General features: G+C 43.9%; 3 protein-coding genes and 1 long non-coding RNA gene across 6 annotated transcripts in view; 2 read left to right on the top strand and 2 right to left on the bottom strand.

The window, feature by feature from the left end:
- Positions 1-53,478: 53,478 nt before the first annotated feature.
- On the bottom strand, positions 53,479-193,997 carry nr6a1a (nuclear receptor subfamily 6, group A, member 1a). Of its 3 annotated transcripts, XM_014171647.3 has the most exons (11): positions 193,769-193,997; positions 170,248-170,295; positions 113,822-113,845; positions 65,709-65,939; positions 65,226-65,281; positions 62,686-62,855; positions 61,981-62,214; positions 61,469-61,723; positions 59,988-60,109; positions 59,676-59,828; positions 53,479-59,542 (listed from the first exon to the last, which is right to left on the bottom strand). In XM_014171647.3, exons 1-11 carry the CDS (start codon positions 193,833-193,835, stop codon positions 59,403-59,405), a joined length of 1,500 nt encoding a protein of 499 aa, XP_014027122.1. In that variant the 5' UTR covers positions 193,836-193,997; the 3' UTR covers positions 53,479-59,402. The 3 variants fall into 3 exon arrangements, with proteins under 3 accessions (XP_014027122.1, XP_014027124.1, XP_014027123.1); XM_014171649.3 differs by lacking the exons at positions 113,822-113,845; positions 170,248-170,295; positions 193,769-193,997 and adding an exon at positions 100,670-101,043; XM_014171648.3 differs by lacking the exons at positions 113,822-113,845; positions 170,248-170,295; positions 193,769-193,997 and adding an exon at positions 87,314-87,497.
- On the top strand, positions 130,277-142,601 carry LOC123730376 (uncharacterized). Its single transcript, XR_006761743.2, has 2 exons — positions 130,277-131,173; positions 140,819-142,601. It is a non-coding gene; the product is annotated as an uncharacterized LOC123730376 (long non-coding RNA).
- Positions 193,998-195,580: 1,583 nt separating the features above from the next.
- olm2a (Olfactomedin-like protein 2A) lies at positions 195,581-210,496 on the top strand. The gene is given in 8 exon segments (NM_001173617.1): positions 195,581-195,801; positions 202,705-202,968; positions 203,718-203,825; positions 204,269-204,445; positions 204,587-204,842; positions 206,640-206,960; positions 207,215-207,400; positions 209,010-210,496. Coding segments are annotated over 3 exon segments (915 nt in total). The 5' UTR covers positions 195,581-195,801; positions 202,705-202,968; positions 203,718-203,825; positions 204,269-204,445; positions 204,587-204,842; positions 206,640-206,836; the 3' UTR covers positions 209,615-210,496.
- A 60,752-nt stretch (positions 210,497-271,248) lies between these two features.
- The window catches only part of LOC100194561 (ribosomal protein L35), a 2,133-nt gene continuing 1,341 nt past the window's right edge, over positions 271,249-272,040 (bottom strand). Inside the window, exons 3-4 of the mRNA NM_001139647.1 lie at positions 271,888-271,969; positions 271,249-271,433 (exon numbers count right to left, since the gene is read on the bottom strand). Of these exons, the coding sequence (NP_001133119.1) occupies positions 271,284-271,433; positions 271,888-271,969 (232 nt within the window). The 3' untranslated portion in view covers positions 271,249-271,283. The remainder of the gene's footprint in view (positions 271,434-271,887; positions 271,970-272,040) is intronic.

Here is a 272,040-nt window from a genome sequence, read left to right as displayed (position 1 = left end):
CACTAGATGCTGTTCTTCTACTAATCTCACTGCAACTCCCCTCCAAGTCTCCGATCACTACCTTGTATCCTTTTCCCTCTCGCTCTCCTCCAACACTACTCACTCTGCCCCTACTCAGATGGTATTGCGCCGTCGCAACCTTCGCTCTCTCTCTCCTGCTACTCTCTCCTCTTCCATCCTATCATCTCTTCCCTCTGCTCAATCCTTCTCCAACCAATCTCCTGATTCTTCCTCCTCAACCCTCCTGTCCTCCCTTTCTGCATCCTTTGACTCTCTATATCCCCTATCCTCCCGACCGGCTTGGTCCTCCCCTCCTGCTCCATGGCTTGACGACTCATTGCGAGCTCACAGAACAGGGCTCCGGGCAGCTGAGCGGAAATGGAGGAAAACTAGCCTCCCTGCGGACCTGGCATCTTTTCACTCCCTCCTCTCTACATTTTCCTCCTCTGTTTCTGCTGCTAAAGCCACTTTCTACCACTCTAACTTCCAAGCATCTGCCTCTAACCCTATGAAGCTTTTTGCCACCTTCTCCTCTCTCCTGAATCCTCCTCCCCCTCCCACCCCCTCCTCCCTCTCTGCGTATGACTTCGTCAACCATTTTGAAAAGAAGATCGACGACATCCGATCCTCGTTTGTTAAGTCAAACGACACCGCTGGTCCTGCTCACATTGCCCTACCCTATGCTTTGACCTCTTTCTCCCCTCTCTCTCCAGATGAAATCTTGCGTCTTGTGACGGCCGGCCGCCCAACAACCTGCCCGCTTGACCCTATCCCCTCCTCTCTTCTCCAGACCATTTCCGGAGACCTTCTCCCTTACCTCACCTCGCTCATCAACTCATCCTTGACCGCTGGCTACGTCCCTTCCGTCTTCAAGAGAGCGAGAGTTGCACCCCTTCTCAAAAAACCTACACTCAATCCCTCCGATGTCAACAACTACAGACCAGTATCCCTTCTTTCTTTTCTCTCCAAAACTCTTGAACGTGCCGTCCTTGGCCAGCTCTCCTGCTATCTCTCTCAGAATGACCTTCTCGATCCAAATCAGTCAGGTTTCAAGGCTGGTCATTCAACTGAGACTGCTCTTCTCTGTGTCACGGAGGCTCTCCGCACTGCTAAAGCTAACTCTCTCTCCTCTGCTCTCATCCTTCTAGACCTATCTGCTGCCTTTGATACTGTGAACCATCAGATCCTCCTCTCCACCCTGTCCGAGTTGGGTATCTCCGGCGCAGCTCACTCTTGGATTGCGTCTTACCTGACAGGTCGCTCCTACCTGACAGGTCGCTCCTACCAGGTGGCGTGGCGAGAATCCGTCTCCGCACCACGTGCTCTCACCACTAGTGTCCCCCAGGGCTCAGTTCTAGGCCCTCTCCTATTCTCGCTATACACCAAGTCACTTGGCTCTGTCATATCCTCACATGGTCTCTCCTATCATTGCTACGCAGACGACACACAATTAATCTTCTCCTTTCCCCCTTCTGATAACCAGGTGGCGAATCGCATCTCTGCATGTCTGGCAGACATATCAGTGTGGATGACGGATCACCACCTCAAGCTGAACCTCGGCAAGACGGAGCTGCTCTTCCTCCCGGGGAAGGACTGCCCTTTCCATGATCTCGCCATCACGGTGGACAACTCCATTGTGTCCTTCTCCCAGAGTGCTAAGAGCCTCGGCGTGACCCTGGACAACACCCTGTCGTTCTCCGCTAACATCAAGGCGGTGACCCGATCCTGTAGGTTCATGCTATACAACATTCGCAGAGTACGACCCTGCCTTACACAGGAAGCAGCGCAGGTCCTAATCCAGGCACTTGTCATCTCCCGTCTGGATTACTGCAACTCCCTGTTGGCGGGGCTCCCTGCCTGTGCCATTAAACCTCTACAACTCATCCAGAACGCCGCAGCCCGTCTGGTGTTCAACCTTCCCAAGTTCTCTCACGTCACCCCGCTCCTCCGCACACTCCACTGGCTTCCAGTTGAAGCTCGCATCTGCTACAAGACCATGGTGCTTGCCTACGGAGCTGTGAGGGGAACTGCACCTCCGTACCTTCAGGCTCTGATCAGGCCCTACACCCAAACAAGGGCACTGCGTTCATCCACTTCTGGCCTGCTGGCCCCCCTACCTCTGCAGAAGCACAGTTCCCGCTCAGCCCAGTCAAAACTGTTCGCTGCTCTGGCACCCCAATGGTGGAACAAGCTCCCTCACGACGCCAGGACAGCGGAGTCAATCACCACCTTCCGTAGACACCTGAAACCCCACCTTTTTAAGGAATACCTGGGATAGGATATAGTAATCCTTCTAACCCCCCCCCCCCCAAAAAAAAAAAAACGATATAGATGTACTATTGTAAAGTGATTGTTCCACTGGATATCATAAGGTGAATGCACCAATTTGTAAGTCGCTCTGGATAAGAGCGTCTGCTAAATGACGTAAATGTAAATGTTACTCTTGTTAAAAATATGAAATGGTATTACATTTGGTGAAGAGCACATTATAACTTCTTTAGGACTTGAAACTCAAAGTTGAGGACTTGAGACTTGAGACTTGTTGGTCTTGACTTGAGACTTGACTCGGACTTGCCTGTCTTGATTTGGGACTTGACTTGGGACTTAAGTGCTAAGACTTGAGACTTACTTGTGACTTGTAAAACAATGACTTGGTCCCACCTCTGATGTGCAATGCAAGCCCCTCAGTGACCAAAGAAGCACACAGAATCATATGAACCACCAGCATCTATCTAGAATTCCCAAAGATAAACTCCACAGGAGAACTTGAACTTAGTGGTTAAACACAACATTGTCAATTTACAAAATCCGGAAGGATAGTTACCTGAGTCCATAATTCAACGCAATTGTTGCTACCAGCGCAGCCTTGTCAAATTAATAAAACTCAAACATTTTCTTAGAATCTACATTCCGAGATGCTCCTGAATTCTAATATATCTGTTGTTGTATCAGATACGAAATGTCCACTTTTGTATCATTTCTGTGTTAATGAGACTGGTGTAAAATGTGGATTGAGAACATAGATTCAGTGAGTAGAGATATTGTGGAGAGATGCTATATTCCAAAGATATTGGTCTTAAGTGCTTGACTATTTGAATGACACGAAGGTCAATGTCAATTCAATTTTGAATGTGTAAAGCGTGTGTGGCAAAACATTGCAAGTTACGCCAGGGCATTTGGTTATGTAGTAATTCTAGTTCTATCAATTTGCATGCATAGTTGGAGCAATACAAAACCCACAAGGTATTTCTTTTGGAATTCTGGTTCATGATAAATATTTGCTTCATTCTGGATTCTACCCATCAGGGGCAGATTGGCCATCTGGCAATTCTGGCAAATGCCAGATTGGCTGGACCATTTTTTAGTTGGATATGTCACCTCACTCAAAACATGCATTTTTTGGGCAGCTAAAACCATGATTTGGTCAAACATTAAAGTGCATTATCCTCATGATTACTGTAAGGAAAGTGTGTGCCCTGCCTCTGTGCCTGTTGCACTGGGGCATGCTGCAGTGCTTAATGTGTAATTTCATGCAGTTATACATAATTTTACATGACTGGAGACTTTTGCAAAATATTTTTTAAATACAGCACAAATTATCGAAATGGCAGGTTCCTTTGACACGGACAAACTGAGAATCTGAGATCAATAAAAACGTCCTTGTCTTGAATCCATCAATAGCCTAGGTGTCAAGACTCAGGAGAAGGCCCAGATGGAGACAGTTTCAAACTAACAAAAGTTTATTACAAAAACAAGGGGGGCAGGCAAATGACAGGTCAAGGGCAGGCAGAGGTCAGTAATCCAGAGCAGAGTCCGAAAGGTACAGAGCGGCAGGTAGGCTCAGGGTCTTGGCAGGCAGAGGTCAGTAATCCAGGGTGGAGTGACTAGGTACAGAACGGCAGGCAGGCTCAGGGTCATTGCAGGCAGCAGAATTATCAAAACCAGGAAAACTAGAAAACAGGAACTAGAGAAAGACAGGTGCACGGGAAAACCGCTGGTAGGCATGACGAAACAAAGCAACCTGGCAACAGACAAACAGAGAGCACAGGTATTAATACACTGGGGATAATGGGGAAGATGGGCGACACCTGGAGTGGGGTGGAGACAAGCACAAAGACAGGTGAAACAGATTAGGGTGTGACACTAGGCCTAGGTGTGTGGAGACATTGTAGGCTATAATATGAGGAGGAAATTATTGACTTAAAAATGCTTTCCAGTTTCATTGACTCACCCATTGACATGCAGCTTACTCGCTGGTGATGGCCAATGCGCTCGTGCCAATCTCTCGTTTTACTTTGTAAAGCAATATTTGGAAGTTGATCAAATATGTTGGTAACCTACAGCATAGAGTCTTTTCTTTTCAGGAGGAGCCATTTTCTTTCCAACCTGTGTTTTCCCTCGGTTGTACTTGAAATGTTGCAAAAGGCCTGTTTTGTCTGCATGCTGTTTGATCACTGACAGATTTGCCACACGTTCCCGACTGGAGGCTATTCCTTGTTATTGGGCTACACTCCAGAATAACCTAAATTATTTGTCTTCTCATGGTGTAGTAGACTATTTTGAATTATTTAATTTCTTTCTAAACAGACAGCAGTAGTTTTATAACTTTGGAAAATCAATTTCAATTCATCAGGGGTGCTGGAGTTCCTTCAGAACCCTTCGCACGGCAACTATTCTACAAGAAAATAAATGATGAAGTACAATACTGGAGAGATGAGGCTCATGTCTATCAGAGCAGAGAGGAAGAGAGATCATAGAAAGTAAATCTCATTCCTGTTAAGTCAGAGATATAAGCACGCTTCTCACATAGCCACGGCCACACATACAGTAGGTTACCATATTGCGCAAACCATAAACCCGGGCCGGACCAACCCCAATCAACTCTTAGAAAATAGGCCCGGACTGAAAATCTACTTTTTAACATTAGGTTTTTTTGTGTGGGCAGGAGAATTAATGAAGAGCCAACTCGAATGAACTTTGATCGCTTTTATTCAAATTTTTACATTGCAAATTTTTTTTATAATTTTTCAGGCCATGAGAGTTGTATTAAAAGTAAAAGACAGAAATACCTTATTTACGTAACAATTCAGACCCTTTGCTATGAGAATCGAAATTGAGCTCAGATGCATACTGTTTCCATTGATCATCCTTGAGATGTTTCTACAACTTGATTGGAGTCCACCTGTAGTAAATTCAATTGATTGGACATGATTTGGAAAGGCACACACCTGTCTATATAAGGTCCCACAGTTGACAGTGCATATCAGAGTAAAAACCAAGTCATGAGGTCAAAGGAATTGTCTGTAGAGCTCCGAGACAGGATTGTGTCGAGGCACAGATCTGGGTAAGGATACCAAAACATTTCTGCAGCATTGAAGGTCCCCAAGAACACTGTGGTCTCCATTATTCTTAAATAGAAGAAGTTTGGAACCACCAAGACTCTTCCTAGAGCTGTTTGCCCGGCCAAACTGAGCAATCGGGGGAGAAGGGCCTTGGTTAGGGAGGTGACCAAGAACCCGATGGTCACTCTGACAGAGCTCTAGAATTATTCTGTGGAGATGAGAGAACCTTCCAGAAAGACATCCATCTCTGCAGCACTCCACCAATAAGGCCTTTATTGTGGAGTGGCCAGACGGAAGCCACTCTTCAGTAAAAGGCACATGACAGCCCGCTTGGAGTTTGCCAAAAGCCACCCAAAGAATATCAGACCATGAGAAACAAGATTTTCTGGTCTGATGAAACCAAGATTGAACTCTTTGGCCTGAATGCCAAGTATCACGTCTGGAGGTAACCTGGCACCATCCCTACGGTGAAGCATGGTGGTGGCAGCATCATGCTGTGGGGATGTTTTTCAGTGGCAGGGACTGGGAGACTAGGTAGGATCGAAGCAAAGATAAACGGAGTAAAGTACATTGAGATCCTTGATAAAAACCTGCTCTAGAGCACTCAGGACCTCAGACTGTGGAAAAAGTTCACCTTCCAACAGGACAATGACCCTAAGCACACAGCCAAGACAACGCAGGAGTGGCTTCGGGACAAGGCTCTGAATGTCCTTGAGTGGCCCAGCCAGAGCCCGGACTTGAACCCGATCGAACATCTTTGGAGAGACCTAAAAATAGCTGTGCAGCAACGCTCCATATCCAAACTGACAAGCTTGAGAGGATCTACAGAGAAGAATGGGAGAAACTTCCCAAATATAGATGTGCCAGGCTTGTAGCATCATACACAAGAAGACTCGATGCTGTAATCGCTGCCAAAGGTGCTTCAGCAAAGTACTGAGTTAAATGGTCTGAATACTTATGTAAATGTGTATTTTACGTTTATTTTTTTTAAATTGCAACAATTTTTGAAACCTGTTTTTGCTTTGTCATTGTGCGGTATTGTGTGTAGATTGATGAGTGAAAAAAACTACGTAATCAATTTTAGAATAAGGCTGTAACGTAACAAAATGTCAAGGTGTCTGAATACTTTCCAAAGGCACTATAGGCCTAATAGGTCTACTTGGGTGGTACCCTACAACTGCAAAGTTTTTTTTAGGACATTACATACTGTCACATCCTGACCAGTATAAGGGGTTATTTGTCATTGTAGTTTGGTCAGGGCGTGGCAGGGGTGTGTTTGTTTTGTGTTGTCGGGGTTTTGGGGTTTTGTTCTATGTTTTGTATTTCTATGGTTTTTCTATGTTGTATATTTCTTTGTGTTGGCCTGGTATGGCTCTCAATCAGGAACAGATGTACATCGTTGTTTCTGATTGGGAGTCATACTTAGGTAGCCCTTTTTCACCTGTCGTTTGTGGGAAGTTGTTTTTGCATTGCTGTGTGTAGCCTACAAGACTGTTTGTCGTTCGTTCGTTTTCTTGTTTTGTTACGTGTCTCAAATAAAAGTTAAATATGAGCACTCATCCCGCTGCGCCTTGGTCTACTCCGTACGACACCCGTCACACATACATTTACTGTTGGATGAATATATAGCTACTACCAGCAGTAGGGCCGGGACAATACCAGTATTGCAATATTTATTCAATTTCAAAAATGAATACCCAAAGCATATTAAACTTTTTGGTCCTTTAAAAGCCTGCTGTATGTAAAATAGTGTGCTATACCTTTGGAAATAAATACATGTGATTGTGGATGACAACATGACTTGTTTCCAACATTAGGGCTGTTTTTCTAATTCTCAATTCTCTTTGTGTTTTGTTTCCTTGCCATGATACTAACGAATATCACGAGACCTGTATCGTAACGGCCCTAACCAGCAGTGGGTATTATTTAGAGTTAGCGATCAAGTTAATGTGTTTTGAGTTTCCACTTTGAACTCCAATTAGCCGATGATATTAGTGAGTGGACATAAAGATGTAAATGCTATGTGTCAGCACTGTTGCATGTGTCTAAGTAGGTTGTGTAGTGTCAGGGTGTATGTGTGAGGATGGGGTGTGTGGGGGGTGAGTTGGCGGCGCGCGCAGTGATGTGGGCTGGTGTGGATGAAATGCCAGGGCCAAATTCTTGTCCCAGTCCGTCCCTGCCACCCATTGTTTATGGTCATACAGTTCGAGGACAGGATCAATGCAGGAGTTGCCACTATTACATTTCTGTTACATTATTCACATACGGTTCAAGGTTGCAAAGACGTAATGAAAATAACTCAAATTGGTCATTATTATATCAGCAGCATTTTAACAGTAACTCAGTAACTATAATAGGGAAATGAGCTCTTTGGGACTAAGGCTAAGGAGACATCTATCCATCACTCTATGTTGTATGTATCCTAAAGTGCACTGTCCCCACTGCAGTGAAGGATCTTAGTATCGAACAGTGACCCTTCAAGGTCTCTGATTAGGCACAAAAAGGTCCTTGAATAGGCTCTCTACACATCCATTTATTATATCCAAGAGGCAGAAAACAAACATTGTCACTGTCAGGATGGGGTGATGAGGAGGAGGAGGGCCCGCAGTTGCAGACACCAGGCCAGGCCTCTTGTCAATGAATCACAGAAATATGGCCTATCTAATGTTTTTCTCCAGCACTCTTTTGTTTTGCAAGTGTGCTGTGGCTACAGGTCAATGGTGCCCCAGCATCAGACGTCCTCTCTCTCTGTCTCAGAGATATATTAGTGTAATAAGTAAAGAGCAGGACTGGGATATTGTTTTGACTTCATCGTTTATATTTTGCTCATTGTGCCCTCTGCAGCTATTTTCTGCCAAAACAGCAGAATCTCTGCAATTAAAAATGATAGGAAAACAGTTGCTTTATAGGTGAAAGTGCATTCATGTTAATCTGTTTTACATGTAATACATTTTAAAGAGTGAAGAGTAAATATGTCACAAAAAAGTTTAAGTATTATATTTTTAGAACATTTAATTGAAAATATTTTTGATATTATTATGCTACAGGAAATATGTGTTGTCTGATGGTTCAGACATGGATAGAATTACAATAGGACAGACTGACTGGATGTATAGTGCCTTCAGAAACGATTCACAACCTTTTTCCACATTTTGTTGTGTTACAGCCTGAATTTAAAATTGATTAGATTTAGATTGCTTTTGTTACTGGACTACACACAATGCCCGATAATATCAAAGTAGAATTATGTTTTCCTAAATGTTTACAAATTAATAAAAAATTCAAAGATGAAATGTCTTGAGTCAATAAGTATTCAACCCCTTTTTTATGGCAAGCCTAAATAAGTTCTGGAGTAAAAATGTGCTTAACAAGTCACATAATAAGTTGCATGGACTGCACACTCTGTGTGCAATAGTAGTGTTTAACATGATTTTTTGAATGACTACCTCATCTCTGTACCCCACACATACAATTATCTGTAAAGTACCTCAGTCAAGCAGTGAATTTCAAACACAGATTCAACCACAAAGACCAAGGAGGTTTTCTAATGCCTCGTAAAGAAGTTGGTGGATAGGTAAAAATGTAAAAAGCAGACATTACATATCCCTTTGAGCATGGTGAAGTTATTAATTACACTTTGGATGGTGTATCAATACACCCAGTCACTACAAAGATACAGGGGTCCTTACTTACTCAGTTGCTGGAGAGGAAGGTAAACGCTCAGGGATTTCACCATGAGGCCAATGGTGACTTTAAACAGTTACAGTGTGCAATGGCTGTGATTGGAGAAAACTGAGGATGAGTCAACAACATTGTAGTTACTTCACAATACTAAGCTAATTGACAGAGTGAAAAGAAGGAAGCTTGTACAGAATAAAACTATTTTAAAACTTGCATCCTGTTTGCAACAAGGCACTAAAGTATTACTGCAAAAAAATGTGGCAAAGCAATACACTTTTTGTCCTTAACTTCATCGGGGTGGGGGGCAGTATTTTCATGTCTGGATGAAAAGCGTGCCCAGAGTAAACTGCCTGCTACTCGGGCCCAAAAGCTAGAATATGCATATAATTAGTAGATTTGGATAGAAAACACTCTGAAGTTTCTATAACTGTTTGAATGATGCCTGTGAGTATAACAGAACTCATATTGCAGGCAATAACCTGAGAAAAAAATCCAACCAGGAAGTATGGAAATCTGAGGTTTGTAGTTTTTCAAGTGATTGTCTATACAATATACAGTGTCTATGGGGTCATATTGCCCTTCCTAAGGCTTCCACTAGATGTCAACAGTCTTTAGAACGTTGTTTCAGGCTTCTACTGTGAATGGGGAGCGAATAAGAGCTGTTTGAGTCAGGTGTCTGGCAGTCGGACATTATTTTAGTTACGCGCACGGCCATGAGCACAAGCTCAGTTCTCTTTCCTTTATGAAGACAAAGGAATTGTCCGGTTGGAGTATTTTTTAAGATTTATGATAAAAACATCCTAAAGATTGATTCTACACATCGTTTGACATGTTTCTACAAACTGTAATAGAACTTTTTTGACTTTTCGTCTGGACTTTAGTGCGCGCGCCTTCTGCATTTGGAATAGTGAACCTAACGCGCGAACAAAATGGAGGTATTTGGACATAAAGATTAACTTTATCGAACAAAACAAACATTTATTGTGGAACTGGGATTCCTGGGAGTGCATTCCGATGAAGATCATCAAAGGTAAGTGAATATTTATAATGCTATTTCTGACTTTTGTTGACTCCACATCTGTATGGCTTGTTTTGGTGACTGAGCGCTGTACTCAGATTATTGCAAAGTGTGCTTTCGCCGTAAAGCTTTTTTGAAATCTGACACAGCGGTTGCATTAAGGAGAAGTGTATCTTTAATTCTATGCATAACAGTTGTATATTTTATCAACGTTTATGATGAGTATTTCTGTAAATTGATGTGCTCATTCACCGAAAGTTTTGGAGGCAAAACATTTCTGAACATTACACGCCAATGTAAAATGAGTTTTTTAGATATAAATATGAACTTTATCGAGCAAAACATACATGTATTGTGTAATATGAAGTCCTATGAGTGCCATCTGATGAAGATCATCAAAGGTTAGTGATTAATTTTAGCTGTATTTCTGGTTTTTGTGACACCTCTCCTTGCTTGGAAAATGGCTGTGTGGTTTTTCTTGTCTCGGTGCTGTCCTAACATAATCTAATGCTATGCTTTCGCCGTGAAGCCTTTTTGAAATCGGACACTGTGGTTGGATTAACGAGAAGTTTATCTTTAAAATGGTGTATAATACTTGTATGTGTGAGAAATTTGAATTATGAGATTTTTGTTGTTTTGAATTTGGCGCTCTGCTATTTCACTGGCTGTTGGCGAGTGGGACGCTACCGTCCCACGTACCCCAGAGAGGTTTTAATACAATGTGTTATGTTTTGGGCAAACACAATACAACACATCATTGAGTACCACTCTGCATATTTTCAAGCATAGTGGTGGCTGCATCATATGCGTATGCTTGTAATCATTAAGGACTGGGGAGTTTTTCAGATAAAAAATAAACGGAATGGAACTAAGCACAGGCAAAATCCTAGAGGAAAACCTGGTTCAGTCGGCTAACCACCAGACACTGGGAGATTAATTCACCTTTCAGCAGGACAATAACCTAAAACACAAGGCCAAATCTACACTGGAGCTGCTTACCAATAAGACAGTGAATGTTCCTGAGTGGCCGAGTTACAGTTTTTACTTAAATCTACTTGAAAATCTATGGCCAGACTTGAAAATGGTTGTCTAGAAATGATCAACAACCAATTTGAGAGAGCTTGAAGATGTTTTTAAAGAAAAATTGGCAAATGCTGCACAATCCAGGTGTGGAAAGCTCTTAGAGACTTAACCAGAAAGACTCACAGCTGCAATCACTGCCAAAGGTGTTTCTACAAAGTATTGGCTCAGGCATGTAAATACTCATGTAAATAAGATATATGTAAATAAGATCTTTTCACTTTGTCATTATGGGGTATTGTGTGTAGATGGGTGAAGAAGAAAAAATATTTAATCAATTTTGAATTCAGCTTGTAACACAACAAAATGTGGAATAAGTCAATGGGTATGACTACTTTCTGGAGGCACTGTAACATGTAGAACATCAGTATAACCATCTCAACCCATGGTGTAGCAACCTTTACAAGTTATTGATGGATCAATTTTGCCTCAATGAGGAACTATTGGAACATTACAGAAGAAAGTGTAAGGAGGCTACTTTCTCAGAAGAAAGTAGAGACCGCATTCGAAGAAGAACATATATGGAGCGACTGCATTTTGTACTTGACTAAAACAAATTACAAAGCAAGCTTTAACAGTATAGGAGAACCTCAGGCTTAATACATATGTCAGTGTATTCCATCTGTCCTTGGGTTAAGGGTACTGCACAAACTTAACAAAACACTTAGAGAACGAAAATAGATGGTTTAACTACAATAGCATCTTAAGAAAGCAAGTGTGCAAGGGGTTTTCCCAAGGCCTAAGGTGAGCATACGGGATTGTATTGGTTACTTATTATTATAATAAGGTAGTAAGTAAGTAGTAATAATAAGGTACGAGAAGGTAGTAGAAATAGGCTAATTGTGAGAAACCAATAAAACAATGCAGCGCTTTCAGTATTTATAAAATGCTTAGCCTCATTTATACTCAAAGCTGTGAGATGTAGGCCTACAGCATAGATGGAGGAGCACCACGATGCATTACCACCATTCCTTGTTCTTGACTTATTTCTGAAATTTAACAGCTGTTTTCCCGTTAGTGCGCCTTTGAGAAGTCAGCTTTGTGTTCAACAACAATAAAAAAATGTTGTTAGACTCTCACAAGGTTATCTTCAATTGCAACCTTGCACACAATTAAATATAGCCCAATTTTTCATTGCTGTATGATAATCCATTATAGCAGTCAGAGTAATTTCACGCAGTAGAAACTTGGTATGCATCAATAGGGCCTGTATATATAGTACATTGTTACATCTCTATTCAAAATGTTATTCTTCTGTCACTTCAGTGCATAAATTCTTGGTCCTTCACATTTGAACATGCCGCAAATCTTTTGATGTTTAAAATAACAGTTGTTTGGCAAACCCTTCAGGATTAGAGAGACAGGACCTACTCAGTTGCCCAGAACAGTGTATGGAGGTCTGTGGTGGGCCTGTCAATATGGACTCCACTCTCTGGACAGTACAGCCACTTTAGGGCGGCAGGTAGCCGAGTGGTTAAAGCGTTGGTCAGTAACCAAAACGTTGCTACTTCGAATCCCTGAGCCGACAAGGGGAAAAATCTGCCCATGTGCTCTTGAGCAAAACACTTAACCCTACATTTTCCAGTGTCGCCGTTGATAATGGTAGACCCTGGCCGTGACAAATCACCTTGCATCATTAATAACTACTCATTCCAAGGGTGTCTCAGGGAGAGTGGGATATGCAAAACATTTATTTCCAATTAATGCAGTTGTATTAGGACAAGCATAAGCGCCCACCTAAATATTATTTTATTATAATATGTACAGTAAAAATATTACTGTTACTTCCTGACAAACCTCCTGGAGCTGTCCTTGACCAAATCTCTCCTCTTATAATTTGGAGACCGATCTAAAAATCCTCATTCTCTTTTGCCTCCAAAGTATTATAGACACAACTTTAAAGAAATTCTAATTTGTTTTCCCTCAATTTCATTTCCTGGCCCTGAGATGTCCAAAAATATGACCAAAAAACTGAAAACTTGAGCTTGCATAACTAATCACCTCCCAAAGTCAATACTTTTTAGCGACAACTTTTGCAGCAATTACAGCTGCAAGTCTCTTGGATTATGTCTCTATAAGCTTGGCACATCTAGCCACTGGGATTTTTGCCCATTCTTCAAGGCAAAACTGCTCCAGCTCCTTAAAGTTGGATGGGTTCCGCTGGTGTACAGCAATCTTTAAGTCATACCACAGATTCTCAACTGGATTGAGGTCTGGGCTTTGACTAGGCCATTCCAAGATATTTCAATGTTTCCCCTTAAACCACTCAAGTGTTGCTTTAGCAGTATGCTTAGGGTCATTGTCCTGCTGGTAGGTGAACCTCTGCCCTAGTCTCAAATCTCTGGAAGACTGAAACAGGTTTCTCTCAAGGACTTCTCTGTTTTTAGAACCATCCATCATTCCTTCAATTCTGACCAGTTTCCCAGTCCCTGCCGATGAAAAACCCTACAGCAAGATGCTGCCACCACCATACTTCACTGTGGGGATGGTGTTCTCGGGGTGATGGGAGGTGTTGGTTTGTGCCAGACATAGCGTTTTCCTTGATGACCAAAAAGCTAAATTTCAGTCTCATCTGACCAGAGTACCTTATTCCATATGTTTGGGGAGTCTCCCACATGCCTTTTTGTGAACACCAAATGTGTTTGCTTATTTTTTTCCTTTAAGCCATGGCTTTTTTCTGGCCACTCTTCCGTAAAGCTCCGCTCTGTGGACTGTAAGGCTTAAAGTGGTCCTATGGACAGATACTCCAATCTCCACTGTGGAGCTTTGCAGCTCGTTCAGGGTTATCTTTGGTCTCTTTGTTGCCTCTCTGATTAATGCCCTCTTTGCCTGGTCTGTGAGTGTTGGTGGGCGGCCCTCTCTTTGTTGTGGTGCCATATTCTTTCAATTTTTTTGTATTTGGGATTTAATGGTGCTCCTTGGGATGTTCATAGTTTCGGATATTTTTTTATAACCCAACCCTGATCTGTACTTCTCCACAACTTTGTCCATGACCTGTTTGAAGAGTTCCTTGTCCTTCATGGTGCCGCTTGCTTGGTGGTGCCCCTTGCTTAGTGGTGTTGCAGACTCTGGGGCCTTTCAGAACAGCTGTATATATACTGAGATGATGTGACAGATCATGTGACACTTAGATTGCACACAGGTGGACTTTATTTAACTAATTATGTGACTTCTGAAGGTAATTGCTTGCACCAGATCTTATTTAGGGACTTCATTTTTTTAATTTCACCTCACCAATTTGGACTATTTTGTGTATGTCCATTACATGAAATCCAAATAAAAATCTATTTCAATTACAGGTTGTAATGCAACAAAATAGGAAAAACCCCAAAGGGGATGACTACTTTTGCAAGGGACTGTATATCTCTCTGTGTTTGATATGAGAATTTATTAAAATGCTGTTGCCATTTATCAGCATGCTCTTGTGAAGGGGATCAGGTTGAAGTGAATGGCCATGTTTGAGAGCAAAAAAAACGTTATATATCATGGGTAAATTATGACTGACTGACCTACAAATATGAATAAGTAGTTCTTTATGATACAAGGTGATTTGTAGATCAGTCAGTTGGCAGCCGCCTGCACTATCAACTGTAATTTTGAAAAAGTCCATTAACTGGACAAGCAGATATTAAAATGTTGGCATCTGCCAGAAACACATTCACATTCAAGGTTACAACAGCCTGGTAGGTAGCCTATTCATTAGGGGGCTGATTCAGACTTAGGAAACGTGTGCTTTTCTTACTCCTTTTGATTTAACCTGTTAGGGCTAGGGGGCAGTATTGACACGGCTGGATAAAAAACATACCCGATTTAATCTGGTTACCACTCCTACCCAGTAACTAGAATATGCATATACTTATTACATATGGATAGAAAACACCCTAAAGTTTCTAAAACTGTTTGAATGGTGTCTGTGAGTATAACAGAACTCAAATGGCAGGTCAAAACCTGAGAGATTCCTTTACAGGAAGTGGCCTGTCTGACCATTTCTTGAACTTCTTTTCCATCTCTATCTTTTACTAAGGATCTCTGCTCTAACGTGACACTTCCCACGTCTTCCATAGGCTCTCAGAGCCCGGGAAAAAACAGAATGTCGTCATTCCAGCCCCAGGCTGAAACACATTATCGCCTTTCTCAAGTGGCCGATCAAGGGACTCTGGGCTTATGCGCATGACCCGACCGCCCCCGCCTTTGTGATTTTTTCCTCTGTTTGCCGAAAAGGAGATTCCCTGTCGGAATATTATCGCTTTTCTACGAGAAAAATGGCGTAAAAATTGATTTTAAACAGCGGTTGACATGCTTCGAAGTACGGTAATGGAATATTTAGAATTTTATTGTCACGAATTGCGCCATGCGCACGACACTTCTTTACCATTTCGGATAGTGTCTGGAACGCACGAACAAAACGCCGCTATTCGGATATAACAATGGATTATTTTGGACCAAACCAACATTTGTTATTGAAGTAGCAGTCCTGGGTGTGCATTCTGACGAAGACAACAAAAGGTAATCAAACTTTTATAATAGTAAATATGATTATGGTGAGTGCTAAACTTGCCGGGTGTCTAAATAGCGAGCCCGTGATGCCTGGGCTATGTACTTAGAATATTGCAAAATGTGCTTTCACCAAAAAGCTATTTTAAAATCGGACATATCGAGTGCATAGAGGAGGTCTGTATCTATAATTCTTAAAATAATTGTTATGCTTTTTGTGAACGTTTATCGTGAGTAATTTAGTAAAATGTTAGCGAATTCCCCGGAAGTTTGCGGGGGGTATGCTAGTTCTGAACGTCACATGCTAATGTAAAAAGCTGTTTTTTGATATAAATATGAACTTGATTGAACAAAACATGCATGTATTGTATAACATAATGTCCTAGGGTTGTCATCTGATGAAGATCATCAAAGGTGAGTGCTGCATTTAGCTGTCTTCTGGGTTTTGGTGACATTATATGCTGGCTTGAAAAATGGGTGTCTGATTATTTCTGGCTTGGTACTCTGCTGACATAATCTAATGTTTTGCTTTCGTTGTAAAGCCTTTTTGAAATCGGACAGTGTGGTTAGATTAACGAGAGTCTTGTCTTTAATAAATAGCTGTAAAATAGTCATATGTTTGAGAAATTGAAGTAATAGGATTTTTAAGGTTTTGAAAATCGCGCCACAGGCTGCAAGTGGCTGTTACGTAGGTGGGACGAATTCGTCCCGCCTAGCCCAGAGAGGTTTAAGCACTTCTCAGTATTTGTTATTCAGACACCCTATGCATGTGCTTAATGAGGTTTGTGGTGTGGCTCCCTCAGCAACAACCACACAAACATGACAGTGTTTACAGAGGAAGCAAATTGAGGTAAACAAAACAATGTAAAGAAATGGAATGATATGAACTGTAGGTTATACTGAAGGGAACTAACAATAAATTGGCAGTAAAATATGTGTTACTAATATTTAACATATAATATCTAACACACACATACACCAACTGACACTCAGTGCCTGATTGACTGACTCTATTAACCAAACAAGGTTTTATGTCTATCTCCGATAAGCTACTCAGGAAAGTGATAAGAATACCCAGTATTATGATATTGTATGTAGCCTTAGAAATAAGGTTTATGAAATCAGTAACTTGCTAACATCGGATAACATTCAAATACTGGCCATCTCTGAAACACCCTTCGATAATTCCTTAGATCAGCTATTCCCAAACTGGTGTACACGTACCCTCAGGGGACCGAGCAATGATGTCGGAGGTATGCCAAGTAAAATGTGATTCACATTTAAACAATTTTGGAGAACATTTTTTTTACACATTTTCAAACAGTCCATTTATATTTCCCAACGGGGCTATACATTTCGGTGAGGTTTTTTTCTCGCCTGAGTAGCCTCGTTTTACTGCCAAAAATAAAATTAAACAATCGAGTGTTCAGCGAAATAACAACACAATGTGAAATTCAGGTAGCCTGCATTTTGTACTTGACTAAAACAAATTACAAAGCAAGCTTTAACAGTATAGGAGAACCTCAGGCTTAATACATATGTCAATATATTCCATCTGTCCTTGGGGTAAGGGTACTGCACAAACCTAACAAAACACATAAAGAAGGAAAATAGATGGTTTAACTACAATAGCATCTTAAGAAAGCAAGCGTGCAAGGGGTTTCCCCAAGTGTCTTGTCACAAGGTCAAACCATACACACTTTTCTAAGAGCTATAATTACTTTGGAAGTAAAATAATTATATATCAGTATGAATTCCATTTAGAATAGACCATGGGGTTTGTTGAAATGTGATGGATTAGATGAATATGTATTTCTGAATTATGCCCTCTGCTGGTTTACTCTATACTTTGTATTTTGATGCATAAAGACAACCAAGGACTACAAAACTATACAATCTTTCAGTAGTGGTTGAAGCACGTACAGCAGGCCTAAGGTGAGCATACGGGATTGTATTGGTTACTTATTATTATAATAAGGTAGTAAGTAAGTAGTAATAATAAGGTACGAGAAGGTAGTAGAAATAGGCTAATTGTGAGAAACCAATAAAACAATGCAGCGCTTTCAGTATTTGTAAAATGCTTAGCCTCATTTATACTCAAAGCTTGGAGATGTAGGCCTACAGCATAAATGGAGGAGCACCATGATGCATTACCACCATTCCTTGTTCTTGACTTATTTCTGAAATTTAACAGCTGTTTTCCCGTTAGTGCGCCTTTGAGAAGTCAGCTTTGTGTTCAACAACAATAGAAAAATGTTGTTAGACTCTCACAAGGTTATCTTCAATTGCAACCTTGCACACAATTAAATATAGCCCAATTTTTCGTTGCTGTATGATAATCCATTATAGCAGTCAGAGTAATTTCACGCAGTAGAAACTTGGTCTGCATCAATAGGGCCTGTATATATAGTACATTGTTATATCTCTATTCAAAATGTTATTCTTCTGTCACTTCAGTCCAGAAATTCTTGGTCCTTCACATTTGAACATGCCGCAAATCTTTTGATATTTAAAATAACAGTTGTTTGGCAAACCATTCAGGATTAGAGAGACAGGACCTACTCAGTTGCCCAGAACAGTGTATGGAGGTCTGTGGTGGGCCTGTCAATATGGACTCCACTCTCTGGACAGTACAGCCACTTTAGGGCGGCAGGTAGCCGAGTGGTTAAAGCGTTGGTCAGTAACCAAAACGTTGCTACTTCGAATCCCTGAGCCGACAAGGGGAAAAATCTGCCCATGTGCTCTTGAGCAAAACACTTAACCCTACATTTTCCAGTGTCGCCGTTGATAATGGTAGACCCTGCCTGTGACAAATCACCTTGCATCATTAATAACTACTCATTCCAAGGGTGTCTCAGGGAGAGTGGGATATGCAAAACATTTATTTCCAATTAATGCAGTTGTATTAGGACAAGCATAAGCGCCCACCTAAATATTATTTTATTATAATATGTACAGTAAAAATATTACTGTTACTTCCTGACAAACCTCCTGGAGCTGTCCTTGACCAAATCTCTCCTCTTATAATTTGGAGACCGATCTAAAAATCCTCATTCTCTTTTGCCTCCAAAGTATTATAGACACAACTTTAAAGAAATTCTCATTTGTTTTCCCTCAATTTCATTTCCTGGCCCTGAGAATCATGGTTACAGTGCCTTGTGAAAGTGTTCACCCCCTTGGCATTTTTCCTATTTTGTTGCCTTACAACCTGGAATTAAAATATATTTTGGGGAGGGGGGGTTGTATCATTTGATTTACTCAACATCCCTACCACTTTGAAGATGTGAAATATGTTTTATTGTGAAACAAACAAGAAATATGACCAAAAAACTGAAAACTTGAGCGTGCATAACTAATCACCTCCCAAAGTCAATACTTTTTAGCGACAACTTTTGCAGCAATTACAGCTGCAAGTCTCTTGGAGTATGTCTCTATAAGCTTGGCACATCTAGCCACTGGGATTTTTGCCCATTCTTCAAGGCAAAACTGCTCCAGCTCCTTAAAGTTGGATGGGTTCCGCTGGTGTACAGCAATCTTTAAGTCATACCACAGATTCTCAACTGGATTGAGGTCTGGGCTTTGACTAGGCCATTCCAAGATATTTCAATGTTTCCCCTTAAACCACTCGAGTGTTGCTTTAGCAGTATGCTTAGGGTCATTGTCCTGCTGGTAGGTGAACCTCTGCCCAAGTCTCAAATCTCTGGAAGACTGAAACAGGTTTCTCTCAAGGACTTCTCTGTTTTTAGCACCATCCATCATTCCTTCAATTCTGACCAGTTTCCCAGTCCCTGCCGATGAAAAACCCTACAGCAAGATGCTGCCACCACCATACTTCACTGTGGGGATGGTGTTCTCGGGGTGATGGGAGGTGTTGGGTTTGTGCCAGACATAGCGTTTTCCTTGATGGCCAAAAAGCTCAATTTCAGTCTCATCTGACCAGAGTACCTTATTCCATATGTTTGGGGAGTCTCCCACATGCCTTTTTGTGAACACCAAATGTGTTTGCTTATTTTTTTCCTTTAAGCCATAGCTTTTTTCTGGCCACTCTTCCGTAAAGCTCCGCTCTGTGGACTGTAAGGCTTAAAGTGGTCCTATGGACAGATACTCCAATCTCCACTGTGGAGCTTTGCAGCTCGTTCAAGGTTATCTTTGGTCTCTTTGTTGCCTCTCTGATTAATGCCCTCTTTACCTGGTCTGTGAGTGTTGGTGGGCGGCCCTCTCTTTGTGGTGGTGCCATATTCTTTAAAAAAAGAATATTTGGGATTTATTGGTGCTCCGTGGGATGTTCAAAGTTTCGGATATTTTTTTATAACCCAACCCTGATCTGTACTTCTCCACAACTTTGTCCATGACCTGTTTGGAGAGTTCCTTGTTCTTCATGGTGCCGCTTGCTTGGTGGTGCCCCTTGCTTAGTGGTGTTGCAGACTCTGGGGCCTTCCAGAACAGGTGTATATATACTGAGATGATGTGACAGATCATGTGACACTTAGATTGCACACAGGTGGACTTTATTTAACTAATTATGAGGCTTCTGAAGGTAATTGCTTGCACCAGATCTTATTTAGGGGCCTCATAGTAAAGGGGGTGACTACATATCCACGCATCACTTTTCCGTTTACATTTTTTTGTTTAACTAATTCAACAAGTTATTTTTTTCATTTCACTTCACCAATTTGGACTATTTTGTGTATGTCAATTACATGAAATCCAAATAAAAATAGATTTAAATTACAGGTTGTAATGCAACAAAATAGGAAATACCCCAAGGGGGATGACTACTTTTGCAAGGGACTGTATATCGCTGTGTTTGATATGAGAATTTATTAAAATGCTGTTGCCATTTATCAGCATGCTCTAGTGAAGGGGATCAGGTTGAAGTGAATGGCCATGTTTGAGAGCAAAAAAAACGTTATATATCATGGGTAAATTATGACTGACTGACCTACAAATATGAATAAGTAGTTCTTTATGATGCAAGGTGATTTGTAGATCAGTCAGTTGGCAGCCGCCTGCACTATCAACTGTAATGTTGAAAAAGTCTATTAACTGGACAAGCAGATATTAAAATGTTGGCATCTGCCAGAAACACATTCACATTCAAGGTTACAACAGCCTGGTAGGTAGCCTATTCATTAGGGGGCTGATTCAGACTTAGGAAACGTGTGCTTTTCTTACTCCTTTTGATTTAAGCACTTCTCAGTATTTGTTATTCAGACACCCTATGCATGTGCTTAATGAGGTTTGTGGTGTGGCTCCCTCAGCAACAACCACACAAACATGACAGTGTTTACAGAGGAAGCAAATTGAGGTAAACAAAACAATGTAAAGAAATGGAATGATATGAACTGTAGGTTATACTGAAGGGAACTAACAATAAATTGGCAGTAAAATATGTGTTACTAATATTTAACATATAATATCTAACACACGCATACACCAACTGACACTCAGTGCCTGATTGACTGACTCTATTAACCAAACAATGTTTTATGTCTATCTCCGATAAGCTACTCAGGAAAGTGATAAGAATACCCAGTATTATGATATTGTACGTAGCCTTAGAAATAAGGTTTATGAAATCAGTAACTTGCTAACATCGGATAACATTCAAATACTGGCCATCTCTGAAACTCACTTCGATAATTCCTTAGATCAGGTATTCCCAAACTGGGCTACACATACCCGCAGGGGACCGCGCAATGACGTCGGAGGTATGCCAAATAAAATGTGATTCACATTTAAACAATTCTGGGGAAAAAAATGTCTACACATTTTCAAACAGTCTATTTATATTTCCCAACGGGGCTATACATTTGGGTGAGGTTTTTTTCTCGCCTGAGTAGCCTCGTTTTACTGCCAAAAATAAAATTAAGCCATCTAGTGTTCAGCGAAATAACAACACAATGTGAAATACAGGTAGCCTAGGCAAATAATGAACATCCAATCACATTAATCGTTAATCTCTCGCAGGAATTCCACTAACGGTCTGTATGTAGCCAAACGTAGCTGCTGCTCATGTTGGTATCTGTACTGATGGCACAAAAGCCATGACAGGGAGACATAGTGGAGTGGTAATGCGCATGCAAGCAGTTGCTCCTGACGCCATTTGGGTACACTGCAGCATCCACCGAGAGGCTCTTGCTGCCAAGGGAATGACCGAAAGCTTGAAAGATGTTTTGGACACTACAGTGAAAATGGTTAACTTTGTTACAGCAAGGCCCCTGAACTCTTGTGTATTTACTGCACTATGCAATGATATGGGCAGCGACCATGTAACGCTTTTACAACATACATAAGTGCGCTGGTTATCAAGGGGCAAAGTATTGACCATTTTTTTGAATTGAGAGACAAGTTTAAAGTTTTCTTTACTGACCATCATTTTCACTTGTCTGACCGCTTGCATGATGATGAGTTTCTCACACGACTGGCCTATCTTGGTGATGTTTTTCTCGCCTGAATGATCTTAATCTAGAATTACAGGGACTCTCCAACTATATTCAATGTGCGGGACAAAATTGAGGCTATGATTAAGAAGTTGGAGCTCTTTTCTGTCTGCATTAACAAGGACAACAGACAGGTCTTTCCAACATTGTATGATTTTTTTTGTATGAAGCTTATGGACAATGTCAAATGTGATATAGCGAAGCACCTGAGTGAGTTGGATGCACAATTACACAAGTACTTTCCCGAAACTGATGACACAAACAACTGGTTTCATTATCCCTTTGATGCCCTACCTCCAGTCCACTTACCGATATCTGAACAAGAGAGCCTCATCGAAATTGCAACAATCGGTTCTGTGAAAATGTAATTTAATCAGAAGCCACTGCCAGATTTCTGGATTGGGCTGCGCTCAGAGGATCCTGCCTTGGCAAATTGGGCTGTTAAGACACTGATGCCCTTTGCAACCACGTGGATTCTCGGCCCTCACTAGCATGAAAATGAAATACAGGCACAGACTGTGTGTGGAAAATGATTTAAGACTGATACTCTCTCCAATACAACCCAACATTGCAGAGTTATGTGCATCCTTTTAAGCACATCGTTCTCATTAACCTGTGGTGAGTTATTCACAATTTTCGATGAACAAATAAGGTTTTTGAACAATTAAAGATGGTTAAATAAAGAGTAAAATTACTGATTATTATTAAGAGATCACTATTTTGTGGAAGATGTAAAAATGTATGTTTGTATGATGTGTACGGGGAAGTGAATCCAGATGCAGCACTGGAAGCATTTGTAAAATCATTCATGCCAATTGTTGACAAGCATGCACCTGTTAACAAATTAACTGTGAGAACTGTTAGAGTCCTCTGGATTGATGATGAATTGAAAAATTTTACGGTTCAAAGAAAGTCTGCAAAGGAGATAGCAAACAAGTCATGCTGCTCAGTTGATTGGTTGAGATACTATAAATTGAGACATTTGGTGAATAACAAAAAGAAGAAGAAATTGCATTACCAAACCAAGATAAATGACATAAAACACAATGGAAAAATACTTTTTGGAGTTCCTTAAATAATATCATGGTCAGAAAACCCAACTCCTCGTTCATTGAAGTTGATGGGTCATTTAAAACAAAACCTTTCGATATTGCCAATCATTCTCAGTGAAATTAACTTTGAACAGTGAAACATCATATTTTTTCTAAAATATCTAATCATGAAAGAGAAGGATTGCTGTTTTGAATTTGGTCAAGTTAGTGTGGGAGTGGTGGAAAAACTATTGTTATACATTAATAATGATAAGCCACCGGTCGCGGATTCCCCCGGTACTGCTGCTCATTCCGTTCACCAGCTCCGGAGGTCTACGTCACCGGCCTTCTAGACTTCACTGAACTGGATCATTACCACCAACCCCGGATTGTCTTGTCTCATTACACACACCTGGTTCCCATTCCCCCTGATTAGTATGTGTATATATGTGCCCTCTGTTCCCCATTGTCCTTGTTGATTATTGTTCCATGTCTGTTTGTCTTGTGAGTACCTATTCTCTGTTGTATCTGCTTTCGTGTTACTGTGTTAGTGTGCACTTGTTATTACGGGTCTCGTCTTGTGTATTTATTAGAGGTTTACACCTCACTCTTTGTTTGGGTTACAGCCCTGTGTTTTATATATATATATATATATATATATATATATATATACACATGTTTGTTTTGGGCTTTGTCCCCATCATGTTCATGACGTACTCTATTTTGGGTGGAGAAATAAATGTAAAAAAATTGTATTCTGCGCCTGTTTCCTATCATTATACAACGTGACAGAATAATCAACCCATCTAATGGAGACAGCGGGAAAGGCCGTAGAGACAGTGCAGCATCACGAGGACTGTCTCTCCAGACTCGGCAGCGCCATGGACAGCATACTGGCAACCATCCTGTGTTTGGAGGAGAATGTGCAGTCCCTCCAGTATCCAGCACCGGTTCTGGCACCAGCCCCCACACCACCACTACTTGCCTCCATCCCATCTGAGCCAGTCCGTGGAATCCCCTGTCCATCCCGGAGCACTTTGACGCACCAGCGAGATGCAAGGGATTCCTTCTGCAATGCGACCTGTACCTCGCTCACTACGTCGAGGCTGTCTCCGGGAGAGACAGGGTTGCCACCATCATCTCGGCAATGACGTGGACGGGACCTAGACTGGGGTGCAGCGGTCTGGGAAACGGGCAGACCTGAGGTCGAGTCCTACGAGCGCTTCACCGTCCTCTTCCACTTGGTGTTTGATCATCCTGTGGATGGCCGAGAGGGGGATGAGCGCCTACTCTGACTACGCCAGGGATCTCGGACCGTGTGGGAGTTCGCCCTAGAGTTCCGGTCCCAACGAAGCCCTCACAGAAATCCGGAGCCCATGGCTACAACTGCTCCATGGCCAGAGCCGATGGAGGTGGGCTCTGCACGTTTGCCCGAGGCAGCACGTAGGAGAAGGAGGAATCTGGGCCTCTGCTCCACTAATAGGCGAAGAGGTGACAAGCCAGGGAAATCCCATGCTCCAACCTGGGAGGATGCAAGATCTCCTCTCCGTTTCTGTCAACTCAACCAGTGTGTTTCCCCATTAAATTCCCTGAATATCCTAGCCCCTCACTCCCGTTAGCTCAGATTGATTCCGGGGCAGCCGGGAATCTTTTAGATGGTGGATGCCTCCGAAGTAGGAGACGGGGCAGTGCTGTCCCACCAGAAACCCTCCAAAGCTGCAGCCCTGCACCTTCCACTCCAAGCAGCTGAGCCCCACCCAGAGGAACTATGACGTAGGGGACTGGGAACTCTTGGTGGTCAAGAAGGCTCTGAAGGGGTGGAGGCACTGGTTGGAGGGCTCCAAACACCCTTTCCTGGTGTGGACGGACCATCACAACCTGGAGTACATCAGGGCAGCGAAGAGGCTAAACCCGAGACAGGCCAGGGGGGCTCTATTCTTCGGCAGGTTCCAATTCACGCTTTCCTATAGGCCAGGCTCGAAGAACGTGAAGGCGGACGTACTGTCTCACCTCTATGATGCAGAGAAGAGGCAGGGAGAGGAGACTCCCATCATCCCTCTGTTCTGTATCATCACGCCAATGGTGTGGGACGTGGACATACGGCCCTGCGTATGGAACCCGCACCTGCACAGTGCCCGGTGAACCGCACCTACGTGCCCACGGATGTGCGGGACTGCCTCCTTACCTGGGCACACACGGCCTGTGTCAGGTCATCCTGGGATAGGTCGTAACATCGCCTGCCTGACTGAGAAGTACTGGTGGCCCACCTTGGCTAGGAACACCCGGGTTTACGTCTCTTCCTGCTCCATCTGTGCCCAGTCTAAGACACCCAGACACCTCTCTTATGGAAAGCTCCTTCCCCTGCCGGCTCCACAACGACCCTGGTCTCACCTCTTGGTGGACTTTGTCACTGACCTTCTCCCAGGGGAACACCACCGTTCTCGTCATTGTAGACCGGTTTTCCAAAGCCTTTCGCCTCCTTCCTCTGCATGGGCGTCTGTCGGCCATGCAAACCGCAGAGGCTCTTTTTAGACACGGCATCCGGCACTACGTGATCCCAGAGGACATTGTGTCAGACCGTGGCCCTCAGTTCACCTCACGCATATGGAAGGTGTTCATGGAACGCCTGGGTGTCACCTCCGGGTACCGTCCTCAAGCAAATAAGCAGGTGGAGAGGGTCAATCAGGAAGTGGGCTGGTTCCATGACATGTTACTGTCAGGACCGGCCGGGGGAGTGGGTGGTCCTGACAGTAACATGTCAGGAACCTGCCCACTTCTACCTTGGGCTGAGAACACGCAGAATTCCCTTCGCCACTCCTCCACTAACCTCCAGTGCGTGGTGGGGTATCAGCCAGCCCTGGCACCATGTCATCTGATCCAGACCGAGGCTCCTGCGGTGGATGAGTGGTTTCGGCACACTGAGGAGATCTGGAACGCTGCACACACTCGTCTCCAGAGGCCCGTGCGTCAACATACGGATCAGGCCGACCACTGTCCCGCTGCTACTGTGGGGGGGGGCACTGTCACAGATTACGCACACCTGGTTCCCATTCCCCCTGATTAGTATGTGTATATATGTGCGCTCTGTTCCCCATTGTCCTTGATGATTATTGTTCAATGTCATATCGTCTTGTATCGGCTTTCGTATTACTGTGTTAGTGTGCACTTGTAATTATGGGTCTCATCCCGTGTATTGTTATTACGGGTCTCATCCCGTGTATTTATTAGTGGTTTACACCTCGCTCGTTGTTTGGGTTACAGCCCTGTGTAAAATACAGTTGAAGTCAGAAGTTTACATACACCTTAGCCAAATACATTGAAACTCAGTTTTTCACAATTCCTGACATGTAATCCAAATTAAAATTCCCTGTTTTAGGTCAGTTAGGATCACCACTTTATTTTAAGAATGTGAAATGTCAGAATAGTAGAGACGATGATTTATTTCAGCTTTAATTTCTTTCATCACATTCCCAGTGGGTCTGAAGTTTACATACACTCAATTAGTATTTGGTAGCGTTGCCTTTAAATTGTTTAACTTGGGTCAAACATTTCAGGTAGCCTTCCACAAGCTTCCCACAATAAGTTGGGTGAATTCTGGCCCATTCCTCCTCACAGAGCTGGTGTAACTGAGTCAGGTTTGTAGGCCTCCTTGCTCGGACACGCTTTTTCAGTTCTGCCCACAAAATTTCTATAGGATTGAGGTCGGGGCTTTGTGATGGCCACTCCAATACCTTGACTTTGTTGTCCTTAAGCCATTTTACCACAACTTTGAAAGTCGGCTCGGGGTCATTGTCCATTTGGAACAGCCATTTGCGACCAAGCTTTAACTTCCTGACTGATGTCTTGAGATGTTGCTTCAATACAGTGAGGGGAAAAAGTATTTGATCCCCTGCTGATTTTGTACGTTTGCCCACTGACAAAGAAATGATCGGTCTATAATTTTAATGGTAGGTTTATTTGATCAGTGAGAGACAGAATAGCAACAAAAAAATCCAGAAAAACGCATGTCAAAAATGTTACAAATTGATCTGCATTTTAATGAGGGAAATAAATATTTGACCCCTCTGCAAAACATGACTTAGTACTTTGTGGCAAAGCCCTTGTTGGCAATCACAGAGGTCAGACGTTTCTTGTAGTTGGCCACCAGGTTTGCACACATCTCAGGAGGAATTTTGTCCCACTCCTCTTTGCAGATCTTCTCCAAGTCATTAAGGTTTCGAGGCTGACGTTTGGCAACTCGAACCTTCAGCTCCCTCCACAGATTTTCTATGGGATTAAGGTCTGGAGACTGGCTAGGCCACTCCAGGACCTTAATGTGCTTCTTCTTGAGCCACTCCTTTATTGCCTTGGCCGTGTGTTTTCGGTCATTGTCATGCTGGAATTCCCATCCACAACCCATTTAAAATGCCCTGGCTGAGGGAAGGAGGTTCTCACCCAAGATTTGACGCTACATGGCCCTTGACGGTACATGCATCGTCCCTTTGATGCGGTGAAGATGTCCTGTCCCCTTATCAGAAAAACATCCCCAAAGCATAATGTTTCCACCTCCATGTTTGACGGTGGGGATGGTGTTCTTGGGGTCATAGGCAGCATTCCTCCTCCTCCAAACACAGCGAGTTGCCAAAAAGCTCAATTTTGGTCTCATCTGACCACAACACTTTCACCCAGTTGTCCTCTGAATCATTCAGATGTTCATTGGCAAACTTCAGACGGGCATGTATATGTGCTTTCTTGAACAGGGGGACCTTGCGGGCGCTGCAGGATTTCAGTCCTTCACGGCGTAGTGTGTTACCAATTGTTTTCTTGGTGACTATGGTCCCAGCTGCCTTGAGATCATTGACAAGATCCTCCCGTGTAGTTCTGGGCTGATTCCTCACCACTCTCATGATCATTGCAACTCCACAAGGTGAGATCTTGCATGGAGCCCCAGGCCGAGGGAGATTGACAGTTCTCACCAAGCTGCTTGGCGATGGTCTTGTAGCCCATTCCAGCCTTGTGTAGGTCTACAATCTTGTCCCTGACATCCTTGGAGCGCTCTTTGGTCTTGGCCATGGTGGAGAGTTTGGAATCTGATTGATTGCTTCTATGGACAGGTGTCTTTTATTCGGGTAACAATCTGAGATTAGGAGCACTCCCTTTAAGAGTGTGCTCCTAATCTCAGCTCGTTACCTGTATAAAAGACACCTGGGAGCCAGATATCTTTCTGATTGAGAGGGGGTCAAATACTTATTTCCCTCATTAAAATGCAAACCATTTTATAACATTTTTACATGCGTTTTTCTGGATTTTTTTGTTATTCTGTCTTTCTCACTGTTCAAATAAACCTACCATTAAAATTATAGACTGATCATTTCTTTGTCAGTGGGCAAACATACAAAATCAGCAGAGGATCAAATACTTTTTTCCCTCACTGTATATCCCTATAATTTTCCTTTCCTCACGATGCCATCTATTGTGTGAAGTGCACCAGTCTCTCCTGCAGCAAAGCACCCCCACAACATGATGCTGCCACCCCCGTGCTTCATGGTTGAGATGGTGTTCTTCGGCTTGCAAGCCTCCCCCTTTTACCTCCAAACATAACAATGGTCATTATGGCCAAACAGTTCTATTTTTGTTTCATCAGACCAGAGGACATTTCTCCAAAAAGTACGATCTTTGCCCCCATGTGCAGTTGCAAACTGTAGGCTTGCCTTTTTATGGCGGTTATGGAGCAGTGGCATCTTCCTTGCTGAGCGGCCTTTCAGGTTATGTCAATATTGGACTCGTTTTACTGTGGATATAGATACTTTTGTACCTGTTTCCTCCAGCATCTGCACAAGGTCCTTTGCTGTCGTTCTGGGATTGATTTGCACTTTTCGCACCAAAGTACGTTCATCTCTAGGAGACAGAACGCGTCTCCTTCCTGAGCGGTATGAAGGCTGTGTGGTCCCATGGTGTTTATACTTGCGTACTATTGTTTGTACAGATGAATGTGGTACCTTCAGGCATTTGGAAATTGCTCCCAAGGATGAACCAGACTTGTGGAGGTCTACAATTTTTTTTCTGTCAAGTAAAGATGCACTGAGTTTGAAGGTAGGCCTTGAAATACATCCACAGGTAAACCTCCAATTGACTCAAATGATGTCAATTAGCCTATCAGAAGCTTCTATAGCCATGACATCATTTTCTGGAATTCTCCAAGCTGTTTAAAGGCACAGTCAACTTAGTGTATGTCAACTTCTGACCCACTGGAATTGTGATACAGTGAATGATAAGTGAAATAATCTGTCTGTAAACAATTGGAAAAATGACTTGTGTCATACACAAAGTAGATGTCCTAACCGACTTGCCAAAACTATAGTTTGTTAACAAGAAATTTGTGGAGTGGTTGAAAAACGAGTTTTAATGACTCCAACCTAAGTGTTTGTAAACTTCCGACTTCAACTCTATATACGTGTTTGTTTTTGGTTTAGTCCCCGTTATGTTTATGACGTACTCTATTTTGGATAGAGAAATAAAAAAAACTATTTCATATTCATATGGATGTCTTTTTGAAGTGGATGCAAGAAGATTAGCTCAGCAAAAAAGAAACGTCCCTTTTTCAGGACCCTGTCTTTCAAAGATAGTTCATAAAAATCCAAATAACTTCACAGATCTTCATTGTAAATGGTTAAAACTCTGTATCCCATGCTTGTTCAATGAACCATAAACAATTAATGAACATGTACCTGTGGAACGGTCGTTAAGACACTAACAGCTTACAGACAGAAGGCAATTAAGGACACAGTTTTGAAAACTTATGACACTAAAGAGGCCTTTCTACTGACTCTAAAAACAGCAAAAGAAAGATGCCCAGGATCCCTGCACATCTGTGTGAACGTGCCTTAGGCATGCTTCAAGTAGGCATGAGGTCTGCAGATGTGGCCAGGGCAATAAATTGCAATGTCCGTACTGTGAGACGCCTAAGAAGTGTCAGACGTCATTTCTGGTCACAACTAGTAGACTTGTTTACGTGCTGCTGTGCTGTTTGTTGCCAACCTTACTTTGCTACCTGCCAACTTTATGGGTTATACTTTGTAATTTCTGTTTTATATTTTTATTTTCTTCCCTCACTCAACTTTTTTCATTAAACTTTTTCACCCCGGACGCTTTATCTGGACGTGGTTCGTCAGGACCTCCACCAGCCGAAGCTAAGTAGTAACATTATGCCTTCTAATTGCAGTCGCTGTACTCATAATATACAGGATAACGATCACCTTATGGCGAGGATAGCTGTGCTGCAAGCTTTAGACGCAATCGTTAGGCAAGGTTAATTAAGTGTAGGAAAGGATGAAACCGCATCTGTGCCACCAAGAAGTACAGATAGTAGTATAAATCCCCCCGCACAGTCCCTGCAGCAGGACAATTTTCTCATGGCTTCTGGAAGGAAATGCAGTAGGAATGCTCGCTCATTCAGCTGACATAAACTTTCAACTGGTTCTCCCCGTTAAGCATCGGGTCGGAGTCAGAGGCCGAGCCTTCTCTGGTCTTTACTCCTCCCGTTACGGGGTCTGAGACGCCGAAGCCTCCCACCATTAGCTCTGACAAATTGAAAACCCTAGTCATTGGCGACTCCATTACCCGCAGTATTAGACTTACAACGAATCATCCAGCGATCATACACTGTTTACCAGGGGGCAGGGCTACCGACGTTAAGGCTAATCTGAAGATGGTGCTGACTAAGTGTAGAGAGTATAGGGATATTGTTATCCACGTCGGCACCAACGATGTTAGGATGAAACAGTCAGAGGTCACCAAGCGCAACATAGCTTCAGTGTGTAAATCAGCTAGAAAGATGTGTCGGCATCGAGTACTTATCTCTGGCCCCCTCCCAGTTAGGGGGAGTGATGAGCTCTACAGCAGAGTCTCACAACTCAATCGCTAGTTAAAAACTGTTTTCTGTCCCTCCCAAAAGACAGAATTTGTGGGACTCACCCACAAACAGGACCAAGCCTGGCATGCTGAGGAGTGACAGACTCCATCCTAGCTGGAGGGGTGCTCTCATCTTATCTACAAACATAGACAGGGCTCTAACTCCCCTAGCTCCACAATGAGATAGGGTGCAGGCCAGGCAGCAGGCTGTTAGCCAGCCTGCCAGCTTAGTGGAGTCTGCCACTAGCACAGTCAGTGAAGTCAGCTCAGCTATCCCCATTGAGACCGTGTCTGTGCCTCGATCTAGGTTGGGCAAAACTAAACATGGCGGTGTTCGCCTTAGCAATCTCACTGGAATAATTATTGAAAGAGATTGTGATGTCGCACATCTCAAAATAGGGCTACTTAATGTTAGATCCCTCACTTCCAAGGCAGTTATAGTTAATTAACTAATCACTGATCATAATCTTGACGTGATTGGCCTGACTGAAACATGGCTTAAGCCTGATGAATTTACTGTTAAATGAGGCCTCACCTCCTGGTTATACTAGTGACCATATGACCATACTTTCACTGCTATTCGGATGACACAAAGCTGTACATTTCGATGAAACAAAATTGCACTCCCTGGAAGCCTGTGTTTCAGACATAAGAAAGTGATTGGCGGCAAATGTTCTACTTTTAAACTCGGACAAACAGAGATGCTAGTTCTAGGTCCCAAGAAACAAAGAGATCTGTTGAATCTGACAATTAATCTTGATGGTTGTAGAGTCGTCTCAAATAAAACTGTGAAGGACCTCGGCGTTACTCTGGACCCTGATCACTCTTTTGACGAACATATCAAAACTGTTTCAAGGACAGCTTTTTTCCATCCACGTAACATTGCAAAAATCTGAAACTTTCTGTCCATAAATGATGCAGAAAAATGTATACATGCTTTTGTCACTTCTAGGTTAGACTACTGCAATGCTCTACTTTAAAAAGTAGAAAAGTCAATAAAGCACTAAATAAACTTCAGTTAGTGCTAAACACGGCTGCTAGACTCTTGACTAGAGCCAATAAATTTGATCATACTGTCACGCCCTGGCCATAGAGAGGTTTTTGTTCTCTATTTTGGTTTGGCCAGGGAATGACTAGGGTGGGCATTCTATGTTCCGTTTTCTATGTTTTGTGTATTTCTTTGTTTTGGCCCGGTATGGCTCTCAATCAGGGACAGCTGTCTATCGTTGTCTCTGATTGGGAGCCATACTTAGGTAGCCTTTTCCCACAGGGTTTTTGTGGGTAGTTGTTTTCTGTCTTGTGTTTTTCACCTGACAGAGCTGTTGCGCTTTGTTCCACTTTGTTTTTGATTCAGTGTTCAGAACTAATAAACATGATGAACACGTACCACGTTGCACCTTGGTCCTCTCCTTGCAACAGCCGTTACAGAACTACCCACCACAAACGGACCAAGCAGCGTGCCCAGGAGGAGCAAGGATCCTGGGCCAGGGAAAGAAAGGAGTGGAGGACGTCCTGGACATGGGAAGAGGTAATGGCAGGGGACAAGACCCTGCCATGGAAAGAGGTGGAGGGGGCACACAGGTAGTTTGGCTGGGCCAGAGGTGAGCCCTGAGCCAAATCCCCGTGCTTACCGTGGGGAGCGGGTGACGTGGAGAGCACCGTGCTATGCGGAAGTGTGCACGGTGTCGCAAATACGCGCTCATAACCCGGTGCGCAATAGGCCAGCTCCCCGCAAGTGCCATGAGAGAGTGGGCATCGAGCCAGGGCGGATTGTGCCAGCTCAGCGCGTCTGGTCTCCAGTGCGCCGTATCGGCCCAGGGTATCCTGCGCCAGCTATGCATACTGTGTCTCCGGGGCGCTGGGGGGCTCAGTTCGTCCTGTGCCTGCACTTCGCCTGTGCCGGGCTACAGTGACAACTCAGCCAGGAGGGGTTGTGCAGGCCGTGCACTCCAGACCTCCAGTGCGTCTCCAGGACCCGGTCTATCCGGTGCCTGCTCCCAGAGCCAGGCCTCCTGCATGTCTCCCCAGCCTGGTGAGTCCTGTGCCTGCGCCCAGAGCCAGGCCTCCTGCAAGTCTCCCCAGCCTGGTGAGTCCTGTGCCTGTGCCCAGAGCCAGGCCTCCTGCAAGTCTCCCCAGCCTGGTGAGTCCTGTGCCTGCGCCCAGAGCCAGGCCTCTTGCAAGTCTCCTCAGCCTGGTGAGTCCTGTGCCTGCTCCCAGAGCCAGGCCTCCTGCATGTCTCCCCAGCCTGGTGAGTCCTGTGCCAGAGTCGCCCGCCTGTCCGGAGCCGCCAGAGTCACCCGCCTGTCCAGAGCCGCCAGAGTCGCCCGCCTGTCCGGAGCCGCCAGAGTCGCCCGCCTGTCCGGAGCCGCCAGAGTCGCCCGCCAGTCCGGAGCCGCCAGAGTCGCCCGCCAGTCCGGAGCCGCCAGAGTCGCCCGCCTGTCCAGGGCCCACTGCGAGGGTCCCCAGTCCGGGGTCGGCGGCGAGGGTCCCCATTCCAGAGCCGCCGCTGTAAGGAAGGCCCACCCGGACCCTCCCCTTTAGAGTCAGGTTTTGCGGCCGGGGTCCGCACCTTTGGGGGGGGGTACTGTCACGCCCTGACCATAGAGAGGTTTTTGTTCTCTATTTTGGTTTGGCCAGGGAATGACTAGGGTGGGCATTCTATGTTCCGTTTTCTATGTTTTGTGTATTTCTTTGTTTTGGCCGGGTATGGCTCTCAATCAGGGACAGCTGTCTATCGTTGTCTCTGATTGGGAGCCATACTTAGGTAGTCTTTTCCCACAGGGTTTTTGTGGGTAGTTGTTTTCTGTCTTGTGTTTTTCACCTGACAGAGCTGTTGCACCTTGTTCCACTTTGTTTTTGATTCAGTGTTCAGAACTAAGCAACATGATGAACACGTACCACGCTGCACCTTGGTCCTCTCCTTGCAACAACAGTTACACATACTACTCCAGTGCTAGCCTCTCTACACTGGCTTTCTGTTAACGCAAGGGCTGATTTCAAGGTTTTACTGCTAACCTACAAAGCATTACATGGGCTTGCTCCTACCTATCTTTCCAATTTGGTCCTGCCGTACATACCTACACGTACACTACGTCCCTAGAATTTCTAAGCAAACAGCTGGAGGCAGGGCTTTCTCCTTAAGAGCTCAATTTTTATGGAATGGTCTGCCGATCCATGTGAGAGACGCAGACTCGGTCTCGACCTTTAAGTCTTTATTGAAGACTCATCTCTTTAGTAGGTCCTATGATTGAGTGTAGTCTTTCCCAGGAGTGTGAAGGTGAATGGAAAGGCACTGGAAAAAACGAACTGCCCTTGCTGTCTCTGCCTGGCCGGTTCACCTCTCTCCACTGGGATTCTCTGCCTAAAACCCTACTACAGGGGCTGCGTCACTGGTTTACTGGTGCTCTTCCATGCCGTCCCTAGGAGGGGTGAGTCACTTGAGTGGGTTGAGTCACTGACGTGATCTTCCTGTCCGGGTTGGCGCCCCCCTTGGGTTGTGCCGTGGGGGAGATGTTTGATTTTTTTGTTGTTATTCTGTCTCTCGCTGTTCAAATAAACCTACCATTAAAATTATAGACTGATAATTTCCTTGTCAGTGGGCAAACGTACAAAATCAGCAGGGGATCAAATACTTTTTTCCCGAACTGTATACTGTATTCTAGTCAATACCATCCTATTAAACTATTGCTGTACTGTACTGTATATGTACTATTCTATCCTATGTATTCTACAGATATACAAAATACTCTATCCACATATTTTCCAAAATATCTATACATCCAATCACATATATACTGGCCAGCATCCCGGAGTCACCTCTTCACTGTTGATGTTGAGACTGGTGTTTTGCGGGTACTATTTAATGAAGCTGCCAGTTGAGGACTTGTGAGGCGTCTGTTTCTCAAACTAGAGACTCTATGTACTTGTCCTCTTGCTCAGTTGTGCACTGGGGCCTCCCACTCCTCTTTCTATTCTGGTTAGAGACAGTTTGCGCTGTTCTGTGAAGGGAGTAGTACACAGCGTTGTACGAGATCTTCCGTTTCTTGGAAATATCTCACATGGAATAGCCTTCATTTCTCAGAACAAGAAAAGACTGACGAGTTTCAGAAAAAAGTTATTTGTTTCTGGCTATTTTGAGCCTGTAATCAAATCAAATTTCAAATCAAATGTAATTATATAGCCCTTCTTACATCAGCTGATATATCAAAGTGCTGTACAGAAACCCAGCCTAAAACCCCAAACAGCAAGCAATGCAGGTGGAGAACACCCGGTGGCTAGGAAAAACTCCCTAGAAAGGCCAAAACCTAGGAAGAAACCTAGAGAGGAACCAGGCTATGAGGGGTGGCCAGTCCTCTTCTGGCTGTGCCGGGTGGAGATTATAACAGAACATGGCCAAGATGTTCAAATGTTCAGAAATGACCAGCATGCTCAAATAATAGTAATCACAGTGAACAGGTCAGGGTTCCATAGCCGCAGGCAGAACAGTTGAAACTGGAGCAGCAGCATGACCAGGTGGACTGGAGACAACAAGGAGTCATCATGCCAGGTCCTCCGAAAGAGAGAAAGAAAGAGAGAAAGGGAGAATTAGAGAGAGCGTACTTAAATTCACACAGGACACCGGATAAGACAGGAGAAATACTCCTGTGGCCCCATCCAACAATACCCTTGGACAGGGCCAAACAGGCAGGATATATCCCCACCCACTTTGCCTAGCACAGCCCCCACACCACTAGAGGGATAACTTCAACCACCAACTTACCATTCTGAGACAAGGCCGAGTAGCCCACAAAGATCTCCGCCATGGCACAACCCAAGGGGGGCGCCACCCCAGACAGGAAGACCACGTCAGTGACTCAACCCACTCAAGTGATGCACCCCTCCCAGGGACGGCATGTAAGGGAACACCCCCATGAAATGGGCAAAAATGAATGGGAACATATTGGCACCACACGAATCATACACCCTATTGACAATACCACCCAATTTGGTCCACATTCATCCAAATCATATTGCAAATTTTATATGGCAAATGCCAAGTGTAACACCCCAAAAATCCTATAGATGGTGAGCGCGCTCCACCGTGGATTTTCATATTGCAAATGTAACACAAGTCATCACCCAAGAGTCAAATTTAGAAAAAATGAAAAAAAAAATCGAAAACTTATCACCCCCTTAAAAAAGTGCTTTCTGGACCGTTTTTCGAAATTCTTTAATTTTTTTGGTCAATTACACATGTATAAGAACTGTATGAACATACTTTTGACATATTTTATTGACATCATTTTTTGGTATGTTTTTGCTTGTACATAAGGCATATGTTTTGTCCATTTGCAATATGATTTCATAGGAAGTCAAAAGTCGAAGTCAAAAGTGACTTTTTTTCTTTTTTTTGCCTAATGCCATTAGAAATGTCCAAATGAAATGTCCAATAATTTTTTGGTCAATTATACATGTATGAAAGTATTGAATGTGCCAAATCACAGCAAATATCCAATAGATGGTGAGCACGCTCCAACGTCAATTTTCTTATTGCAAGTAAAAACCCACGAGTCAAATTTTGAAAAAATATTTTTTCCCCCGAAAACTTATCACCCCCTTAAAAAAGTGCTTTCTGGACCGTTATTTGAAATTCTTTCGATTTTTTGGTCAATTACACATGTATAAGAACTGTATGAACATACTTTTGACATATTTTATTGACATCATTTTTTTTTGTTGCTTGTACATAAGGCATATGCTTTGTCCATTTGCAATATGATTTCATAGGAAGTCAAAAGTGACATAATTTTTTCTCTTTTTGCTCCAGGAAGCTTAGAATCGACACACGTTGTCAGTGGGGTAGGCTTTCAGAGAATCCTACGTTTTAAGTCTTTATGTTAAGAATTGACTGATTTACTCAGGATTGAATTGAGTGATTTTCACAATCTGCAGGTTGGTTATATCAAAACACCTTTAGGGTGTTTTTAACAACTTCCGGTTGCTCCAGAAAGCTTAGAATCGACACAGGTAGACCTCACAGTAGCCTGATGGATTTTCATCGAAGACTGGTTCATAAGGCATTTAGCATCACGAATTTGACATGCTCAAAAATACTGCAGAAATGCATAATTGACTAGCCCGATGAACTCGGGATGGTCAGGCAGTGACTGTGGTTCCTCTCCATTGCTCGTTGTGTTGATTTCATCATGTCCATTTGGTGATGTTTTTTCAAACTGATACCATCTGACACCAAATACACTTTTTCCAACTCGTTTAGAAGCCAACTATCACATATTTCAGAGCAGGCCCATAATTCACAGCGCCTTCAGTTTAAACCATAAAAAAAAACATAAAACATAGTTACGTTCTAGCTGTGGGTCCAGCTCTGACATTATGTGTTGGCCTATGTGAGGCGACCCCGAATCCCAAGTTTTGGCTCGATAGGTCATTCGGTGCGCGAGCAATGACCTTAATTGGTGCTGAAAATCCACTTTTTCCAGGCGTTGCTACAGGGTCCTTGAATGAGCTATCGGACAGAAACGTTGGGGTCTGTCTCTATGGGCCGAGGCGGTTTCAATGCACCTAGGCTTGCGACTCTGGCACAGGAAGCAATAAGTTAAACCATATCCTGTTAGGGCTAGGGGGCAGTATTGACACGGCTGGATAAAAAACATACCCGATTTAATCTGGTTACCACTCCTACCCAGTAACTAGAATATGCATATACTTATTACATATGGATAGAAAACACCCTAAATTTTCTAAAACTGTTTGAATGGTGTCTGTGAGTATAACAGAACTCAAATGGCAGGTCAAAACCTGAGAGATTCCTTTACAGGAAGTGGCCTGTCTGACCATTTCTTGAACTTCTTTTCCATCTCTATCATTTACTAAGGATCTCTGCTCTAACGTGACACTTCCCACGTCGTCCATAGGCGCTCAGAGCCCGGGAAAAAACAGAATGTCCGTCATTCCAGCCCCAGGCTGAAACACATTATCGCCTTTCTCAAGTGGCCGATCAAGGGACACTGGGCTTATGCGCGTGACCCGACCGCCCCCGCCTTTGGGATTTTTTCCTCTGTTTGCCGAAAAGGAGATTCCCTGTCGGAATATTATCGCTTTTCTATGAGAAAAATGGCGTAAAAATTGATTTTAAACAGCGGTTGACATGCTTCGAAGTACGGTAATGGAATATTTAGAATTTTATTGTCACGAATTGCGCCATGCGCGCGACACTTCTTTACCATTTCGGATAGTGTCTGGAACGCATGAACAAAACGCCGCTATTCGGATATAACGATGGATTTTTTTGGACCAAACCAACATTTGTTATTGAAGTAGCAGTCCTGGGTGTGCATTCTGACGAAGACAACAAAAGGTAATCAAACTTTTATAACAGTAAATATGATTATGGTGAGTGCTAAACTTGCCGGGTGTCTAAATAGCGAGCCCGTGATGCCTGGGCTATGTACTTAGAATATTGCAAAATGTGCTTTCACCAAAAAGCTATTTTAAAATCGGACATATCGAGTGCATAGAGGAGGTCTGTATCTATAATTCTTAAAATAATTGTTATGCCTTTTGTGAACGTTTATCGTGAGTAATTTAGTAAAATGTTAGCGAATTCCCCGGAAGTTTGCGGGGGGTATGCTAGTTCTGAACGTCACATGCTAATGTAAAAAGCTGGTTTTTGATATAAATATGAACTTGATTGAACAAAACATGCATGTATTGTATAACATAATGTCCTAGGGTTGTCATCTGATGAAGATCATCAAAGGTGAGTGCTGCATTTAGCTGTCTTCTGGGTTTTGGTGACATTATATGCTGGCTTGAAAAATGGGTGTCTGATTATTTCTGGCTTGGTACTCTGCTGACATAATCTAATGTTTTGCTTTCGTTGTAAAGCCTTTTTGAAATCGGACAGTGTGGTTAGATTAACGAGAGTCTTGTCTTTAATAAATAGCTGTAAAATAGTCATATGTTTGAGAAATTGAAGTAATAGGATTTTTAAGGTTTTGAAAATCGCGCCACAGGCTGCCAGTGGCCTAGCCCATAGAGGATATCCTGATTGGGGTATGCTCTTACAGAATCCTGAGTTTAAAGTCTTTACGTTAAGAATTGACTGATCTACATAGGGTTGAATGCAGTGATTTTCACAATCTGCAGGCTGGTTATAGAAAAACACGTTTAGGGTGTTTTTAACCACTTCCGGTTGCTCCAGGAAGCTTAGAATCGACACAGGTAGACCTCATAGTGGCCTGATGGTATGTAATCAAAGACAGGTTCATAAGGCATTCATAACCCACATAGGCTTCAGGTTGAATTTAGGGGAATAGGCAATGTATTCCTATGGGGAGAGAAGTCATTGCAAACTTTTTGATGTAAACACCTTCTTTTAACTGTTAAGGGTTAATGCCACATGATCAAGGTTTGCACAGATCGGGAGGACCTCAGCAACACTCCTGAGGTCGAATTGTGCTTCTAACCCTAACGGTTCTCTCGCTGTCACCCAAAAGCACTTGAAATTTAGGGCCAGGCTTCATTTTGGGCCTACTTTGTCTCACGGTCGCTGCGCTTAGACCGAGCTAGCTACGGTCAAGCGGGGCATCTCGTTGAACTCGGCACAGCCTAGAGATAATGGTAATGCCATTGCAGGCTCTGTGTGTCTTTAATAAGCACCGCACTCTGCCACTCCATCCTTGCTGTGTGTGTGTGTGTGTGTGTGTGTGTGTGTGTGTGTGTGTGTGTGTGTGTGTGTGTGTGTGTGTGTGTGTGTGTGTGTGTGTGTGTGTGTGTGTGTGTGTGTGTGTGTGTGTGTGGTGTGAGCTTTTCTTTGACATCTGTTTGGAGAAATGACTGATTTACAGTTCATGAGGGTTGCCTAATCACACATATGAAGTTGTGGAAAGATCTGACCTTTTTAACCCTTCGAAACAGCCCCCATGACACCATTGTAAGGCACTTCTGGTTGACACAGGAAGCTGAAAGTGAACACATATCCTCCTTGGGTTAGGCTCTTATAGAATATAGAGTTTTAAGTCTTTACGTTAAGAACTTACTTATTTACAGAGGGTTGAACGAGTGTGAGTTGTTTCAGAAAATCACAGAAAATCACAGAAATCTCACTGGGTTCCGAAACCCACCTTAACGGATTCATCTGAACACGCTGTAACTGGATCTGTAACTTTTTTGAGAAAAAAGTAATTTCTTTGAATATCACCAATTTGACATTGTACGATTTCTCTTAAATGACGATGGATAAATGTCTGGTTCTTTTTTTCCTGATACCGTAGGCTCATGTACTTTGACGTGAAGTGGTCAAATTAGCACTCTATTTTCATTTTTGACCTTTAATCCCAGAAAAATGGCCTTAACTCAAAAAGCGTTGAGGCCTCGACTCCATCTTGTTCGGGGCCAACTGCCCATTATGCCAAACCAATGCTCACCAAGTTTCGTCTTCGAAGTCTTTTACGTTTAGGAGAAAAGGCCACGTCGTGATTGGTGATGTTTGTTTCATTTGCAATATGATTCCATTCGCCCTCTTGTGGTATAATCCGGGACAGGTGAAAAATGACAAAAATGTGAAAATTGTATAAAACGGAAACCGAATGTCCGAGAGACTCCGTTCGATGACTTCCCGGAAGATCCGGCCCCAGTTCACGGCCCGACGCCGTCCGCCAATTTTACAAACGTTCGCGGACGTCTAGTAAGGGACCGTACATTTGCAATATGGACTTTCTCATCAACCATACAGTAAATGCCAAAATGTTCCCTTCATGTATGGAAGAGCACCAGTAAGCCAGTGACTCGGCCCCTGTAATAGGGTTAGAGGCAGAGAATCCCAGTGAAGAGAGGGGAACCGGCTAGGCAGAGACAGCAAGGGCGGTTCGTTGCTCCAGTGCCTTTCCGTTCACCTTCACACTCCTGGGAAAGACTACACTCAATCATAGGACCTACTGAAGAGATGAGTCTTCAATAAAGACTTAAAGGTTGAGACCGAGTCTGCGTCTCTTACATGGGTAGGCAGACCATTCCATAAAAATTGACCTCTATAGGAGAAAGCCTTGCCTCCAGCTGTTTGCTTAGAAATTCTAGGGACAATTAGGAGGCCTTGGTCTTGTGTCCGTAGCGTACGTGTAGGTATGTACGGCAGGACCAAATCGGAAAGATAGGTAGGAGCAAGCCCATGTAATGCTTTATAGGTTAGCAGTAAAACCTTGAAATCAGTCCTTGCATTAACAGGAAGCCAGTGTAGGGAGGCTAGCACTGGAGTAATATGATCAAATTTGTATGGTTCTAATCAGGATTCTAGCAGTCGTATTTAGCACTAACTGAAGTTTATTTAGTGCTTTATCCGGGTAGCCGGAAAGTAGAGCATTGGAGTAGTCTAACCTAGAAGTGACAAAAACATGGATACATTTTTCTGCATCAATTTTGGAGAGAAAATTTCTGATTTTTGCAATGTTACGCAGATGGAAAAAAGCTGTCCTTGAAACAATCTTGATATGTTCATCAAAAGAGTGATCAGGGTTCAGAGTAACGCCGAGGTCCTTCACAGTTTTATTTGAGACGACTGTACAACCATCAAATTAATTGTCAGATTCAACAGAAGATCTCTTTGTTTCTTGGGACCTAGAACAAGCATCTCTGTTTTGTCTGAGTTTAAAAGTAGAACGTTTTAGCCATCCACTTCCATATGTCTGAAACACAGGCTTCCAGTGAGGGCAATTTTGGGGCTTCAACATGTTTCATTGAAATGTACAGCTGTGTGTCATCCGCATAGCAGTGAAAGTTAACATTATGTTTTCGAATGACATCCCCAAGAGGTAAAATATATAGTGAAAACAATAGTGATCCTAAAACAGAACCTTGAGGAACACCGAAATTTACAGTTGATTTGTCAGAGGACAAACCATTCACAGAGACAAACTGATATCTTTCCGACAGATAAGATCTAAACCAGGCCAGAACTTGTCCATGTAGACCAATTTGGGTTTCCAATCTCTCCAAAAGAATGTCGTGATCGATGGTATCAAAAGCAGCACTAAGGTCTAGGAGCATGAGGACAGATGCAGAGCCTCGGTCTGACGCCATTAAAAGATCATTTACCACCTTCACAAGTGCAGTCTCAGTGTTATGATGGGGTCTAAAACCAGACTGAAGCATTTCGTAAACATTGTTTGTCTTCAGGAAGGCAGTGAGTTGCTGCGCAACAGCTTTTACAAACATTTTTGAGAGGAATGGGTCAAGGTTTGTTTTTTTCAAGAGAGGCTTTATTACTGCCACTTTTAGTGAGTTTGGTACAAATCTGGTGGATAGAGAGCCATTTATTATGTTCAACATAGGAGGGCCAAGCACAGGAAGCAGCTCTTTCAGTAGTTTAGTTGGAATAGGGTCCAGTATGCAGCTTGAGGGTTTAGAGGCCATGATTATTTTCATCATTGTGTCAAGAGATATAGTACTAAAACACTTGAGTGTCTCCCTTGAGCCTAGGTCCTGGCAGAGTTGTGCAGACTCAGGACAACTGACCTTTGGAGGAATACGCAGATTTAAAGAGGAGTCCATAATTTGCTTTCTAATGATCATGATCTTTTCCTCAAAGAAGTTCATGAATTTATTACTGCTGAAGTGAAAGCCATCCTCTCTTGGGGAATGCTGCTTTTTAGTTAGCTTTGCGACAGTATCAAAAATACATTTCGGATTGTTCTTATTTTCCTCAATTAGGTTGGAAAAATAGGATGATCGAGCAGCAGTGAGGGCTCTTCGATACTGCACGGTACTGTCTTTCCAAGCTAGTCGGAAGACTTCCAGCTTGGTGTGGCGCCATCCTAATCGAACCCACAAATGCTGATGCTCCAGATACTCAACTAGTCTTAAGAAGGCCAGTTTTATTGCTTCTTTAATCAGTACAACAGTTTTCAGCTGTGCTAACATAATTGCAAAAGGGTTTTCTATTGATCAATTAGCCTTTTAAAATGATAAACATTAACAATGTCTACACTGTATTTCTGATCAGTTTGATGTGTTTTTTAATGGACAAAAAATGTGTTTTTCTTTCAAAAACAAGGACATTTCTAAGTGACCCCAAACTTTTGAACGGTAGTGTATATATATACTCCGGACTCCAACATTGATTATCCTAATATTTATTTATTAATTCCATTAATTTACTTTTAGATTTGTGTGTTTTGTTGTGAATTGCAGTTGCACTGTTGGATCTAGGAACACAAGCATTTCGCTACACCCGCAATACCATCTGCTAAATATATGTATGTGGCCGATAACATTTGATTTGATTTGATTTAATTTAATTTGCTACTGGTCTTACGTGACGCTAGAATGACTATGTATGCAGATGATTCCACACTTTACATGTCAGCACCCAAAGCCAGTGAGCTTACTGAAATTCTAAATAAGAAGTTACAGTCAGTATCAAAATGGGTGATTAATAATAAACTTGTCACATCTAAAACTAAAAGCATTTTATTTGGCTCAAAACATTCTCTAAGACCTAAACCTCATCTGGAGTTGTGTGACCATTAAGCAAGTTGAATAACATTGAAGGGTTAATTATCATGGTCAAGTCATATTCACAAAATTGTTGTGAAGATGGGGAGGGGTATGTTTGTTAGAGGTGTGAACGTTTTCCTTTCATAAAAATCGAGAGGCTCGAAGCAAAGCAGCAGCTCAAATGTGAGTGATGAGGGGAGCAGGGAGGGGAAGAGCAATAGCAACCAAGTCGACTCATGCTGTTAGACTCGATTATTGCTAGTTATTTATCATCTCATCTCATTACATAGTACCTGTTACCTTTACGCCATCAAACTGAGAGACGCTAGTTGAGGTAGCTAGCTAGCCAGGCTAATTGAGACTTCATAACTTGAACTGTGCGCTTTCTCCCCTTCCGAATACTACAGTAAATAACAACTCCATTCAGATTATTAAGTAACAGCCTACCAGATGGTTTTTGGTGTTGTAGCCTGTCCTTCTCATTTAACCTTTAGTTCTGTGATTTTAATTCCTTCTTCAATAGCATACATATCTCCTAATAACTTGCCACACAGAGACTCTAGCTCTATGACTGTAGTTTAGTGCCGGTTTGATAACTTGGGACTGGAAGACAACAACAACAAGCTACACTCGCCACTCTCGTGAAAAGCAAGAGGGCCACCAACATAAATTACACAATTTTCTCTCTCTAAGGGAAGCGTGATGTAGACCCTCCATCTGCATTGTGAATTCACATGTAATTTTATTAATTTGTGAAATCGTTTTAATGGAAAAAACAATCCAAAGATGTCTGATTAAAGATAAGAAATATTTTCCATTTGTCACATCCCTAATGCCTGTTACAAAAAAAGGCTACATTTTGTGCGACTGTCATTGCGCAATGCTGTGCATCCTCATCACATGCTCCAGGCTGCAGGAGACTACCCATTTGGCTTGCATGTCCAAGTTTCATTACCGCAAGTTAAAAGGCCATACAATTAAAACAATGCGTAAGGTCACCACATTTTATTGGCTTTTACGATGTGGGAAAGGGGCAGAAATACCTGTCATGTTGATATGCTTTTCAGTTTGCTTCCATGACTGGTTTCACTTTCGTCTCCAGGAATCAAAAGGAAAAATTATCTAAAACAATTGCTATTTGTATTTATAATTGCCTTACCCAAACAGATTGCTCATTTACCTAGCTCTTATCACAGAATTGTGTTAATTCTTTCAGGAAAAATTAAGTAGATGTTTTCCCTCTTGAGAGTGACAGGCCAAGCATATCTTTAACAATATATACATATTATTTTAATCCATTTTTTTCCACCATGATCTGACTTCATTTTCAATCATTATTTCCTTATAAACATAGGTACATCTTAAAGGGGAAATCTGGCATTGGTACATCCATTTTTGGGACTTTAAATTAATAACAGTGCCTTCAAAAAAAAAGTAGACATTGAATATCCCTTTGAGCATGGTGAAATTATTAATTACACTTTGGATGGTGTATCAATACACCCAGTCACTACAAAGATACAGGCGTCCTTCCTAACTCAGCTGCCGAAGAGGAAAGAAACCACTCAGGGATTTTAACATGAGGTCAATGGTGACTTTAAACAGTTACAGAGTTTAATGGCTGCGATAGCAGAAAACTGAGGATGGATCAAAAACATTGTGACAAGAATGTGACTAACCTAAATGACGGAGTTGAAAGAAGGAAGTCTGTAAAGAATGTATGTCCTGAATACAAAGCGTTATGTTTGGGGCAAATCCAACACAACACATCACTCGACTACCACTCTTCATATTTTCAAGCATGTTTTTTTAATAAAAAGAAACGGAATGGAGCTAAGCACAGGCAAAAATCTTAGAGGAAAACTTGGTTCAGTCTGCTTACCAACAGACACTGGGAGACAAATTCACCTTTCAGTTGGACAATAACTTAAAACACAAGGCCTAAAATACACTGGAGTTGCTTACCAAGACGACATTGAATGTTCCTGAGTGGCCTAGTCACAGTTTGACTTAAATTGTCTTGAAAATGTATTGACTCAGGGGGGTGAATACTTATGTAATTTGAGATTAGTTCAACTGTCATACCCCATTAGAACCCAAGATATAAGATTGTTTTACTCCATTGTTTGTAAACAATATCATTGTAACCATTCCTCACCCTCCACCAACTGACACACTTCCAGAAAAATGGAACCTTGTTCCCTCACATTTCTCTAATGCCTCTGCCATTTCCTACAGTCCATGCTCCATCGTCCTGAAATTCTCTCTCTCTCTCTCTCTCTCTCTCTCTCTCTCTCTCTCTCTCTCTCTCTCTCTCTCTCTCTCTCATATATATGTCTTTATACACCTAAAAAAAAATCTGCCTCACTTTCTCCACCCACCTCTCCCTCTCTTCACTTGTATCTCTCATGTTTTGGTTGGTGGTCGGCCCCAGCCTTGACATGTCTCCAAGTGTGACGTAAATGAGCCTAACCTAAAGCACAGACAGGTGTGATGGGGTTGATACCATACAATTCCTATTACGGTAAAATAATTCATATTACATCGTCACGGCATTGAGCGAACAAAATTAACAAATGATAATGCAGTTGCAGGAGGAAAATGTGTGTGGCAAAACAAGTAAAGGTGTGTCATTTCCCCCGAGGTTGTCTTTACATCTCAATCAAAGCAGTAGCCCTCCCCCTGAATCTGTGGTACTGTGCTCTTCCATATCAACTCTAACTCTGCGTTTATCAAACCTCTGGGTGTTATCAAAGAGAGAGGATATTGGACTTTTAGTTCTGATAAGAAAACATGGCTCAGAGGGTGGCATTTCTAAAGGGCAGCTTCCGCTACAGCGGGCCAACTAAAACCTAATGCTGCCAGGGCCTGAAATTAACCCCCCACTCTCCAATTAACATATCTCTCCTCTCTACTGAATGTTACTATACTATAACTTGGTTCTGAATATTTAGGTCTTGACAATGTTGATGATTTTGTGGATTTTATAGTGTCATCATAATGCATTGAATTGTGTTTACTGCATTTGTCATGGTATGACCAATTTCTCTATTGTGAGTGGTAGATGCAAATCGAAGTATTGATTAGAGTTGTTATTATGTTAGCTATACACATAATCTCCCCCTCTAAGGTCCTTGTTACACTACAGTACTTACACAACATATACTAGTCTGAGGAAAGATACTTGTGTAGTGTAAAGAGGCAGATCTAGATTCAAATCTCTCTTCGAGAGATGTTTCCAGAAACTACCTCTGGGTTTTTAGGGTGGATTTATATTAGTAAAATATGTGTAGTAAGATCTATATCCCGCTTCAACATCAGATTTGCTACTTTTCTGTTTACACTATCCTTGCTTTAGCCTTGGATGTGGTGTGGCCTTAAGCCACATTCCTGCTTCATGTGTGTGTGCCTATTAGCCTACCGTAAATACCATAGTATATAGACAAACAAAATAAGGATAGCAATTCAAACTATACAAGAGCTTCTCATCTAAAACATATTGCACATGCAACAATTCGCAAAAGTGTAGATATTTTAAAAGCCTTTCATTTTCAATTTGGCTAGCAGAGCAAAAATGTTGTCTATTGGTATTAAGATCATTAAGGTAATTATTGCAGGGACGTGGTGTGGGAGAGCCATTGTCTTTACACTATACCACTAAAACGGGATTATGTAGTGTAGATGTCTCCCACACTACCTCCGGAGGTAGAATCTTGATCCGCCTTTTACATTATAAAAGTATATTTCCTGGGACTCCTATGAGTCGTCAAAGTAGTGTAGCGTAAAGAGGCCCCTAGTGTGGGGGACATTGACACCACAAACCCTCCTCTGAGTGGTATATTGTAAAGACAATAGCTCTCCCACACCACATATCCCTGCAAGAATTACCTTAATACCAGTAGACAGCATTTTTCTCTGTTAGCCAAATTGAAAATGAAAGGGTAGGAAGCATGAGTTTTATTCACCATAGTAACAATACAGTGTGGTCAATGACTTAGTAACTTTGTTGTGGTCATGATCTGATCACCTATAACTACAAACATAGTTATGTTTAGGGGGTTTTACATATTTATTAACTTATTTCCGGATATCTTCTAAACTACCCACAATGCTTTCTTTCTCAAAGTCAATTAGAGAATATACTATGTGTTAACTAGCTCGAGCTGGCTAATGTTAGCCACTAGTCATGTAGACTGAGTGTTGGCAGTGGTGTGCTACAATCCACCAATCATGAGGAGGTGTGTTGTAAACAACCAATCAGATTCTCCACACATCAGGGCTCCATGAATAGGCTTCCAGTGTTTTTCAATCTTGGCTTAGTACTAGCATGCTACAATAGCTGACTGTGCTGTTGTGATCATTTCCATCTGTCTGGAGCTTCCCTCCGAAGCGCCTCTCTCCGTGGCTTTTTTTTGTAGCTAACTCAGCCGTCAATCAGTAAGTCTCCGCTCTCTCTACTTTATATCTGCTGGATTGTTTTGTGATCTGTGGGTTCCTGCCTGTGTTAGACTAGTTGGTGTTGTTCTCTGGCTTACTACTTCGCTATGTTGACCGTGGTAGTTGGCTAGCTAGTCTAGTTAGCTGGCTAGGCTAGCTAGCAGTCTAAAATAGCTAACTTTAGCTGACTGGCTTGCTGGCTAAGATAACTGCATATACCGGTAACATTATTTGATAACTGGTTAATGTAGCTGTAAGTTAGGTGTTGATAGCAACTGGCTGACTCATGCAGTGCTAATGTAACTTAAGCAGGCTGGTGGGGCTAACATTAGCAGGCTAGTTGGCTAGCAAACTTGCGAGATGAATTGTAGCAATAAATTCATAAAGTATTTACTTGTAAGTTGGCTGAAAATGTAATTGAAACAACTAGTCATGAGTGCAAAATTATTTGCTTTAATTTGAAGTTATACATTTGAAGTTATTTATATTGGAGTTTACATTATAGGGAATAGGCAGGCTTGCCGAGTCCTGAATATAACATCACACCCCGCAAAAAAACATCATTCTTGGGAATTCTGATCGGTTTTATGTAATAACTTGAAAATTACAAAAGTAAGGGTGTAACTTTGCATTGGGACTTTTGATATGTATACTATTACAAATCCATATGTTACATGTGGTTATATTTATGCTACCTACCCTTTAAAGGCATTTAAAATATCCACACATTTGTGAATCATTGCATTAATCAAGTGTGCAACATTAAGTGAAATATAGTTTAAATGAGAACCTCCTGTATAGTTTGAATTGCTATCCTTATTTTGTTTGTCTATTTACGTTATGCTAATAGGCACACTCACACATGAAGCAGGAATGTGGCTTTGGCCACACCACATCTGAGGCTAAAGTAAGGATAGTGTAAACTGAAAAGTTGCAAATCTGATATTGAAGAGAGATAGATCTTACTACACATATTTTAACTAATGTAAATGCACCCTTTATCCTTTGTTATCCCTGCATGATACGTCTCCATTGAAAGGGACTTCACACGCTCAGACTTGGGGGGATAACAGACTGACCTCCAGTCTCAGGTCCATTGAAGTCTGAGCGTGTGGAGTCCCTTTCAATGGAGACATATCATGCCCCTCTTCTCTCCCCTAACAGGATTCCTCCAAGCCTCTCCAGTGGAGAGGCTCCGAGTTGGGCATCTCCGGCGCGGCCCATGCTTGGATTGCATCCTACCTGACAGGTCGCTCCTACCAGGTGGCGTGGCGAGAATCTGTCTCCGCACCACGTGCTCTCACCACTGGTATCCCCCAGGGCTCTGTTCTAGGCCCTCTCCTATTCTCGCTATACACCAAGTCACTTGGCTCTGTCATATCCTCACATGGTCTCTCCTACCATTGCTATGCAGACGACACACAATTAATCTTCTCCTTTCCCCCTTCTGATAACCAGGTGGCGAATCGCATCTCTGCATGTCTGGCAGACATATCAGTGTGGATGACGGATCACCACCTCAAGCTGAACCTCAGCAAGACGGAGCTGCTCTTCCTCCCGGGGAAGGACTGCCCATTCCATGATCTCGCCATCACGGTTGACAACTCCATTGTGTCCTCCTCCCAGAGTGCTAAGAACCTTGGAGTGACCCTGGACAACACCCTGTCGTTCTCTACTAACATCAAGGCGGTGACCCGATCCTGTAGGTTCATGCTCTACAACATTCGTAGAGTACGACCCTGCCTCACACAGGAAGGGGCGCAGGTCCTAATCCAGGCACTTGTCATCTCCCGTCTGGATTACTGCAACTCGCTGTTGGCTGGGCTCCCTGCCTGTGCCATTAAACCCCTACAACTCATCCAGAACGCCGCAGCCCATCTGGTGTTCAACCTTCCCATGTTCTCTCACGTCACCCCGCTCCTCTGCTCTCTCCACTGGCTTCCTGTTGAAGCTCGCATCCGCTACAAGACCATGGTGCTTGCCTACGGAGCTGTGAAGGGAACGGCACCTCCGTACCTTCAGGCTCTGATCAGGCCCTACACCCAAACAAGGGCACTGCGTTCATCCACCTCTGGCCTGCTCGCCTCCCTACCTCTGAGGAAGCACAGTTCTCGCTCAGCCCAGTCAAAACTGTTCGCTGCTCTGGCACCCCAATGGTGGAACAAGCTCCCTCACGACGCCAGGACAGCGGAGTCAATCACCACCTTCCAGAGACACCTGAAACCCCACCTCTTTAAGGAATACCTAGGATAGGATAAAGTAATCCTTCTAACCCCCCCCCCCCCCCCCCCCTGCACTATTGTAAGTGGTTGTTCCACTGGATATCATAAGGTGAATCCACCAATTTGTAAGTCGCTCTGGATAAGAGCGTCTGCTAAATGACTTAAATGTAAAATGTAAATGTAAATGAGAGAAGAGTGGCTGCTGTTAGAAAAGCCTGTCAAATGCCCCCTCACCTCACCTCGCCTCACCTCACGCAGCCTTGAGCAGATAAGTGGGTCCTCCCGTATAGCCCACTCCTTGGACAAATTACACACATGATGCAAGCAGCAGGTCCACTGACAATCACACAAATGATGCAAGCAGCAGCTCCACTGACAATCACACAAATGATGCAAGCAGCAGCTCCACTGACAATCACACACATGATGCAAGCAGCAGCTCCACTGACAATCACACAAATGATGCAAGCAGCAGCTCCACTGACAATCACACACATGATGCAAGCAGCAGGTCCACTGACAATCACACACGATGCAAGCAGCAGCTCCACTGGCAAATAAGTCTGGCAGCACAACTGATTGGCAAACGTACTGCAAATTGAGAACTCATGTGGCTAAACGGAATAAAAAGAAGAAGAGGCTATACTATGAAACAAAAGATACATGATAAAAGATTTGGAGCACCTTAAATTAAATTTTGGGCAAAAAGTCAAACTCAGCTCCATTCATTCATTGAATTAGACGGCCCATTCATAACAAAACCCACTGATATTACCAACTACTTTATTGATTTTTTCATTGGCAAGATTAGCAAACTTAGGCATGACATGCCAGCAACAAACGCTGACACTACACATCTAAGTTTAACTGAACAAATATGAAACATATGCATTGTAATTTTTTATTCCGTAAAATGAGTGTGGAAGAGGTGAAATTTTTTGTTGTTGTCTATCAACAATGACAAGGCACCGAGGTCTGACAACTTGGATGGAAAATTACTCATAATAGCGGACAGTTTTTCCACTCCTATTTGCCATATCTTCAATTTAAGCCTACTAGAAAGTGTGTGCCTATTACACTATACATGTCAGCTACTACAGCAACTGAAATGACTGCAACACTTAACAAAGAGCTGCAGTTAGTTTCAGAATGGGTGGCATGAATAAGTTAGTCCTAAATATTTTAAAAACTAAACGCATTGTGTTTGGAACAAATTATTCACTAAACCCTAAACCTCAACTAAATCTTGTAATGAATCATGTGGAAATTGAGCAAGTTGAGGTGACTAAACTGCTTGGGGTAACCCTGGATTGTAAATTGTCATGGTCAAGACATATTGATACAACAGTAGCTAAGATGGGGAGAAGTCTGTCCATAATAAAGCACTGCTCTGCCTTCTTAGAACCTCTTAAGGATCCGCCCCTTTTTTTCAATTTTTGCCTAAAATGACATACCCAAATCTAACTGCCTGTAACTCAAGGCCTGAAGCAAGGATATGCATATTCTTGATACCATTTGAAAGGAAACACTTTGAAGTTTGTGCAAAATTTTTATTAATGTAGGACAATATAACACATTAGATCTGGTAAAAGATAATACAAAGAAAAAACCATGAATTTGTTTGTATGTCTTTTTGTACCGTCATCTTTGAAATGCAAGAGAAAGGCCATAAAGTATTATTCCAGCCCAGGCGCAATTTAGATTTTGGCCACTATATGGCCGCAGTGTATGTGCAAAGTTTTAGACTGATCCGATGAACCATTGCATGTCTGTTCAAAATGTTGTATCAAGACTGCCCAACTGTGTCTAATTGGTTTAGGCTCAGTTGGGCCTAAACCAACTGTCTTCTTTCACTGTAATAGCTACTGTAAATTGGACAGTGCAGTTAGATTATCAATAATTTAAGCTTTCTGCCAATATCAGATATGTCTTTGTCCTGGGAAATGTTCTTGTTACTTACAACCTCATGCTAATCACATTAGCCTACGTTAGCTCAACTGTCCCGTGGGGGATCCACGGATCCTAAAACAGCACTATCAACAAGGCAGGCCCTAGTTTGGTCGGATCTGGACTACTGTTCAGTCGTGTGGTCAGGTGCCACAAAGAGGGACTTAGGAAAATTGCAATTGGTTCAGAACAGGGCAGCACAGCTGGCCTTTGGCTGTAGACAGAGAGCTAACATTAATAATATGCATGTCAATCTCTCCTGGCGCAAAGTGGAGGAGAGATTGACTTCATCACTACTTGTATTTGTGAGAGGTATTGACATGTTGAATCCACCGACCTGTCTGTTTGAATTACTTGCAAACAGCTTGGACATCCATGCATACCCCACAATACATGCCACCAGAGGTCTCTTCACAGTCCCCAAGTTCAGAACAGACTATGGGAGGCGCACAGTACTACATAGAGCCATGACTACATGAAACTCTATTCCACATCAAGTAACTAATGCAAGCAGTAAAATTAGATTTAAAAAACAAATAAAACATAAAAATACACCTTATGGAACAGCAGGGACTGTGAAGAGACACAAACACAGACACATGTATACACACAATAACATACGCACTATACACATGGATGTTGAGTTGTAGATATGTGGTAGTAGAGTAGTGTCCTGAGGGCACACGCTTAATGTGTCGTGAAGTCTATTGTGAATGTATTGTAATGTTTTAAAAATTGTAGAACTGACATAATTTTGCTGGACCCCAGGAAGAGCAGCTGCTGCCAATGGGGATCCATAATTAATACAAATACAAACTATCGATCAACCTCCTAAACAGGACCATGATACTGCCGATCATGTGTTTCTCCTCTCTCCTCTTCTCTGACTATAGTAAGGACAACTTATACCTGTTATAGTAGATATGAATTGCTTAACATTTGAATATGCATTGCATTATTCCCTACAGCTTTAGCATTTAGGTTCTACCAAAGGTACAGTATACTGTGGCCCTGTTCCTGCACTTTAGTTACACCTAAATGTAGATGATAATAATTCATGTTGTCTAGGTACAGATCATTCTCTATCTGATTTGACATGCAGGAACAGTTTGTTTTTGTGTGTGTGAATGATAGTCGCAAAACAAAGTAGACTGGATGTTGGGGGATGGATCAGGGACACACAGATTAGGCCCATCCAAAATCTGCCGACTAGCTTCAATTGCCAGAGAGAATGTGCGTTACAAAAACACTCTTAGAAAAAAGGGTTCCAAAAGGGTTTTTCGGCTGTCACTATAGGAGAACCCTTTTGGTTCCAGGTAGAACTCTTTTGGGTTCCATGATGAACCCTCTGTGTAAAGGGTTCTACATGGCACTCAAATAATGCTTGACAGGACAACACTCTCACAGTTGCATAACGTTCACATTTATTTGGTTTCAAATCCTAACACATTCTAAACATTCATTTAACACGTATGGATCACATTCATCACAGGTAGTAACAAGAGCAGAGGAGAAAGGTTTTAAAAAAAGAACAAAAAAGAAAAACATGGCAGATAAAAATGGCATGTATTTCATCTGCATATCTAGTGGTATCTTCACATTCAATGGAAAAACATTATGATATTGTTCCCAGAGATACATTATGATTTTATCTGCTCTTCTAGTTGCCTTAGACATTCCCCATTGTGGGCTCGCTGATGAGGAGCCTCCGTGAATGAATTGTTATAACACTGAATAAGCTTGTTAAAACACTTTTATAACACAAAACTCATTCACCAGTTATTATTGAGAGGAGTGAGAAAAAGCATGTAAACAACAGCAAATGGCAGTTTGGCCAAAGTTACATTCTAATTGATAATCACTCACAAGCAGCATTATAAATATCAAACATGATACTGATCATTTCACTCTTTACACTTCACAAGTAGATTGTTTGGTACATCAAAACAACTATATCAATATAGTGAAGGAACACAACACATTGATTGGAATACAATACTTATTAATATGACACTACAAAGTAAACTGATTCAAGTTGAGATTCCTGTCGAAATTCTTTGGTATGGTAATCATGACAAGGTGGTAGATAAGATCAGTTTTCATTGATCAGTGAGGTATGATGTTGTTAATTACATAATCAATCATGCTGTTGGAAAATATATGATGATCACAGAAAAAAAGTGGTTAGAGTAAATGTAAAGTGGCAAGGTGGTCAAACTAACTCCCACCCACTAAGGCCTAGGCGACAGTTTGTCCTGAGGTAGCACGGAATAGCATATGAGGCAACATTTACATGTACAATAGGTAACAGTGAGAGGTAACTGGATAAAATAAGAGACACAAAATAACAGAACATTGGTGCAATAACCACATTTCCATTCAAATGTTTTAGGCGAGTAAAGTCATACGGTATAAAAAAAATCCCGACAGCTGTGATGGAAACAGGACATTTCGGTAGTTTTATAAATGCCGACAGATAATTTGTTAGTTCGACATGGTGGGATCTTTTCGTGTCAGTAAAATTCATTATGCAAGAAATGGTGGTGAAACGCATTTATGCACAAATATTGATATAATAACCATCACATCGAAGTAAACTTGGAGTCACACAATGATATGGTGTATGGTCCTCCCGCTACGACTCAGGAAATCATGCAGTTTATTAGGCTACAGATTAAATAATGTATGATGGAATGTTAAAGGTGATGAGCTTTACGCTCCTTTCCAATAAATATTGAGGGGCTGACATGATGATCGATGCTTGACTGAAGTTTGAAAAATAAAAATATTCTCGCTCTTATCCATAATAATCTCATAATACGTACAGCCTACCTGCACTGTATGTGCGAGCTGTTGGCTAGAGCACACGTGCCAACACCAGAATAGTCACATGTGCCATTTAGCGCAACAGTTTTTGTGACAAAACTATCCGTAGAGCTGAAAATGCGATAGAAACACTTTGAAATGTAGATTTCTATTTGGTAAATGAAAATTGAAGCAAAAAAGTACATTTTCTGTGCACTAACGCAAGTCCGTTTGGTGGAAACACCACTGGTGGGAAATGCACATATTTTCTTTATGCGGATTTTAGAATATTTGCAAGAAAATCTGTCACCAATTGGATGGAAACCTAGCTATTGAAACCAATGAATATAATTTTTTTTAAAGCATTACCTGTGTGAAAGTAAGATACGTGATGACACAAAAAAGAGGTAGTTTCAGTATAGAAATTGCAAATGACATATCCATTATCGGTGAAAACACATTCTAGAAAATAATAGAACGCTAATGAGAATGTAATACATGTATTTCAAAACATGAAAGTGGCAAACAGTCGTGGAGGTGGCTGAAAGGTAGGTAGCAATGTGACGTTAGATTTTAAAAGCGACTGCTAGGAATGATCTGCCACTAAGGGTCTCTATATTTACGTATGATGGACATAGTAACAGTGTATGGGGACAGCAGCACTGGGCTAGGGTCTCACACACATGTCCCCTAAGAAGTTCTGATCCCTGAGTTTAGGCATGCCATGTGTACTAAGCCCCCCAGACCAGTGGCTGGCTGCTCCCCACCATGACTGGAACACTTCAATGTTCTCGGGCTTTGTTTACTGATGGTAAACTCAAAGAAAAGTAGGAAGCCACAATGTCTGACTCCCTTCTAATATCTGAGGTGAAACCTTATCACTTCTGTTCCAAAGGATACTGGGGAATACAATAAAGGCTTTGCCTATGGAAAGATCATGCATAAATATCCATATACAGTGCATTCAGAAAGTATTCAGACACCTTGACTATTTTCATAGTCCTTATTCTAAAATGGATTAAATAAAAAAAATCTCATCATTCTACACACAATACCCCATAATGACAAAGCAAAAAACAGAAATACCTTAATTACATAAGAATTCAGACCCTTTGCTATGAGACCTGAAATTGAGCTCAGATGCATCCTGTTTCCATTGATCATCCTTGAGATGTTTCTACAACTTGATTGGTGTCCACCTGTAGTAAATTCAATTGATTTGGAAAGGCACACACCTGCCTATATAAGGTCCCACAGTTGACAGTGCATGTCAGAGCAAAATCCAAACCATGAGGTTGAAGGAATTGTCCGTAGAGCTCCGAGACAGGATTGTGTTGAGGCACAGATCTGGTGAAGGGTACCAAAACATTTCTGCAGCATTGAAGGTCCTCAAGAAAACAGTGGCCTCCATCATTATTAAATGGAACAGAGCTGTCCGCAAACTGAGCAATCGGAGGAGAAAGGTCTTGGTCATGGAGGTGCCCAAGAACCCGATGGTCACTCTGACAGAGCTCCAGAGTTCCTCTATGGAAATGGGAGAAACTTCCAGAAGGACATCCATCTCTGCAGCACTCCACCAATCAGGCCTTTATGGTAGAGTAGCCAGACGGAAGTCACTCCTCAGTAAAAGGCACATGACAGCCCACTTGGAGTTTGCCAAAAGGCACCTAAAGGACTCTAAGAACATTAGAAACAAGATTCTCTGGTCTGATGAAACCTATATTGAACTCTTTGGCCTGAATGCCAAGCCTCACGTCTGGAGAAAACCTGGCACCATCCCTACGGTGAAGCATGGTAGTGGCAGCATCATGCTGTTGGGATGTTTTTCAGCGGCAGAGACTGGGAGATTAGTCAGGATCGAGGGAAAGATGAACGGATCAAAGTACAGAGAGATCCTTGATGAAAACCTGCTAAAGAGCGGTCAGGACCTCAGACTGGGGCGAAGGTTCACCTTCCAACAGGACAACAAACCTAAGGACACAGCCAAGACAACGCAGGAGTGGCTTCAGGACAAGTCTCTGAATGTCCTTGAGTGGCCCAGCCAGAGCCCGGACTTGAACCCGATCTGACATCTCAAATACAGACTCGAGGCTGCAATCACTGCCAAAAGTGCTTCAACAAAGTACTGAGTAAAGGTCTGAGTAAAGGGTCTGAATAATTACTTAAATGTGATATCTGTTTTTTATTTTTATTAAATTTGCTTTGTCATTATGGGGTATTGTTTGTAGATTGATGAGTAAAAAAAAACTATTGAATCCATTTTAGAATAAGGTTGTATAGTAACAACATTTTGAAAAACATTATTTCCTTTGGGACTGTGACATCAAGTTGATAGAATCACATCCAACATCTATCAGAAAGAATTAAAAATAAAAGAAATGATAGGGGTCTTTTTCACTCCAAAAAACTAAATACATGAATTGTATCACAACAAAACATGGAAAGGTGGCTAATTGAAACTACTGAAACAAAGAACACTGCATTGGTGAAAGTATTCAAAGCGTAGTTCAGGACATTAGATGGTACAGTGTAGTACAGTGTTAAGGCTAAGACGATATAGACAGACTTGTTTAGACCCAGTGATGGAGGCAGCAATCGTAAGCCCACCTGTTGATTGAGGTTAGCTTGGTTATGCTCAGAGTGGAAAAGAGACCTCTCTGACCTTACTGATGTTAAGTCCTGTCTCCGACCATCTTCCGACAAATAAGATAAACACTGAACTGGGAGCAACAGTTAAAGTCTTAAAACATGCCCTTAAACAACAGCCACTTTCATAAAACAGAAAAAAACAGAAAAATAAAACACTTTCTAAAAGGACCTACAATGTCCAGAATTCTACAATTAAGAATCCCACAAGTACATCAGCATAGTGATCACTGAGTAACTCATGAATGCAATACATAACACTCACTTTACCCTGTTTAAATACCGGTCCACAAGGACCTGAGAGAGAGGAGAATGCAGGGTGGGCACTTTGCCATGGTAATGGTCAAAGAATGTCTCCTGCCTCACCACAGCATGCATAAAAGAGAGTCATTGCAAGGACTGCATTGCTCCAAAGTTTTAAACAATGGTTGTTATGAAACTGCTAACGGTTGGTTGAAATGATCATCTCGTACTTCAAAAATAAAGAACCTATTTCTTTATATAGCTTTTTTTAAACAATGTGTACAAGCCAGAAGTAACCTCTAGTCTGTCAACCCAGACCAGATTACTAGACAAGCCCCTAATGTCTCCTCCATCTCTCCTCTGTTGCAGCCAAAATAGTCATCTGAGCATTCTAAACCCAACACTGTCTACAAATGTAGTAGAAAAAATGAACAAGCCAGCATTTCCTTGTAGCCTAACTGTGCGGATCGGACCACCAACCCAGTGAGCATGTGCAGAGGCTCAGGTTTGGGCAAGGAAGTACCAGTGGAGGGCTGAGAGCCAAGATGGGTTGTATGTCTGGAGGAATAGATGGGTGCAACAGGGACTAGGAGAGAAGAGAGTGGAGCCCTTGTTTGTGGTGTCTCAGCCTAGGGGTTAGGATAAGAACGAGCTACACTGTCTGTCTGTCCAGCAGAAGGTCTCCCCTCTGGCTCTTACACAGATTGATTCATTTCTTATCCTGGTCCTTCATTGATAAGATATCATTACACTGAGCTATCGACTAATCACCAATCTATGGGTGCTGCTTAAAAAAACTTTGCATATCACTTTGGTCAAAAACAATTCTCATTCAAGCTAATAACAAATTTCCCCTACCCCTGCAACTAAATTTGCTCTGCAGTCTATTATTGTAGAAAATACCCATATGCTTGTTTCTATGAAGATCCCACAATCCCACCCAATTTCACCTCACTGAAAGACAAGGAATGTTACATTGACCAGGCCATCCCTACAGGATGTTTGTTTGTGGATTGTATGAAAGAGTGTACAAAAATACTACAAGAAGTGAGAAAATACACCAGTACTAGTGGGAAATTCAGGACATTCATTTGTTGATTGTGGGGTTGAATGCTTTTCTATCTTTGGTTCAAATGAATATGCAGCAATGCCTTTGGTCAATGTCATGGTAAAGGCCGACTTATCATCTATGATTCAGGAGTTTACAGCATTTACAGGGATTTGATTTAGACTGGGCAACCTCTTAATTTCAAAACAGCGAGAAAAAGGTACCTGAAAATAGCAACATCATCTTCCTGAGGTAGTCTCAAAACACTTGTCATCTCATTTATACCCGTCCCCATTCCGAATAAAATAAATCGTAAAAATCTAGTTCTAACAATGGCAACACCGACACGTTGAGCAATCGGATACATATTTGTAAACTCCAAAGACCAATGCATCTATGTGCATTTAGTTTGAACAGAAGCATGTGCACAGCGTAAATCAGCATACATTCAGCTCTGTCGTGTAATAAATATATAGAGAACAAAAATTGCTTGTCACATTCACAGGAAGGGGGACCAGTCCCTTGCCCCACCCCCCAGGCAAGATCCTTGTCAAGGGGCGGTCCTGGGGCCGGGGTGCGGGGCTCAGTTCCCGGGGGAGGTACCAGTAGTAGTCAGGCAGGGAGAACTTCCTGTCCTGTTGCTGATGAAGCTGGATTTGCAGGAGTGCAAAACTGCTTTAAACAAGAGGGGGAGCTGTTCCAGAGGAACGTTCACCAGTTTCCCTGGAAAAAAACACGTTTTTTACAGGATGTGAGTACAGAACAATTATCCTATCGCCTACCTTGCTGTGGACCTTTATATTAGCATGTCATAAAATACAACGCCCTCCATGCCAATCCCCATGCCCCAACTTACCTGCCATGAAACGGATCTCTGGCAGACACATCATGATCTCAGGGAAGCGTTTGGGCTGTTGAGGGTACTTGTACTCAGTGTAGTCCTGACACACGTACCAGTAGCGCTTGTTCAGTTGCTCCAACTGGGAGACATTAGTCAGACCACGGATATCTGCACAGACAGGAACACATTGAGGACCTTAGCTATATGTACTGTATGTGTGACGTTTTCATCCTTTTTATTTAATAAAGCATTTGAGCAGCAGAGCAGTTTTTGAAATCCTGTTGGAACAGTGCTGTGTCTGGCTGGCTGTGCATGTGTGTGTGTTACCTTGGTTCAAGAAGTTGATGGCTTTCATGCAGGCGTACTCCTCGTTGCTGACCTTCAACTGGTGGAACTTGCGGAACAGATAGATCAGCCTCTCCATCAACTCCATGCTATCCTCACTGAACCTTGGGGGGGACGCATACAAAAACATGGTGAGATTGTGAAATGTGACACACACAAAAACAAAACATACACAAAAAACACAAAATCAACAAGACTTCCAGCTCTCATACACACTCGCACACGCTACAGAAGTGGAAGACTTCAAGGAAGAAAAAGTTAAAATAGAGTAGAATCATGATAATGTGAGAGTTGATTCATAATAAGAAGATGAGGGGAAATTAAAGGGGGAGAAGTGGATTATGTCTGATCCCCTACAAGTGATTAGGGACATTCATCTCACTAACTAAACATTTCCTGTAGCTTTAAGCAGGGGCAAAATTTTGGTTTTAGAAGCGGGTGGGGGGGGGGAAATGTTTTTTTTTTTTTCTCCAGTCAGATAAACACTCCAAACAGTCTACCTGACCACTCAGAGACGTCCGCATGGTCCTAAAGCCAACTGTTGCCTCGTTTTGTATCACATTCCAATGATAAAACAGGGGGGGACAAAAATGCAATTTCAGAATGGGGGGGGGGGGGGGGGGGCATGTCCCCCCATCCTCAGTGAAAAATTGTGGCCCTGGCTTTAAGGAGCAGATACTAAAACATGTCAAACTGAATAACTGATCTCATCGATGTCCATGCCTGTCTCTACACTACAGCTCCCCTTAGATCTGGGTCTCTTTAACTAATATCTTTAGTACATGTGCCTACACAGCGTTTAGCACTTCTATAGTTAGTCAGACACCTTCTCCTTGAATGGGAAAACTGCAGAAAAATGGGCTACTGCAACACAACCCAGCCGTAAATTCAATAGAAAATTAGGAGCAAGTGTGCCATAAGGTCAGATAACTCTGGTCTGATTTACACACAACTAAGCCCCCACAGTATTATGGCCAATCTAATACTGTATTTCATAATGGCCCAGACTGTGCTAGCCACAGTCCTGAGGAGTTGTCTGCTTCACGGGCCAGTTCATTTGGCACACGTCCAATGCCAATATACCCATGTGTAATGGTAGAGACATCATAGCCTTTAAAGATAGTGAACTGACAGTGTGGAATGATGGTCACTATAGGAGGTTGTTGTTGCAGAAGGAAACACAACTCAACTTTTGACATGATCCCCTCTCTTTAGAGCCCTGTTCAACCACCACACCTCCAAAAATACTACAATAACATAAGCCTAAGTGAGCGAACAATATTGCATTGTAACCTCTGATGCATGAACACCAACACCAAATAAGAGTAGGGGCTCTCAGATAAATGGTCTCTTTCCATACATTGATAGCAAAATAAACCTATGAACGCATGGCCGGCGGGTATGGTCACCCCCAGTATCATTGTTTAACACTGACAGTGATCCCACTGCCTGGCAGTACTTGCCCCTGCAGCTCCTCATCAGAGGGAGTGTACTTGGCAGTGACGTCAGCCAGGTCTCCGAAGATCTGTGCACTGTAGATGGTGAGGCAGGACAGCAGGATCAGCTCCTGCCAGGTGGAGCTGAGTAAACAGGTGTAGTCCTCGATAGACAGCTCACAGAAGAACGGCAGCTTCTTGATCCACGAGATCTGACGAAACAGCAGCTCGTCGGCCAGACGACACAGCAGCGCAAACAACTCCACCTGAGTCACCTTGTACCTGACATACATAACAGGGAGACAGAGAGACGCGGATGTGAATATCAACAGGATTCATAACAGCATGCTGTTCATATTATTGTACTGGGCCAGGAGCTTTGGCTGACCTGGTCAAATGGTCAGAAAATTCCTATTGTAAAATGGAACACACATTTCTAAAACACATTTCCGAATAGATGTCTGCTGAAATTGTTATGTGAAATACATGCCACACTTCCATTGCACAGCAGAAATGTCAGGTTAAGCAGGCCTACTCACCCGTCCTCTATCAGCATGGGGGTGGCCAGTGGAGCCAGGTCCTCTGCAGCCACAAGCTGCATCACCAGGGGGTGGGACTGGGGGTAGAGGCTGCGGGGCTGGGGGGCCAGCAGGCCTGACTGGGCAGCGTAGCTAAAGAGGTGAGGTAGCAGCTGGTAGGGGGTGTTCATGGGGGTGTTGATGTACTGGTCCCTGGCAGCAGCCGTGTAGCCACCACCCATCTCTAAAGAACGACTGGACAGAGAAAACACAATGGTCAGATACTCATTCAAATAAATACTGTACTTACACTAAACGCCATCAATTATGTTTTGGTATCTCATAAGTGTGCCTTTGTTGTTGAGATTTTATGAGTAACTGTTTCTATGCACATCTAACATAATCAGAGTACATGGTTGATTTAGATACATTGATGGTTACACAGAGAGATGTAAATACCACTATGTTTGGCCTTGCTGCTTGCAGATAGACACTATGCATGTCTCCAAGAACAGCAGATAATGGGCTGAATTCAATCTACAGATACCGCTGCTAAGTCTCAATAGATTGCATTCAGGCATTCTTTCGGTAGAAAACTTGGCAAAAACTTGTCTAAAACTAGGCAATGAGGTGTTACAATGTCAGGGGCAGTTAATTATCTCATACATGGACTAACTGCTGACAATGTTTACGATGCTCCCTCATGTAGCCGAGTCGCTAACTCACTTGGATGATAGAGTGGAAGCAGGTGATGGCTGGTTGCCCTCGGAGGCGCCGTTGCTAGGAGAACTGTGGTCACTACTGTCACCGTTGTTGCTCCAGGTGTGCTCCGGCAGACTGGCTTCCTCCTTGAACTCCTGTCCCGACATGATCCGCTCAATCTCTTCATCTGTGATCTGAGAGAGAGAGAATGAGAGTGAGAGAGAGCAGAGAGAGAGGGAGAACAGAGATAGAGAGAAGGACAGAAAAAGAACAGAGACAGAAGGTTGGATTGAGAGAGAGTAAGAGGCATCTGAATTGATTAACATAACACTGTTATCCAGGGTATAATTATCCTAGGAAAACTTTTTCCACAGAGGCACAAGGAAACACACACACACACACACACACACACACACACACACACACACACACACACACACACACACACACACACACACACACACACACATGTTTGTTTGTTTGACTATTCTTGTCGGGGCCAAACAATTGATTGATTTGATTCCCATTCAATATCCTATTTTCCCTAACCCCTAACCTAACCCTAACCTTAACCCTAACCCTAACCCCTAAGCCTAAAATAGCATTTTTCCTTGTGGGGAGTGGCAAAATGTCCCCACTTTGAATGTTCCTCCGAATGTTCCTTGAATTACTATCCTTGTGAGCACTTCTCATCCTCACAAGCATAGTAAAACCAAAAACACACACACACACACACACACACACACACACACACACACACACACACACACACACACACACACAGACAGACAGACAGACAGACCATGGCTGTCCTTACCACTTCATAAGCACTATACAGAGAACATAATCTACAAAGCCATTTGCAGAGCATTAGCATATCAAGACTAAGAGCCTCTTCACACTTACTACACATTCTTGAAAAATACCATCGGCTACTCCTATTACTTAAATGTAAACTTGTGTACTTGCTACGTCTCAACCGCTACCTCTGGAGGTAGCTCACAACACTCGCCCAACAGTTGCCCTCCTTAAAGCAGGGCAGTGTAAACAGAATTGTCTCGTTGAGCCAACACTCCTACAGCATAAATGGTAATAGCAGAGCAATGTTTTCGAAACAGCTGAAATGTATAGACATTTTCCTAATGTTTCAGACTTGTTTCATTGAGTTTTTACCTGAAATTGCAGTAACAGCCTGCTACATTCTGAAATTGTCGCAGTAGCTTCCGTCTGCACTGAGCCACATAAAACTATGGAAGCCCATCCCCACCACCAAAAACATGTCAAATGTAGATCATACAAATAGGATCTGTTTTTGTGTTTTTCATTTGTAACGTGTGGTGATTTCAATGGTGGAACCACAGGTCCCAGAGTAGTAGGGGGAACATGTTTTCCTGGGGCCCAGAGTTTTTCCTGATCTGGTAGTAGGCTAACCTAACCAACTCCGGACCCTAGTTGTAGCGTATTAAAAAGATATGTCATCACTATTGTGTGGGTTGATTAATTCCAGTCAATAATTTTGAATTAAAAAGGCCTAAGTAGCCTAGCCACCCGAAGTCTGAAAAGAAACAAATTTGATCACATTCACATTTTCTCAGAACACAAATAAATAGGCTTATTTTAGGCTATAAATACATAGCTTAAGCTGTAAAAACAGGATAAAAATGTAACCTGGTTTGTTGTAATGTTGTAAGGTAGGCCTACTGTACTTTTATACTCGTATGAGAGGGTTAATTGTTCATTTCTGATAGGCTAATGTGACTTGATGAAGACATGATGTTATAGCAACTCTGTGCTTATGTCTTGAAGCTAAAATGTATTGAGTGTAGCCTACCAACGAGAAAATAAACCCTTTAATTGTCTGCACATTGTTGTCTTATTCAAGACTGTAATACGGTTTGGTTGCATTATTCAATAGTGTAACATGTTTAAGAAGAAAACTATATGTCATTGTTGAATAGTTTGTGCTTACTGGATAGTGGCTACTGTGACATTTACGGTGAATTTGAGCTGTGGAACAAGAATTTGCGTTACCAGAAATGTAACGAACTGTAAGGCAAGGGTGAAATGTGAATGGAAAAGTACTATTTTCTTTTAAAACCCCGCTCCTCAGACATTCCTTTATATCTCCTTCAAGACATTTTCCCTGATATGAGATTTGACGATCAATCCACACCAATACGCATTCTTTCACACACTTGCTAATTTACATGCATGCATTTCAAAGCAATATAATTTAGTCTTAAAGGCAATTACTCTATCTATCTTGGCTATGCCTAAATTACTATTGAAAAGCATGGCTAATTCTCCATCTAATATTAATGGCATAGATGGAACATTGTAAATAATGACTGGTGCTGCAAGCAATAAGGGATGCTGATTTGCCCAATTACCTTGTTCAAAGCCAGCTAATGAAATTCTAAGTGAATATGAACATTAAAAAATCACTGTCAACAATGGGTTCTAAGCTAATTCAACTGAAATGGAACGGATTCAAATTCTGAAATATCAAAGGCACTGTTGAAAACTAATAGTTAGCTGTAGTAGAGTGCACAGTGAACATTTACCTGGACAGGCCCAATACTTTTGTTTCTCCCTCCTGGCATCCCATCTTCCCTGATTGCTGGAAAACACAAGGAACAGCCATAAGCACCCCAACAAGATATATGGGGAAGAGGTGCAGGGCATACACAACACAAAGTACAATTAAAATAGTATGTTTGGGTTTCATAACACAAAGTCTAATTCCTAGGGGGTTGTGATGGCAACGTTTGTACTATGGCTCCACCTGGTGGTGGCTGCTATGATTGTGCCGCAGGAGAAAATCAAGAAATAGTACAGTGAAACGAGAACATTCACTTACCCAGTCAATCCAGCAGAGGGCACTAGCTACATAACTACAGAGCTGGGGGGTCTGATTGAGAGCTGAAAGTTCTTGGAGCTATTCTAATTTAATCTGTGGTTCTAGAACAATCTATGGTTCGAGTACAGTAAATTCTAATGTGTGGCTCTCATCTGCTTGTCACTCTGCCTCTTTGGTCTCCCCTTACCTTTGCGGTTCATTCCCATCTGTAGACACTTGAGCAGACGGCAGTATTGGCAGCGGTTGCGTTGCTTGCGCGACATTTCGCAGTTTTTGTCTCGGCTGCATCGGTACACACGCTTGTTGCAGATGCTGCGCTTGAAGAAGCCCTTGCAGCCCTCACAGGAGATGATGCCATAGTGCAGGCCTGTGGCGCGGTCTCCACAGATAAGGCAAACACGTGGGTCAGCTGCATCATCTGACAAAAGAGACAGAATGACTGGTTAGAGCAGAAGACAGAACAGATATCTGACACATACACTACATGACAAAGTATGTGGACACCTGCTCGTCGAACATCTCATTCCAAAATCATGGGCAATAACATGGAGTTGGTCCCCCCTTTGCTGCTATAACAGCCTCCACTCTTCTGGGAAGGCTTTCCACTTGATGTTGGAATATTGCTGCAGGGACTTGCTTCCATTCAGCCACAAGAGCATTAGTGAGGTCGGGCGTCTGCTAAATGACTAAAATGTAAATGTAAAATGTGTAATACAGCTCTAACCATCATACTGTAACTTAGGGTCGCCAACCAGTGTCTAACCAGCTGAATGTGAGGAAGAATGAGCACAGAGAGTGCAGACATCTTATGTTTTATTTAGTATGTCTGAGAAGAGAAAGGACCAGGTTAAAGTAACACTTGCTGGCCTACCTGGTGATTCGTTTACAGGCTCTCCTTTCTCTGACATTGACACAGTGACAGCATCACGTAAACTCTTCAGAGTGTCTATAGTCTAACACCACTCAGTGAAACCTGACTAGATTCATTCCGATTTCAATAAATATAAATGACATTGAAACACAAGCCCACATAAGGTCTACAAATCAGTGAACATGCTGGAATTTGTGAGAATGGAATTTATTTGTGTTTAAATATATCAGACCAACTGTTTATTGATTCTCCAACTGGTAGTTTCATATCACAGCTGTCTTAGAAGACAAACACAGTGCATACCATTAACAGAGCCTTCATATTTCAGCCTTCAACTTGTTTCCTCGAAGGGTACATGGAGCAGCTTGTTTTTGCTGAGCGTTTCAAAATAGGAAATGTTGTATAGACGGCCAAGTGAGGGCAGTAATTTGGAACACATGTTGGGGATATTTGGGGGCTTGGGTAGAGGCTAGAGGGAGGGGCTGCCTTCGAGGAAGTAGTGGAACAGCATGTCCCAAATGAAGCACATTCAAAAATAATAGGTTAAATTACACAGTGTTAGCAACTTAACAACATGTGGTGGCCATGAGATACCCAGATGTGAAAACAGAATAAAGACAATATACCTACACTACGTGACCAAATATACATGGACACTTTCTCGTCAAACATCTCATTCCAAAACCATGGGCACTAATATGGAGTTGGTCCCCCCTTTGCTGATATAAGTCTCCACTCTTCTGGGAAGGCTTTCCACTAGAGGTTGGAACATTGCTGCAGGGACTTGTTTCCATTCAGCCACAAGAGCATTAGTGAGGTCAGGCACTGATGTTGGGAGATTAGGCCTGGCTTGCAGTCGGCGTTCCAATTCATCCCAAAGGTGTTCGATGGGGATGAGGTCAGGGCTCTGTGCTGGCCAACCAAGTTCTTCCACACCGATCTCCAAAAAAACATTTCTGTATGGACCTCACTTTGTGCACGGAGGCGTTGTCATGCTGAAACAAGAAAGGGCCTTCACCAAACTGTTGTCACAAAGTTGGAAGCACAGAATCGTCAGTCAGCAACGGGTGTGGCTGAAATAGCCGAATCCACTCATTTGAACGGGTGTCTACATACTTCTGTATATATAGTGTAGCTTACTACAGTAGCCCTTAGCGCCAAATACCAATACCACTGATGCTAAATAGCTTTAGCTTCACATTCATCTCTATATAGTGACAATAGGTGTGTATGTGCATACATGCATGCATTCTTGCTTGTATGTGTCTGTGTGTGCATATGTTCCAGTGGGTGTGTGTGTTGGAGTTTGGATCATAGAGATATATACTTAAATCTAGAATCCTTAGTTGCTACATCTATTTTTGGACCTATACATTTATGATATATATCAATTGATTCTTGAATAGAATAACTTATAAATGCCTAATGAGCTAAGTTTAACTGCCGTACCCCATCAGAACCCAGAATATTAGCTTGTTTTACTCCAATGTTTGTAAACAATGTAAATGTAAACAAACACGTTATAGGCTCAAATCATGATTAAAACTATAGCTTTGATATCATGTATGGCCAGTCCTTGCATCCATAGCCCTGTCTGTGAATTTGAGTGGTTACATTTCCCCAGGCCCATCCCTCAGCTTTGTATCAAAACAGAGGCATCCCCACTCCTGTTTCACTAAAAAGCTAAGGGATGGTGATGGAGAAATATAACCACTCTCAAATTCATAGACCGAGCTGATGATATCAAAATGATAGTTTTGAGACTATATACAGTGTTTACTTTGTTTACATCTTATATTTTGGGTTCTTATGGGGAACGACAGTTGAACTAAGCTCATGAGGCATTTAGAAGTTATATTCTTCAAGAATCAATGGATACATATTATTAATTTGTGTTACCCTATCCACCAACAGCTGTCCAAAAATGTATGTAACTAAGGATTCTAGCTTGAAATGTATGACTTACAATTCTCTGGGAACTCCTGACATTCTTAGTTACTTTGCTAATCACCATAGAAACTGCACAATCTCCAGACCAGCACACTTCGAGGACACCAAAAAAGATGTTTAAAAATCTTAACTGGAAAAATCCCCATCTACCTCTAGGCTAGATGATAGAACTCACCATGTTGGCAGAGAATAAATGAACCTAAATTCCCTACTCTCTGCTGTCCACAGTGTTAGTGCTACCCTAGCCCAATAACGGACTAAAGGAGCCTAATGTTACTCCGTATAATCCAAGGATCTTACACATTCTGTTTAAAGGCGAATTGGCTCTGGCAGCCAAAACAACAAAATACTCCATCTAAACGTGAATAGATTCTCGGTTGCGGTAAGGTTCTAGCAAAATAAAACCTCTTAACTTTCATATTACATCAAAATAATTTCACAAATGCAAAATATACACTTACTGTACACTGTTTTAACAGTTGCAGTCGACAGTATTTTTCAATGACAACACGTTTGTGGTGTCAGTCTTCCGTTTACAAACATATCTAATAAGCACAGGTAGTTAACTCTGTTTTCCGTAAACAAGCACTGAAACATGGAAATATGGCCGTGTGAGAACCCTAACCCTATAAAGGTGTGTAGTAATTTAACATTTTGTTTTTAGAAAATTATTTGTCACTGATTTGAAAGATATGTTCCTTATGTTTCCAAAAGCGTATCACAAGCGATGCGTGTTAACGTTTAGAGCAAGCATTGGGGCTCTTAACAAAACTCCCCCGGCCAGAAGATACTATCGTCAATAGGCGCTGAAGGTAGCGTCTATGAATGGGCTTGTGCTACCCTATCCACTATCCACCAACACACAACACACCCCTCAACCCCCGCACCATCCCCCCTCATAAAAGCTCTGAACAGATGGGTTGATACCATGGTTACAGTGAATAGCCCAGCGGAGCAAAGGCTGCCTCCAGTTGGAATGTGTCCATGTGCTGATCTGTAGCATGGCTGGCTGAGCTCACAAGATAACACACAACAACTCCACCCTCACTGGCTTAGCTTCCTAACTATGATATCAGTTACCAAGACAGCCCATCCCAATTTCTGTTGGTCAGTTATCAATGACATGGGGGTTTATCGGCAGACTCAACAGCCTTGGTTTCTCAAATGACTGCCTCACCTGGTTCACCAACTACTTCTCAGATAGAGTTAAATGTGTCAAACCTGGCAGTCTCTATGGGGGTGCCACATGGTTCAGTTCCCGGGCTGACTCTTTTCTCTGTATATGTCAATGATGTTGCTCTTGCTGCTGGGAATTCTCTGATCCACCTCTACGCAGACGAAACCATTCTGTATACTTCTGGACCTTCTTTGGACACTGTGTTCACAAACCTCCAGACAAGCTTCAATGCCATACAACACTCCTTCCGTGGCCTCCAACTGCTCTTAAATGCTTGTAAAACTAAATGCATGCTTTTCAATCGATCGCTGCCCGCACCCGCCCACCCGACTAGCATCACTCCTCTGGACGGTTCTGACTTAGAATATGTGGACAACTACAAATACCTAGGTGTCTGGTTAGAATGTAAATTCTCCTTCCAGACTCACATTAAACATCTCCAATCCAAAATTAAATCTAGAATCGGCTTCCTATTTCACAATAAAGCCTCATTCACTCATGCTGCCAAACATACTGTAACGGCTGTCTTCGGGTAGAGAGGACCAAAACGCAGCAGGAATGTGGATGCTCATCTTGAATATTTATTGAATGTAAAGTGAACACCAAAACGAAGAACGACAGACCGACAGTTTAACAGGCTATACACTTAACAGCAGTGCTAAAGACAACTACCCACAAAATACCAAACCAAACACACACCTATATATAGGACTCTCAATCAGAGGCAACTAGAAACACCTGCCTCCAATTGAGAGTCCAACACCCAATCCTAAACATAGAAAAACTAAACTAGACAGAACGTAGAAATACATACAAAACACAAACACTCTGCCACGTCCTGACCAAAACTAATACAATTACTCCCTCTGCTGGTCAGGACGTGACAGTACCCCCCCCCCCCCAAAGGTGCAGACCCCGAATGCACCTCAAAAGAAAACACAAAAACCCCCAAACAACAAAAATATCCCCCTAAACTAAAGGGAGGGAAGGGAGGGTGGCTGCCGTCAACGACGGCACCTGTGCTACACTCCCCCTCCCCAACCCACCTATCCTGGAGGTGGCTCTGGTTCAGGCCTACTGCCCTCTAGACTGTAGACAGACTTGCTTGGCTCCGGACCGTAGGCAGACTCCTTCAGTTCCAGGTCGTAGGCAGACTCATTCCGTTTCACGCTGTAGGCAGACTCATTTAGTTCACGGATTGCTGACAGACTCCCTCGGTTCCGGGTCGCGGGCAGACTCAACCGGTTCCGGGTCGCGGGCAGACTCACCCGGTTCCGGGTCGCGGGCAGACTCACCCGGTTCCGGGTCGCGGGCAGACTCACCCGGTTCCGGGTCGCGGGCAGACTCACCCGGTTCCGGGTCGCGGGCAGACTCACCCGGTTCCGGGTCGCGGGCAGACTCACCCCGTTCCGGAGTTGCGGGTCACAGGCAGACTCAACCGGTTCCGGGTCGCGGGCAGACTCAACCGGTTCCCGGGTCGCGGGCAGACTCAACCGGTTCCGGGTGGCGGGCAGACTCACCCGGTTCCGGGTCGCGGGCAGACTCACCCGGTTCCGGGTCGCAGGCAGACTCACCCGGTTCCGGGTCGCAGGCAGACTCACCCGGTTCCGGGGTTGCGGGTCGCAGGCAGACTCACCCGGTTCCGGACAGTGGGCCGTCTCCCCTGGTTCCGGACAGTGGGCCGTCTCCCCTGGTTCCGGACAGTGGGCCATCTCCCCTGGTTCCGGACACTCTGGACGAGGCACTGTTGCCGGATACTCTGGACGAGGCACTGTTGCCGGACACTATGGACGAGGCACTGTTGCCGGACACTCTGGACGAGGCACTGTTGCCGGACACTCTGGACGAGGCACTGTTGCCGGACACTCTGGCCTGGTCTGACGCACTGGAAGTCTGATGCGTGGGGCTGGTAGTGGAGGTACCAGCCTGGGGACACGCACCTCAGGGCTAGTGCGAGGAGCGGGAACAGGCTGAGTAGGACTAGGCTGACTTATTGGAAGCTTGATGCGTGGTGCTGGTACTGGTCGTGCCAGACTGGAGGTACGCACTTCCGGGTCAGCACGAGAGGCGGGAACTGGACAGACTGGGCCATGGAGGCGCATAGGTGGTCTTGCTCGCACCTCCTGCACAACCCGTCCTGGCTGGGTGGAACTAGCAGCCCTGTACGAGCGGGGCGTACCGGCGACCAGACACGCTGCGCAGGCATCCTCCTACCAGGCGACCAGACACGCTGCGCAGGCATCCTCCTACCCGGCGACCAGACACGCTGCGCAGGCATCCTCCTACCAGGCTGGATGCCCACTCTAGCATGGCATCTGCGAGGGGCTCGAAAAACTCGCACTGGACTGTGCGTACGTATGGGCGAGATCATGCGCACTTCCTCATAACTCGGCGCCCTCCACTCCATACGTTCCTCCCTGTAAGCACGGGTAGCTGGCTTATGGCTCTTCCTTGGCCTAGCCAATCTACCCGTGTGCCCCCCCCAAAAAAATTATTGGGGGTGCCTCTCGTGCTTCTCCCTCAGCGCGTATATGGCCTCATATCGACACCTCTCTGCCTTGGCCTCCACTATCTCTTCCCTTGGGCGACGGTATTCCCCAGCCTGATGCCAAGGTCCTGCCCCGTCCAGAATCTCCTCCCAGGTCCATTTCTCCCGCCAGTCCATATCGAATTGCCATTGCTCCTTACTCCGCTGCTTGGTCCTTTTGTGGTGGGTAGTTCTGTAACGGCTGTCTTCGGGTAGAGAGGACCAAAACGCAGCAGGAATGTGGATGCTCATCTTGAATATTTATTGAATGTAAAGTGAACACCAAAACAACAAAACGAAGAACGACAGACCGACAGTTTAACATGCTATACACTTAACAGCAGTGCTAAAGACAACTACCCACAAAATACCAAACCAAACACACACCTATATATAGGACTCTCAATCATAGGCAACTAGAAACACCTGCCTCCAATTGGGAGTCCAACACCCAATCCTAAACATAGAAAAACTAAACTAGACAGAACGTAGAAATACATACAAAACACAAACCCTCTGCCACGTCCTGACCAAAACTAATGCAATTACTCCCTCTGCTGGTCAGGACGTGACACATACCCTCGTAAAACTCACTATCCTACCGATCCTTGACTTCGGCGATGTAATTTACAAAATAGTCTCCAACACTCTACTCAGCAAATTAGATGTAGTCTATCACAGTGCCATCCATTTTGTCACCAAAGCCCCATATATTACCCAGCACTGCGACCTGCATGCTCTCGTTGGCTGGCCCTCACTTCATATTCGTCGCCAAACCCACTGGCTCCAGGTCATCTATATGTCTTTGCTAGGTAAAGCCCCGCCTTATCTCAACTCACTGGTCACCATAGCAACACCCACCCGTAGCACGCGCTCTAGCAGGTATATTTCACTGGTCATCCCCAAAGCCAACTCCTCCTTTGGCCGCCTTTCCTTTCAGTTCTCTGCTGCCAATGACTGGAACAAATTGCAAAAATCACTGAAGCTGGAGACATATCTCTCTCACTAACTTTAAGCATCAGCTGTCAGAGCAGCTTCCTGATCACTGCACCTGTACACAGCCCATCTGTAAATAGCCCACTCAACTACCTCATCCCCATATTGTTATTTATTTTTGCTCCTTTGCACCCCAGTATCTCTACTTGCACATCATCATCTGCACATCTATCACTCCAGTGTTAATGCTAAATTTGAATTATTTCGCAACTATGGTCTTATTATTGCCTTACCTCCCAAATCTTACTACATTTGCACACACTGTATATAGATTTTTATTTTTTCTATTGTGTTATTGACTGTACGTTTGTTTATGTGTAACTCTGTGTTGTTGTTTTTGTCGCACTGCTTTGCTTTATCTTGGCCAGGTCGCAGTTGTAAATGAGAACTTGTTCTCAACTGTCCTACCTGGTTAAATAATGGTGAAATAAATAAAAATAAATAAAAGTTTGTTATCCCCTTTCTCATCATCCATTACTAAATAGGGAGTGTGCTTCAAACAGAATTCCCAAAATAAAGGAACATGAACTGGTTCCATCCTGAAAAACAGATGACCACTACTGGAAAAATATTAACAGTAAACCTAAAAATGTGAAGGTTTAGAGATCAATATGGGAGACTGCATTATGACATTTCATAAAGATACAGAGAGAAACAACCACAACTCAGGTCTTCAGCGCCATTCTCAGCTATTACACCATGACTAGCATAGAGTCCATAGTCAGTGAGCATACAGTACTAACAGAAGACTCTCTAATGCTTTCACTGGTATCTACCAACACTGTAATGAGTGCTGGGGTGGTTGGTTGTTGGTCCCATAACCCAGTCCTGAAGGAGCCTGGTGAGACCTCAGTTTTTGTGGGCCTGATTAATGCTACCTCATAGATTAACCCTAGCTGCTCTGAGCTAAGTCTCTCACTGACGGCCTTTGGTCAACCTGCACATCACATAGCCGTGAACTTTCCCCTCATACAGGCTCGTCCAGTTATGGGAAGCCTTTGTGAAAGGTGGTCAAGAACCTGTCCCTGGACTAACTCATCATATACAGTACCAGTCAAACGTTTGGACACACCTACTCATTCATGGGTTTTTCTTTTTTTTTAAAACTATTTTCTACATTGCATAATAATAATGAAGACACCAACACTATGAAAAGTGTTAAACAAATCAAAATATATTTTAGATTTTTCAGAGTAGCCACCCTTTGCCTTGATGACAGCTCTGCACACTCTTGGCATTCTCTCAAACAGCTTCACCTGGAATGCTTTTCCAAAAGTCATGAAGGAGTTTCCACTTATGCTGAGCACTTGTTGGCTGCTTTTCCTTCACTCTGCGGTCCAACTCATCCCAAACCATCTCAATTGGGTTGAGGTCGGGTGATTGTGGAGGCCAGGTCATCTAATGCAGCACTCCATCACTCTCCTTCTTGGTCAAATAGCCCTTACACAGCCTGGAGGTGTGTTGGGTGATTGTCCTGTTGAAAAACAAATGATAGTCCCACTAACGCAAACCAGATGGGTTGGCATATTGCTGCAGAATGCTGTGGTAGCCATGCTGGTTAAGTGTGCCTTGAATTGCAAATAAATTACAGACAGTGTGACTACCTCAAGAATCTGGTTGAAAGAATGCCAAGAGTGTGCAATGCTGTCATCAAGGCAAAGGGTGGCTACTTTGAAGAATCTCAAATATTAAATATTTCGATGGTCAGCCAACAGAAGCTAGATGAAGGGATCTGCCATTCAACTGTATTAGGGTAACATTTTGGAGTGACAGTGGAATCAACCAGTCACATTTTGACTTAATGGGTGGGACAACTAATGCTAGCCAGAGCAAGATGAGCTAAAATCTAACGAAGGAACATTAAATAAACCCTCTCAAAGTTTTTCAGCTAGTTGGACGTCAAAATTGCACTGATAAACGATGGCGAATTGTAGTCTCCTCGTCCTTCTGCAGCTTGCCTGCCAATGCATGCTTGCCCCAACCAAGCACCAAAGCTAACTGGCTAAAGTTGGCTAGCTTGCTAGCCAGCTACTTCCACACATAAATGAGAGAACACCTCACTCTGACCATTTTACTCGCTGTAGCATATTATCTAGAGCATTCTGGACTAACTATAACTTAATTTCCCCTACGTTTACTGACACCGGTCATATTCAGTGGGTGTTGCACGTTTGGAAATTCATCACTGGTTCTGCGCTCTGGTACACTCAGACAAGAGTGCTCAGAAATCGGAGTAGAGTAGTGAATTTGCGAACGCATGAGATATGCTAACTGGATAACAGTCGTTGAAGTTCTTGCTAGCTAACCAAATGACGCCTGCATCTCTAGGTGTGTATAGCCACCGAAAAACGATATGAGGGGAAAAAGTCAGTCACTCCCCCACTCCTCCAATGGCATGACATGACATCCTCCTAGCAGCTAGCTAGCTATCAACCTAATGTTAGGCTCTGTGTTTTTAGCTTGCTACATAAATAGATTCGCTAGCCTATTAGCCACGTTATGAATGACTTGTGATCATTCCCCTTGCTAGTTTGATTGTATTGACATTCCCAGTGCTAGTCACATTCATCTGTTTTTGTCCATAATATTGAATCATTGAAACTGAAACAGTGCATCCCGAATGGAGGCAGCAAACAATGTACCAGGCCAGCTGTGACTTACAACCTGATAGCAATATTTTTTGGATTACCAAGAAATGTATTGGTGAATTATATTAATCATGCATTGAACTGGATCCATCTATTCTGCCTACAATGCCTTAGTGTAAGTTATGGAATGCTGAGTCAAACAGAACCTATTTTTAAAACGTCTTACTAAGTTGGTTTTGTAGCATAAACTGGGAAATGTATATTTTTTACTGATATTATGATTGTCTGTTTGTTTCATATCTGCAAAGTAGTTAAAATGCTGTGAGTTCCACTTTAAACTTTAGGTCAAACTTTGTGTGCTAGACGTGAAATGCTTTTTGCAATGGGAAGTAATAGTTGTAAACTTTGATTGGGAAATGGTTAATGGTTGAGTTTTTGTATTCTTATGATTAGGACCTATTGGCTTATTATGTCAGAGTTTATGGACTGTTTATGCTTTAACATCATGCTGTGTGTGACTGATGTCTTCCATCGGCTCATTTACACTGGTGTAGTGGTGCCTGGAGAAGTGTGTATACTGTAATTCTGCCAAAAAGTTCCTAAACGGCAACAGTGCAAAAAATCATGTTTGCCTATGATATTCTGCTGAAATTAGGCCATGTGTGAGGCACGCATGTGCATATATTCACTTGCCTTGCGACTGTGTAGGCCACTTTCTGCATGATTTCTCTATTATATTACATAATTGATTAAAAAAAACGGAAATATCACATTCACATATGTATTCAGACCCTTTACTCAGTACTTTGTTGAAGCACCTTTGGCAGTGATTACAGCCTCGAGTCTTCTTGGGTATGACCCTACAAGCTTGGCACACCTGTTTTTGAGGAGTTTCTCCCATTCTTCTCTGCAGATCCTCTCAAACTCTGTCAGGTTGGATGGGGAGCATTGCTGCACAACTATTTTCAGGTCTCTCTAGAGATGTTCTATAGGGTTCAAGTCCGGGCTCTGGCTGGGCCACTCATGGACATTCAGAGGCTTGTCCCGAAGCCACTCCTGAGTTGTCTTGGCTGTGTGCTTAGGGTTGTTGTCCTGTTGGAAGGTGAACCTTTGCCCCCGTCTGAGGTCCTGAGCACTCTGGAGTAGGTTTTCATCAAGCATCTCTGGACTTTGCTCCGTTCATCTCTACCTCGATCCTGACTAGTCTCCCAGTCCCTGACGCTGAAAAACATCCCCACAGAATGATGCTGCCACCACCATGCTTCACTGTAAGGATGGTGCCAGGTTTCCTCCAGACATACAGAGTTCAATCTTGGTTTCATCAGACCAGAGAATCTTGTTTCTAATGGTCTAACAGTCCTTTAGGTGCCTTTTGGTAAACTCCAAGTGGGCTGTCATGTGTCTTTTACTGAAGAGTGGCTTCCGTCTGGCCACTCTACCATAAAGGCCTGATTGGTGGAGTCCTGCAGAGATGGTTGTCCCTCTGGAAGGTTCTCCCATTTCCACAGAGGAACTCTGGAGCTCTGACAGAGTGACTATCGAGTTCTTGGTCACCTCCCTGACTAAGGCCCTTCTCCTCCCGATTGCTCAGTTTGGCGGCTAGCTCTAGGAAGAGTCTTGGTGGTTCCAAACTTCTTCCTTTTAAGAAAGATGGAGGCCACTGTGTTCTTGGGGACCTTCAATGCTGCAGAATTTTGTTGGCACCCTTCCCTAGATCTGTGCCTCAACACAATCCTGTCTTGGAGCTCTACGGACAATTCCTTCGATCTCATGGCTTGGTTTTTGCTCTGACATGCACTTCCTCTTCTTCTATGATATTATGGCGGTCCACAAACCAACATGTGTGGTCAATCACGGTTTACAACATTTCTATATCCTCCTACCTAAATCAGTTCTTCTGAAAAAAAAGAGCCCTACTAACTTCTAATAGACCCTGCCCCACTCCCAAAATCGCTTCCAAACTCCCCCAACCCCGTCCAACCTCAATGACCCTACACTTCAATCTTTCCCTCTCTTCAACATAATTACAACAATATAACAACACAACAACGCATGCGCCACCGTTTCACACTCCAGACACAAACCATTCCCATGCTTGCCAACCAGATGTAATAACAAGTTCAATGTATAATGTCCTAGGCGCAATCAAGCAAGCACCACCTATTTCTTCCTAATCTGACCTTTGAATCTTGGTCCACCAACCTTTCTTTGGAGGGCATATAAATGCTGGCCCTTAGGCTTAGCGTCCCATCTCTTCTGCCACACATCTATCAAAATGGCTTTCATCTTACATTTGGCCTCACCTCTACCCAGTGGAACATTAATATCAATTCTATCTTGTTTCAAAGATTTTTTGGATAACTGGTCTACAATTAAATTTCTGACATGCACTGTCAACTGTGAGACCTTATGTAGACAGGTGTGTGCCTTTCCAAATCATGTCCAATCAATTGAATTTACCACAGGTGGATTCCAATCAAGTTGTAGAAACATCTCAAGGATGGTCAATGGATACAGGATGCACCTAAGCTCAATGTCGAGTCTCATAGCAAAGGGTCTGAATACTTATGTAAATAAGGTATTGCAAAAATAGCTAAAAACCTGTTTTCGCTATGTCATTATGGGGTATTGTGTCTAGATTGATTAAAATCTATTTTATAATAAGGATGTAACGTAACAAAAAAGGGAAGGGGTCTGAATACTTCCTGACTGAATGGAAGCTTATAATTATTAGTTTTTTACTCCACTGGTCTCGGGAAGAAATTACGAGTCCTCACTTTCTGAGACCAGGTCAAGACCGAGTACAAATATATCTGACACCGAGACAAGACCAAGATACTCAATATGTTGTCAGAGACTGTGACAGGTCTCGAGTACTACAACACTGACTGCAATGTAATCAGAATCCTGCTATACAGATGTAGGATCTTAATTTGAGCCAGTTTGCTACAGCAGGAAAATAATCCTACACCAACAGGAAATTTTTATTATTATAATAATGAACTGGTATTTTTGTAGGGGTTTGATACATTTTCCGTAAGGGTAAATCAAGTCTAAAATGTCAAAGTGGTAAATACTTTGTAATTAATTTAAGCATCAGCTGTCAGAGCAGCTTACCGATCATTGCACCTGTACATAGCCCATCTGTAAATAGCCCACTCAATTACCTCATTCCCATATTGTTATTTCTTTTTGCTCCTTTGCACCCCAGTATCTCTACCTGCACATTCATCTTCTGCACATCTATCACTCCAGTGTTTAATTGCTAAATTGTAATTATTTCGCCACTATGGCCTTACCTCCCTAATCTTACTACATTTGTGCACACTGTATATAGACTTTTCTATTGTGTTATTGACTGTATGTTTGTTTATCTCATGTGTAACTCTGTGTTGTTGTTTTTGTCACACTGCTTTGCTCTATCTTGGCCAGGTCGCAGTTGTATATGAGAATTTGTTCTCAACTGGCCTATCTGGTTAAATAAAGGTGAAATAAAAAATATATATATATTTTTAAATGACAAACTTCAGATGCCTTTTTAAACTTCAAATACACTACATGTTTTAAATGTCCTGCATTGCATCAAATTAAGATCCTACATATGAAAGAGGTGCTATGTGTCCAGTTTTGCTCTAAGCCTACTATAAGAAGTAGAGTGGGCTTTCAGAGTCCAGAGTAAGGTTCATGTACTAGAGCTAATTAGCCAGAGCAGGAGGAATGTATGGGAGGATAAAGCCTCTCCCAGATCTACTGAATGGTGAATTGAAGACCTCTAAATCCCAGTGGGATTACCATTTAAATGGTATGAGGTTTAAATTCTTTCTCCTTAGGAAGCTCCTCAGAGGTTGTCATACTGTACACACACACACAATAGGGTCACTCGGTTCCCGCCAGCAGATTATAATTTAATCATTAGTTAATAACGTGAACACACCGGCACCCTGAAAACAGTGAGGAGCTTTTACTCAACACAAGCGTTGTTGAAGTGAGCAATAGATTTTTCAGTGACACGACTCCAATTTTTGGTCTTCTATATGGAACAATCATGTAATGACTGTTTCACACTGCCATACAGATAACAATGTAGTACAGAGAGACTCAGTTGAATAAAAAAACAAGGCCTGTCAGAAGTAAGTCCAGCAACATACATATTTACATTTTAGTCATTTAGCAGACACTCTTATTCAAAACAATTGGGATTATGTGTCTTGCTCAAGGGCACATCAACAGCTTTTTTACCTAGTCAGCTTGGGGTTTCAAACCTGTGACCATTCGGTTACTGGCCCAACGCTCTTAACCACTAGGCTACCTGCAGCCATATATGAGGAGCATCAATTTGCTTTCACACACTACTACATATTGCAGCATGTAAGCACTTTATGTCCAGAAAATGTTGATGTCCTATATAATGATTCATTATGAAGTGACTTTAGCCTGATAAAAATGGGCTCTTGGAGCACAATGAGGACAGAAGCCTGTGGCCCAAGGAAGGTTGGAGGTATCAGAGAAGGTTCAGCTTGAGGTTTAAATCAAGAGCCATTCAGTCGTTAAGCCCCTGTGCTGTGTGCTAAACAGAACAACACCTCCACTAAGCCTGCCAGAAAAGAAGACAGGACCCAGATACTTTCCCCCTTTGTTTCAACTGAGAGCTCTCTATATTCTGTTTCTCAAATTGGCTGCCACCAAAAGGTACTCTTTTTTTGGGCATACTGTATACGGATCTTCCTCTGCATTGTCTTGCTTATAAGTTCTAGATCACCAACACCATGTTCTGTTTAGCTATTTTACTTCAACACAAGCTGTGAGAGCACGTAAAAGATTTCATTGCCTTAAAGCAAGTCTAAAAGATCACATAGTTTTACACTATGGATCCTCTCCTCCTCAATAAGCCATTTGTCTGTCTTACTTTAGCACATGAATGCATCAAAACCATATATTTCATTGAGCATCCCATGTGAAATGCCTGACTTCCTTCAATGAAAAAAACACAATGACCGTTAGTTTCCTTAATTCACGCCAGCAGAGGCTTATTTGCCAAATATGTCACCCTCTCTTTCAAGTGCATGGCCACCATATAAACAACCTGCTTCACACCTTCACACACTTGATCTCAATGTGTCACGTCAAACTCTGGCTCCACCTCACATCCCCATTGTATGGCAGCCAGTGGTCCAGTCCGTCAGACTGGTTCCATCCTGGTTCTGGTCACCCTCCCTTCCCCCGGCTCCTCCTGGATCATGTGACCAGGGTGATAAATCCACAGTAACGGGACAAGTCGAAGAGTTGTAAAGTCAGGCCTTTGCTTCATCTTGAACTCCACCCTCTCTCTCTGCAGCCTGGTTCCTGGGACCCTCACCTCACCCCTCCCTCACCCAGCCCTCCCACTGGGCCCATTAAAGCCTGCATTGTTTCCCAGGGGTCAGGCTGGGTTTCATTTCAAACTTTAACGCAAACCAGGAAATGCAACGCAAGCATTTTAAACCAGTGTCAATGGACAAGAGACATTCCCAAACACCACTCCTGTTTCACACTGATCCAATAATGATATTGGCCTACTTACAACTACATTAGTGAACTAGATGCACAAGGTAACGTTTGGAGTTAACCCTTTCAGTAATCTTATTTCAGCAATTATAACAATACTCCTTATCAACAGGTTTGTTTATACTGGGGGAATAAAATTGAAATTCAAAAAAATGTAACCACCCCGTTTTGGTCAATTTGTTAATGAACTGAGCATCTCTTTTGATTTAGCTCCATGGTTTCTCTCCCCATGTCCTATTACCTGTGCCATGCTGAGAAAAGAGACATATAGTGGCAACATCTTCCCTTTGTCAGATTCCCAGTCAGACAAAGGTTGATGGAGAAGCCTTTGAGTGGGTGACACTGGGACAAGGCCTGCTGAAGGGTATTTCACTCAGCAGTTTTGTCTTGTGTTTCCATTACAATCATGCCCAGCTAAAAGGGAGCAGGGGTTGAATGGAGCTCCTGTACTTTTCCACTGTTCCCTCCCTCCCTCCCTCCCTCCCTCTTTACATCTCTCTCTACCATACTCACTCCTATAAATCAAATCAAATTGTTTTAGTCATAAGGTGAATGTACCAATTTGTAAGTCGCTCTGGATAAGAGCGTCTGCTAAATGACGTAAATGTAAATGTAAAACATGCGCCGAATACAACAGGTGCAGACCTTACAGTGAAATGCTTACTTACGAGCCCCTAACCAACAGTGCAGTTTCAAAACAAATATGGATAAGAATGAGAGATAAAAGTAACAAGTAATTAAAGAGCAGCAGTAAAAAATAACAATATATACAGGGGGGTGCCGGTACAGAGTCAATGTGCAGGGGCACCAGTTAGTTGAGTTAGTATGTACATGTAGGTAGAGTTATTAAAGTGACTATACATAGATGGGGGGGGGGGGGGGGGGGGGGGCAATGCAAATAGTCTGGGTAGCAATTTGACTAGATGTTCAGGAGTCTTATGGTTTGGGGGTAGAAGCTGTTTAGAAGCCTCTTGGACCTAGACTTGGCGCTCCGGTACCGCTTGCCGTGCGGTAGCAGAGAGAACAGTCTATGACTAGGGTGGCTGGAGTCTTTGACCATTTTTAGGGCCTTCCTCTGACACCGCCTGGTATAGAGGAAAGGGTGCATACTTTCTCCTAACTAAGTACAGTACATGCCGACTCACTCTCTCTCCCGCTCTTTCTCTCTATCTCTATGAGACAGTAAGAAGATATAACCAATTTGCACCTTTCCAACAGTCAGACACCATGCTGTTTGGTCTCTCCTGTCTACATAGTGTTATGTTCATTTATGCAGTTGCAGATTTAGCTCATAGTCATGACAATGGTGGCATGTTGACATCGCATACTTTACTGGATAACATTTAACCCCCCCCCCCCCACCCCCCCCCCCCACCCCCCCTCACACAGTACTGTCTCTGGGAAGCAGGCTGAGATCTTACCAGGGATTACAGTCTGAGTCATTAGCATTGGGTAATTACATTCTAGCCAGATACCATGTTAATTCTATGCTAATTAATACTATATTAGTCACTAGTTTATAAGATATTTCAGAGATAACATTATTAAACAGTATTAAAGTCAATCCAGCTCATTCCCAAAATATTGATTAAGTACACAAATAAGCCAAAAATGTTGAGTTTCTGTAACAGCATAAATGGTAATGTTGTCTTGCATTCTCTTGTGCCCCTAAACAGCAACAGGTTTGAGACAATAGATACTGAGCTCTGCTGTTGTTATTTCTATGTTTTCTCCTGGCAACTTAGACATACTGCCGTAACACAAACACATTCATTTGAGTTCCTTGATGAATACATCTAAAGGTACATTTAATAATAAAATAAATAACATGTTTTATTGTCACATACACCAGATAGGTGCAGTGAAATGCATGGTTTTACGGGGTCAGCCATAGTAGTACAGCGCCCTTTGAGCAAATTAGGGGTAAGTGTCTTGCTAAAGGGTATTCGTAGCAGCAACCTTTCGGTTACTGGACCAATGCTCTAACTGCTAGGCTAGCTGCTGCCCTTTTGAACAGGTCTTTGATCTTAATATTGGAATGTAATCAATATTCATTGACGTGTTTGGTTATTTCTCTGTATAGCTCCTTGGGTTCTTAGAAGTGGCTACAGTTACAGATCCCTAAAATCCACCAAGAAAAAGCCACTCATCTAATTTCAAAATTCAACATAACCTGTGACACAAATCTAATTGATTCTCTTCACAGACTGGGGCACACTATGACTGAGCGATTATATAATTGCTATAGTGTTCAATAAAAGTCTAAATGTTAAGTTTCAACCAACAGGTAGCAAACGTAGGACATTTTGAATTTTTAAATATCATTGCTTTGTTATCAAACATGAGCGTGCTGGCAAAAGTCCAGTGCAGCAGTTTGATATTGTGCTTGTTAATGCGGAGCCTTAACAGTCAGCACAACCTAATATGAACCAAATGGTGGTATTTAACAACACAGGTGCTTGCAACATTGGGCCATTTAAACGCCCCCTTTAATAAAAGTCTGTTTTCCCCAGCACTCCTAAGTATTACTGGGGGCTTCCCAGAGGCTAACAGGCTCTGCAGGCTAACAGGCTCAGCAGGCTAACAGCCTCAGCAGGCTATCAGGCTCAGCAGGCTAAGAGGCTAACAGACTCAGCAGCCTAACGGGCTCAGCAGACTAACGGGCTCAGCAGGCTAACGGGCTCAGCAGGCTAACAGGCTCAGCAGGCTAAAAGGCTAACAGACTCAGCAGGCTAACAAGCTCAGCAGGCTAACAGACTCAGCAGCCTAACAGCCTCAGCAGGCTAAGAGGCTAACAGACTCAGCAGGCTAACAGGCTCAGCAGGCTAACAGACTCAGGAGGCTAAGAGGCTAACAGACTCAGCAGGCTAACAGGCTCAGCAGGCTAACAGACTCAGGAGGCTAACAGGCTCAGCAGGCTAACAGCCTCAGCAGGCTAACAGGCTCAGCAGGCTAACGGGCTAACCACCACCTATCTTTTCCATTACCAGACCCTTCCGGTCTCGGGAAATACAAACTATAATGCACTTGCTATTATTTCCATGTGTGTGTGTGTGTGCCTGCGTCTAGAGGGGGGGGGGGGGGGGGTGGCTTGACTATCTAAATAGACTTGATCTAACTAAAAACAGCACCTAGAATAAATAGATTTGATCTAACTAAAAACAGCACCTAGAATAATATTCCTACTATGCATAGGAACAAATTATTCATCAGAGAGGGATTAAGAACAATCAATAAAGTGATCAGGTCAATCTATGGCCTTTTTTCATAGGGAGTATCAGATGGTGTTTTGTGTGTGTTAGATTTAAAGTGTGTATGCATCGGGGGTGGGTACTGGCAGTTAAAATAATACTCCCCTTGGAAACAAAGGTCTGAGATATGGAGGACTTGATTTGGTTTGGCTGGATCAGAACTCACATAAACGTTTAAATGAAATGAGGGGAAAGACCCTAGAACGCCATAATAAGCAGGCGTTGGCATTGGCTATATTTAGCCTGTACAGATGCCACAGTTCCTGACCTCCCCCACTGTTATTGATCTTCACAAGCACAGCCTCTATCCCACTACCCCCGCATCCACAGGCACACACATAAGCACAGGCACATTCCCCCCACCCAGAATTTGTAAGAAAGGGGACTTCCTGCTTGGATGAGCCATGGCAGGAGTGAATTGGTGTGTTGAGAGACAGAGAGAGGCATCAGCGGGCTCCTTTACATGATGAAAGACTGAGTGGATTTAACCCTCCTTCAGCTGGAGAAGAAACACAACTTCCAGAGCTGACAGGATAGGATTAGCATGCGGAAATGGAGTGGATACAGTAGCCCCTCCCTTCCCTGAAAAGACAACACATAAGAGACAATAGGAAACATGAGACAAATGTTCCAAGAGAATTCGTAAACGGAACAACTCAGCTGATGGCTATGTTATGTTATGGTTAAACCACTAGACAAACGATCACAATGACTATCACATGCCAAGATAACCATTATCAAACACATAGGGCTCAGCAAAGAGCTCTTGATCTGGTTGTCTCTAGATAACAGGGCCAGCTCCAGGCATAAGCGACATAAACAGTTGCTTACACAAGGTGCAAGTTCGAAATTTGGTTGTGCATTAGCAGTTTTTCTCTTGTTTTGTCAGTCAATGACAGTCACTCAATTAGCCATTGTCAGCTAACAATTTTTAGATTGGTAAGTTAGTCTAGCCAGTTATCTAAAAATGTAGTAGTCATGGCCGAATACTGACCGGGCACATGCCCAGGGGCCCTGACCGCCAAGGGGCCCCCAATGATTTTGTTAGTCACTCTCAGTCAGATATCAAGGCGTAAGTCATGGCAAAATGTGTAGAATTGCAGGAAATTTGCTTTAAAACTGCCAAAACATTATCCCCCCCCATGGCAAAATGGGTAGAATTGCATGAAATTTGTTATAATATTTTACATTTTCTCTCTGCCCCATTGCAGAATAAGTAGAACTGCAGAAAACATGCCTTAAAACTGCAAACGTTTCTCTCTGCCCCATTGCAAAATGAGTAGATTTGCACGAAAATTGTTATAAAATTGCACAATTTTCTCTCTGCCCCATGGCAAAATCTGTACAACTGAAGAAAACTTGCATTAAAACTGTCAAATATTCTCTACGCCCATGGCAAAATATGTAAACTTACAAACTTACTTTGTTTTCGCTCAGGGCCCTCAAAAGGCTAGATAGAACACTACCTGGTGGTAACCATGGTAGCACTGAGTGATGGGTCATACAGGTGTAGTATCTTATTCAATCTTTTGTTGCTGAGAATTGGAAATGCAGATGAGCTTCGTGTTTTACATAAATTCAATGAAAACCACCACTAACACATGGTTATATTAACAGTTTTGCACTTTCCATGTAGCCTACTTTTGGCCAACTAATAGCCTAACCAAAAATTATGTAAAATGATGTACAAAATGTTCAAATCCTGTTGCTGCATTATTTTGCTGTGACAATATAAGTCAAATTAAGATCCCACATCTGTATACTACTCATGTTTCAAGAGGTTTGGGGTTTCAAAGGAAACTAATAGCGGACCACAATCAATGTATGGAGGCTTTTACCATTGAAAGCAGAACAACTGATTCCACATTGAAAAAAAACTCCCCACTGTGTCCCAAAAAAACACTACATTGATTTGTAACTCACCTGGGAAAGAGAAATGTGACAATCCCATTGACTGAGAACATTGCAAAGGTTTGAGTCATCTACAAAATCCAAAGACGTGATAGTTAGTAGGACTGACTGAATGGATTGGTTTGGGTCTGTAAATGAATAACTACAATTTCCTTCACCATTAGCTTACACTTTCTAAAGGGATTTGTATCAAAATGAAACACTGATGACTCTTGCATGGCACATATAATCTGAAATATTCATTAAAAGGTAGTAAGTACACTCTGATATGAATTCAAATGAGGTGAAATGAAGTGAAACTGTGTTAGGTTTAGAAAGGTAGTCAGAAATTGGCCAACCCAGGGGTTTAACACTGCCCAGTAGAGTAATCCTAACCTCTCCTCCATCACATAAACAATGCTGACTGGGGACAAAACCTTTTCCAGATGGGCCACAGACACAGACCACAGATCAATACATTTGTTACCCCACTCAGCAGTACACAACAGCACCAAACTACACATACCAATACCCACTCTACTACACATACCAATACCCGCTCTACTACATTCAAATTAACACACATTGAAATATTGCAAAATATGCTGAAAAGATGTGAACAGTCCTCAAATATGTATTCACTAATTCATGAAAATGAATTGATTATTCAACAAAATATAATAACAAATATAAGCACACAATCCCCTACAACTATCAAGTGATTTATTTCATTACATATATGTATATCTTGGAAAGTACAGCTGCAACAAAAGTGACAAACTGGTCACAATATCATTACATAATGGGTTTGTAACCAGTCTTTTCTTTCCGAAGAAGAAAACACGAAACTAAGAAAATAATTTGACTAAACCATTGATTAGCCCTTCATCTAAATGCTAGTCAGTTCTCTCATTTATACATCCGGATGTAAGGTTGCTTAAAGTATTGGCCATAAAGGCAATAGACCCAACCCCTTTCACTCTCCCATCCTCTCTTACCTTCCCATGTATCCATTTCATGCTTCTCCCAGTTTGCTGGGACGCCATTCATGCACAGATTCCGCTAAAGAAAAGCCACAGGGCATGGGAGCCTCATGACTCTTGTCCTTCTCTCTCTCTGTCTCTCTCTCTGTCTCTCTCTCTCTCTCTCTCTCTCTCTCTCTCTCTCTCTCTCTCTCTCTCTCTCTCTCTCTCTCTCTCTCTCTCTCTCTCTCTCTCTCTCTCTCCTCTCTCTCTCTCTCTCTCTCTCTCTCTCTCTCTCTCTGACAGACAACCTCCTCCGTCTACAGCCTGTCCTCTCTCTGAGCATAGACTCCTAAGCCAACACCACTGGTCACTTTACTGCCTGGTCACATGACCACATAGTTCAAGCCCTGGGGTCACAGCTTGGCTTGAGGTCCAATGATGGTTAGGGGTTATCTGAGTGGAACTGATGGTCCTATTTTCTCTGCTGTTGAACAATGCTCCCCCTGGCCAAATTAGCCTCCCCTCCCTCTGCCTCTGGCACTTTCCACAGAGGGCCAAAGTGCACGTCCAAGCATAAACACAGATTCAAGCTGACAACATACACTGACATTAAATGATCGAGTCATTTCGTCAATAGAAGGCAAATAGAGTTAGCCAAGGTGTCAGTAACTAACCAAGGTGTCAGTAACAAACCAGGAACAGTGCACTTGAATGCTAATGCTTAACAAGTGTAAGATATTAATGATAATTATGTGTTCCTGCAGGTGATGACAATAATGAGCTACCATTTATATTCACAAAATGAACCCACAAAGCAACATTACAACATACAGCCAATCAAACAGTTCACCAATTAATTGCTTGGTATAGTGTACTGCTATAACTAGTTCTAAGTGAACTAAGTGAAATGTCTTTGTTTTTTTGCTATACCATCCAATGGATTTTCCTCCTTCATCCCTCCAGTGTCTTCTCCAGGAAGCCATGTTATGAAGTGTCCAGTTCTGAACCAGTGGACCACGTACTCTACTGTTACCCTGTTACCCTAATGATTCTCTACCCTGTACCCTCCTCTCCTGGGGACCTCACACCACCAGTCACCCTTGTCCTGTCCAGTCATGTCTCAGCCCACCCTCCTGAGCTCCACCCTGCTAATACTGCAGCCACTTGTTCACTCTCCCACAGCCCCACAGGCTCACAACCCACAGCCCACTCCCAATGTCGATGCTAATGAACTACCTCAGTAAGTCACATATAAGAGGCTTAACACATTCAAATGCCATGGAGGATAGGGAGAGACTGATAGAGAGAGAGGCAGAATACAAGGACAGAGACATTCAAATTTTAGCATGTTTAGGTGGGGTGGATAGTGACCATTGTTCGTAGTAGTAGTAGTACTAGTATCAAACATAGTAGTAGTAAAATAGCAGATTGCTGATCCATCAACAGACCTGCTCTAGTATTGTAGTAGCCAGAGACAAGTCTCGCAGTCTCCCACATTACAGTAATGTCGAGGTATGTGAGGTAATATGTACATGTAGGTAGAGTTATTAAAGTGACTACCGTAATTTCCGGGCTATTGAGCGCACCTGAATATAAGCCGCACCCACTGAATTAAAAAATATATATTATTTTGAACATAAATAAGCCGCACATGTCTATAAGCCGCAGGTAAATACCGGTACATTGAAACAAATGAACTTTACACAGGCTTTAACGAAACACGGCTTGTAACAAAAATAAATAGGCTTTAACAAAACACGGCTTGTAACAAAAAATTAAAAATTAGCAGTAAACAGTAGCCTACCAAGAAAGTCATTGCTCCAGACCAAGCTCCCGTGCAGCAGCTCTATTTCCTTTTCCAACAGCCAGATCAATCGCCTTCAACTTGAAAGCTGCATCATATGCATTTCTCCGTGTCTTTGCCATGATGAGGGTGACAAAATGACTACCGTAATCAGAATGATGGGAAGTTTGAGCGCGCTCGATTTAATCTAAACAGTAAACAAAAAAGTTGTTTGACCTTAACCCGTTCGGCAATTTCATTGGTCTAATGAAAGCTTCATGCCACCAAAAAACTGAGCACGTCACAGAATGTGTTTTTTTTTTGTAAATTTATTTGAAAGCGGGAAAAATCCATATATTAGCCGCGTCATTGTTTAAGCTGCGAGGTTCAAAGCCTGGGAAAAAAGTAGCGGCTTATAGTCCGGAAATTACGGTATGCATATATAATAACAGAGAGTAGCACCAGCAGAGAAGGTGGGGGGTTGGGGGGGGGGGGGGGGGGGGGGGGGGCAATGCAAATAGTCCGGGTTTCCATTTGATTAGCTGTTCAGGAGTATTATGGCTTGGGGGTAGAAGCTGTTTAGAAGCCTCTAGGACCTAGACTTGGTGCTCCGGTCCCCTTGCTGTGCCGTATCAGAGAGAACAGTGGTGGTTGGAGTCTTTGACAATTTTTAGGGCCTTCCTCTGGCACCGCCTGGTATAGAGGTCCTGGATGGCAGGAAGCTTGGCCCCGGTGATGTACTGGGCCGTACACACTACCCTCTGTAGTGCCTTGCGGTCGGTGGCCAAGCAGTTGCCATACCAGGCAGTGATGCAACCTGTCAGGATGCTCTCGATGGTGCAGCTGTAAAACCTTTTGAGGATCTGATGACCCACGCCAAATCTTTTCGGTCTCCTGAGGGGGAATAGGTTTTGTCGTGCCCTCTTCACGACTGTTTTGGTGTGTTTGGACCATGTTAGTTTGTTGGTGATGTGGACACCAAGGAACTTGACGCTCTCAATTTGCTCCACGACAGCCCCGTCGATGACAATGGTGGCGTGCTCGGTCCTCCTCTTCCTGTAATCCACGATCATCTCCTTTGTCTTGATCACATTGAGGGAGAGGTTGTTGTCCTTGCACCACATGGTCAGGTCTCTGACCTCCTCCTATAGGCTGTCTCATTGTTGTCGGTGATCAGGTATCATCAACAAACCTAATATTGGTGTTAGAGTCGTGCCTGGCCGTGCAGTCATGAGTGAACAGGGAATACATGAGGGGACTGAGCACACACCCCTGAGGGGCCCCCATGTTGAGGATCAGCGTGGTGGCTGTGTTGTTACCTACCCTTACCACCTGGGGGCGGCCCATCAGGAAGTTCAGGATCCAGTTGCAGAGGGAGGTGTTTAGTCCCAGCGTCCTTAGCTCATAATGAGCTTTGAGGGTACTATGTGTTGAACGCTGAGCTGTAGTCAATGAATAGCATTCTCACATAGGTGTTCATTTTGTCCAGGTGTGAAAGGGCAGTGTGGAGTGCAATAGAGATTGCATCATCTGTGGATCTGTTGGTGCGGTATGCAAATTGGAGTGGGTCTAGGGTTTCTGGGATAATGGTGTTGATGTGAGCCATGACCAGCCTTTCAAAGTATTTCATGGTTACAGGCGTGAGTGCTACGGGTCGGTAGTCATTTAGGCAGGTTACCTTGGTGTTCTTGGGCACAGGGACTATGGTGGTCTGCTTGAAACATGTTGGTATTACAGACTGGATGGATTGTTGGTTTACTAATGCGTTAGTTGTATTGTGTGGACTATAACGTTAATATGGTGACAATGGTGTAGGCTGTGTAGCGGTTAGCAGTTATGGGAAGAAGGTTTGGTTTGGAGAGGTTATTGCGCCTGGTCATAGACAGCTGTTGTGAATCGACAAGGGAAGGGAAAAGATGAGAGGATGAGGGTGCATAGATGCGAGAAGGAATTATACAGCAAGCAAAGTGACGATGCTGTATGTGGCTGCTATGAAATTCAACTGTCTATGCGGGTGATCAGGGTTGCATTCATTCCGCCGATTCTGTTGAAAAAGTTTCATTAACAGAAGCACATGGAACGAAATGGGAGGGACCTACCGGAATTTGTTTACTGGTAAAATGGAAGGTTTTGCAAATGTTTGGACTAATGATTACAACCCTGATCAGCTAGAGGCAGGCAAGAGTGTGCAAGGCAGTATTGATTGTGTCACTGTCTGTCACCTTGATTACTCCAATTTGTCTCTCGACCTGTGCACCTACGTTATAAACTTTCATTTGTAGGCTAGGTTGTAGCAACCTCATAATGAGCCTAGGGCAAATTCAAGAATCATGTAGTAGCCTAAACCTATCGATGTTACATTGAGCTGGGTGAATGTAATATGAATGACAGTCATCCAACATGCTGTAATAGAAATGCTCATAAAAATCCCTCTCCCTAATATTGAACAGCACCGACCACCACTGGTTGATATGCACTAATCACAACACAACTCATATTCAGTAAAATGGTGGTTGTTTGTGTTATTGCACTATTATTTCATATGATAGAAATACAGACAGTGCACCATTCTACACTTTAATAAGATAAGCACGGGACAGACAGATGCCATACATATGTTTTTGGCAAGTCTGTACGTCTGAAGGAAATGTCATGTTTTGAAGGGCATAACCTCAGTTTGTCGATGCTAATAGGAAGCCAAGCCTGATGATGAGGATTGGGGAGCTCGGCCATGGGAACTGGCCATATGTCACCGTTGACCTCGGCACCTTCATCTCCCCCATGCACACGGCGAAGATAAACAGCAAAATCAGCCATTTTGCCTTTAACCTTGAAGTCACAGCAGACGATGGTGCCTAAAATGACCTTGGTTAGTTGTGGAGAGGCATTATGTTCTACAACAGGCCCAGAGGCCCAGGTCAGGTCAGGTAGAGGTTACCTCTAAACGTCTCATGGATGTCCCAGGCCTTGTGTATTTGATCATGTAAATCCCAAACAATCCTGCTCTATCTGGTTAAACACTGAGGGAGGTTATAAACAGTGAGATCTACAAACTCCACAAACTTGTTGGATGCATTTACTGTTTGTTTTGATTGTGTTTCAGATTGTTTTGTGCCCAATAGAACTGAACGGTAAATAATGTATTGTGTCAGTTTGGTGTCCCTTTTATTGTAAATAAGAATAGACTATGTTTCTAAACAATTCTACATTAATGTGGATGTTACCATGGTTATGGATAATCCTGAATGAATTGTGAGTAATGATGACTGAGAACGTTACAGATGCACCAATATCATAGCCCCAAGACATGCTAACCTCTCACCATTACAATAACAGGGAAGGTTAGCATGTCTTGGGGGTATGATATTGGTGCGTCTGTAACTTTCTCACTCATCATTATTCACGATTCATTCAGGATTATCCGTAATCATGGTAGCATCCACATTAATGTAGAAGTGTTTAGAAACATAGTCTGTTCTCAGTCCTTTGTAGCTCATTTGGTAGAGCATGGTGGTTATAATGCCAGGGCAGTGGGTTCAATTCCCACGACCACCCATATGTAAAATGTATGCATGCATGACTGTAAATTGCTTTGGATAAAAACATCTGCTACATTTTATTATTCTGAATACAAATGACAATTTCCCCCAAAAAATATCACGTTTCAGGAAATGCTGCTCCAATAGATCGAGCTCCCTGCTCCATCTATTGCTGTTCACTGGACCCTATGATCATAGCTGATGCCTGCTGGACAGCTCATTAATCACGGTACTCCATTTTGTTTATGTTTATCGAACATGCCCTATGTGTAGCTAACCGACCTTCTCTGCCCATTCATCGCCATTTTACCTGTTGTTGTTGTCTTAGCTAGCTCTTCCAATCAACACCTGTCTGCTTTATGCCTTGCTTTATGTCTCTCTCAATTGTCAATATGCCTTGTATACTGTTGTTTAGGATAGTTATTGTTTTAGTTTACTGTGGATCCCCTAGTCCCACTCAACATGCCTCAGACACCTCCTTTGTCCCACCTCCCACACATGCAGTGACTTCACCCAGCATAACTAGCGCATCCAGAGATGCAACCTCTCTTATCATCACAGTGTCTGGGCTTACCTCCACTGTACCCGCACCCCACCATACCCCTGTCTGTACATTGTACCCTAAACCTATTCGATCACTCCAAGATATCTGCTCCTTTTATTCTCTGTCCCCAACGCACTAGACGACCAGTCCTGATAGCCTTTAGCCGTACCCTCATCCTACTCCTCCTCTGTTCCTCGGGTGATGTAGAGGTTAACCCAGGCACTCTCATTGTTGACTTCTGTAACCGAAAAAGCCTTGGTTGAATGCATGTTAACATCAGAAGCCTCCTCCCTAAGTTTGTTTTCCTCACTGCTTTAGCACACTCCACCAACCCTGATGTCCTTGCTGTGTCTGAATCCTGGCTCAGGAAGGTCACCAAAAATTCTGACATTTCCATACCCAACTACAACATTTTCCATTAAGATAGAACTGCAAAAGGGGAAGGAGTTGCAATCTACTCCAGAGATAGCCTGCAAAGTTCTGTCATACTTTCCGGGTCTATGCCCAAACAGTTCGAGCTTCTAATTTTAAAAATGAATCTCTCCAGAAATAAGTCTCTCACTGTTGCCACCTGTTATAGACCCCCCTCAGCTCCCAGCTGTGCCCTGGACACCATATGTGAATTGATTGCCCCCCATTTATCTTCAGAGTTCGTTCTGTTAGGTGACCTAAACTGGGATACGCTTAACACCCCGGCCGTCCTACAATCTAAACTAGATGCCCTCAATCTCACACAAATTATCAAGGAACCCACCAGGTACAACCCTAAATCTGTAAACATGGGCACCCTCTTAGATATCATCCTGACCAACTTGCCCTCTAAATACACCTCTGCTGTCTTCAATCAGGATCTCAGCGATCACTGCCTCATTGCCTGCATCCGCTATGGGTCCGCGGTCAAACGACCACCCATCATCACTGTCAAAAGCTCCCTAAAACACTTCTGCGAGCAGGCCTTTCTAATCGACCTGGCCCGGGTATCCTGGAAGGATATTGACCTCATCCCGTCAGTCGAGGATGCCTGGACGTTCTTTAAAAGTAATTTCCTCACCATCTTAAATAAGCATGACCCTTTCAAAAAATTTAGAACTAAGAACAGATATAGCCCTTGGTTCACTCCAGACCTGACTGCCCTCGACCAGCACAAAAACATCCTGTGGCGGACTGCACAAGCATCGAATAGTCCCCGCGATACGCAACTTTTCAGGGAAGTCAGGAACCAATACACGCAGTCAGAAAGGAAAGCAAATACTAGCTTCTTCAAACAGAAATTTGCATCCTGTAGCAGTTAACCCAGGCTCTAACTCCAAAAGGTTTTGGGACACTGTAAAGTCCTTGGAGAATAAAAGCACCTCCTCCCAGCTGCCCACTGCACTGAGGCTAGGTAACACTGTCACCACCAATAAATCCACGATAATCGAGAATTTCAATAAGCATTTTCTACGGCTGGCCATGCTTTCCTCCTAGCTACCCCAACCCCGGCCAACAGCTCCGCACCCCCGCAGCTATTTGCCCAAGCTTCCCCAGTTTTTCCTTCACCCAAATCCAGATAGCTTATGCTCTGAAAGAGCTGCAAAACCAGGACTGTACAAATCAGCTGGGCTAGACAATCTGGACCCTCTCTTTCTAAAATTATCCGCCGCCATTGTTGCAACCCCTATTACCAGTCTGTTCAACCTCTCTTTCGTATCATCCGAGATCCCTAAAGATTGGAAAGCTGCCGCGGTCATCCCCCACTTCAAAGGGGGTGACACTCTAGACCCAAACTGTTATAGACCTATATCCATCCTGCCCTGCCTTTCTAAAGTCTACAAAAGCCAAGTCAATAAACAGATCACTGACCATTTCGATTCCCACCATACCTTCTCCGCTGTGCAATCCGGTTTCCGAGCTGGTCATGAGTGCACCTCGTTCACGCTCAAGGTACTAAATGATATCATAACTGCCATCGATAAAAGACAATACTGTGCAGCCGTCTTCATCAACCTGGCCAAGACTTTCGACTCTGTCAATCACCGCATTCTTATCGGCAGACTCAATAGCCTTGATTTCTCAAATGACTGCCTCGCCTGGTTCACCAACTACTTCTCAGACAGAGTTCAGTGTGTCAAATCGGAGGGCCTGTTGTCCGGACCTCTGGCAGTCTCTATGGGGGTACCACAGGGTTCAATTCTCGGGCCAACTCTTTTCTCTGTATATATCAACGATGTCGCGCTTGCTGCGGGTGATTCCCTGATCCACCTCTACGCAGACGACACCATTCTGTATACATCTGGCCCTTCCTTGGACACTGTGTTAACCTCTTGACGGTCGCCTAGGATAGGGGGCGCTACAGCGATTTTTGAAAAAAATTCGTGCCCATTTTAAACGGCCTCCGACTCAAACTCAGAAGCTAGGATATGCATATAATTAATACTTGTGGATAGAAAACACCCTAAAGTTTCTAAAACTGTTTGAATGGTGTCTGTGAGTATAACAGAACTCATATGGCAGTCAAAACCCCGAGACCGATCGTAACAGGATGTGGAATTCTGAATTGCGGACTCAACTTCACCACTTTGCCTGTAATTCACACAGTGAGCAATGGTTCATTGAGCACTTCCTATTGCTTCCACTAGATGTCCCCAGTCTTTACAAAGTGATTTGAGCCTTCTACTGTGAAAACTGAATGAATGAGACGCTGTGGAAATTGGTCACATGAGGAGGTCCATCACCATTATGACGCCGGCGCCCCTGGCTACCCTCCCCTTTCGAAACGTTTTGAAAGACAATGCAATCATCCCCCTTGAATCTTATTGGAGCTCTGGTTGAAAAAGGCCCTAAAGATTTGTTATACAACGTTTGACATGTTTAAACGAACCTAAATAAAAAAAAGATGCATTTTTTCGAAAGAGGTGTCCTGCGCACGACGGAAGTTTTGGAGCAGCCTTCAGAACGCGCTAACAAGAAGAGATAAAGGATGAATTTTTTCGAACGAAAATACATTTGTTGTGGACCTGGGATTCCTGGAAGTGCTTTCTGATGAAGACAACCAAAGGTAAGGGATTATTGACAATAGTATACAAGACTAGATTTGATATGCGATTGTTCCAAGATGGCGCTGACATGTATTGCTAGCCTATTTTCTGAGTATCGCATCCCCTTTTATCGCAAAGTGTGATTACCCAGTAAAGTAATTTTTAACCTGTTAGGGCTAGGGGGCAGTATTGACACGGCTGGATAAAAAACGTACCCGATTTAATCTGGTTACTACTCCTGCCCAGTAACTAGAATATGCATATAATTATTGGCTTTGGATAGAAAACACCCTAAAGTTTCTAAAACTGTTTGAATGGTGTCTGTGAGTATAACAGAACTCATATGGCAGGCAAAAACCTGAGAGGATTTCATGCAGGAAGTGGCCTGTCTGACAAGATGTCGTTCTTCTTGTCTCTGTTTATTGAAGAGTGAGGATCTTAGCTGTAACGTGACACTTCCTACGGCTCCCATAGGCTCTCAGAGCCCGGGAAAAAGCTGAATCGTGGCTTTGCAGGCTCTGGTTGAAAAAAAGTAGCGCGTTTGGATAGTGGCTGGTTACAGTACTGTGAGACTCAGGCGCGTGCCCACGTCGACCGAATGCTTTATTTTCTTTCCTCTGTTTACCTAAACGCAGATTCCCGGTCGGAATATTATCGCTTTTTTACGAGAAAAATTGCATAAAAATGGATTTTAAACAGCGGTTGACATGCTTCGAAGTACGGTAATGGAATATTTAGAATTTTTTTGTCATGAATTGCGCCATGCTCGTGACCCTTATTTACACTTGGGATAGTGTCTTGAACGCACGAACAAAACGCCGCTATTTGGATATAACGATGGATTATTTTGGACCAAACCAACATTTGTTATTGAAGTAGCAGTCCTGGGAGTGCATTCTGACGAAGAACATCAAAGGTAATCAAACTTTTGTAATAGTAAATCAGAGTTTGGTCAGGGCTAAACTTGGTGGGTGTCTAAATGGCTAGCCGTGATGGCTGGGCTATCTACTCAGAATATTGCAAAATGTGCTTTCACCGAAAAGCTATTTTAAAATCGGACATATCGAGTGCATAGAGGAGTTCTGTATCTATAATTCTTAAAATAATTGTTATGTTTTTTGTGAACGTTTATTGCAAAGTAAAATGTAAAATGTTAATGTAAAAAGCTGGCTTTTGATATAAATATGAACTTGATTGAACAAAACATGCATGTATTGTATAACATAATGTCCTAGGTGTGTCATCTGATGAAGATCATCAAAGGTTAGTGCTGCATTTAGCTGTCTTCTGTGTTTTTGTGACATTATATGCTAGCTTGAAAAATGGGTGTCTGATTATTTCTGGCTGGGTACTCTGCTGACATAATCTAATGTTTTGCTTTCGTTGTAAAGCCTTTTTGAAATCGGACAGTGTGGTTAGATTAACGAGAGTCTTGTCTTTAAAATGGTGTAAAATAGTCATATGTTTGAGAAATTGAAGTAATAGCATTTCTAAGGTATTTGAAAATCGCGCCACGGGATTACACTGGCTGTTGCGTAGGTGGGACGATTTCGTCCCGCCTAGCCCAGAGAGGTTAAATCTGGCATTACAGGTGCTTTCAAGAGATATTCATCTATAAATCTTAGAATGACAATATTACATTTTAAAATGTTTTCGAATAGTAATTTAGTAAATTGTAGCGCTGTTTCACCGGATGCATTTGAGGGAAAATAGTTAGTCAACGTTACGCGCCGATGTAAAATGCTGTTTTTATATATATATAAATATGAACTTTATCGAACAAAATAATGCATGTATTGTGTAACATGATGTCCTAGGAGTGTCATCTGATGAAGTTTGTAAAAGGTTAGTGCTGCATTTAGCTGTTTTTTGGTTATTTGTGATGCATGTGGTTGGTCGGAAAATGGCTATGTGGCTACTTTTACGATATACTCCTCTAACATAATCTAATGTTTTGCTTTTGCTGTAAAGCCTTTTTGAAATCGGACAACGTGGTTCGATTCAGGAGAGGTGTATCTATAAAACGATATAACATAGTCCTATATTTGAAAAAAATATATATTACATTTCATTATGCTAATGGCGATAGGATTTTTTCACTGGATGTCCGTCCCGCATACGGGACGAGCCCGTCAAGAGTTAACTAACCTCCAAACGAGCTTCAATGCCATACAACACTCCTTCTGTGGTCTCCAACTGCTCTTAAACGCTAGTAAAACCAAATGCATGCTCTTCAACCGTTCACTGCCCACACCCGCCCGCCCGACTAGCATCACTACTCTAGACGGTTCTAACCTAGAATATGTGGACAACTACAAATACCTAGGTGTCTGGTTAGACTGTAAACTCTCCTTCCAGACTCACATTAAACATCTCCAATCCAAAATTAAATGTAGAATCGGCTTCCTATTTCGCAATAAAGCCTCCTTCACTCACGCCGCCAAACATACCCTCATAAAACTGACTATCCTACCGATCCTCGACTTCGGCGATGTAATTTACAAAATAGCTTCCAAACTGGATGCAGTCTGTCACAGTACCATCTGTTTTGTTACCAAAGCTCCTTATAACACACACCACTGCGACCTGTATGCTCTAGTTGGCTGGCCCTCGCTACATATTCGTCGCCAGACCCACTGGCTCCAGGTCATCTATAAGTCGATGCTAGGTAAAGCTCCGCCTTATCTCAGCTCACTGGTCACGATAACAACACCCACCCGTAGCACGCGCTCTAGCAGGTATATTTCACTGGCCATCCCCAAAGCCAACACGTCCTTTGGCCACCTTTCCTTCCAGTTCTCTGCTGCCAATGACTGGAACGAATTGCAAAAATTGCTGAAGCTGGAGACTTATATTTCCCTCACTAACTTTAAACATAAGCTATCTGAGCAGCTAACCGATCGCTGCAGCTGTACATAGCCCATCTGTAATTAGCACACCCAATCTACCTACCTCATCACCAAATTGTTTTTATTTACTTTTCTGCTCTTTTGCACACCAGTATTTTACTCGCACATCATCATCTGCTCATCTATCACTCCAGTGTTAATTTGCTAAATTGTAACTACCTCGCTACTATGGCCTATTTATTGCCTTACCTCCTCACGCCATTTGCACACACTGTATATAGACTTTCTTCTTTTCCTTTTTTTCTCCTACTGTGTTATTGACTGTACGCTTGTTTATTCCATGTGTAACTCTGTGTTGTTGTTTGTCGCACTGCTTTGCTTTATCTTGGCCAGGTCGCAGCTGTAAATGAGAACTTGTTCTCAACTAGCTTACCTGGTTAAATAAAGGTGAAATATAATTTTTTTTTATTAAATCCTGTTGCTGCATTATTTTGCTGTGACAACATATGTCAAATTAAGATCCCACATCTGTATACTACTCATGTTTCAAGAGGTTTGGGGTTTCAAAGGAAACTAATAGCGAACCACAATCAATGTATGGAGGCTTTTACCATTGAAAGAAGAACAACTGATTCCACATTGAAAAAAAACTCCCCACTGTGTCCCAAAAAAACACTACATTGATTTGTAACTCACCTGGGAAAGAGAAATGTGACAATCCCATTGACTGAGAACATTGTGAAGGTTTGAGTCATCTACAAAGTCCAAGGACATGAAAGTTAGTAGGACTGACTGAATGGATTGGTTTGGGTCTGTAAATGAAAAACTACAATTTCCTTCACCATTAACTTACACTTAAAAAATTCTAAAGGGATTTGTATCAAAATGAAACACTGATGACTCTTGCATGGCACATATCATCTCAAATATTCATTAAAAGGTAGTAAGTACACTCTGATATGAATTGAAATGAGGTTAAATAAAGTGAAACTGTGTTAGGTTTAGAAAGGTAGTCAGAAATTGGCCAACCCAGGGGTTTAACACTGCCCAGTTTAGTAATCCTAACCTCTCCTCCATCACATAAACAATGCGGACTGGGGACAAAACCTTTTCCAGATGGGCCACAGACACAGACCACAGATCAATACATTTGTTACCCCACTCAGCAGTACACAACAGCACTCAACTACACATACCAATACCCACTCTACTACATTAAAATGAACACACGTTGAAATATGGCAAAATATGCTGAAAAGATGTGAACAGTCCTCAAATGTGTATTCACAAATTCATGAAAATGAACTGATTATTCAACAAAATACACAAACATATTTGGAATAACAAATATAAGGACACAATCCCCTCAAATAGCAAGTCATTTATTTTATTACATATATGTATATCTTGGAAAGTACAGCTGCAACAAAAGTGACAAACTGGTCACAATATCATTACATAATGGGTTTGTAACCAGTCTTTTCTTTCCGAAGAAGAAAATACGAAACGAAGAAAATAATTTGACTAAACCATTGATTAGCCCTTCAACTAAATGCTAGTCAGTTCTCTCATTTATACATCCGGATGTAAGGTTGCTTAAAGTATTGGCCATAAAGGCAATAGACCCAACCCCTTTCACTCTCCCATCCTCTCTTACCTTTCCATGTATCCATTTCATGCTTCTCCCAGTTTGCTGGGACGCCATTCATGCACAGATTCCGCTAAAGAAAGGCCACAGGGCATGGGAGCCTCATGACTCTTGTCCTTCTCTCTCTCTGTCTCTGTCTCTCTCTCTCTGTCTCTGTCTCTCTCTCTCTCTCTCTCTCTCTCTCTCTGACAGACAACCTCCTCCGTCTACAGCCTGTCCTCTCTCTGAGCATAGACTCCTAAGCCAACACCACTGGTCACTTTACTGCCTGGTCACATGACCACATAGTTCAAGCCCTGGGGTCACAGCTTGGCTTGAGGTCCAATGATGGTTAGGGGTTATCTGAGTGGAACTGATGATCCTATTTTCTCTGCTGTTGAACAATGCTCCCCCTGGCCAAATTAAACTCCCCTTCCACAGAGGACCAAAGTGCACGTCCAAGCATAAACACAGGTTCAAGCTGACAACACACACTGACATTAACTAATCAAGTAATTTAGTCAATAGAAGGCAAATAGAGTTAGCCAAGGTGTCAGTGCTAGGTAACAAACCAGTAACCTTACCATTACCATCCAATAGATTTTCCTCCTTCATCCCTCGTGTCCTCTCCAGGAAGCCATGTTATGAAGTGTCCCGTTCTGAACCAGTGGACCACGTACTCTACTGTTACCCTGTTACCCTAATGATTCTCTACCCTGTACCCTCCTCTCCTGGGGACCTCACACTACCGGTCACCCTTGTCCTGTCCAGTCAGGTCTCAGCCCACCCTCCTGAGCTCCATCCTGCTAATACTGCAGCCACTTGTTCACTCTCCCACAGCCCCACAGGCTCACAACCCACAGCCCACCCCCAATGTCGATGCTAATGAACTACCTCAGTAAGTCACATATAAGAGGCTTAACACATTCAAATGCCATGGAGGATAGGGAGAGACTGATAGAGAGAGAGGCAGAATACAAGGACAGAGACATTCACATTTTAGCATGTTTAGGTGGGGTGGATAGTGACCATTGTTCGTAGTAGTAGTAGTACTAGTATCAGTCATAGTAGTAGTAAAATAGCAGATTGCTGATCCATCAACAGACCTGCTCTAGTATTGTAGTAGCCAAAGACAAGTCTCGCCGTCTCCCAGATTACAGTAATGTCGAGGTATTTGAGGTAATATGTACATGTAGGTAGAGTTATTAAAGTGACTATGCATAGACAATAACAGAGAGTAGCACCAGCATAGAAGAAGGTGGGGGGTTGGGGGGGCAATGCAAATAGTCCGGGTTTCCCTTTGATTAGCTGTTCAGGAGTCTTGTGGCTTGGGGGTAGAAGCTGTTTAGAAGCCTCTTGGACCTAGACTTGGTGCTCCGGTACCGCTTGCTGTGCCGTAGCAGAGAGAACAGTCTATGACTAGGGTGGTTGGAGTTTTTGAAAATGTTTAGGGCCTTCCTCTGACACCGCCTGGTATAGAGGTCCTGGATGGCAGGAAGCTTGGCCCCGGTGATGTACTGGGCCATACACACTACCCTCTGTAGTGCCTTGCGGTCGGAGGCCGAGCAGTGATGCAACCTGTCAGGATGCTCTCGAGGAGGAATAGGTTTTGTCGTGCCCTCTTCACAACTGTTTTGGTGTGCTTGGACCATGTTAGTTTGTTGGTGATGTGGACGCCAAGGAACTTGAAGCTCTCAATCTGCTCCACTACAGCCCCGTCGATGAGAATGGGGGCGTGCTCGGTCCTCCTCTTCCTGTAATCCACGATCATCTCCTTTGTCTTGATCACGTTGAGGGAGAGGTTGTTGTCCTTGCACCACACGGTCAAGCCTCTGACCTCCTCCCTATAGGCTGTCTCATTGTTGTCGGTGATCAGGTCTACCACTGTTGTGTCATCAACAAACTTAATGATGGTGTTAGAGTCGTGCCTGGCCGTACAGTCATGAGTGAACAGGGAATACATGAGGGGACTGAGCACACACCCCTGAGGGGCCCCCGTGTTGAGGATCAGCGTGGCGGCTGTGTTGTTACCTACTCTTACCACCTGGGGGCAGCCCATCGGGAAGTTCAGGATCCAGTTGCAGAGGGAGGTGTTTAGTCCCAGCGTCCTTAGCTTCATAATGAGCTTTGAGGGCACTATGTGTTCAACGCTGAGCTGTAGTCAATGAATAGCATTCTCACATAGGTGTTCATTTTGTCCAGGTGTGAAAGGGCAGTGTGGAGTGCAATAGAGATTGCATCATCTGTGGATCTGTTGGTGCGGTATGCAAATTGGAGTGGGTCTAGGGTTTCTGGGATAATGGTGTATGTGAGCCATGACCAGCCTTTCAAAGTCTTTCATGGTTACAGACGTGAGTGCTACAGGTCGGTAGTCATTCAGGCAGGTTACCTTAGTGTTCTTGGGCACAGGGACTATGGTGGTCTGCTTGAAACATGTTGGTATTACAGACTGGGTGGATTGTGGGTTTACTAATGCGTTAGTTGTAGTGTGTGGACTATAACGTTAATTTGGTGACAATGGTGTAGGCTGTGTACCGGTTAGCAGTTATGGTAAGAAGGTTTGGCTTGGAGAGGTTTTTCTGCCTGGTCATAGACAACTGTTGTGAATCGACAAGTGAAGGGAAAAGATGAGAGGATGAGAGTGCATAAATGCGAGAAGGAATTTTACAGCAAGCAAAGTGATGATGTTGTATGTGGCTGATTTGAAATTCAACTGTCTATGCAGGTGATCAGGGATGTATTCATTCCGCCAATTCTGTTGAAAAAGTTTCATAAACAGAAGCAAATGGAACGAAACGGGAGGGACCTACCAGAATTTGTTTACTGGCAAAATGGAAGGTTTTGCAAATGTTTGGACTAATGATTACACCCCTGATCAGCTTGATGCAGGCAAGAGTGTGCAAGGCAGTATTGATTGTGTCACTGTCTGTCACCTTGATTACTCCAATTTGTCTCTCGACCTGTGCACCTACGTTATAAACTTTCATTTGTAGGCTAGGTTGTAGCAACCTCATAATGAGCATAGGGCAAATTCAAGAATCATATAGTAGCCTAAACCTATCGATGTTACATTGAGCTGGGTGAACGTAATATGAATGACAGTCATCCAACATGCTGTAATAGAAATGCTCATAAAAATCCCTCTCCCTAATATTGAACAGCACCGACCACCACTGGTTGATATGCACTAATCACAACACAACTCATATTCAGTAAAATGGTGGTTGTTTGTGTTATTGCACTATTATTTCATATGATAGAAATACAGACAGTGCACCATTCTACACTTTAATAAGATAAGCACGGGACAGACAGATGCCATACATATGTTTTTGGCAAGTCTGTACGTCTGAAGGAAATGTCATGTTTTGAAGGGCATAACCTCAGTTTGTCGATGCTAATAGGAAGCCAAGTCTGATGATGAGGATTGGGGAGCTCGGCCATGGGAACTGGCCATATGTCACCCTTGACCTCAGCACCTTCATCTCCCCCATGCACACGGCGAAGATAAACAGCAAAATCAGCCATTTTGCCTTTAACCTTGAAGTTACAGCAGACGATGGTGCCTAAAATGACCTTGGTTAGTTATCAGCGTGATGTGGAGAGGCATTATGTTCTACAACAGGCCCAGAGGCCCAGGTCAGGTCAGGTAGAGGTTACCTCTAAACGTCTCATGGATGTCCCAGGCCTTGTGTATTTGATCATGTAATTCCCAAACAATCCTGCTCTATCTGGTTAAACACTGAGGGAGGTTATAAACAGTGAGATCTACAAACTCCACAAACTTGTTGGATGCATTTACTGTTTGTTTTGGTTGTGTTTCAGATTATTTTGTGCCCAATAGAACTGAACGGTAAATAATGTATTGTGTCAGTTTGGTGTCCCTTTTATTGTAAATAAGAATAGACTATGTTTCTAAACAATTCTACATTAATGTGGATGTTACCATGGTTATGGATAACCCTGAATGAATTGTGAGTAATGATGAGTGAGAAAGTTACAGATGCACCAATATCATAGCCCCAAGATATGCTAACCTCTCACCATTACAATAACAGGGAAGGTTAGCATGTCTTGGGGGTATGATATTGGTGCGTCTGTAACTTTCTCACTCATCATTATTCACGATTCATTCAGGATTATCCGTAATCATGGTAGCATCCACATTAATGTAGAAGTGTTTAGAAACATAGTCTATTCTTATTTACAATAAAAGGGACACCAAACTGACACAATACATTATTTACCGTTCAGTTCTATTGGGCACAAAATAATCTGAAACACAACCAAAACAAACAGTAAATGCATCCAACAAGTTTGTGGAGTTTGTAGATCTCACTGTTTATAACCTCCCTCAGTGTTTAACCAGATAGAGCAGGATTGTTTGGGAATTACATGATCAAATACACTGATGACATAGGTCAATGAGCCTGATTTCGCCCTGCACTTCCTGAGGGTGTTTCAAACTGAACTGAACTGGCCAGTGTCAACACTAATAAACATTAAAAACACTGATACCTAAAACAGAGCATCTTTAGAATCCATTCATCATCCATTTAACAAGACTTACACTAATATCTTCAATATATTCTGTTTCATCCCAAGCAAAATATCAAATCAATCATAGAACACATGGCCTTTTACAGAACAGAACTTTGTGAGTTTAAAAACTACTGCCAACAAAACTCTCTCTGTTTCGACCTGTAAAGTCATAGACAACCATATGGTGTCATACAAGTAATGGATGAAGATAACACTACCCCTAACTTCCTAGCCATCTGGGCCATCTGGGCCCTATACTAAACAGTATTAAGTGAGAGACATTCATATCCTGTTACAGTAACTAACACAGAAAAATCCATATGCCTATAGCTATATGGAGATAGTTCTGTAAAAACATAAATGGTTAGTGCGAGTATTAAATAACCTGGGAAACAAAATAAGTATTTGGGTGGCAACCCTAAACACAGTAAAAACAACAGCAATATGATGTCATATCACGTAAGCAGAGGAGAAGAAGGAAGGGCCATTTAGCGCTGCAGGGAACCCAACACATGATGTCATATTACACAAACAGAGGAGAAGAGGGAAGGGCCATTTAGCGCTGCAGGGAACCCAACACATGATGTCATATTACACAAACAGAGGAGAAGAGGGAAGGGCCATTTAGCGCTGCAGGGAACCCAACACATGATGTTATATTACGTAAGCAGAGGAAGAGAGGGAGGGCCATTTAGCGCTGCAGGGAACCCAACACATGATGTTATATTACGTAAGCAGAGGAAGAGAGGGAAGGGCCATTTAGCCTGCAGGGAACCCAACACATGATGTCATATTACGTAAGCAGAGGAGAAGAGGGAAGGGCCATTTAGCGCTGTAGGGAAACAAACACATGATGTCATATTACGTAAGCAGAGGAAGAGAGGGAGGGCCATTTAGCGCTGCAGGGAACCCAACACATGATGTCATATTATGTAAGCACAGGAGAAGAGGGAAGGGCCATTTAGTGCTGCAGGGAACCCAACACATGATGTCATATTACGTAAGCAGAGGAGAAGTGGGAAGGGCCATTTAGCGCTGCAGGGAACCCAACGCATGATGTCATATTACGTAAGCAGAGGAAGAGAGGGTAGGGCCCTTTAGCGCTGCGGGGAAACCAACACAGGGCGTTGGTCTTTACAGCCTCAACATGACCAGACTTCAGAGGATTCACCAGCAGAGGGAGACAACAGAAACTAGTGAGCCCTCTCAGGTCCACTCACTCACTCAGTGGACCAAGAGACAGATAACTCCAACGTGAACCAACTCGCTCTTATACAAACAAAGACATGTATAGGCACCACCATTATACAATCTCTTCCACCTATGATCACCTACATCAGACATGTATACCGTGCTAGAGACAGAACCTATGATAACCTACAGCAGACAGGTATACCGTGCTAGAGACAGAACCTATGATAACCTACAGCAGACAGGTATACCGTGCTAGAGAGACAGAACCTATGATAACCTACAGCAGACAGGTATACCGTGCTAGAGACAGAACCTATGATAACCTACAGCAGACAGGTATACCGTGCTAGAGACAGAACCTATGATAACCTACAGCAGACAGGTATACCGTGCTAGAGACAGAACCTATGATAACCTACAGCAGACAGGTATACCGTGCTAGAGACATAACCTATGATAACCTACAGCAGACAGGTATACCGTGCTAGAGAGACAGAACCTATGATAACCTACAGCAGACAGGTATACCGTGCTAGAGACAGAACCTATGATAACCTACAGCAGACAGGTATACCGTGCTAGAGACAGAACCTATGATAACCTACAGCAGACAGGTATACCGTGCTAGAGAGACAGAACCTATGATAACCTACAGCAGACAGGTATACCGTGCTAGAGACAGAACATATGATAACCTACAGCAGACAGGTATACCGTGCTAGAGACAGAACCTATGATAACCTACAGCAGACAGGTATACCGTGCTAGAGACAGAACCTATGATAACCTACAGCAGACATGTATACCGTGCTAGAGAGACAGAACCTATGATAACCTACAGCAGACAGGTATACCGTGCTAGAGAGACAGAACCTATGATAACCTACAGCAGACAGGTATACCGTGCTAGAGAGACAGAACCTATGATAACCTACAGCAGACAGGTATACCGTGCTAGAGACAGATGATGACAGGGAATGAGCCCAGCTCACAGACACAGTGTTTGAGGGTTTTAGTCTGGCTTTTACCATAAGCCTTGGATCAAACAACACACACTGCTTATTTCAGAGAGGAGCATTGCTGTCTCTATTATAGGCAATCACTATAATAGTATCACTAGTATAAAATAATATCACCTCACTAAATGTGTGGTTTTGGAGGTTTTTGATTGGTAAAACCATATGGAAAGCTATTGTCTTCCCCATGACGTGATAAACAATTTTCTTATGGTTCAATTTCTATATGTTAAACCAGGCTGTACTAGTCTTGATCCTTACCTACACCACATTCAGTAGGGTTAGACCTACAACACCGTGTTCTATAAATAAAGCAAGGCCCCCCACTCAAACCACTAAAAGACAGAGATAGTCTCGACATCAAGCGTCTGGGCTGTCTGGAGTTCAGTAGCAGAGGGGTTTGTGTGTTTTTAAGGATGAGACATCAAGACGTTGTTTTCTTCTCTCAGCCAACATGATAATGACAGGTTTCACAGACAGAAGGGTGCAGATCTCTGTCTGCTGCTCCTCCTCCAAAAGGAGTCTGCTGTGGACTGTGGTCCTGGAGCCTGCCAAATTACAGTGTGATCCTCCCTCACTTCCCTGTCCCTCTCCTCTCCTTCTGTCTGTTTTGCTCGCTTCCCTGTCCCTCTCCTCTCCTTCTGTCTGTTTTGCTCGCTTCCCTGTCCCTCTCCTCTCCTTCTGTCTGTTTTGCTCGCTTCCCTGTCCCTCTCCTCTCCTTCTGTCTGTTTTGCTCGCTTCCCTGTCCCTCTCCTCTCCTTCTGTCTGTTTTGCTCGCTTTCCTGTCCCTCTCCTCTCCTGTCTGTTTTGCTCGCTTTCCTGTCCCTTTCCTCTCTCTGTCTGTTTTGCTCGCTTTCCTGTCCCTTTCCTCTCTCTGTCTATCCTTCACTCACCTTCCATCATGTCTCTTTTCTCTCACTCGGTCTCTCCCTCACATGCCATGTCTCTTTTCTCTGTCTCTATAATCCTCATTAGCATTAGGAAGCTGTCTTGCCCCTCTATTCTCAGTCTGTCTATCCCTCACCCATAGTTCTTTCCATTTTTTTTCCATCTTCAGTTTTCAGCCCTACGAGTATTCTCAGCATTCTATGAATGACCATGTTCACCTCAGTTAGAAATCTCCTAGACTGAACCCACCTGGGGACTTATCATAGGAATCCTCTTAGAGGCTCAATTCCAGAATGACTGGCAAGTATTCAATTTGGCCTTAGCTAAATCACACATACTAGCCACACTGGATTTGCTTGACTGTGTGATAAAATGTCAGAGTTAAAAGTGTCTCAGAGCATTTCAAACATGCCTGTTAAGCCAGCATGCATTGGAGTTACATTCCAGTCTACTTTGCATGTGTCTTCATGAAATCATCTATAGACCCCATATGACATTCTTTGTGGTGGTGAACAGTGGTGGTTCCTATAGTATCTAGTTCATTCCTGCTCCCTCCCCCTCTCTAGCTTATGCTCTCTCTTCCCCCATTTTGCTCATCCTTGCTTTCTCCATATCTAGCTCATTCCCTCTTTCCTTGTCTCCCTCATCCAACACTTCCCCAATGTACTTTCCTCTCTTCCCCTTCTCCATCCATCCATACCTCCTCTATCTCTTCTCACACCCCCTCTCCTCTCTCTCGTTCTCCTCTCGCTCTCCTCCTTTTCCGTCCAGCCCTCCTCTTCTTGCTCCAGAACTGTCAGATGGCATTAATTCCTTTCACGCTCATCGCCTGTAAGAATAACAGCCGTGAACCTCGCCGAACAGCGCCATTCTCCTGCTCCAGTTAGCTTTACACTCAGACCAGCCTGCCTGCCTCACAAATACCAACATTATTCATGTTGTGGCCCTTACTTACACAACATGCCCCACTAAAGGGCAAAGTTAAGCTGACGCAAATCTTAGTGGAAGAGGTCATGTTCTTGATGTAAAACAAAATAAACAAATGTATATTGTATAATCAGGCCCTGCACCTTCATTATTAGCTTATGTCACCAACTGTAGCATGGACCTTCAACTAAAGCAAATATTGTAAGAAAAAAGGATCCATACAGATGTAAAATATTAATTTGACAGTTGTTTTGTAAAACAATTCTGCAGCAGGAGGATTAGATAATTATATATATATTTTTTTAAATACTTCATACTTTCGAACAATAACTACATTTTGAAGGGCTACAGTAGGCTATAGTTAAGATATACTTCTACGTCATAGTGGAGACCAAATCACGAGGCTCATTCGAATTTCCTGCAGCGCAACAGTGATCAAATTAACATCATTAACGCCTTACTCTAAAATTGATAAAAAAATTCAAATCTGTCACGTCCTGACCAGTATAGGGGTTATTTGTTGTTGTAGTTTGGTCAGGACGTGGCAGGGGGTATTTGGTTTATGTGGTTCGGGGTGTGTGTCTATGTAGAGGGGTGTTTGATTTATGTATTCCGGGGTTTTTGGGCACTGTTCTATGTTAGTGTATTTCTATGTTCTGTCTAGTCTAGTCTATTTCTATGTTTAGTTTATTGGGGTTGGATCTTCAATTGGAAGCAGCTGGTTATTGTTGCTTCTGATTGAAGGTCCTATAATTAGGAGTTAGTTTTCATGTTTTTTTTTGTGGGATATTGTGCTGTGTATAGCTTTGTGCCTTACCAGCCTGTTATTCGTTTTTGTGTACGTTTTGGTTTACCTTCTTTGTCCATTTAATAAAAGAAGATGAGTGCACATATTCCTGCTGCGTTTTGGTCCACTCTACCCTACGACAACTGTGACAAAAACACAAAGCAATCTGCACACAGCAGCCCATAATGACAAAGCAAAAACAGGTTATTATAAATTATTGCAAATGTATTACATATTCAAAAGGCACTCGCACATCTGAGCAATCTTGTTGCAGGTGCATGGCAACAGTTGAAACAGGAGAAGGAAAAGTGTATCTATACACTTTTGTAATATTTGTGAAATGCATATTGTTATGTTTGGTAGCACTTATTTATTTTTCCTTTGCCTCCAACGCCTTTCCATACGTGGAACGGATGTGGGTGGGGCTAGGTCTACATAGAGGTGCTGTTTTCAGAAAATTCACAAAAGCTCTGACGAAGGCCGTTAGGCCGATACGTAAGCTTATTAAATATCAGTGATACTATCAAGAGCAATGTATTACATATAAAAAACAGAAATACCTTATTTACATAAGTATTCAGACCATTTGCTATGAGAATCGAAATTGAGCTTAGGTGCATCCTGTTTCCATTGATCATCCTTGATATGTTTCTACAACTTGATTGGAGTCTACCTGTGGTAAATTCAATTAATTGGACATGATTTGGAAAGACATTCACCTGTCTACAGTATATAATGTCCCACAGTTGACAGTGCATGTCAGAGCAAAAACCAAGCAATGAGGTCGGAGGAATTGTCCGTAGAGCTCCGAGACAGGATTATGTTGAGGCACAGATCTGGGGAAGGGTACCAAAAGCCCCCAGCTGTGCCCTGGACACCATATGTGAATTGATCGCCCCCCCCCCCCCCCATCTATCTTCAGAGTTCGTTCTGTTAGATGACCTAAACTGGGATATGCTTAACACCCCGGCCGTCCTACAATCTAAGATAGATGCCCTCAATCTCACACAAATTATCAAGGAACCCACCAGGTACAACCCTAAATCTGTAACCATGGGCACCCTCTTAGATCGCATCCTGACCAACTTGCCCTCTAAAAACACCTCTGCTGTCTTCAACCAGGATCTCAGCGATCACTGCCTCGTTGCCTGCGTGCGTAATGGGTCCGCGGTCAAACAACCACCCTTATCACTGTCAAACGCTCCCTAAAATACTTCAGCGAGCAGGCCTTTCTAATCGGGGTATCCTGGAAGGATATTGACCTCATCATATCAGTAGAGGATGCCTGGCTGCTCTTCAAAAGTGCTTTCCTCACCTTCTAAAATAAGCATGCCCCATTCAAAAAATGTAGAATTAAGAACAGATATAGCCCTTGGTTCACCCCAGACTTGACCGCCCTTGACCAGCACAAAAACATCCTGTGGCGTTCTGCATTAGCATCGAATAGCCCCCGCGATACGCAACTTTTTAGGGAAGTCAGGAACCAATATACTCAGTCAGTTAGGAAAGCTAAGACTAGCTTTTTCAAACAGAAATTTGCTTCCCATAGCACTAATTCCAAAATGTTTTGGGACACTGTAAAGTCCTTGGAGAATTAGAGCACCAACTCCCAGCTGCCCACTTCACTGAGGATAGGAAACATTGTCACCGCGAATACTTATGAAGCTCAAGATGAACACAAGAACTGTTCATCTTGAGCTTCATGAAATGGGTTTCCATGGCCGAGCAGCACACAAGTCTAAGATCACCATGTGCAATGCCAAGCGTCAGTTGGAGGGGTTTAAAGCTCGCCGAAATTGGACTCTGGAGCAGTGGAAGCGCGTTCTCTGGAGTAGCAGTCAAATGGAAAAATCTGGGTTTGGCAGACGCCAGGAGAACGCTACCTTCCCGAATGCATAGTGTCAACTGTAAAGTTTGGTAGAGGAGGAATAATGGTCTAGGGGCAGTTTTCATGGTTCGAGCTAGGCCCCTTAGTTTCATTGAAGGGAAATCTTAAAGCTACAACATACAATGACACTGTAGACGATTCTGTGCTTCCAACTTTGTGGCAACAGATTGGAGAAGGACCTTTCCTGTTTTAGCATGACAATGCTCCTGTGGATAAAGCAAAGTCCATACAGAAATGGTTTGTCGAGATCGGTGTGGAAGAACTTGATTGACCTGCACAGAGCCCTGACCTAAACACCTTTGGGATGAATTACGAGCCAGGCCTAGTTGCCCAACATCACTGCCTTACCTCACTAATGCTCTTGTGGCTGAATGGAAGCAAGTCCCCACAGCAATGTTCCAACATCTAGTGGAAAGCCTTCCCAGAAGAGTGCAGGCTGTTATAGCAACTAAGGGGGGGCCAACTCCATGTTAATGCCCATGATATTTTGGAACGAGATGTTCGATGAGCAGGTGTCCACATACTTTTGGTCATGTAGTGTATAAAAGGTCCTTTTGGATCAATATGGACTAGAATGTTTGACAACTGCATAGTAGCTTTTGCTATGCCAAGTCCATGAGAGCATGCAGCTTTTGCTATCACATAGCCTATGTACATTATTGAAGGAATCCTGCATGTCTCCGACTCGTGTGACGACAGTTTTGTACCATAGGGAGGATCCAAACCAATGGCAGTGTAATTACACGTTTGACAAGCAATTCCAAACAAATAACCAAAACTCTGAGTGGAGAATAGTTTCTCATCACTCAGTCCTTCCTTCCCAAACCTGGCGTAGAGGGCTTAGACTAATCACAGCAGATTAGTGGGAGCTCTGATGGATGCTGAGCTAGCCTGTTAATCATCCCTGTGATGATAACCATAAATCATCTAAAAAATTATTCTAATATTATTAGCAATATATTTTTACAATCACAGTTAGATGGAATGATCACAGTAGGTCAATATCAGCCAGAATAACAGTTTTGCCTCGTTGACATCTCTTCGCCTCAGTTCCATCAATGTCACAGTAATTCCGCAGTGTTAATACAGTATATATAAGCTCTGCATACTAAGTGAGCGAGGGGTAGGCGGTTACATGAGTGATTTAGCGTTGCTGTGATCTCCAGAGAGCCCTGTGATTTAGCTGTAAAATGACAGAGCTGCTGCCTCTCGTTGGGCTACGGTTGGGGAGCTAATGACATGCTGCGCCAGGCTAGCGTGACTATAAGCCCAGCCGGGGCAGACGGGAAGTGACAAGTACATAATTCTGTCATTACATCCTGGCTGGCTGGGTGAGACCTCTAATCAGGTGGGCAGGGATTCAGGCTTCATTCAAGCCAGGCTGGTCTGACTGGTTTCAGTCCCTCCAAACCCCTCTCCTCGGTGGTGGCACACCCGATAGTGCATCCCTGACTGGGCCTGGAAGCGGACGCTGAGTGGCTGACGTGGATGATGTCCCAGTCACATTTCTGTGTTCGGCACCTGGAAGGGAGGAATGTAAAAAGCCTCCATGCCTGGTGGGTGGTCGGCTATCCAAGAGTCTGTATCACTGTGATAATCACACAGCCTCATCTTTACAATCACATACCTACCTGTTTAAGTGAACTGACTGTTACACAATGACCCGAGAGACAACAATATCTGGACTGAGCTGAGCTTACCTGCTGTTTGCTCTGAATCACTCTGAGACAAACTGTGCTGGGGTTTACTTTACCAGATGGGGGATTTATGTGATGAGGTGCAGAAGATGAATCCTGGCAGTTTCTAACATGGTATTATCATTCTCATATACTTCAAGTGTGTTCAGTGACTGAACATGGTTAGAATGGAGGTTCAGTATGATTCATTGTTCAAACGTCAAGTGCAAATAGATCCAATTAAAAAGTGTTTGTGGTACTTACCAAGATTACTGCCATTAATTTCATCTATAAAACAGACAGAGAAACACAACATATTAATATACAGTAACTAGTACCAATGTAAAGGATCACCAAGCCTATTTCATAGTTTCATTAAAATCAATAGTCTTCCTTAGCAAAACCCATATACATTTTCATTCATATTCAGTCAAACTCTGCATCTCCTGACCCCCCCAATCCCAGCTGATTGGCCATGTTGTGTCTAGCTGTCACATATGGTGTGCTGTACACCCTCTTGGCCAGACAGGCTGGGGCCTGTATGCACGCATTCACAACACATAGGTATGCTATGTCCTGGAGCAGTCAGGAATCGAAAGCACAAATGAGTAAAACATGTTCTCACTCTTTACACTTTACGACGAAGACGTATTGAAAACCTCGGCTCTACACAGTCTACGCAACAGATCCGATGGAGGTTAATTTGCGTAGCTCTCTACGTAGTTTTACGTACTTTCGTGCGGCTGAATTTTTGGAATGCGACGCAAACAGAGCTCCGTAGCTCCGTTGGCGTAGACTGTGAAATCACTGTGGAAAACCCTTTACACAGGCCTGCTGCCCTGCCCTTCTTCCTCCATCAGCAGTCCAGAGAAATGCTACTGACATCTTCACATTGACCACTGAAGACAGGTCAGTCTTACAAGCCAAATATGGTGACATCACCCACCGGAACACAGCACAATAAAATAGGCCACAGCTGTTTAGTTCTTTAGGCTACAAATTAGACTCAATATGTCACAGAGCATCAAATCAGACAGAGAGGCCTATGGAAATGAGCGCTGACTGATCTCCATCGGACTGCACTGACCTCCTCTCTCCTCTTCTTTATCCTTGTTTGGTTTGTTCTGTTTTTGTATGGGGGGGACAAAGATTTTTTGCTAATTTGCATGAAAAATAAGGGATTAGGGAAGTATTTCTACAGCTGCACCATTGAGAGCATCTTGACTGGCTGTATCACCTCTTGGTACAACAACAGCTTGGCATCCGACAGTAAGGCGCAACAGAGGGTAGTGCGTACAGCCCAGTACATCACTGGGACCAAGCTCCCTGTCATCCAGGACCTCTATACCAGACGGTATCAGAGGAAGGCCCTAAAAATTGTCAAAGATTCTAGCCACCCGTCATAAACTTTTCTCTCTGCTACCGCAGGGCAAGTCTGGGGCTAAAAGGCTCCTGAACAGCTTCTACCCGCAAGCCATAATACTGCTGAACAGTTAATCAAATGGCTACCCAGACTATTTACAATGACCCCCTTTTTTTGCACTGATACTCCTGCACTGGCTCTATGCACACTCACTGGCGCTATGCACACTCACTGGCTCTATGCACACTCACTGGCTCACACATAGAGAGACACACTTTCACACTCTTTCACACTCTTTCACATATGCTGCTGCTACTCTGTTAATGAACGATCTTGATTGCCTAGTCACTTTTACCCCTACCTACAGTAGAAGTCGGAAATTTACATACACCTTAGCCAAATACATTTAACCTGTTGGGTCTAGGGGGCAGCATTTGCACGTCTGGATAATTTTTTTTTACCCGATTTAATCTGGTTACTAATCCTACCCAGTAACTAGAATATGCATATACTTATTATATATGGATAGAAAACACTCTAAAGTTTCTAAAACTGTTTGAATGGTGTCTGTGAGTATAACAGAACTCATTTGGCAGGCAAAACCCTGAGACATTTTCTGACAGGAAGTGGATACCTGATGTGTTGTATTGACTTTAAACCTATCCCATTGAAAAACACAGGGGCTTAGGAATATTTTGGCACTTCCTATTGCTTCCACTAGATGTCACCAGCCTTTACAAAGTGTTTTGAGTCTTCTGGAGGGAGATCTGACCGAACAAGAGCCATGGAACGATGATGTCCCATTAGACACCTGGCGCGCGAGTTCATGTTGGGTACCCTCGTTCCAATACGTTATAAAAGAGTATGCATTCGTCCACCTTGAATATTATTCATGTTCTGGTTAAAAAAGGCCCTAATGATTTATGCTATACAACGTTTGACATGTTTGAACGAACGGAAATATATGTTTTCCCCTCGTTCATGACGAGAAGTCCGGCTGGCTTACATCATGTGCTAACGAGACGGAGATTTTTGGACATAAATGATGAGCTTTTTTGAACAAAACTACATTCGTTATGGACCTGTGATACCTGGAAGTGACATCTGATGAAGAGAATCAAAGGTAATGGATTATTTACATAGTATTTTCGATTTTAGATCTCCCCAACATGACGTCTAGTCTCTATCGCAACGCGTATTTTTCTGGGCGCAGTGCTCAGATTATTGCAAAGTGTGATTTCCCAGTAAGGTTATTTTTAAATCTGGCAAGTTGATTGAGTTCAAGAGATGTAAATCTATAATTCTTTAAATGACAATATAATATTTTACCAATGTTTTCTAATTTTAATTATTTAATTTGTGACGCTGACTTGACTGCCGGTTATTGGAGGGAAACGATTTCCTCAACATCAATGCCATAGTAAAACGCTGTTTTTGGATATAAATATGAACTTGATAGAACTAAAAATGCATGCATTGTCTAACATAATGTCCTAGGAGTGTCATCTGATGGAGATTGTAAAAGGTTAGTGCATCATTTTAGCTGGTTTTATGGTTTTGGTGACCCTGTCTTTGACTTGACAAAACATTACACACAACTCTTGTAAATGTACTGTCCTAACATACTCTAAATTTATGCTTTCGCCGTAAAACCTTTTTGAAATCGTAAAACGTGGTTAGATTAAGGAGATGTTTATCTTTCAAATGGTGTAAAATAGTTGTATTTTTGAAAAATTTGAATTTTGACATTTATTTGGATTCAAATTTGCCGCTCTTGAAATGCACCTGCTGTTGATGGAGTGCACCACGGGTGGCACGCTAGCGTCCCACCTAGCCCCAAGAGGTTAAACTCAGTTTTTCCACAATTCCTGACATTTAAACCTAGCAAACATTCCCTGTCTTAGGTCAGTTAGGATCACCACTTTATTTTAAGAATGTGAAATGTCAGAATAATAGTAGAGAGAATGATTTATTTCAGCTTTTATTTCTTTCATCACATTCCCAGTGGGTCAGAAATGTACATACACTCAATTAGTATTTTGGTAGCATTGCCTTTAAATTGTTTAACTTGGGTCAAAGATTTTGGGTAGCCTTCCACAAGCTTCCCACAATAAGTTGGGTGAATTGTGGCCCATTCCTCCTGACAGAGCTGGTGTAACTGAGTCAGGTTTGTAGGCCTCCTTGCTCGCACACGCTTTCTCAGTTCTGCCCACAAATGTTCTATAGGATTGAGGTCAGGGCTTTGTGATGGCCACTCCAATTCCTTGACTTTGTTGTCCTTAAGTCATTTTGCCACAACTTTGGAAGTATGCTTGGGGTCATTGTCCATTTGGAAGACCCATTTGCGACCAAGCTTTAACTTCCTGACTAATGTCTTGAGATGTTGCTTCAATATATCCACAGAAGTTTCCTTTCTCATGATGCCATTTTGTGAAGTGCACCAGTCCCTCCTGCAGCAAAGCACCCCCACAACATGATGCTGCCACTCCCGTGCTTCATGGTTGGGATGGTGTTCTTCGGCTTGCAAGCGTCCCCCTTTTTCCTCCAAATATAATGAGGGTCATTACGGCCAAACAGTTATTTTTTTGTTTCATCAGACCAGAGGACATTTCTCCAAAAAGTACGATCTTTGTAGCCATGTGCAGTTGCAAACCGTAGTCTGGCCTTTTTATGGCGGTTTTGGAGCAGTGGCTTCTTCCTTGCTGAGCGGCCTTTCAGGTTATGTCGATTTAGGACTCGTTTTACTGTGGATATAGATACATTTGTACCCGTTTCCTCCAGCATCTTCACAAGGTCCTTTGCTGTTGTTCTGGGATTGATTTGCACTTTTTGCACCAAAGTGCGTTCAGCTCGAGGAGACAGAACGCGTCTCCTTCCTGAGCGGTATGATGGCTGCGTGGTCCCATGGTGTTTATTCTTGCTTACTATTGTTTGTACAGATTTTTTGTACTTTTTAACTCTGTATTGTTGGAAAAGGGCTCGTAAAGTAAGCGTTTCACGGTAAAATCTACACCTGTTGTATTTGGCGCATGTGACAAATACAATTTGATTTAATTTGAGTATTGACTGAAATGGATAAATTATGGAAGGAGCTGAATTATGAATGGGCCCTGGTCAGCCACGAGAGGGAGAGAGAGAGAGAGAGCAACGGGAGAGAAAGATGGGCATGAAGTAGTGAGAGGGATACTGTGGATGGTGAATACTCACACTAAAAAGATCTGTCACATAAAAATTGTACCTAACCACTTCCATTAATATTCCAAGGGCCTCTTGTGAGCATTTCCATTGCAAGTTTAACAGCTCCTCTTCCATACAAAGAAGCACAGGCAGAATAGGCAGACTCCCATAATGCTAACATTCTGTGTCAATTAGTATTTTTTTATTTAACTAGGCAAGTCAGTTAAGAACAAATTCTTATTTACAATGACAGCCTAGGAACAGTGGGTTAACTGCCTTGTTCAGGGGAAGAAAGACAGATTTTTACCTTGTCAGCTCAGGGATTCAATATAGAAACGTTTTAGTTACTGGCCCAACACTCTAACCACTAGGCTACCTGCCGCCCCAAGTATAGAGGAATATAGAGGAACACCTTATGACTCAAGGTTTTCAGATTTTAAATATTTAATTTTTTTATACCTTGAAGAACTCTATTCATTCCATACAAGATGCATATATTCTGATATCAGAACACTACTTCTTCCATTTTACCCTCTCATTTGAAACAAATAATAGTTCGAAAATGTATGAAAAGAGAAGAGGAGCGGGAGAAAGAATGCCAGAGATGGGAGTACACTCTTAGAAAAAAGGGTTCCAAAAGGGTTCTTCGGCTGTCCCCATAGGAGAACCCTTTTTGGTTCCAGGTAGAACACTTTTTGGTTCCAGGTAGAACCCTTTTTGGTTCCAGGTAGAACCCTTTTGGGTTCCAGGTAGAACCCTCTGTGGAACCCAAAAGGGTTCTACCTGGAACCAAAAGGGATCTACCTGCAACCAAAAAGGGTTATTCAAAGGGTTCTCCTATGGGGACAGCTGAAGAACGATTTTAGGTTCTAGATAGCACCTTTTTTTCTAAGACTGTAGGGGATAGGAAGAGAACGAGAGGGATTGGATGAAAAGAAGAGAGTGGGGGTGAGTATGGAAAAGAGAATGGAGAGAAAGGGGAGTGTCCCCCCTAAAGACCTCATTCTCAGACCTCCATTAAGAGACTACAGGCTAAAAATATACTCCTCATGTTGAGCCACCTGGCTTTCCCAAACCAGCTCAATAATTCACAGGCTGCACGAGGGGAGGATCTCTGTAACACAATACAGTTCAATAACCCTGGGAACAAACAAAGACTTTACACAATGACCAACCATCTAATTACTGAACTTACTGAACTAACAGTGAAGGGAATGCGTATTTCATTTGTTGGGTTGGCTTCCCTTTCTTGGGCCTCTGAACTTGCACTATGGAAGACTTAGCTCAACCACATGAAGCAAACCCAGCCAGAACCCCATCCCACTCGGATGTCAACACCTCACGACACAACTCCTCTCCCCCATGTGACCTACTTGTTGTGTGTATGTACTGACATGTACACTACCGTTCAAAAGTTTGGGGTCACTTAGAAATGTCCTTGTTTTTGAAAGAAAAGCACATTTTTTTCCATTAAAATAACACCAAATTGATCAGAAATACAGACATTGTTGTTGTAAATTACTATTGTTGCTGGAAACGGCAGATTTTTATTTATTTATTTATTTTTTTGACCCAATTTCGTGGTATCCAATTGGTAGTAGTTACAGTCTTGTCTCATCGCTGCAACTCCCGTACGGACTCGGGAGAGGCGAAGGTCGAGAGCCATGCGTCCTCCGAAACACAACCCAACCAAGCCACACTGCTTCTTGACACAATGCACATCCAACCCGGAAGCCAGCCGCACCAATGTGTCGGAGGAAACACTGTATGTACACCTGGCGACCTGGTCAGCGTGCACTGCGCCCGGCCCAACACAGGAGTCGCTAGTGTGCTATGAGACAAGGATATCCCTGCCGGCCAAACCCTCCCCAACCCGGGCGACGCTGGGCCAATTGTGCACCGCCCCATAGGCCTCCCGGTTGCGGCCGGCTGCGGCCGAGCCTGGGCTCGAACCCAGAATCTCTGGTGGCACAGCTAGCACTGAAAATGGCAGATTTTTAATGGAATATCTACATAGGCGTACAGAGGCCCATTATCAGCAACCATCACTCCTGTGTTCCAATGACACGTTGTGTTAGCTATTCCAAGTTTATTTTAAAAGGGTAGGGGGGGTGGAGACAAGCACAAGGACAGGTGAAACAGATCAGGGCGTGACAACAAAAGTTTTTTTGATGCGTGTGGTTCTAATTCATCTGGGATCTATAGCATCCCACAACTGTCCCAGAATATGTTTGGAATATTTATTTTTCGCACAGAAGAACAAGTTGACCAATAGAATAGGTCCGCTTTTGTACTGTGGGGGATAGTAGACTGACATAGGCTAGTGCTTTTGCTGTTTGTTAGGCCTACTCATCTTGTTGGCTGACGAAAAGTAAATGTGGACAGTTCTTCTAACATCTTCAATATGCGCCTTGGAATTCGATAAGAGGGACGCGCGGTGTCGCGTCCCCGATGTGTCTGTCTTCACTTGTAGCCTACATCAGAGCTGTGATGCCGATGAGAAGGATCCAATCATGTGACGGGAATTGGCTAATAAGAATTTAGATATCTGAGAGTGCCGTGTGAGTGAGAGGTGCTTCAGGGCACGGCTGCCGGGAGAAGGGAATTATAATTATTATATTCAGGCCAAGGGCACAACAGCCACTTTGGCTACAAAAGGCATGGATTTTTTAGGGGGCATTACAGCCACACAAGGGGGATACCGCCAGGAAATTCTAAGCCTGATGAGAATATTATCAAGTGCTTGTCAAATTGTGAATGAGAGACTGATGAAGTGTGTGCAGCTTGCATAAGAAACAAAGCAGAGCTCATGCCTTTGAAGCAACTTTTTCAAATCATTATTGGAGTCGCATCATGCAGCCCTAGAATCTATAAAAAATCGAAACATATAGCCCAATGTTTGTATCACAACTAAAGTTGCATAAATAACTCTAAATTAAGCATATAGGAGGACCTGTTTCTTTGTTAACCACTCAATGTGCACACTCCCTCAGAAATCATTTGGAGAAAATATCCTATTTTATTTACCTATACTCAATTGTATTCTTCATACTATAAAATAATAAAAAACAATGCCACGTAATTCTAAACAAATCTTGTCTGCTAAACAAACTAGTGTAGCCCACAGCCATATGGCATAGCCAGATCAGGGCCTAACATAAGGACAATTCAGAGAATGCTATTCTGTACTTCTGAAATAGACAAAACTTTCTTCATATCATGTTTCTTTAGACCTGCCTAAAATAAAAAATTAAATTATTGTGATGGTGTAGGCTACATTACATGGATATATTAGACTAAAATGTAGATGTTCCAAAGGTCTGCATTAGTGGCTTGTTGCTAGGAGATGCTAAACATGTTTATATAACGACACAGGATGAGACCCAGATGCAGACACAGGAGGCAGATGGTTAGAGTCTCTGACATTTATTAATAGACAAGTGGCAGGCAAGAGGCAGGTCGGGAACAGGCAGAAGTTCATAAACAGGGTCAGAGTCAGATAGGTACAGGACGGCAGGCAGGCTCAAGGTCAGGGCAGGCAGCAATGTTCAGAACTGGGAGGACTAGAAAACAGGGACTAGAAAAACAGGAGTATGGAAAAACGAGCTGGTACGCTTGACGAGACAAGATGAACTGGCAACAGACAAACAGAAAACACTGGTATAAATAGACAGGGGACAATGGGGACAAATGGGAGACACCTGGTGGGGGCTGGAGACAAGCACAAGACAGGTGAAACAGATCAGGGTGTGATAGTACCCCCCCCCCCCCCAGGGGCGCATACCTGGTTGACCGGGGTGCCGACGGTGAAAGTCAGCAATGAGTGCCGGGTTCAGGATGTCCTTAGCGGGGACCCTGCACCTCTCCTCCGGGCCATAACCCTCCCAGTCAACCAAATACTGGAAACCCCTGCCCCGAGGTTGAACACTCAGGAGGCATCTCACCATGTCAGGATCCATCTGAGCGTTCCCTGCAGCGATGACGTATCCCAGAAAAGAGACAATGGAGCAATAGAATTCACACTTTTTTTCACAAACAACTGATTCTCCAGGAGGCGCTGGAGGACTTGTTGGACATGTAGGACATGCTCTTGAGCAGAACGGGAGAAAACAAGGATGTTGTTGAGGTAGACAAACACAAACCGATTCAACATGTCATGGAGCACATTGTTGACCAGGGCCTGGAATATTGTGTGAGTCCAAACTGCATAACCAGGTACTCGTAGTGTCCGTTAGCCGTGTCCACCCATCAGCCGTGTCCACACGTCTCCTACCCGTATCAAAACTAGGTGGTAGGGGTTCTGAAGGTCCAACTTAGAAAAGATAGTTGCCCTCTGGAGAGGCTCGAAAGCCGAAGAGAGGAGTGGTAGAGGGTCAACGGTTCTTTACAGTGATGTCATTGAGGCCCCGGTAGTCAATACATGGACGCAGGGTCTTGTCCTTTTCCACAAAGAAGAAACCTGCGCCGGCAGGGGAGGCAGAAGGACGAATGCTCCCAGCAGCCAGAAAGTCCTCAATGTACTCCTCCATGGCCTTGGTCCCAGGGCCAGGCAGGGAATATAGCTACCCACGAGGCGGTGTGGTGCCCGGAAGGAGGTCAATAGCATAATCGTAGGGACGATGTGGAGGAAGGGAGGTGGCGCAAGCCCTGCTGAAAATCTCCAGGATGTCATGGTACTCCGCGGGAACAGCTGAGAAATCCGAGGCTTTTCTAAAGACCGCAGGAGGACGTCCTGCGGCAGGCTGCGCCGCCTTAACCTCTATGGGCTAGGTGGGACGCAAGCGTCCCACCCGTGGTGCACTCCATCAACAGCAGGTGCATTTCAAGAGCGGCAAATTTGAATCCAAATAAATGTCAAAATTCAAATTTTTCAAACATACAACTATTTTACACCATTTGAAAGATAAACATCTCCTTAATCTAACCACGTTTTCCGATTTCAAAAAGGTTTTACGGCGAAAGCATAAATTTAGAGTATGTTAGGACAGTACATTTACAAGAGTTGTGTGTAATGTTGTGCCAATTCAAAGACAGGCGTCACCAAAACCATAAAATCAGCTAAAATGATGCACTAACCTTTTACAATCTCCAACAGATGACACTCCTAGGACATTATGTTAGACAATGCATGCATTTTTAGTTCTATCAAGTTCATATTTATATCCAAAAACAGCGTTTTACTGTGGCGTTGATGTTCAGGAAATCATTTCCCTCCAATAACCGGCATTCAAGTCAGCACCACAAATTAAATAATTAAAATTAGAAAACATTGGTAAAATATTATATTGTCATTTAAAGAATTATAGATTTACATCTCTTGAACGCAATCAACTTGCCAGATTTAAAAATAACCTTACTGGGAAATCACACTTTGCAATAATCTGAGCACTGCGCCCAGAAAAATACGCGTTGCGATACAGACTAGCCGCCATGTTGGGGAGATCTAAAATCGAAAATACTATGTAAATAATCCATTACCTTTGATTCTCTTCATCAGATGTCACTTAAAGGTATCACAGGTCCATAACGAATGTAGTTTTGTTCAAAAAAGCTCATCATTTATGTCCAAAAATCTCCGTCTTGTTAGCACATGATCTAAGCCGCCGGACTTCACTTCATGAACGAGGGGAAAAAATATATTTACGTTCGTTCAAACATGTCAAACGTTGTATAGCATAAATCATTAGGGCCTTTTTTAACCAGAACATGAATAAAATTCAAGGCGGACGAATGCAAAATCTTTTAAAACGTATTGGAACGAGGGTACCCAGCATGACCTAGCGCGCCAGGTGTCTAATGGGCCATCATCGTTCCATGGCTCTTGTTCGGTCAGATCTCCCTCCAGAAGACTCAAAACACTTTGTAAAGGCTGGTGACATCTAGTGGAAGCAATAGGAAGTGCCAAAATATTCCTCAGCCCCTGTGTTTTTCAATGGCATAGGTTTAAAGGTAATACAACACATCAGGTATCCACTTCCTGTCAGAATCTGTCTCAGGGTTTTGCCTGCCAAATGAGTTCTGTTATACTCACAGACACCATTCAAACAGTTTTAGAAACTTTAGGGTGTTTTCTATCCATATATAATAAGTATATGCATATTCTAGTTACTGGGTAGGATTAGTAACCAGATTAAATCGGGTACATTTTTTTATCCAGCCGTGCAAATACTGCCCCCTAGCCCTAACAGGTTTTAAGGCAATGTGTGTGGCATAACGGGCTCCAACCCAGGATAGAACCAGTGGCCCAGTCGATCAGGGGGTTGCGCCTCTGGAGCCATGAAAATCCCAAAACAACAGGAACATGGGCAGATACAATAAGTAGAAACTGTATGGACTCACTGATTACCCGACACACACAGGTTAATGGGAACCGTACTGTGAGTGACCCTGCCAATGGAGTATCCGTCCAGTGCCCTGGCATCCATGGGAACGGAGAGGAGTTGTGTGGAGATACACAGCTCAGATACTAGAGTAGTGTCCATGAAGCATTCGTCAGCCTGCGAGCTCGTCTTTAATTTCCCCTGATAATCCATGAAGGAAGGTGTCGAACAGGGACTCCAGGTTCCAGGCATTCTCAGTGGCCAATGTGTGAAAGTCTATCACGTAGTCTGCCACACTACAGGAGTCTTGATGTAGTAAAAGTAGCTTTTGAGACCCCTCTGTCCCGGAGAATCAAACACTTTCCTCACCACCGACACGAAATCCTCCAGACGAAGGCAAATAGCGGATTGTTGCTCCCAAACCGCCGTAGCCAAGGTGAGCACCCTTCCAGACATCAGCATTATGAGAAATGCTATCTTCAAACGATCTGAAGGAAACAAAGAGGGCTGCCGTTCAAAAATGAGGGAGCACTAGGAGTGAAACACCCGGCAGGTTCCAGGATCCCCAGCATAGAGCTCCGGAGGTGGTAAGCGGGGTTCTCGGGAAGCCAGTGTAGGCTGGACAAGATCACCACTGGTAGGGTGATTACTGAGCACCCTGGAGGTTTCCGTTCTGACATGCTGCCTGATAGTCCACGGAATTGCTCTAGTAATGATTTGGAACCCTGGTCATGGCGTTCTGTCAAAGTATGGAGTCCTTTCATAAGGTTCTAAAGTAGCTCCTTGTGTCTTCCAATGGTGGCTCCTTGCAGGCAGACAGTGTTGCGGAGCTGGTCCAAGTCTGCTGGGTCAGTTCGTACTATAACGACACTAGATGAGACCCAGTTGCAGACACAGGAGGCAGATGGTTTGAGTCACTGATATTTATTAATAGACAAGGGGCAGGCAAGAGGCAGGTCGAGGACAGGCAGAAGTTCATAAACAGGATCAGTCAGATAGGTACAGGACGGCAGGCAGGCAAGAGGTCAGGGCAGCCAGAATGGTATGGCAGGCGTGCTCAGGGTCAGGGCAGGCAGCAACGGTCAGAACCGGGAGGACTAGAAAACAGGAACTACAAAAACAGGAGTATGGAAAAACACTCTGGTAGGCTTGATGAGACAAGATGAACTGGCAACAGACAAACAGAAAATACTGGTATAAATACACAGGGGATAATGGGGACAAATGGGAGAAACCTGGTGGGGGGTGGAGACAAGCACAAGACATGTGAAACAGATCAGGGTGTGACAGTTGATGTTAATTAACAGTCAATTATTGTGAGACCAGCAGTTATTTGCTTGACAAAATTGAATCACCATAGCCCTAGGCCAGAGTAAGGCAGGTACAGGGCCAGAGTATTTTGATTTTTGATTTTTAAGACAGATTCATTTATTTGATTTTAAAGCAGGTATGGGGCCAGAGTAAGGCAGCTGTACATTTTAGATTTTAAGGCAGGTATGGGGGATAGAGTAAGGCGGATGTAGATTTTTGATTTTAAGGCAGGTATGGTGCCAGAGTAAGGCAGCTATTGGTACCAGAGTAAGGCAGGGGCTGGGTGAGGGAGTGAGTGAGTACATGTTCTTGGGCAGGCCAAGCGTGTTCAGACACCTCTGTGAGGTCTGTAGTGTTTGGTCTGGCGCTGCTCTGTTGCACATCCACAACACCCTGCAACAGGATCTGAGGGCTAAATGCCAGGCCTGGCCTGTCACTCTTCGGCCAGCTCCTCAGGGACATCCTTTCACGGTGCTCCCCTCGGACCCCTGGGGATGTCAAGTCACCCTGACACCTCTCGAAGGGTCCTGGAGGGTGGGGGGAGGTCCTCTCCCTGTGCCCCTGTTCACCCCACTTTGAGTGAACCCACCAGGCCAGGACTCATGGAGCAACCCTATCCTGACACCCAACCCCAACCACTCATAAGAAGCCAAGAGCACAAAGTGAAGTTCAAAGAGGACACACCAACACATCAGATCAAATGGTTGCACCACCACGACATCCAGCCCCACAATTTGAGCCCTGCCTCGTTTTTAACCTCATCAGTCCCAAGGACCCCATCAAAAATCTGTGTTTTTTCACTACTTTCATTTTTCTGCATATTTAGCCTCACAATGAAGTGTTTTACCATTTTCTTTCCAGGACATCCAGAGCTAAACTAAAACACAAAGCAATTTGACATAAACAGTAGCATTCATGAGTTTTATTGTCAAATGTCAATAAAAGAACAAAGTCCGCCAAGCAAAATGCATTTAGAAGAATGCTGCAAGTACAGAAAGTGTTTGCTCAGTGGAAAATGAATATCCAAATAGTCAGTGACAACTGAGTGGAGTTTGTAGACAGCAACTATGTGAGCTTATTGCAGTATTATAGACACTATGTCCAGGGATTTCCTATGATCTTCTATGTAGAAGATCCCCTTACCTTCTAAAGACTGTTGTGTGACTTGTCAGTGTTATATAACCAAACAGATTACATGTGCGTGTACGTGAGTCTCAGCATTTCATAGTGGGGTCATAATAGTTAGCTTTGGACATTACAGACGTTTTTGTGAGAATAAAAGTTTTTGGGATCCGCCCTAGTCACAAACATTGCTCTAGCTCAGACCCTGTTAATCACACAGGCTAACGGTTGGTATCAGCGGATGCAGAAGAAATAGACGAACCAGAGTCTGTAGCTCAAACACACAATGTTTAAGAGGGCACTAAATTATACTGACGGGATTGTGAGACACAACACTGTGAAGGTCCGTCACTGCCCTAACATTAACATCCCCCGAGACAAGTCTTCTCCTTCAATTCTCATTCCAAGAGAGGGCTAGTGACTATTACTAAATTGACTGAAACAGTGACCAAACAAGTGAGAGATAAGACAAAGTGGTTAGATATTGGGAAAATAGTGGAACTATTCAATCAAACACTGAAAACACCAAAAATTATTTCACTGTGGCGAAATAGTAAATTGCTGATTACTGTGTGAGAGAGAAGAGTGTAAAAGGGATTTATGAAAAAGTACAGATTATGGACTGTGACTTTTCTATGTTATATTTGGACATGGATTCCTATAACTCTGTGCTCATTGTTATGTTGGTCTCTTCAGATTTACAATGACACACAAATGAGTGACACTTCCTGGAAATGAGGGAAAGTTTTCATCTAAAAGAGGTGGAGAGAGTTTCATATTATTTCTCACATGAAGGTTTTTAATGCCTCTGCAATGATAAGAGATGCCCCTTATCAGTGCCCCCTCAAACACTTGATGGAATTTGAATGGAAAATGTACTTCAAAGGCCAGAAGCATCTAATCTCCTCCACTCTCTCGCGACTCTGCACATTCCCTAGGATAATACGATTCTGCCTTTCTGACATTCTTAGGGATCTCAACCAAGGATGAGAATTTCATCTCTCTCTCTCTCTCTCTCTCTCTCGCTCATTAGGTTGTTGTACTGCATTGTGAAAGGATCTCTGCAACAGCCCTACTGCATATCTGTGGAACCCATCCCACTCTTATGTAAAAGCCCTATTTGTCCATTACTGACATCCCAGTGACCTAGTTTCCCCGTGGCCCAGAAAGAGCAAGCATGACTCTCTCAGATCTGCTGTGGTCACAAAACCCTGCTGGGACCATCCATTCAGATGGCCAATGAATACACAGAGGACCAGTCCACTATCTGAATCAACAGAGATGTACTGCACCTTTCCCTGAAACACACAACTCAATGTGATGCAACACTAACCCATATCCTCATATCCACACCCACTCACAAAGGCTTTGATGCATTAAAGAGAACAGAGCATCCCCATAAAACACGAGACTGTGTGTGTGTGTGTGTGTGTGTGTGTGTGTGTGTGTGTGTGTGTGTGTGTGTGTGTGTGTGTGTGTGTGTGTGTGTGTGTGTGTGTGTGTGTGCATACTATAGATTCCATGTGAGCTGTAGGATGGCGTGGGGCAGTAAGCAGCTAGGGCCAAGCAGCACAGAGAGCCCCTCCAGGTTAAGGTCTGTGTTTAGTCTGAAAAAGGGCAGGTTGAGGACAGGCCTGTCATCAGAGGCAGAGCTGCGGGACGTGCTCCCCCTCCCCCCATCCTCCCCATTGGCCCCCACACCTCAGCTCTGTACCAGAGGTTATCTGAACATGTGGAGGTCATACACTATCTCATCAGAGGAACATAAGGGAAAAACAGATGAACAGCGGAGGAAGCAAACAACAGAGGCGTAGTCATATCAATGTAGAGGACATGTTGATGTGGATAACATAAAGAACACTGATGCTCATAAAGAACACTGACGCTCACCACTGTGCTGAACTAACTTTCATTGCCATTGGTATGTAGCTCTGTCTCAGAAGTCACTGATGTCAGGCAGGTGCCTTACAGACAAACACACACACACACACACACACACACACACACACCACACACACACACACACACACACACACACACACACACACACACACACACACACACACACACACACACACACACACAGCCATTGGTTCCCAAACTCTCCTCTGATCTGACTAACTGTGAAACATTAGAAGCCATTTTCTGCCATTACCATATCCATGAATCCTTTATAGCTTAGCTACCTACACAGTATACATATTCCTCTTCAAATGACATGAAATACTGTACAATCCCTACTGTAAAGTATTCTATCCAATCTTCTCTCATGCGCACATTCTGATTTAGACATCTCTACTTTAATATCACTTTCATCTAATTTGGAGTGGATTCGTGCAGACAGTATTTTCTCAACCCAAAACAAAAAGCTTGTGTCCCAGTGTGGCGCAGTGCATGGAGCAGAGTGATGTTATCGAGGTCACTCTGATCTAATCAGGTGTGAATGAAAGCTCTTGGCAGCGCCCCCAGGCCCAGCCTGTCATCATCACTGGGAAGGAAGAAGGGGAGAGAGAGGAGAGATGGGGAAAGAGAGGAGAGATGGGAAAAGAGAGGAGAGAGGGGGAGAGAGGAGAGAGAAGAGAGAGGGAGAAAGAGAGGAGAGAGGAGAGAGGAGAGAGAAGAGAGAGGGAGAAAGAGAGGAGAGAGGGAGAGAGAGGAGAGAGGGAGAGAGAGAGGAGAGAGGGAGAGAGGGGAGAGAGAGAGGAGAGAGGGAGAGAGAGGAGAGAGAGGAGAGAGGGAGAGAGAGGAGAGAGGGAGAGAGAGGAGAGAGCGGGGTGGAGTGTGGGGCTGCATCACAGGGAGATATATAGATGTCAGGCTCTGTGGGACAGGGGTTTAGCCCGCCTCTACTCTGTGGGACAGGGGTTTAACCAGCCTCTACTCTGTGGGACAGGGGTTTAGCCAGCCTCTACTCTGTGGGACAGTGGTTTAGCCAGCCTCTACTCTGTGGGACAGGGGTTTAGCCAGACTCTACTCTGTGGGACAGGGGTTTAGCCAGCCTCTACTCTGAGGGACAGGGGTTTAGCCAGGCTCTACTCTGTGGGACAGGGGTTTAGCCAGCCTCTACTCTGTGTGACTGGGTGGTGGATGGCAGGGAGAGAAATCGCCATCCGTAGCAAAACTAGACAAAAGCAGAGGAGACTCAAATGAATCATTTTCCAACTATTATGAGCTCAGAATTTGGCATTTGTATGTACCATCAATGATGCAAAAGATATTGTATAATTTAAAAAAATTCAAACAGTTGGGTAAGACATTATGGCTGATATTCATCATTGTATACTTCTAAGTGTGTCATAACAAAAAATAAAACTATATTTCAATGATAAAATTGAATACTGGTGAGAAGATTCCTTCGTTTCACAAATACTAAACATTACACCTTCTCTGTATAGGCTGCACTGGCTGGCAGAGGAGCAGAACTCTCAGGAGTTTTTTTTTCAGCCAGTCTGTCACCCAAACACAGGCCCCGCCCACACCAGCAGCCATTCAATAGAGAGGGGCTCTACTTTCAATGGTCTGAACACTGACCAATCACTGAGCCCTAGCCTCTGGCTCTCAAAAGCTCAGCCAATAACTGATCTTCCTCTTCCACACATGACTAAATTCGCTCCTGTCCATCAACTGGTTCATATATATAGTTCATGCAAGAAAATGTGGAGCAGTTCAATAACTTGCGTAGTCAAGCTCCAGTGTGTATGTGTGTGTTTGTATGTGTCTGTGTGCGTCTGTGTGTGTGAGAGGGAGAGAAACAGAGTGAGAGAGAATGGAGGGAGAAAGAGGGAGGAGAGACAAAGAGTTAGAGTGTGTGTCGAAAGAGAGAGAGAGAGAGAGAGAGAGAGAGAGAGAGAGAGAGAGAGAGAGAGAGAGAGAGAGAGAGAGAGTGAGAGAGAGAGCGAGAGATTGGGGGATTTGTAAGGCATTTATATTTGCTAACTACTGGCTGAATTTACATTGGAACAGGTAGAAGATCAGATAGACAGAATTTGTTAGCGTGTGTGATTGTGTGAATATGTTTTAGTATATGTGTTTGTGTGTGGGGGACAGAGACAGAGACATAGAGAGAGAGAGAGAGAGAGGGAGGGAGGGAGGAAGAGAGGGAGGGAGGAGAACCCGTTCCCCTTAGTTCCACACTAATCTCGTTCCTAGCAATGGCCTGGGGACGAGGTTAGTTCCACACTAACGCTTCAATGTGTGCACTTGAGGGAAGTTATGGAAGCTTTTTTTTCTTTCTTTTTTTCCCCCACCTATACACTCTTCAACATTCTGCAATAACATTGACGAGACAAGAAGAGAACTGAATAACTTTCCACTATTATTTAGGTGAGTATCCTTTATGTCTCTAACTCTTCCTCTCCCCCCAGTGTCTATTCATTTACAATCTGTGTTTTGTAACAGTTCACCTCTGGCCAACTGTGCCAATCTCTCTCTGCATGATTTCTGCATGGCTCTGAATATAGAACACATTCTATACAAATCATTTCTGAATGAATGTTTTCCTGTATTTGTTCACTGATGGTTTAGTTGAGTGTACTATAACTGCAATTAATGACTCTATTTTCCACCTACCTATTAGTAAAATGACTGTTTATAAAGAAGATGATAGTATAAATGTTATATTGTCTTTAAAAGACAGAGCATATTTGTGGGGTTATTATGACGTGTGTGTATAGGCATGTGAGAGTTTACGTGCTAGGTATAGTTTATCTTAAAGAGAGCATGAGTGCTCTGAACAGAGGGTCTGTGTGTCAGACACTTTTTAAAAGGATGAATGTGTGAAAGAGAGAAACAGAGGGATTGTGTACAGTAGACAAAATATGTGTGAGTGTGTGTGTGTGTGTTTTTTTATATATTTTTTATTTAACTTTTATTTAACTAGGCGAGTCAGTTAAGAACACATTTTTATTTACAATGACGGCCTACACCGTGTGTGTGTGTGTGTGTGTGTGTGTGTGTGTGTGTGTGTGTGTGTGTGTGTGTGTGTGTGTGTGTGTGTGTGTGTGTGTGTGTGTGTGTGTGTGTGTGTGTGTGTGTGTGTGTGTGTGCGTGTGTTTGTCTGTGTGAATGAGTGCATGTTTCCCTGTGTGTGTTTCATAACGCTGGTTCCTGGGAATGTTGGCTGCGCCCAGTAGCAGTAGCAGGAGTAGTTGTTGTTTGACTGTGAGGAACTGAGCCAGACAGTGGACAAAGCGTCCAGCCCCATCCAGACAGAGACAGCCATGGCAGGTCAGCCATTAGAGCAGTGGCTGGGGACAGGATAGGTCAACCAGCTGCTGCTCAATGTGCTGGAGGAGGGGACGCTTGGCCCGGGGTTAGAGTGGGACCGGACGTCGCGGGAACAGCGGCTTCTTAAAGAGCAAACCACTTCTCTCTCTCTCTCTCTCTCCGGCCCCCAATCTCTGACTCAAAACATGCAGCGTAGTAAAAAATGCCGCATAATGTAAGAAGATGTATAAACAGCAGTGAAAGAGGAAGAGAGAGAAGAGTGTATTTATGAGAAAGACTTGTGTATTTTTTTTCCCGGCGGTGTGTGTGTGTGTGGGGGGGGGGGGGGGGGGTCGTAGGGGTTGGAATGTATTGAGTGACAGGAAATACAGCTGGTCGCTAGCTATCTTTTTTGTCGTGTCTGCTTTTGTCCAAAGCCCTTAATCCACTACAAAAGCTGTCTGAGAGAGGGACTAATAACACCAAAACCATTTCCCAAATTACATGAACAAACCGGCACAGTGACTCAGAGAAAAACATACCTTACAGAGGCTTACGACAACAACAACAACTAAATACCACAACAAGTACTAAAATAACATCTACAATAATATCTGGACACTGCACTGATGACACGAGAAAAGCAGCTTTAAAAACAGCTTTAAAAACAAATGTTATAGCTGCACAGCTGTGGACTAAAGACAGGCAGCTTTTGACTCCATAGGCATTGTTAAAAACAGCTATGAATTTGGAGAACATCAACAGAAAAACAGCATTTGGTGTGCATGTGTGTACCACATCCCCAGGATATAGACTCTCTGATTCAGACAGACGTGCTGAAAGACCCAGTACAAGTAGTCCTTAGAGATGACTTGACATGTAGAGTCTTGTTACTCTGAGTCACATGTCACTTGTTGATCTTTGAGTATTGGAGACTGAGGTATGAGTGCATGCTTGGGGTGTCTGGGTGTAGTATGGACTACCCTGTACAGGAACTAGACTTTGCTCTGAGGCTGGAGCTTAAGCCTGTAGCTCCAGATCCCTCTCGGGCCCCTTTACCTGGATTTGAATAGAAACCAGACAGTGATTCCCCCCTCTCTGTCACCACTCCCGCGCTGGACAATGAGGATTTGTTAGCGCTCAGCCGCGAATCATGCTGAAACAAAGCACATAGCCACGCAGCCCAGCATAGCACAGAGCAGAGTGGGGCGGGCAGGCAGAGCGCCAGCAGGGGGGCCAGGGGGTTTGCGGGGGTGGGATTAGCAGACGAGGGCTCAGGCTAGGGGGATGGGGGATGAAATGGACAGGAAATTACTGGCTTTGATGAAGCAGTGGCAGATTCTCGCTCCCTAAAATAGGACACAGAGGCTCCTCCAGGGCCTTTCCACAGCTGTAAAACCCTGTCTGAGCAGAAGATGTAACCACACCTCTGTCACCTCGATCTGGTCATGATGGGGCTGTTAAGACCCTACACAGGGGCTGTACAAATACTCACAAAAGTCTCCTATTTAGTATCTCTCTCTCTCTCTCTCTCTCTCTCTCTCTCTCTCTCTCTCTCTCTCTCTCACACTCATTCACAATCTCCGTCCCTGATCACACTGTTGGAATCAGGTTAGTCTAGATGACCCATTTTCACTTGACATCAGCACCCTGCATAGATATCTTACTGTAGGAAAAACGCAGACTTCACTGTTCAAATTTAGAAATTGTGTATGAACATTTTAAAACCCATAAGACCGTGGAGAATGTTCCCGACCAGTGCGCTTCCTACATCAAAGTAAAAGGGGCCCAGATGATGAGATAACTCTGAAGTGTGAAATCTGAATTTGGCATGCTTACAGTGAATAATAATTTGTCATGTTAAGTGTAACCGAAATTGGCTTATCAGTTTCCTGAAAGGAACTTTGTGTGGATAAGAAGGGTTTCTTGTCATCGCTCTGTGCTAGAGCGGAGATCACAGAAGGAAAAGGGAGGATGCTCAACCACCTATTCTTCTCCTACAGGATTCCAGTCTGTCTACCTACTCTAAAATCCATGTTTTAATTATTATTAGGCTGTTTTACAAGATGTGGTCTGGATTATTTCCTTTGAAGATGAATCATTCTGTTTTTGCACTGAGAATTTCTCATCATTGCATTATCAGGAAACATAAATCTGTTATATAATGTAAATGTTGTATATCACAAACTGAGGCTCCATCCTGCAGCCTCCTTCGCTATGCTGAAGCAGGGAGCAGAGAGCGTAATGTGTGTTTGTGTGCTCAGTGAATATCGAGATGGATTAGAAGTCCCGTCTGGCTGTGTTAGAGCTGACCAGACAGGGGCAGCAGATACAGGCCGCAGGCTGGTCATCTGCCTCTCAGACCCACATTGCTCTGATGTGCACGTCTCTTCCCATTACAATCAGACGCCACATTACATCAGCTGAGAGGCCAGAGAGCTGCTATCTGCATACAATACATACCCTCTCCACAGGCTCTTCTCCAAATAACCTAGCACTGTCACACCACCACCATCACCATCCTCCTGGCATCCATCGCCTGATTCAAGGTAATACTATTCAACTATCACGCTATGTAACACTCACTGAGGTCAAGTCCCTATATCAAACCATAACTCTTCTATTTCTGGTGTACTGATAAGTAGTAACATGTATTTCCGAGCCTTCTATCAGTTTGCAGGCCGTCAGTCCGGGCCGGGATATTTTTTATTTTTACCTTTATTTAACTAGGCAAGTGAGTTAAGAACAAATTCTTATTTTCAATGACAGCCTAGGAACAGTGGGTTAACTGCCTGTTCAGGGGCAGAACAACAGATTTGTACCTTGTCAGCTCAGGATTTGAACTTGCAACCTTTTGATTACTAGTCCAACGCTCTAACCACTAGGCTACCCTGCCACCCCATATCATTGGCTATGGAGTGAAAAGCAGGCTCAGCAACAGACAAGGGCTGTGGGGAAAGTTCTATAATCAGCATGTGGTCCCGTGTGGCTCAGTTGGTAGATAATGGTGTTTGCAACGCCAGGGTTGTGGGGTCGATTCCCACGGGGGACCAGTACGGAATATGTTTTTTATGAAATGTATGCATTCACTACTGCAAGTCGCTCTGGATAAGAGTGTCTGCTAAATGACTAAAACGTAAAATGTGGATTAGCAGATGATAAATCATGTGTTCACAGAAGTATACTGTCAGTGCTCTGAGGGAGAGAGAGAGAGACAGAGAGAGAAAGGAGTGGGAGGGACAGAGGCAGGGAGATGGAGAGAGAGTGGGGGGGGAGAGAGAGAGAGGCTGGAGAGAAGGATAGAAAAAGTGGAAGAGAAAGAAACATTACTGATGTTTTTATTGTAATTTAAAATGGAAAAAATACAATAATGCTGGCTACCACGTTAGCGAGAAAGGGAAGAGAGAAAGAGGAGAGTAAAATTCAAAGCTCTGCCAACACTCCAGTTAATACAATCTTCTGCCTGTCAGATTACCTACTTTAATCCAGAAAGGTTAAACGCCTCTTAGAAATCTGAAAGGAGACATGAATTCAGCTGAGATTTCCTCATGCACCGAGAGTGGAGGAAAGTGCCTGGAAGAGAGGTTAAGACTCAATGCAACTAACTAACTCTCTGGATCGATGCTCTTAACTCTGCTCCCCTGACTGGTTACACCTCAACAGATGTACTATATGAGTCAAAAGGATTCCTGGCATGGAGCTTTATTAACAGCACAGGACATCAGAGCTGTAATGTGCTACTTTAATTCAATCAAATCAGCGATATTATGAGTGACATTGATTGAGCCTTGGCTTGCCAATTGGCATGCCAATACCTGACTATGCCCAAACTCAACTATGCATACATAGAATGGTAAAGACTAAGTTATCAGGGCAGAGTGGACTCTGTGATGAGGCGGGGGTCACAATGTTATTAGTGTGCTGCTGGGACTGGAGCTCACGCTGTGACACAGAGACAGACTACTGAGGAATAGAAATGCTTAGTTCCTTACACTGATTGATGGGTACAGTTTTACACATGATGATGTGGCAGTTTGTACTCAGGTGCCTGTCTGCTAGAGGAAGCTCAGACGATAAGACGCCAATGGGTCAAAGAAGAGGCCCACACATGAACTACTGACGTGCAGAGAAGACAAAAGGGTAACATCCACATTCATCCTGCTCATCCCTGGGTGGCAGGTAGCCTAGTGGTGAAGAGTGTTGGGGCTGTAACTGAAAGGTTGCTAGTTCAAATCCCTGAGCTTGCAAGGAGGAATAATCTGCCTGGGCAAAGCAGTTAACTCAAAACAACAACTGCTCCCGGGTGTGGATTATGTTGAATAAGACATCCCCCTGCACCTCTCTAACTCAGAAGGGTTCAGTTAACATTTACATTTAAGTCATTTAGCAGACGCTCTTATCCAGAGCGACTTACAAATTGGTGCATTCACCTTATAATATCCAGTGGAACAACCACTTTACAATAGTGCATCTAAATCTTTTAAGGGGGGGGTTAGAAGGATTACTTAGTTAAATGTGAAAGACACATTTTGGTTGAATGCATTCGGTCGTGCAAATGACTAGGTAACGCCTTATGTGGAATAACCAAGTCCATTCTACTGAGAACGAGGATAGACTTGGCGTGCCAATACCTGCCATAAGGCAACACAGCTCCAGGACAAAAGAAAAGTCAATCTATATTCAGGTCATTCCCATGCTGGCTCACTGCCCTGGCTCCCAGTGATAACAGAAACATGAAATCAGCGATCCCACCCCTCCCTGCTATTTTAAATCTCACTGTGTGAGACATCCCTCCATTGAGCCACCAGCGGGGGGTGGAGAGGCAGGTGGGAGAAGACGAGAGTAGAGATGGAGGGGAAGGAGAGATGGCGGGCGGCTGCATGCTTTATTTATTGTGATTCAGATTGCAGTGAGTGCAAACAGTCAGCCGAGGAGAAACTAATCCTCTGGGCTTGGAGATGATGCCATGACTGCACTGCGTCTACGCGGCATCTTAAAGATGAATTATGCGCCGTAAACAAGTGTTGTGTAACCTTTTGTTTGAGTCAGCCTTGAGGGAAAACGTAGTATGACTACTCACTACTGTAAGTCATTTCTCGATAAGAGCGTCTGCTAAATGACTCAAATGTTAATCTAGGAAACATTTTTCTGTGTTCAGAGAAATATGTCTGCTATGCATTCTTTAACGACTTAACTAACACATCTTCAAATAAACTGTACTGTTGTACTATAGCTCTGATAACAATATATCATAGGACCACAGTTGTGGATTTTGGTCTGAGCTCTATGACAAAGCCAGTGTTTAACCCAGTGGACCTGACCAATGAAAAGAGGCTCCTTGAGACAGACGTGACAGCAGACACCAGAGAAATGTCACGGCTAACTCCAGTAGACACTAGCAAAGGGCTGCATCCCTTTACGTTAGTAATCTTCTAACTCCAGTAGACACTAGCAAAGGGCTGCATCCCTTTACGTTAGTAATCTTCTAACTCCAGTAGACACTAGCAAAGGGCTGACTCCCTTTACGTTAGTAATCTTCTAACTCCAGTAGACACTAGCAAAGGGCTGACTCCCTTTACGTTAGTAATCTTCTAACTCCAGTAGACACTAGCAAAGGGCTGACTCCCTTTACGTTAGTAATCTTCTAACTCCAGTAGACACTAGCAAAGGGCTGACTCCCTTTACGTTAGTAATCTTCTAACTCCAGTAGACACTAGCAAAGGGCTGACTCCCTTTACGTTAGTAATCTTCAGAACTGCTCAGAGAAAGAGATTCAAATACATATTCATCAGCTTAACCACTCCTGATTAACACGAGCCAGTGCTGCTTCACATCTGAAAGTGGACGGTGACATATTCTGAACTCTACTCAGTGGATCACTTTAACAGAGCCAGTCTGAGGTGACAGGACCTAACCCGAGAGAGAGAGAGAGAGAGAGAGAGAGAGAGAGAGAGAGAGAGAGAGATAATGTCCGACCCCAACACATTGACAACTGCTTTTACACAACAGAGCATTCCAGTCTGTGAGAAGGGAGAATGATAGCTAGCTGCAGTGGGTGTGTGAGGAGAGAGATATTGAACCGTAAAAGAAACAGCCCGGACTGCGGGAAGGGATCTAGTCCCATTTTATAAAACTGAGACACTCTCTTTGTAAAGAGTTATTTGTCTCCTTACACTACTAGCTAAGCTCTTCCCTTTGTGTGAAGGAAGAGGTTAACTACGACACCGTGGAGGGTTAGATAGAGCCGCCTGAGAGCGTTGAGGGTTAACTCTAAGTGCTTTTTGGCATTAAAGATAAAAAATGGCTCTGGCTGGCGCGCTGAGCGTTGGAAATGAAACACCCGGAGCATTGGCAGCGTCAGCGGTGGCACGTGGAGGGTTCTGGAGGCTTGGCATGGCGGACTGGGGCTTGGCGCTCTGCCTGGCAGAGATCTCCGAGTAGTAGTCCCTCAGCGCTGGGGGTGGTCCTTCCTTCCACCTGAGCCTCAGAGTATCACACCATATCATATAATACTACACCCAGTTGCTACAACTGTACGCTAGCTAACCACTAGCTACTCCACTACGAAACTGTAACAGACATCAACTATCACTACACCATAGCGTGACACTTAACATGATACTACCCCACTGCACCACTAAATCCAATTAAAAATACTCAATTTAGAAGAGGGATGTCCATTTCTGCAAGTTAATAACTTGTTAAATCTGACTTAAGAGCACATGTTCTGACTGGCATGGCAATTAAGGCCTATTTGTTGGATTTGATTCGAGTTTTCTAACAAAATTCAGACCACTCCATAAAGTGATTAAATGTGTCTATATACAATGAAATGACAGTGTCCAAGGTCATTGTGTAATGCTGACAGACAGTCAGAGACGTAGTGGAATGTGTACGTCAGAGCATGTCGCAGGCCGATAGAGACTCAGGAGAGGATTTCTGAACTGCCATGTTAAAAGTGTCAGATTAAAGGGATTTATCTTTATCCCCAGAGTCAGATGAAATTGTGGATTGTCCAGTCATTGCGCTAACGCTAGTTAGCATTGGCTCTAACTACCTCTAACTTCCTTCATACTGTACAGAGACATAAACATGGTATCCACAAGCTCAACTGACTCTGGAGAAGTAGATCAAATCCTGAATTATCCCTTTAAAAATGGGTACAGTATGTGACAAAATGCTCTCACACATTCCCACCGTCAAATATATAAGTGTTTAAATGCAGTCTCCTCATGTCTACTGTAGATTGTATTAGATCAAATGTTAATAAGACACAGATTGCCTAGCCTTGTTTCTTAGTGTCAGATAGGTAGAATCCAGGATCCTGTTTATGGATTTGAGCACCATGACGTCAGCCAGTCAGACAGTACACTGTGTGCCATTCTCATTGTCTGACCTCTGGAATGTGCTGACAGTGCAGGGTTCACGTTGGTTCAGTGAGTGTTACAGTTAAATCCAGTTCACTCTATGTCCTCCTGGTTCACTGGTATCACTCAATCAGTCCAGAACACTCAGTTCCGATTTCCCAACTTGACACTTATGCAAAGTGCAGTGAAAAGTACAGATTGTTTCAGTGATAGCAGCCTGGGTTGTCTTAGACAGAAGTGGTGCATAATCCAACCTATTTATAAGTAAGTATGTGTGGATTTTGGGATTGCCCATGTGTTCTGTGTGCAAACAGAACATGTCAGTCAAACGAAAAGAGAGGAAAGATATTCCTAAATGAAAAGCCCCTGTGTGTCTGGGGTAGACAGCCAAAGCGTACAAGTGCATAGGAAAGTAGGGAACCACAGCCAACCCAAAGCCAGGATAATCTCTGACCAGGCTGAAAAACAATCACTGCTTACTTTGAAACTCAAGATCCTCTCTACAAAATGAGGATGAGAGAAAAATGCTTTTCCAACCATTTTTGGTTAATCATCAAAATTGCCACAGAAAATAACTTGCAAGGGATATATGAAATTAGATTGAATGTGAGAAACATGACAACAGAATACTGTAGTGATAGTGGTGTCTCAGTGAACTGTGTCAGAATGCTACATATTAATAGTCTATTAATTCAACCAACTGAGCACTTCATTCTTTCTGCACAGTATGGGTGATGGTGGGTCTCTTACAGCAGCCTGAAGGTGTAGAGACAACGCTACTGTATCAAACTCAGAGGTCTGGTGAACCAATCAATTATATCAGTCTTTCATGTTTGATAGAATGAACAGAGACAGAAAGCCTGTAATCCAGTGCTCTATACCAAGACATATTCTAAAGCCAAAAATATCCCTCTAATTAGTTGCATAATATTCCATATTTTTTTAACCAGCCTTTGTATCCGACCACCCATCCTGAATACCAGATGTGTGTGCCAAAGAGTAGAAGAAATAACAAAAGCAAGAGAAGTGTCTAAAATCCCTGCTGCATGTTACATAGTTAAGAGGAGCAGCCCAATTGGAGAGTCCGTTAATAAAACATGACTGCATGAGTCTCCAACCTCAAAGAGGCTAACACAGTAAGATGCTGCGTTCCCTGTGCAGTGCAGAGCAGTGGCTGGGGTTAGGAGCAGGGTAGCGGGAACAGCCGTCAAACCATTATCAACGCTGCAGCGCAATGGTTTAGCCCGTAGAGGATTTTTCTACAACACTCGCTCAAATAGCCATCATGCTATAATCCCATTTCTTCAATACATTTTTTAAGGATTGATTTACTTGCTGTATTGGATTGTATATTCATGCTCTTTCTTCTTCTCTGTCTGTTTTCCCCACATCACAGGTGACTGGGATGTGTGAGGAGGAGAGGTGTGTGAGGAGGAGAGGAGTGTGAGGAGGAGAGGAGTGTGAGGATGGAAGATGCTGGGGGAGAGAGGAGCGCTGCTCTGGGCTCAGTGAGAGGTGAGAGTCTTGTTCGCAGCAGAAGAGGAAGATGATAATAGAATTCACCACAGCTGCTGGAACGACTATTTCGGGAAACCTAACACCATGACTCTCCACTCCTCTCCTGCTGGCACCCTATCAACACCAGCATGGGTGATAACAAACTGGGCATCCTCATTGTAATGAGCAGCCTTCTATATCTGCTGGGCTGGGAACAGCAGCCTATATTGTGGGGTGTAGTGGTTGCTGATCTAAGGACATGAGAGTGACAACTAAAGGATGAGAACTTTCTGCTGGTGCCCTCGGTAAACATTCAACGCTGTCGGTGAGTTTGAGCATCTGTCCAAAACCATCGACCGTTAAATGTACCCTGTGGGTCACCGTTAAAGAGACACCCGGCAAGAAGAGAGACGAATACTTTCTCTAAATCTTCCCTGCTCCCCTGGTGAACAGAATCTTCAGTTACTTCCCATACTGGACTAGTTAAGAGGCCCAACTCTTAAGGCTGCAATAAACATTCATTGCTGTCGGTGGGTTTACATGAGAACGACTCACTGATCAATGAATGCAGACTGCGGTACAAACACCTCAAGGCCTTTATTTCAGCAGAGAGTGATGGAATAGAACGGATGACATGTACCGTGCCTTCAGAAAGTACTACCCCTTGATTTATTCCACATTTTGTTGTGTTACAGCCCGAATTCAAAATGTATTAAATATATTTTTTTATTCTCATCCATTTACACACAATACCCCATAATGACAAAGTGAAAACAAGTTTTTAGAAATGTTTGCACATTTATTGAAAATGAAATTCAGAAATATCTTTGGCAGCAATTACAGCTGTGAGTCTTTGTAGGTAAGTCTCTAAGAGCTTTCCACACCTTGATTGTGCAACATCTGCCCATTGTTCCCTTCAGAATTCTTCAAGCTCTGTCAAATTGGTTGTTGATCATTGCTAGACAACCATTTTCAGGTCTTGCCATAGATTTTCAAGTAGATTTAAGTCAAAACTGTAACTCAGACACTAAGGAGCATTCACTGTCTTCTTGGTAAGCAACTCCAGTGTAGATTTGGCCTTGTGTTTTAGGTTATTGTCCTGCTGAAAGGTGAATTCATCTCCCAGTGGTTGGTGGAAAGCAGACTGAACCAGGTTTTCTTCTAGGATTTTGTCTGTGCTTAGCTACTGTTTCTTTTTAATGAATGATTACAAGCCACCACTATGCTTGAAAATATGGAGAGTAATACTCAGTAATGTGTGGTATTGGATTTGCCACAAACATAAAATGTTGTATTCAGGACAAAAAGTTAATTGCTTTGCCACATTTTTTGCAGTATTACTTTAGTGCCTTGTTGCAAACAGGATGCATGATTTGGAATAGTTTTTATTCTGTACAGGCTTCCTTCTTTTCACTCTGTCAGTTAGATTAGTATTGTGGAGTAAGTACAATGTTGTTGATCCATCTTCAGTTTTCTACTATCACAGCCATTAAACTCTGTAACTGTTTTAAAGTCACCATTTATAGAATATGTTCAAAGTAATGACCCGGGACGTTGGTTATAAGATGAACACTTATTTTTAGTAATAATACTTGTTCACGTTGCATTTTACCACTTTAGATTCTACAAAATAATAAAATAAAGTTTGCTAGCAAAAGCCAGAATAATCACTTCTCACATAACTGGAGCGTTCTCGTTTCTTTGTTCTTACTTCCTGTCGCAAGGCATTCTGGTACTTGCAGTCAATAGCGTAATCAAATACTAACCAATACAACAGAAATATGTGCATTGTTCTCTCAATCTCCATCACATGAATTCTAATACAATTACTATTGTACACATGTAAATAACTTTAAAAGAAAATATACTTAGATACATCAGTGAAATTACTTTAAACATTAACTCTGTAACCCATTAAAGTTACAACACAACACGACTGAGGTACCTTAAAGATAATTGTGTGTGGGGCACAGAGATGAGGTAGTCATTCAAAAATAATGTTAACCACTATTATTGCACACAGAGTGAGATCATGCAACTTATTTTATGACTTGTTAAGCACATTTTTCTTGTTCTTGTTTGGTGGGGGAGCTCATTAAAATAATAGCCAGTGTGTAGAATTATACAAAGGAGGATGCTGTATATTTCTAATGTTTAGTACCTATTTAGGGTACATCACAATGAAGAGAATGACATTCATATCCATAATTATGCATTTTTGTGTAGTACAGATCAGGGACCCATGATGAAATTCCATTACCGCAATGCTGTTACCGGATGTAAATCCACTTCACTTACTGTAGTTCAATAACAAAAAAACAAAAATTTGCAAGGTGTCATGTCATAGCTGACTCCCCATTCTTTCTGCAGACATCTTTAAAACTGAGTTTAACATAAAAAACTGAGGGAGATTTTACTGAAATTCTGTTACCAAACGTTGTATCTGTACAATTCTTCCAGATAGGGCTGACCCCATTTAGTCGACTGGTCGATTGTTTGGTCGATATGCTGTTGGTCAACCGAGATTTCTTTAGTCAAGCAGCAGGAAAAAAAGATATAGTAATCATGGTGTATAAGACACGTCTGAGTGGACTGATCCATTGTGGAGGCCGTGGGGATGGCACAGTCCATCACTCTAAGACATGTGCTAGTGAAATTGTATATGGTTATATTACATAAGAAGGAATGGTGCAACACTAATAAAAAATATATTATTTCATAGTAAATGCGCTTTTTCCCGCGTTGGATAGCGGTCGCTGTCCTCGGTTCTGAAACATCAGTGCGCTGTGGAATTGGCGCCTTTTCCTAGACCATGTTGCTATGTGCATAATAGCAAAGTTACCCAGCATATTTGTGTTGAGAACAATGCAGTGTCGGCAGCAGAGGACTTAGGAGATGAGAAAACAGCCCTTGCCTTAATTGTATTAGAAAAGTGAGGAGAGAGCAAAATCCAACTTAATTAGGTCTATAATCAACATCCTAACTGTTAAATGTGCCTGGCTATATAGCCTACTTTAATAGCCTACTGATTCCATGAGCACCAAGCCTCACGCAACCACAATATGTCGGATAAACAATTTCACAAATTTGGCTGTTTATAATCTTTGCTATGATGTAATAAAGGCTTAAAAAAAATGGTCATTGGAACAGCCTCTGGTATTACTTAGAATGTATTTCATGTTGAGTTCAGGTGGGCCCTGGCGCTTCAGCAAACAAAGGGAAGGAGGGGTGTTCAACAACAATGACAAAAGGTAAAAAGAATTTGGAGCACTCAACAACAAAAAAAGGCAGAGATTGATTTCTTATTGCTCACTTTAATCCATTGTACAGGATGCGGACAGGTGACTGACGCTTGACATCTTCCTCAGAGTGACCTGACCATTGCACTTAGCACTTAGCTATTTATAGCCTAACGCAGGGTGGGCAAACTTTTTGGTTCGAGGGCCACATCGGGATTTTGAAATTCATAGGAGGGCACCATTTTTGGGGGGACCAATTGTTTGTTAAAATCCATTTGTGGGGGCCTCCCGAGTGATGCAGCTGTCTAAGGCACTACAGACCCCGGGTTCACAGCTGGCCGTGACTGGGAGACCCATGAGGCGGTGCAAAATTGGCCCACCGTTGTCCAGGTTAGGAGATGGTTTGACAGGCCGAGATTTCCATGTCCCATCGCGTTCTAGCGACTCCTGTGGCGGGCCGGGCGCAGTGCACGCTGACACTGTTGCCAGGTGTACGGTGTTTCCTCTGACATATTGGTGAGGCTGGCTTCCGGGTTAAGCGGGCATTATGTCAAGAAGCAGTGCACCTTGGTTGGGTCGTGTTTCGGAGGACGCACAGCTCTCGACCTTCGCCTCTCCTGAGTCCATATGGGAGTTGCAGCGATGGGACAAGACTATAACTACCAATTGGATAGAGAAAAGAAAAAAGCGGAGAAAAAAGCGCTAATAAAAATAAATGTATTAAAATTGTCTCCGCGGGCCGGATTGAAGTGCCCGGCGGGGCGGATACAGCCCGTGGGCCGTACTTTGCCCCCCTTTGGCCTAGTGTCTCATTGTGAGACAACAATATAATCCAAGATGAATCAATCAATCCAAGATGTCGTTCCAGTAAGACATGTGTATCTGTCTTTGTCTTATCCTGTGTCTTATCCCGTGTACATAGCCAGTCTTTTTCGTATATATCTTAATCTCACTTTCTATCTAAGAACTAAATATACTTTCCAGCAACCCGCCTCACCCAATGTGGTACAGATCTGCTATTTTTATTCCTTATAACTGGAACTTCCATCAGGAGCAAGCCAGCTAACTAGCTACTAGTCTTTGTTAGCCATGGCTAGCGGTCTTCGCCTTTTTCCCCATCATCAGCCAGCCTTAGCTCGGACAACACCTGCCAGTCTGCACAGCGCAATATCAAGCCAGAGCATATCGGACTGCTTCTCTCTACCATATCACTGCATTCCTGCCGCTCTGGATCATTACACCGGATCATTGCAGCTAGCTAGCTGCAAACGAGTGGCTACTGTTAGCTAACGCCCCTGACCCGAAGCAAGCACCAGCTAGCCTCGAGCTAGGCCCATATACTAGCACATTCTAGGGCACATTAGCACATTCTACATTCTTTGCCAATTGGCCTGGACCCTTTATTGTCGACATGGAGCCCCGCCTATCCATCATGACTGGACTGCCAACGTGATCGCCCGATGTGGTCTCAACAGGCTATTCTGTTACGATGTCGCCGAAGAACCATCTACTAGCCCCGGCCCGCTAGCTTTTCTGAACGCTGTGTCCACTGCTCGCCTAGCGTAGTAGTGACAACGGCACCCTGATTCAGCTATTGCTGTTCTTTTGACCCTATGATCACTCAGCTACAGAGCTGATGCCCCCGGACTGTTTCAATAACACGGTACCTCATTTTGTTTACCTGTCAGCCCCAGCCTCGAACTCAGGTCCTGTATGTACCAAACTGACCCGCTCTGCCCATTCTTCGCCATTTACCCGTTGTTGTCTTAGCTCTCCTGATCAACACCTGTGATTACTTTATGCCTCTCTCTAATGTCAATATGCCTTGTCTACTGCTGTCTTGGCTAGTTCTTACTGTTTTATTTCACTATAAAGCCCTCAGTCTCACTCAAAATGCCTTAGATAGCTCCTTTGTCCCACCCCACACACATGCGGAGAACTCACCTAGGAGCACACTCTTAAAGGAAGTGCTCCTAATCTCAGCTTGTTACCTGTATAAAAGACACCTGTCCACAGAAGCAATCAATCAATCAGATTCCAAACTCTCCACCATGGCCAAGACCAAAGAGCTCTCCAAGGATGTCAGGGACAAGATTGTAGACCTACACAAGGCTGGAATGGGCTACAAGACCATCACCAAGCAGCTTGGTGAGAAGGTGACAACAGTTGGTGCGATTATTCGCAAATGGAAGAAACACAAAAGAACTGTCAATCTCCCTCGGCCTGGGGCTCCATGCAAGATCTCACCTCGTGGAGTTGCAATGATCATGAGAACGGTGAGGAATCAGCCCAGAACTACACGGGAGGATCTTGTCAATGATCTCAAGGCAGCTGGGATCATAGTCACCAAAGAAACTATCGGTAACACACTACGCCGTGAAGGACTGAAATCCTGCAGCGCCCGCAAGGTCCCCCTGCTCAAGAAGGCACATATACATGCCCGTCTGAAGTTTGCCAATGAACATCTGAATGATTCAGAGGACAACTGGGTGAAAGTGTTGTGGTCAGATGAGACCAAAATGGAGCTCTTTGGCATCAACTCAACTCGCCGTGTTTAGAGGAGGAGGAATGCTGCCTATGACCCCAAGAACACCATCCCCACCGTCAAACATGGAGGTGGAAACATTATGCTTTGGGGGTGTTTTTCTGCTAAAGGGACAGGACAACTTCACCGCATCAAAGGGACGATGGACAGGGCCATGTACCGTCAAATCTTGGGTGAGAACCTCCTTCCCTCAGCCAGGGCATTGAAAATGGGTCATGGATGGGTATTCCAGCATGACCATGACCCAAAACACACGGCCAAGGCAACAAAGGAGTGGCTCAAGAAGAAGCACATTAAGGTCCTGGAGTGGCCTAGCCAGTCTCCAGACCTTAATCCCCTAGAAAATCGGTGGAGGGAGCTGAAGGTTTGAGTTGCCAAACGTCAGCCTCGAAACCTCAATGACTTGGAGAAGATCTGCAAAGAGGAGTGGGACAAAATCCCTCCTGAGATGTGTGCAAACCTGGTGGCCAACTACAAGAAACGTCTGACCTCTGTGATTGCCAACAAGGGTTTTGCCACCAAGTACTAAGTCATGTTTTGCAGAGGGGTCAAATACTTATTTCCCTAATTAAAATGCTAATCAATTTATAACATTTTTGACATGCGTTTTTCTGGATTTTTTTGTTGTTATTCTGTCTCTCACTGTTGAAATAAACCTACCATTAAAATTATAGACTGATCATTTCTTTGTCAGTGGGCAAACGTACAAAATCAGCAGGGGATCAAATACTTTTTTCCCTCACTGTATATCTCTGTCATGACATTGGCCTGTGGGTAAGGACCCCCCCCCCCCCCCCCCCATAAATACCTTTCTCCCTTCCCCTCTCTGAATCTACTGAAGGACTTGAATAGCCTGTGTTAAATATAGAGAGTCTGGGAACATCAAACAAATGGGGAAAGGAACCATATTTTGTTAATAAAACCAGTTGGAAATATGCGAGATAACGTAATGAGTATGGATTTCATTTCAGTTGTCATCTGAGACATTATGATTGATGACAGGACGACATAAACTGTACCTGAGAAAGTATACGCCCTCTAGTTATCAGAGTCACATAGAATTGTTATGCAATTGAAATGTTTGATATTGAAAATGTTTGTTAGGAGATGAAATGTAATTTTAGCTTCCAAATGAGAGAATTGGGTTTTCATAAGGAAAGTGCCCTGCTCGATCAGTGGCCCAACCCTGTGAAGAGACAGGGGTTATAAACGATGAAACACCTCCCTCCCCCTCTCCACTATATAAGCCTTTGACGAAAAGATAACCGGGGTTCCAGTACGGGAGGTCTGCAGCCTCTACGTTAGAAGGACACACATGTCAAGAACAGAACTAAGCCAACCTCGGCGTGAGCTTTGGTGGCGAATGGTATGAACTTTGAGCTTATTCACTACAGAAGTGCTACTTCCTAGCCGTTGAGTTAGCAGCGACCGCTGCTTACGTGGGCTAGGAAAGGACGGACGACGGATCCAGTCTAACAACCAGACGAAGATACCACCACGTATCTAATTGACCACCATTGACATTCTTCCGAAAACAGGGAGATCTGTTGGCCAACCCGGCCAGCATCTACGACCAATCTACCGAAGCGCAGCTCAGAGTAAATATTTATTGCATTTTCCTTTTGCAAATGGGCGGTAATTTAGAATGCATAAGATAATGTATTTACGATAGCATAGCTGCTGTTTCTGTGTTCCTAAATCTTCCCGCTCTTTCATTCAAGCCCAACCCCCTTTCCTTTGTGTAACCAGCTTTCATACAGGTTCCGTTCACCAGGGGTGAATTCTGTATGACATCATTGTATTCTGTGTATTTGTAATTCTGTGTGATTAGTTAGGTATTTAGTAAATAAATAATTAAACCCAATTTTGTATTGCTGATTCAGCTTGTTAGCCAGGGTTCGTGAAGATAACTAAGAATTTACAACTTTCATTATGAGACTGAAAATAAGACAAGGGTTAATATTGACTGCTATAGATGTAAAATATTACAAAGTATTTTAAGAGTTTATTCGGAAGATAACGGCTCTATAAACGTTCTTCCGTGGTGCCCTGACTTTCTAGTTAATTACATTTACATGATTAGCTTAATCAGGTAATATTAATTACAGAGAAATCATTTTATAAATTAGCATGTCATATCACTTAATCCGGCATAGCCAAAGACACGACATCTCCCTCACTAACTTTAAGCATCAGCTGTCAGAGCAGCTTACCGATCATTGCACCTGTACATAGCCCATCTGTAAATAGCCCACCCAACTACCTCATTCCCATATTGTTATTTATTTTTTTGCTCCTTTGCACCCCAGTATCTCTACTTGCACATTCATCTTCTGCACATCTATCACTCCAGTGTTTATTTGCTAAATTGTAATTATTTCGTCACTATGGCCTATTTATTGCCTTACCTCCCTAATCTTACTACATTTGCACACACTGTATATAGACTTTTCTATTGTGTTATTGACTGTACGTTTGTTTATTCCATGTGTAACTCTGTGTTGTTTGTGTCCACTTCTTTGCTTTATCTTGGCCAGGTCGCAGTTGTAAATGAGAACTTGTTCTCATCTGGCCTACCTGGTTAAATAAAGGTTAAATAAAAACATTTTAAAAATAAGAAAATTATAATGATAATAAATTGTATGGTAAATTACAAATTATAGCGCAAAATAATAAGAAAATAGTGTGTCTCGTTAATCAATAGGCCATGTCAAAATATACATAGGTGATATTTGGGTGTCTGTGAATCGTTTAGCCCCTTTGGATCCACAGTGTCTAAGGAGTACTGCCATAATGCCACTCTTTGGTTTAGTTTACATTCAGTCAGCTCCTCTTGGTGAAATGTGGACGTGTTCTATGGCTACAAAGCGCAGGGAGGAAGGTGTGCCACGGTTGGCTTCGATGCAGTGGCACGCAAATAGCATAGTCTGTGTTTTTATTTCAAATAGCAGCCTTATGTTCTGCAATGCGAAGTTTCAATGTTTATTTTCACCAATATAAATAGCCCTGCATATGCATATGAGTATTTGTGGTGCTACAATTAATGAAGCTTTGGATTTTGTATTCTTTACCTGTTCTCAGGTGGTAAAACACTTTAGTATTGGGTCGCGGTGTCACAATGTACACAGTGGCCACACTTGAAATTGCCATTGGGTGGGCCTGGGAGCCAAGTGTCACACTTCTTGGGTCGCTGCATGCTGTGTTTAACGGAATCGGCTAGATTGCGCTCACCGGCACAACCCATGTGCGACCGGCAAAAACAAGAACGTGGGGGTGTTTTGTCCTGGTTTCTATTAGTGCCAGTGAGTAGGCTTTAACGTTCAGTCTCTCTAGCACGAGTATAGGCCTGTTCAATGACACCCTTATCATACCCGCTTTGCAGGATCCTGGTGAGCATATCATTAACTTTGCACTTGAAGTCTACATCTGTACTACAGTTAAGTCTTAATAATTGACCCACTGGTATGTTCCGCTTAAGGTGTACTGGGTGGTTACTGTCTGGGCGTAAAAGTGTATTCCTACTCCAACTTGTTTTCTTTATTTTTGTGGATTGTAAGATCCAAGAAGTCTACTTTCTCCCGACTTCTCTCTGCTGTGAATTTGAGATTGGGGTCAGAGAAATTAATATAAGAAATGAACTCTGATAGGAGAGCGTCAGTACCCTTCCATACCAATAGTTGTCGTCAATGTATCTTTTCCAAAGTGCGACATTCTGGAAATATGTTTTTTTCTGGAAATCATAAATGAAGGTCTCCTCCCAGTGTCCCATAAATACATTTACATAGATTGGAGCGAATCCAGCTCCCATCGCTTTATGGTGAATCTGTTGGTAGAAACTGCCCGCATATTGGAAATAATTTGATGGCCTATTTGATGTGAGGGCTTTTTCAGTGAGAGACAAAATAAAGTTAGACGGAGGTAAGATACCTTCCAGTCTAGTGTTGAGATAGTGAGAGAGCGCTCGTAGGCCTGCGTCATGTGGGATATTAGTGTAGAGAGACTGAACGTCAAGTGTAACCAAGATGCTTTCGGTGTCGCATCTATAGTTATTGATGATCTTAAGCACATCCCTGGTATCTCCCAAAAAGGCTGGCAATACTGGCACAAATCAACATACTGAGATATGGGTTCAATAGGGCTACTGTTACCTTACACTATGGGACATAAAGGAGGTTTATCCACACTTTTATGTATTTTCGGTAGGCCATAATAAACTGGACAGGCTGGGTGTCGCATAATGAGAAAGTCCTTCTCCGTTTCCGTTGTCAGTGTGGCATAATGAGAAAGTCCTTCTCCGTTTCCGTTGTCAGTGTGGCATAATGAGAAAGTCCTTCTCCATTTCCGTTGTCAGTGTGGCATAATGAGAAAGTCCTTCTCCGTTTCCGTTGTCAGTGTGGCATAATGAGAAAGTCCTTCTCCGTTTCCGTTGTCAGTGTGGCATAATGAGAAAGTCCTTCTCCGTTTCCGTTGTCAGTGTGGCATAATGAGAAAGTCCTTCTCCGTTTCCATCTGAAAGAGCGTTATCAATGAAGCAATCTATATCCTTTTTTATTCTACCTGTGGGGTTGGAACGGAGAGGGACATAGAACTTAGGGTCAGAAAGTTGAGCATAGACCTCACTCCCTTATCAGCATTTGTCTTTCAGTTCCTTCAAAGCATTTTGTTCATCATTACTGAGACTAACTGCTTGTTTAGGAGTGTTGCGGGCCAATTTAGCAAAATCCTGTTCTATCAGTCTACTGTAGGTGAGAACAGAGGTACTCAAATTAGCATAAGGCACATCAGAAATACCATTATAGTTACTAAACACTGCATTGCTATTACACAATGGTTGCCTATTAGCACAGAATAAATTATTTAAATGTATTGGTGAACAAATTTGAAAGTGTCAACTTTTCATGCAAAAGGTGCCATCCTATTAGAAGGTGAGAAAGCGAGTCCTTTATTCTGGTCTGACACTTGGGCATCCTGAGAGGCGCTGGTGATATGTTGATCACCCAAAGTTCTTGTTGTGGTTCCGACTGGACCTCCTCAGGTGGGCTGGGGGTGAATTTCCTCCCCCTCCAGCCCCGCCGCATCTTCCCGCGGGTTGCCGCTGGTTGCCTCGCACCCGATCACGGCCGGTTGTGATACAACCTGGATAGACGGTGCCATCTTGGTAGTCCCTTGTGTCTCATTCATATTTCTGTAGCTTGTGTCGCTTCTGGTCATTTTGGAACGCAGTGAAAGATGTGGATATCTCATTGGAGAATATGTTGTTTACACTGTTCCAAATTGTCTGAAAAATTATATTTCAATATAACCCTCCTTTTTCTTGATCTCCTTCTTATTGTTATTATTACTATTATTATTATGATCATCATTTTAATAAGTCATTATCATTAGTATGCTCAGTAGCCTATAGCAGCCTTGTATAACCACCATCGATCTGTAGGCCTAAGAGGGCATCCTGTTTAATCTTAATACAGTAACTTACTTAGGCCTATATTTAAATAATTACGGTTTACAGGCTAATGTATCAATCAATCATTAATTTGTTCATGTTACCACACAGCATGAGTCATTCATGATTTGAAATGCAATCAAGCATTTTAGTTTTAAAATAAAATAACAAAGCGAACCTTGAATAATGAGCATAAACAATAAATAAACCGTTCCATGTTGGCAATTGCATTCACAAATGCATGCGACTGTTTTTTCAACAGACTTTCTGGTACACATAATTTATTTAGTGTTTTTTACATTGTTCCAAACGATAAGAAAAATTATATTGTAATCTAACATCACCTGTTTGGCACGCAGGCTTGCTCCTTACTTTATTTTTCTTGATCTCCACTATTTTCCACAACTAGTCAAATTTATTCCACATATCTGACTTACCCTTAACCTCCTGACCAATCAAACATTCCCCCGTTTTGAGTTTATTTGTCAAGTCATCTGCATCATTTTGCTGTCACGTGCTACGGTGTTCGGAGTTTGTTAACCAATTTACTAATGTGATTATGATATGCTATAGGTCAGGCCCTATTGGTCACGTGCCCTGCAATGCATACGTGTCAAGTAAAGAGAGCAAGAGTTGAGGGAATAGAGAATGTTTTTCCTAAACAAATGAGGGCTTTCGGTAAGATAACTTTTCAGTCAGAAAGGGCTGTAATTGTGTTGCAGATTCAGCGACACAGACAGCAAAATAAACACTGTTGATGTTCTGTGGTGGTCGCTGCAGCAGGGAGGAAAGAGAGATAACGGGTGCTTGTCACACAGTCACACAGCGCAGCAAGTTTAAGCCGGCCCGGCACAATCAAATCAATTGCGGTCAAACTCCCTCCAGTCATCTTTGTGTCTTAATTATTTAATCAAACAGTGCACTTAAAGCATCAGACAAGCTCAGTGCATATAGTTGATTTGATTAAAACACATAGACTGTGTCTATATATGGAAAGATACGTTTTCAAATTTCAACCAATCGATTGGTCGAAAGAACAGATGACTCTTGGTCGACCAATATTTTTTTTGTCGGGGTCAGCCCTACTTCCAGTAAATGTGTTTTTGTAAAGTTTTCAGTGTAAATTGTTAAAAGTTGTCCTTGTGCATAGAGCTGTATGGTTTGTTAAACTTTTAAATTAATGTTTTTTGTTTGGCATACTTTTTAAGTGACAGATCTCAGCACAAATTTGTTTCCATAGAATTGGCCAGTACTTCATAATTCATTTCATAATGATTAGAGCTTCTGTACAGAGAAGCTGAGGACCGTGAGACCCTATTTCACAGGATTGATTGTTTAGTGGACACCTTTGTTCCTTTTTTAATGTAATCTTTATTTAAACCAGGAAGTTCCTTTTTTAATCTAACCTTTATTTAAACCAGGAAGTTCCTTTGAGATAAAGAATCTCTTTTTCAGAGACCAGTGGCCAAGAAAAGAGCTCCAGTATTAGAAGCAGCACTCACCAAACCGTTGGGAGTGTTCATGCCTTCATTATGCCAAAACAAAAGAGCCTGAAATGAGTTTAAACTCAGCAAATTCACAGTGGCAAGAACAATCACAGGGCTGTAACAGAGCAACACTTTTTCACACATTTTTTCAGTTTCGGTTCAAGTCAACCTTCTCAAATAAAAAGTGAAACAATCAGCATGCTTGAATCTTGGAAAGTTAATTTCCCCTTTTCTTTCTGTAATTGGAGGAGACATATGGAAATAATATGCCAGTAATTGCCCTGTAAGGTTATGTTAACATGCTGGGAAATCTCAAACACATTGATGTTTTCCAGCCAGGCCAGACCCAATGCATATTTGATCATTTATTTACAGTGGGAAAATGTCTGGGGAACAATGGAAACCAGCCTGGGTTTCTCCTCTCTCAACTGGCTTTTAAAACACATAGCACACCACTATGGCAACTCTATAGTACATTATTTCACTCTGTCCACCTTTCATGTACCCTAACAACAGTGTGGCAAATTATTTATTGAACATAAAAATGCCTCTCACTGTTTAAAAATATGGGATAAACATTACACACACCAAAATGGCGCCGGAGAAGAAGGCAGACGTTTTACGTGTCCCCAACCAATTGTGTTTTTTGTTCGTTTATTTGCATTGTTTGTAACTTATTTTTGTAACTTATTTTGTACATAATGTTGCCGCTACCGTCTCTTATGACCAAAAATAACTTCTGCACATCAGGACTGTGATTACTCACTACGGACTGGCAGAATCCTTTTTTTCCTTAACGAGTCTGACGAGCCCGATGCGAACGATACACTGCTTTCTTGGGAACAGGCCCAGATCCCCATGATTTGCGTGAAGAGGAGGCGGAGGAAAAGGGGCCAGAGGGCGAGCTGCATCTGAGAATGAAATTGATGACCTACGTGCAAGATTAAACTACCAACGGGACATTCAAAACTGTAATATCTTATGCTTCACGGAGTCGTGGCTGAACGACGACACTATCAACATACAGCTGGCTGGTTATACGCAGTACCGACAGGATAGAACAGTGATGTCTGGTAAGACATGGGGCGGCGGACTATGTATTTTTGTAAATAACAGCTGGTGCATGATATCTAAGCTATTGCACGCCTGAGGTAGAGTATCTCATGATAAGCTGTAGACCTCATTATCTACCTAGAGAGTTTTCACCTGTATTTTTCGTAGCTGTTTACATACCACCACAGTCAGAGGCTGGCACTAAGACAGCATTGAATGAGATGTATTCCGCCATAAGCAAACAAGAAAACGCTCACCCAGAGGCGGCGCTCCTAGTGGAAGGGGACTTTAATGCAGGGAAAGTTAAATCTGTTTTACCAAATTTCTATCAGCATGTTAAATGTGCAACCAGAGGGGGGAAAACTCTGGACCACCTTTACTCCACACACAGACACACATACAAATCTCTCCCTTGCCCGCCATTTGGCAAATCTGACCATAATTCTATCCTCCTGATTCCTGCTTACAAGCAAAAATTAAAGCAGGGAGCACCAGTGACTAGATCAATAAAAAAAGTGGTCAGATGAAGCAGATGCTAAGCTACGGGACTGTTTTGCTAGCACAGACTGGAATATGTTCCAAGATTCCTCCGATGGCATTGAGGAGTACACCACATCAGTCATTATCTTCATCAATAAGTGCATCGATGACGTTGTCCCCACAGTGACCGTACGTACATACCCCAACCAGAAGCCATAGAGTACAGGCAACATCCGCACTGAGCTAAAGGCTAGAGCTGCCGCTATCAAGGGGCGGGACTCTAATCCAGAAGCTTATAAGAAATCCCGCAATGCCCTCCGACGAACCATTAAACAGGCAAAGCATCAATACAGGACTAAAATCGAATCGTACTACACCGGCTTTGATGCTCATCGGATGTGGCAGTGCTTGCAAACCATTACAAACTACAAATGGAAGCACAGCAGAGAGCTGCCCAGTGACACAAGCCTACCAGACGAGCTAAACTACTTCTATGCTCGCTTCGAGGCAAATAACATTGAAAAATGCACGAGAGCACCAGCTGTTCCGGAAGACTGTGAGATCACGCTCTCTGTAGCTGATGTGAGTAAGACCTTTAAACAGGTCAACATTCACCGGGCCGCAGGGCCAGATGGATTACCAGGACGTGTACTGCGTGCATGTGCTGACCACCTGGCAAGTGTCTTCACTGACATTTTCAACCTCTCCCTGTCCGAGTCTGTAATATCAACATATTTTAAGCAGACCACCATAGTGCTTGTGCCCAAGAACACTAAGGTAACCTACCTAAATGACTACCAACCCGTAGCACTCGCATCTGTAGCCATGAAGTGCATTGAAAGGCTGGTCATGGCTCACATCAACACCATTATCCCAGAAACCCTAGACCAACTCTTAATTTGCATACCGCCCCAATAGATCCACAGATGATGCAATCTCTATTGCACTCCACACTGCCCTTTTCCAACTGGACAAAAGGAACACCTATGTGAGAATGCTATTCATTGACTACAGCTCAGCGTTCAACACCATAGTGCCCTCAAAGCTCATCACTAAGCTAAGGACCCTGGGACTAAACACCTCCCTCTGCAACTGGATCCGAGACTTCCTGATACCCCAGGTGGTAAGGGTAGGTAACAACACATCGGCCACGCTGATCCTCAACACAGGGGCCCCTCGGGGGTACATGCTCAGTCCCCTCCTGTACTCCCTGTTCACTCATGACTGCACGGCCAGGCACGACTCCAACACTATCATTAAGTTTGCCGATGACACAACAGTGGTAGGCCTGATCACCGACAACGACGAGACAGCCTATAGGGAGGAGGTCAGAGACCTGGCCGTGGGGTGCCAGGATAACAACCTCTCCCTCAACGTGATCAAGACAAAGGAGATGATTGTGGACTACAGGAAAAAGAGGACACGCGCCCCCATTCTCATCGACGGAGCTGCAGTGGAGCAGATTGAGAGCTTCAAATTCCTTGGTGTCCACATCACCAACAAACCTACATGGTTCAAGCACACCAAGGCAGTCGTGAAGAGGGTACGACAAAACCTATTCCTCCTCAGGAGACCGAAAAGATTTGGCGTGGGTCCACAGATCCTCAAAAGGTTCTACAGCTGCACCATCGACAGCATTCTGACTGTTTGCAACACTGCCTGGTATGGCAACTGCTCGGCTTCCGACCGCAAGGCACTACAGAGGGTAGCGCGAATGGACCAGTACATCACTGGGGCCAAGCTTCCTGCCATCCAGGACCTCTATACAAGGCGGTGTCAGAGGAAGTCCCTAAAAAGACTCCAGCCACCCTAGTCATAGACTGTTCTCTCTGCTACCGCACGGCAAGCGGTACCGGAGCACCAAGTCTAAGTCCAAGAGGTTTCTAAACAGCTTCTACCCCCAAGCCATAAGACTCCTGAACAGCTCATAAAATGGCTACCCAGACTATTTGCATCCACCCCCCCCCCCCCCCCCCTTTACACCTCTGCTACTCTCTGTTTTTATCATCTATGCACAGTCACTTCAATAACTCTACCTACAAGTACATATTACCTCAACTAACCGGTGCCCCCACACATTGACTCTGTACCGGTACCCCCCTGTATATAGTCTCTATATTTTACTGCTGCTCTTTAATTACTTGTTGCTTTTATTTCTTATTCTTATCTGTATTTTTTTTTAACTGCATTGTTGGTTAGGGACTCGTAAGTAAGCATTTCACTGTAAGTTCTACGCCTGTTGTATTCCGCGCATGTGACTAATAAAATTTGATTTGAATTACAGTAAATGCACTGTCATCAGAGGCTGGTGTACTGTAAGTAGAGTAGACTTTCTCTACTTAGAAGGGACAGTTTGTGACATACATTAGTCACCCACACAAAGACCTGCCTGTTTATCCCGCTGGAGTTGGGCTTTGTCGTCACACACAGTGAAGTTATAGGGACTGACACTGGGAACAGCATGACCCACTTCTGGTTGACCTGGAAACACTCCGCAGGCTTGACCCCCTGTCTCACGCCAACGCAAGTTGCATCAAGCAGAGGTTAAACTAAATTGTGAATGAATCAAATCTGGGCTGATCAAAAGTTATTAAATGTGAAAATGAAGAGATGGAACAGAGGTCAGCACTCAGATGCTTTACACATTCACACCAAGACTGCTGAGTAAAATGGCTGGCACAAACATACATTACATTGACAAAGATACATTATTTCAATTACGGTGCACTTGTAAAAGACTTCTAAGACAAAATGGCAGTATTTTAATGATAACATGAGCTCAATGTGTGAGAGGAAAAATAGATGCTCAACAATCAAGTGCAAAAAAAATCCCACAAAAGTTTTAAAAAAAAGTGAAATTGACCTAGCTACATTTACTTTCACTTACTCTTTCACTTACTCTTTCTGTTCTTCAGCACACAGATTTCACATAAGAATACCTCACTTCCAAATACACTGCTCACTGGAATAATTCAAAGGAATAAAGGAATGAATCAGAAACAACAGTAAGGGTTGGGCTGATATGAACTAAAGATATGGAAATGAAAAACGTCTGTTCTTAAATTACTTTTGGAAAAGAACATCAAACTTTATCCCAGTTATGTGAGGACAAAGGAAAAACATGTTTTGGGACAGGGCCAAGTATTTCCATAAGAGTTTTGAGCTCATCAAGTCCAACCTACAACTTGGAGTCATAGATCCTGTGAAAACAATATTATGTGACTACTACCCCCTTGTGGATAGAACTCCACATTACACATTGGTGGACAGACCGTGTAATGCACTGAAAACAATGCACTACAAATCAATAAAATTATGTTTTTTATGCCCACCTAAAAATATAATAGAAATGGTATTTTCCAAAATATCAAATAATGAGTCAAACATATAGTATTATTATGTTATTAAATATATTTAGGCTGTTCCTGCACTGTGATGTCACATCAAACCATCGAGGGGTTGATGAATCACAAAAGCCATCAATGTAACAATACAACCATGAAATGGACACAAAACCCCAGTTGCAGCTCCTGAGGTAAGCAGAGCACCTTGCTCTGAGAGTAGAACAACAAGTCAGGTCTAAGCTGTAACACTAGGCTACATCCCAGTTGCTGACACCTCTCACTCATAATCCAACTAGTCACGCCAGTACTGGGGGCTGACATTACCATACAAACACAGGTATCCGTGGAAACCGCTGGGATGGCACAGTGAGCTGACAGAACAGGCAGCTCAGATTAAGTGGAGACATAAATAGGTAGGTCTTACTTAAATGCACTGTCAGGATGGCACCTAAATCCTCAGGGACGCTGTCTCGCAGTCTTAAAGCTAAGAACATCTGTCCCTGTGAGATTCAGGGATCTTTCATAATCTTTCCTCGTCTTCAGGGAGGACAACTACTTAAAGCCACTACTGATCCTACATAGCACAGTTTAATATTCTGCTTCTACAGCTATAAAATAAATTCTACCATGTATTTCATCCTTATCATGGATATTGCCAAATGAAATACCTATCTGATCATTCATCTCTAAGCTGTATTGAAGTAGCTACAATGAGTGATAGTGTAATGATCAATGCGACCAACTGACAAATCAGTTGCACCCTTTCAGGGCAAAGTTAAACAATGTTCTCCTGGCCCAATTTCACTGTAATGAATGGACACCTGGTAATGATTGACCATAGGACAGAGGGAGAAACTCTAAGCACATGATCATCTCCGAAATGGCTGAATCAGCAGTGATTGGTCAACTGTGTCCATTGGGCCGAGTACAGAGGGCGAGGGGGGTGGTGGTTTAGACCCTTGGACAGAGGCAGGTCAGAGTAGAGGTGACCAGGGGGTGGAGCCATCACTGCTGCTTTGAGTGACACGTGAGGTACCCACCCATAGACAAGCTCATGGTTGTAAACACTTTCCCATCAGAAAGGAACAACCACTTTTCCACCTTTTCAATAAAACGTCATTAACCATACTTTATCTGCCCTAACAAATTGAGGCAATATGACTACACAATCCCACATATACAATAATTATCTACAAGAAAGCTTGACACCAACAATTGCAGGTACACAGATGATGACGGCAGCTTTTACAAGGAAATAGAGAGATCACAGATTCTAATTCTCTGCTGTTTTAGGGGACTGAGTGGTGGCAAGATTAGGACTTCATCTATTGCATAGTGTTGAAAACAGCTGTTACCAACTCAACTATTTGCCCTCTGACCTGTGTTTTGGTCCCTGAATGGGGGTCTCTGGATTCCCATCCCTGTCACAGCATTTACAAGCTCAGGGAGCCCTGCTTCAGCACCCCCCCCCCCCCCCCCTCCACCCTCTACAGCCCCTTGACCCCCACATTACCCCTGCCCACTCCATGCACGAGGCATCCTGGGACTTGAATAGGCCAAGGGAGAGTAGTGTTGTCCATGGGTACTCTCTGATCCTGCCTCCTCAAGTTTACAATCCAATCAGGTTTTGCCTCATAAATCCATGCCTCCTCCCATAGGGGGCAACAATGCCAGTCTTTCTCTGTGCACTGGTTTAATAGTTCCCCCAAGGTTCCTTCCACTTATTACTGACTCCCACAGGTTTATAGAGGCCAGGACACAGAGGCTGCTGAGAAAGTGCAGTCCAGAGGAGAGCTGCAACAATCAGGTCAGCATGGAGTCACGGCGAGGTCAGAAGTTTCTGAACTGAGTTTAACTTCTGACCTCTGGATGGTGCCACCTGGCTCCACAGCCAGGACGAAGTGAAGGGAGCATCTCAAATGAACTTCACCTGAACCTGGACCTTAACATTGGACAAACCCCCCACCCCTGCCCCATGCCCCTTCCACCAGCCTGTTGCCCCACGGTGAGAGGAGAGAGGGCCTGCAACCACATGGTACCACAGTAGCCAACAAACACACAAACACAGTCTTAGGGGGAACTGAGAAATGCCTGACTATATCCCTTACAAAACTGGGCAGGTGTTTAATTTACTGTATGTGTGTAAGTGTATGTGTGTAACATTTATCTGTTCAATGGACACATTGAGACTATTCTCTGCAAATATTCAATTCCATCCCATATCTTGCTGTATCTGTGAGACAGAGGCTGTACACAAACAGAGACCATGTTGTGGGCCAGCTTCTGTTCTATTTTCAGTTGAACATGTCCCCCTGGTGGAGATGGAAGGAGTCACATGCTACATTGAAGACATGCTTATTATGCCAGTATGGGAAAGGCAAGAGGAACAGCAAAACCTGTATCAATTATTTTCTCCTGAACTTGGAATGATGGAGAGCTGGACATAGGCAGACATTTTACATTTCAGGGGGAACTGGGATGCCGGCAAACTGAGATATTTGCACTAGTAAAAAAGGCCATATGAACCATAAAGCTTTTTTCAAATTTTTATGCATGTTTTTTTCGTTTCATATAAACATATTTTTCTTCATTCTATTTTTTATATTTTTTACTCCATATACAAACTTATACATAGGAACAAAAACGTACAGATGCACACAAACAATGACTACATCTCATCTGCCCAGACCCACATGCTCACACCCCCATTCCTATTGTTTGCCACTTGGCCTTAAATTGTATCAATTTGTTTTTCTCGGCCACCCATGCCATTTCAATATTGAAATAATAAATAATTATATTTTTCCATTGTGTTAATGATGGCGGATTGATTTCCAAGTTTTTAGAATATGTTTTTTCAAGATGAGAAGAGAATTGTTCAGCCCATTTTGGTATGTCACTACACCCCCATATGCCATGTCTTGAAATATGCAGACAGATGGATTAATAGTATGTTTACATTGTAATACTTCTGACAGCAAACTTTCTAGCTCCGCCCACAACTTCCAGACTATAGCATTACCAGAAAGCATAGATTATTGAGTGATTATTCGTTTTTCACTTATGAAATTCTGCATTTGTGCTGTAGAATTTATTAATTTTGTCTCTTGTATAATAAATTCTATACATTCTTTTATACTGGATTAAGCGTACTTTTTCGTTAACTGTAATTTCGTTAGTTATGCTCCAACTTTCCCTCCATCTTGTGCCAACATCAGTTCTTTTTAAGTCTTGGTTTCCAATCAAATCAAATCAAATTTCAAAACAAATGTATTTATAAAGCCCTTCTTACATCAGCTGCTATCTCAAAGTGCTGTACAGAAACCCAGCCTAAAACTCCAAACAGCAAGCAATGCAGGTGTAGAAGCACGGTGGCTAGGAAAAACTCCCTAGAAAGGCGAAAACCTAGGAAGAAACCTAGAGAGGAACCTGGCTATGAGGGGTGGCCTTCAATAGTTTATATTTTTTTCTAAGAGATTGCCAGTTGGATAGGCTCTCTGTAAGTCTTTGAAAACTGTATCCTATCATATGAACATCCTTTTCTGACTCAAATAACATTCCCTAAAGGTTGCTCTGATGTCCAAAAGATGTCAAATCTAAATGTTGTGATATGTAACTTTTAAGTTGCATTGGTCAGTCCAAAATTAATTTGTAATTCTCTCATGGAAATAAATGTACTTCCTGTCACTAAGTCATTTAGAGTTTATACGCCTTTAGTTTTCCATGTGGACCAATTTATCAGTGAATTCTGAAAAGCTATCCAAGGATTATTCCATAAGGTTGTGTTTTTAGGGAGTGATATTGGTTCTTTTTTGAAAATGTTTTCTTCCACATTGTTATAGTGTTCTTAACTATAAAGTTGTTAATGTTCTTAGCTTTATCCTTTGAAAATAGACACTTAAAAAGATTCTGGGGATGAGCATGCGCATCTTCAATATGTACCAAATGTTCCTCTTTGTCACGACAGTGACGGATGGTGGCGCCCCTCCTCGGAGCTCGGCGGTCGTCGTCGCCGGCCTACTAGCTACCATCGATCCCTTTTTGTTTCACTTTCGTTTGGTTAGGTCTAGGTAGGCACGCACCTGTTTTGGGTTAGTCATTAGTAAGGGGGGGTTATTTAGGTTAGCGTAGGATGTATGTGGTTGTACGTGATTGTGTTGCTTGTCCGGGGTTTTTTTGTGCGAAAAGAACGTGTACTGAGTTTTCCTTCTGCCAGTGGTTTATTTTATTTGTGTACACCACCGCAGAATCTTTAAGGGCTGCGCCCCTATACCTTGTCGACCACAAACAGTTGCTTCAAATAAAGAAGTGTGGTCACGAACTCTCTGTCTCCTGCGCCTGACTCTACCTCTCCTGTGGTTCCTCGAGCCAGCCCGTGACAGAAATCACGTACCACAACTTAATGGAGTCAGCAGGAGCTTCAGCGCCAGCCATGTCCATGGAGGAAACCGTAGACCAACACTCCACCCTGCTCCACCGGCTGGGGAACGCCATGGATCAGGTGTTGGCGAGTCTGGAGAGCTGGGACCGACGCGCTCTCGGCCCCCTGAACGCGGCAGGCCAACAGCCTGCGCCCCCACCAGCACCCACAGCACCCAGTACCAGTGGGGTGAAACTCGCTCCCCCCAGGGAGTACGATGGAACGGCCGCTGGGTGTAAGGGCTTCTTACTCCAGTTGGAGTTATACCTGGCGACCGTTCGTCCCTCTCCCTCGGGGGAGGAGAGCGTCAGCGTCCTCGTCTCCTGTCTCACGGGTAAGGCCCTGGAATGGGCAAACGCCGTGTGGGACAGTCCGGACTCAGCCAGGGACAACTACCCAGAGTTCACCCGCCGCTTTCGGGCAGTATTCAATCATCCCCCGGAGGGGAGAGCGGCGGGTGAGCGGCTGTTTCACCTGAGGCAGGAGACGAGGAGCGCGCAGGATTTCGCTCTCAAGTTCCGGACCCTGGCCGCGGGAGCAGGGTGGAATGAGAGGGCCCTTATAGATCACTACCGTTGTAGTTTGAGGGAGGACGTCCGCCGGGAATTAGCCTGTCAGAACACGACCCACACACTGGACCAACTGGTGGATCTGTCCATCCGACTGGACAATCTGCTGGCCGCCCGCGGACGTCCGACCCGGGCCCTGCTCATTCCACCCTCCAGCCCTCCTGCTCCCACGCCTATGGAGATAGGGGGGGCAGCAGCCAGGAAGACTGGAGGGGGAGGTCGCTCCTGCACCTCATGTGGTCGCAGAGGGCACACTGTGGACCGGTGCTGGGGAGACTCCCCTAGGAGTCCAGAAGGCAGGCAGAGCGCTCCTTTGACACCTCAGGTGAGTCAGCACCAGCCTCACCCAGACCCCCCTGTCCGTCACATGTATGTGTCAGTGTCTTTTCCTGGTTTCTCCCCTCACTCCCGGTTTAAGGCGCTAGTCGATTCAGGCGCAGCAGGGAGTTTTATGGACCGTGGGGTCGCGGCTAAGTTAGGGATTCCCCTGGTCCAGTTGGACCAACCCTTCCCCGTGCACGCCCTAGACAGTCGACCACTAGGGTCAGGGCTGTGCCTCTGGTCATGGTAATGCGGGGGGGTCATGAGGAGCGGATTAGTCTTTTCCTCATCGATTCCCCAGCGTTTCCAGTGGTTCTAGGGATTCCCTGGCTAGCCACTCACAACCCTAAGATTTCATGGGGACAGAGGGCTCTTAAGGGGTGGTCAAATGAGTGCTCGGGCAGGTGCATAGGAGTTTCCATCGGTGCGACTACGGTGGAGAGTCCAGACCAAGTCTCCACCGTGCACATTCCCTCAGAGTATGCCGATTTGGCTATCGCCTTCAGTAAAACGAAGGCGACCCAATTACCACCTCATCGACGAGGAGACTGTGCGATAAACCTCCAGGTGGGCGCTGCCCTTCCTCGTAGTCACGTTTATCCCCTGTCTCAGGAGGAAACAGAGGCTATGGAGACATACGTCACTGAGTCCTTGAGGCAGGGATACATTCGGCCATCTCACTCACCCGTCTCCTCGAGCTTCTTTTTCGTGAAGAAGAAGGAGGGAGGTCTGCGCCCGTACATTGACTATAGAGGTCTAAATGCCATCACAGTGGGTTTCAGTTACCCACTACCTCTCATCGCTTCGGCGATGGAGTCATTTCACGGGGTGCGCTTCTTCACGAAATTGGATCTCAGGAGCGCATATAATCTGGTGCGTATCCGAGGAGGGGACAAGTGGAAAACTGCATTTAGTACCACATCTGGCCATTATGAGTACCTCGTCATGCCGTATGGGTTAAAGAATGCTCCCGCAGTCTTTCAATCCTTTGTGGACGAGATTCTCCGGGACCTGCTCGGTCAGGGTGTAGTGGTATACATCGATGACATTCTGGTCTACTCCGCTACACGCGCCGAGCATGTGTCTCTGGTGCGTAAAGTGCTTGGGCGACTGGTGGAGCATGACCTATACGTCAAGGCTGAGAAATGTGAGTTTTCCAAACCAGCCGTCTCTTTCTTGGGGTATCGCATTTCCTCATCAGGGGTAGTGATGGAATGTGACCGCGTCTCAGCCGTGCGTAATTGGCCGACTCCCACCACGGTGAAGGAGGTGCAGCGGTTTTTGGGATTTGCCAATTACTACCGGAGGTTTATCCGGGGCTTTGGGCAGGTGGCGGCTCCCATTACCTCACTGTTGAAGGGGGGCCCGGTGCGGTTGCAGTGGTCCGCGGAGGCGGACAGGGCCTTTAGTCGTCTGAAGGTTTTGTTCACCGACGCTCCGGTGCTGGCGCACCCGGACGCCTCTTTGCCCTTCACAGTGGAGGTGGACGCGTCCGAGGTTGGGGTAGGAGCCGTGCTGTCCCAGCGCTCGGGCGCCCCCCCCAAGCTCCGCCCCTGCACCTTCTTCTCTAGGAAGTTGAGTCCGGCGGAGCGTAACTATGATGTGGGGGACAGGGAGCTGTTGGCTGTGGTCAGAGCCCTGAAGGTGTGGAGACATTGGCTTGAGGGGGCGCGTCACCCTTTTCTCATCTGGACTGACCACCGCAATCTGGAGTACATCCGGGCGGCGAGGAGACTGAACCCGCGTCAAGCCAGGTGGGCGATGTTCTTTACGAGATTTCGGTTTAACATCTCATATATCCCAGGTTCCCGGAACACTAAGGCCGACGCACTGTCTCGTCTCCATGACGCCGAGGAACGGTCCACCGATCCCACGCCCATACTTCCAGCCTCCTGCCTGGTGGCACCGGTGGTCTGGGAGGTGGACGCGGACATCAAGCGGGCGTTACGGACGGAGCCTACTCCTCCGCAGTGTCCAGTGGGTCGTAAGTACGTTCCGCTCGGTGTTCGCGATCGGCTGATTCGGTGGGCTCACACGCTTCCCTCCTCGGGTCACCCAGGGGTTGAGCGGACAGTGCGTGGTGTTAGTGGGAGATACTGGTGGCCCACCTTGGTGAGGGACGTGAGGCACTATGTCTCCTCCTGTTCGGTGTGCGCTCAGAGTAAGGCTCCCAGGCACCTGCCTAGAGGGAGATTACAACCCCTCCCGGTTCCACAACGACCATGGTCCCACCTGGCGGTGGATTTCTTGACCGATCTCCCGCCGTCTCAGGGCAACACTACGATCCTGGTCGTTGTGAACCGGTTTTCTAAGTCTTGCCGTCTGCTTCCGTTACCCGGTCTTCCTACGGCCCTGCAGACCGCGGAAGCCTTATTCACCCACGTCTTCCGGCACTACGGGGTGCCTGAGGATATCGTCTCAGATCGAGGCCCCCAGTTCACGTCCCGAGTGTGGCGGGCGTTTATGGAGCGACTGGGGGTTTCGGTCAGTCTGACCTCGGGGTTTCACCCCGAAAGTAATGGGCAGGTGGAAAGGGTAAACCAGGAGGTGGGCAGGTTCCTGCGGTCCTACTGCCAGGACCGGCCAGGGGAGTGGGCAAGGTTCGTGCCATGGGCCGAAATGGCTCAGAACTCTTTGCGCCACTCCTCCACCAACATGTCACCATTCCAATGTGTGTTGGGTTATCAGCCGGTCCTGGGGCCATGGCATCAGAGCCAGACGGAGGCCCCTGCGGTGGAGGAATGGGTTCAGCGCTCAAGGGAGACCTGGAACGCTGTGCAGGAATCCCTGGAACGAGCCAGGGAGCGACAAAAAGCGAGCGCTGACCGGCACCGCAGCGAGGCCCCCGTGTTCACCCCAGGGGAGAGAGTCTGGCTCTCGACCCGGAACCTGCCCCTCCGCCTGCCCTGCCGGAAGCTGGGTCCGCGGTTTGTGGGGCCATTTAAAGTCCTGAGGAGAATAAACGAGGTGTGTTACAGATTACAACTTCCTTCTTATTATCGTATTAACCCCTCGTTTCATGTGTCTCTCCTCAGGCCGGTGGTAGCTGGTCCGCTGCAGGAAAATGAGGTACGGGAGGTCCCTCCACCCCCCCTGGACATCGGGGGGCCCCCGGCGTACACAGTCCGGTCCATCTTGGACTCCAGACGCCGGGCGAGGGGCCTGCAGTACCTCGTGGACTGGGAGGGGTACGGCCCGGAGGAGAGGTGCTGGGTACCGGTGGAGGACATACTGGACCCAGCGCTCATCCGGGAGTTCCACAGCCTCCATCCGGATCGCCCTGCGCCTCGCCCTCCGGGGCGTCCTCGAGGCCGGCGTCGGCGCGCTGCGGGAGCCGCGCGTCAGGGGGGGAGTACTGTCACGACAGTGACGGATGGTGGCGCCCCTCCTCGGCCGGGCGGAGCTCGGCGGTCGTCGTCGCCGGCCTACTAGCTACCATCGATCCCTTTTTGTTTCACTTTCGTTTGGTTAGGTCTAGGTAGGCACGCACCTGTTTTGGGTTAGTCATTAGTAAGGGGGGGTTATTTAGGTTAGCGTAGGATGTATGTGGTTGTACGTGATTGTGTTGCTTGTCCGGGTTTTTTTGTGCGAAAAGAACGTGTACTGAGGTTTCCTTCTGCCAGTGGTTTATTTTATTTGTGTACACCACCGCAGAATCTTTAAGGGCTGCGCCCCTATACCTTGTCGACCACAAACAGTTGCTTCAAATAAAGAAGTGTGGTCACGAACTCTCTGTCTCCTGCGCCTGACTCTACCTCTCCTGTGGTTCCTCGAGCCAGCCCGTGACACTCTTTAGTGCATTTAACTATATGTCGCAATTAAAATCCTTGGGTAGCAAGACTTAGAAAGATGTAAAACTCTCCTTTTTATTTTATGAATTTTATTTGTCCATATAAAGTCTGTTATGACCGAGTATACTTTTTTAAAGGATATCTTCAGTGGGGTAATTGGTATTACCAAAAATAAATACAAAACTTTAGCACCCATGCTATTCTAAAGAGGTAAGATTTATGGGAAGATCATTCAATTGAATTAGATGTGCTTTAATATTGTTAAGTAATAGAATCATCTTTATATATTTGTTGTTTGTTGTCACTTATTAACCATCCTAAGTATTTAATATTTTTTGTGGTCCAGTTAAAGGATTGCTGTGAGTTGTTATTTTTATTTTTCCTATTGACATAATTTTTTGTAAATCCACGTAAATGTTACAGTTGAAGTCAGAAGTTTGCATACACTTAGGTTGGAGTCATTAAAACTCATTTTTCAACCACTCCACAAATGTCTTGTTAACAAACTATCATTTTTGCAAGTCGGTTAGGACATCTACTTTGTGCATGACACAAGTCATTTTTCCAACAATAGTTTACAGACAGATTATTTCACTTATAATTCACTGTATCACAATTCCAGTGGGTCAGAAGTTACATACAGTAAGTTGCCTGTGCCTTTAAACAGCTTGGAAAATTCCAGAAAATTATGTCATGGCTTTAGAAGCTTCTGATAGGCTAATTGACATAATTTGAGTCAATTGGAGGTGTATCTGTGGATGTATTTCAAGGCCTACCTTCAAACTCAGTGCTTATTTTCTTGATATCATGGGAAAATGAAAAGAAATCAGCCAAGACCTCAGAAAGTCTGGTTCATCCTTGGGAGCAATTTCCAAATGCCTGAAGGCACCACATTCATCTGTACATATAATCGTACGCAAGTATAAACACCATGGAACCACGCAGCCGTCATACCGCTCAGGAAGGAGACGCGTTCTGTCTCCTAGAGATGAACGTACTTTGGTGTGAAAAGTGCAAATCAATCCCAAAACAACAGCAAAGGACCTTGTGAAGATGCTGGAGGAAACAGGTTAAAAAGTATCTATATCCACAGTAAAACGAGTCCTATATCGACATAACCCGAAAGGCTGCTCAGCAAGGAAGAAGCCACTGCTCCAAAACCGCTATAAAAAAGCCAGACTACGATTTGCAACTGCACATGGGGACAAAGATCACACTTTTTGGAGAAATGTCCTCTGGTCTGATGAAACAACAATAGAACTGTTTGGCCATAATGACCATCGTTATGTTTGGAGAAAAAAGGGGGATGCTTGCAAGCCGAAGAACACCATCCCAACGTGAAGCACAGGGGTGGTAGCATCATGTTGTGGGGGTGCTTTGCTGCATGAGGGACTGGTGCACTTCACAATATAGATGGCATCATGAGGAAGGAAAAGTATGTGGATATATTGAAGCAACATCTCAAGACATCAGTCAGGAAGTTAAAGCTTGGTCTTAAATGGGTCTTCCAAATGGACAATGACACCAAGCATACTTCCAAAGTTGTGGCAAAATGGATTAAGGACAACAAAGTCAAGGTATTGGAGTGGCCATCACAAAGCCCTGACCTCAATCCTATAGAACATTTGTGGGCAGAACTGAAAAAGTGTGTGCGAGCAAGGAGGCCTACAAACCTGACTCAGTTACACCAGCTCTGTCAGGAGGAATGGGCCAAAATTCACCCAACTTATTGTGGGAATCTTGTGGAAGGCTACCCAAAATGTTTGATCTAAGTTAAACAATTTAAAGACAATGCTACCAAATACTAATTGAGTGTATGTAAACTTCTGACCCACTGGGAATGTGATGAAAGAAATAAAAGCTGAAATAAATCATTCTCTCTACTATTATTCTGACATTTCACATTCTTAAAATAAAGTGGTCCTAACTGACCTAAGACAGGGAATTTCTATTTGGATTAAATGTCAGGAATTGTGAAAAACTGGGTTTAAACGTATTTGGCTAAGGTGTATGTCAACTGTAAGTCTAGTACAGTGCTGTTGTCTTGTTAAACCTACGTATCCTAAACTTTTGGTTACATTTAACACAATATTGACATTGATTAATGTTTATTCAGACACTGGGGGAATAGTGGCATCCTGGCTTGGTAACTCCTTACACCACGTGTCAAACTCATTCCACGAAGGGCCGAGGGTCTGCGGGTTTTCACTCCTCCCTTGTACTTGACTGATTAATTAAGGTCACTAATTCGTAAGGAACTCCCCTCACCTGGTTGTCTATGTCTTAATTGAAAGAAAAAAACAAAACCCTGCATACACTTGGCCCTCCATGGAACAAGTTTGACACCCCTGCCCAACACTGAGGACCAGTACATGTACTATTCTATCTGCCCACTAGAGAGCGTCATTGAGCCAATTTTGCTGCCATCCCAAATGTATTGCTGCTGGGTGAACGTTACAAGCCTGACATTAGATGATGTGTGGAATAAATATCACCACTCACAATAAACTCCAAACTAAAATCTTCAACTGAAAATTTACGGAAGAACATAGAAATACATCAATGACTTTATCACTAATAATAGTGGTTAGATGTGTATTTGTCCTATCATGATGTTAAAATTCAAGTAAACTCACCTATGACATCATTCTGTTCAACTTCCAAGGGATGGTCACCATAGAAGCCTGAAAAACAAAAGAGACAAGAAGGACAGAAGGACAATCAGATATCACTAGATACACTATGCATACAAAAGTATGTGGACACCCCTTCAAATTAGTGGATTCGGCTATTTCAGCCACACCCGTTGCTGACAGGTGTATAAAATCGAGCACACCGCCATGCAATCTCCATAGACACACATTGGCAGTAGAATGGCCTTACTGAAGAGCTCAGTGACTTTCAATGTGGCACTGTCATAGGATAAAACCTTTCCAAGTCAGTTTGTCAAATTTCTGCCCTGCTAGAGCTACCCCTGTCAACTGTAAGTGCTGTTATTGTAAAGTGGAAACATCTAGGAGCAACAATGGCTCAGCGGTGAAGTGGTAGGCCACACAAGCTCACAGAACGGGACGGCAGAGCGCTGAAGCGGTGGTGTGTAGAAATCGTCTGTCCTCGGTTGCAACACTCACTACCGAGTTCCAAACTGCCTCTGGAAGCAACGTCAGCACAAGAACTGTTCGTCGGGAGCTTCATGAAATGGGTTTCCATGGCCAATCAGCGGCACACAAGCCTACGATCACCATGCGCAATGCTAAGCGTTGGCTGGAGTGGTGTAAAAGACGCCACCATTGGAGAAGTGGAAATGCGTTCTCTGGAATGATGAATTACGATTCACCATCTGGCAGTCTGATGGACAAATCTGGGTTTGGCGGACAGCAGGAGAACGCTACCTGCCGAATGCATAGTGCCAACTGTAAAGTTTGGTGGGGGAGGCCTAATGGTCTGGGGCTGTTTTTCATGGTTCTGGCTAGGCACCTTAGTTCCAGTGAAGGGAAATCTTAACGCTACAGCATACAATTACATTCTAGACTATTCTGTGCTTAGAACTTTGTGGCAACAGTTTGGGGAAGGCCCTTTTCTGTTTCAGCATGACAATGCCCACGTGCACAAAGTAAGCTCCATACAGAAATTGTTTGTCGAGATTGGTGTGGAAGAACTTGACTGGCCTGCACAGAGCCCTGACCTCAACCCCATCAAACACCTTTGGGATAAATTACAGGCTGACCACACCGCTCGCGTCGCGTGTGCAAGCGTTACAAAATTAATTTAGAAATCTATGTTATTCAATTATTGCACCCACACTGCTCGCACGCGCCAACGAGCATCTGCGTTGCCAAGGGATAAAAATAGAAATCAGTTCTATTTCTGACGCAGATCGCGCAGCAAGTCCTGCCTCTCCCATCTCCTCATTGGTTTATAGAAGCAGTTACCCACGTGCCATCTCCTCATTGGTTATACCCACGTGGGTGACTGAAAGACGAACGAGGTCAGTGGCGGTAATGCACCTAATTTATGAAAGTTGCCAATTGCAATATAAAGTCAAGAGAAGAAAAAGCCTAGAAGGAGGAGAGATGACTAGAAACGATTCGGTTGACCGTTTTATGTGTGGATTAATTGGCAGAGTAGAGGACCTTGTGCATTTCAGGTAAAATAACTACTTAACGTTTATATCCCAGGGCAAATTAGCTAGCAACAGCAAGCTAGCTAAATAGGACAAATTAGTTAGCAAGTGCAAGCTAACCAGCTAAATTGCCATAAATATTTAATGCTTTCGACCTGTCCCCAAATTAATATAATTGATTCAGAGTTTGTTTTGATATTTTAACCTGCGTGTCATGATCACGTTTGGTGTGGGGGGACAAAATACATTTATGCACCATTGGCGCACGATGGCGCACGCACGCAGCCAGTTTGGGTTCCGTGTTAGAATGCCGACTGTAAGCCAGGCCTAATCGCCCAATATCAGTGCCTGACCTCACTAATGCTCTTGAGGCTGAATGGAAGCAAGTCCCCGCAGCAATGTTCCAACATCTAGTGGAAAGCCTTCCCAGAAGAGTGGAGGCGGTTATAGCAGCAAACTCCATATTAATGCCCATGATTTTGGAATGAGATGTTCGACGAGCAGGTGTCCACATACTTTTGGTTATGTGTTGTAGCTCTTGCTGTAGCCACTAATTGCTCATGTTGACTATGAAGTGAGACCATTTTTGTGACTAGTCCATCAGTGCCATACCATCTATACTGTGCACTGGGTCTAGACCAAAGGGCCAGGGTTCTGGTCTAGAAGCACGGTTTCAACAGTTTTGCTTCGTACCTCTCTGATTCAGAGGGGTTGGGTTAAATGTGGAAGACACATTTCCGTTTAATGTACACTGCTCAAAACACTTAAACAACACAATGTAACTCCTAGTCAATCACACTTCTGTGAAATCAAACTGTCCACTTAGGAAGCAACACTGATTGACAATAAATTTCACATGCTGTTGTGCAAATGGAATAGACAACAGGTGGAAATTATAGGCAATTAGCAAGACACCCCCAATAAAGGAGTGGTTCTGCAGGTGGGGACCACAGACCATTTCTCAGTTCCTATGCTTCCTGGCTGATGTTTTGGTCACTTTTGAATGCTGGCAGTGCTTTCACTCTAGTGGTAGCATGAGACGGAGTCTACAACCCACACAAGTGGCTCAGGTAGTGCAGCTCATCCAGGATGGCACATCAATGCGAGCTGTGGCAAGAAGGTTTGCTGTGTCTGTCAGCGTAGTGTCCAGAGCATGGAGGCGCTACCAGGAGACAGGCCAGTATATCAGGAGATGTGGAGGAGGCCGTAGGAGGGCAACAACCCAGCAGCAGGATCGCTACCTCCGCCTTTGTGCAAGGAGGAGCAGGAGAAGCACTGCCAGAGCCCTGCAAAATGACCTCCAGCAGGCCACAAATGTGCATGTGTCTGCTCAAACGGTCAGAAACAGACTGCATGAGGGTGGTATGAGGGCCCGACGTCCACAGGTGGGGGTTGTGCTTACAGCCAAACACCGTGCAGGATGTTTGGCATTTGCCAGAGAACACCAAGATTGGCAAATTCGGCACTGGCGCTCTGTGCTCTTCACAGATGAAAGCAGGTTCACACTGAATACGTGACAGACGTGACAGAGTCTGGAGACGCCGTGGAGAACGTTCTGCTGCCTGCAACATCCTCTAGCATGACCGGTTTGGCGGTGGGTCAGTCATGGTGTGGGGTGGCATTTCTTTGGGGGGCCGCACAGCCCTCCATGTGCTCGCCAGAGGTAGCCTGACTGCCATTAGGTACCGAGATGAGATCCACAGACCCCTTGTGAGACCATATGCTGGTGCGGTTGGCCCTGGGTTCCTCCTAATGCAAGACAATGCTAGACCTCATGTGGCTGGAGTGTGTCAGCAGTTCCTGCAAGAGGAAGGCATTGATGCTATGGACTGGCCCGCCCGTTCCCCAAACCTGAATCCAATTGAGCACATCTGGGACATCATGTCTCGCTCCATCCACCAACGCCACGTTGCACCACAGACTGTCCAGGAGTTGGCGGATGCTTTAGTCCAGGTCTGGGAGGAGATCCCTCAGGAGACCATCCGCCACCTCATCAGGAGCATGCCCAGGTGTTGTAGGGAGGTCATACAGGCACGTGGAAGCCACACACACTACTGAGCCTCATTTTGACTTGTTTTAAGGACATTACATCAAAGTTGGATCAGCCTGTAGTGTGGTTTTCCACTTTAATTTTGAGTGTGACTCCAAATCCAGACCTCCATGTGTTGATAAATTGGATTTCCATTGATTATTTTTGTGTGATTTTGTTGTCAGCACATTCAACTATGTAAAGAAAAAAGTATTTAATAAGATTATTTCTTTCATTCAGATCTAGGATGTGTTGTTTAAGTGTTCCCTTTATTTTTTTGAGCAGAATATTTAGTTGTGCAGCTGACTAGGTATCCCGTTTCGCTTTAACTGACGCCCGGCACAGAGAGACAATTTCCATAGACGGCCACATAGAGAAGTCAGATTAGTACATTCGTAATAAGACACTTATTTGTGCACAAAACATTCATAGAATTATTCAAATAAATGTCACTGAGGCCAATTTTTTTTTTTTACATCACTCAGAGCCACAGATATACATATTTTATATTCATCCAATGCCTGCCATGTTTTTAGATTACGCGATGATGTCGTTGCTGCTCGCGCTGCTCCCTGTGTGCACTGAGCATTAGCGTGCATGTGATGTTGGTCCATATTAACCGGATGCAACCCGAATATAGACAGTCCATGAATTGGCGTAAGCGAACATGAGTAGATTACCTTGGAAATAACAGTCAGACATCTTGGACAATCTCCAGTTATTTTTATACCTCAGTGGTCTAGACCAACGACTGACAATGAGAGGGGGCAGTCATCCTTCCCTGGTCTAGACGCCAGTCCACTTCTCACTTACACACTCAATGACAAGCCATCATTCAAACACAACACAGTAGTGCCCTGTCAGTATACTATATAACCCCCCCCCCCCCCCACCCGCTCGTGTCAGCACACCACCCTGCTATCAACAGCTGTAGACCCCTGACCCGACACACGCTAGCCGCCCCCTGTACCCTGGTCTGAACACACTGGCATATGGTGTCCCTCGAGCAAACACACTGCACCAACACAGACACAGGCAGAAACACATGCCCAGCTCAGACTCACAGACACACAGTCACATATGCCAGGCTCAGACACACACACACACACACACACACACACACACACACACACACACACACACACACACACACACACACACACACACACACACACACACACACAGCACTGAATTACAATATACGCACAAGCACATACAGTATAACCCAAAACATAGTTAGCACAAACAAGAATTAACTCATTCAAACTCATTCTCACTCCATACATTGCCAACAGTTATTATAATTAATAATAATAATAATACATTTTAATACTAAATTGCATTTTGTAGAGCGCTTTTCATTTACATACATAAATCACAAAGCTCTTTACATTGTGAGCAACCATTAAAAGAAAAAAGCTTCAATAAACAGTGCTAAACCATAATATAAGAAAAAGATTGGCTAAAACGTCATGATAAATTCTGAAACACTTGTGTTTTAGCTAAGAATGGGACAGTCCCAGAGAATAGAAAAGAATGGAGCTCCAATGTGAGGTCCCTTTGCTAATCCTCCTGAAACCTGACTGACCACTATAGCCTGGGGCTGTGAGGGCTTCAGCAGCAGCCTATACGATGCAGCTTGAGCCTCCTCCGCTGCAGCCCATTGTGTGCTGACAAAGAAGGTCCGCATCTTTAACCTCTAAAACCTCTACAACCTTGGCACAATCAGCACACAATCATAATAACATACTGGCTCTTAAGCATTTTTTACCCTCCACAGTGATAAGAGGCCAGGCATTCTCAACAGAGCTCTCAAACCTGTCATTTAAATACTGTAAAAGTCTTTCAGTATTTCTTTAGGAACCTCATCTTTAGGAACCTAACTCATAAGAACCTAACTCGATAACTCCACTATAATTGAGAATTTCAATAAGCATTTCTCTACGGCTGGCCATGCTTTCCACCTGGCTACCCCTACCGTGGTCAACAGCACTGCACCCCCCACAGCTACTCGCCCAAGCCTTCCCCATTTCGCCTTCTCCAAAATCCAGTCAGCTGATGTTCTGAAAGAGCTGCAAAATCTGGACCCCTACAAATCAGCCGGGCTAGACAATCTGGACCCTTTCGTTCTAAAATGATCTGCCGAAATTGTTGCAACCCCTATTACTAGCCTGTTCAACCTCTCTTTCGTATCGTCTGAGATTCCCAAAGATTGGAAAGCAGCTGCGGTCATCCCCCTCTTCAAAGGGGGGGGACACTCTTGACCCAAACTGCTACAGACCTATATCTATCCTACCCTGCCTTTCTAAGGTCTTCGAAAGCCAAGTCAACAAACAGATTACCGACCATTTCGAATCCCACCGCACCTTCTCCGCTATGCAATCTGGTTTCAGAGCTGGTCATGGGTGCACCTCAGCCACGCTCAAGGTACTAAACAATATTGTAACCGCCATCAATAAGAAACAATACTGTGCTGCCGTGTTCATTGACCTGGCCAAGGCTTTCGACTCTGTCAATCACCACATCCTCATCGGCAGACTCAATAGCTTTGGTTTCTCAAATGATTGCCTCGCCTGGTTCACCAACTACTTCTCTGATAGAGTTCAATGTGTCAAATCGGATGGCCTGTTGTCCAGGCCTCTGGCAGTCTCTATGTGGGTGCCACAGGGTTCAATTCTTGGGCCAACTCTTTTCTCTGTATACATCAAGGATGTCGCTCTTGCTGCTGGTGAGTCTCTGATCCACCTCTACGCAGATGACACCATTCTGTATACTTCTGGCCCTTCTTTGGACACTGTGTTAACAACCCTCCAGACGAGCTTCAATGCCATACAACTCTCCTTCCATGGCCAACTCTCCTCCAACTGCTCTTAAATACAAGTGAAACTAAATGCATGCTCTTCAACCGATCGCTGCCTGCACCTGCCCGCCCGTCCAGCATCACTACTCTGGACGGTTCTGACCTAGAATATGTGGACAACTACAAATACCTAGGTGTCTGGTTAGACTGTAAACTCTCCTTCCAGACTCACATCAAACATCTCCAATCCAAAGTTAAATCTAGAATTGGCTTCCTATTTTGCAACAAAGCATCCTTCACTCATGCTGCCAAACATACCCTGACCATCCTACCGATCCTTGACTTCGGCGATGTCATTTACAAAATAGCCTCCAATACCCTACTCAATAAACTGGATGCAGTCTATCACAGTGCCATCCGTTTTGTCACCAAAGCCCCATATACTACCCACCACTGCGACCTGTATGCTCTCGTTGGCTGGTACTCGCTTCATACTCGTCGCCAAACCCACTGGCTCTAGGTCATCTACAAGACCCTGCTAGGTAAAGTCCCCCCTTATCTCCACTCACTGGTCACCATAGCAGCACCCACCTGTAGCACGCACTCCAGCAGGTATATCTCTCTGGTCACCCCCAAAGCCAATTCCTCCTTTGGCCGTCTCTCCTTCCAGTTCTCTGCTGCCAATGACTGGAACGAACTACAAACATCTCTGAAACTGGAAACACTTATCTCCCTCACTAGCTTTAAGCACCAGCTGTCAGAGCAGCTCACAGATCACTGCACCTGTACATAGCCCATCTATAATTTAGCCCAAACAACTACCTCTTCCCATACTGTATTTATTTATTTTGCTCCTTTGCACCCCATTATTTCTATTTCTACTTTGCACTTTCTTCCACTACAAATCTACCATTCCAGTGTTTTACATGCTATATTGTATTTACTTTGCCACCATGGCCTTTTTTTGCCTTTACCTCCCTTATCTCACCTCATTTGCTCACATTGAATATAGACTTATTTTTCTACTGTATTATTGACTGTATGTTTGTTTTACTCCATGTGTAACTCTGTGTTGTTGTATGTGTCGAACTGCTTTGCTTTATCTTGGCCAGGTCGCAATTGTAAATGAGAACTTGTTCTCAACTTGCCTACCTGGTTAAATAAAGGTGAAATCAAATCAAATAAATAAATAAATAAGAACAGCATGCTATAGCCCAGAGGGTGTACCTGTGCATATTACCTTGACCAAGTCAATTTATGATTCCTACTGTTGTAGTTTCTACATTATAATAACCATATCCTCCCATAGAGAGAGAGAACTACTTATTCCACAAATCTTTCACCTTTTGCTCTAGTATTCCTGTGAGTTCAGGGATTAAAGGATCCCCTCCAGGGCATGTTTTGTCTACCACCATCAGTACACATACTGATTAGCTGCTCAGCTCTGGCAACCAGCTCCATGACTCCAGCAGGGCCAATGCTAAAGTTAATCACATTAACCAAGCTACAGGCTACAGGCTGGGGAACACAAGCTAACCCACGGCTTCAGCTCTCCCCCTGCAGTCCCCATAAATGGAAATACAGTACAACCTATTGGTACCATACTCAACTCAAAAATGTAAACAACGACAATTGGGAATATGTGCAATACAAACATTTTGGGTCTCAACATACTGTAAATCAAATTCAAAAAACACATTTGAGAGACCTGACATTCCTTTTCAACAGGAGCCATATGGTGAGGGTAAGTGTGTGAGGCCATGGTGGTGCAGAGGTAATATGATCATGTACAACAGAGTGTAACAGTAAGTATCATGCAGCAATTACCCCTTATACCCCTACCCATTACTATGTCCCCCATGTCAGTCCATCCCCATCCCACCTCAGCACCCTGCCTCTACCCCAACCCATTACTATGTCCCCCATGTCAGTCCATCCCATCTCAGCACCCTGGCTCTACCCCAACCCATTACTATGTCCCCCATGTCAGTCCATCCCATCTCAGCACCCTGGCTCTACCCCAACCCATTACTATGTCCCCCATGTCAGTCCATCCCATCTCAGCACCCTGCCTCTACCCCAACCCATTACTATGTCCCCCATGTCAGTCCATCCCCATCCCACCTCAGCACCCTGCCTCTACCCCAACCCATTACTATGTCCCCCATGTCAGTCCATCCCCATCCCACCTCAGCACCCTGCCTCTACCCCAACCCATTACTATGTCCCCCATGTCAGTCCATCCCATCTCAGCACCCTGGCTCTACCCCAACCCATTACTATGTCCCCCATGTCAGTCCATCCCATCTCAGCACCCTGCCTCTACCCCAACCCATTACTATGTCCCCCATGTCAGTCCATCCCATCTCAGCACCCTGCCTCTACCCCAACCCATTACTATGTCCCCCATGTCAGTCCATCCCATCTCAGCACCCTGCCTCTACTCCTACCCATTACTATGTCCCCCATGTCAGTCCATCCCATCTCAGCACCCTGCCTCTACCCCAACCCATTACTATGTCCCCCATGTCAGTCCATCCCATCTCAGCACCCTGCCTCTACCCCAACCCATTACTATGTCCCCCATGTCAGTCCATCCCATCTCAGCACCCTGCCTCTACGCACTAACATCCACCTAGCCCCTAGATCACTCCATCACTGTCCCAGATCATCTGTCCCAGATGGCCAGTGTTCCGCTTGGCCAGTGGAGGGGCACGCCACCCTGTCATCTGAGTAGAGTGGCCTGGCCCCTACCTACCTGTCAGCCTGGCCCTGGTTATCTCACCAATACACACAATCACATCTATCACGTCACACTGGGAGGCCTGGCACAGAGGGAGGGAGGGAGGGAGGGAGGGAGGGAGGGAGGGAGGGAGGGAGGGAGGGAGGGAGGGAGGGAGGGAGGGAGGGAGGGAGGGAGGGAGGGAGGGAGGGAGGGAGGGAGGGAGGGAGGGAGGGAAAGAGTGATTGACTGATCATGTCAGTTGCATAATGAGGGAGGTAGGCCTAGAATTGACAAAGCGGATTCAGTCATGAACACATTATTTAAAACCCCTTACAAATTGTTTGGCGTGTTCATGTTTTCCCCTAACCCATTCATAGACACTAACTTTAATCCCTATTGACGATAGTATCTTCTGGTTTTGTTAAGAGAGTTTTGTTAAGAGCCCTGATGCTCAGTCTAAACGTTAACACGCATTTCATGCGGTACGGTTTTGGAAACATAAGGAACATATCTTTCATATCAGCGAGAAATCATTTTCAAAAAACAAAAGGTTCAATTACAACACACTTTTATAGGCTTAGGGTTAGTGTTCCCACGCGGCCATATCTTCATGTTACATTGCTAGCGTGCTCCGAACACCTGTGTGTAAGCATATCTGGTGTAGTTTGTCAACTGGAGGCACACAGCTTGTGGATCTGTGAAAAACTGTAACAGTAATTGTATCTTTTTATTTGAAAGACTCTTTCTTGCTGATATGAAAGATAAGCGGCATGTCAGCATATGTTTCGAAAACCGGTTTGAAAGCAATGATTATTGACGTTTTTAAACGTTAAAGCACAGTGTCGGAATTGTAGTTCACATGGAGCCAACTATGGGTGAAGCTAACTGCTGAAAACCCTAAATACAGAGAAGAAGGGTTTTCGAGTGCTAGTTTTCCCCATATGCAGTATTTTGTCATTCATTTCTCCACAACGTATACAGTATATTGTTGTTCTTAACCTATTTTGCCAGGATCATGAGTAGGGCCTCATGACTAAGGAGATGATTGTGGACTACAGGAAAAGGAGGATCGAGCATGCCCCCATTCTCAAGTTCCTTGGTGTCCACATCCCCAACGAAATAGAATGGTCTAAACCCACAAAGACAGTCGTGAAGTGGGCACGACAAAGCCTATTCCCCCTCAGAAAACTAAAAAGATTTGGCATTGGTCCTCAGATCCTCAAAAGGTTCTACAGCTGCAACATCGAGAGCATCCTGACTGGTTGCATCACTGCCTGGTACGGCAATTGCTCGGCCTCCGTCCGCAAGGCACTACAGAGGGTAGTGCGTACGGCCCAGTACATCACCGGGGCTAAGCTGCCTGCCATCCAGGACCTCTACACCAGACGGTGTCAGAGGAAGGCCCTAAAAATGGTCAGACTCCAGCACCCCAGTCATAGACTGTTCTCTCTACAACCGCATGGCAAGCAGTACCGGAGTGCCAATTCTAGGACAAAAAGACTTCTCAACAGTTTTTACCCCCAAGCCATAAGACTCCTGAACAGGTAATCAAATGGCTACCCAGATTATTTGCATTGTGTGCCCCCCCAACCCCTCTTTTACGCTACTGCTACTCTCTGTTTATCATATATGCATAGTCACTTTAACCATATCTACATGTACATACTACCTCAATCAGCCTGACTAACCGGTGCCTGTTTATAGCCTCGCTACTGTTATAGCCTCGCTACTGTTATAGTCTCGCTACTGTTATATCCTCACTACTGTTATAGCCTCACTACTGTTATTTTTCACTGTCTTTTTTTACTGTTTTTATTTCTTTACTTATCTATTGTTCACCCAATACCTTTTTTTACACTGTTGGTTAGAGCCTGTAAGTAAGCATTTCACTGTAAGGTCTACACCTGTTGTATTCGGCGCACGTGACAAATAAACTTTGATTTGATTTGATTTAACGGCTCCATGCACACACTCCATTTAGCAATATGTTTTGCCACCTATTGTCCTGCAATATTATTAGGATATGTAGCCTACATTCATTCATTAAAAATGTTCCCGCTTTGAATTTAAGCCAGTAATATTTCAGATGTCCATTTAAACTGAATTTGTAAATTTGGGTATTGACCAATGAAGATGAATGTTTGTTTTTTAATGAAGAAGACAGTTTGGGAATGGTATGGTCCATAGGATCGGCCATTTGTATAAAGGTATCTGTTTTTCTTGTTAGCCTCACTCTGTGGGGAGGCTGTCACTGGCCTAGTATACATGCTATAGTAACTATAGCATGTTAAGTTATACCAGGCTAGTGACAGCCTCCCCACAGCTCACATTCCTGAGCTAGAACAGAAGTGAGGCTTACATGAAAAACAGATACCTTCTACTAAAATTAGACTTAAATTCTACCAACTATAGTATAGTACAATTACAATTGATAGAATTTAAGTCGAATTTGGTAGAATATATATATATATATTAATTATGTAGTACAATTTAACCTCAAATAAGTTCCTGACAAATAGTTGTGTGCTTTCGTTACATGGCCATTTTGGAATGCCAGAAAGGGATGGAGAATAAATATTTCCCTGTGTACAGTAAAATGTCTTGAGTTTCTAAGAAATGACCTTCCTCAAGCTGAATGTTTGATATGTGTGTTATCTGTCGGCCCACAGTGACAGAAGATTGATGGGAGGAAGCAGCCACAGGTAGATCTTTGTTTCCACTACATCACCTGCTATGTGTAGTGTCACAGACCAATAGCCTGTATGCAGTGTTCAATTCATCCTGTTCCGAGAGACAGTGAAGCATGTCTTTAAGGAGAGTTTCATTTTGCCCTCAACTCCCTGCTGTAGAAAGCCTTGAAGAAGCAGATGGGTAGCTGTATAGGGGAGTGTGATACACTGTTACCTGATATTAGTAGTCTCAGTCTGTATTACATGACATTAAATTCAGAGGGTCAGTGCATCATAAGTTGGGGTGGGTCACAGAGGGTAATTTGGCTGAAGTGGGTCGTTGTTACCAATGTTACTTGACTGGGGCTGTTACATGACTATAGTGCTTACAAAATCTACGAGGAGTGCTACCCAACACTTAGTCTGAGACTGCAACGGATCCCCAAATTACTGTGCCCACTCATAAGCACTTATTTCTGCCTTCTCCTCCGGGAGTCACAACACAACCCTTCACTGTGGACTTGGCATAGAGCCAGATTAGCACCCTCACCTTCATCTCCAACACGACAAAGAGGCTAAGACCATTCACCAGAACACAGTGGATATATGTGACAGATTGTGGAGGAACTCAAGTTTTAGATCCACAGGCTGCGCTGCGGTCATCCCTATGACCTCTACACCTGACCTCTGACCCCTATATGTAACGCCACACAGCACAATGTCTACTCTGTCCTCCCCTCTGCTCCCTCAGGGCTAACAATGCATACTGCCCCACTCTTGGATGGACGGCTCACTCTCTCCAACAGGGACTCAAGTTCAGAGCAACAACCTCCACTAAGTCAAGCTCTCAGTGTAAGATGGATCCAAAAGTTCAGTAACCTTTGTAGCTCAGTTGGTAGAGCAAGGTGCTAGTAACGCCAGGGTAGTGTGTTTGATTCCTAGAACCACCCATATGTGAAATGTATGCACACATTTTGGATAAAAGCGTATGCTAAATGGCATATATTATTATTAAAGTAGGAGACAGATATTGGGGCTAAGAGACATATTACAAGTTACACAACCCATTACCATGACATGCAGTCTTCAATGGATATGAGATTCTAAAAACTATATTACTGGAATAAAAATGTCCCCCCAAAAGCAGTGCAAGCTCATTTCAACATGCATTTTTCTGTCCTCTAGCCATGTAAGTTGTTAGAGAAGGTGATTTAGTTGAAAGTGCTGAGTGTATGTCTTTATCTGCCATAATCCTGCCAGCCCCTTCAGCTCAGCTCTCAGGTCAAGCCCTGGTCAGGGCCACAGAAGATCTGTGGGGGGGGGGGGGTCATTCAGTGCTGGTCGACCGACACGCTCAAAGGATCAACTTCCCTTTCATCATAACAGGGGTCAGAGTTTTACTACCACGCGCTGGGCTGGATAGCGAAGTACACACACACGCACACACACACACACACACACACACACACACACACACACACACACACACACACACACACACACACACACACACACACACACACACACACACACACACACACACACACACACACACACACACACACACCGATGGCTCAGAGGCATCTGACAATAACCATCTTATTACATGAGTACCAACAACTAAGATAAAAGTTCTGGGATCAACTATGTGACACTATAAGGAACATGTTATCTTCTTGATCTTTCTTTTAAGCCTCTCTGAGTCCTCCAGGCTTCTCCACTGGCCAACCATGTACTGTAGAATAGTGTGTGGGGATTGTGAAATGATGAGGAGAGCTGAGGACGAAAGTTTAGAAAGTCCAGATTGTTAACAGATTCCTGCTAAAACTGTCATTGGGAATGTGACTGTGTGTCTTTGCTGTTGATTGTGAAATGACTGTGGCGTCCGAGTCAGTAACATACTGTGCTGTCCTAAATCAGTGCAGATGGTTCAGGCAACAGATTAATGTATCTCTTTCCAAACTAATTAATGAGTGAGAGAGCAGACATACACTACCGTTCAAAAGTTTGGGGTCACTCAGAAATGTCCTTAATTATTTATTTTTTTTGCCCATTAAAATAACATCAAATTGATCAGAAATACACTGTAGACATTGTTAATGTTGTAAATGACTATTGTAGCTGGAAACGGCTGTTTTTTTATGGAATATCTACATAGGCGTACAGAGGCCCATTATCAGCAGCCATCACTCCTGTGTTCCAATGCCACGTTGTGTTAGCTAATCAAGTTTATCATTTTAAAAGGCTAATTGATCATTAGAAAACCCTTTTGCAATTATGTTAGCACAGCTGAAAACAGTTGTTCTGATTAAAGAAGCAACTAAACTGGCCTTCTTTAGACTAGTTGAGTATCTGGAGCATCAGCATTTGTGGGTTCGATTACAGGCTCAAAATGGCCAGAAACAAAGAACTTTCTTCGGAAACTCGTCAGTCTATTCTTGTTCTGAGAAATGAAGGCTATGACGATGCGAGAAATTGCCAAGAAACTGAAGATCTCGTACAACACTGTGTACTACTCCCTTCACAGAACAGCGCAAACTGGCTCTACCCAGAATAGAAAGAGGAGTGGGAGGCCCTGGTGCACAACTGAGCAAGAGGACAAGTACATTAGAGTGTCTAGTATTGAGAAACAAATAATAAACTTGGATTAGCTAACACAACGTGCCATTGGAACACAGGAGTGATGGTTGCTGATAATGGGCCTCTGTATGCCTATGTAGATATTCCATTAAAAATAAGCCGTTTCCAGCTACAATAGTCATTTACAACATTAACGATGTCTACACTGTATTTCTGATCAATTTTATGTTATTTTAATGGACAAAAATGTTTGCTTTTCCTTCAAAAGCAAGGACATTTCTAAGTGACCCCAAACTTTTGAAAGGTAGTGTATCTTTATCAACAGAGATTTATATCAAACATCCGTCACTACTCTATTGTTGATTGCACTTAGTTTGAGGAGCTAATGAGAATAAATGTATCAGTCAGGGGAAGCTGCTCTTTTATCGCCCGTAACAACTCTGTCTCCTGTAGCATTACCCTGGCTCTGATTGTGAGATCCACAGGAAAGGCATCCCTACTCTACATACCAAGTTCAGTGTTTTACAGCTCCCTGTAAACTCATCCTTCACCCAAATTCAAACTCAAATTGAAGACGTTTATGACTCCTGGCTGGCCAACGTGTTGAATATCACAGAGCCCTGACAAAAGCCTGGCCCTAGACTCACGCATCTGCGGTGTCACTGTACCAACTGCCTTGATGTACTTACTGTACTGCCTCCTCCCCAAAAAGCCTTTATGACCCCCCCACACCAACCCCCCTGCATCTCAATACCAGCTGTTAGTTCCCTGTCCATCCCCTAAGGGTTCTGCTTTGTTTTCTGTTGGGCTGCTAGCTGGATGAATGAACAAAACATCTCTGTCCGCCTGCCAGTAACCAGCCTCGTTATTCCTCCTGGCCGGCTCAGTGGCTCTCCTCTAGCTCATGGCTCAAGTGAAGGTTGTAAATACTTTCCTGGGTTGTTTTGGGGTCACCAGAGACTTGGTCATTATTGCCTCAAGATCAAATCAAATCAAATTTGATAGGTCACATACACATATTTATCAGATGTTATTTAAGGTGTAGCGAAATGCTTGTATTAATAGCTCCAACAGTGCAGTAATATCTAACAATTCACAATACACACAAATCTAAAGTAAAATAATGGAGTTAAGAAATATACAAAAAAAACATTTTTTTGAACTAGGCAAGTCAGTTATGAATACATTCTTATTTACAATGAAGGCCTACCCCAGCCAAACCCTAACAACACTAGGCCATTTGTGCGCCGCCCTATGGAACTCCCAATCACGGCCAGTTGTGATACAGCCTGGAATTGAACCAGGGTCTGTAGTAACGCCTCTAGCACTGAGATGCAGTGCTTAGACCACTGCGCCACTCGGGAGCCCCGAAACTATGTCGGAGTGGCATTGACTAAAATATAGAAGAATAGAATGCAGTATATACATATGAAATGGGTAAAGCAGTATGTAAACATTATTAAAGTGACTAGTGTTCCATTATTAAAATGACCAGTGATTCCATGTCTATGAATATAGGGTAGCAGCCTCTAAGGTGCAGGGTAGAGTAACTGGGTGGTAGCTGGCTAGTGATGGCTATTTAACAGTCTGATGGCCTTGAGAAAGAAGCTGTTTTTCAGTCTCTCAGTCCCAGCTTTGATGCACCTGTACTGACCTCGCCTTCTGGATGGTAGCGGGGTGAACAGGCCATGGCTCAGGTGGTTTATGTCCTTGATGATCTTTTTGGCCTTCCTGTGACATCGGGTGCTGTGGGTGTCCTGGAGAGCAGGCAGTGTGCCCCCGGTGAGGCATTGGGAGGTTGCGGGCAGTGCCATTGCTGTACCAGGCGGTGATACAGCCCAACAGGATGCTCTCAATTTGTAAAGGTTTGTGAGGGTCTTAGGTGCCAAGCTGAATTTCTTCAGCCTCCTGAGGTTGAAGAGACGCTGTTATGCCTTTTCACCACACTGTCTGTGTGGGTGGACCATTTCAGATCGACAGTGATGTGTACGCAGAGGAACTTGAAACTTTTCACCTTCTCCACTACGGTCCAATCGATGTGGATAGGGGCGTGCTCTCTCTGCTCTTTCTTGAAGTCCATAATCAGCTCCTTTGTTTTGTTGACGTTGAAGGAAATGTTACTTTCCTGGCACCACTCCGCCAGGGCCCTCACCTCCTCCCTGTAGGCTGTTTCACCATTGTTGGTAATCAGGCCTACAACTGCTGTGTCATCTGCAAACTTGATGATTGAGTTGGAGGCATGCGTGGTCACACAATCAAGGGTGAACAGGGAGTACAGGAGAGGGCTGAGCACACACCTTGTGCAACACCTGTGTTGAGGATCAGCGAAGTGGAGGTGTTGTTTCCTACCTTCACCACCTGGTGCCAGCCCGTCAGGAAGTCCAGGACCCAGTTGCACAGGGCGGGGTTCAGAGCCAGGGCCCCGAGTTTACTGATGAGCTTGGAGGGTACTACGGTGTTGAATGCTGAGCTATAGTCAATGAACAGCATTCTTACATAAGCATTCCTCTTGTCCAGATGGGATAGGGCAGTGTGCAGTGCGATGGCGATTGCATCGTCTGTGGATCTATTGGGACGGTATACAAGTTGAAGTGGGTCTAGGATGTCAGGTAAGGTAGAGGTGATATGATCCTTTTAACTAGCCTCTCAAAGCACTTCATGATGACAGAAGTGAGTACTACTGGGTGATAGTCATTTAGTTCAGTTACCATTGCTTTCTTGGGTACAGGAACAATGGTGGACATCTTGAAGCAAGTGGGGACAGCAGACTGGGATATGGAGAGATTGAATATGTCCTTAAACACTCCAGCCAGCTGGTCTGCGCATGCAAGGATGTGGCAGGGATGCCATCTGGGCCGGCAGTTTTGCGAGGGTTAACGCGTTTAAATGTCTTACTCACGTCAGCCACGGAGAACGAGAGCACACAGTCCTTGAGAGCGGGCCATGTCGGTGGCACTGTGTTATCCTCAAAGCGGGCGAAGAAGATGTTTCGCTTGTCCGGGAGCAAGACGTCAGTGTCCACGAAGTGGCTGGTTTTCCCCTTGTAATCCATGATTGTCTGTAGACCCTGCCACATACGTCTTGTGTCTGAGCCGTTGAATTGTGACTCTATTTTGTCTCTGTACTGACGTTTGCCTGTTTGATTGCCTTACGGAGGGAATTATTTATATATATATATATATATATATATATATATATATATATATTTACCTTTATTTAACTAGGCAAATCAGTTAAGAACAAATTCTTATTTTCAATGACGGCCTAGGAACAGTGGGTTAACTGCCTTGTTCAGGGGCAGAACGACAGATTTTTACCTTGTCAGCTCGGGGATTCAATCTTGTAACCTTTCGGTACTAGTCCAACGGTCTAACCACTAGACTACCTGCCGGAATAACTACACTCTAAGTATTCAACCATATTTCCAGTCATCTTGCCATGGTTAAATGCGGTGGTTCACATTTTCAGTTTTGCGCAAATGCTGCCATCTATCCATGGTTTCTGATTTGGGTAGGTTTAAATAGTCAAAGTGGGAACAACATCCGCTATACACTTCCTGATGAACTCAGTCACCGTGTCAGTGTATATGTCGATGGTATTCTCAGAAGCTACCCGGAACATATCCCAATCCGCGTTATCAAAACAATCTTGAAGCAAGGCGTCCAATTGGTCAGACCAGCATTGAATAGACCTTAGCACGGGTACTTCCTGTTTGAGTTTCTGCCTATAGGAAATTATGAGCAAAATGGAGTCATGATCTTTTTTGCCGAAGGGAGAGCGGGAGAGGGCCTTCTAGCCATTCCGGAAAATGGAGTAGCAGTGGTTGAGTGTTTTAGCAGTGTGAGTACTACAGTCAATGTATTGATAGAACTTCGGTAGCGTTTTCCTCAAATGTGCCATCTTGCTTCATCTCTTAATATCTCCATCTCCATAAACTCAAGTACTGTACCTGCCCATAGGCGCAAATAAATTTGCTTTCCAGTCTGTTGACCGCAATACAGATACAGATCATGGAAAAATACTTGATCGTGTCCTGTGATTGACATATTCAAACTACGGTGTGTCCTGTGATTTCAGTATGATACGTGTATTGCATTGACTAGTGTGTGGTGTTGATACCTGAGGGCTGCTGGTTGATGCATGTGGACCTATTCTCTGCTCTCTGTATCATTACAGGGATGACCAGAGGAATGTGTTGCCTGGTAACGGCACTACTGTCAGTGCACAGGGCCAGGAGGAGCACACAAGAGAGCAGCATTATATTGTGTCCTTCCTAACAGCTCTGCTGAGGCGGTACATGGTCATCACTGGGTCACTGTCATTGTTTGGTTATCTCCTGCCAAAGCATCCTCTTTAAAGACAATGAAGAATCAACAGATTGTGATGCTCATATCATGATCAGTATTGTATAATACTGAAGCAAAAAATATATTTCTAGATATTTGTTAAATATCAGTAAAATCTCAAAGATTTGCTGAATATATGTATGGTGGTGTTTGTTCATTTCAGAAGGTAAATTGCTCACATTTATGCACAAATATACTTTAAATGTGTATTGTGCCTTCTAAAATAATCTTCTACATAGTATATCACATGAATCTCATTTAACAGTATAATAAAGCACTGACGTTACTGATCTCCCTTAGAGCAAATACCTCTCCATATGCCCATTATGCCCATTATTTTCATAAAGATCTGTTTCTCTAATTACTTCTATCCTTTTGTTTTATTCCATTATACCAAACAATGTAATACACTCTGTCATTCCTTTACTATAATTCTGCCCTAAACATAGATTTTTTTTAGATCTCTGTAAAGACCAACTCTAATTAGTCTTAATCTGAGTCATTTCTTCATCAATCACTTCTTGATATTGACTCATAGCTAAATATATTGTTGAATTAAATAAACTGAAGGGGAGAGGGAGTTTCAGCGTCTTGTGTCTTGTGATAGTGGCGTTGACATAGACTGGGAGATTGGAGATGAAGTTAAGATATTGGAGTCGAGTTAAAAATCTCTCTGGTAAAAAGGACTGATGGATCACATCTGCCTGCTGTGCCCCTCTCCCCCTCTCCCCCTCTCTGCTACCCCACCTCCTCTACTGTACTCTTTAATCATCATTCAGCAGCACCACAGGGATCGTATCCTGCCCTTCCTCCATCTCCACCCACAACACAGCTTGACCCCCAGAGAAAAGAAAGCCGCATGGTCCCTTGCCCACCACCCCCGGCCTCTACCACACTGGAGGGCTGACAAAGCACTCTCTTTGACTGAATTGGAAAAAAGCTACCAGGCTCTCTCACCACCCTAAGGCTAAACCACAACAGATCCACACAAACACATTTTCCTATTTAACTTCATGTGAAGACAACTACATTAAAACAGACCTGTTCCATTGATTTGAGGCAAAAGTAGAAGTCCTGACACTTGGTCAATACAGATCAATGGAAATTGAGTTTCTCATGGAATGAATTTAAAGATAAGCCAAGCTATTAGATAAGCAGTAAATGACTATATTTTCACATTCTTCACTTCACGTCAGTGGTGACTGGTAGTACTGTAGTATAGCATGTTGTGCAACAGGGTTCTTGACCAGAGGGATATACACTACAATTAAGATGTGCAGCATAGCCAGCACAGTGCGGACCTGACATACAGTGCCTTCAAAAAGTATTCATACCACTTGACTTATTCCACATTTTGTTTTGTTACAGCCTGAATTCTAAATTGATTCAATATTTTTTTTCGATACACACAATACCCCATAATGACAAAGTGAAAACATGTTTTTGGAAAAAGTTGCTATTTTATTGAAAATGAAATACAGAAATATCTAATTCAAATAAGTATTCTCACCCCTGAGTCAATACTTTGTAGAAGCACCTTTGGCAGCGATTACAGCTGTGAGTATTTCTGAGTAAGTCTCTAAGTGCTTTCCACATCTGGATTGTGCAACATTTGCCCATTATTACTTTCAAAATTCTTCAAGCTCTGTCACATTGGTTGTTGATCATTGCTAGACAACCATTTTCAGGTCTTACCATAGATTTTCAAGTAGATTTAAGTAAAAACTGTAACACGGCCACTCAGGAACATTCCTTGTCTTCTTGGTAAGCAACTCCAGTGTAGATTTGGCCTTTTGTTTTAGGTTATTGTCCTGCTGAAAGGTGAATTCATCTCCTTGTGTCTGGTGGAAAGCAGACTGAGCCAGGTTTTACTATAGAATTTTGCCTGCGCTCAGTTCCATTCCATTTCTTTTTATCCTGAAAAACAAGCATATCCATAACATGATGCAGTCACCACTCTGCTTGAAAATATGGAACGTGGTTCTCAGTAATGTGTTGTATTGGATTTGCCCCAAACATAACTCTTTGTATTCAGGACAAAAAGTTAATTGCTTTGTCACATTTTTTGCAGTATTACTTTAGTGCCCTGTTGCAGGCAGGATGCATGGGACATCTGTATTCTGTACAGGCTTCTGTCTTTTCACTCTGTAAATTAGGTTAGTATTGTGTAGTAACGACAATATTGTTGATCCATCCTCAGTTTTCTCCTATCACAGCCATTAAACTATGTAACTGTTTTAAAGTCACCATTGGCCTCATGGTGAAATCCCTGAGCGGTTTCCTTCCTATATGTGCTTTTCTTTGCAAGGCATTGGAAAACATCCCTGTTCTTTGTGGTTGAATCTGTGTTTGAAATTCACTGTCTGACTGAGGGACCTTACATAAAATTGTATGTGTGGGGTAGAAAGATGAGGTAGTCATTCAAAAATCATGTTAAACAGTATTATTGCACACAGAGTGTGCAGTCCATGCAACTTTTTATGTGACTTGTTAAGCACATTTTTACTCCTGAACTTAAGGGGTTGAAGACTTGACTCAAGACATTTCAGCTTTTCATTTTTTATTAATTTGTAAAGATTTCAAAAACAGAATTACACTTTGACCTTATGGGATACTGTGTATAGGCCAGTGACAAATTCAGGCTGTAACACAACAAAATGTGGTAAAAGTCAAGGGGTATGAATACTTTCTGAAAGCACTGTAGCTCTATACTGGATAGTAGGCCAATATTGTGTTAGTGTGAAATTGTCAATTAAAAAATGAGAGGGAATTACAAAATTAGGTCTTCAAAATAATCTTGAAAAAATTACGAAAATTCAGTATTTATAGTAATTATGATCATGGGAAATGTATGCAATTGAATAGTATCTCAAAAGTATTTAATTTTCTCTATTTTCATTTGAGAGGAAAATGTTCATGGAATATAACATATACTTTCTCTAAACACACACATGTATGTCTTTAAAGTAAAATAACATCAAATGTGAGATTCCTTTAGGGTCATTTCAAATACTCTGATGAGGAAACCAGATATCTTAATAACTATTTGAGGGGGGGACAAACTATTCTACAGGAACATGTCAGGAAAATCAATGTATTTTTGGACACCATTTTTATATTTCCCTTTTCGAAGTATAAGATATACTTATTTAAAAGTGTGTTTTACATTTGCATAATTAAAAAGTGAATTAACCATTGGAAAACTATTTGTAAATCACATGTAAAAATGTAAATGTATTTATATTACTAATGTATTTATTACGAGGTGAAGGCCTAAACAAATTAACACGAATAACACGCCTTAAACTTGTATTTTCTTAATTTTATTTAAATGAGCTACTTTATTTTACTTCAAACTATGTAATAATGTTTATGATCAGTTTATAAGCACAAGTTCTAATAACGTATTATAACTTGTCTTATAATAAAGTTAAATCCTTAAATGTAACATTTATAAATGTATGTAAATCAAAGTGCCACTGAACCCGCCCTAAATGAGCTTTTATTCCCTTATTGTAGGCTATTTGGTGAGTCTCTACATTTATAATTGAAATGTTTGCACACACAAAAAAGATCCAAATCTTATAGAAATGTCCCTGATTAAATCTCAAGTACTCGGTTTAACATGCATTAGGCTAAACCATTAATTAATGCACAGTGGCCTTATGCTTGCCAAAATATGATTCATATATTAGCTGACGGTCCACTGTGATATAAACTTTAACTTCGATCAGACATTTTCAATTACTATTCCTCGTCAATGCGTAAGGAATTTTAATCCTTGAAATGACAATAAATCTTCACACCCACACGGGGGCACGATACATGGCCCTGGTGCATGGATGAGACAGTAATGTCCCTCCCCTGAAATAACGCGTCGATATTTGTAATTTGTCAAATAAATTTGCATGAGAGAAATCATTATTAAACTAAAAATAACCAAATGTATGATGTATATCTTTATAAGGAAGAGTAAATTGTGTCCCCAACATGTACGACAGGAGATCACACATTGTGAAATTATGGATGCAATTTTCTCACCAAAATGTATCAAACAATATAGGTCTATAGATTTCAAACAATACCGCATAGCCAGTCTATCTCTCTTCTGAGAAGTGGTCTAATAACAGATCTAAGACATTTTGCCAAATAGTCTTTCCAATCAACTGGATTCATTTAATAGTTAAAACGCAATGCTTTTGCTCTCTTTCTCTCGCTCTTGCTGCGGTCACCACAAAACATTTCCATTTCCATGTTTTGTGGTGACCAACATAGGATTTTGTGACTAAACCTAATAGCTTAAGGGCGTTCTCCAAGTTCAAAAGTTCACCTTTTACGATCTCCAAAATACCACTGACTTCTCACGTCCAAATAAAAACATTCCTACCTTGGTTCTCAGCAAACGACACTCAAACCAATCACAGTGTGAAATATGCAAGAATCATGACTGACAAACAAAATAAAGTTGTCAGGGGAGCACACATGATCAGATAGTTCCCATAGGTAAGACACATTTTGAAAGGCAATTGACAGCCCATGCACAGGGTAGGCTCCTGTATTTTTTCACCTTATCAAACCCCACTTAGAATAAGTAAAATATTAAGTAGCGTATAAACAGCATTATTAACTATGTTACAATAATTGTATAACAATATATCAAGAACGTAAGGAAATGGATATGCATGTTTGTGTTTTTCCCAATGACTGTAAATGTTTTTTCCACATTAATAGATTCGCATGCATAAAACCTGATAAAAAAAACTTCATCAAATGTAACCTTTAGACTAGGAGGCCTATACTACTGTAGTCAAATGTAATGCTGATGTTTTCAACCACTATTCATTCCCAATAGAATTGGAACAAGGATAGCCCCGACGGCACGTACCGTTAACGGACTTCGCATTGTTTCTCTCTGGGTAATCGAACCCGTTCGTCCTTTCCTCTAACTCCATCCTCCTTCATGAAAGCTGCATGCGCGCCGTTCTATCAGCCGGGCGCCTATTAGCAATATTTTCAATTCGATAATGCAATTAGCTGTCTTCGTTGTGTTGAGACGCTACTGTCTTCACTGGACAGACTGCAGCCCCATGCCTGCTGGTGTCAGTAAGAATAACAGTTCTTCCACACCCCCATACCCACACAAATAATTTACCCTGAACATTACGCAATGACGTACGCGCTGCGGTATGCATTCTGGGTTATGTAGGGTTTGGTCGTCGTGTTTGTAGTTGGTGGTCCTGCATCATTCCGCTGAGTTGGCAATGAGTAGGCAATAAGATTTGTGCAGCAGAACACAATTCTGCTTCAGGTTTTGTGATGTGTTTATAAACATAGAGTAGGATGTAATAACACAGTATTGTTATACAAAGTTTAATTGGATAACGTAAAATGGTCTTCAAGGTTTATAACAAATAATGGCCAAATTAATCAAACAGTGATTGACCATTTTTATTGACTAGGGTGATTCTAGGGGGAAAGTCTACAAAATGTTGTTGTCACGTGTCTGTCACCATTGTATTTTTTGGCCAAAACGGACCTTTGTTGATTGAACTTCGTAGTTTAAAGGGCAATTCTGACACTTATAACCTCATAATCCTTATCTCCAGCACCAAACCACTTTCTACATATGTGAAAACGACGCATTTCTACGTTTTGTAGAAAACATATATAACATAAAAAAGTTATAACGATGACATCATCAAAAGTTTAAAACAGTGATTTTCAAACACTAGGAGATTCGTGGTGATATGGGGAGCAAGAAAAATATTGCAGGTTTTGAAAATCACAATTTTTCTTACATTTAATCCTACCCTGTGGTTTTTTAAGACTTTATCTTTTTAGCCACAGATCAAAGAAACATGCTGTTTCCACATAGACCCTGGTTTGTCGCTGGAGATAATGAATATGAGGTTGAAAAGTGGCGGAGTTGCACTTTAAATGGTTTGTGCCTTGTCATCTAACTCTAATACTAAAGCTACTAATGGAGCCCAAAAAAACGTTTTCGTTATTTTTTTGTGAACTCTCAGGTTTATAGTATCCTTTCTACCCAAACCCATGTGCTTTGATCATGGAGAAAAAAATCGAACATTCTACTGCAATGGGGGTTTGATTGAATTGAGCCCCCTGGTACAAGCCTACCCCAAGGAACACCACTGTGACTGTAAACTTTACAAATAACCAGGAGATGGTGCTGCAACCCTTTCACATTCCACTGCACGTGGCATATCTCCCCTGATCATGTCTTGTTGCGAGCAAGCCGAGCAGCAGTCTGACAACTCTGAACCTTGGGCATAGGCCTACATTTAATATGTGTCAATAAAATATCAAATGGAATGCTAAAATGGTATAGAATAAATGCAGCTTTTACGCGTAATTCATATCCACTGTGCGCCATGCGTAAATGATAATGGTCAGATTTGTCGCAATAAAGGTTTAAAAAGTGTTATTGAATATTAGAAAACTATTGAAACACGTCTCACGTTTGAAATGACTCTAATGCTAAGATTATATTTATTATAAAATGATAAAGTTAATGTCAAGTGTGTATGTAAATTGCCCCTCCCATGTGTGGAGAAGAGAAGATGGGTGGATGATGTTTACTCTTACCGCTGATGCACAGAGCCAAGGACTAGAGTGCAGACAGCGCCTGATCAACTTGTAAAACTGCTTCCTGCGCATATTACAGCAACAACATACACGACGTGGGTCTATGGCAATGGAGCCCTAATATCTCGTGCGAACGTCTTACCTCATGGATTGAATAATATAGTAACCGATCTTCTTGTCATTCCGACATAAAAGGTTGTTATTGGAGGGATTATTTATCTGTCATCAGGCTCCTGGGAGAAAATGTGGAGATTTACGCATTTATTAGCTTGCCTACTGGTGGTGTGTAAAGATGTCACTGCGCAGAGTAAGGTAAGTAATAGGCATGACTTAGTAATAGACTGATAACACCTGTTTGATGCTGCAATGGCAAAGGTAAGGAACTCCACCATGCGTAATGGAACTGGGATTCCTTGTGATAAAATCTGAATAAGAATTTGTAAATCCTGTCCTGCAGCTCTGCTACAGTCGGCGATATGGATTACTGCTGTTCAGATTATATCTGAAAAGCAATGATTTATGCATTCTTAAAAAAAAAAACATTATCACACTTAAAAATCAAAATACATTATTTTCATTAAATTATTGCAAAATTTGCATAGTTCAATTCAAAATAGTTCATTCGTTCACGTGGGTGTGAAGGCCCAACGGTCTTGTAGCATGAGGTTGTTGAAAGGGAGGAGCAGTTTGCATGACAAACAGTAGGCCTACACATAATGTTATCCCAATAATCCATAGGATTTCCAAATTAGAATGCCCATTCCCAATAGCAACCATTGTTTCATATGGCCAGGTGTCCAGTCAGAGATCAATCATTTTGCCTCTCCATGGACACCAATGAGAAATGGCAGCCCTGACTCTCTCTCTCTCTACTTTAAATCTTGAGGGGACTGCATCATGCCTACTACACACCAGCCTTCTAATGTAATTCCGCACATTTGTTGCTATGATGAATAGATGTCATAAATGAAAAATTACATCAGCCTGCTTGGTTAATAAATATAGGCTTTGAATCACCTTATTGCATGTCATCAGACTCAGTAACCATTACATTAGGTTTTCCCAGTGAGCCTTTATGTGTAGGGCCTGATGCCAGATTAAATGTAGGAAGAGATGGCAGTGGCACCCAGTCGGGTAACAGTAATATCTGCCCTGCCTTGTTTGAACAGCTGCTGGACTTCCATAACCCCTCTCATAGAACTGCAATGCTTTGAGGAGAGTCTAATCCCTACTCCCCCATGGTTCTGTGTGGATGACTACTTCCCCCTTGGTCTAGAAAACAACATGGGTACAAGACAAGAGGCACACAAGCCCATGAAGGCTGTCTAGCAGATTTTCTTCTCCTTTGTGCGTGAGAGGAACAGTGTGTGTGGAACAGTTAGAACAATGAGTACAGGTGTCATGTGTTCACATCATGGTATTAGTTTTCTTTCAAGAACAGTGGAATGTAGTGTAAAATTGCGTTAGCAGGACTCTAAAAATGATAATCCCTTATTATTACCCTGATCATCAAATGTATTGAGGGTGACCTGGAGGAAAGCCCAGTAGGATCACTAACAAGCTTGTGATTGATTTTAACATGGTTCTCTCTGTTCTCTGTGAGACGTCTCATGTGCCTGGCTTCCCTCTTCCCCATTCCGTCCCATTGGACACATCCTGCCCAGCCTACAGTGTCATGGCCCACTGGTGGCACTGAGATGATTGCGAGACAAAGCCAGCTCAGAGGAGGACACAGACGGTACAGTGCAATGGCATGGGAACAGGCGTGTGCACCTGCCCCTTGTTTTGGTTGTAAACAAGGCCAGGAATACTGCCGAGAGGTCAATGAGAGGACGAAGAGAGAGAGACGGAGAGAGAGAGATGTAGGGAGGAGACAGGACGCCCCCCTGTCACAGTAATGAACTAACAAGCCTGTCCCTGGGACTTAATGAATAAATGAGATTCAATGTGTTAGACGGTCTGTCTGAAGGTCTCAGTGGCCGTGGCCTCACTGCAGCTGGAAGAGGGCTTTGATTCTGAACAGCAGGAAATGAAGGAGACAGTGACACAGACCGTAACAGCAAACAACAAGCTATCTTCCCTTTTCTTCTGAGCGATGTGATGTAAGAGAAAACTAACACACATTTATAGCTGAAAGCTTAATTATTAGTTCTATTTGTCTGAGCTCTTTATCTAAGGACGCTCCATATAGAAAATGGCTGCCAGAGGACCACATGGTCAAAGGGAAGTATGTTTCACCCATCCTCTACACCACCTGCCTTCCACCTGCTTTTCCAGTGTGCATTACTGTATGTCTCCTTGTGCCTGACTGCTATGATGTGAATCTGTGCCCATTGAGGAGCCAGCAGGGTCTTGTTGTTAGTTCCACAACGGAGAGAGAGGATGTCTCCTTCAGCTGGCAATTTCTCCCAAGCAGCATCCATCACATCCAGGGTCCATCACTGTGTTTTATGGTTGGAAAAAAACATCCAAATTAAGAGAAGGTTTGATGCAATTGTACAATCATGTGGAATATTATACAATGATCTATGTTTTTTCCTAAAAGCAATCTATCAGTTCCATCTATATACCTATCCAGTACGCAGTCACCTGTATACCTATCCCTTTCAACACCTGGCTCCCAAAACAACAGCATCTGGGGAGGAAAGCAATGACAACCAGCTAATTCCATTCATGACTTTGGTTCCAGACTTGCCCTGATAATACAAAGATAACAGTTTACAGATAAATAATCTTACTGTAACACAGATTGGCTAACTACCCCCCCCCCCCCCCCCCATCTCTTTCTCTTTCTCTTTCTCTCTCCTCTCATCTGGATCAATCAGTAGTAGCCACTGAAGATAACCAAAAGGCTCATAGTGTGCTTGGTCGTACACATAAACAGCTCTAGATGGAATGTGGATGTGTACCCCCAAAAGAAACAAGTGCTCAGTAAGCTTGTGTCCAGCTAATTAGCGTGCTAGTGCTAATGCCCGTTTCTGTTCAGGTTAGGGACAGCAATTTCATGGTTCATCTCCAGGCTGAAGGCTTAAGTTTCCCCCTGTAGTCCAGGTTCAGATTTTCAGTGGCACAGTAAGACTGTTTATCATAAGCACTACTAAATAGATTAGGAATCAGGTGGACTTTCTGGCCAAGAATTTGGACTCCAGTTTGGTCTGTAATGTTTAGACTGGAGAACAAGGTGATAAGTCAAATAATTTAAAGGGTCTTCATGGGTGAAAAATTATCTTAAAGTCAAGCTAAGTCAATATTCTACTAGCTGTTGTAAAGACCTAAATTGATGCATTAGGGTAATACAATTCCATCTTATTAGATGGTGATTTTGGGGTGAACTTCTCTTTAACCTTTTTCCTAACCTGAAATATCATCGCTTTGATTTAGTAAACAGAAAACCCCTTTCCAGACATGTAAATACTGTGTGGAAGCATTTCGCTACACCCGCAATAACATCTGCTAAATATGTGCATGTGACCAATGACATTGGATTTGACATGGATTGGATTCAGCCCTATCACTCTAACAGTCCTACTACATCTACTAATGGAGGAGTTGTATATATCAGCTTACCTCAGAAACAGCTTACTGAGTTGAGAGTCTTTGCGATGGACAACTGACCTGCATCAGCGTCTGTTCTTGATCTATTTACAGTCAGATCCAGAATTATTGTCACCCTTGATAAATAAGAGCAAAATATAGTGTATAAATCATCATTTTAGATAATTTAAAAAATAAACAAAATCTCTATATTTGAGCAATTGTATTAGTATAAAATAATATAATTTCCCCTTTTTTTGCAAACAATATAGCTCAGTATTTCTATTAGTAACTTTCTACAGTCTTTTTTGCTCATCTTAATCAAGGGTGACAAAAATTCTGGACCTGACTGTGTATTAATACAAGTTTCTGGAAAGTAGCCTACATAAATGATCTTGTGTGTTAAAGCTACAGAGCCCTTGTTAAGTCCACATGCCTTAGGCCTAGTAACAACATGCAGCTGGCCTGAACAATTAGACAAAATCTACGGTCTGAAACGGACATCCTTGTTTATACGGACCAAGGTTAGTGTTACAGTAACAGTGTTAAGGCCATCATAGAATAACATTGGTTTTCTGTGTTTAAAGATAAGACTAACAAGCTCCTGGAATGTGCCAGCCATTGTGTATAATGAATTTTGTTTTTAACAATTGTAGACACAATTGAGGTTTCACTTAGTCATTGTCACTGTAAGAGTGGCCGCAGCCTTCAGTGAGTTAGTGATCTAATCATGTACTGTGGTCTATGGAATGTGTGTGAATGTGAAGCCATGCAGTTGGGTCCCTTCCCCCTATTGTACAGACAAGAGTTTGTCTTTGGGTCCTATTCTTTTGACCTGAAACTTGACCGCTCTCAGAGGTCAAAGGCTCCAAACTCAAAGCATACGTTAAGCTTTTAGCAGTCTCAATTATGAATTATCTGAGGTCTGTTGTCTGCTTTCATGCTGGAAGTTCTCTTGGCATGGGATGCTAAATGAACAGAGCGAGGACAATAATGGTTCGCATAGCCAATATAATTTAGCTTTCTTTATAATTAGGACAGTGGACGTCCATCTTGCTCCAGTCTGTGTGTACAGTTGACAGGGTTGAGAGGGAGGAGCCTATAAATTAATGGTGTGTTCTATGTCTTCCCTCTTAATCAATACACAAAATCACAAACACAGGTGTCTTGGAGGCAACCCAGTCAAGCTGGAAGGAATTTCACCAGGTTTGCCATAGTACTTAGTACTTGAAGCATCTTAAGCTCATGTTGCTAAGGAGCAGCCTGGGTTTGGCTCGCCTGCGTCTTGGGTGGAACAATAACGCTCAGTGGGGCTGTGGGCACAACCCCTCCAAGGGAACTTGAATCTGCTAATCCACTCTGTTTTCATGTGGTTCTAGCATTTGTCAACCCAACCCACTGCCTTTTTCACTTGACATGGGTCAGGAATGGCCGGCCACTACGTACACAGGGGTCTTGCCCAATAATCAAAGACCCCTCTGAGTGTAAGTCTGCAGTAATGGAGGGTACTGCCCCCCAACCCACTCGTGTCACTCAGGCTGCATTCCTCCACTAATGAGCCCACCCCCTCCCTCCACCCACTCCTCTCCCTACCCTCACCAGCCTGCAGGGTCTGGCCTCCATAAACATTCTCACTCTCAGAGAACCCTCAGTAACTGGACATGAACGCACTGTTACTTAGGGTTGATGCTCTAAGCTTGGGTTTAGGTTGTTCTTTACTGACATAGACAAGCAGACTTGCTCTCCACAGGTATCTGCCCAGATCTACAGTTGACCTGCCCAGTGCAGGTTGGGTGCAGGAGGAAGCAGACAATTCTCCCCTAAATACCTTGATTGAGTGCACAGTTGAGACGTTTATCCTGTCTTGATACAACGTGGCAGAGTAAGGGCACAGACAGACAGAATATCTGTAATGCTGCATTCTTGTGCTGCTGTAAGTGGTACCACATGTGGGTCTGCCTGCCCCAGGGTTTATAGAGATTCATGTGGGTCTGCCTGCCCCAGGGTTTATAGAGATTCATGTGGGTCTGCCTGCCCCAGGGTTTATAGAGATTCATGTGGGTCTGCCTGCCCCAGGGTTTATAGAGTTTCATGTGGGTCTGCCTGCCCCAGGGTTTATAGAGATTCATGTGGGTCTGCCTGCCCCAGGGTTTATAGAGATTCATGTGGGTCTGCCTGCCCCAGGGTTTATAGAGTTTCATGTGGGTCTGCCTGCCCCAGGGTTTATAGAGTTTCATGTGGGTCTGCCTGCCCCAGGGTTTATAGAGTTTCATGTGGGTCTGCCTGCCCCAGGGTTTATAGAGATTCATGTGGGTCTGCCTGCCCCAGGGTTTATAGAGTTTCATGTGGGTCTGCCTGCCCCAGGGTTTATAGAGTTTCATGTGGGTCTGCCTGCCCCAGGGTTTATAGAGATTCATGTGGGTCTGCCTGCCCCAGGGTTTATAGAGTTTCATGTGGGTCTGCCTGCCCCAGGGTTTATAGAGATTCATGTGGGTCTGCCTGCTCCAGGGTTTATAGAGATTCATGTGGGTCTGCCTGCCCCAGGGTTTATAGAGTTTCATGTGGGTCTGCCTGCCCCAGGGTTTATAGAGATTCCAAAATCTCATTGGAGGAAGATGACAGGTTAAGCCCCCTGGAAAGAGGGTGTGAGAGGGAGCTGGGCCCCAGAAGGTGCTGGAAGATGAGCTTAGCATCAATACAGTGCAGCAACCCTCTGGCCTCTACATGGGGAGATGACCAGAGAGAGCACTGCCAGTCACAGACACCAGCAGAGAGACAGACTGAGAGAAAGGCACTTGAGAACTACTGTGACATCTTAAGTTCTCTGTGAAATGAAGGTTTTGCACGTCATCGACCTCCTGTCAACAACAAACAAACGTTAAATCAGATTTGCAATAAATGTATGATATAGAAATGTCAAATTTATGACTGAGCCTAAATATGAAACCCATAAACACTTCACTTTGATGACTGTCTATAATAAAATATGTATTGTTTATTCAATGTTTGTTTTTTGTTATTTATCTGGAGTGATTCTGAGGATGATGTCAGTAGAATGAGCTTGCACATGGTCGGCCAGAGTTCTCTCATTTTACACCATGTGTGGGGAGTGCTGGCGTCCGACACAGCTGGGGATAAGAGTTAATGGCATTGCGTTGGTCTCAATGGCTTTCATGTGCTTCATGACGGCTAGTGTTCAAAGAAGAGGAAGCATGTGGTTAATGTCCCAAGATCACTTTCATTCCCATGCTGTTGTTTCCCTCCTAAGAAAATGTATGTATTATTCATAGAATGTCCACCAGGGAGGGAGTCATTCAGAATATTGGAACAGCTCTCCATAGACTGCTGTGAGAAGAAAACCCAAGCTCAGCGTATATTTTAATGAATCATAATGTTCACGGGGTGAATTGATATAAAGTTCAACCCTGACCATTGATCACTATGAGTTGCTTTCTCAGAATGTCTGTCAGGATTTGTGATAACTGATCAGGCTCCAGACTAGCCCTTTTACATTCAACCCCACGCTGTGACATCATCCCAGGCTGTGATGCCTACCGTAGCTGAGGGACAGGAACCATGTCCAGCTCATTACACGTCAACAATGCTTTTTTTCAATTAGTGTTATACAACATTTCAAATCAGTCCATTTCATCCACTCTCTTCAACTCTGTCTCCTGTCAGATCTTCGGGGAGACGGAGCCAGTGCGGATGACGTCGGAGGGCTCAGACTGTCGCTGTAAGTGCATCATGAGGCCGCTGAGCAAGGATGCATGCCAGCGTCTGCGGAGTGGCAGCGTGCGCGTGGAGGACTTTTACACGGTGGAGACAGTCAGCTCTGGATCGGACTGCAAGTGTTCCTGCACTGCCCCCCCCTCCTCCCTCAACCCCTGTGAGAATGAGTGGAAGATGGAGAAGCTGAAGAAACAGGCCCCTGAACTGCTCAAGGTGAGTTCCAGCAGTAACAGACACAACTTAGTGGTAAAATAACATTAGAACTGTAAATGTTGGTAGTAAAATCACTTAATTGACTGGGTAAAGACCGTGACAGAGACCCTGATTGCATGTGTGTGGTTTGGTCTTGAAGATATACTGTACATAACCATGGGAGAAGCAGAAATAGGATATCCTTATAATTGTTCAAATTAAAGCGTTAAAATATCCCAGGTTGTTGCACAGACACTTTTCCATGAGCTCACTGGGTTCTCTATCTGTTGATAACATCTCAGCACCTCTCAGGATGTACGTATCTGAAGCACACATACATTTTTCACTGGAAGTGAAAGGAGAGGAGATGAGGCATGCTATGCGCCACATGAAGAGAAGAACCAGAACCAGATGTGTGATCTGACTGGGTTTAGACATAGCCATGTCTTATAAGGAATACATTGAATTGCATTACAAAGGAAAGGCTCAAAATAACTTTTGGGGAGGGCTTTTAATGCAATATGAGAGCAAAATTGTTGCAACACTGGATTTGTAGTTGGCAGGTGTCTGATTCATGACTGAGAGATGAGGGTAGTATAAAGCAGCACCCATTGTTAAGTCAATACTTTTAAATTAAAATAGGCGTGGGTGGTTTTAGGTGTTATTGAAGTCACATACTCAATTAAATGTAAAACCTGTCAACATATTTTTCTGCTTCTTTATTATGTTTTGTGCTAATACTCTCCTCTGTGCTGTGTGTGGGTGTACAGCTGCATTCCATGGTGGACCTACTGGAGGGGACGCTGTACAGTCTGGACCTCATGAAGGTTCACTCCTACATCAATAAGGTGGTCTCCCAGATGAACACACTAGAGGAGGTAAGGACCAAAAAAACAACGTCCTCGTAGAGTACAACAAGTAGCACAATAACAAGGACATAAAACAAAAACCAGGGAATACTAGGTTTGCATGCCTTCCTATATACTGTATGTGAGTGTATTTGAGTTATTGCCATTCTAGCTGTATATGGTCCTTATGCAGACAGAGAACTGATTAAATGGTTTGTGATTAGATACCAGTAATTCCCCCCCTAAACGGCATGGTTACAGTATCCACAGAGATGTCTTTAACCCCCACAGCTATTCACTAGTCAAACAGGAGAAGATGAACTAAAGGGGGAAAGAGATTTGTGTGACTGGTTCTCCCAGGTTTTGTGTTTGTAATGTTTTTACCAAAGCGGTCTGTTTTCGCTAACAAAGTTATTTGCATTTGGTTGGTACAATGGACTGGCCGGATTCTTAGAACACGTCTGTTTCCCCAGACAATCAAGACCAACCTGACTCGGGACAATGAGTTTGTAAGGGACAGCATGATCACTCTGACTAACCAGTTTAAGAGGTATGAGAACTACTCCAGCATCATGATGAGCATCAAGAAGCAGATCTCCAGTCTGGGCCTTCAGCTACTGCAGAAAGACCAAACAGAGACCAAAGCTCAGGTAAGTGTGTCTCTCAAACACACACACACCCACCACACAAAAGCTTGCTCACAAATTACACATCAAACACACAAATCAACGTTCACATGCCCGCTGACACACCATAAATCACAGGCTTGAATTGAATGTCAATGTTTACAGGACACCAATGATGAGAAAACCAAGGACACCGTAAAAAAAACTAAAATAAAGCCCCCTTCATCCAAGCCCCCTCCCAAGCCGCCCAAGGAAAAGGTCGTAAAACCTAAAAAAGAGAGCACCAAGCCTGGGAAACCTGTCAAGCCTGACCCCACAGCCAAGGCCAAGGTGGCAGGGCACCAGCCGGGGGTAGTGAGGGGCATCACCTACTACAAAGCAGCCAAGGTGGATGGGGTCGAGCACGGCACAGGTGGTAAAGGTGAGAGAACAAGGGCCGATACAAGATGGCGCCGATAGACATGGTCGCCCTGTTCATTGCTCCTAAGAAACTTTGCACAAGCATTTCCCTACACCCGCCATAACATCTGCTAAATATGTGTATGCGACCAATACAATATGATTTGATTTGATAAAGGGGGAGAGTTGGACCACTCAGTATGAGCATGTGTATGGAGCCCACTCACCCCTAAAGTCAACATTGGGCTGTGACTTCAGCTGAGTTAGCAGCACTCAGCCAGCTTGTATGAGATCATCTATGTGCTGTTCTAATGTTCTCAGACCCTATTGTGATTGTTCTCAACTAAACCAATTCAAATAACTAAATTGTACTCTTGGATCTGATCTACATTACATTATGCTGGATCAGCATTACACCAGACTGTATTTCAGATTCCCAACCCAAATGGATGTTGTACGTCTCCATCGCATATTTTCTTTTTTTGTGTAGATCAAGCCATTCAAATTTGAATTAAATATGTTGTTCTTACACACGTGTAATAAAAGAGTGTAAATCTTAGTACTACTCTTGGCATCTTGGAAACAGTAAAACAGTGAATCCTTCACCGTGTAGATCACCAGATCCACAGTACAAGATTTATCCTGCTGTTATTTCCAACCAAGCAGGGCTTGGGCCATCAGAGGATCGAATTGCATGCGTGCATTCAGCGAGCATTAAATAATACATAGAGCTAATGGAATGTCGTTTCAATGGAACATTGCCACATCCATGACATGCCTCAGCTTCACTCCTCGCACACAATGTGTTGTGGGCCCTCATCACTGTGCCGATGAAAGCTGACAAAACATTTCCTGACTCCTTACAATCCTTATTGAATAGATACTGTAGGTATGCTAGGTTTGCTCAGGGCGCAAATGCACATATGCCGTCAGGTCATGTGTTCTGCCATGCCAAGCTGTTTTGCCATACTTTGGTGAGTGCAGCCACACTTGTCAACCCAGTGAATCGATTCAGCTTCATTTCCATAATCTCTCACAAAGAGTAGTTTGCCTTTATTCAAAGGTGAATGTTAACCAGAAGTCTTGCATCTATTAGATAAAGGGCGATGTGGCTTTTGAAGTATCAAGCAACACATCTTCTCTTTCACAACATACTTTAGAGACCTACAGCACATTCTCCTATCTATGCTGCCTGACTGACTCCTAAGCTGTCCCTGACTCCCTATCTTGTTAGGCCTTCAGTAGATACATGTGGTCAAGTAGTGTGCACGGCTAGCACCCTGAGGTTCAGAGTGCGCGTGTGGTGCAGATGTGCTGCTTATGTAGCAGGCAGAGACGTTTTATCTCACGCATCTGTCTGGCAGCTAAGGAAGTGAGAGTATGAGTAACAGAGGGGATCAGCCTCAGGCTGGCCCAGTCCTCCTGACACTGTCCTCTGTTCTGCTATTCTCTCTCCATGGCCAGGGATAAGAAAATGCCATGTGAGGGCTGTGGAATTCTGAATCCAAACAGAGAGGCAGAGACAGCGGGACAGACTTGGTTACAGAGGAGGGGACAGAGACAGTGAGAGGAAGCTGGCATGCTCTGTGTGCTATATAACTAATGCATTCCCCTTTGATGTGGCCCCTGGAAATCTGTGGTACTGTACAGTGTCTGTCTCTCTGACAGAGGTCTCAAAAGCAGCTCATACAGGGCCTTTTTGATTAATTAAGCCAACTAATTCTAATTAAAACTAGTAAAGATAAGGACCCTCCAGACTTTGAATTTGAGTCTAACTAAATCCCATGGCCTACTTTCCAATACTTGTCTTTATCCTCAGACAACGCTGCCAAGACTCACACCATCCACCACGTCAAAGAGACACACTCTGAGGACGGAGGTGCTGAAATTGTCCTGGAAACCATTGAGGGAACCACAGCTGAGCCAACAACTACCAAAGAAATTGCTACCACTACCACAACCACCACCACTACCACGAGCACAACAACAACGGCAGCAACAACAGCCAGTACTACAATGCCATCCGCTACCACCACCACCATTGTAGCAAGAGTTGAAAGGCTAGACAGACCAGCCCCCACCATCATGCTGTTCCTAGACAACTCTGACAACAACAGCCGGCCAATCCTACACAGAGCAGGTAGCCTGACCTACACAATTACCTAGTGTAGTGTGCATTATACTACACCATATAACAACTAAGTGTGCTCATTGACAGCAATAGAGACAGTCAGTGCTATGACTCTGTCCAATTCAGTAACGGATAAACATGTAACGTTTAGCTGCCAGAATATGTGTGACCGTGAAATTGGATGATTGAAAACTCATGCAGGCCATTCTTCATCCAGTTTTCTGGTAGTTTCTGTGTTGACTGTATTGTACTGTACTTGGCAGGTAAAATCCTGGACTGTGAGGGGACTCTGGCCTCTATTGAGCTCCCAGAGAAGCAGCACAGCTATGGGCGGAACGAAGGAGCCTGGATGAAGGATCCCCTGGCCAAGGACTCAAAGATCTACGTCACCAACTATTACTACGGCAACAACCTGGTGGAGTTCCGAAACCTGGACAACTTCAAACAAGGTGGGCATGGCATAGAAATTGAATACTGTTATATCATTATAATTGTTAATTATTTTCTATTATTTTCAATTTCTATGGCGCATGGGGTTTCAACTGTACATCTATGGAATGAGATCAGTGTAACAGTATTATAGTCTCTAATGATCTGTAGTGACCCATGAAATGTAGTGAGTAGAAAGTGACCCATGAAATGTAGTGAGTAGAAAGTGTCCCATGAAATGTAGTGAGTAGAAAGTGACCCATGAAATGTAGTGAGTAGAATGTGACCCATGAAATGTAGTGAGTAGAAAGTGACCCATGAAATGTAGTGAATAGAAAGTGACCCATGAAATGTAGGGAATAGAACGTGACCCATGAAATGTAGTGAGTAGAAAGTGACCCATGAAATGTAGTGAGTAGAAAGTAACCCATGAAATGTAGTGAGTAGAAAGTGTCCCATGAAATGTAGTGAGTAGAAAGTGACCCATGAAATGTAGTGAGTAGAAAGTGACCCATGAAATGTAGTGAGTAGAAAGTGACCCATGAAATGTAGTGAGTAGAAAGTGACCCATGAAATGTAGTGAGTAGAAAGTGACCCATGAAATGTAGTGAGTAGAAAGTGACCCATGAAATGTAGTGAGTAGAAAGTGACCCATGAAATGTAGTGAGTATACACTACAGTAGCTCGAGACTCAAACATGCAGGTTTAGTTGTAATACTGTGCTTTTCATTTCACACAGAAAGTCTCCCCCCCCCCCCCTCCTTCCTGCACTAGTACTTGGTGAGAGAAATAGGATTACTCCTCTTAACTGACTGGGGAAAATGATCTCTCCCACTGGACTGGCCTGGTTGATTTAGAGGTGTTTGGACAGAAGCTTTTTTTAACTCACATCTTACAAAGCGTGAAGAGATTTTGCTCTGGTATCCAGTAGGGTGGTGAGTTCACAGCAGTGTGCGGATGACTAGGTATCTCTGTGAGTGGCTGTGATCCCTGCCTAGGCTGACATGTGCCTCCCCTTTGAACTGGCCAGAGCTGAGAGGGATTAGAGAGGCATGGGCTGGGGCAGAGGGTGGTTCTGCGCTAACAGGTTGTTTTTGTCCTTCACTGCAGCTTCATTCATTATCTAAATCACACTTCCTGAGGTGGAACTGTTAGAGAGCGATGTGACCAGATATGATCATGACACTAATAACAGGAAATCTGTGTGGACAGTGGGACAGTCAAACAGAAACTAACCAGTCTCTCATGTGAAACCATTATATATTAATTTATGGTATAACTATTAAACACCTCAGTGGCACCCACAATTACTTTTTTTTTACCTTTATTTAACTAGGCAAGTCAGTTAAGAACAAATTCTTATTTTCAATGACGGCCTAGGAACAGTGGGTTAACTGCCTTGTTCAGGGGCAGAACGACAGATTTGAACCTTGTCAGCTCAGGGATTCGAACTTGCAACCTTTCGGTTACTAGTCCAACGCTCTAACCACTAGGCTACCCTGCCGCCCCTGACTGTACATGACTGTACATGTGTATATATAAGATGGCATGATGTTAGCATACTGTATGGGGGGTAACATGATATGCAGTTAGTTTCTCAGTAAACATCCCTGTATATGGTCCTGTTAGGTCGCTGGAGCAACCTCTTCAAACTGCCTTACAACTGGATCGGCACGGGCCACGTGGTGTACAACGGAGCCTTCTACTACAACCGAGCTTTCACCAAGAACATCATCAAGTACGACCTGAGGATGCGCTACGTGGCCGCCTGGACCCTCCTGCATGATGTGGTTTATGAGGACACTACCCCCTGGAAGTGGAGAGGTCACTCGGACATTGACTTTGCCGTGGACGAGAGTGGGCTGTGGGTGATCTACCCTTCCATGGACTATGACTACTCCCAGCAGGAGGTGATTGTCATCAGTAAGCTGGACCCTGGAGATCTGTCCATGAAGAAGGAGACCACCTGGAGGACGGGCCTGAAGAGGAACTCCTATGGGAACTGCTTCATCATCTGTGGGGTGCTGTACGCTGTGGACGTCTATAACCAGAAGGAAGGGGAGGTGAACTATGCCTACGACACCCACACCAACTCAGAGGCTATCCCTCACCTGCCCTTCACCAACGAGTACGCCTACACTACCCAGATAGACTACAACCCCAAGGAGAAGGTCCTGTATGCCTGGGACAATGGACACCAACTCACATATAACATACACTTTGTTGACCAATGAGCACAGGTGTTTTATGCTCTGGTAAAGTATCATCAGCACCATGACAGGGTCGCCATCCCCCATAGAGATAAGAGAGATGGTCAGTAATGGACAGTCCAGCAGCACCCATATTGGATTCAGCAGCCAACATTCCTCTTTCATTGCATGCTCACCAAGACACTTGACAGCATACCATGCGTCCCATACACAACAATGCTCCTCGTCAATGTGGGCACTGTGTTGGTATGTTATTGGAAATCACAAACTGCTCATTTATTCCTCCCATTTGATTTTTATGGCCCATCAAGCTCCATCCTATCACCTAGCACTTTGATCATCTGTCATTGTCATTTCAGGCCTATTGATGGTTTTGTTTTTTAACATGTATACATGATGTTGGGTACTGTAGTGTTAACTGTTGAAATTGTTTATTTTAGTGAGGATGAGGGATACTTTGAAAATATATGAGCTGACAAACACAATATACATGAGTTTCTAAACTTAGGATTTTGTACTCGCTTGTAATTTACCAGAAATGTATGCTTTATATTTACATTGTTGTTGCTTTACATACATTTTGTATAAAGTAATATGTTCATTTTTGTCTTAACGAAGAGTTACAATTGTTGCTGCTCGTAACATTTACACGTTCACGACATGTTATAATCATTTTGGCCTATTTATAAACCACCACCCTTTAGGAAATGAACTGTCATGGAGGTCAATTGTGTAAATGCATACAGATGTACAGTATTGTCTTAAAGGAAATATAATCCATGGACCTCTATGACAGTTTCAGCTTCACGGTAAGTCAGAAATGATTATACCTGTATGTAGTACATGTACTGCTGTTATGGAGAGTTATGAAGACCGCTAATTCAAGTAAAGCTTTGCCTAAATATCTTTTGAGCATTTTATTATCATATTTGATTTGTTTCGAGAAAAAAAAAAACTTTAATTGCATACTTATTCTGAATCTATTTTGATAGCTTTGTTAATAAGTGTACACAGAAATGTGCACGGCTAATTACAGCACTGCAATGTATTCATTTGTAATGTCGTGGTGTTTGATACACAATTTCTGACAGAAAGGATTATAAGTGGAAATATTATACCACACACACAACCCGTTGTGCTTGTCTCTGCTATGGATGAAATAAACAATTCCAGTTTTATATATCTGCTGTGAGAAGTCCAAATCCATGTGCATAGACAGACCCACTGGAAGCCATGGGGAGCAGGACTACCATTCCCAGTGTTATGTGTTGACAGGATGCAGAATGACTCAATGATTCCTCTTGAGTTTTTTGTGTGTGCTTAACTCTCTCCCTGACTTGTGTTTTGTTCCAGTACAAAGGTCACTCAGCACTGCTTGATTGGGAGTGCACTAAAGGAGCCGGCCTGTCCTGAGGTCATGGTAACAAGGGCAGGGCAGGATGAATGGCTGGCTCGGGATGTGAAACTGTTTAGCTTTAAGCTCCAAGCCAGGCAATGCTGGAGGGAGGAGTGGAAATGTAGCATAAGATGAATGTATAAGGGGTGCGGTCCTCTCATGTGGTCCTCATTTGGGAACACAACCACCACCCCCTCAACAGTGCTTTTTAAAGTACAGCTTTGCACACAATGTTGGAGTTTTCATTGTCTAATACAGCCAATACTTCCATTGCATGCACGAATTTGAGTGTAATGAATGCTGTTTTATGTTTTTGTTATTGTCTGATTGCCAATGAACTCCACCGGTACAGTGAGATGCTAACATGTTGTTGTCATGCAACATGGGACAATGATGGCCACCAGGGCTAGCTCTAGCCTTTTGTGGGGCCCAACCTTGCGGCAAAATATTTTAGTGGCCCCCCTCTTGACTGTGGAGAAAATGTATTTTGTTGTAAATTTCATTCACTAGGACCCACATTTTTCCATGGGCCCCAGTGCAGTCAAAAACATAATTTTTCTGTGTTATATATATTTCCACACTACGAGGTTGGAATAATACTTTGAAATTGTGAACATGATGAAATTGCCTTTTTAGTGTAAGAGCTGTTTGCAAAGACTGACTGAAAACGCCTGTTTCGGTGGGATGGAGTTTTGGCCTTCCATGGTGACATCACCATGTGGTAAATTAGTTAATAGACCAATAAGAAAGAGAGTTCCAAACTTCTCTGCCAATAACAGCTAATTTTCAGTTTTCTCCTCCCCACTCAGACCACTCCCAGACAGTCCTAGTTAAATTCTTGCTTGAGAAATTGCTATTTGCTAAGAAGCTATTTTTGACCATTTTAATTGAAATAATCACAGTAAGGTACTTAATTGTTACCCAGAAATTATTTGATATTGAAATAAAAATGGCTGCATCAGACCTTTAAATCACGTTTTCTGCAATTATACGCATTTTGCCATGGGGCGGAGAGAAAGTTTTGCAATTAATATCACATTTTCTGCAATTCTACCAATTTTGCCATGGGGTGGAAAGATATTTTTGCCGTTTTAAAGCACATTTCCTGCAATTCTACACATTTTGTAATGACATGCCATTTTAATATGATATCAGAGTGAGAATGACTAACAAAATGAATGGGGGCCGCTTGGAGGTCAGGACGCCTGGTCACGTGCCCTGCGTGCCCAGTCGGTATTCCGCCAAGATTACTACATGTTTAGATAGCTGGCTAGGCTAACTACCAATCTAAAAATTGCTAGCTGACATGGCTAATTGAGTGACTATCAGTGACTAACATAACAAGAGAAAAACTGCTGATGCACCACCAAATGTTCTAAATTGCACTTTGTGTATTCTACTACTCTTATTCCCTACCGGCCAGGGTCCCTAAGCTTATGTCTGGAACTGGCCCTGATGGCCACAGTTTTGTCATGAAGAACAGTGACAATTCAGATGAACCAGGGTGCTAAGGTTCCCTTGTCTAACACGAAGGTTCTCCTGTTACTCAAAGTGATCCTGTTCACATCTACTGAACAGGGCCTCCTGCTCCGATGATGACCCTGTTCACGATCTCACTCCTGTTCACGATCTCACTCCAATTTGACCGTGTTAAATTAGGCTCAAATATGCAGATCACTGTATCCTTAGTGTCACAGAACTGGAGATCTGTTGATAAAAGCAGCGGATGTGTAGCTATATAGATTGGATTAATGTTGAGCAAGCTTGTCCTCCAAGACCCTCTACAAGGCCTTTTCCAACTATGATGTCATACCCAACTGCTGTAGAGACCTTTGCATGTTTTACCCAAATCTCCAGCTCCACACCCTGCTCCAAACGACTACACTGAGACCTGTCAGTATATTAGCCTCACTGTGGACATAAAGGAAAAGCACATCTCCAGGCAAGAAAACCCCAGGATCACTGAGCTCTGAAACATGAGAAGAGAAATTACATGATGATTGACGGGCCAGATATTTTGTGATCTGTTGCAAATCATAAGGCCAGAGACTTTTCTGGCATATAAACTTTAAGTGAGGTTGACAAGAACAATTCATATGTCGTTCAAAAACATCAGTTGGGAGAGTGAAGCAACGATTGACAATTGAATCTGAGGCTGAGCTCATCCAATAGAGCTCACCAACTTGTAGTCCTAAAAAACGGAAATGAGGTACCTCTGGTTTGTTCAGCTATTCCTATGGGGAAAATTAACTGGAAAATAATAGGGTTTTGGGATAAATGGTGAAAATAAGGTCTGAGGTTAACACAGGCTTAGGAGATCTTATACAATACATGACCAAAAGTATGTGGACATCTGCTCGTCAAACATCTAATTTCAAAATCATGGGCATTAATATGAAGTTGGTCCTACCCTTTGCTGCTATAACAGCCTCCACTTTTCTGGGAAGACTTACCAATAGATGTTGGAACATTGCGGCGGGTACTTGCTTCCATTCAGCCACAAGATCATTAGTGAGGTTGGGCACCGACGCTTGGCATTGCACATGTATGCGGCTGCTCGACCATGGAAACCCATTTCATGAAGCTCCCGACGAACCGTTATTGTGCTGACGTGGCTTCCAGAGGCAGTTTGGAACTCGGTAGTGAGTGTTGCAACCGAGGACAGCATAATTTGGCCATGTAGTGTCCGTTTTGTTCAATGAGATAATATCAGTCAGTTAACATGACCTTTATGAATGATGAAGCCTTCATGTTTTGTTCTATGAGATAATATCAGTCAGTTAACATGACCTTTATGAATTATGAAGCCTTCATGTTTTGTTCTATGAGATAATATCAGTCAGTTAACATGACCTTTATGAATTATGAAGCCTTTATGTGCTTCATGTGCTTTGTTTTATATTTCACCTTTATTTAACCAGGTAGGCTAGTTGATAACAAGTTCTCATTTACAACTGCGACCAGGCCAAGATAAAGCATAGCAATTCGACACATACAGCAACCCAGAGTTACACATGGAATAAACAAAACATACAGTCAATAATACAGTAAAAAAAAGGAAACAAAAAGTCTATATACAGTGAGTGCAAATGAGGTAAGATAAGGGAGTTAAGGCAGTAAATAGGCCATGGTGGCGAAGTAATTACAATATAGCAATTAAACACTGGAATGGTAGATGTGCAGAAGATGAATGTGCAAGTAGAGATACTGGGGTGCAAAGGAGCAAGATAAATAAATAAATACAGTATGGGGATGAGGTAGATAGATGGTCTGTTTACAGATGGGCTATGTACAGGTGCAGTGATCTGTGAGCTGCTCTGACAGCTGGGGCTTAAAGCTAGTGAGGGAGATATGAGTCTCCAGCTTCAGTGATTTTTGCAGTTCGTTCCAGTCATTGGCAGTAGAGAACTGGAAGGAAAGGCGACCAAAGTAGGAATTGGCTTTGGGGAACCAGTGAGATATACCTGCTGGAGCACGTGCTACGGTGGGTGCTGCTATGGTGACCAGTGAGTTGAGATAAGGTGGGGCTTTACCTAGCAGAGACTTGTAGATAACCTGTAGCCAGTGGGTTTGGCGACGAGTATGAAGCGAGGGCCAACCAACGAGAGCGTGCAGGTCGCAGTGGTGGGTAGTGTATGGGGCTTTGGTGACAAAACGGATGGCACTGTGATAGACTGCATCCAATTTGTTGAGTAGAGTGTTGGAGGCTATTTATAGATGACATCGCCGAAGACGAGGATCGGTAGGATGGTCAGTTTTACGAGGGTATGTTTGGGAGCATGAGTGAAGGATGCTTTGTTGCAATATAGGAAGCCGATTCTAGATTTCATTTTGGATTGGAGATGTTTAATGTGAGTCTGGAAGGAGAGTTTACAGTCTAACCAGACACCTAGGTATTTGTAGTTGTCCACGTATTCTAAGTCAGAGCCGTCCAGAGTAGTGATGTTGGATGGGCGGGCAGGTGCGGGCAGCGATCGATTGAATAGCATGCATTTAGTTTTACTTCTATTTAAGAGCAGTTGGAGGCCACGGAAGCAGAGTTGTATAGCGGAGAAGGTACGGTGGGATTCGAAATGTTTCGGTAATCTGTTTGTTAACTTGGCTATCGAAGACCTTAGAAAGACAGGGTAGGATAGATATAGGTCTGTAGCAGTTTGGGTCTAGAGTGTCACCCCCTTTGAAGAGGGGGATGACCGCAGCAGCTTTCCAATCTTTGGGAATCTCAGACGATACGAAAGAGAGGTTGAACAGGCGAGGGGTGCAACTCGGCAGCGGGGGGTCCGTGCTGCCCGCTGTTGGGGCCAGAGCAGCCCAGGTCAGCTATCTGAATTTGGGTCAAGGAGAAATGGTGGGGGCTTTGGCGGGTTGCTGTGGAGGGTGCCGGGCAGTTGACCGGGGTAGAGGTAGCCAGGTGGAAAGCATGGCCAGCCGTAGAGAAATGCTTATTGAAATTCTCAATTACAGTGGATTTATCGGTGGTAACAGTGTTTCCTAGCCTCAGAGCAGTGGGCAGCTGGGAGGAGGTGCTCTAATTCTCCATGGACTTTACAGTGTCCCAGAACTTTTTTGAGTTTGTACTACAGGATGCACATTTCTGTTTGAAAAAGCTAGCCTTAGCTTTCCTAACTGCCTGTGTATATTTGTTCCTAACTTCCCTGAAAAGTTGCATATCACGGGGGCTATTCGATGCTAATGCAGAACGCCACAGGATGTTTTTGTGCTGGTCAAGGGCAGACAGGTCTGGAGTGAACCAAGGACTATATCTATTCCTAGTTCTACATTTTTTGAATGGGGCATACTTATTTAAGATGGTGAGGAAGACACTTTTAAAGAATAACCAGGCATCATTTACTGACGGGATGAGGTCAATGTCATTCCAGGATACCCCGGCCAGGTCGATTAGAAAGGCCTGCTCGCAGAAGTGTTTTAGGGAGCGTTTGATAGTGATGAGGGGTGGTCGTTTGGTCGCAGACCCATTATGGATGCAGGCAATGAGGCAGTGATCGCTGAGATCTTGATTGAAAACAGCAGAGGTGTATTTGGAGGGGGAGTTAGTTAGGATGATATCTATGAGGGTGCCCGTGTTTACGGATTTGGGGTTGTACCTGGTAGGTTCATTGATAATTTGTGTGAGATTGAGGGCATCAAGCTTAGATTGTAGGATGGCCGGGGTGGTAAGCATGTCCCAGTTTAGGTCACCTAGTAGCACGAGCTCAGAAGATAGATGGGGGCAATCAATTCACATACCACCATCTGCTGGGGGCAGAGGGTGGTCTATAGCAAGCGGCAACAGTGAGAGACTTGTTTTTGGAAAGGTGGATTTTTAGAAGTAGAAGCTCGAATTGTTTGGGGACAGACTTGGATAGTAATACAGAACTCTGCAGGCTAACTTTGCAGTAGATTGCAACACCGCCCCCTTTGGCAGTTCTATCTTGGCGGAAAATGTTATAGTTAGGGATGGAGATTTCAGGGTTTTTGGTGGTTTTCCTAAGCCAGGATTCAGACACGGCTAAGACATCCAGGTTGGCAGAGTGTGCTAAAGCAGTGAGTTCAACAAATTTAGGGAGTAGGCTTCTAATGTTAACATGCATGAAACCAAGGCTTTTACGGTTACAGAAGTCAACAAATGAGAGCACCTGGGGAGTGGGAGTGGAGCTAGGCACTGCAGGACCTGGATTAACCTCTACATCACCAGAGGAACAGAGGAGAAGTAGGATAAGGGTACGGCTAAAGTCTATACGAACTGGCCGTCTTGATTACATAAATGCTTCAAAATTCACAAAAAGTGACGCTAGCTTATGAAGATTATCTCATGGAATAAAACGTATAAGATCTCATAAGCCTGTGTTTACCACAGCCATTATTTTCTGCGTTTGAATTCCTATTGATAGCGTATTGCTAACACATTCCGCCAGTACTAACTAAATGAAACGTGTTGAGGAAACTGAGTTCATGAAAGCTTATGCTCGAGTAATATGTGCAGCCTCAGAATGACTTTAATGAATATCCCGTAGGCTATTTCCCGCAGCCAGCCAGCCACTTGAAAAGGAGTTGATTGAGCAGGATGTGGGGAGCAGAAATAGGACAGTGAACTAACTATGAGCACAGGGCAAAACCTTTCATAATCAGGAAGGTGAATTGCACTTGTGATTAGCTGTCTTGTTGTCAAACCTGTAGGCTTTGTAAGCTCTAATGTGCAAGACATGGCCAAGGGGTCTCATACTCAATAATTACCCAATTAAAGGTATTAAGTGCTTTCCCCTTTGCTTGTCCGTGGGAGTTGGCACACATTCAATTATGTCCCATGCTCGTTATAGAAGGGGGCTTTCCTAGTGATCTGAAGTGAGGACTAAGGGAAGCCTTTGTATCAGACACAATTGACTCTTTGGAGATTACCAAGGAGGTGTGGCTGTGTTTGGACATCGGCTACACATACTGTAGCAGAGAATCAAGTACAGCCATAAATATCAATGTTTGGTGTTTGATCAGAGGTTCATAGATGAAGTGTTTGCGTTGGAGAATTGCAAAGAAAATGCCTGGCTGAAAAATTTGAGGTTTTGTGTAGGTGTTTGTGGCACTATAGTACTGTAAATCAACATATCCTTAAAAGGGTTATGGAGCAAAATGTATGTGCGTAATGATTTTATTGACTATGCATTCCAAACATTAGCCAGTGCTGGTTTATAATTGCCATGTTTCTAGATGCTAACTCTAGAGTCCATTCACAAAGGTATCTTCCGTCCGGGGGGGATTTTTAACACGCATCGCTTACGGTACAGTTTTGGAAACATAAGGACCCTATCTTTCATATCAGCGAGAAAAGAAAAAAAACTTAAGGTGAAATTACTACACACCTTTAGAAGGTTAGGGTTCCCACACAGCCACCTTTCTTTCCATGTTACAGCGCTTGTTTACGGAAGACATAGGCACACCTGTGCTAATTAACTCCCCCAGAATTTTTTCTTGAAATTCGTCACTGTTTCTTAACAGGGGGAACCCATATTTATGAACAGAACACACCTATTATTCTTAGGTTTTACCACAATAAATTATACTGAAAATGTGTTTTAATGACTAGATTACTAATCCCACCCCCCATAATTAAATGACAGGTATGAAACCTTGTAATTTACAAACATCCTGCCCCCTTCCCTGAAATTCCACCTATAGTGATTGATTGACAGGTCTGAAACTCTACCAACTTTGTGACTCTCACAAATATCCTGCTCCTCCCCTGACAATCCCACCCACAATGAACGATTGACAGGCCAAACTGTTAAGAATGTGGCCAGGATAACGCATGACAATGAGGAAATGAAATCGAAAATGGGTGGAATAATATTGTTTTACCCAATAAGGATTTGAATTATGTACCTGGTAGGTTTAGAAAAAGCATTGTTAACTTGCACATTGTTTTCATCTTCTTTATGTCACTAATAATGCGATCCAAATAATCTAGTACAATTACACATGTGAACTTTGATTTATCTTTTAACAATTTTCTTTCTCAATATGGCGGCGTTATCTGGTAGGGAATTGAACAAGAACTGTCAACTTGAAAATGCGAACTGCAGTTTTGCATTTAAATTTGATCATTGATTATGTTCATAGAAAAAATAATATTGCAAACGTATTATTAATTTATCATTATCAATTTGGAATTATTTGGGCAGTTATATACACTATATATACAAAAGTATGTGGACACCCCTTCAAATTAGTGGATTTGGCTATTTCAGCCACAACCGTTGCTGACAGGTGTATAAAATCGAGCACACAGCCATGCAATCTCCATAGACAAACTTTGGCAGCAGAATGGCCTTACTGAAGAGCTCAGTGACTTTCAACGTGGCACCGTCATAGCATGCCACCTTTCCAACAAGTCAGTTCGTCAAATTTCTGCCCTGCTAGAGCTTCCCCTGTCAACTGTAAGTGCTGTTATTGTGAAGTGGAAACTTCTAGGAGCAACAACGGCTAAGCCGCAAAGTATTAGGCCACACAAGCTCAGAGAACGGGAAGGCAAGTGCTGAAGCGCGTAGCATGTAGATATCATCTGTCCTCAGTTGCAACACTCACTACCGACTTCCAAACTGCCTCTGGAAGCCACGTCAGCACAAGAACTGTCCGTCGGGAGCTTCATGAAATGGGTTTCCATGGCCGAGCAGCTACACACAAGCCTAAGATCAGCATGCACAATGCCAAGCGTCGGGTGGAGTGATGGATGCCATTGGACTCAGTGGAAACGCGTTCTCTGGAGTGATGAATCACGCTTCACCATCTGGACGAATCTGTGTTTGGCAGATGCCAAGAGAATACTATCCACCAGAATGCGTAGTGCCAACTGTAAAATTTGGTGGAGGAGGAATAATGGTCTGGGGCTGTTTTTCATGGTTCGGGCTAGGCCCCTTAGTTCCAGTGAAGGGAAATGTTAATGCTACCGCATATGACATTCTAGACAATTCTGTGCTTCAAAGTTTTTGACAAGAGTTTGGAAAGGCCCTTTCCTGTTTCAGCATGACAATGCCCCCGTATACAAAGCGAGGTCCATACAGAAATGGTTTGTCGAGTTTGGTGTGGAACAACTTGACTGGCCTGCACAGAGCCCTGACTGCAACCCCATCGAACACCTTCGGGATAAATTGGAACGCCGACTGCGAGCCGGGCCTAATCCCCCAACATCAGTGCCAGACCTCACTAATGGTGTTGTGGCTGAATGGAAGCAAGTCCCAGCAGTAATGTTCCAACATCTAGTGGAAAGCCTTCCCAGAAGAGTGGAGGCAGTTATAGCAGCAAAGCGGGGACCAAATCCATATTAATGCCCATGATTTTGGAATGAGATGTTCGACGAGCAGGTGTCATGTAGTGTATATATCCAGAAATTGCGTCCCTGAATCTGCAGTTGAAAGAAAAAATGTAGCTCCGGGTTTAGACTCTCAGACTATGAGAAACAAGATTCTCTGGTCTGATGAAACCAAGACTGAACTCTTTAGCCTGAATGCCAAGTGTCACGTCTGGAACCTGGCACCATCCCTACAGTGAAGCGAGGTGGTGGCAACATCATGCTGTGGGGATGTTTTTCAGCGGCAGGGACTAGTCAGGATCGAGGGAAAGACGAGCGGAGCAAAGTATAGAGAGATCCTTGATGAAAACCTGTTTCAGAGCGCTTAGGATCTCAGACTGGGGCGAAGGTTCACCTTCCAATAGGACAACGACCCTAAGCACACAGCCTAGACAACGCAGGAGTGGCTTCGGGACAAGTCTCTGAATGTCCTTGAGGGGCCCAGCCAGAGCATGGACATGAACCCGATCAAACATCTCTGGAGAGACCTGAAAATAGCTGTGCAGCAATGCTTCCCCATCCAACCTGACAGAGCTTGAGAGGATCTGAGAGAGGAGAATGAGAGAAACTCCCCAAATACAGATGTACCAAGTTTGTAGCGTCATACCCAAGAAGACTCAATGCTGTAATTGCTGCCAAAGGTGCCTCAACAAAGTACTGAGTAAAGGGTCTGAACTCTTTGTTTTATAAATTAGCAGCAATTTAAAAAAAAGTTTTTCCTTGTCATTATGGGCTATTGTGTGTATATTGATGAGGAAAAACATCTATTTAATCAATTTTAGAATAAAGCTGTACCGTAACACAATGTGAAAAAAGTGAAGGGGTCGCGTCGCCCAAAGTTCTCGCCCACTTCGCTGCCCTTCATTGAAAACGAATGGGTCTCCGTTGTTTTATCTCCTCCAACGTGCTAAATAGATTTCCGGTAACTGCAATGAACCAAAACAGTGGCAGGCAAGTGGTCAAAACAATACATTTTGAGGCGACGAATGGGTGCAAAATGCTTTCTGTTAGTTATTATATCATATAAAATGGACATATCTATTTTAATATACACTAGCTCAAAACATTACTAATAATTGAAAATTACAAATTACCCAATGGATCATGATAATTTTCTGGTAAAAAAGTGGAGGTGCAAAAACATACGTTGCAGCTGCTCTGTTTGCTCCATTGCTCTAGCGACTATGCTCATGGATGATTAAGCATAGCTTATCCACTTTGCTCTCTTTGTGTTCTTTCCCTTATGGATTATACATTACAGCATTGTAGCAACATCTGAATAAAATCGCAATAGAGCCATTTAGAAAGATAGATAGCAGGTCTTTTTTATATTTAACATAGATACAGTGGGGGAGAAAAGTATTTGATCCCCTGCTGATTTTGTACGTTTGCCCAGTGACAAAGAAAGGACCATTCTATAATTTTAATGGTAGGTTTATTTGAACAGTGAGAGAATAACAACAAAAATATCCAGAAAACACATGTCAGAAATGATATGAACTGATTTGCATTTTAATGAGGGAAATAAGTATTTGACCCCCTCTCAGTCAGAAAGATTTCTGGCTCCCAGGTGTCTTTTATACAGGTAACGAGCTGAGATTAGGAGCACACTCTTAAAGGGAGTGCTCCTAACCGCAGCTTGTTACCTGTAAAAAAGACACCTGTCCACAGAAGCAATCAATCAATCAGATTCCAAACTCTCCACCATGGCCAAGACCAAAGAGCTCTCCAAGGATGTCAGGGACAAGATTGTAGACCTACACAAGGCTGGAATGGGCTACAAGACCATCGCCAAGCAGCTTGGTGAGAAGGTGACAACATTTGGTGCGATTATTCGCAAATGGAAGAAACACAAAAGAACTGTTAATCTCCCTCGGCCTGGGGCTCCATGCAAGATCTCACCTCGTGGAGTTGCAATGATCATGAGAACGGTGAGGAATCAGCCCAGAACTACACGGGAGGATCTTGTCAATGATCTCAAGGCAGCTGGGACCATAGTCACCAAGAAAACAATTGGTAACACACTACACCGTGAAGGACTGAAATCCTGCAGCGCCTGCAAGGTCCCCCTGCTCAAGAATACATATACATGCCCGTCTGAAGTTTGCCAATGAACATCTGAATGATTCAGAGGACAACTGGTGAAAGTGTTGTGGTCAGATGAGACCAAAATGGAGCTCTTTGACATCAACTCAACTCGTCGTGTTTGGAGGAGGAGGAATGCTGCCTATGACCCCAAGAACACCATCTCCACCGTCAAACATGGAGGTGGAAACATTATGCTTTGGGGGTGTTTTTCTGCTAAGGGGCCAGGACAACTTCACCGCATCAAAGGGACGTTGGACGGGGCCATGTACCGTCAAATCTTGGGTGAGAACCTCCTTCCCTCAGCCAGGGCATTGAAAATGGGTCGTGGATGGGTATTCCAGCATGACCATGACCCAGAACACACGGCCAAGGCAACAAAGGAGTGGCTCAAGAAGAAGCACATTAAGGTTCTGGAGTGGCATAGCCAGTCTCCAGACCTTAATCCCATAGAAAATCTGTGGAGGGAGTTGCGGAACGTCAGCCTCGAAACCTTAATGATTTGGAGAAGATCTGCAAAGAGGAGTGGGACAAAATCCTTCCTGAGATGTGTGCAAACCTGGTGGCCAACTACAAGAAAGGTCTGACCTCTGTGATTGCCAACAAGGGTTTTGCCACCAACTACTAAGTCATGTTTTGCAGAGGGGTCAAATACTTATTTCCCTCATTAAAATGCAAATAATTTTATAACATTTTTGACATGTGTTTTTCTGGATTTTATTGTTGTTATTCTGCCTCTCACTGTTCAAATAAACCTACTATTAAAATTATAGACTGATCATTTCTTTGCAAGTGGGCAAACATACAATATCAGCATGGGATCAAATACTTTTTTCCCCCCACTGTAGCAGGTAGGCCAAGAAAGGAAAAAGTAAGACCCTATTTGAAACACAATGTTTCAAATATTGTCACGGCTGATCGAAGGAGCGGACCAAAATGCAGCGTGTTCGTAGTTCCACATATTTATTAAAAGTGAAACAATGCAATACAAAACAAATCGTGACGCAGAGAGGACAACACACTACTCGAGACAATAACCCACAAACAATGAGAAAAATCCCTACTTAAATATGATCTCTAATCAGAGGCAAATGAGGATCAGCTGCCTCCAATTAGAGATCAACCCCAAACAATCCCAACATAGAAATAGAACTAAAACATAGAAATAGAAAACATAGAACCAAAAACACCCCCTGTCACGCCCTGCCCTACTATAGAAAAGGACATCTTACTAGGGTCAGGACGTGACAGTACCCCCACCCCCCAAAGGTGCAGACTCTGAATGCAAACAAAAACCCAACAAAACAACCACAAAACACAAAGGGAGGGTAGGGTGGGTTACTAATGTCTATGGCGGCGGCTCTGGTTCCGGGCGTAGTACCCCCACCGCCCGCTGATCCCCCCGATTCTGTATGTCCAGAGGAACCAGACCATGGATCGTCGCTGAAGGCTCCGGGCTAAAGGCTGCCGCTGAAGATCCGGGCTAAAGGCCGCCGCTGAAGGCTCCGGGTTGCTGACCTCCGCTGAAGGCTCCGGGTTGCTGACCTCCGCTGAAGGCTCAGGGCTGAGGAGCGTCGCTGAAGGCTCAGGGCTGAGGAGCGGAATCGGTCTCACCGGACTGGGGAGACGCACTAAGGGCCGAGTGCTCACAGCAGGCACTGGCTGTACCGGGTTATGGATGCACACTGGAGGAAGAGTGCGAGGAGCAGGAACAGGACACCCCGGACTGGGCAGGCGCACTGGAGGCCTGATGCGTGGGGCTGGCATAGGAGGCGCCAGACTAGTAACACGCACCTCAGGGCGAGTGCGGGGAGCAGGAACAGGACACCCCGGACTGGGCAGGCGCACTGGAGGCCTGATGCGTGGGGCTGGCATAGGAGGCGCCAGACTAGTAACACGCACCTCAGGGCGAGTGCGGGGAGCAGGAACAGGACACCCCGGACTGGGCAGGCGCACTGGAGGCCGGGTACGTGGGGCAGGCACAGGATATACTGGGCCGTAGAGGCGCACGGGAGATCTCGAGCGTAGAGCTGGCATAACCCGTTCTGGCTGGATGCTCAACCTAGCTCGACTAATGCAGGGCGTGGGCACAGATCGCACCGGCCTGTGAATGCTCACTGGCGATACAGTGCGCATCACCGCATAGCTCAGTGCTTGCCTCATCATCCGCTCCCCTCGGTAAGCACGGGGAGTTGGCTCAGGTCTCCACCCTGACTCTGCCAAACTTCCCGTGTGCCCCCCCAAAACATTTTTTTGGGGGGAATGCCTCTCATGTTTCCTTCGTTGCCTTGCCGGTTGATCTCATCGCTGTACCTCCCTAGCTGCTTCCACCTGTTCCCATGGGAGGCGATTCTTTCCGGCCTGGATCTCCTCCCACGTCCAGGATCCTTTTCCATCCAGTATTTCCTCCCAAGTCCATTTCTCCTGCTGCTCCATTCCACGCTGCTTGGTCCTTTTATGGTGGGTTATTCTGTCACAGCTGTTCGAAGGAGCGGACCAAAATGCAGCGTGTTCGTAGTTCCACATATTTATTAGACGTGAAACTGAATGCCATACATAAATAACTTGAAACCACAAAAACAACAAACCGTGCCGCAGAGAGGAAAACACACTACTGAAAAGATAATAACCCACAACACAATGAGGAAAAACCCCTACTTATATTTGATCTCTAATCAGAGGCAAATGAGGATCAGCTGCCTCCAATTAGAGATCAACCCCAAACAATCCCAACATAGAAATAGAACAACTAGAACTAAAACATAGAAATAGAAAACATAGAACAACCAAAAACACCCCGTCACGCCCTGCCCTACTCTACTATAGAAAATTACATCTTACTAGGGTCAGGACGTGACAAATATATTTTCAGCACTTGGCAAAGATGTGGCACCATCTGGTCACTATGGTGACAGAGGATACATCTGTCAACAAACAGGCACAAAAGACATGTGGTGTGATTGCTGATATGCCTCTCCAGACTTGGACCTTCCTGTAGTTATCATCTGTAGTTGTCACATTACCTGATTATTATTGTTCTTTTTCAGTGTATGTGTAGTAGACTAACATTTGGATGCTGTCAGTCATCCTAAAGTTTTCATTACAAATGTTGCAGTTTTCTACGTTCTACTTCACTACAACATATACTGTACACACAATGTACACTGTATTGACTGTAACAAGATCAAACCGCATCAGTGTAATGACATCATCTCCTACAGTAGTTCTCTGACCCTCCGTACTACTGACTGATTCCACTGAAGTCATACTGATCATCATGTTCCAACAGCAACCATCAGAGGAACCCTCAGAGAAACTCTCAGAAAAACAGAAAGATTGAGAGAAATCCCCAAGAACAAAAATAACAAATTGTACAAATCACTTCCAGACTGCATTGACATTAGCAACACCCTCTTTTCTTAGTCTTGAGAAACAAAATAACAAATACATTTTTATTTAACCTTTATTTAACTAGGCAAGTCGGTTAAGAACAAATTCTTATTTACAATAACGGCCTACCCCGGCCAAACCTGGACCAATTGTGCGCCGCCCTACTGTAAGCATAGCTTATCCACAACTGGCCGTGACTCCCAGTCACGGCCGGTTGTGATACAGCCTGGAATTGAACCAGGGTCTGTAGTGATGCCTCTAGCACTGAGATGTAGTGCCTTAGTCCGCTGCGCCACTCAGGAGCCCAAAATATCTTAATATTTATCTGGGCCCAGTTTGAGAGGGGTGAGATGCATGTGAAGGGAAGGGGAATGCAGTGCTCTGCTGGGTGTAGGGGAGCGGAGCAGAGAGACTGACCCAATGGGCTGGGGCTGGGCCAAGAACAATGTACTGCAATGCTCAGAGAGTCACACCTCTAATGCAATCAGCCCAGGGCCCAGCACAATATCCCAACAGCTGGTCTGGCCTGGCACACTGGAATACCACCAAAAGGGCTAGGCTAGCTACCTCGCCATGACTCAGCTATGCCATCAGTCAGACTGCTCCCTGCCTTAACATGTAGTGCCAGGCAAGTCATCAACACTATAGAGCAGCTGTTGGACTGGAGGCAGGCAGGCAGGTGGTGGAACATCGATGGGTTAGTTTAAAATGTCATGGCAATTCCTCATATCATTGATGTATATCTATTGACATTGACATTTAATTTAATTTACTGATGGATGGCTTTTTTAAGCAAAATCACTATTGAATTTATGATATGGGTGGGCAGGTCATTCTTTAAAAGCTTTTTGAGTTATGCAGCGCATTGTGAATACATTTCAGGGTGGAATGCAATATGTGCAGTTCATAATATACTGCTCAAAAAAATAAAGGGAACACTTAAACAACACATCCTAGATCTGAATGAAAGAAATAATCTTATTAAATACTTTTTTCTTTACATAGTTGAATGTGCTGACAACAAAATCACACAAAAATAATCAATGGAAATCCAATTTATCAACCCATGGTCTGGATTTGGAGTCACACTCAAAATTAAAGTGGAAAACCACACTATAGGCTGATCCAACTTTGATGTAATGTCCTTAAAACAAGTCAAAATAAGGCTCAGTAGTGTGTGTGGCCTCCACGTGCCTGTATGACCTCCCTACAACGCCTGGGCATGCTCCTGATGAGGTGGCGGATGGTCTCCTGAGGGATCTCCTCCCAGACCTGGACTAAAGCATCCGCCAACTCCTAGACAGTCTGTGGTGCAACGTGGCGTTGGTGGATGGAGCGAGACATGATGTCCCAGATGTGCTCAATTGGATTCAGGTCTGGGGAACGGGCGGGCGAGCATCAATGCCTTCCTCTTGCAGGAACTGCTGACACACTCCAGCCACATGAGGTCTAGCATTGTCTTGCATTAGGAGGAACCCAGGGCCAACCGCACCAGCATATGGTCTCACAAGGGGTCTGAGGATCTCATCTCGGTACCTAATGGCAGTCAGGCTACCTCTGGCGAGCACATGGAGGGCTGTGCGGCCCCCCAAAGAAATGCCACCCCACACCATGACTGACCCACCGCCAAACCGGTCATGCTGGAGGATGTTGCAGGCAGCAGAACGTTCTCCACAGCGTCTCCAGACTCTGTCACGTCTGTCACGTGCTCAGTGTGAACCTGCTTTCATCTGTGAAGAGCACAGGGCGCCAGTGGCGAATTTGCCAATCTTGGTGTTCTCTGGCAAATGCCAAACGTCCTGCACAGTGTTGGGCTGTAAGCACAACCCCCACCTGTGGACGCCGGGCCCTCATACCACCCTCATGGAGTCTGTTTCTGACCGTTTGAGCAGACACATGCACATTTGTGGCCTGCTGGAGGTCATTTTGCAGGGCTCTGGCAGTGCTTCTCCTGCTCCTCCTTGCACAAAGGCGGAGGTAGCGGTCCTGCTGCTGGGTTGTTTCCCTCCTACGGCCTCCTCCACGTCTCCTGATGTACTGGCCTGTCTCCTGGTAGCGCATCCATGCTCTGGACACTACGCTGACAGACACAGCAAACCTTCTTGCCACAGCTCGCATTGATGTGCCATCCTGGATGAGCTGCACTACCTGAGCCACTTGTGTGGGTTGTAGACTCCGTCTCATGCTACCACTAGAGTGAAAGCACCGCCAGCATTCAAAAGTGACCAAAACATCAGCCAGGAAGCATAGGAACTGAGAAGTGGTCTGTGGTCCCCACCTGCAGAACCACTCCTTTATTGGGGGTGTCTTGCTAATTGCCTATAATTTCCACCTGTTGTCTATTCCATTTGCACAACAGCATGTGAAATGTATTGTCAATCAGTGTTGCTTCCTAAATGGACAGTTTGATTTCACAGAAGTGTGATTGACTTGGAGTTACAATGTGTTGTTTAAGTGTTCCCTTTATTTTTTTGAGCAGTGTATATTGTTCTTTCACTGAAGAAACGCACGTCTTCATCAAAATAAAAAGATGTTTGTTAATGGTTTGAACAGTGTAAGTAATTGCATTAATTGGAACGTGCACAGGGCCCATGTTAGTTCTACAGTGCAGGGATTGAATTGCAGCCTCCATCTTCTTCCTTACAGTTGTGATCAAAAGTCATTTCTGATGGGTCCACAAAAATCCCAGAGGTCTCTGACATTCAGCACTAAGCCAATGGCTGAGCTGGCCTTTTGGCTGGAATGCTGGCTTGGCGACAGCAAACAGAATCTAAGCTAATGAAGAATGTGACCATTCAGATCCCCCTCTTCCATTTACCACATCACATGCAGCTGTTGTTCGCAGCTAATCTGAAGCTAAATGCTATGACACATCTGTCTACTGCCAGAGCCTCTCTATGGAATCCACTCACACAGACCTTATTCATAACATAAGACAATACAACAAGGGGCTCTGGAAATGGTCTGGCCAGCAGTTGAAACATTGTCAGGAGATCAGAGGTTTGTGGGATGATGAATTGTGTTTTCTCTGAAGGTGCCTCAGTACTGGGGCTGCAGACGGTAGGTGTTCTGTCTAAACAGATGTGTTGCTTCCACGGGTCATGATCCCTGTCACCCCTTCACTAATCATCCACTTCCTCCTCCAGTTCTTCATTGCTCTCTTATATCATCATGACAGCACCACTGGAGATGAGCAGTGGAGTAATCAAAATATTTGCATTCTAATCTAGCTCCTTTTGTGGATGCAGTCAGTCAGACACACCGTTTAATGGAGCTCTTTCAGCTGATAAACCAGGCGGTAAACCAAGCCCTTCCTTCCCAGCCTGGCTCCCATTAGGGAGACACCAATATGAGGAGAGTCATGTGTCAGCTCCACCTCAGAACTAATCCCTATAGGAACAATAATCCACATTCCCATGAGCATGACCTGTGGAGTTAACCAAGTACATAGCTCTGAGCATCAGTAAAGGTGGGGCTAAAATACTGCAGCCGTGGTTGACCCCATTACATAACAAATACTGTACAGTCGAGTGGCAATTAACAAATGTTACTTCTCTCTACTGTATATAGAACTCCAATTATGCTGTTCGACGTTGTAACTCAATACAATCCAGTTCATCCATAGGAGACAGACAAGCCCGTGAGCTTCTTCTCAACAGATGTGATGCATAGAGCCCAACTGCTTCTTAACTCAATTTCACATGGGTGAAGAGGAGAAAACTCCCATGTAATCTCCTCTGGCTTGCACACGTTGTGACACTATGGCCGTAGATATTCAGTTTCATGAGTGGATGTGTTGAGACTGGGTGTTTTCTAATGCTACTAATGCCTAGTGTTCAATGGAGTCATGCAGCATATTCATCATATAATACTGTGTGATATGAATTCTCTCACAGATGTCAAATTACCACTCCGCAGAATGCAGACCTGAGAACAGGCAGGACACAGGACAGGTGCCCAATGGTGTTGTGAAACAAGATAACACATTTAGACTGGATGTTGAATTTGCCTTTGTAATGTATTAGTAAACGTTGACAGATAAAATGAACGTTGACAGTGTTTTTGTCTTGTTTTTAGAACGATCATATCTACTTCCAAAAGTAAAAGGCTCTTTATACACCAATGATCTGCAGCCAGTTTGATCATCCAGATAGCGCACATGGCACATATGTCGCCCATTCTTACAGAAAACCCATTTGTAAAAGTTTGATAGAAAAATACATTCTTGGTGTCCCGCATTGAGGGGGCTTACATAATGATGATCTAAGACAGGCATCCAGAATGGCCAGGATAAAAGGTCAGACATGTTGTGAGGTCTCATATCCACTGAAGAGTTCATAAACACTAAATATCCCTTTAACTATATCTCATGCTGAGCACAATGAAAATGGCTCCTCTCATAAACCAGGGGATAAAAGTGAGCAGTAACTCTTCCAGTAAAGGGAAAGTGGGACTGGAACAGTGAAGCTGCAGACTTCCGGTGTATTGGTGATTTCACCCTTAAGGGTGGCCATGCCAAGGATATCAACCCAAAGAATCCAATATCTGTATCCTGTTGTCCTGAGAGACGGGCGTATGTGGTGCAGGCCAGCACTCCCAATGATAAAAAGTCAAATACAAAAGTGGATTTACAGGATTCTTGCTCTGGCCAGATGTTGGCAGACCTGCTCTTCATTTCACTTGTAAAACAGAGAAGGAACCAAGTGAGCATGAAAAGTATGAATAATTCCAACATTCTTTCTGAGGAATTGTCAGAGCGGTGTTGGGAAGAAAATGGAAAGATCTGTGAATACAGAGAGCACTCTGCAGAAGATGGAATCCCACTGATAAAGCTCTAGATGGACTATCACATCTCAGAGGACTTTCTCCACACAGACCAGTTCTGGACCTCTCTCAAGATAAATTCACTGTGGTGCATGGTCGCAATTATCAGGCAAGAAATCAGAAGACAAATATTGACCATAACATTTGTATCTTACAAAGGATTTACAAAATGCTGGGGGTAGGACAAGTGGGATAGACCTTATTTGTATTGCTTTATTCCCCCATACACAGTAAGACCTAATGTATATTTTATTTGGTCATTTTGGGCAAGCCAGTATCCAGTGGTGATGTTGATAGTGATACCCATAGGCTACATGTTCCAGGACAATGGAGTGGTTGGTATGCCAAAGGCTGAGCGAGGGAGAGAAAGAGAGAGAGAGATCTCACTTGGAGAGAATGTGTGGGATAGTTTGATGGGATAACCAGACAGACTGACAGACTGACTGACTGAAAAGTCCCAGCGAGCCAGAGTCTGGACAGCTGGGAGAACAAAATAGAACAGTGTCCAGCACACAATCACCACATGAAACCAGATACTTTTCACTGATCAGTGAAGAGACTTTTTCTCATCATGAAAATGAAAGCTTGTAGGGAAAACGTCAAACCTGTTCTTTCCAAAGATGAGCTTTGGGAATCAAGCCCATGTCACTGTTCATTTCGACACTGGAGGTTCACTGGCTGAGAGACACCAGACACTTTTCACTGTTCAACACAGAGACTCATTTATCTGGATTCTCTCTCAATGACACCAGGCATAATTAGGACCAAATGACCAGCTGGTCCAGACCCCCTTCCTCCTTCCCACTATCCTAGGGTTGTGTTAACGAGGAGACCCCTGCACCATCTCCCTCTAACAGTACAGCCAGTCACTAACATGAACTCTAACGCACACCAGCTGCTGTTCACTGCTCTCTCTATGTCCATGTGGGTTCAGGTTCAATCCCTCTCTTTCTTTCTTTTCTTTTTGTTTTATTTCCCTGTCTCTCTCTCTCTCTCTCTCTTCATATCTCTCTCTCTATCTCTATCCCTCTTACTCTCTCGTTCTATCTTTCTCTCCAGTCCTACATCTATCATGATTGGAATAAATACTCTACAGACCTGGGGAGTGGCAGTCAAGGTGAGGGGGGAGAGCCAATGTTTATGTGTAATGTAAATAATCATGCATAAAACCTTTCCATGATGCGGACATTTACCCCATGTTTGATTACTTGACCTATCTGTCAGGAGACCATGAGTAGATCATCCCAGACATTCAAGTGCATTGAATAATTGTTTACAGTTGTGGCCGCATGCTAGAATATATGTGGATGTTTGAAATGTACTCTAGTAAAAACGCTAACTCTCTAGTTAATTAGCCAACAAATGAGTTAACAAATATCTGTGAAGAGACCAGATGACCTCCATAAAGGGTTAAATGGGAGTCTATTTCACAGTCAACATCCCCAACTCTTTCTCACCCCTGTGGCCCTCCCACTAAACACAACACAGACACAGCCACAGCAGTCAACAGTGACATTTTTGGGGGAGTATTTTGATAGACTCGTTTCTTTATAGAGGACAGGAGGTTAGAGGGGAGGATGAGTATTGCCTGTCACCTCTCTCCCTTTTTTCTCTTTAAAAGTGGAATTGTATCATACATGTGCAGCATATGTATATTGCATAGTTTTGACTTGTGGCACACGCAAAGCTGATTTTATTTTTGTATGTTTGTTTATTTTTTAAATGGGGGGGGGTTACTGCTTACATAAGCAAAGGGATAAGTGTATGGCAAAGGACAGTGTGGTTGCAGGAGTAGGGAGATAGAACAGGACTTAAGTCCGAAATGAGATGCTCAGAGATATAAGCTTTTGCGCTGGGCAGCCAAAGTATCTAATATGGGGGGGGGTTTACTGTAGGCTGTTGACTACTAGCCTGACAACTCATACTAAATTCTTCCGCTGCTCTGTCGTTCACTACACATTTAGGTCTGAGACTGACATAATTGTAGTAGTTTGTGGTGACGAGCGGCATGTGGGGTGTTGTACAAAAACAAAGTAATCAGCCGATTGGATTGTCCCTAACCAATCATAGTACCAAAGCCAATGACAAATTTTAAAACCACCACTTTACCCACGTGTGTTACGGCTCTGGCCCTACCCATCTGGCCCAACCAATCGGTTTCTGGACCAATCAGACTGCCCCGAATGTGTTCGCATTCTGGGAAGGGTCGAAGAGGTACTCAGGTCCAGACTCATTGCGGAGAAGAAACTAATGTCCGTGGGCATAGCGTAGCATTTGGCCAGAGCAAGGAGTCTGGGTAGCCAGGCAAGTTGACTACCAGGGTGGTCTACTACAGTATGCCCTGTTATGGCTGTGCTTGTACAGCTCAACTGTTGTTCTAGCCCTGTCTGTCAGTCCCCTAATTCCACAATCCCTTGCTCTATATTAGGGTAGAAGAGGAATATGATTCATTCAATGGGAACAATATTGTATGATTTGCATTCAAAAAGTATTCGGACCCATTCATTTTTTCCACATTTTGTTACGTTACAGCCTTATTCTAAAATTGATTAAATAAAAAATATACCTCATCAATCTAAACACAATACCCCATAATAACAAATTGAAAACAGGTAAAAAAAATACATATATACCTTATTTCCATGTATTCAGACCCTTTGCTATGAGACTCGAAATAGAGCTCAAGTGCTTTGTGTTTCCATTGATCATCCTTGAGATGTTTCTACAACTTGATTGGAGTCCACCTGTGGTAAATTCAATTGATTGGACATGATTTGGAAAGGCACACACCTGTCAACATAAGGCCCCACAGTTGACAGTGTAAAAACCAAAAAAGAACAAGCCATGAGGTCGAAGGAATTGTCCGTGGAGCTCTGAGGCAGGATTGTATCGAGGCGCAGTTCTGGGGAAGGGTACCAAAACATTTCTGCAGCATTGAAGGCCCCGCAAGAACACAGTGGCCTCCATCATTCTTAAATGAAAGGAGTTTGGAACCACCAAGACTCTTCCTAGAGCTGGCCGCCCGGCCAAACTGAACAATCGGGAGATTGACCAAGAACCCGATGGTCACTCTGACAGAGCTCCAGAGTTCCTCTGTGGAGGTGGGAGAACCTTCCAGAAGGACAACCATCTCTGCAGCACTCCACCAATCAGCCCTTTATGGTACAGTGGCCAGATGGAAGTCACTCCTCAGTAAAAGGCACATGACAAACCGCTTGGAGTTTGCCAAAAGGCACCTAAAGGACTCTCAGACCATGAGAAACAAAATTCTTTGGTCTGATGAAACCAAGATTGAACTCTTTAGCCTGAATGCCAAGTGTCACATCTGTAGGAAACCAGGCACCACTGATCACCTGGCCAATACCACCCCTACGGTGAAGCATGGTGGTGGCAGCAACATGCTGTAGGGATGTTTTTCAGGGGCAGGGACTGGGAGACTAGTCAAGATCGAGGGAAAGATGAACGGAGCTAAGTACAGAGAGATCCTTGATGAAAACCTGCTACAGAGCGCTTAGGACCTCAGACTGGGGCAAAGGTTCACCTTCAACAGGACAATGACCCTAAGCACACAGCCAAGACAATGCAGGAGTGGCTTTAGGACAGGTCTCTGAATGACCTTGAGTTGCCCAGCCAGAGCCCGGACTTGAACCGATCGAACATCTCTGGAGAGACCTGAAAATAGCTGTGCAGTGACGCTCCCCATCCAACCTGACAGAACTTGAGAGGATCTGCAGAGAAGAATGGGAGAAATTCCCCAAATACATGTGTGCTAAGTTTGTAGCATCAAACCCAAGAAGACTCAAGGCTGTAATCGCTGCCAAAGGTGCTTCAACAAAGTGCTGAGTAAAGGGTCTGAATACTTATGTAAATGTGATATTTTAGTTTATAATTTTACATTTCATTTTGCAAAAATGTTTGCTTTGTCATTATGGGGTATTGTGTGTAGATTGATGAGCTTTTCTGAACGCTGTGTCCCCTGCTCGCCTAGCGTAGTAGTAACAATCGAACAGCACCCTGACTCACCTATTGCTGCTCTTTTGACCCTATGATCACTCGGCTACACAGCTGATGCCCCCTGGACTGTTTCAATAACATGGTACCTCATTTTGTTTACCTGCCGGTCCCAGCCTCGAACTCAGTTCCTGTATGGACCTAACTAACCCGCTCTGCCCATTCATCGCCATTTACCCGTTGTTGTCTTAGCTCTCCTGATCAACACCTGTGACTGCTTTATGCCTCTCTCTAATGTCAATATGCCTTGTCTACTGCTGTCTTGGCTAGTTTATGTTGTTTCATTTCACTGTAGAGCCCTCAGTCCCGCTCAAAATGCCTTAGATAGCTCTTTCGTCCCAACCCACACACATGCGGAGACCTCACCTAGGTTAACTGATGCCTCCAGAGACTAAACCTCTCTCATCGTCACCCAACGCATAGGTTTACCTCCACCGTACTCACATTCTACCATACCCTTGTCTGTCCATTATGCCTTGAATCTATTCTACCATGCCCAGAAATCTGCTCCTTTTATTCTCTGTCCCCAACGCACTAGACGACCAGTTCTTATGGACTTTAGCCGTACCCTTATCCTACTCCTCCTCTGTTCCTCCGGTGATGTAGAGGTTAACCCAGGCCCTGTAGCCCCCAGTTCCACTCCTATTCCCCAGGCGCTATCATTTGTTGACTTCTGTAAACATAAAATAATTGGTTTCATGCATGTAACATCAGAAGCCTCCTCCCTATTTTTCCCCAATGCTTTAGCACCTCCACCAACCCTGATGTCCTAGCCGTGTCTGAATCCTGGCTACGGAAGGCCACCAAAAATTCTGAACTTTCAATCCCCAACTCCAACATTTTCTGCAAAGATAGTACTGCCAAAGGGGGTGGAGTTGCAATCTACTGCAGAGAGAGCCTGCAGAGTTCTGTCATGCTATCCAGGTCTGTGCCCAAACAGTTCGAGAAATAAGTCTCTCACTGTTGCCGCTTGTTATAGACCCCCCCCTCAGCCCCCAGCTGTGCCCTGGACACCATATGGAAATTAAATGCCCCTCATTTATCTTCAGAGTTTGTACTGTTAGGCGACCTAAACTGGAATATGCTTAACACCCCTGCCATCCTACAATCTAAGCTAGGTGCCCTCAATCTCACACAAATGATCATGGAACTTACCAGGTACAACCCTAAATCCGTAAACACAGCCACCCTCATAGATATCATCCTGACCAACCTGCCCTCTAAATACACCTCTGCTGTCTTCAACCAGGATCTCAGCGATCACTGCCTCATTACCTGCGTCCGTAATGGGTCCGTGGTCAAATGGCCACTCCTCATCACTCTCAAACGCTCCCTAAAACACTCAGCGAGCAAGCCTTTCTAATCGACCTGGCCCGGGTATCCTGGAAGGATACTGACCTCATTCCGTCAGTAGAGGATAACTGGTTATTCTTTAAAAGTGCTTTCCTCACCATCTTAAATAAGCATGCCCCATTCAAAAAAAGACTTGACTGCCCTTGACCAGCACAAAAACATCTTGTGGCGTACTGCATCAGCATCGAATAGCCCCCGCGATATGCAACTTTTCAGCGAAGTTAGGAACAAATATACACAGGCAGTTAGGAAAGCAAAGGCTAGCTTTTACAAACAGAAATTTGCATCCTGTAGCTCAAACTCCAAAAAGTTCTGGGACACTGTAAAGTCCATGGAGAATAAGAGCACCTCCTCCCAGCTGCTAGGAAACACTGTCACCACCGATAAATCTACGATAATCGAGAATTTCAATAAGAAATATTCTACGGCTGGCCATGCTTTCCACCTTTTCAACAGCTCTGCACCCCGCACAGCAACTTTCCCAAGCCTCCCCCATTTCTCCTTGACCCAAATCCAGATAGCTGATGTTCTGAAAAGAGCTGCAAAATCTGGACCCCTACAAAACAGCTGGGCTAGACAATCTGGACCCTCTCTTTCTAAAATTATTGTTGCAATTGTTGCGACCCCTATTACTAGCCTGTTCAACCTCTCTTTTGTATCGTCTGAGATCCCCAAAGATTGGAAAGCTGCCGCGGTCATCCCCCTCTTCAAAGGGGGACACTCTAGACCCAAACTGTTACAGACCTATATCCATCCTACCCTGCCTTTCCAAGGTCTTCGAAAGCCAAGTTAACAGATCACCGACCATTTCGAATCCCAAGTACCTTCTCCGCTAGGCAATCTGGTTACCGAGGTGGTCATGAGTGCACCTCAGCCACGCTCAAGGTCCTAAACGACATCATAAACGCCATTGATAAAAGACAATACTGTGCAGCCGTACTCATCAACCTGGCCAAGGCTTTCGACTCTGTCAATCACCGCATTCTTATCGGCAGACTCAACAGCCTTGGTTTCTCAAATGACTGCCTCGCCTGGTTCACCAACTACTTCTCAGACAGGGTGCCACAGGGTTCAATTCTCGGGCTGACTCTTTTCTCTGTATACATCAGGGATGTCGCTCTTGCTGCTGGTGATTCTCTGATGCACTTCTACGCAGACAACATCATTCTGTATACTTCTGGCCCTTCTTTGGACACTGTGTTAACAAACCTCCAGACGAGCTTCAATGCCATACAACTCTCCTTCCGTGGCCTTCAACTGCTCTTAAATGCAAGTAAAACTAAATGTATGCTCTTCAACCGATCGCTACCTGCACCCGCCCGCCCGTCTTGCATCACTACTCTGGACGGTTCTGACTTAGAATATGTGGACAACTACAAATACCTAGGTGTCTGGTTAGACTGTAAACTCTCCTTCCAGACTCACATTAAACATCTCCAATCCAAAATGAAATCTAGAATCAGTTTCCTATTTCGCAACAAAGCAACCTTCACTCATGCTGCCAAACATACCCTCGTAAAACTGACCATCCTACCGATCCTTGACTTTGGCGATGTCATTTACAAAATAGTCTCCAACACTCTACTCGGCAAATTTGAAATCGTCTATCATAGTGCCATCTGTTTTGTCACCAAAGCCCCATATACTACCCACCACTGCGACCTCTATGCTCTAGTTGGCTGGCCCTCGCTTCATATTCGTTGCCAAACCCATTGCCTCCAGGTCATCTATAATTCTGTGCACATATTTTTTTACATCCCAGTCAGTGAGCATTTCTCCATTTGCCAAGATAATCCATCCAACTGACAGGTGTGGCATATCAAGAAGCTGATTAAACAGCATAATCTTTACATTCTGTAGGTGCACCTTGTGCAGGGGACAATAAAAGGGCACTCTAAAATGGGCAGTTTTGTCACACAACACAATGCCACAGATGTCTCAAGTTGAGGGAGCAATTGGCATGCTGACTGAAGGAACGTCCACCAGAACTGTTGCCAGATAATTTAATGTTAATTTCTCTACCATAAGCCGCTTCCAGTGGCATTTTAGAGATTTTGGCTGTGCATCTAACCGGCCTCACAACCGCAGAGCCCGTGTAACCACGCCAGCCCAGGTCCTCCACATTCGGCTTCTTCACCTGCAGGATCATCTGAGAGCTGCCACCCGGACAGCTGATAAAACTGTGAGTTTGCACAACCAAAGAACTTCACACAAACTGTCTCAGGGAAGCTCATCTGCATGCTCATCATCTTCACCAGGGTCTTGACCTGACTGTAGTTCAGCGTTGTAGCCAACTTCAGTGGGCAAATGCTCACCTTCAATGGTCACTGGCATGCTGGAGATGTGTGCTCTTCATGGATGAATCCCGGCATCAACTGTACTGGGTAGATGACAGATAGCGATGGCATCGTGTGGGTGAGCGTTTTGCTGATGTCAACGTTGTGAACAGAGTGCCCCATGGTGGAGGTGGGGTTATGGTATGGGTAGGCATAAGCTACGGACAACGAAGACAACTGCATTTTGTCAATGGCAATTTGAATGCACACAGAGATACTGTAACAAGATCCTGAGGCCCAGTGTCGTGCCATTCATCTGCCGCCATCACCTTACATTTCAGCATGATAATGCATGGCCCCATATCGAAAGGTTCTGTACACAATTCCTGGAAGCTGAAAATATCTCAGTTCTTCCATGGCCTGCATACTCCAATTAATCATGTTTGGGATCCTATGGATCGACGTGTACAACAGCGTGTTCCAGTTCCCGCCAATATCCAGAAACTTCGCACAGCCATTGAAGAGGAGTGGAACAACATTCCACAGGCCATAATCAACAGCCTGATCAACTCAATGTGAAGGAGATGTGTCGTGCTGCATGAGGCAAATGGTGTTCACACCAGGTACTGTATCTGTGACCAAGAGATACATATATGTATTCCCAGTCATGGGAAATCCATAGATTAGGGCCCAATTAATTTATTTCAATTGACTAATTTCCTTACATGAACTGTAACTCAGTAAAATCTCTGAAATTGTTGCATGTTACGTTAATATTCCTGTTCTGTATAGATTTCTTTATGTTGGATTCCATGTATGGTGTGTGTCTGCATGTCTCTGTACTGAACATGTGTGTTTATGTTTTAGTGCATTCAAATCTGTGTAGAAACTGTCACATTTGTTTTGTTGACACATTTCATGGTTCAGTAGAGGAGCGTTTATTTGTTTATATTGGATTCTTTTGAGGTTTAACTAAGATCTTCTCACCGTCCAAAACAAATTCCACTGGGGTCATCAACACTAGCCTCCGGACTCCAGTCAAACAACATGGCCTCTTGTCTCCCATCCCGTTATAAGTGACCTTAATATGTGAAATAAACAAGGCTAAAAAAAAATCTAGTTTTGGACATGGGATTTTCAACAGAATTAAAGGTTATTTTCTCAGGCCACATACTACAGTACTTACACATGTCTTAAGTGCATCCGGAAATAATTTCAGTACATCGCCTGGAAATGTCTGTCCTATCTGAATGTGTGGGTGTGTGTCTGTGTGTGTCTGTCTGTGTGTGTGTTATTGTATTTAATCTAGCGTAGAAATTGACGCATTTATTTAGTGATATTGTAATATACACTGAACAAAAATATAAACACAACATGTAAAGTGTTGGTCCTCTGTTTCTTGAGCTGAAAAAAATATCCCAGAAATGTTTCATACGCACAAAAACCTTATCTCAAATGTTTTGTTTACAAATTTGTTTACATCCCTGTTAGTGAGCATTTCTGCTTTGCCAAGATAATCCATCCACCTGACAGGTGTGACATATCAAGAAGCTGATTAAACAGAATGATCATTAGACAGGTGCACCTTGTCCAAGGGACAATAAAAGGCCACTCTAAAATGTGCAGTTTTGTCACACAACACAATGCCACAGATGTGTCAAGTTTTTAGGGAGCGTGCAATTGGCATGCTGACTGCAGGCATGTCCACGAAAGCTGTTTCCAGAGAATTTACCATAAGCCACCTCCAACGTCGTTTTAGAGAATTTGGCAGTACGTCCAAACGGCCTCACAACGTCGTTTGGGTGTGCGGTTTACTGATGTCAATGCTGTGAACAGAGTGCACCATAGTGGCAGTGGAGTTATGGTATGGGCTGGCATACGCTACGGACAACGATAGGCTACGGAAAACGAACACAATTACATTTTATCGATGGCAATTGAAATACACAGAGATACTGTGATGAGATCCTGAAGCCCATTGTCATGCCATTAATCCGTCGTCGTCACCTCATGTTTCAGCATGATAATGCACGGCCCCATGTCGCAAGGATCTGTGCACAATTCCTGAAAGCTGAAAATGTCCCAGTTCTTGCATGGTCTGCAAACTCACCAGACATGTCACCCATTGAGTTTGTTTGGGATGCTCTGGATCGACATGTTCGACAGCATGTTCAAATTCCCGCCCATATCCAGTAACTTCGCACAGCTATTGAAGAGGAGTGGTACAACATTCCACAGGCCACAGTCAACAGCTTGATCAACTCTATGCAAAGGATATGTATCGCTCTGCATGAGGCAAATGGTGGTCACACCAGATACTGACTGGTTTTCTGATCCAAGCCCCTACCTTTTTTTAAAGGTATCTGTGACCAACATATGGATATCTGTATTACCAGTCATGTGAAATCCATAGATTAGGGCCTAATTGAATGGTTTCAATTGACTAATTTCTTTACATGAACTGTAACTCAGTAAAATCTCTGAAATTGTTGCATGTTTCGTTTACATTCCTGTTCTATATAGATTTCTTTATGTTGGATTCCATGTATGGTGTGTGTGTGCATGTCTCTGTACTGAATGTGTGTTTATGTTTTAGTGCATTCAAATCTGTGTAGAAACTGTCACATTTGTTTTGTTGACACATTTCATGGTTCAGTAGAGGAGCGTTTATTTGTTTATATTGGATTCTGTTGAGGTTTAACTAAGATCTTCTCACCGTCCAAAACAAATTCCACTGGGGTCATCAACACTAGCCTCCGGACTCCAGTCAAACAACATGGCCTCTTGTCTCCCATCCCGTTATAAGTGACCTTAATATGTGAAATAAACAAGGCAAAAAAAATCTGGTTTTGGACATGGGATTTTCAACAGAATTAAAGGTTATTTTCTCAGGCCACACACTACAGTACTTATACATGTCTTAAGTGGGGGGTTGGCGCCCCCCTTTGGGTTGTGCCGTGGCGGAGATCTTTGTGGGCTATACTCGGCCTTGTCTCAGGATGGTAAGTTGGTGGTTGAAGATATCCCTCTAGTGGTGTGGGGGCTGTGCTCTGGCAAAGTGGGTGGGGTTATATCCTTCCTGTTTGGCCCTGTCCGGGGGTATCGTCGGATGGGACCACAGTGTCTCCTGACCCCTCCTGTCTCAGCCTCCAGTATTTATGCTGCAGTAGTTTATGTGTCGGGGGGCTAGGGTCAGTCTGTTATATCTGGAGTATTTCTCCTGTCTTATCCGGTGTCCTGTGTGAATTTAAGTATGCTCTCTCTAATTCTCTCTTTCTCTCTCTCGGAGGACCTGAGCCCTAGGACCATGCCTCAGGACTACCTGACATGATGACTCCTTGCTGTCCCCAGTCCACCTGGCCGTGCTGCTGCTCCAGTTTCAACTGTTCTGCCTGCGGCTATGGAACCCTGACCTGTTCACCGGACGTGCTACCTGTCCCAGACCTGCTGTTTTCAACTCTCTAGAGGCAGCAGGAGCGGTAGAGATACTCTCAATGATCGGCTATGAAAAGCCAACTGACATTTACTCTTGAGGTGCTGACTTGTTACACCCTCGACAACTGTGAATATTATTATTTGACCATGCTGGTCATTTATGAACATTTGAACATCTTGGCCATGTGCTGTTATAATCTCCACCCGGCACAGCCAGAAGAGGACTGGCCACCCCTCATAGCCTGGTTCCTCTCTAGGTTTCTTCCTAGGTTTTGGCCTTTCTAGGGAGTTTTTCCTAGCCACCGTGCTTCTACACCTGCGTTGCTTGCTGTTTGGGGTTTTAGGCTGGGTTTCTGTACAGCACTTTGAGATATCAGCTGATGTAAGAAGGGCTATATAATTACATTTGATTTGATTTGAAGTGCATCCGGAAATAATTTCAGTACATCGCCTGGAAATGTCTGTCCTATCTGAATGTGTGGGTGTGTGTCTGTGTGTGTCTGTCTGTGTGTGTTATTGTATTTAATCTAGCGTAGAAATTGACGCATTTATTTAGTGATATTGTAATATACACTGAACAAAAATATAAACACAACATGTAAAGTGTTGGTCCTCTGTTTCATGAGCTGAAAAAAATATCCCAGAAATGTTTCATACGCACAAAAACCTTATCTCAAAAGTTTTGTTTACAAATTTGTTTACATCCCTGTTAGTGAGCATTTCTCCTTTGCCAAGATAATCCATCCACCTGACAGGTGTGGCATATCAAGAAGCTGATTAAACAGCATGATCATTACACAGGTGCACCTTGTCCAAGGGACAATAAAAGGCCACTCTAAAATGTGCAGTTTTGTCACACAACACAATGCCACAGATGTCTAAAGTTTTTAGGGAGCGTGCAATTGGCATGCTGACTGCAGGCATGTCCACGAAAGCTGTTTCCAGAGAATTTACCATAAGCCACCTCCAACGTCGTTTTAGAGAATTTGGCAGTACGTCCAAACGGCCTCACAACGTCGTTTGGGCGAGCGGTTTACTGATGTCAATGCTGTGAACAGAGTGCACCATAGTGGCAGTGGAGTTATGGTATGGGCAGGCATAAACTACGGACAACGATAAGCTTCAGAAAACAAACACAATTGCATTTTATCGATGACAATTGAGATGCACAGAGATACTGTGATGAGATCCTGAAGCCCATTGTCGTGCCATTCATCCGCCGCCATCACCTCATGTTTCAGAATGATATTGCACGGCCCCATGTCGCAAGGATCTGTACACAATTCCTGGAAGCTGCATCGCAGTGCTTGAGGCGTCACTACAGACCCGGATTCGATCCCGAGCTGTGACACAACCGGCCGCGACTGGGAGACCCATGAGGCGGCGTACAATTGGCCCAGCGTCTTCCGGGTTAGAGGAAGGTTTGGCCGGCCGGGATGTCCTTGTCCCATCGCGCTCTAGCGACTCCTGTGGCGGGTCGGGTGCATGCACACTGATACTGTCACCAGTTGTACGGTGTTTCCTCCGACACATTGGTGCGGCTGGCTTCCGACTTAAGTGAGCAGTGTGTCAAGAAGCAGTGCGGCTTGGCAGGGTCGTGTTTCGGAGGACGCATGGCTCTCGACCTTCGCCTCTCCCAAATCTATACAGGAGTTGCAGTGATGGGACAAGACTGTAACTACCAATTGGATATCATGTAAAAATAATAAATACATTGCCTGGAAATAAAGTTTTTCACCTAAATCTTTCTGGATGACATCTTGAACTGCAATTACCACACACTAAGCATTTTATAGCTCTCTTTATTGGGAATTTACATAGACCATGATGTGTTGAAATGCACACCTGCTGATAAAATCTTCTCCCATCATCTCTCAGTGGAGCGGTAAGTCCTGGATCAGTCCTGGATGATGAGAACAGATACCACAAGGCTTGAACAGCTCCTCACATTCCCACACAAGCTTCCCTCGCAACCTTCCCTCTCCTCCCCCATCCAGAGCATGTGCCCCTCATCTCACATGTGCTCAGCCTGCTCCACATGAACCATGCTTTAACTCTCTCTCATCACCGCCTGGCCTTCTAGGATCCCATGGGCTGTGTGCTGTTGATACATTCTCCTAACCCAGAGAGACTTCAGTCTCTTTGGGTGTAATAGTAAACTGATGTGAACGACAGTACAGGTCTCTCCCAACTGAAGCAGTTAAGGTTGGCTCTAAGTGAAATGAAACACCTCATCAGTACAGATGGAGAGATGGATCAGATGTATTACAGTTCTGGCCCAGTAAAGATAATGTGCAGCTCATCACTGTACCCCCTACAGTGAGGCCCCAACCATTGACAGTATAAAAAGGCCCAACCCAGAGGCCCTAAGCTATCGGGATGACATCATGGGGAAGGCCAGGAAACCCCCATAGTGGGACTAGTTTCTAAATGGTGTGGAGTTAATGGGCCTACAGACAAGGACTGGCAGTGTCGGGAACATGAGCACACTACTCCTATGTCCAACAGTTCATTTCCACATTCAGACATCCCATCTCTTATTATAGCATGGCCATGGGTTTGGGGACTGAGGACTGGGTGACTCGAATGGGTAACTAGGGAAGAACTGGGACAAGGAGGCCAAAGACTGAGATGAGGTAATTGGGGATTTATTGGGATTCAGTGACTTCTGTTTCTTTACTGACATTGTTGCTCGAATAAAGAACAGAACAGTAAGCCCAAGTATGAATAATAGAGAAAACTATTAAAGAATCAATGGTTTAAAACGTTTAGTGTCCTAAGCAATCAAATATATAACTGGGTTCTGGGATATGTCTAGAGCCCAAGTTTAGGTTCATGTCAGGTAAACAAGCTTTATGGGACCCAAAAAGATACACAGTTGGTTATAACTTCCAACATATTTTCTCCCCTGCACAGGAAAGTGTATTTTGACTCATCCAACATACCCAGTTACAAGTTTTGATAGGGCCCCACTGTCTGGAAAAATGGTGCTTGTGAAAGGGCATTGCATCCAAGATTTCTTTTTTTAAAGTAATGTCCCTTTGGAGATGAGCTAGCTTGTCTTGGACACAGAGAGCAAACAAACATGGCTAGTGTCTGAGTGTCCATGGGGAATACCCAGTTTAGATGATCTTCTAATTTTAACCTCTGAACTTTCACAGGCCTTCCAATCATACATGGGGAGAAACAACTATAGCACACTTACTGGGAACTTAAGCAAAACAGGTTTTTAACATTTTCTCCATATAAGCTTAAACTAGGATCCACTGTCAGTTTTACAATGGGTGGATACACCATCAAAATAACAGACTGAAGAGACACTGGTCTCATCTGCCAAGAACTATTTCAGGTGTCAGGACACACCATGGATATGGAAAAGGGGGCGTCTCAAACCTCCTGCTGCAATATTGCATATATAAATATAACATATTTTTAATTCCCCCACATATATGTATATGCAGTATATTATAATACATTAGTTTTCCGTATGGCATAACACTGAGAAACACTTTTTACTATAAGGTGACAATGGTTTCCTTCTTACTATAAGGTGACAATGGTTTCCTCTCTCACATTACTACCTGTATGGGGTGATATGATTTATATTTACAATTTTAGTCATATAGTAGAAGCTCTTATCCAGAGAAACTTGGGTTAAGTGCCTTGCTCAATGGCACATCGACAGATTTTTCACCTAGTCGGCTCGGGAATTTGAACCAGCAACCTTAACCGCTAGGCTACCTGCCACCTCATTTCACAGTTGGAGAACACATCATTGCCTAGGGCTAAGGCACTGTAGCCGTCAGTAGAAAGACAGTGTTGTCGGTACTGTACTGCAAGTTCTAGCTGCTTCTGTTCAGCAGCAGTCTTCACCTGGCCAACGTCAAAGACATAGATGGCGACAGGTGTGTAAGTGAAACCAGACAACAGGAGGTCTACCACATGAGGCCTCCTTTCCTGGAATCAGTCCAACATGCTGTTCACTGGGTGGAAAGTGGAGACAGATGAAGTCCAGATATATGAATTCTTTCTCCAACTGTCCTCCTTAAAGTCCTCAAATTAGGTATGGCACAGTGATAAAAGCATCACCGAGGAGCCCTAAATCCACTCAATAATGTTAAGCTTCCTTCTCACTCACACGCATGACCTTTAACATTGTCTTGGAGGACTACTGAATTATTACCATAGGCTGCAAGTCTAATGCATATATATGCAATGGTTTATTTTTGCTCCGCAGAGAATGAATGACTTATTTTGCTCTCAACTGAGAAACTGTTCATAGACTATTAACCAGGATGTCTGTGAATCATATACACTTGTTAGTATGTTTATTTTTTGTTACTATGACAATATTGACACCTCACCAACCACAAACAAACCACAAACAAACCACAAACAAATCCCACCTGCAACTTAGCTCATTGTGCCCTTGGCAAAGAGTAAAGTGGATTTAAATCGTCAGCCCTGTAAATCCCTAGGTGTGGACAAAGACTCAGAGAAACCCATTAGAAAATGTGCTGACAATCAGAACACCACAGAAACATTCCCTCAAGGTCTTGGGAGAGCAGGCAAGAATGGTTTGGAAAACGTTGTTGTGCTGGAAATGCTGAAAGGCCCTGTGTTACAGAGACGCTGTCACGCCCTGATCTTAGAGTTCCTTTTTATGTCTCTATTTTGGTTTGGTCAGGGCGTGAGTTGGGGTGGGCATTCTATGTTCTATCTTCTATGTTTTGTCTTTCTTTGTTTTGGCCGGGTATGGTTCTCAATCAGGGACAGCTGTCTATCGTTGTCTCTGATTGGGAACCATACTTTGCCAGCTCTTTTTGTCCCACCTGTCCTTGTGGGTAGTTAACTTTGTTTGTGGCACTTTGCCCTGTAAGCTTCATGGTCGTTTTGTATTGTTTATTGGTTTTGCTGGCGACATTCAATAAAGAGGAAAATGTACGCTCACCACGCTGCACCTTGGTCTACTTCATCCGACGGTCGTGACAGAACTATCCACCACCAAAGGACCAAGCAGCGTGGCCAGGAGAGGCAGCCCCAAGATTTTTTTTGGGGGGGCACACGGGACGGTCGGCGGAGCCGAGGATGGAACCAGAGCCAGTCGGGGTGAAATTGGAGGTGAGCGAAGGGAGCGAAGCAGAGACAGTGAAGGAGTTGATGGGGAGATTGGAGGAGAGAGCTATGAGAGAGCTGCTGTGTTGGTGCATGAGGCACGACATTCGCCCTACGGAGCGTGTCCTCGAATTGATGTCACCTGAGTCAGCTCTCCATACTCGTCCTGAGGTGCGTGCTAGCCGTCTGGTGAAGACTGTGCCAGCCCCACGCACCAGGCCTTCTGTGCGCCTCCCCAGCCCTGCACGTCTTGTGCCTGCTTGGCGCTCCAGACCTCCAGTGCGCCTCCACAGCCCGGCGAGTCCTGCGCACGCTCCACGCACGGTTTCCCCAGTTCGCCTGGAGAACCCAGTGCGGCCTGAGCCAACTCCCCATGCTTACCGTGGCGAGCATTTGACTGGTCAGGCCCCGTGCTATGGGGTGATGCGCACGGTGTCGAGGCCGAGCATCCACAGGCCGGTGTGCTCGGTGCCAGCGTCCCGCATTTGCCGGGGGGAAGCGGGCACCTAGCCAGTATGGGTGGTGCCAGTCCTGCGCTCGAGACCGCCAGTGCGCCTCCACGGCCCAGTGTATCCGGTGCCTGCTCCCAGAGCCAGGCCTCCTGCAAGTCTCCCCAGCCTGGTGAGTCCTGTGCCTGCTCCCAGAGCCAGGCCTCCTGCATGTCTCCCCAGCCGGTGCGTCCTGAGCCAGAGTCACCCGCCAGTCCGGCACAGGCAGAGCCGCCCGCCTGTCCGGCGCAGCCAGAGCCGCTCGCCTGTCCGGCGCAGCCAGAGCTGCCCGCCTGTCCGCGCAGCCAGAGCCGCCCGCCTGTCCGGAGCTCCCAGAGTCACCCTCCAGTCCGGGGCCCGCTGCGAGGGTCCCCAGTCCGGGGTCGGTGGTGAGGGACCCCGCTCTAGAGGCGCCACCAAAGTGGGGTGAGCCAGGGGTGGAGCGGGGTCTGCATCCCGCCCCTGAGCCGCCACCGCGGATAGATGCCCACCCGGGCCCTCCCCTATAGGTTCAGGTTTTGCGGCCGGAGTCCGCACCTTTGGGGGTTGGGGGTACTGTCACGCCCTGACCTTAGAGTTCCATTTTATGTCTCTATTTTGATTTGGTCAGGGTGTGAGTTGGGGTGGGCATTCTATGTTCTATTTTCTATGTTTTGTATTTCTTTGTTTTGGCCGGGTATGGTTCTCAATCAGGGACAGCTGTCTATCGTTGTCTCTGATTGGGAACCATACTTAGGCAGCCCTTTTTCCCACCTGTCCTTGTGGGTAGTTAACTTTGTTTGTGGCACTTCACGGTCGTTTTGTATTGTTTATTGGTTTTGCTGGCGACATTCAATAAAGAGGAAAATGTACACTCACCACGCTGCACCTTGGTCTACTTCATCCGACGGTCGTGACAGACGCTTTTATCCCAATGCACTAAAACAAAATATCATTACTGAATCCATTCCAGAATTACAAGCCTTGTATATTCATTATAATGTATTGAGATAGAAGTTAGGTTTCAAGAGAGCAGTTCAAGGGATTTGGGGATGAATTGTTCCCAGGTTAAACTGTACCTCTTGCATTGAAATATTCCCATCTAGTTAGATTGACACCAGACCTCTAATCAAAGTGACAATCCAGTTCCATCCACTGTGATCCTCTAATCAGGGTCTGCTCTGTAAACTCAACTCGCAACTGGTTATGATCATCACTGAAACCTTAGCCAAACATTTACCCTTCAGGTATTAGGCCTGATTACTGCCCACTGTCCTTCTCACAAACACAAAATAAAGGCAGACATAGTAGACCACAATGTATACAGTACTGCTTCCAGTGACAGGATCATGTTGTGTGATTATATGTATATGCATATAAATGTGTAAATTGTTGATATATAAGTGTTGGATTGTTTCTATTATGATATTGCATTGAAATATGTTTTTATTCCTTTGCAAAGCAAAAAAGCTAAACATATTCACTTTTCTTTTTTGAATGCACTCATACATACATGTTCTCATTGTATCAGGCATTTTAACAAAATATTTTGTGTTAAAATAAAGAAAATGATATGTGCCCAATTTGCATAATATGCTGGTTGTATTTGCATATATGAATGAATTAACATAAAGGGGTTGAACATGGCTGCAACCCCCAAACACTTGCTCTGTCTACCCTACCTGCACTCACCTGTGCGGTCTAGACTGCCTCATTAGTTACTGTTGTTGTCACATTATGTTGCATAATTCAACAAGTGCCAATTGCAGGATACCCTTGGATTAAAAATCAATACCTATTTTTAAAAACAAATGTCACACGCGCCGAATACAACAGTGAAATGCTTACTTACAAGCCCTTAACCAACAATGCAGTTTTCAGAAAAATAAATGTTAAGAAAGTATTAACTAAAATAAAGTATGAGAAAAATTTTAAGAGCAGCAATAAAATAACAGTAGCGAGGCTATGTATAGGGGGTACTGGTACAGAGTCAATGTGAGGGGGCACCAGTTAGTCGAGGTAATTGAGGTAAAATGTACATGTAGGTAGAGGTAAAGTGGAACGGGGGGGGACAATGCAAATAGTCCGGGTAGCCATTTGATTAGCTGTTCAGGAGTCTTATGGCTTGGGAGGTAGAAGCTGTTAGGAAGCTAATCTTGGTGCTCCGGTATCGCTAGCCATGCAGTAGCAGAGAGAACAGTCTATGACTAAGGTGGCAGGAGTCTTTGGCAATTTTTAGGGACTTCCTCTGACACCACCTGGTATAGAGGTCCTGGATGGCAGGAAGCTTGGCACTCTGTAGTGCCTTGCGGTCGGAGCCTGAGCAGTTGCCATACTAGGCAGTGATGCAACCAATCAGGATGCTCTCAATGGTGCAGCTGTATAACCTTTTTAGGATCTGAGAACCCATGCAAAATCTTTTCAGTCTCCTGAGGGGGAATAGGCATTGTCGTGCCTTCACAACTGTTTTGGTGAGTTTGGACCATTATAGTTTTTTATGATGTGGACACCAAGGAACTTGAAGCTCTCAACCTGCTCCACTACAGCACATCGATGAGAATGGGGGCGTGCTCGGTCCTCCTTTTCCTGTATTTATACATACTTTACACTGTTTGCGAGATCTGACATAATATCGCTATAATCCTACTCAGTGGCAATTTTAGCATGTAAATCTTGGTGGAGCAAAAAATAAAATACAATTGGGATGCATGCTAGCAAAGCCACAACACAACACAACATTAAACAATACATTAATTGCACTATAACGTTGACAAATGGTGCCCACAAACTGTTAGGGCCTACATAAAGCTGTCCCAACAGCAGTCCCAACAGCAGTCCCAACATCTTACCACTGCTACACCAGGCTATCAGCGGAGCCTTGTCTGGCATCGGAACAGCTCATTCAGCATCTGCCTTTACTGCCTTTTAAAAAAACATAGCTGATATGGCTTAAACAAATGTGATTTCTAATGACAATTGAGATGTACAAACTATGGCATAAGGCAGGGGTGGGCATCTCCAGTCCTCGGGGGCCTGATTGGTGTCACACTTTTCCCCCATCCATAGCAACATCTCCATAGATACACAGCGTCAGTGTTCAGTCTGTGTATGTATTGATAGTGTTCTGACAGACGTGTTCAAACATCACTATCCTCAAACATCTGCATTTCCTACGTGTTTGCAGGCATGTGTGTGTAATGCTCCAGAAATGAAGTTTCATCTTCTTTTGCAGATGTTGTGTCCTTGGTGATTTAGGTTTAAGGATTGTGCTGCATCTACTGTACCATGAGTCACAGCCAGCTGCACTCTAACTGTATGCATTTGATTTTAATAAGGATTTTTAATGAAATGAGCCAAAAAGAAAGGTTTAATATACTTCAGAGACCAAAGTCTGTTTCTATCAACAAATAGGAGGTACTCTGCATGGTTACCAAGGGCAACATCCTAGTTACAAAGACCAACATCCTGTTTCCAGAGGGGATCCCTCAGAGCAATACCTTCACATCCACAGCCACAAAATCAGAACACTACATTCCTTCTGATTCAGTACTCACACAGGGGTGGGGTGGAAATTAGTTTTGTGCATTAAAGCAATATCAAAACTCTGTTGGCTTTAGTTTCATTGTAAGAGCCTGTTGTTCTACCTCTGCCTGTGTTCTCTCAGCCCAGGACTACCAATGCACTCTGCAGCAGAGGCCCAGCAGCAGCAGAGCTAGGGTGACTCCCAGGAACAATGCCAGCGAAGCGGGAGGGAGAGGGATGCCAGATAGCAGTTCTCTGGGTAGACTGGAGAACAGCCTGTTACTACACCTGGGGGAGGAGGAGGGAGCAGAGGTCCGGGCCATGGAGCTGAAGTCAGGTACAGGACTAGTAAACACCCTCGCCTTAGTAGAAAAATATTGAATATATTCCAACAGTCAAATTTTTTCTGACATGCAAATCATATGATCTTCTTCTGTCAGGGCAATAAATTACAGGATGTGCAACTCTTTCCAGCATAGACCTGCCATGGCTCCTCTCCTCTTACCTCCCCACCAATGTAAACATTGTTATCAGCTTCAGAACTAGATCTCCTCATTTTTCATCTGTTTCTATTCCGCTTGCTTACACAGTCCCTTAATCCACAAAGCAAACATGGAAGGCACGCTAGCTTCTTTGCGTGTAACAAATCAAACAATCTAAAGCCCAATTACTACTGCTTAAGTGGCTAACCTGACCCAGACTGCAGCATCTGCAGCTAATGTATAATCATCCCTGCCATAATGGGCGACTGAGGCTGCTGTTTACCCTCAGTGCTAACCACTCAAAATGCCCTTTGATCAGAGGGCTGTCTTGAGAGTCAACACTAGAGCTAGACACACAGGCTTCCATCTGCCTCACAAATCCCAATAAACATAACCAAACAACTAACATTTTCCCTTTCTGACTTCAGTCAAAACAGCTGTGGTTCAGTTGTGGTTTCCCTAACAAATAATCAACCTATTTTATTACACTCACATAAGTTGTCTGTGTGTGTGTTAGTTGTGCGGTGGTGTGGGTTTTTGAGCTGCAGCTTTTGTTAATGACCTTCGAAATCTTCTATCGATAATGGTCACACTGTCTTAACACTGCTTCAGATATAGTCATGCTCAATCTCTTATACACTGACCATGCTAATTTCAAGATGTTGTATTTGGGACCTCAGCCAAAACCACATCCCTCACATTCAGACTGATTGACTTTGAAACACATTTCTTGTAAGAATGTCCCAGAGTGCCCTGCATGTCAGGGATTTCTTCGTCGGAGGACGATATAACGAAATCATCGTCGGAAAAAGATGACCAATACGCAGCAGAGTTGATATAGTTCATTCGGAACATTTAATAAACTCAAAATGGATATACAAAATAACAAAAACAAACTCACGATAAACTGACAGTCCTGTTAGGCTTACTTACGCTAAACACGAAACAAATCACCCACAAAAGACAAACACAAACACACACACATATATGGGACTCTCAATCAAAGGCAAATAGACAACACCTGCCTTCAACTGAGAGTCCCAACCCCAATTTACCAAAACATAGAAACAGACACACTAGACTAAACATAGAATACATGAAAACCAAACAGTGCCCAAAAACCCCGGAATACTTAAATGAAATGCCCCTTCAACAAACACACCACCCCGAACCACATAAAACGAATACCCTCTGCCACGTCCTGACCAAACTACAATACTAATTAACCTTTATACTGGCCAGGACGTGACAGTACCCCCCCCTTAAAGGTGCTAACCCCGGAAGCACCTTAAAAACAAAAAAAAAAACTAAAAAAACAACCCCAAACAACAAAACCAAAATTCCCCTCTACTAAAGGGAGGGAAGGGAGGGTGGCTGCCGTCAACGACGGCACTGTGCTACACCCCCCCTCCCCAACCCACCTATATCTGGAGGTGGCTCTGGTTCCGGCCGTTCCAGGCTGTCGGGCCACTCTGGCATCGCCGGGGGGCAGTCGGGCCAGTCTGGCAGTTCTGGACAGTCGGGCCACTCTGGCATCACCGGGGGACAGTCGGGCCAGTCTGGCAGTTCTGGACAGTCGGGCCACTCTGGCATCGCCGGGGGGCAGTCGGGCCAGTCTGGCAGTTCTGGACAGTCTGGGCAGTCTGGCAGTTCGGGACAGTCTGGGCAGTCCGGGACAGTCTGGGCAGTCTGGCCACTCCGGAAGTTCAGGGCAGTCTGGCCACTCCGGAAGTTCAGGGCAGTCTGGCCACTCCGGAAGTTCAGGGCAGTCTGGCCACTCCGGCGACTGTTGACTGGCGGGCAACTCCGACGACTGTTGACTGGCGGGCAACTCCGACGACTGTTGACTGGCGGGCAACTCCGACGACTGTTGACTGGCGGGCAGCTCTGATGACGACTGTTGACTGGCGGGCAGCTCTGTTGACGACTGTTGACTGGCGGGCAGCTCTGTTGACGACTGTTGACTGGCGGGCAGCTCTGTTGACGACTGTTGACTGGCGGGCAGCTCTGTTGACTGTTGACTGGTGAGGCTGGATTTACGCACTTGAAGCCTGGTGCATGGTGCTGGTACTGGGCTTACCAGATTTTGAACACGCACCTCCAGGCTAGTGCGGGGAGCGGGAACAGGACGAGTCGGACTGGGTTGACGCACTTCCGGGTTCGCACGAGAGACAGGAGCTGGAAACCCAGGGCTATGGAGGCGCACAGTCGGTCTAGATCTTACCTCCTGCACAACCCGCCTTGGCTGGATGGAACTAGTAGCCCTGTACGAGCGGGGTGCTGGTACAGGGCAGACTGGGCTGTGCAGGGGCCTGATGGTAGCCGTGCGTAGAGCGGGAGTTGGGTAGCCTGGTCCTCGGAGGTGTACCGGCGACCAGATGCGCTGCGCAGGCATCCTCCTACCAGGCTGGATGCCCGCTCTAGCACGGCACCTGCGAGGGGCTGGAATAGCGCGCACCGGACTGTGCGTGCGTATGGGTGAAACAGTGCGCTCCTCAGCGAAACATGGCGCTCTCCACCCCATACGCTCCTCCATATAACCACGGGTAGCTGGCTTCCGGCTCTTCCTATGCCTAGCCAAACTACCCGTGTGCCCCCCCAAAAAAAATTATTGGGGGTGCCTCTCGTGCTTCAACGCCAGTCTTGATCCTCGGAAACGTTCCCGGTCCTTACCAGCCATACTCCATGGGCCTTCTCCGGCCATAACCTGCTCCCATGTCCATCTCTCCACATAGTCCGTATCCTGAGCGTGCTGCTCCTCTCTCCGCTGCTTGGTCTTGGTTTGGTGGGTGATTCTGTCAGGGATTTCTTCGTCGGAGGACGATATAACGAAATCATCGTCGGAAAAAGATGACCAATACGCAGCAGAGTTGATATAGTTCATTCTGAACATTTAATAAACTGAAAATGGATATACAAAATAACAAAAACAAACTCACGATAAACTGACAGTCCTGTTAGGCTTACTTACGCTAAACACGAAACAATCACCCACAAAAGACAAACACAAACACACCCACATATATGGGACTCTCAATCAAAGGCAAATAGACAACACCTGCCTTCAACTGAGAGTCCCAACCCCAATTAACCAAAACATAGAAACAGACACACTAGACTAAACATAGAATACATGAAAACCAAACAGTGCCCAAAAACCCCGGAATACTTAAATGAAATGCCCCTTCAACAAACACACCACCCCGAACCACATAAAACGAATACCCTCTGCCACGTCCTGACCAAACTACAATACTAATTAACCTTTATACTGGCCAGGACGTGACACTGCAACGCCAAACATGACAACACTCATGGACAGCAGCAGGACACGTGGTGTGGAGAAGGCCTTTCTCAATATCATTCACACTGCGTCTTTATCTGCCCTCGTCATCGTCCTATGATGAAGTGCAGGAGATGGAGATAGGGATAGAGTTGGAGAATAAGGAGGATGTGAGGTATGGTTTCAGTTATGAATGTTATATGGGTGTTATTTCATACATTCACATTATACGTAAGCATCTGACCATCTGCAGTGTTATTATGGGTGGTTCCTCAGATAATATATTTCCCGTCATAGCTGTGCTTTTGCCCTCCTTACAGAAATAACAGCCCTGAAATAGATCTCATTAGTGATGTCGCTGAGTGGGTGGGAAGACAAAAAAGCTTTTGATAGAAACATGCAGGGAACACCACATGAACAAGTTTGCCCATAGGCCCTCAGCAGGAATTCATGAGAATGTGTCATATCTCCCATGGTATCTTGTGTAGAAATACGATAACCACTGATCAAATTACAGCAGAGGAACACATATGGTGAGACGTTTCGCAGTACATGTTAACTTAGTGAGGCCAAACTAAACATTTGTCATCCATTTACATTCTAATCATCATCTGTTTACCACAGGCCTAGAGTAAAAAACAACAGCCTACAAGACACCACAGACATCATCAGAATGCTGACCACCTCAAAAGAGTTAACTACGCAGAACACTATTAACAACAATAGTCTACAACTGGATCATACTGAAACCGTCCAAATTCAGGGGGCCCCTACATTAAACCCCAGTCTACAGGGCCCGTCAGAGGACATCATCAGGCCACAGGTCCCTACAGAAGACATCAGCTGTATGGATCCCACTGACAACTCAGGAGAAGATAATATATTGCAGAACAGCTGGCGTTGTGGTCCCAAAGCAGAGGGCACTTGGACAAGACATGGAACAGGAACAGGAATGCATCCCTCTCCAAATAATGCCTGCAGCTGTTCATAAAGAGAGGGGCCCTACGTCTGTTAGGCAGCATGTGGTCAGACTCCCCAAAATATAAACCACCAAGACCTTTTGTATGGTGCATCTCTGGACCCCTGGAGATTAAGAGTGTATCTGTTCTGCAGAGCCACTTTGGCAGATACACAACAAATCAGACATGATAACAACATTCACATCAAATCCCTTGTCAATCCATATCTTATGTTGGAATATCTTACCTGCCAGTGAGACCAAACAGATTCATTCCAACCATAAGAATTAGTCAGCTGAAAGGTTAGACCTTACATACAGAGGGAGCTGTGATTGCATAAAAACACAATCTCACATAACCTGACCAACGGGAATGCCAGAGGCAAAAAAGATATTATGATCTTACTTCCAGTTCAAGAAAAGGCAAATATTTGTGTTGGTCTCTTTTTTGAGTGGAAGAGGGTGTAGGTTTCCTGATGATAAAGCATGTAAACATACAGTGGATTCGGAAAGAATTCAGGCCCAATTACTTTTTCCAGATTTTTTTCCATTACAGTCTTATTCTAAAATTGATCAAAATAAAAAACAATCCCTCATCAATCTACTCACAATACCACATAATGACAAAGTTAAACTTATAAACATGTTTTACATAAGTATTCAGACCATCTGCTATGAGACTAGAAAATGAACTCTGGTGCATCCTGTTGCTATTGATCATCCTTGAGATGTTTCTACAACTTGATTGGAGTCCACTGGTGGTAAATTCAATTTATTGGACATGATTTGGAAAGGCACACACCTGTCTATATAAGGTCCCACAGTTGACAGTGCATGTCAGAGCAAAAGCCAAGCCATGAGGTCGAAGGAATTGTCCATAGAGTTCTGAGACAGGATTGTGTCAAGGCACAGATCTGGGAAAGGGTACCAAAACATTTCTGCAGCATTGAAGGTCCCCAAGAACACAGTGGCCTCCATCATTCTTAAATGGAAGAAGTTTGGAACCACCAAGACTCTTCCCAGAGCTTGCCCCCCGGCCAAACTGAAAAATCGGGTGAGAAGGGCTTTGGTCAGGGAGGTGATCAAGAACCAGATGGTCACTCTGACAGAGTTCCAGAGTTCCTCTGTGGAGATGGGAGAACATTCCAGAAGGACAATCATCTCTGCAGCACTCCACCAATCAGGCCTTTATGGTAAAGTGGCCAGACAGAAGCCACTCCTCGGTAAAAGGCACATGACAGCCCACTTGGAGTTTGCCAATAGGCACCTAAAGGACTCTCCGACCATGAGAAACAAGATTCTCTGGTCTGATGAAACAAAGATTGAACTCTTTGACCTGAATTCCACGCGTCACATCTGTAGGAAACCTGCCACTATCCCTACGGTGAAGCATGGGGGTGGCAGCATCATGCTGTGGGGATGTTTTTCAGTAGCAGGGACTGGGTGACTAGTCAGGATCGAGAGAAAGATGAACGGAGCAAAGTATAGAGAGACCCTTGATGAAAACCTGTTCCAGAGCACTCAGGACCTCAGATTGGGGCAAAGGTTCACCTTCCATCAGGACAATGATCCTAAGCACACAGGCAAGACAACGCTGGAGTGGCTTTAGGACAAGTCTCTGAATGTCCTTGAGTGGCCCAGCCAGAACCCGGACTTGAACCTGATCGAACATCTCTGGAGGGACCTGAAAATAGCTGTGCAGCGACGCTCCCCATCCAACCTGATAGAGCTTGAGAGGATCTGCAGAGAAGAATGGGAGAAACTCCCCAAATACAGGTGTGCCAAGCTTGTAGCGTCATACCCAAGACGACTTATGTAAATGTGATATTTCAGTTCTTTTTTTTTTTTACACTTATAAAAATTTCAAAAAAATTATGTTTGCTTTGTCATTACGGGGTATTGTGTGTATATTGATTGGGGGGGGGGGGGACTATTTAATACATTTTAAAATAAGGCTGTAATGTAACAAAATGTGGAAAAAGGGGTCTGAAAACTTTTCGAATGCACTGTACATATATATTACACACTTAGCTCTGGGCTAACAGAGACCTGGCTCATGTTATCATATGAGATATCATGAAAGTATGCAAATAGATCACAAACAAAAGGGCATTGTGTCATGACTGGGTTCTTAAATTGTCCAGATCCCTTTAGACATAATATAAATTACATTAAAATAATGGTATAGCGAATACAGAACTGAAACAAGAGACGTAGGAAAATACAAATGTATTCCATGGAAAACAGCAAATGGATGGGAATTACATAATATTGTGTTCAATCTCACTGTTTCTGTGTGCCATGGCCAGCAGCTGAGACTTTTCCCATCACTGTATCAGCAGAGCAGTGGAAAATTCGGGCAAATCAAATTCCTTAAGCTACTGATTTAGTAATCCCTATTCCCAGAGGCCCTTATTTCAGCTTTCCTTATCCAAATGTCACACTGGCACAAATAACATTACTTACTACCTTACTTTGGTTGATACCTTACAGTAGAGTAGGCCCTATCGCCTAGTTACATCAAACTATGTGTGGATACATTTTGCCCCCTTGTGGTGGACTATGTACATGCAACCTAGAGTAAATCTTGGTGGGAAAAAAAACAAAATGTGGGATGCATGCCAGAAAAGCCACTACACAGCACAACACTAAACAATACATTAATTGCACTATAACGGTGACAAACGGTTCCCACAAACTGTTAGGGCCTACATAAAGCTGTCCCAACACCTTTCCCCTGCTACACCTGGCTATCAGCGGAGCCTTGTCTGGCAGCGAAACAGTTCATTGAGCTTCATTTTAAAAAACATAGCTGATATGGTTGACTTGTAGACTTGCTTATGTACAGCGACAGAATTCAGAACATTGGCCATTCTTACAATGTGCTCCCTGTACACCAAGTCAGAACTGTAGGATAAATAAAGGGGGCATATAAGCAGACAATGAAAGCTCTTAAGCAGGTTATAGGCTAAATGTGCACCACCAAGTTAGAACAGTAGACGGAACTAAGAGGTGAAAATAGACCAAATTACTATGGTGAGGGACGTTGAATGCCGTTTGGATCTTTGCGTGTCAAAAAAGATACATGTCAAAAAACACTATTTGACGCGTTAAATAGCTTTTGATTTGACACGTCAAATAACACAATTCTATTATAAAATGTTGTGTGTGCTGAATTTGCACGTGTAAGCCAAGCACCAGTCTTGCCAACTTAGGGACTTTGTCGCTATATTTAGCGAGTATTCAGACCCCTCTAGCGACACATTTTCAAAAAAGCAACTAGCGACAAATCTAGCAACTTTTTCTGGTGTTATTGGAGACTTTTGGAGACTCTGACGTGAAAGCACGTATCGTTCTTACTCTTCTCAATGAGCAGTGGGTGCTGCCCTGGGCCCTACCCCCGTCCCAAAGCACTCACAGGCGGCCCAGTCCTCGCGCAGCAGTCCCTCCCAGCTGCAGTCAGAGCAGGAGATGTTCACCCCTCCCCGTCCAGACTGCAAATGGCTGGACGGGCTGCGCACTGGCTGATCCCGCCCTGGCTTACATTCAGGGCAGGATGTAAATGTAAAAAAAAACAAAAAATATATATACAAAAAATAAAAGACTAAGTAACTCCACCAGAGTGTCTCTTTTGGGTCACTTTTGCCGGTCCCAAGCCTGGATAAAGGAGGAGGGTTGGAATTGTGACATAAAAAAAAAAAAATCAACAGAAGAAAGTTCATTTGTAGTTCAATACATATTTAGGGTGTTTTTTACTCACTTTTTGTCTCTCCCACGACGTTATTCCTCTCTCCTACAGCGTCCATCACAATTACATGCACATGGCCAATTATGCAAATTAGGTTATGACGTCATTTATCGACTTCTAGCAACTTTTAGGACAGCCAATAGCTACTTTCCTTACTGAGGAGTTGGCAACACTGCCAAGCACCACCACTGTCAAAGCTGTACAAAAAAAGTCTGCAAACAAGCACACACCGGCCACAAATGATGTGTTTACAATACCGCATTGGTGAAAATAGACCAAATTATTAGGGTGAGGCACATGGACATTTTTGGACTCACCTTGTGCTGTGCTCACTTAAACAGGAAGGTGGCGCGGCGGTCCTTTGTGGGCAAATTGTTTCATCAAAGTCTGGCATTCTCTGGATTTATGGTGGGAACTTAGAAAAAAACCACACAGGCACTCCACTGAATAGCAGGCTAGTGGTTTCTTTGCAATGCTTGCAGTTAGCCACTGATTCCTTCCAAACCACTCATTGTTGAATTTGCGATTTCCAACTTGTTGTGTAATGTTAATATCCAATAGCCGATGAGCACTGATACATTGATTGTATCTATAATTTCTCTTCATATGACAAGGATTAAAAAGGATTTGCCAGTAGATTGTCAGCTTGATTCATGATGATGACTGCTAGCTAAGATTTTGAAAGTAAGATGTTGACACGATCAGTCCAATCAAAGCTACTGTACATATAACATGATTTGACGTAATTGTATCTGTGGCCAATGACCTTGAGCCTTCTTGGAAGGGCTCTTCTAATGTAACTCTATGGCAGGACTCAAAGTGCTTAAGTGTTCGATGTCTACTCTTACTAAGGACTTACACTTGGCCTGTGAAATAGTGTCCCCATGAGTAACAGAACACTGAGCCAATCACGGCACAATGCTCCTATTTTCTGCTGGCTTGTTTGCAAACTGATATGTGACTCATATTAATGCCAAAATAACATGCAAAATGTCAAAGTGGAATTATGTTTTCCACATTTTTCCTAATTAATGAAAAGCTGAAATGTCTTGTGTTAATAATAATCCAACCCCTTTGTTATGGCAAGCCTAAATAAGTTCAGGAGGGGAAAATAGCCTAAATAGTCACATAATAGGTTGCATGGACTAACTCTGTTTGCCATAATCGTGTTTAACATGATTTTGGAATGAATACCTAATCTCTGTACCCCACACACACAATTATCTGTAAGGTCCCTCTGTCGAGCAGTGAATTTTAAACACAGATTCCACCACAAAGTCAAGGGAGGTTTTCCAATGCATCACAAAGAAGGGCACCTATTGGAAGATGGGTAAAACATTAAATAAAGCAGACGTTGAATATCCCTTTAATTATGGTGAAGTTATTAAGTACACTTTGGATGGTGTATCAATAGACCCATTCACTACAAAGATACAGGTGTCTTTCCTTACTCAGTTGCCGGAGAGGAAGGGATTTCACCATGAGGACAATGGTGAGTTTAAAGGCTGTGATTGGAGAAAACTATGGATGGATCAACAACATTGTAGTTACTACACAATACTAATCTAATTGACAGAGTGAAAAGACAGAAGCTTGTACAGAATAAAAATATTCCAAAACATGAATTCTGTTTGCAACATGGCACTAAAGTAATACTGTAAAATGTGTCAAAGCAATTAACTTTTTGTCCCGAATAAAAAGTGTTATGTTTGGTGCAAATCCAATACAACACTTCACTGAGTACCACCCTGCATATTTTCAAGCATAGTGGTGGCTGTATCATGTTATGGGTATGCTTGTAATTGTTAAGGACTGGGGTGTTTTTCAGAATTAAATAGAAACTAAATGGAGCTAAGCACAGGCAAAATCCTAGAAGAAAACCTGGTTCAGTCTGCTTTCCACCAGACACTGGGAGATAAATTCACATTTTAGCAGGACAGTGGTAGGCCTGGCCGTGTGGTGCCAGAACAACAACCTATCCCTCAACGTGATCAAGACAAAGAAGATGATTGTGGACTACAGGAAAAAGAGGACCGAGCACACCCCATTCTCATCGACAGGGCTGCAGTGGAGCAGGTTTAGAGCTTCAAGTTCCTTGGTGTCCACATCACCAACAAACTAACATGGTCCAAGCACAACAAAACCTATTACCCCTCAGGAGACTGAAAAGATTTGGCATGGGTCCTCAGATCCTCAAAAGGTTCTACAGCTGCACCATCGAGAGCATCCTGACTGGTTGCATCACTGCCTGGTATGGCAACTGCTCGGGCTCCGACCGCAAGGCCATATCTACAATGGAGTTGCTTACCAAGAAGACAGTGAATGTTCCTGAGTGGCTGAGTTACAGTTGACTTACATCTGCTTCAAAATATATGGCAAGACCTGAAAATGCTTGTCTAGCAATGATCAACAACCAATTTGCCAAAGCTTGAAGAATTTTTCAAAGAATAATGGGCAAATGTTGCACATGTAACAGTGTAGGGTCTGTCCCTCTCTTTGCACCAACCTGGGCTCGAACCAGGGACCCTTGCACACATCAACAACTGACACCCACGAAGCATCGTTACCCATCGCGCCACAAAAGCTGCGGCCCTTGCAATGCAAGGGGAAACCCTACTTCAAGTCTCAGAGCGAGTGACGTCACTGATTGAAACGCTATTAGCGCGCACCACCGCTAACTAACTAGCCATTTCACATCGGTTACACTCACCCCCCCTTTGACCTCCTCCTTTTCCCGCAGCAACCAATGATCCGGGTCAACAGCATCAATGTAACAGTGTAGGTTCCGTCCCTCTCTTCGCCCCAACCTGGGCTCGAACCAGGGACCCTTGCACACATCAACAACTGACACCCACGAAGTATCGTTACCCATCGCGCCACAAAAGCCGCGGCCCTTGCAACGCAAGGGGAAACCCTACTTCAAGTCTCAGAGCGAGTGACGTCACTAATTGAAACGCTATTAGTGCGCACCACCGCTAACTAACTAGCCATTTCACATTACATTTACATTTAAGTCATTTAGCAGACGCTCTTATCCAGAGCGACTTACAAAATGGTGCATTCACCTTATGATATCCAGTGGAACAACCACTTTACAATAGTGCATCTAAATCTTTTAAGGGGGGGGGGGTTAGAAGGATTACTTTATCCTATCCTAGGTATTCCTTAAAGAGGTGGGGTTTCAGGTGTCTCCGGAAGGTGGTGATTGACTCCGCTGTCCTGGCGTCGTGAGGGAGCTTGTTCCACCATTGGGGTGCCAGAGCAGCGAACAGTTTTGACTGGGCTGAGCGGGAACTGTGCTTCCTCAGAGGTAGGGGGGCCAGCAGGCCAGTGGTGGATGAACGCAGTGCCCTTGTTTGGGTGTAGGGCCTGATCAGAGCCTGAAGGTATGGAGGTGCCGTTCCCTTCACAGCTCCGTAGGCCGTAGCGGATGCGAGCTTCAACTGGAAGCCAGTGGAGAGAGCGGAGGAGCGGGGTGACGTGAGAGAACTTGGGAAGGTTGAACACCAGACGGGCTGCGGCGTTCTGGATGAGTTGTAGGGGTTTAATGGCACAGGCAGGGAGCCCAGCCAACAGCGAGTTGCAGTAATCCAGACGGGAGATGACAAGTGCCTGGATTAGGACCTGCGCCGCTTCCTGTGTGAGGCAGGGTCGTACTCTGCGAATGTTGTAGAGCATGAACCTACAGGATCGGGTCACCGCCTTGATGTTAGTGGAGAACGACAGGGTGTTGTCCAGGATCACGCCAAGGTTCTTAGCACTCTGGGAGGAGGACACAAGGGAGTTGTCAACCGTGATGGCGAGATCATGGAAGGGGCAGTCCTTCCCCGGGAGGAAGAGCAGCTCCGTCTTGCCGAGGTTCAGCTTGAGCTGGTGATCCGTCATCCACACTGATATGTCTGACAGACATGCAGAGATGCGATTCGCCGCCTGGTTATCAGAAGGGGGAAAGGAGAAGATTAATTGTGTGTCGTCTGCATAGCAATGATAGGAGAGACCATGTGAGGATATGACAGAGCCAAGTGACTTGGTGTATAGCGAGAATAGGAGAGGGCCTAGAACAGAGCCCTGGGGGACACCAGTGGTGAGAGCGCATGGTGCGGAGACAGATTCTCGCCACGCCACCTGGTAGGAGCGACCTGTCAGGTAGGATGCAATCCAAGCGTGGGCCGCGCCGGAGATGCCCAACTCGGAGAGGGTGGAGAGGAGGATCTGATGGTTCACAGTATCAAAGGCAGCAGATAGGTCTAGAAGGATGAGAGCAGAGGAGAGAGAGTTAGCTTTAGCAGTGCGGAGAGCCTCCGTGACACAGAGAAGAGCAGTCTCAGTTGAATGCCCAGTCTTGAAACCTGACTGATTAGGATCAAGAAGGTCATTCTGAGAGAGATAGCAGGAGAGCTGGCCAAGGACGGCACGTTCAAGAGTTTTGGAGAGAAAAGAAAGAAGGGATACTGGTCTGTAGTTGTTGACATCGGAGGGATCGAGTGTAGGTTTTTTCAGAAGGGGTGCAACTCTCGCTCTCTTGAAGACGGAAGGGACGTAGCCAGCGGTCAAGGATGAGTTGATGAGCGAGGTGAGGAAGGGGAGAAGGTCTCCGGAAATGGTCTGGAGAAGAGAGGAGGGGATAGGGTCAAGTGGGCAGGTTGTTGGGCGGCCGGCCGTCACAAGACGCAAGATTTCATCTGGAGAGAGAGGGGAGAAAGAGGTCAAAGCACAGGGTAGGGCAGTGTGAGCAGGACCAGCGGTGTCGTTTGACTTAGCAAACGAGGATCGGATATCGTCAACCTTCTTTTCAAAATGGTTGACGAAGTCATCCGCAGAGAGGGAGGAGGGGGGGGGGGAGGGGGAGGAGGATTCAGGAGGGAGGAGAAGGTAGCAAAGAGCTTCCTAGGGTTAGAGGCAGATGCTTGGAATTTAGAGTGGTAGAAAGTGGCTTTAGCAGCAGAGACAGAAGAGGAGAATGTAGAGAGGAGTGAGTGAAAGGATGCCAGGTCCGCAGGGAGGCGAGTTTTCCTCCATTTCCGCTCGGCTGCCCGGAGCCTTGTTCTGTGAGCTCGTAGTGAGTCGTCGAGCCACGGAGCAGGAGGGGAGGACCGAGCCGGCCTGGAGGATAGGGGACAGAGAAAATCAAAGGATGCAGAAAGGGAGGAGAGGAGGGTTGAGGAGGCAGAATCAGGAGATAGGTTGGAGAAGGTTTGAGCAGAGGGAAGAGATGATAGGATGGAAGAGGAGAGAGTAGCGGGAGAGAGAGAGCGAAGGTTGGGACGGCGCAATACCATCCGAGTAGGGGCAGAGTGAGAAGTGTTGGATGAGAGCAAGAGGGAAAAGGATACAAGGTAGTGGTCGGAGATTTGGAGGGGAGTTGCAATGAGATTAGTGGAAGAACAGCATCTAGTAAAGATGAGGTCAAGCGTATTGCCTGCCTTGTGAGTAGGGGGGGAAGGTGAGAGGGTGAGGTCAAAAGAGGAGAGGAGTGGAAAGAAGGAGGCAGAGAGGAATGAGTCAAAGGTAGACGTGGGGAGGTTAAAGTCACCCAGAACTGTGAGAGGTGAGCCATCCTCAGGAAAGGAACTTATCAAGGCGTCAAGCTCATTGATGAACTCTCCAAGGGAACCTGGAGGGCGATAAATGATAAGGATGTTAAGCTTGAAAGGGCTGGTAACTGTGACAGCATGGAATTCAAATGAGGAGATAGACAGATGGGTCAGGGGAGAAAGCGAGAATGTCCACTTGGGAGAGATGAGGATTCCAGTGCCACCACCCCGCTGGCTCGATGCTCTAGGGGTATGCGAGAACACGTGGGCAGACGAAGAGAGAGCAGTAGGAGTAGCAGTGTTATCTGTGGTAATCCATGTTTCCGTCAGCGCCAGGAAGTCTAGGGACTGGAGGGTAGCATAGGCTGAGATGAACTCAGCCTTGTTGGCTGCAGACCGGCAGTTCCAGAGGCTGCCGGAGACCTGGAACTCCACGTGGGTCGTGCGCGCTGGGACCACCAGGTTAGAGTGGCAACGGCCACGCGGTGTGAAGCGTTTGTATGGCCTGTGCAGAGAGGAGAGAACATCGGTTACACACAATCCAGGTGTGGAAAGCTCTTAGAGACTTACCCAGCAAGACTCACAGCTGTAATCGCTGCCAAAGGTGATTCTAACATGTATTGACTAAGGGGGTTGAATACTTATATAATCAAGATATATTCGTGTTTGTTTTTCATACATTGTGTACAAATGTTAGAATATTTCTTCCACTTCGACATTACAGAGTATTTTGTGTAAGTGGTTGTCCAAACATGACAATTAAATCCATTTTAATCGCACTTTGCAACAGAACAAAATGTGGATAAAGTCAAGGGATGTGAATACTTTCTGAAGGCACTGTATGTGTGTGGAGCTGTGCTATGTCCCTCATAACCAATGTTTCAGGTAGCCTAGTGGTTAGAGCGTTGGGCCAGTAACTGAAAGATTGCTGGATCAAATCTCTGAGCTGACAAGGTAAACATCTGTAGTTCTGCCCTGAGCAAGGCAGTTAACCCACTGTTCCCCGGGCACTGTGGATGTTGATTAAGGCAGCCCCCTGCACCTCTCTGGTTGGGTTAAATGCAGAAGACACATTTCAGTTGAAGGCATTCAGTTGTACAACTGACTAGATATCCCCCTTTCCCCATAGTCTATGACCTACACTCTAAGTAACCTGAGGTCACTCTCCTGCTGGGACTGCGCTAGACTGTAATCACAATCCACTGTAAATATTGGCCAAATAATCATCCTACCTGACTTCCAAAGGACTATGTAGCAGGTGATCTGCAGGACTTTTTTCCACATTCAAAATAAACAATTATGGGTTGGAAAGATCTAAGGGCAAGTCTGTTTGTAACAGCACTTTCACACTCTCCCCTTCACAACCAGAAAACCAACCATTCCACTACTTGAGTATCCCCAGCATCATTCAGGCTGAGATAACGTTCCAGTTCGTTGGCATGCAAGCTGCATCTGCTAAGTGCCTGCACCCAACTGTTGTTGAAATAGAAACTGATCACCACACTGCCCTGAATATCCTGCCAGTCATACAGGAAGGATACTGCCCTTGTCAATGCAGCTTGCCCAGAATGACCAGTTAGCTGTGCGACCTGTTCAGGCCCCAGAACTACAACCACTACTGGCTACTGGTCAGGCCCCAGAACTACAACCACTACTGGCTACTGGTCAGGCCCCAGAACTACAACCACTACTGGCTACTGATCAGGCCCCAGAACTACAACCACTACTGGCTACTGATCAGGCCCCAGAACTACAACCACTACTGGCTACTGATCAGGCCCCAGAACTACAACCACTACTGTCTACTGGTCAGGCCCCAGAACTACAACCACTACTGGCTACTGATCAGGCCCCAGAACTACAACCACTACTGGCTACTGATCAGGCCCCAGAACTACAACCCCTACTGGTTACTGGTCAGGCCCCACAACTACAACCCCTACTGGCTACTGGTCAGGCCCCAGAACTACAACCCCTACTGGCTACTGGTCAGGCCCCACAACTACAACCCCTACTGGCTACTGGTCAGGCCCCACAACTACAACCCCTACTGGCTACTGGTCAGGCCCCACAACTACAACCCCTACTGGCTACTGGTCAGGCCCCACAACTACAACCATTACTGGCTACTGGTCAGGCCCCACAACTACAACCATTACTGGCTACTGGTCAGGCCCCAGAACTACAACCACTACTGTCTACTGATCAGGCCCCACAACTACAACCATTACTGGCTACTGATCAGGCCCCAGAACTACAACCCCTACTGGCTACTGGTCAGGCCCCACAACTACAACCCCTACTGGCTACTGGTCAGGCCCCAGAACTACAACCCCTACTGGCTACTGGTCAGGCCCCACAACTACAACCATTACTGGCTACTGGTCAGGCCCCAGAACTACAACCCCTACTGGCTACTGGTCAGGCCCCACAACTACAACCATTACTGGCTACTGGTCAGGCCCCAGAACTACAACCACTACTGTCTACTGGTCAGGCCCCACAACTACAACCATTACTGGCTACTGATCAGGCCCTAGAACTACAACCCCTACTGGCTACTGGTCAGGCCCCACAACTACAACCCCTACTGGCTACTGGTCAGGCCCCACAACTACAACCCCTACTGGCTACTGATCAGGCCCCAGAACTACAACCACTACTGGCTACTGGTCAGGCCCCACAACTACAACCATTACTGGCTACTAGTCAGGCCCCAGAACTACAACCCCTACTGGCTACTGGTCAGGCCTCAGAACTACAACCACTACTGGCTACTGGTCAGGCCCCACAACTACAACCATTACTGGCTACTGATCAGGCCCTAGAACTACAACCCCTACTGGCTACTGGTCAGGCCCCACAACTACAACCCCTACTGGCTACTGGTCAGGCCCCACAACTACAACCCCTACTGGCTACTGGTCAGGCCCCACAACTACAACCCCTACTGGCTACTGGTCAGGCCCCACAACTACAACCCCTACTGGCTACTGGTCAGGCCCCACAACTACAACCATTACTGGCTACTAGTCAGGCCCCACAACTACAACCCCTACTGGCTACTGGTCAGGCCCCACAACTACAACCCCTACTGGCTACTGGTCAGGCCCCACAACTACAACCCCTACTGGCTACTGGTCAGGCCCCACAACTACAACCCCTACTGGCTACTGGTCAGGCCCCACAACTACAACCCCTACTGGCTACTGGTCAGGCCCCAGAACTACAACCCCTACTGGCTACTGGTCAGGCCCCACAACTACAACCCCTACTGGCTACTGGTCAGGCCCCAGAACTACAACCCCTACTGGCTACTGGTCAGGCCCCACAACTACAACCCCTACTGGCTACTGGTCAGGCCCCACAACTACAACCATTACTGGCTACTAGTCAGGCCCCAGAACTACAACCCCTACTGTGATTAACCGTTAAGCACAGTTGGATTAAGTGATGGTCAAATGTATTTAAACAAATGAGAAGAGAATCATATATGATTCTCTTCTCATTTGTTTAAATCTATTTGACCATCACTTAATCCAACTGTGCTTAACGGTTAATCACTTAACTGTTTGGTAAACCTATAGATTTTAAACTGGTTTGTCTACTATATATGGATTTTGAGAACTATAGAAATAATATGTTTGTAAAGTATAAACATCTAAATGACATGTATGATATATAACCATACATAATGACTACTTGTTATTGCTAATTGATTTAACATAGTGGTAACCACAATTGGTCCCCATATAAAAGGGTGTGTGTGAACATGGAGCAGGATAGACAGCAATGGGGAGGAAGAAATCAAAGAGCTCGTGGACAAGGGCCCCGTCAAAGAGGTGGGCATAGGCCCCGTCAAAGAGGTCAAAGAGGTGGGCATGGGCCCCGTCAAAGAGGTCAAAGATGTGGGCATGGGCCCCGTCAAAAAAGTGGACATCAGAGAGAGACAGGCAGACGGCAGGGAACTGTTGTCTAATGAAGTCCAGGCCATCGTCGTTGACCAATTTACAATGGCAGAGGCTGCCAGATTAGTTCACCCCAATCTGAAAAGATCACTGTCAATTCGATCATGAGAACATTTCACCAAGAAAACTGGTAAGTCTGCAGGATATGCACTTTGCTTTACCATTACATTTATAGTAAATGACACATTGTAATGCATCTAAATTCACAAAACATGTTAGTATTGTTACAGTATGATCTATTGACAGTATACTCTGTTCTACCCTCAGAATTGACAGAAGACCCCATGGTGGTTCCCGTGGCTGTGTGCTGACCGACCAGCAGGAGTGGGCAGTGGTGGAAATGGTGAGGGCCAGGAATGATGTACCACTGTCTGAAATAAAGCAGGACATTGAAGAGAAGGATGACACCTTTGCCAATGTGGCATCCATCAGTCTACCAACAATCACCTGCCTTTTGAAGAGGCAGCAGATATCTATGAAACACATTTACCTAGTGACTTTTGAGAGAAACAACGACCGGGTGAAGCATATTCGGGCTGACTATGTTCAGGTACAGCACTATATGCTTTAATACTGTTACTATTTGATGCACAAGCTCCTTCACAATATCATATTGGAACTATACTGTAAAAATAACTAACCAGGTGGAACTATACTGTAAAAAATAACTATCCAGAGGGTGGTGCTTGATGCTGCTGTGAACCATCACAAGTATATCTTCGTTGATGAAGCGGCCTTCAATCTGGCCAAAACTCGACGCTGTGGGCAGAGCCTCATCGGCCAACGGGTGACCCTCTAAGTGCCTGGGCAACGTGGGGAAACATCTCCATGTGCGCAGCTATCTCTGAAGATGGAGCGATAGGACGTCGGCCATTACTTGGATCCTACAACGCTGCACACCTCATTGTGTTTCTCAATGAAATTGAGCAGGCCTGTCAAGGTGAAGGGGTCACCTATGTCATTGTGTGGGACAATGTCAGGTTTCAGGCCCATACCTGGTTCGTGATCCTATACCTGCCCCCATCCTCTCCTTTCCTCAACACTATTGAGAATTGTTTATCAGCATGGAGGTGGAAGGTGTACGATCGCCATCCCCACGAGCGTGCCACCCTCCTTCTGGCCATGGATGATGCATGCGACGACATCAATGCAGACCAATGTCAAGCTTGAATTTGCCATGCCAAAACATTTTTCCCACGGTGCATGAACAATGAGGACATTCACTGTGATGTGGATGAGAATTTATGGCCAAATGCATTTAATTTCTTACATTTGATTACAGACAGTACACCTAAGTTGCAATTATATCTGAATTTTTTTTTTTTGCATGAATGATTGTAGAGGATGTCTTCATTGATCATACCTTTGATTACATATTGGAAAGATATGGAAATTGTAGTTTTTCTGTCAATTTTGTTGGGTAATGTAAGTGCATTGCCTGTGAAAACTGTAATCTACTGTACTGTAGCATATTACTTTCAGCACTTCTAAGGGCGATTTTAAACACATATCTTGCATTGTTTGCTATTGAATTAACTGGTAGTTAAAACAACTAAATTGCAAAGATTTGTGTTTTGGTGAATAAATCAATGTTCTCATTACATTTCACAATACTTACATTCATCATAAATATTCATAGTTTATATTTCCGCCTATAGTATCTCTGCATTTAGGGGTCTATATTTCCAATATGCACTAAGATATCTTGTTTATTTTGTGTAGTGCAGACAACTGACTACTTCAAATCAGAGCTTGCAATGAACTTACATGGCACATCCTCTCGCCAGCTATTATTCTGCACTTTTTGAGTTTATGGGGTCTCACAATATCTATCAATTTAACCACTTTTGTAATAACATGAGAAATATTTTACATTTCATAAATGGAAGACATTAAAGATTTAAAAAAACATTGTTTTACCTCAGGTAAGGGCATCTTAGAAGTGTGAGGGCCTTGCCACTAGCCTAATATTCCCGTGTTAACCAGTCTCCCATTACAAACCAGTGCAATGAGGGTCAAGTACTGGTATGTCCCAAGTGAATTTGGCAATGTGCTTAATAAGAGATTTAAAATGTGCGGATCTGCAAACAAATGTTTTCTCCTGAACAGTTCCGTGTTCCCAGATGTTACATGAAATTTTATGGCCAACTGTAATATCTGCTGTGTGGTCTTCATTGGACGACCGACAGGACACATTGCTCAACAGACTTACCAAAGTCAAAATGGAAAACAGTGCACTATACAAAAGACAGGTGTGGGATGCATGTTGTCCTTGCAAATGTCTGACGTTTCCCCAACAAACTGCCAAGTTTCCTGGCCCCCCCCCCAAAAAAATGTCTCCCTACTTCCAACAAGAGTATAGAGATATTGCACATACGATAGATGTATAAGACAGGAAGTATGGTACCATGCTTGTTCATATAACCCTAGGATTCCGTTCATCATCACTTCGTACCTCAAGTACACAAACCAACTGTAACTGAAGACCCCCCCACCCATTTTATAATTGGAATGTGATACAGAAATAGGCAATAGTGTGCTTTAGGACAATGCGGACACCTCCGAGTGGTCGGGTAGGCTGTTTGGAGTGTTTATCCGACTGGATATTTAATTTTTAATGTCCCCCCACTTCTAAAACCAAAGTTGCGCCCCTGTAAATGAGTACATGCCACAGGTCTTTACAGTCCTCTTACGAAATACAACATTCTTCAAATCAGTATTTTAGCAAAGGCATTGCTGCTGTCCCAATTCCAACTCAGAGGATCCTCGAGTTGGAATTGGATCCTCGTCAGCATACATAACATCCATTATCAGTGCATATTAACATTGCAACGCGGATATAAGATGTCTCACCAAATAATTACTCTAAATGTTTGCAATCAATATTCCACCTGCTCACTGAGGCAGATATATTACCACACTAATGATTCACAATTTTGAGTGCCATCCCTTTACAGAAGACAACATACTTCTTTTTAGTCAATTTATTTGTACAAGAGAAACAGCCTTAAGCCTTGACAGCAAATTTGCGAATGGAATACAGGCGGTCCTTCCTCTGCATCTTCTTGGTTCTGAGAGATTCCTCATGCTTGTTAAGTCTCCTGCGGATGGCACGGGTCTTCCTGGGTCTCAGATCCAGGGGCTTGTACTTCTTACCCTGAAATGACATTCACAATCAAAGTAAAATAAACAGTACATGGGCATTCAAACTAATACTACAAATAAAAAAAAATCAGAACTGTTGCTGCTATTGCATTTTGTTCAATTATGGTCTTCAGCACTTAGATGGGCTGAATAGTCAGGGTTGGCACTCATCCTAGTTCTCAAATATTGAGGTTACATGGGTCACTTTACAAACTAATCTGCAGAATGTTTAACATGTGGTCAAGGTTGACAAGACACCATAACCCGCACCATCCGCAGCAGATCACCTTTTGGGTATTGATGAACAGTGGCGAGTCAACATGTAGAATCATTGGGAAATTAACAGAATACGACAGCCGATGTTCTGTGGTCAGACGCCTGCCCATTGCTTTTGACTGTTCATCAGCAGGTTCTGTTTTGCTTAATGGATTTCTTAAATACGTGTGTCTGGATGGCATTGCTCTTACCTTGTAGAACTTCCTCAGGTTCTCCTTCTGCGTCTGGTTGATGACAGTCAGAACGCGGGCGATGGACTTGCGGACGACACAGCTAGAGGAAACAGAAGCAAAAAGAAGGGTTAATTAAAATGCAAGGATAAGAAGCCTCAACTTAAAGGGCGT

Source organism: Salmo salar, chromosome 24 (assembly GCF_965601325.2).
Source record: "Salmo salar chromosome 24, fSalSal1, whole genome shotgun sequence".
Taxonomy (NCBI): domain Eukaryota; kingdom Metazoa; phylum Chordata; class Actinopteri; order Salmoniformes; family Salmonidae; genus Salmo; species Salmo salar.
This window is presented reverse-complemented; position numbering and strand designations above follow the sequence as displayed.

Excerpts from the sequence above, each read along its gene's own strand:
- nr6a1a (XM_014171647.3), bottom strand. The coding sequence starts at position 193,835 with ATGGAGTTAGAGGAAAGGACGAACGGGTTCGATTACCCAGAGAGAAAC. Across the intron at positions 65,940-113,821 it reads AATTAATGGCAGTAATCTTG|ATGATGCAGCTGACCCACGT; the intron begins GTAAGTACCACA and ends CTCTTTTGTCAG. Across the intron at positions 59,829-59,987 it reads CATCAACTTCTTGAACCAAG|ATATCCGTGGTCTGACTAAT; the intron begins GTAACACACACA and ends CTGTCTGTGCAG.